The sequence below is a fragment of the Coccinella septempunctata genome, chromosome 4 (genome assembly GCF_907165205.1).
Source record: "Coccinella septempunctata chromosome 4, icCocSept1.1, whole genome shotgun sequence".
Classification (NCBI taxonomy): Eukaryota; Metazoa; Arthropoda; class Insecta; order Coleoptera; family Coccinellidae; genus Coccinella; species Coccinella septempunctata.
Window position 1 is genome coordinate 11,887,546 of NC_058192.1, and position 288,358 is coordinate 12,175,903.

The 288,358-nt window shown below is 36.1% G+C and overlaps 16 protein-coding genes and 1 non-coding gene across 24 annotated transcripts; 9 read left to right on the forward strand and 8 right to left on the reverse strand.

Annotated features, from left to right (window-relative positions):
* Window positions 1-275: 275 nt before the first annotated feature.
* LOC123312004 (leucine-rich repeat-containing protein 15-like) lies at window positions 276-122,029 on the reverse strand. 2 transcript variants are annotated; one of them, XM_044896173.1, is made up of 3 exons: window positions 121,938-122,029; window positions 4,379-4,979; window positions 276-2,583 (listed from the first exon to the last, which is right to left on the reverse strand). In XM_044896173.1, exons 2-3 carry the CDS (start codon window positions 4,976-4,978, stop codon window positions 1,423-1,425), a joined length of 1,761 nt encoding a protein of 586 aa, XP_044752108.1. In that variant the 5' UTR covers window position 4,979; window positions 121,938-122,029; the 3' UTR covers window positions 276-1,422. The 2 variants fall into 2 exon arrangements, with proteins under 2 accessions (XP_044752108.1, XP_044752107.1); XM_044896172.1 differs by lacking the exon at window positions 121,938-122,029 and adding an exon at window positions 94,047-94,381.
* A 5,400-nt stretch (window positions 122,030-127,429) lies between these two features.
* Window positions 127,430-131,082, forward strand: LOC123310678 (alanine--tRNA ligase, cytoplasmic). Its single transcript, XM_044894270.1, has 6 exons — window positions 127,430-128,044; window positions 128,117-128,381; window positions 128,475-128,709; window positions 128,791-129,187; window positions 129,280-129,658; window positions 129,712-131,082. The coding sequence occupies exons 1-6, from the start codon at window positions 127,583-127,585 to the stop codon at window positions 130,872-130,874; spliced, it is 2,901 nt and encodes a 966-aa protein (XP_044750205.1). The 5' UTR covers window positions 127,430-127,582; the 3' UTR covers window positions 130,875-131,082.
* On the reverse strand, window positions 131,076-132,918 carry LOC123310679 (mitochondrial ribosome-associated GTPase 2). Its single transcript, XM_044894271.1, has 4 exons — window positions 132,667-132,918; window positions 132,126-132,611; window positions 131,884-132,022; window positions 131,076-131,821 (listed from the first exon to the last, which is right to left on the reverse strand). Exons 1-4 carry the CDS (start codon window positions 132,778-132,780, stop codon window positions 131,454-131,456), a joined length of 1,107 nt encoding a protein of 368 aa, XP_044750206.1. The 5' UTR covers window positions 132,781-132,918; the 3' UTR covers window positions 131,076-131,453.
* A 2,277-nt stretch (window positions 132,919-135,195) lies between these two features.
* Window positions 135,196-146,110, forward strand: LOC123311866 (plasmanylethanolamine desaturase). Its single transcript, XM_044895971.1, has 4 exons — window positions 135,196-136,007; window positions 142,602-142,813; window positions 144,073-144,291; window positions 145,667-146,110. Exons 1-4 carry the CDS (start codon window positions 135,749-135,751, stop codon window positions 145,931-145,933), a joined length of 957 nt encoding a protein of 318 aa, XP_044751906.1. The 5' UTR covers window positions 135,196-135,748; the 3' UTR covers window positions 145,934-146,110.
* Window positions 146,111-146,586: 476 nt separating this feature from the next.
* LOC123311522 (U6 snRNA-associated Sm-like protein LSm4) lies at window positions 146,587-147,670 on the forward strand. Its single transcript, XM_044895550.1, has 5 exons — window positions 146,587-146,741; window positions 146,791-146,832; window positions 146,891-146,989; window positions 147,198-147,390; window positions 147,453-147,670. Exons 1-5 carry the CDS (start codon window positions 146,739-146,741, stop codon window positions 147,521-147,523), a joined length of 408 nt encoding a protein of 135 aa, XP_044751485.1. The 5' UTR covers window positions 146,587-146,738; the 3' UTR covers window positions 147,524-147,670.
* A 2,381-nt stretch (window positions 147,671-150,051) lies between these two features.
* LOC123311520 (PABIR family member 2) lies at window positions 150,052-151,925 on the reverse strand. Its single transcript, XM_044895548.1, has 4 exons — window positions 151,557-151,925; window positions 151,422-151,506; window positions 150,903-151,362; window positions 150,052-150,845 (listed from the first exon to the last, which is right to left on the reverse strand). Exons 1-4 carry the CDS (start codon window positions 151,703-151,705, stop codon window positions 150,673-150,675), a joined length of 867 nt encoding a protein of 288 aa, XP_044751483.1. The 5' UTR covers window positions 151,706-151,925; the 3' UTR covers window positions 150,052-150,672.
* A 184-nt stretch (window positions 151,926-152,109) lies between these two features.
* On the reverse strand, window positions 152,110-152,917 carry LOC123311521 (60S ribosomal protein L17-like). Its single transcript, XM_044895549.1, has 2 exons — window positions 152,473-152,917; window positions 152,110-152,417 (listed from the first exon to the last, which is right to left on the reverse strand). Exons 1-2 carry the CDS (start codon window positions 152,734-152,736, stop codon window positions 152,178-152,180), a joined length of 504 nt encoding a protein of 167 aa, XP_044751484.1. The 5' UTR covers window positions 152,737-152,917; the 3' UTR covers window positions 152,110-152,177.
* Window positions 152,918-153,201: 284 nt separating this feature from the next.
* Window positions 153,202-158,067, forward strand: LOC123311197 (golgin subfamily A member 2). The gene is made up of 4 exons (XM_044895020.1): window positions 153,202-153,378; window positions 153,448-154,705; window positions 155,016-156,040; window positions 156,528-158,067. The coding sequence occupies exons 1-4, from the start codon at window positions 153,322-153,324 to the stop codon at window positions 157,734-157,736; spliced, it is 3,549 nt and encodes a 1,182-aa protein (XP_044750955.1). The 5' UTR covers window positions 153,202-153,321; the 3' UTR covers window positions 157,737-158,067.
* Window positions 158,068-158,880: 813 nt separating this feature from the next.
* On the reverse strand, window positions 158,881-162,141 carry LOC123311776 (probable ATP-dependent RNA helicase DDX23). Its single transcript, XM_044895868.1, has 9 exons — window positions 161,646-162,141; window positions 161,442-161,593; window positions 161,164-161,383; window positions 160,822-161,083; window positions 160,351-160,689; window positions 160,060-160,245; window positions 159,778-159,977; window positions 159,225-159,588; window positions 158,881-159,163 (listed from the first exon to the last, which is right to left on the reverse strand). The coding sequence occupies exons 1-9, from the start codon at window positions 162,060-162,062 to the stop codon at window positions 158,946-158,948; spliced, it is 2,358 nt and encodes a 785-aa protein (XP_044751803.1). The 5' UTR covers window positions 162,063-162,141; the 3' UTR covers window positions 158,881-158,945.
* Window positions 162,142-163,536: 1,395 nt separating this feature from the next.
* On the forward strand, window positions 163,537-166,899 carry LOC123311026 (conserved oligomeric Golgi complex subunit 4). Its single transcript, XM_044894771.1, has 10 exons — window positions 163,537-163,696; window positions 163,748-163,945; window positions 164,011-164,488; window positions 164,545-164,861; window positions 164,925-165,172; window positions 165,263-165,485; window positions 165,541-165,807; window positions 165,888-166,073; window positions 166,143-166,363; window positions 166,520-166,899. The coding sequence occupies exons 1-10, from the start codon at window positions 163,619-163,621 to the stop codon at window positions 166,560-166,562; spliced, it is 2,259 nt and encodes a 752-aa protein (XP_044750706.1). The 5' UTR covers window positions 163,537-163,618; the 3' UTR covers window positions 166,563-166,899.
* Window positions 166,780-217,076, reverse strand: LOC123311027 (arf-GAP domain and FG repeat-containing protein 1). Of its 4 annotated transcripts, none has more exons than XM_044894774.1 (6): window positions 216,832-217,076; window positions 176,565-177,166; window positions 169,488-169,571; window positions 167,852-168,094; window positions 167,465-167,730; window positions 166,780-167,401 (listed from the first exon to the last, which is right to left on the reverse strand). In XM_044894774.1, the coding sequence occupies exons 1-6, from the start codon at window positions 216,990-216,992 to the stop codon at window positions 167,360-167,362; spliced, it is 1,398 nt and encodes a 465-aa protein (XP_044750709.1). In that variant the 5' UTR covers window positions 216,993-217,076; the 3' UTR covers window positions 166,780-167,359. The 4 variants fall into 4 exon arrangements, with proteins under 4 accessions (XP_044750709.1, XP_044750708.1, XP_044750711.1 ...); XM_044894773.1 differs by having other exon boundaries at window positions 169,464-169,571; XM_044894776.1 differs by lacking the exon at window positions 216,832-217,076 and adding an exon at window positions 192,287-192,354 and having other exon boundaries at window positions 169,464-169,571.
* A 15,609-nt stretch (window positions 217,077-232,685) lies between these two features.
* Window positions 232,686-236,339, forward strand: LOC123310927 (sentrin-specific protease-like). 2 transcript variants are annotated; one of them, XM_044894640.1, is made up of 7 exons: window positions 232,686-232,874; window positions 232,929-233,035; window positions 233,155-233,240; window positions 233,300-234,113; window positions 234,544-234,871; window positions 234,944-235,167; window positions 235,250-236,339. In XM_044894640.1, the coding sequence occupies exons 2-7, from the start codon at window positions 232,968-232,970 to the stop codon at window positions 235,557-235,559; spliced, it is 1,830 nt and encodes a 609-aa protein (XP_044750575.1). In that variant the 5' UTR covers window positions 232,686-232,874; window positions 232,929-232,967; the 3' UTR covers window positions 235,560-236,339. The 2 variants fall into 2 exon arrangements, with proteins under 2 accessions (XP_044750575.1, XP_044750574.1); XM_044894639.1 differs by having other exon boundaries at window positions 232,686-233,035.
* Window positions 236,340-237,318: 979 nt separating this feature from the next.
* LOC123310928 (protein Mo25) lies at window positions 237,319-239,489 on the reverse strand. Its single transcript, XM_044894641.1, has 5 exons — window positions 239,344-239,489; window positions 238,668-239,269; window positions 238,449-238,613; window positions 238,292-238,396; window positions 237,319-238,088 (listed from the first exon to the last, which is right to left on the reverse strand). The coding sequence occupies exons 2-5, from the start codon at window positions 239,223-239,225 to the stop codon at window positions 237,906-237,908; spliced, it is 1,011 nt and encodes a 336-aa protein (XP_044750576.1). The 5' UTR covers window positions 239,226-239,269; window positions 239,344-239,489; the 3' UTR covers window positions 237,319-237,905.
* Window positions 239,490-239,699: 210 nt separating this feature from the next.
* Window positions 239,700-240,958, forward strand: LOC123311176 (sorting nexin-20). The gene is made up of 3 exons (XM_044894985.1): window positions 239,700-239,898; window positions 239,964-240,406; window positions 240,463-240,958. The coding sequence occupies exons 1-3, from the start codon at window positions 239,883-239,885 to the stop codon at window positions 240,772-240,774; spliced, it is 771 nt and encodes a 256-aa protein (XP_044750920.1). The 5' UTR covers window positions 239,700-239,882; the 3' UTR covers window positions 240,775-240,958.
* A 337-nt stretch (window positions 240,959-241,295) lies between these two features.
* LOC123311174 (S-formylglutathione hydrolase) lies at window positions 241,296-243,172 on the reverse strand. Of its 3 annotated transcripts, XM_044894980.1 has the most exons (6): window positions 243,042-243,172; window positions 242,634-242,791; window positions 242,367-242,572; window positions 242,075-242,314; window positions 241,798-242,020; window positions 241,296-241,584 (listed from the first exon to the last, which is right to left on the reverse strand). In XM_044894980.1, exons 2-6 carry the CDS (start codon window positions 242,679-242,681, stop codon window positions 241,402-241,404), a joined length of 900 nt encoding a protein of 299 aa, XP_044750915.1. In that variant the 5' UTR covers window positions 242,682-242,791; window positions 243,042-243,172; the 3' UTR covers window positions 241,296-241,401. The 3 variants fall into 3 exon arrangements, with proteins under 3 accessions (XP_044750915.1, XP_044750916.1, XP_044750917.1); XM_044894981.1 differs by lacking the exon at window positions 243,042-243,172 and having other exon boundaries at window positions 242,634-242,824; XM_044894982.1 differs by lacking the exon at window positions 243,042-243,172 and having other exon boundaries at window positions 242,367-242,593; window positions 242,634-242,779.
* An 876-nt stretch (window positions 243,173-244,048) lies between these two features.
* Window positions 244,049-245,915, forward strand: LOC123311175 (mitochondrial nicotinamide adenine dinucleotide transporter SLC25A51-like). The gene is made up of 2 exons (XM_044894983.1): window positions 244,049-244,434; window positions 244,538-245,915. Exons 1-2 carry the CDS (start codon window positions 244,282-244,284, stop codon window positions 245,261-245,263), a joined length of 879 nt encoding a protein of 292 aa, XP_044750918.1. The 5' UTR covers window positions 244,049-244,281; the 3' UTR covers window positions 245,264-245,915.
* Window positions 245,916-246,541: 626 nt separating this feature from the next.
* Window positions 246,542-246,613, forward strand: Trnae-uuc. Its single transcript has one exon. It is a non-coding gene; the product is annotated as a tRNA-Glu (tRNA).
* The last annotated feature ends 41,745 nt before the right edge of the window (window positions 246,614-288,358 follow it).

Consider the following 288,358-nt stretch of genomic DNA (forward strand, 5'->3'; position numbering starts at 1 on the left):
TTCGAGATTAAAATCCCACTAAATACACCGCTAGCTACTGTACTTGCGCAGGAAAACCACCCTTTCCAAACTTTCAATTCTTCATTAATTTATTTCAATATTATCAGAATAGCTAACAAAAAATTGGAATTTCATTAATTGATAAAGACTCTTTTGACCCCTCAAATATACAATATTACAAATTAATCAGGAAAAATGAAAACCGCTCTATAATCTTCAGGTTCCAATTTTATATCAAAAAGGATATCGGGGAATTTGAAAAGAATAAAATTCAATACAGTTGATAGTTTCATTTAACAGTCACATGGCATTTGTACATAATATATAAAATTATAAATATCATCTTAAAAATAAGCTTTTTCTCCATAAAATAATACTTTTTTAAATTAAATCACACGTCTTATGCTATGAAGATTCAATTTAATTAGTGCCTTATTAAGTACCAGATATAAATACATAGATGATCTGACCTCTAAGAATTCAAGATCAGATATATATTATAAAAATTGTAGAATATTTTCAATAAAATATTTAGTATAAAATAATAAATAATATTTACAAAGTGAATGTTTCCATCACATCAATGCGTAAGCAAAAATTAACAACAATATCTGAAATCAAAGGGTGAATGATGTACCTCAAATTGAAAGACATCACAGATATTTGACGTACAAAAATACATGGAAGATATTGAGACTTGGATATCTCATAATTCGATTACGAAGAAATATGGGTTTAGAGCCCCTCAGTGTCTGGAATGAGTAAATATTTATAAAATATTTTGGTCGCATTAACTACATTGATAAAGGAGATAACGAATTATTCTTACTGAGTATTTGCATTGGACAATTCCATTCGAATTTTTGCTGATAAATTAATACTCCTTCCTAAGGACAAATTAATATCGTCTCCATTTTATACACATCATGAGAGATGTGGAAATAATTTCATGATCTAATTGACAGTGGATATTTCTGATATTTGATCACTAAATATTTTCAATAGAAGCGTCCTTATTCATATAACGATAGAGTATTGACATCAAGATTGAATTGGAAGCCAACGATGAGTTTAGAAGAAGTTTGTTTTGTCTCATTGTATTTTTGTGTCTTTAATAAAAGTACTGCAGGGGAATGGCAACATCAGCCTGTATAGTGCAGATTGAAGGCTGATTCACCCATTAGGCAGAATTGTGAAAGAGCGTTAAGGAATGAGATAAGCAAAAACGTGCTTTAACGTTAGGCATTCATCAACACTAAATATTCAACTGGAATCGAGGGAGATATTTCAGTAAAAGCAAAAAATAACCGTAGAATCGAGGAATGGATTCAGACAAATCAGTCTTCTGAGAACAAGCGACGGGCCGAGCGCTTTCAGGTTGCGCCATTTTGCATTCAGCCTTTCCTTCATCTTCATCCAGACTCAGTTCGTTATTTTATGTTCTTTTTTCATTTCGTCAATCGTTGCTATCGAAACCCTCTTCTCGTTAACGTTGTTATCCAGGGGAAATTTGAAACTCAATTCCCGATCATCGCAGAAGAGGGGGCTGTGATTATCTGGGGCGAAATCGTTCTCCACTGTCAGCTTGTCTTCGTGGGTGTAGTATTTGGCCGCGTGCCTCTTCGAATAGCAGAGCATTCCGGCTATCACGACCAGGATGAGGAATAACAGAAAGACAGACATGCTAGCCGCGACTATGCCTATGCTGCTTTTTTCGTTGATCGAGAAAAAATTCGCGTCCCCGCTTGGGTAACTCGTGGAGGAACACCAGGTCAATTTGTTCCTATCTAGAGACTCCAGACGTTTACCCTCAACGACGTAAGGCTGGGAACACACGATGTTTCGAAAGGCAGAACTCCTGTTCACCCTGTTCATCAAGGGGACTATGAAGCAAAGGTCGCAAGACCAAGGGTTGCGATCCAAAAGCGTCACGTTGATAAACTCGATTTTGTCCAGGAGATCGTCGTTCGAAATCCCCCTAAACATATTCTTGGAGATATCCAAATAATACAAGCCATCCGGGATAACCTTCCCACTCAGACCGCTCAGGTAATTCTCAGCCAGATCCAGGGAAATCAAAGTGGTCGGAAAAATATCGTCGGTTATATCGAATAATCCGCACTGCCTCAATCTCAAATCCCTCAGTTTCGAATCTTTAAACAGATTTTTCATCAGTGTTAAATCCAGGGGGTTCCCGCTCAAGCTCAACACGAGCAGATTCTCTCGGATTGAATCGAATAAATGAGGTTTCAAAGCGTTAATTCGATTGTAACTCAAGTCCAACTCCGTCAGATTGTCCAAATTGTCGAATGCGGACAAGGAAATCGACTTGATTTCGTTTCTGGCCAAATTCAACTTTTTCAGTTCGGTTAGATGGGAGAAGACGTTCTCCCCGATGTGTTTCAGTTTGTTTCCGTCCAGTTTCAGGTGTCGCAGGCTCTGCAGATTCTGAAAGTCGTCTTTTTCTAGGCATGTTATGTCGTTTTCGCCCAGGTCTAGATGATTTAGGTGTGGAAGCAGGGGGTAGATTTGCTTGTTCATATCGCTCAGGGCGCATCCTCTGCATTCTAATGTTCTAAGCTCCTGGAACAGAATAACCAGAATGAGTGAATCAAAATTTATGGCACGAGGGGAAGTTGTTGAATGATGTGTTGGGGGAATTGGAATGAGCTTGCCAAGACGTTACATTTTTGCGAGATTACTACTTTTAGTTGATTTTCATCGGCGTATTGTGCCCCCCATACTCAGCACAGTAAAAACCAATGTTTTTGTTTGAAATTCAAGGCACTATGATCTGGATCTTATGGACTGATGTCTAACCTCTCTGAAACCATAAAAGTCTGCCGCCACTATGAGCCATTTTTTTTTAAATAGGACCAAAGTAATTTTTAATTCCCAATATAAATTGTTACAACAAATGGTGGATGTGGAAGTTTCCGAATTTGAATTATCTAATATATAAAATTCTCGTGTCATAGTTTTCGTTACCATACTCCTCCGAAACGGCTTGACCGATTTTGATGAAATTTTTTGTGCTTATCCGGTATCTATGAGAATCGGCCAACATCTATTTTTCATCCCCCTAAATGTTAGGGGTAGTCCACCCCTAAATTTTTTATTTCATTTTTTGGACAAAATTTTTAATTTCTATTTTTTTATGATACAACATACAAAAATACATACAATCCTCAATTTTCACCCTTCTACGATCAGCCCTTATTTTTTAATAGCCATTTTAGTAATTTAATCATTTTTTTTAGAAATTACTAGGAAATTATTTATATGGCAAAACGACGTTTGCCGGGTCAGCTAGTTAGTAGTTGTAAATTCATATTGTTTCAATGTTATTTATTTGGCAACATAACTTCACGAATTTGCTTTTGTCAAAGATGTTGAAGCTTCTATAGAGCAGGTGCTATTTAACCAACAAGATTATTTTTGTTTTCATTTGGTGTGTTTCATGATAAGGGGTGAAAAGCAATAATAAAATTTTGAAAAAATCACGCTTTCCCCAGAATGCATTTCATTCTTATATTTTTCATACAATTAATGCGTATCAATAAATAAGGCCAACAATAATACAACAATATTATTCTATCCATATCTAAATCATTTATCGATATAAATTTTCAATCAAACGAATCTCTGAATCGTATAAATATTCTAACAGTAGATTCTTGAGGTCAGAAGAAACACTTTTTTACTTTAACATTTTTTCCGAATAGGCTCGGTTTGAAAGATACAAGCTGTTGAAAAACCATAAAAAATGTAATTCTTGAATCTATCTCACAAACGGTTTCATCAAATGAAATTAATTTCGGGATATGATTTTTCATTTATTTGATTAATCTTTTTCGAACACAAGATATCACCCACGTCTCCCAGTTTTCTAATTATGAGCATTTGGTACCAAAAAAAATACCAAAAATTCGAAGAACCCAATTCTTGAAACTAAGTTGGGCGCTATCTAGTGGATATATTTTGCAAAATAAAAGTATTCTTTATATTTTCTCGTATAATGCGGCGTTTTCGTTTGATGTTCCAAAATTGAAAAGTATCTGTGAAATTCGAAAAATTGGGTACCTTGGCTAAATACAACTCTGTTTAAAAGATCCACAGATGTGTAATGTCACAGATTTAGCTAGTTATTTTGAAGGTAATTCTGTTTTTCTAGGGTTGGCACAGCTCATTATGAAAACAAGAAAATATCTTTTCATCAGGGCCGAATAAAAAAAAACGGTATGGGAAAAGAGTGTTTTCTTTCACCTCAAGAATCTACGGTTAAAATATTTGTACGAGTCAAAGACTCACCCTGTATAATAATAATAATGACATTTAATAATCTGAATCAATTGAAAGATAAATAGACAGAACATACCTGTACATCTCTGAACGCCTCAACTGGTAAAGTTCTAACAGGGTTACCACTCAGCTTCAACACCATCAATTTCTTCACCTCTTGAAAAACGCTGTGCACTAGCTCGTTTATCCTATTCCTCTGGATCGACAGCACCTTCAGCTCTTTCAGGGAGCTGAACGTACCACTAGGCAGCGAATTTATCCTGTTATCATCCATGATCAACTCCTTCAACTTCTCCAGACCCAAGAAGTTCTTATTGATCACTTGGGTGATATTGTTCTGGGACAAGTTGAGAACTGACAGGTTCTTGAGATAGAAGAAGAAATGCTCCCCGAGTTGGGGTATGTTCGATCTGATTATATGCACCTCCTCCAGCTGCTTGAAGTCTCCGAAAGCGGGAACCATGGTGAGGACATTCATGTCGTATTCTGGGGCTGTTATGATAAGAACTTCAGTGTCGAGATCCATTCCTTCTAGGGTGAGGGGGCCCACAATGCCCCCTTCTTTGCATATCATGGCGTTTCGGCCTTTGTTGTCTGTGGAACAAGTGCAGTTGTTCATGCAACCTGAGCCGAGTTTCCATAGTACGCTGATTAAGAGGAGATGTCGCAGTTTCATCCTGTAACAATGATTACGGTGAATCACATTTGCCCGTATATGCACGAAGGATTAATGTAATGCTGTGACAATAAGTTGAGATTATGTAGGAAACAAGAATAAACCCGAGACGTGGATGGTATTTGTACATGAGTAATTCCACCGTACAGGTCTTAAAGTTTGCAAGATAATGTAGCAAAGTTTACTCCTATAACTCCCTGCACTATGATGGGCAGGCGTAGGATAATGCGAGATGGAGTCGAAGTAGTTCATTATTATTTGAAGCGAAAACTCGAAGAGATAGAATATCCCATATTTGCATTACCACCATGGTTTGCTACAGATTGTTTCATTTCATTCAACACTTCAATTCGCATACACCCATGCCATTTTATGCGAATTCTCTACTTCAAAGATTTCTTCGATGAAAACTAATTAACCTCATCTCTTATCCAAATTAATGATTCCTTGAATCTTTGTACATTCGTAAGTGTTCTCAGAATTTTGACAACCTAATGATCCTCAGGTTAAGTAGGATGGGTATATTGTAGTGATTTTAAATTTTTTTGTTTATGACAAAAGTCCGAAAGCTTTTCTCAGGGAATTGTGGCTTTATTCAGCCTTCTACAAGTGCTAGAGCGTATTTTTGATACTTTGCCATCTCAATAAATGAATATTTATTATTTTTCCTCTATCAAATCGTCGTATTTAATGACTATTGTAGACGATACATACAGTGAAGAAAGGTCCTAAAATGTTTCAAGGAAAGCAGGATGTATAATCCTGACTAAAATCATGAAAAGGAATGCAGAAACTGAAAAGGAAATTCATATTCTTTCTGCTAATGAACCCTTCGAACTCTCCAGCGTATAATATCGTATTTTCGCTTTCCAAGAAATTGATATTGCATACCAAATTAGGTACGTTTTAGGGTTCCACATCAACAGAACTCCTTTCAGGAAAGAATTCGCCAGTCGATCGTGATGAAAGAAGTCCAATTCAAAAATGTTAACCTTAAAGACATTCAAAAGAAGGCTTTTTAATATGGGTTTATTGATATTCTTTTGAGTTGCTTCTTTTGCTCCGGAAACTCAACCAGATATTAACCGCTTGATTAAATGTGAAAGATCGGAGTAGGCCAGGATCCACAGCTTGTCGATTCGAAGGAAAAGAGCTGCCTTAGACAATTTTGTTTTGAATTGAAGCACTTAGAAATGAATGGATACTTGAGAATATGAGATAATATGCTGTCTCCTCTGGAAATTCATCAAGCATTAGAGAAATTTTCATTGAGTTGGAAAAAAAGACATATCAGAATATCATTATCATTCATGATTTCGCTCCTGTTCTGGATAGTCGAGAGACTAATCCTATTTTCAACCTGTATATGAAGATTTTCCATATATTTTCAACTGTAATAAGACCGTAGCCAGAAACCACGACACAAAAACATGGTCTATTCGTCAAAGATACCTGAAGCAAGCTGCAAAACATTCTTCACATGCATTAATTAATGATGAAAAGAGCCAGTGAAGTTCATGAAGTTATACACCCGATAAATGGACAAAGTTACGTAGCAAACTTACGTAAGACCATTTTTCTCGGGCCTTAGGGATATACGGAGAATTCCGTATGAAAAAGGATTCCAAAACAGGCGGAACTTGGAAGGGGTCCCAAAATAAACCATAAATTACACCAAGAAACACATGTTCACAGCAAGTTTAACACAGTTATGGTGTATCTGTGTTTTCGAGTTTCGAAGGATTATTTTGCTCCTTAGATTGATGAAAACTGTGATGAATGGGAAATTGGAACATCACAAACAACTGGAACTAGTTTTTGAGAATATGGGTCATGGGAAATTATTGAAAATTTTTCTTGCGTTGGGGAATTTGCTCTAGATTACTTAGAACTAAACTGCTCCACATGAGTTAGGGATATTGACTTAAATTGCAAAAATATATAGTTAAAATAAAATTTTTGTGATGAAAATTCATATTAATATGATTTCAAGTTGCAGCGCATACAGGGTGGTTAAGCAAAAACAAGTAAAATAACGAAATTTTATTCCCCGAGAATTCAAGCATTTCTAGACTATCAATACAATGTATGGCCTTCACAGGCATCAATAACAGCTTGACATCTTTTTTGCATACTACGCAAGAGGTTGTTGAACATTTCTTGAGAAATTTGGTTTCATAAACGGGGCAGAAGCTCTCTCAGATCATTTAAGGATTCTGCGGTAGGTTAATGATTATCTAATCTTCTTTGGAGCATATCCCATGCATGTTCTATGCAATTCAAATCTGGTGAGTGCGGAAGTATTGGTAAATGTGGAATACCAAGCTCCTCGCGCGCATTCTCAACTATGGCTGCACGGTGAGGTCTAGCGTTATCGTCTAGAAATTGAAAAGTTTCACCAAAAGCAGCGTGAAAATTTGGCACAACATTGTCATTGACATGCTCCCTATAGTGTAAGGCTTCATATTCCCAGGACAAATTTGTAGATCTGTAAAACATATCCTGGCCCATACCATAACACTACCCTCTCGTAATGGATGGACTTCTTGGACATAGCGACGATTACAGGGTATGCGTGGGATTGTCCATACCCTTATTCTTCGAGAGTATGAAAATCGTCCATATCTGGATTCATCAGTGAAAAGGACACTACGCCATTGATCGTTTCAATTGATATGTTGCCTTGCCCATTCCAGTCTTCGACGCTTATGGTCACGTGTTAATGGAACTCCTCTTAATGGACGTCTAGAACCTAGATTCACCTCTCTCAAACGTCGTCTGATGGTTTCGATGGAAACTTGGACCCCATCTGTATTTTGAAGAGTATTCCGTAGCATTCTATACGTAGATGTAGGGTTTCTTCTCGCCGAAACGGTGATGAAACGATCCTGAGCAGGTGTTGTTTTTCGTCGCCCACCAAGCCTTGGTCTTTCCAACACGGAACTTGCCTCCCTGAACCTATTCCAAAGTCGAGATATCATACTTTGGCTGACTTGGAGCCTGGCACTTTTTTCTCTAAATGATACAGTAAAACCAAGTACAGAGCTCATAAAAACACGAGAAATATGGTTAAGGACAGCGAGTCCTCTATTAATAAGGAAACCACTTTTTCTATAAATATTATAAATATGTTTGGAGTGTGAAACGAGTTGTTCTTGGATTTATTTTAGATATACCAATTTTTGTCCTTATATGCTGAGTCTTCTTGTCGTCAATAAACAGTGTATGAGTCAAATTTGTGCCCTTTGTATCGCAAATCCTGCTGTCATCCCAGCACAAGCAATTTTTCATGTATTCGACTGGAAAATGCTACACTCCCCTGTCGTCGAATAATGGCTAGAGGAAATCAAACCACGTCCTCGACAATAATCATCTCCCAAGAACAATCGGTTGTTTCTCCTACAGCGAGGATTTAATTCAATTCATGAAACCATGTACATCGTAGGCTGGGAAGCGTTGCAGGTGTATGACAAACTGATTTCAATTAAGCAAAAGAGGATAAGGCAGAGAGCTACAGCCATGTTATTATTAAGTTGTCACCACATAAAAGATATGGAAATAAGGAAACGGCATTGTACCCCAGAAGTGCGCCTTTCCAGCCACTATTCACACTTGGGATCCTTTAGAAAACCGAATTTTCCGAGGATATCTACACCTGGCGGCATAAATTTGAATCTTTTTGTGTGCGATGACAAGATTTCGCCGAGATAAAGAAATAACTTCATGAATTGGGTGTTTGGTTCGGAAAATTTATAGATAAAAGCGAAATTCTTGGTAATTTTCCACAGTTTCTTTTTTTATTTATCGTCTATACTAGATGGACATGAATAAGTCAATTAATACTCCCTTCATATAGTATATGTAGCTTCAAAAATTGAATCAAAGCTACTTGTGTCCAAAGAATAGACTTTTTTATATCTGCATCATAATCCTGGTAAGGTAAATGAAAGGAATCAGTTTCGAAATATGACAACTACTTATTTCAGGTGAATATCGAACATACAATTCCAATTGATCGATATTTGAATATTTCACTGACCATGCGTTCAAAAATATTCGTTGTCAAGAAGGCTATAAAATTTTTAAGGTTGGTGTTATGTAACAACGTATACTTCATTCACTTTTATTTTAGCAGTCGGTTGGCCATGGAAATTTGACACATTTCACTCTGTATAGTACGAAAATGTGAGGTTATAAAGCTTGTCAAAACATTTTTGGGTTTTAAATCAACGCTATGTTGCCCGTTCTACGTAAAAGTTTCTGTTATTACGTATTTTATCACAATGTCGAAACTCTTCGGAAAATATGTGACGAACATAATTGAAGTTTATACAAACTGATTGAAGGCATACCAAATCCAGTTATTTACATGGAAAATACAAGAAATCAGTATAATATCATAATATGCACTAGCTTGAGGAGAGTTAATGTTCGTTATCTTCTTTGGCTTACATCATTTGTATATTTCAAAAATATTAATCCGAAGAAGAATATTGAAATGCATATGATGCAGTGGTTGAGAAATGAGTATCTACCGAAGGAATTAACAGATAATTACAAGAATGTTAAATTCTTCAACAAAAATCATCTTGCATCAATATAAGTAAAAGGAATTGAAGGAAGTTTCAAGTTAAGTTGAACTTCACCTGAATTTCACATGAATAAACAAGTAACAGGGCAACTTGCGCGTATTTGTGGCTATTCATCTTAATACGTTGATGTAATAATAATAATTAGGTATTTATTGGTACCTTAAGACATTTACATTGTATAGGACAAGTCAAATGAAAAATAGAAAAATCCATTTTGGGGAACTTATTCTACGATGACATTTATTGAAAATCCTGTAGAAAACGAAAATTCACTCAAACATAAAATTCTCGAATGCCACCACTTTTTTGGGTCTCCCAATAGAAGGAAATTCTTTGTCATCCTCTTCATTCACAATCTTTCTGATTGTGGAAATATTCAGCTGAAATGTAAGTCGTTTAGATTCAGATGAAACATTATATAAATTCTCTTACATTGAATATGTTCGCTACCGTCTGACGTATTGTGGATTTTAGAATATCAGGGTATAACTATTTGAATGAGCGGACCTGAATTCGAAATAGCACTTCCTGAAACCCTTTCTCTTTTTTCAGTCACTTTCGGCATTTTCGTAATAAAAATTGATATTAGTTGTGGCAACGGCGTTATGACATTGACAACATTTCATGAGTGCCAATCTTACTTCGTTCTAGTTATAAAAACTTGAGAAAATTATTTCATAGCCAACCGACTGCTAACATATTTTTGAATGAAGTATATTTCTGTTATTGAATCACTTCATGTTCCTTAAATGAGAATATGTAAACTTGACCTGGGTATGTTTCTTAATTTTGTATGGAAAAGCACCCTTTCAGAAAAATTCACTAGCAGATTCAATAATGATATCTTTCAACGTCCGAAAAGCTTTTCTTTCATTGGGATAGATTACAAGAATCTAGACAATCAGAGTTCTGAAACGATTCAAAAACATGTTTTAAAACTTAGAACATAAATATCTACATGGAATGGACATTGACGTGCTATGAATGTATTTGTTGTGGTACAAACATTCGATTCTTCTCTGTCTAGCGCGACACTAAGGCAGTGGCGTAAAATAAATAAATTTATATAGCTCCTACCTTTTTGTACGGAAAATTGACGTGACAATGATGTCGGATTCAACTATCTCAATTGTGATTGGCGACACTAAGCAACTATCTCACTCCAGTCTTTGGACAACAAGAAATGTTTATTTTCCATTCCTTGTATCTATGTTCCAAGTTTCAAAATGAAGGGTAATCGTTGATTCAATCAATTTTTCAATGATTCCAGACCTCAGTTGGTTCAAATCAGGAATAGGTTCTCAAAAAATTGGATAGGTCACAAGGAAAAGTCACTCACGATCTAGGGGAAATGCATGTTTGGTATTGAAGCTAGTTAGCCCATGCTGAGAGTAGCTAAAGTTTCTGTAGCAGTGTATGATCTGGTTCCATCTTCTTGAAATAACTATTCTGCCATTCATCAAAATTCTAGCAGCAACAATAAATTCACCATTTTTTAATAGCACATTAAACTCCATTTTTTCAATGAAGTGTCTCAATGAAAAAAAAATTGTTTCTAGTTGCTCCTCATACTCATAGGAGGCTTCATAACAAAATTGTACCTACTCGCCATCAAAATATTCAACTCTAAAAATGAAATATGCGCCTCCAGTATCCACACGAAAGACATTTCTGGTTGCAAACGCACAAGACTAGATGCAGGAAATGCCTTTCGATGGTCCTCCTCACCACTTCAGCACTGCAACGTCTTCATCTTGAAGACGAGACTAGAATTAATCCCATACTCCATAGCTGATCAAACGCTCCTGCAGGCACCATTCAATAATGGTATGGATAGGAGGGATGTCACCTGCGACAATCGAAATCGCATTAACATTCCACTTCTAGACCCCATCCCTTAACGCAGGGCCATAATTATAGCGAAGCAAACACTTAACAACTACCGCCAAGATTCCACGTTTACCCAGATCTCAAGGTGACAAAGGCCCGAACAATCTCCTCCAATTAGCAGAGGTTGGAAGTGATTTCGTCTCGTACTGAGCACGCAACACATCAAAGCAGCCGCATCGAGGAAATTCCTTCTTCTCCACGAGAATCCGATCTCTGAATGGAACTTTTCAATTAGGAAGTACGTGGAGTTTGGATTGAAAAGCTTGCGTTAACTTTCATCTTGGGATGTTGCTTGTTGTATCGCTGGCAAATCGAAATGATTCCATTAGGTTTCACATCATACGCCGATAATATAAGGTTCTCCTGGCGTGCATTCGAAAGTATTTGCTGTCTTATATAGGTCATACAGTTTTGAAGGTCAGTATCGTCAAGAAGTATCAATCTTTATCATGAATTTCACTTTGAATATGTAGCAGTTTCTAAACTGGTTTATTACTAATGGAGAAAGAATGTCATTCCTGATTGGCATAAATCGGTAAGATACTTCTATATACAGGGTGACTGTTAACAAATGTAAGGACTTAGGGAGATGATTCCTCGATGAAAATAAGCAGGAATAGTTCCCATAAATTTTGTTCGAAATCGACCTCCCTTCCAAGATACAGCCTTTGGAAGGCGATGGCGAGTTGACAGTTTTAAATTTTTTGTACGGGTTCTGAAAAACACTGAGTCATAGAACTATACATAATATGAGGCACTTATAGTTGGGGAGCCGAAGAGGAAAATTCGGGATTTAGTCGAGCGTGTCAGATTAATATAAGGGGACATACCTTGGACCCTGTAGAGTACCTCTACCAAATATTAGAGCTGTATATAGGGGGAATTGTCTAGGACAGCCTGTCAGAATAGTAAAAAAACGATCATTGTGCATACTCGAGCGTGTCAGATTAAGATATACATATGTGGTTAATTACATGTTGAAAAGTATATATTCTCTTAATCTGACAATTTAAGCGTGTCGAAAATGTGTGGGAGGTCGCCAAAGTTGCAAAAAAAAAACGTCACGTGTACATTCTCGAGCGCGGTGACGTTTTTTCTTATTTTGAAGCTAATGATTCAGGAATAACGGAAAAAATATAATCTGATAGTTTCAGCAAGCCGAAACAATAAAAATTGGTCATAAAGGTCACAAAAATCAGTTTTTTTGAATTATCTCCTTCCCTGGGCTTCAAATCTTTTTCGCATTCATTATAAAAGTTGTAGAGCATAACATTTTATACAAATTTTGTGCCAAGCAATTTTTTCTACTTTCAAACGTTCTTGAGATATATGGCGATTAATGCGAGGTGTTCAGCGATGCATGCTGAAGCGAAAATTCACTCGTTGGAAAATAGTACATTCTAAGGTTCAGTCACAGACAACACTAACAGCGGGTTTCATAAAACTTTGATTGTCCGATTGACAATTTGACAGTTACTCGATTTCTCGAACGAAATCACTGAAACCTTTTCATTTCTGAATATATTGAAGAAGTAGCAATTGAAAATAATTGAATGGACGTATAAACATCTCAATTTGATGCGAGAATAATATTCTGAATGATCATGACTGAATTATCGGTCAGTCAAGCGTTGATTCCCCGATCAAGCTTTATGAAACCCGGCGTAAAATTTTCATGACTAATTCCGAAATTGTCATTTTGACAATTGTAGATCAGACTGGGATTCTACATTGACCTTGCCCTTTCGCATGTGTGGCTAAGCTTCTCGCCCTTATTGCCCTCTAACTCGAGAACGGTTAAGAGTATGTAAAATTGCTTCAGACAAAAGTTGTGTGGAATTTTATTATCTACAACTTTCATGATGAATACAAAAACGATTAGAGGTACAGGCAGGGAAATATTCGAAAAAAAAGAATTTTTATCATCTTCAAAGTGTCAGATTAAAAAAACCCCCCCTGATTAATGTCAGATCAATGGGTCAACACGTCTACAACACCCAGATTAACCATCTGTATGAAAATCTGACACGGTCGAGTATGTACACCTGACGATTTTTTTTACATCTTTGAGACCACCGCTGAAAGTGCATACATCATAAAACCTTTTTTTCTTTATACCATCTAATCTTCAAAATCCACTTGGTCTTCACGACGCTCGAGTAAATCCCGATATAGCATCGTCGGCTCCCCAACTATAAGTAGATGTTACTCACACAATTTTTTTAGATCTCATAACTTTATTATTAGGGGTTGAAAATAACAACCCCTAATGATTTTCCTTCAAAAATTGTTGTCCTGGGATAGATTTTCGAAAAATAGAATTCTTTCATGGTTTTCCATTCAATTCTGGAGAAGAAAAGTCTCTTGCAAAATTTCCATACAGTGTTCATTCCATTTCATCGTATAAGTGTTCCATAGAATGACTACCTCCCGCTAAAATACATATTGTTATTTTCAACCCCTGATAATGTATGAGATCTAAAAAATGTGTGTAACATCTACTTAGTGCTTCATATTATGTATAGGTTTATGACTCAATTTAAACTGTCAACTCATCATCGCCTTCCAAAGGCTGTATCTTGGATGGGAGGTCAATTTCGAAAAAAATTTATAGGAACTACCCCTACTTATTTTCATCGAGGAATCATCTCCCTAAGTCCTTCGCATTTGTTTACAGACACCCTATAGATAACCTCAAAATGGTAAAATGAATTTCCAAATTACAAAAACAATTTTGAATTCGTATGTAAAGATATGTCTAAATTTGAGTTAATTTTAGTTCTTCATGAAAACTTTGTTTTGTATACGACAAGTAAAGAAGACAACACTCAGTGATTCTGCCGATAAAACCTCCGATTCGTTCGGAGAAACTTATCAAGAAAATTAAATTTCAAGAAAATAAATATTTAGTCAGTGAAATCAGTTAATTAAGTTGAACTTTGTCGCAGGAGGAACCGGTGATGCTGGCAGATTCTGAGAGCCCTGGCCCCTGTCACGGCTCACTTTTCATATTCAATTAAGGTATGGCTCTTGGGCATACGTTATGCCCCGATTCCGGCCCGTTTTCAGGAAAAATACGTCCAGAATTAAACTTCGCCATATTTCAACGTGAATTTTTACGGGAGCTCTCATACCTGCACGTTGCTACTCCTTGTGTGGACTGGCCGGAGTCTAGTTCGTTTTTAAATTGAATTGCTCTGGACGGAGGTAATTGGGAAGGAAGTTATGGAAAGATCGCTAAAGCGTATTTCTGGAAATGGAATATTTTTGATTTCATATGGATGATATGGGGCTGTAACTTCAAAGAGGGGCAGGAAGATGGTACTCGACAAATTAGTTAACCATTTCGCTTTTGCAGCATGAGCCTTATAGGATGATAATCATTTCACTGAATATATTTTGCGCTTCCTAATGTTGGTCCTATGCTCTTTAGCAATAGAGTAATATCATCACTTTCCCCTTCCTGGTACCTAACTAGGTAGAAACATCATGCTATTCTGTCTCCCAATGCTGCCGTATTCTGCAACAGTTCAAACAATCTCAAAAAAATTTCGCAATTCATCACAAAAAAACTGCTCTTTCAGAATATGTATCACATTTGGATCTACGATGATTTTTCTGGGATATACGAGGATATATTGATATCTAGTTAGCCTAGACCAGTTCCCTGCATAAAAAAATATTGTGTTACCATAGCCTCGAACAATAACTCATTAGAAGTGTCAGTGTGAAGTTTGAGGTCAAAAAAGTAAACCAGAGTTAAGCAATTAATTAAACGAAAGAAGATGTCCACCAAAATTGTGAAAATCGAAAAATTGGAGTATCGAGCCATCATCAAGTATCTGTATTCAAAAAGGTTAAGAGGTAAGCAGATTTACGAAGATATGCTTAATACCCTTGGTGATCAATGTCCTTCGTATGCGACCGCGAAAAATTGGACTGCGAGCTTCAAAAGAGGTAAATTTTTCATTGAAGATGATGACCGATCGGGAAGGTCAGTTTCTGTGTCAGTTCCCGAAAATATCGATGCAGTTCATGACATGATTTTATCCGACCGTCGAATTGGGCTAAAACGGATATATGAATCACTAAATACTTCATACGAAGCGTTCATCATATAGCTCACGTCAATTTGGACATGAAAAAATTGATGCAAAATGGATCCCCAAATATTGGGGATTTTGACCAAACCGTGCAATGGAAGAAGCATCGCGTTCGATCTGTGCTCGATTTGTAAACGATGTAAACTTCTTAAACCGAATTTTTACTATGGATGAGACTTGGGTACATTTCTACGATCCAGAAACAAAGCAACAATCGATGGAATGGCGACACTCTGGTTCTCCAAGACCTAAGAAGTTTCGTGTCCAAAAACCTGCTGGAAAAGTTCTTGCTTCAGTTTTTTGGGATTGCCATGGAGTAATCATGATTGATTTTTTGGATAAGTGTAGAAAAATAACCGGAGATTACTATTCGACATAACTGACTACACTACGGGAAAAAAATTGAAGAGAAAAGACGCGGAAAGCTATCCAAAGGTGTTTTGTTTTTGCTGGACAACGCCCCTGCACACAAATCTCATGTTGGCATGCAAAAAAATCGTGATTTAATGTTTGAATTACTAGAACACCCCTCTTATTCACCAGATTTGGCTCCATCCGAGTATCATCTCTTTCCTCAACAGAAAAAAAAGTTTAAAAGGTCGTAAATTTTTTTCCGAGGAGGAGGTAATAAAAGCTGTGGAGGTCTGGTTTGTAGAGCAAGAAGAAACATTTTTTTGAAAGGTCTAGAGACGTTGCAGGTTCACTGTAATGAATTTGTCCTAATTGGACAAAAAGAGGAAAATATATTGAGTAATAAAATATTTTGTTAGGTTCTATAGTAGGCTAAGAATTTTTTAATATATCCTCGTACGCGTGTCAAAAGTTGTCCTTCGAAAAATTCCCAAAAAGATGGGCTCAGTTAAAAAACCGTCAAGACCGAACGATCACACCGAGCTCGATGAAATTTCGAGATTTGTCACTAGAAGAGTTGTTCTTCCAGAATGTGTATCGCACTTATATCTACGATGATTTTTTTGGGAGAAACTCGTCTTGAAAGTTGTCCATCGAAAAATCCTGAGTTTCGAGATTTATTTCTACAATAGTTGCTCTTTGAGAACATAAGAGAAATATTTTTTCGAATTTCGAAGAATGATTGTATTTCCTCCCTCAAAGTGAAAAAAGAATATGATAAAAACAACTCAGAATATCCCCGTTTTTCCTGAAAAAACACATGTTCTTCTGGATACCTTAACAAGAATCACCTATACCTTATCCCTCTAAATTTTTGAGCATTGTAATTGAGTTCTACACGAAATTGTTCTTTCTGGATGAGCACACCCTTCTCATCCAGCTTGATTGCAATAAATCGGGATCCTTTTCAGATCTCAATTCAACAATATCCGGCTCTGATTGTTCACAATGTCGGCCATAATTTATTACGAACGAATGTTTCCTGTCATTCGAAAACGCGAATAATGAATGAAATAATGGTTTTTCTCTTTTTATCCATCGATGTCATCCCGAGGGAACATTTTCCTAATGGATCACTGTGGAATTTTTTACACGGAATGTGGCTCTGATTTATCAATTTGTTGGGTTCTGGATCGTAAAACAGATTTGTTGGGGGGAATTGACATATTCATTTCGAATACGTGCATTTAATTTTTCTTCCACGATTATGATTCGAAGGGAGAAGGCTGTCCTAATTGATATTGATACGATTTCTCTCAGGTTTAAATTTTTAAGGTTCGAATTCGACCAAATTTCGACAAGGAAAAAGGAATATAAATGTAATAGCTAGAATGCTCCAACATATTTCATTAATACAATTTTCATTCCTTCAATTAATAAATTTTGAACCTTCGACATAGGAAACAATAAACAAAGATTCAATCCTATCCTGGACAGTTCGAAAATCGTCTCAGTCTATCAGCATATCAATGTCAGTGTCACATAACTGAAGTACCATCTATTAATAATATTTAAATCTCTCATCTCCAACTGGTTCATTAACACTTATTCATTCCTTGCCCGGTGACTAATGCACATAACAAATGACAAGTTGACCATCAATTAGACCAACAATCAAGGAATTACCAGGTCAACGAAACTCAAATCGAAAATCTTCGAACATGAATGGTCGAATTCATCGAGGCACAAAAGACGCAGCAAAGAATTAACAAGTGGATATTACCATGAATATCAGTTTCCGGCTGGGCCATACAGTACATCCGTTTTAAAGAACGATTTTTTATTGACAATGGTTACTTTCCATCTCGGTAGCATATCTTGATGAAGTTCTTGATTCTGACAAATGTGAGCTAAATGTTTTATATGAGGGCATGTTGGATATGCAATTATTGGTTCATTATTCAGAAAAACACTTGTTAAGAGTTCGAATTTGAGGAGTTTCAGGTTCATGGCTTACTTGGGGGAAAGTAATGTTTATTTCAATTCCAATTCTTTGACCATCAACATCAGAAATGGTGATCTTTGAAATTTATTGGCAAACGATCGCTGCCACAAACCATGTGGACAGTTCCTGAGGAAGTACAAATGAATTAATGAGATTCAGCACAATAATTGATCCAACCAGTTTTCAGCTTCAATCAAAGAATTTTCAGGCTACCAAACGTAGGAAATGCAGAAGAAATGAAAGTTGAACTTTACCAAATCCAAAACGTATGGGACGAATTCGAAAATAGATAATATTTTTGTCCATAAAAGAGTAGACAACATTTTGAAAATCCCCTTAGTGAAAAATTCTTCATTAATCTCATGTTTCATTGCAACTATTGCTATCGTAACAATTCTTTTTATTTTTCGGAAGTACTAAAAAAAAGAACAAGTGTAGAATCATTCGGGGAAACTGTGCGCACTTCTGCCTTTCAAGCTATACCCTGTTTCAAATGTTGAGGCTAGAAAAATTAAAACATATTCATAAGATAGAGAATTTTCTAATCTATAAAAAAACATCAAAAAGGAAACAAAAAAAACGTTTTTTTTTTCGCAAAAAAAAATTTAATAGTGAAAGTCGGAGTGCGTTCACATGCTTCGTATTGAGGGTAAGTGTGCGCACCCTCATGGGGTAAGTGAACGCAGTGCTTAGTGAACCACACAATCAAAACAGATTACAAAATAATGTCATCAAAATGTTACAATATTAGAGAAATGCTGTTTATTGTCAATACAGAAGCGCCTTTTTACAAGCACTGCATTATTGTTAGTGCCAGCATTCCTGGTGAACACAACACTTGATACATTCCCCTGTTGGTGGTCTTAACCAAGAAAATCAACAATGTCATAATTTATTCCTCACAGAATATATAATGAATCTATGCGCACACTTACCCGCGCACACTTACCCGCGCACACTTTCCCCAGTAAGCCAAAATTTGAATTGACGTTCTTATAGAGTTGAGCAGCTAAGGGAATCTAAAATTTTTATTATATATTTAGATTAATATGCGCATGATCGAATTAAATATTGTTTAACACTATCGGACTCGGAACTTGGACCTGGCAGAATTTGCAGAGATGCTAAAAATCAACAAGAAAAATAGTGATTTTGATTGATTGCAAATAAAAATTTAACGAAACGTCGCACGGCGCAACTAATTTGGCGATTCTGCGCCCTTGCTTCACCCAAATGAACCCCTCTTTCATACATTGCATAGTGGAGCGAGATATACGCACTGTGCACACTCACCCTCTGCGCTCAGTTACCCCGAATGACTATGGTATTTTTGAGAAGGCAATCGAATCTACTTTGAATCAAGGTGTTACTAAATCCCTCTTTCCCTTTGAGATTTTAGGGGCTGCTTGCATCACGCTCACAGGGTTGATACAAATTGATCAAAACCAACCAAATAAAATGTCCCCCTTCGAACAAAACTTTACCTCTTTTTGCATTTTTTCTCATTTTGCATGGGGGTGGGGATATTAAAGGTGGTACCTTTTCGAACTGATACACTGTATACATATCTACTGTTGTCTTTCATGTTCCTTCATAACGAACTGAAATAACAGATTTTCATTGACAGTTTCAAAGGGTAGAGTGCGAGCAGAAACTAGGATAAAATTCATACCCCTACGAAAAATTTATTTGCCTTTTCTCCGATGGAAAACAAAGTTAAATTTTTCCCATTGCAGGAAAATTGATGACGGAGCAAGGCTGGCATTAATATCTCGGGAAACTACATCGAATTTTCGACGTTCTACCACCCCCACACACAATATTTTGATAGCTTAGGCTCATCCGATATCGATGAATGAAAAACTGTCAAACCGCAAAAGGCAAACAGCCACCCTAGACCTATCCGCGTGTTTCCTTCGCAACGTCACGCCCGGCATACAAAACGTACACGAGAATCAATTTCATTAGGAATTCATGGCAAATTGCAAATGTTGTCGATGTGTATTCAACTCAATCCGATACCATGCTGGCACGTTAAATCCGTGCGAGCTTTTGCAAACTTTAATTCGTTTATGAATTCCGCGGGACATTTTCGAATTATATCCGGTAGAGTAACGCTCCTGCCGACGCTGAATTTTGGATTTACTGATGCCGCTTCGAATCGTATGTAACATGACGATAAACTGCAGGAGACTATTGGAGATTAATGATTTCGTGTCGTGCTGGTTCGGTTATACGGGGTGAACACATAATGAACGTTTACACGGCCTTAGCTGTTACAAAATCTAATTACTTGATGAGGAGAAACACGATTCAAATACCACTTCTCCAGAATCGACAACTTATACAAAAACATAACCAATTCAACATACACCAGTTCAAGTGAAACGAAAAGGCTAACGCCCTTGCCAGAAAGGGGACACAAACGCCATTTACTAACCCAGAACCTTTCTGTGGTATAAAAAAGGAAAAAGCTTGAAGCTCAAACGAATCATCATCAAATCTTTGATCTGAGAAAAGTACGAGGATATATTGAAAAATTCTTAGCCTACTATAGAACCGAACAAAATTTCAATATTTTATTACTACATATTCTCCTCTCAATTGGATACCTTCATTTATTACAGCGAACCTGCGACGTCTCTAGACCTCAAAAAAAAATGTTTCTTCTTGCTCTGCAAACCAGACCTCCACAGCTTTTATCACTTCCTCGTTGGAAGTTTCAGTTGAGGAAAGAGATGATAGTCGGATGGACCCAAATCTGGTGAATAAGGAGGGTGTTCTAGTAATTCAAAACCTAAATCACGAATTTTTTGCATGGCAACATGAGATCTGTGTGCAAGGGCATTGTCCTGCAAAAACAAAACACTTTTGGATAGCTCTTCGCGTCTTTTCTCTTAAATTTTTTCCCGTAGAGTGGTCCGTAATGTCGAATAGTAATCTCCGGTTATTGTTCTACTCTTATCCAAAAAAAAAACAATCATGATTAGTCCATAGCAATCCCAAAAAACTAAAACAAGAACTTTTCCACCAGATTTTTGGACACGAAAATTCTTAGGTCTTGGAGAACCACAGTGTTGCCATTCCATCGATTGTTACTTTGTTTCTGGATCGTAGAAATGTACCCAAGTCTCATTCATAGTAAAAATTCGGTCCAAGAAGTCTACATCGTTTTCAAATCGAGCACAGATCGAACGCGATGCTTCTACCATTGCACGAATTTGGTCAACATTCAAACACTTGGGGATCCATTTTGCAGCAATTTTTCTCATGTCCAAATTGACGTGAACTATATGATAAACGCGTTCGTACGAAATATTCAGTGCTTCAGATATCCGTTTTAGACCAATTCGACGGTCTGATAAAATCGTGTCATGAACTGCATCGATATTTTCGGGGATTGACACAGAAACTGGCCTTCCCGATCGGTCATCATCTTCAATGGAAAATTTACCTCTTTTGAAGCTTGCAGTCCATTTTATCACGGTCGCATACGAAGGACATTGATCACCAAGGTTATTTTGACCATATCTTCGTGAATCTGTTTACCTCTTAACCCTTTTAAATACAGGTACTTGATGATGGCTCGATACTCCAATTTTTCGATTTTTAAATTTCGGTGGAAATCTTCTTTCTTTTAATTTATTGCGTAACTTTGGTATACTTTTTTGACCTCAAACTTCACACTGACACTTCTAATGGGTTATTTTTCGTTGCTATAGAAACACAATATTTTTTTTATGCATGGAACTGGTCCAGGCTAACTAGATATCAGTACATCCTCGTAGGTAACTCTTCTAGTTTATTGTTTTCTGAGATTGTTTCAATTCAATATCATATCTATATTTCCTTTGCCTGGCTTGACTAGGAAGAAATAGAAATGAACTAAGAATGGAAAAAACAATTTTTAATTGAAATTTAACATGTTATTCGACTTAGCACCCTTCCATCTCTTCCTATTCAAAGGAAAAAAAATATGGATAAGTTATTGAATCAAAACAATTTCAGAAAATCATAAACCACAATGGTTACTGTTCTGAGATCAAATATTCGACGATTCATTTGAGATCCAATTTGTCATCACGCTAGAAGTCCTATGCTGTCACTACTATTTACAATACTGGTAACTTCAAAAGCACTAAAAATAGGTTGATTATATAGAATTTCAGCATGTTAAAATTATTCAACCGAATTTCAATATTCACATATCCGAAGTAAACGCAATTTCAAATATTCGAAAACATTACGCCAACCGCATGTAACACATGTCACGTACTGTCGCCATAAGGATGAAATCATGTGTATTCATGAGTTTTCTGTTTATTTTCCCAAAATACGAACTCAACATTATCTATTCCATTTCCCACAGTCGACGAATGTTACAAAATCATCAAATAATGTGGAGTTAATAATAATTGTAATTGCAGATTCAGAAGTACATAAAATCATCCCTAGAGAGAAAATTGTTCACTGTTTAGTACATTACTGCATTAACATCAGTTGCAGTTATATATTTCTATTCTATTTTGACCTTTAAAGACGACATTATTCAACCTATAGCAACAAGGGTTGAGTTGAGGTTTATCCATTCAATGAAATAAAAAAAATTTAAGTCACAAGTGAAACAAAATAATTAATTATTAATGCTTCACTGAAAAATCATAGTATTTCTAGAATTACTATAAATCTTTCAGTAAAGCATTATTAATTCAATATACTTATGTATTTCCATTTTGTCTTGATATATCAATGAATTTTTCACAGGTGCTTGTTAGATTGATATTCCTTACTGATCACAATTCACATTCATTTCGAAGCTTTATGAGGTAAGCCGAAAGGGTCCAAAAGTCAAAAAATGAATATTCAAAATTATATCTAATGCTGCTAACAAGCTATTTCTTCAAAATTTCAACTCACTTGCAAAAATCAAATTATGGCAGGGTTTATGCACCAATAAACTTCCTCCGAAAATTGACTACCAGACTGCGTGTGAGAAATTTTTATAGATTTTTTATAGATATTAGAGTACAGAAGACAAGGTGGATAAAATTGTCATTTACCAAACGTGATATTTTCTGTTTAAGAATCACAACTCCGAAAACATACGAAATTATTGAATACACATGCAATAGGCCCAGGGAATTGCGGCCATAATACACCCATGCTATGAAATGTTGGTCATAAAAGCGTAACGTACTGAAACGCGGATCGGTCCTGTGAAAATTTAAAGTTGGAACTGCCGCAGGAATTGCATTTATTCAGTTTCAGAGGCATATCGTACCTCTATATATGTCCGGTTCCATGAGAAAAAGTCATTACTATTTTATTCGTTAGCTTTTATTCGACACGAATGGCATCATTTATGTCTTTGTTGTCGATCTCGCCTAAATAGATTATCCACGCAAAAAAAAATCCTGCTGTATTTTTGCGTAGAGCAATACATTCGAAAGCCATTAATCCGAATCGACCTGTACTGAAAACCAGTTTTTTAATATTGGATTTGGGCATGGATGGATATGAACGTTGATTTCTCCATTCACTCACTGGAATCAAATCACGTGTTGGATTTGCTAGTTGATTGTGAGAGGAAATGCGGATTGCCTATTTTCAATTAGCGATGTTGAAAGAGAATTGATACTGGCTATTAATCTACGGGATGTTATTAGGCTTATTGGTTGGATACCATCCCCAATAATTCCAACATTCTCAGCCAGAAAATATCGTGAAAAACTGTACCTCCTCCATACTATATAGTCGCGAACTTGCTTGTTTACATTTTTAAGCGCTTGTTTCTAATGACGAAAGTTCAAAACATGTGAATTGGAATTTCAATTTGTTACAGATAACAATAAAGAAATGCAATAAAAAGTCAACATATATAATGGAAAATGTATAAAATTATAAAAGTTCAAAACCTATATACATACATGAAAAAAAACATAAAACTAGGACAAATTCGAAAACAGGAAAACAGTTATACAGGGTGGCCATTTGAAAACGAAACAGACGAGATTACAGACGAAATAAATTTTTTCGATAGAAATGCTCGGACAGGTCGATTTCTGTTTCGAGGGGGACAACTTAAGATGTAGGTTACGGACGCATAGCGCTTCAACCCTTGCTACTACAACCCTCACCCCCAATTTTTGAATAGGGAAGATGGGGTGAGTGATACCTCATTTGAAAGGCATTTTTATACTGATTTCAGCACAGTAATTGTTTTTTTCATTATATGCATTAGTCCTCGAAATATTCTTAACTAAGTATTTGAAAATGAAGTGGTGTTTTCATGGCACTTGTAGTGTTTTTTTGTGAAAAATCGACATTTTGAGCTTCAAAACAACCATGACTGTGGCTTACTTCCTCCAATCCACTGACATAGTAGTAATGGACATTACTACCTTAACTACCTTAAGAGTCATAGTTACTTTCTGGGCGTATATCTACGTCAGAATGTTATAGTTAAGGTAGTAATGGGCATTACTAGCTTAACTACCTTAAGAGTCATAGTTACTTTTAATTCTTTCAACTATAACATTTTGACGTAGATATACGCCCAAAAAGTAACTATAACTCTTAAGGTAGTTAAGGTAGTAATAGGCATAGGACTACCTTAAGAGAGTCATAGTGACTTTTAGTAAGTATGACTCTCTTAAGGTAGTCCTATGCCCATTACTACCTTAACTACCTTAAGAGTCATAGTTACTTTTAATTCTTTCAACTATAACATTCTGACGTAGATATACGCCCAGAAAGTAACTATGACTCTTAAGGTAGTTAAGGTAGTAATGCCCATTACTACTATGTCAGTGGATTGGAGGAAGGAAGCCACAGTCATGGTTGTTTTGAAGCTCAAAATGTCGATTATTCACAAAAAACACTACAAGTGCCATGAAAACACCACTTCATTTTCAAATACTTAGTTAAGAATATTTCGAGAACTAATGCATAAAATAAAAAAACAATTACTGTGCTGAAATCAGTATAAAAATACCTTTCAAATGAGGTATCACTCACCCCATCTTCCCTATTCAAAAATTGGGGGTGAGGGTTGTAGTAGCAAGGGTTGAAGCGCTATGCGTCCGTAACCTACATCTTAAATTGTCCCCCTCGAAACAGAAATCGACCTGTCCGAGCATTTCTATCGAAAAAATTTATTTAGTCTGTAATCTCGTCTGTTTCGTTTTCAAATGGCCACCCTGTATACTTCACTTGAAAATTTTTATTTCTATTATTCTATTTCTTCTGGTAAGGTCGTCTCAACTTGTCGTCATTATTTATTTGAATGCTTCGACGTATCTACTTCTATTTATGTTTAGTGTTTTTGTAATCTCTGGAGAGTGAAGAAACTACCCCCTGAAGGAAAGTGGTTACCGGCAACACTGCTTACATAACCAGTAACGGTTGATTTATATCTGAAATGTCTTTCTAACATAACATAGATCTAGGAGGTCATTCTAACAGTCCTCTCTAATCAATCGGTCTTGAAATACAGTCAAATATAGTCCAGTTCCTTTGAGAGTTTTTGGAAAAAATTATTGATTAAGTCATATCTCAAATTTGGGACATGCTGTATATTATCGAAAAAAGTGCCAATCTAAATTACTAATCGACCTATCCAAGCATATTTACAACACTGTCTTTGATATAGAGTTAAAGAGGCTCGCACTGTATAGGAAATCGAAGTGCGCAAGCCCCAATGATGCCACAAAAATAATGTAGGCTTCAATGTGAGAATTTAACTCAAACGAATTTCATGTGAAATTATGTTCTATGTTTTATAACCCTACATCAATTCAGAACGGCCCATATTTTTGAAAATATACTAATAACACGGGAAGCTGACTTGTTCTCTGAACAGTGTATAGAGGTTTGGTCATTTTATTTTCGTCAATTAAATCGGATGACCGATTTCAATTTCGGTGCTCCCGAGCAAACATCGCATTACTGCATATTTAATTACCTATCACGTTCCTATTTTGGAGTTCGATGGAACTCAATCACTTTCGGACGTTTGAATTGCGAACCGAATGTTATAATGAATACTTTTCGGTGTATATCAGGCGAACATACTACTGTATTGATGCCATGTTGCTTCATTACTTATGCTTTGGTGTCATAGAATGTACTACCCGTGTACGCATTGCATATAATTATATATTTGGATATTTCCCACTTGGGTAATGGAATTTTTAAACAAAAGATGAGAACGAATGAACAATCTATTGAGCAGCATATTCTACAATTTTCTGCTGAGCCGTTGATTTTTTTCTCATGAAGCAAAAATCTGAAAATGTGTTACGGTTCATTGAACTCATAAGGGGTAGAAATAATTGCAACTCAGCAAAAAGCTTCCACCCACTCCCTCAATCGAATTTAAATTTAATTAATTTTATAATTTTCTTTACGAAAACGTGGAATATTTCATCGAACTTTCAGAAACATTTCTCATTCTTATTTCTTTTGGGAATTGTGTAATAACCAAGCACGCGAAGGAAATCCTATAAATTTAATTAATCCTTCAATTGCGGGATGATCCTACCTAAAAAATAATTCATGTTGAACGTTTCCAGGTTATGAAAAGAATTAGGTAATCTTGTTCCTAGTCAAGAAGTAGGGGAGACTGGGGAGGGTTGATACGTTTTTTGGAATTTTTATTCTGGAAACTGAATTATATAAAGAAACAGGACTTTTCTTATATTATATAATTCTTCAATTAATCGTTCAACAAAATAAATATAGAAGTCTCAAAACATAACCATCTTATTATATACAGAACGTTGAACACAAAAACATGCAAACTGTCTCAAGCCTCCCCACATATGGGAGGATTGATACGATGTACTGGGAGAGTAATCGAGAGGATTATTAAGCTCAGTAGGTAGGTCAGCAATGATACTGGCTTGCTTTGGTCCCATAGGTGTAGAAAAATCAAGAAATGGTCGGTTAGTCACTTCCGCACAAGAAAAGTCGACCTCGTTAAATACATGGGGATTGTACGGATAAATTCCAGTTGTTAAAAATCCCTTTGGTGTTGGATGGTGAAAACGTCTTCATGTAGGCCTATCCAACTAGCTACGGAATATTTTTTTGAAGATGATTCATGTATCAGGCCTCCCCACGACAAATGTCTCAAACCTCCCCGAAAGCAATTTTTAAAGGGATTTATGTTTTCATCTTATACTCATATATTTTGAAAGGCGAATAAAACTGTAAATTGAGTAGTTTTATGCATATTTCCCAGTGAAATGTTTGTTTATGCCGAAGAATTAATGCATGATCATAAAACCCTATAGGTAACTTGAGTAAAAACTTACAATTTCTCACCTCGAAACACTCTTCGTTGAATATTTCACAAACTACTGTAAGCCTTACAGATTAACGTCACGCAATGCCCTCTTCCAAAGAATAGTGTTCACTAGTAAAAAACTTTTGAAAACGGCTACAGATCGCGGATATAAGCCTGTATCAAGCCTCCCCATGTATCAATGCTCCCTAGTCTCCCCTAGTTGAGTCCTCAATTTTAGCATTTCTGCATTTCTTTAGTGATTCTGAAATATGATAACTAAGCTTTCCTCTTGATCCCTCTTAATCCTAATTGGACCTTATACATGTTATCAGGAAATTTTTCCTATCCTTTCCAGGTACAACCTTTATAAACTGAAAGAAAATGGCAGCAATAAGTATACAGAATATATTGTATTGTAAAAACGAAGGAGGGACAAAATGATATGTTCTAGCTCCACGTAATTGTGGATCCGTCTGCGATCGCAAAGATATAACGAAGACCTTTCTGCCTTTCCCTAAATCTGTCTACTTATCAAAGGGAAAAGAATGCTGGTATAGGGGGAATTACCCATTTGAAGTCACGTTTGCGAATCCAGAAAAAGTTCCTCATAACAATGCCTTTGTCAGCATCTTGAAAGGAAGGAATCGTTGTTATAACTTTGTTTTAAATCACAGAAATCCGTGTATAAGTCAGATTGTATTTCGAAATCGAGAATGGAGAATGGACTGGTTTCAAGGTTTGGAAAAGTGAAACAGAAAAAGGCAATGAGCAATTTGAGATCATTTCATCCAAACAATTGATATCCCGCACACTGAATCCCGCAAAGAAGGTCAATTTCAAGAAATCATTGCGCTTATTTCATTTCAATATCATTATTATAAGTAATAAATGATCTGTAGCAGCACTGAGCAAAACTGAGTTAGAAACTATTGAAAAATGATCGAATTTCGATGAGGAAAAATCAATTGCATGACTAGTATCAATTAGTTCAATAATTTGATTCGAGATAGTTTGTCTACCATGAAATATGTTCAAATATCCTCAATCAAAACTCAGACATAAGTACCTAATCAATCAAACTCGAATTCATCGAACAATTATTTATCTTGAGAAATCTAGCTCGTATTCTGCTCTCTAGTCGGGCAAGCATGAAATTAAAATTGTTGGAATCACCATAATGAAGTATTTAAAGCAATTTTATCGTTCTATCTGTTTGTTTATAGTCTTTTAGTTTAATTATCAGGGCCGGCGTCAGTCTGATGTCTGGAGGTGATATATGTATATGAATTCCCTTTACAGCCCTCATTTATTCAATTAGAATTTCCGGTCAAGCTTTCAGGAATGGAAGATTTATCACTTAACGTTGTAGTAGTGTTAAACTTTTTTGTGGGGTGTGAGATTTGGATTATACGGTTGGAAGAATCACTCATTAGCATTCATTAAAGAGAACAATTCATGAATTGATATGCTCCTCCTTGAGATAAGAGAAGAAATACTGGTGTCAAAATTTCGGATACTTTTTCCAAGAACAAAAATTCGAGAACTATACATTCATCTTAAAATGACAGTTAATCATCAAATAATGAACCTTTGAAATTGAAGCCAAAAAAATATCACCCATTCCTCATTTAGCTTTTGAAAATTTGAATACTTCCCCATCTTTCATCTCAGAAAATACTACTTACTTCTAGCAGTTCCAATCGACTCACTTTCAGAGATGAAAACTGAATGTTTTTCTTTTAGTTTCCACTAGTTACAGTTGACTTTGAAATATGTACTTAGAAATAACCAACATTTGTTTTAAATTTGCGACGCTCAATTTGAGCTGAATAGATACTTGAGTAAAAAATTCAGTGCCTTTCTTTTGAATTCCTTTATCCTTTTCGCTTCAATTCTCTTATTCTGAACGCTGAAAAACCTTTCATAATGAATTAACTCATTTCACAATGTTGAATACTTCAATATCTTCCGAAAAAATTATGAACAAAAGTATTCCAGTCTAGGCATGTGTACCTATATTTATTTTTATGATTGCTTGAATATAATGTTGATTTCAATATATATGAAAAAGGAGGAGGAGCAAGGTAAATTTTGGAGGAGGCCATGCCTGCCTTGGTAGATACCGTAAATAAAATTGTGCATATTAAGATTCTGATTGCAAAATGGTGCATGCGCTAGGTATAAAAGCTATTTATATTTTCAGTGTTGTACGACGAGGGAAAACAATATGTTCTGTTATTATGAGCGAAATCTCGACAGATCTGAAATCTATCTCAACTCCTTGATTCACAATAGAGCAGTGTATTCATTTCGAGCTAAACGGTTTAATATTCTACGCACTTGGTCACAGGATTAAAGTGTTAGAGGTTAATCTAATATACATATGCCGTTATTAACAAGGAAGTTCCCAGTGCCGAGCTTAGAAGTAAATTAATTATTTCAGAAGATAACGGACTACGTACATGTGCTCCCTTCTTGAAAGCTGCATTAATATTCTCCTCTATATGCACCCGTTCAGCAGGTTCACTGCATGCGCTAATTCGATAATTATTTCATTGCATTCTCAACTCGAGACCCAGATTGTGGATGTTCCGGAAATCAGGTTTTCCAGCAATTGTTCGTTTCCGGTTGACCTCGTTGCGGCAAATCAAAGAGATTGAATTTTGTTTATTCGTGTCTTCGACATCAGTGGGACGTGATGTTTTCTGATAATATGATCAGAATACTTGGCGGTAAGACCCAATAAGAGAACAGAAAAGATTTTCAATTCAGGTCTGTGGCTTGAACGATTTTCTACGGCAAGATATGCGGTCATATTTTGTGATGTTCACGGGACCAACTAGACGAGACTCAACTGAATATGCCATCAAAATCGGCAAAGAGGTATAAATTTGGGAAAATACCTAATCTTATTTTATGTATTACTTCAAATTTCGTTATAGCGGCCGACACATAAATGACTTCTACCCTGCTATACAGGGTGTCTGTAAGCAAATGTGAGGGACTTAGGAAGCAGGGGTAGTTCCTATAAATTTTTTTCGAAATCGACCTCCCTTCCAAGAAACAGTTTTTGGAAGGCGATGACGAGTTGACAGTTTTCAACTTTTTTTACTGGTTCTAAAAAGCACTGAGACATAAAACTATACATAATATGAAGCACAAAGTAGATGTTACTCACACAATTTTTTTAGATCTTTATAACTTTATAATTAGGGGTTGAAAATAACAACGCCTTATGATTTTCCTTCAGAAATTGTTTTCGTGGGATATATTTTCGAAAAATAAAATTCTCGTATGGTTTCCCATTCAATTCTGGAGAAAGAAGTATCTTGCAAAATTTCGATACAGTCCATACTTTTCTCGGAATAAATAAAAACTCACAAGCAGCTCTGATCACTGTTCATTCCATCGTATAAGGTTCCATAAAATGACTACCTCCCGCTAAAATACATGCATCAACTCTCTGCCTCATTGACCGTCGTATACTGCTTGTAGGTTTTTATTTGTTCCGAGAAAACTATCGACTCTATCGGAATTCTGCAAGAGACTTTTTTCTCCAGAATTGAATGGGAAACCATAAGAGAATTTAATTTTTCGAAAATCTATCCCACGAAAACAATTTTTGAAGGAAAATCATAAGGGGTTGTTATTTTCAACCCGTAATAATAAAGTTATGAAATCTGAAAAAATTGTGTGAGTAACATCTACTTAGTGCTTCATATCAAGTATAGTTTTATGACTCTGTGTTTCTTAGAACCCGTAAAAAAATGGAGAACTGTCAACTCGTCATCGCCTTCCAAAGGTTGTATCTTGGAAGGGAGGTCGATTTCGAAAAAAATTTTTAGGAACTAACCCTACTTATTTTCATCGAAGAACCATCTCCCTAAGTTCTTCGCATTTGTTTACAGACACCCTGTATTTGACGAAACTTTCTATTTATTTCGATTAGAAAGTAGGATGTAAAAATCATTGGTGCATAATATTGATGATATTCTATGATCATGATAATTTCACCAGTTTTTGACAAAAACGCAATCAAAGACTTCATTGTCTAAGAGGGAAAATTCAATTTTATCTAATTCATGAAAAGTATGCTTTCAAATGTAAGAAAAATATTGCTATGTTACAAACTCTCATTGCTTCAGGTGAATTACTTTTGCTGTGACATTGCAATATATTGTCGTTTAACTTCAACGGCCATATTTGGTCCTATCGCAATATTTTCCCAATACTCCCAATAGCAATGAATCACCAGGATTGTTATCATTGAATGTTTCCTCAAAAATAATAGGAATAACTGTTCCTAGGAAAGGGTTTTGCTCCAAAACACATGATCCGAACTGGTTAAATCGTATTATTATTCGTTTAGGCCACAGATGCTTCCTTCACTTTACGATCTATTCAGTTTTCCAGAGTGAATGGAATATTTTGAAATATAGATATCACGTAAACAAACCCTGAAAGTTTTTACCAAGTTCGTCTGTGTTGGTTCGTTTATATTTATATATTATATTTTATATTATTGCAGTAGAATGAAGAATTCCTGCTCTCTATCAGGTGATGAAATTGTCGAATTTTTTCGTGCATTTCAAATCTTGTATTAAAAAAAAACAATAGGAAAAAGTATTATTATAGGAAGAAATGATTCCAAAGTTTTCATATTCAGGGGCAAATCTCCTTTATTGTAGAACATATTCACGAAACTATGAGACCACTGCTAGACTCTAGAACGAGACGAGACCAAGAAAAGTCTCGTCTCGTCTTGTCGATGAAATATCAAGTCTCATCTAGAAAACGAGAGAGACGAGGCGAGACTTTTGAAAACGAGACTCTCGTGGGCATCACTGATAGCCCGAAGATTTTCAGAAGAAAGATTTTTTCACGTTCTGTTCAAAATCCCCAATGGTGACAAGCATTATTGCAGGTATCGATTTCGATCAAGTTGTTTATGTCTCAAAGGACAGGGCGTCCAGAGCGCACTTGAATGTTTAATGTCATTCCCTGCATTGTTCCCTTGCAAATAAACCTCAATGGGCCGCTCTAAATTCGGACCTCTCTAATTTCCCCCAAGTCCAATCCTGTCCGAAAACAACGAATCTAGTCGCGGGGGAATCGCGCTCAGCTGCATTTCCGGTCAAGGTGGCGTCTTCCGGTGGAAGTACAGGGGGTCAACCGGAACGCCGATCGCCTCAAGATCTGGCTTCTTTCGTATAGGCGAGACCGCATATTGGACCGTGGCATTGTGGCACACGACGATCGGTTTAGGACCGGAATTGTTTCCAGGACGAAATTGAAATTTAATGGGGGGCGACTCCTTGAGGTCGAATTTATATGCGCGGTTGGACGCTTTCGAGGGTTAGCGGGTTAAGGTTTTTTTTCTCGGTTTGGATGGGATCAAGGGTAGGTTAACACGGAGCAAATGCTTACGATCTTCTCGTCTTCATATAGATGTTATCAATCTTCTCTGAACACACATCTTTCAGCTTAGATATTATCTTCAGTACAAAGGATAAAAATACCAGAAATTCAAAGAACACAACACTTAAGAGTAAGTTGAATGCTCACAAATAAATATTCAACTATTCCTATATCTAATGAGCCATTTTTGAGTATTTTGTTTGAAAGCAACTCCACAGAATTAGTTCATTCGATTTGAACTGAAATATTGAAATAATGTTATAGTTCAAGGTGGCGAAATTATACAGGGTGAGTCTTTGACTCGTACAAATATTCTAACAGTAGATTCTTGAGGTCAAAAGAAACACTTTTTTCCTATACCATTTTTTCTGATTCGGCCCTGATGAAAAGATACAACCATCCTGAGTTTTTTTAATGAGCTCTGTCACCCCTGAAAAACAAAATTACCTCCAGAATAACAAGCTGAATCTGTGATACTACACATCTGTGGATTTTTTAAAAAGAGTTGCATTCGGTCGAAGTATCCAATTTTTCGAATTTCACAGATATTTTTTATTTTTGAACAACAAATAATGATTACTGATTGCTGGGAGTGTTGGACGGATAAACCAAACCTGCCACTGCGACCAAGAAGCGGTCTGTTGTGGCACACAGGCAAGCTCATAGAGCTAGATCTCTCCCTCCCCAAGAGTTTGCAACTCTGTTCAAAAGATCCACAGATGTATAGTGTCATAGATTCAGATTGTTATTCTGAAGGGAATTTGGTTTCACTAGGGGTGGCATAGCTCATTATGAACACATAAAATGGCTATATCTTTTTATCAGGGCCGAATTGGCAAAATGGTATGAGAAAAAGGTGTTTCTTTAGACCTCAGTAATCTACTGTTAAAATATTTATACGAGTGAAAGACTCACCTTGTATATCACTTTGGGTTCAATACTCAATGGCTCAACTCATAAAACACAATAATGCTTGGAAAATATTGTCACCATATAATATGAAATATCATAATTGTCAGATGCCATTTCTACAGGGTGCTCCTAAATTGAACGTACAAACGAAAAGGGGAGATTCCTTAAGTGAGTGTAAGAAAAAAAAGTCCCATAAACATGGGGTCGCAAACGTTTCGTTTTCGAGATACAGAGTGTTGAAGTTTGAATTTTTTTCAAGTTTTTTCTCATATTATCTACACTTCACAAGATATTCAACTGAAATTTGGCATAGATATTACATTTTATAGTTCTCACGACGTGACATGGCAATTTCAATAGAAGATCTACAGGGGAATTCATTCACCACAGCTTACAAAGTGGCCTTCCCATCATAATTTGGATTTGGATCAAAGCTTCTTTTTACATTTTTTCAAATTAACAGTTGCTCACCAAAAAAAAGTTCTGCAGAAGAACAGGTGGCAGTGTTCCAGAAAAAATATCACCCTGTAGATCTTCTATCGAAATTGCCATGTCACGTGGTGAGAACTCTAAAATGTAATATCTATGCCAAATTTCAGTTGAATATCTTGTGGAGTGTAGATACTATGAGAAAAAAAATTGAAAAAAATTCAAACTTCAACACTCTGTATCTCGAAAACGAAACGTTTGCGACCCCATGTTTATGGGACTTTTTTTTCTCAAACTCACTTAAGGAATCTCCCCTTTTCGTTTGTACGTTCAATTTAGGAACACCCGGTATAGAGGCTGACAAAACGAGAAAAATGAGCCTTCGGCTAGAAAAAGTATTATGTTTCGGATATTCAAAAAAATATTTGCTGGTTAGAAAGATAAATGACTTTGCCAGGAATCCAATGAGACAAAAATCTCAGAAACTAATTTTTTTGTAGATCTGTTTTTAAGAAGGCAGACCTGCGTTCTCAGTACCTGTTTTAATACAAGATTCTATGTATCTTGGTATTCCTTGTTCGAAGAGATAAAGACTCTTAATTTTCTGCCTATTGAATTAAGTACGTTTTCTCAAATACTTATACCTACCTTTATGGGATGTAGGATGTGGAGTATGGATATCTGAATAGAAGATAATCCTTGCAGTATTCAAATTTGACTGATACATAAGGATATTCAGATTCCTGAAACACGTTATGTTCTGAAGAATTTGTTTTCAGAATGGGAATCTGCGACCAATCAGGCTTATAGAGTGGTTTCGAGTTAGACATAATTGAAATTAAATTCTCTCGAAATCTGGTAATCTAAAATTCCCTCAGTCTGCTATTCGCTATGGCGATGAAGCAATTTATGTGACGGGATTGCAGAATGCCTACTTTTTTTGGAATAATCTAGCATAAGCTAGATTTTCAATCAGTGGAAATTTGATTGCCACGTTGCGGCTCTCCTGAAATTCATTTGCGCCACAAAAAGTAGGCAAATTAGCAGGTAGTTGAGTCGAAACGTAAATCTAATGCTTTCAGCATTCGAAGTTCGGTTTTCTCCATCTGCGCCAGAATAAAGAGTAAACAAAGATGGTTTGGGAATAATATGTACAATTTTACGACTAGAGCTAGAACTGAGCTTGAAAAAAGAAGTATACACTATATTTCTCACATTTTTTTCACCATGAAAAGAAATGTAACGAAATGAATATCGTATTGTCGTCCATAAAAGGTAACATCTTGAACAGTGTTGAACAATACAAAATCAATTAGGGTTCACATGAACTGTTAAATCAGGACATTTATATAAACATTTGTATAAACTGTGAAAACTGAAAATTCATGTAATTGCTCAAAAAATGTTAGCGTTCAACCAATAGCCATTTATCGGATCAACTTTCAAAACCAATTCTTCATTGTTAAAAGTGAAACAACACAATATATGTGAGAGATAGCCAACAAAATATCCCCGAATGACATGTAATTATCCTGCAGGAACGAATATATTCATGTGACATTTCATTCTGATGTCAGGCGCTCTTTATCTTGCAACTTATATTTCGTCTGTCAAAACTCCAGAGGGTATCATTTTGAAGTTAGGTAATATTATGTGTTACACACACGAAATAGCTGTCTATATGATATAACTTTGGGGAGAGCGAGGACGAGAACGCGTTTATGTTGGTATTTTTTCTGCGCTGCCATAAAGTTCTTTTTGTTCGTACGGGGGAAGAAATAATGCTTATGGGCATAGTCATAGAAACAGCAATATTCTTCCAATCGTTGAAAAGAATGGTAACGATTTCCTACCACTCTTTTTTGTTTAAGGCGAAATCTGGTTGGGTGATAGGTGTTTCTATCGTAAATTTGAGGATAGAAAAAACAGTGACATCTTTGAGGATTTTATATCTCAAATTATAAGCTCGAAAAGTCATATATTTATAATATAAATATGTATAAACTGACAGATAAGCAGACGACAAAAAATAACATTTCAAACTTTCCTAGTCTAATTTCTATGTAGTTTAAACTTTCTATTAGCAGTAGTTCTGCTGCAAACAAATATGTTCCTATGTGAAGCTCCATCTGAACTGTTTGCTATTTGCTTCACAAACACGCCCTCATATTGCCCATTAAGCACTAGTGGTTCCCTCACTAAACGACTCATTTGTATTGGATCTTATGGCCGCTCTTCTTCGTCAAACAATGCACCGGCACCGTTGATATTGGCATGTTAAATGTAAAGTTATATCTTCACATGACTATCGGATATCAATGTCCCAACCAGACCGTATCAAACGATCCGATTCGAAACAGAATGCATGGATGACGAGATGGATCTGTAATCGACCACAATCTATGGCATGATCGACATCTTCCCGTTGAAACTACGCCTGTTGGTGTTAGCTGGGAATCTCATGGTAAACATTTGCTATGTTGTTCGCGGAATCTCTAGGGGTATGTTAGACTGATTATTCCACCTATGTATTTGCTTTCTGATGTTTGCGGGAATTGTGTTGGTATGTCAATATTATTGAATTATAAATCGATGACCATTCAGCTCAAATTCAACTAGCCAAATGTCGCAGTTGATCGAAATAACGATTCTTGAGGTCAGAAGAAACACATTTTTCCTTTATTATTTCTTTCGATTCGGCCTAGACTGAAAGATAGCCATTTCAAATTTTCATACTGAGCCGTGCCACCTCTGGAATCCTCACAGTGAAGCCTCAAATGTACCAAGTTTGAACTCACTTTTTCCATTCCATTACAATAAATAAGTTACCGCAATTTCGTTGCCGATAAATACTGGATATTTTTCTTCTGATTTTTATTTCATTTTCGAAAATAATAACGAATTCACCTTGGAACCATCCATATTTTTTGTTAGTCATCTCCAATATGTAGTGATCGTTGTTTATTTCGTTCCTTAGAAGAGTCACCAGATTCAAACATGACTCATTGAATCACAGAAAGGGATCTATGAGCGGAATTCTTTTGACCTCAAGAATCTACCGTTAAAATATTTATACGAGTCAAAGACTTACCCTTACTTAGCCTAAATCGATTAAAATTGCTCTAGAAAATCACTGATACTAAATGTTCAAATTTGACACTTTGTGGTTTATGCACGATGTATTTCTTGATATTCTTTCCTCTTATAGTATTGACCTTCCACGACTTGAAAGTCTCACCAGAGAAAACTTCATTTTAACCTCAATAAATTTTCTGCGGACTCCTGCTATAAAATGAATCCAATAATCAGCTGTGAAAATATTAGTTTGGCGCCTTTTTTGCCTTGTCCATGGTTGAAATATTGAAAGCCTTTGGTTTGTAAATTTATTCTGTAATAATAAAATACTCGGAGTTTGAAATGCCGGATTTCTCTACAGATCTGCACGATTTCCGGATTTTCGAACCGTTTCCATCCTCCTGAGTAATCCAATATCTCAACTCGCAGAAGGAGAGCCTTTAAACTTCCGCGGTTGCATTATTCTACCCTTCTATCCCAATCAACTTCAAATACGTCCTGATCGCTCCAAGACCTTCGGAAACATCCCCGACAAATCCGATTACGCAGCTTTGGATACACTCGGTGGCGATATCTGATGTCCGCGTATTGTGGAGAATTTATGGAGGAGCACCTCGCCAGATTAGGCGGACGCGAAAGCCGAAATCCTGATAATTGAATTATTTCCTTGCGATGGAAACTTCTTGGAAACGCGGAAATTATGTTGTGGTGTCCTTTCACGCCCTCGTTAAGATTCAGACTCGCTGGTTTTGTTGAGAGATTAGCTGGAATTTGGAATGACGGTTTTTGTCGAGTTCGGTCAGGGTTTGTGGGTTCACGGAGACGGGGATGACGTGGAGTGGATAAAAAGCGTTGATGAAATCTGTTTTGTCCACTCTCTCTGTGTCATTTCTTTCGCTGCTTCTAAATCTGGCGGCTTCCGGATGATGTACTCCTGCCCTAGGCGGCTTCGTCATTTAATTCAGTTCTACCGTACGGAGAGGAGTCTAAAATGTTCCTGTTACATGGATCCTGAGTAATAGAACATATTTAACAGGATCATCCCCTTTTCCAGAAAAATATAATCAACATAATGACTTAATTATAACCATAATAAAATAATCAAAACAAAACTCGAGCTGCGGTACTCCAATATTCTTTTACGAGCGTTCTCATACACCTCTGCCTTCTCCTCACCAGTCCCATTCAAGAAGAGTAGATGCTGACCATGGCTTCAGCCAGGGGGGTGAAACTCCCTCAGTAATGACGTGAACCGAATGAACTGCTGCCATCTCTGAAAGGTCAGCGAATTAATATGAAAAAATGTTAGTTTCCTACGTTGATAATTCTGCGCATAAACTAGAGTGACTTTGTAGCATAGACTAAGTTAATCTTTGATTCTGCGCTTGTGTGTGAAATTGATATGTCAAATGATCAACATCCGATTTCAAGTTTGTTTGTTCGTTTTATTACAAGTTTTCGTTGGAAAGAAATATTCTTGTGTACCTAAATTCAAGAGCAACGAGTAAAAGTGAAGGAAGAGAGAAAAAGTTTCCTGTTCTTTTGGTTCCTTATAGAGTTATGGTTGGCATAATTCTTCAGAAGCCGGACTATTAGGAATTCGAGGAATAAATCTTTTCTGATTACGTAGGATGTAGTACCAAAGAAGAGGTATGATTTTCTCATGAAGCGCTTGAAATCTTGTCCAAATTTGAGGTATTTCAGCTCATAAAAGATGGATAAGTTTCATTTAACTGATTTTTGTTTGTTTGTCAATCATATATTCTATTGTTTTTCAATTATCATATGTGAACATTTCATCTAATAAATTGTATGTATGAACTCAGAGTATTATTTGTTACATAGTTGTCTCCAAATAAAATAAAATAAAATTACCTTATCAAAGCGTAAAGAGCGCTCTCGACAAATTTTAATCGAGATTATTTTGCTGACGTTTAAGAGATGGCGCTTTTCTTCGTAACAAAATTTTATCTGAGAGTTTCCCATCTATAGTGTTTATCTATGGCTTCAGCCTCATTTGATCTCGACAAAGCAACAGTAACAACACAACTTCAAATGCTTTGAATATTTGAATATATAATCTAATCAAATACTAGTAGGGGCTTCTGAGTATTATTGAATACTCGAGCGCCATCTGAGTGACGAAATGGAACTCAATTCCTCCAGATTGAAACCCAGACGAAGACAATGGCATATGTCCCATATTGCTTTGATTCAGTACGCTAAATTGCAATTGCAGTCAGCATGCGTAAGTAGAGAGGTATCTATTGAGTTGGATATCTTTGCATGGCAGATGGCGATCGAGTATTTAAGGGGAAGTAGTACATATGATTGGAGATAAAGGCGATCGACATTGGTTGCTTTACGGATGCTACTACAAATATTGAAATGTGCTAAATCTTTGAGCCACAGCCTAAATTACGAACTGAGTCAGTTGAAGAGTAAAAATTACCACCCGAGAAGTAATATTAGGAATATTAAATAATTTTCAATTATTCCTGAATTTCAGCATATTTCGGTATGAGAACACTAGGAAAATTTTTGCAATATATGAAGAATTGAATCGCTGATGTCAGCCTGTCGCAATTTTTATCGAAATATATTGAAAATTGTCGAAAAATGATTGTGTTTCATAAACACTCAAGTTCAACTTTTGCTTTCTCATAAAAAACCAACTAAATTGGAGAAAAAAGAGGCGGGGTGACATCAAGACGTCCTTTAACTTAAATTTAAAAAAAGAGTCAAGGCTTCACGTAAAAAATTAAAAGCGTAAATTAAGAACTAGTGAATGCCCTTTTTGAACGGAGATTCTTTCTTTTCTATTAGTAATACTTGGACGCTCCTTCTAGTACATATTTAATCATGGTCCGTCAATTCAAAGCGTTTCCCATCGGAGTGGAAGTTGTGATGCTCTGACGAGGACAGATAAGACCGAAACAATGGTCAGCATCTACTCTTTGAGTACCAGGGTGGGTGAACACTGCAATTAAAAAAAAAACACAAAGGAGCTTGACTTCACATCAGCTCTCTCAATTTTCCATAACAGTAATTTAAGTTTCCTGTTTTAAATAGGTTTCTTCTCCTTTAGGGTTGGAACAAAAACCTTGATCCACTAAGAATAAGGTTTATATTTATTATAAATTTTGTTTGTGGTGGAGACACTTTTTTTACTTGTTCGTCATCTTGATATACGACTTTTTATAATACAATGTGCATGAGCAGTACAAAAACCATCCAGTCAAATTGTGAAATACTACTCACTGTTCTGTTCTGATCGGAAATATAGTTTTTCCATCCGTTAGACCACTCACCTGAAATTAAAATAAATTATAAACAATGGAAATCGAAATGTTCATCAAAATCAAGAGTAGATAATATCATTGGGAAGGTCATTTCATAATTTGAAAATTTGTCGAATAATCAAATTGTTCGATGTGAAATACAATTTTGAATCATTGTATTTTACGTTTGTTAACTATATTTCATCAGCTCTCTATGACTCTGCAGGCATTTCACCATAACTACCTCTAGATCACGTCTTATCAAGGAAAAGCTGCTGATTGAATACTAATTGCATTTAATGAGGATATTGTATCATTACAGCAGATATCCTTATAATCCAGAGAATATTATCAGATTATTCAATAGAGGTGGTTCATACATATGGAATAGTAATTAAATTGTCTGGTATTCTGATATCCACCTGAATGAACTGACTGTGTAGAACTATGGTTTCACAATAAACATCAGGTCAAAAACGAACATTAAAAATACCTCGTGTTGATTTTCCTATTAGAATCCTTAGTAGTCAATTTTTCTACGAGATCTAGGACACTCGTGCATGAATATAGCAGGGTAGTTGAAATTCGCATATCAGTATTCCACAACAACAATTTCTAAGAATTTTTCACTCTAGTTCAATTTTCAAATAACAGGTATTTAGAATAGTAATTTGATTTTGAATAGCCCACTATTTTGAAAGTTGTTGCTATTTTCTGTTAATGACCGCTAAAAACTATACCAGGAGTGAAATTGAACGATATACAACAAAATGAAACCTCTAACTGTATAGGCTCCATGAAATATAACGATTTTTGTGTCAATTATAATTTATTATTTGAAGTTTTAATCGCATCTGATTATAGTCAAACTATATCAATCCGCGATTCCGAGAAAAATTGATTGCTTCTTATTAACTCAGACAAAACAACTCATCTCAACGAATGATCGCAATGATTCATTCATGCGTCAAAGAATAAAACCACTCAATTTATAAAGCAAATAAATTTAACACGAAAACTTCGAAGAGCCTGCTGTTCGTTGTTTATCCAGTATGTAAACTTCAAGAGACAACATATTTCACTCCTTACTTCATCCAAAACTCGGAACAACAAACGAAAAAGTTACAAGAGGCCAGCTTCCCACGCTCACATGAAAAGAGCCGCATTTTCAGGAGAAAGAACGATACTCACATAAATGAAGATCGATAATAATGGATACGATATATTCCACAACAGGTAGGCAATTGTATGTACCCTGATTATGTCCCTCGTGTGAAAATAGTTAGCTGGGCGCAAGAACATCCATTAGGGGATGGTGGGACCAACGGGGTGGCTCATACAGGGACGGCTTGGGATCAACCAACAACATAGCGAAATTAAGGGGAGAAAAGACAGAATCTGTATTGTAAAATAAAATAACAATTCGGTACATTGCGTTGAATACAATCGATCCAAAGATTTCAGCCAACCAATAAGAGCAGAGGATGGAAATTTATTAAAAATTTAGCAATTTGCTCATCATCGATCCCTTGGAAGTCCTTTTATCTCCATCACTTCAATATCATTTTCACCTGTTACTTTACTACATAAATCTATGTCCATTTCCTTTACCTTTTTGAGTGAAAAGAGTCCTGAGGACATTGAGATTATGCAGAACAACATTCAATAATCCCAAGTTTATATGAAAAAATTAGACTTCGCCCCTGCATTTTCATTTCAATTCATAGTTGGTGTATGAGTTTGGCCATTATGATGACAGGGGGTGAGATCGTGTGAAACCGTGACAGAATCGTCCCAGATGTACAGCCGTGTGCAACTAGGATTTCACATCTTGCTACATGGCGTGCAGACATGAGCGTCACATGTTGTGATTTTTGTATAAACAGGATAACGCGGCAGATCGAATAGAACAGAATAGAAACAAACATTGGCGGTGATGTTCTTGTAAACACGGATTTGTCCCAGGCATTATATCAGATATATCAGAGTTCACAGGTACAGGAGGTATACAGGGTGGTTAACGACATGAAGAAATCTACTGGGACTAGTTTTCCGAGAATTTATTTGTTTGCGTTCTCGAATTTATCGTGTGCAGATGAAAAATTAGTAGTTGTTCGCAATTTCACATACTTAAATTACACCCTTACCTTTTTTTTTTATGCTACGCCCTATTTAAAAAAATATATGAGGTACAGATTACCCCATTTGCAAAAAACAAAGTTTTGCTCCACTTCCGGTATAACCGCAACTCGTTTTGAGAAAAAAAAATCTCTCAAGATGTAAGAGGGGAATAAATTGAAAAATTCTTAGCCTACTATAGAACCAAACAAAATTTAAATGTCAAAATATTATATTACTCAACATATTCTCCTTTTAATTGGATACATTTAATACACCGAACCAGATACGTCTCTAGACCTTTCAAAAAAAAATTTTTTCTTCTTGCTCTGCAAACCACACCCCCACTTTTATGACCTCCTCGTTGGAAAAAAATTTACGACCTTATATACTTTTTTCAGTTGAGGAAAGAGATTATAATAGGATGAACCAAATCTGGTGTTCTAGTAATTCAAACCCAAAATCAAGAATTTTTTAGCATGGCAACATGAGATTTATGTGCAGGGGCGTTGTACTACAGAAACAAAATACCTTTACATAGCTTTCCGCGTCTTTTCTCATTAATTTTTTTCGTAGAGTGGTCAGTAAAGTCGAAAAGTAATCCCCGGTTATTTTTCTACCCTCATCCAAAAAATCAATCATGATTACTCCATGGCAATCCCAAAAAACTGAAGCGAGAACTTTTCCAGCAGAATTTTGGACACGAAACTTCTTAGGTCTTGAAGAACCAGAGTGTCGCCATTCCATCGATTGTTGCTTTGTTTCTGAATCGTAGAAATGTACCCAAGTCTCATCCATAGTAACAATACGGTTTAAGAAGTCTACATCGTTTTTTTATGTGAAGAACTGGTCTAGGCTAACTAGATATCAATGCCTCCTCCTACAATCATTTATAAAGACTCTATTTTATACTTTATATAACATTTTTCACTGTAGGACTCTTATCTCAACTACCTCTTTTGAAACTGTCAGTTCAATTTTTCACGGTTCCATACGAAGGACATTGATCGCCAAGGGTATTAAGCATATCTTCGTGAAGTTGCTTACCTCTTAACCCTTTTAATTTCAGGTTTTTCGATTTTCACAATTTCGGTGGACATCTTTCTGTTAATTTATTGCGTAAATCTGGTTAACTTTTTTGACCTCAAACTTCACACTGACACTTCTGATGAGTTATTGTTCGTTGCTATGGTAACGCAATATTTTTTATGCATGGAACTGGTCTAGGCTAACTAGATATCAATACATCCTCGTATAATCAAAATTTATGTGCATCTTTGGAGAATATTAAACTATTTGAAATCGATCGAAAAATTCAGGCACCCAATTAGCAAAACCCATCATCGTCTGTGTACAATGTTTAATTGGCAGAAAATAATTGAACGCGCCAGAAACTTGAGTGAGCCAACGCTTTCGATAAAATAACATTGTTGGACTTCCATCCTGGCAGAGACAATCCTGACGATAATCGAAATCAACGACCCCGTCTGTCGGTATCGAAGTAATCTTCTCAGCACGTCTTCCAGCCAATTCTGCTGAGAATACTCGATACACTCATTGCCAGTTTTCCTTCTTTGTACGTGGAGAAGATTCTGAAGAATCGATTTAGCTGTCTCTGGTTTCGACGTAGTATTGTGGGATTCACATGATAGATGTTTTATTTATTTATTTTTTCAATATTTCCATCACCCTGTCATAGATCCTCATGACTTAGCGACACGTAAGAGTGGATGGTTTGGTAAAGCGAATTTTGTCCAACAAGCTTGTTTTATATTTGAGTTAGAAGCGACTCCGTTGATAGACGCAAATGAATCCAATTCGTCTTTTTATGATATAATTACGCTTTCATCTCAAATTCTCGAACGAATTAAAATGAAAAGTAAATATTGGATTTGCTCTCTGAGTCGAAACGTTCCAAATTTGTAAATCCTAGTTTCATTCCGTAAATTGGGGAACTGAAGGGAGACGAAACTGGTTATTTTGTTTATGCTGTCGAAAATCCGAATTTAGCTAGTCTTGGATTTGGGAATTCCGGCTGAAAACTTCTCCCTGAAATCTTTCTAATTCCACGTTCGAATCAGATTATAGTTCATCAACTACAGACCCTGTCTGGAAGAGTTGAAGCAAGAATCATCAGGGTCCCGACGTATATTTTCCATTGGGCGATTGGACTTTTATAAACGAAGTTCTATGAATTCTTACAAACGAAATCCTCCTGTTACTTTCAGTTCAGATTGGTTCGTTTACAATATCCAACTTCACCGTGAGGAGAAAGTTTTTTCATGAGACATCACTCAACAAATTACTCAAAGAATACCTACGCTATGAAGAATACACCATCCCCAATCCCCATTTCTGTTTGATTTCTATCAAACAACCACACATTAGTGGATGATACTCTCAATTTCCTTTCCCTTCTATACTGAAGGACTCAAAGTCTCATAAGTGTGACTGCTTCGAAAAAAATCTAAAGTTGACGAGTTTCTTCCATTTTTGGGACAAATGGACAAATCATTAGCTTTAACTTAACTTAAAATTTGAAAAAGTGTTGAAAAATGAATGGACGAACTTCTAATTCATTTTATTTTTGATCATAGACCGTTTAATTCGGCGTGTTTTTGTTTTTACATCTACTCTACATATACAGGATGTGAATGAATTTAGTTGTGATTCCTCGCCAAAAATAGTGTGTGTGAATTTCTTTTTAAGTGCCATCTATAGGGGGTTGTATCTAAGCAGATGCTGCTCAAATAACAATTTATATAAGAGACCCCATACTTTTTTTGACATGAATCAGCCCTTAAAATTTTTCGCAATGATTTATACAAAGTGATCCATTGGTAAATGGACGGAAGCTGAGGGCAGATAAAGGACAAGGAGCTGGGTCAGAATAAACCATATTGAAAGGGTCTATCTCTCTATTTCATTAGATGATACAGAATGTTCCATTGATTTTGTCAATTTTTTCAATTACCTATAACCATCGAACCACCATATTAATTTTGATAATGTTTGGTGCGTCAATTTTCCGGAACAACAAGTTCATACTGACTGACATACGAGGATGTATTGATATCTAGTTAGCCTAAACCAGTTACATGCATAAAATAATATTGCGTTACCATAGAAACGAACAATAACCTATTAGAAGTGTCATTGTGAAGTTAGGGGTCAAAATGTAAACAGAGTTACGCAATAAATTAAAAGAAAGAAGATATCGACCGAAATTGTGAAAATCGAAAAATTGGAGTATCGATCCATCATCAAGTATCTGTATTTAAAAGGGTTACGAGGTAAGCAGATTTACGAAGATATGCTCAATACCCTCGGTGATCAATGTCCTTCCTATGCGACCCAGAAAAATTGGACTGCAAGCTTCAAAAGAGGTAAATTTTCCATTGAAGATGATGACCGATCGGGAAGGCCAGTTTCTGTGTCAGTCCCCGAAAACATCAATACAGTTCATGACATGATTTTATCAGACCGTCGAATTGGGCTAAAACGGATATCTGAAGCACTGAATATTTCATACGAACGCGTTCATCATATAGTTCACGTTAATTTGGACATGAGAAAAATTGCTGCAAAATGTATCCCCAAATGTTTGAATGTTGACCAGAAGCGTGCAAGGGTAGAAGCATCGCTTTCGATCTGTGCTCGATTTGAAAACGATGTAGACTTCTTAAACCGAATTGTTACTATGAATGAGACTTGGGTACATTTCTACGATCCAGAAACAGAGCAAAAATCGATGGAATGACACTCTGATTCTCCGAAACCTAAGAAGTTTCGTGTCCAAAAATCTGCTGGAAAATTACTTGCTTCAGTTTTTTGGGATTGCCATGGAGTAATCATGATTGATTTTTTAGGTAAGGGTAGAACAATAACCGGAGATTACTATTCGCCATTACTGACCACTCTGGGGAAAAAAATTAAGGAGAAAAGACGCGGAAAGCTATCCAAAGATGTTTTGTTTTTGCAGGACAACGCCCCTGCACACAAATCTCATGTTGCCATACAAAAAATTTGTAATTTAGGGTTTAAATTACTAGAACATCCCCCTCATTCACAAGATTTCGCTCCATCAGACTATCATCTCTTTCCTCAACTGAAAAAAAGTTCAAAAGTTCGTAAAATTTTTTCCAACGAGGAGGTTACAAAAGCTGTGGAGGCCTGGTTTGCAAAGCAAGAAAAAACATTTTTTTTGAACAGTCTAGAGACGTTGTAGGTTCGCTTTAATAAATGTATCCAATTAAGAGGAGAATATGTTGAGTAATAAAATATTTTGACATTTTTCTATAGTAGGCTAAAATTTTTTCTATATATCATGTATTGTATGATACATGATATATATCTTATATATTCTGTATCGTATGATACATGATGAGACCATCTCAAGCACTCATCAATATAAATACCCAGAAACTTTGTAGACTTGTGTCTTTCGATATTTTCACGATTCAGAAAATGAGAAATTTTTTTTGGAATTTGCAGCTCTTCCCTGGAATATTGGTTCTTTCACTTAGTTCAGCGGCCCCTTCACTTCCAATCGAATCCTATATCGTCGATTCATCGTAATGACATCGACCCAATTTCCACCGGTTCGCCGGCCAGAATTAATACTTCCGGTACGGGCGCCACCGGCCGGCCAAATCCCGCCGTTCAAAACGTGAACAAATCCCCCGAGATCATATTTATTCTAGCAAAAACGGGATCGTGCCCTCTCCCCCAGGAATAAATATACGCGGGAACCGATTCAGGTTAAATGATTCCCTCCGTCGAATTGACGCATTAAAACGGGCCAGACGGCCGCCGCCGTATTCAAATTGCGTCGCATAAATTGCCATAAAATAGAAGAAACAAAGCCCGGTAGCGCGTTATATATCGACGGTTCCGCAAACAAATAGAAAATGAATTTGTTCTGTTCGCCGACGAGTCTCGTGTATGGACGGGAACGCGCGAGGGCGTGCCCTTAAAACAAACAGCGGAGGTTAATCTAACGAGGGAAGCGGCGGGAGAATCGGGCGCCCGGACTTTATTCCCGAATCCGGGAGGAGCAGCGTAGAGAAAGGCATTTTGAATTATCCTCGAATTTCTCCATTGCGAAAATCCAAATTTGGTAACTTCTTTCTAAACTTTTAGAAGGGATATATTGAAAAATTCCTAGCCTACTATAGAACCAAACAAAAGTTCAATGTCAAAATACTTTATTACTCAACATATTCTCCTTTTGATTGGATACATTTATTACAGCGAACCTGCAACGTCTCTAGACCTTTTAAAAAAAATGTTTCTTCTTGCTCTGCAAACCAGACCTCCATAGCTTTCATTACCTCCTCGTTAGTTTTTTTTTTTGTTGTAGCCGGGGGAAAATCTGCAAAACAGACGAACACACCCTCTCCTGAGGGGGAACAGATGGGGATTCTCACTGTCTGAGCTCGAGACCCACTAAAAACCCTTAACTGCTTCTTCATAGGTTCCGGGCATTTTGCCTATAAACCAGTTGACTCTTATGGTTTCTGGACTCTCACACGATCATAGTCGTGTTGATAGTTGTATGCTGCCTATATCTTTTATAGGTTAAGCTCTTCTCTGGTTACTTTTAAATCCTTAACTGATCTCTCGGTCTTCGGTGGTAGGTTCTTGACCTTCTAGCTTCTTCCGTTGGATCGTAGTCGACTAATCTTCGTAGTTCCTCATTTGGATGTTGTTTGGCTTTGTCGAATATCCTTTCCGCCTTTCATTTAGACTACTCTAAGGCATTTGACAGTCTCGATCACAAACTGTTAGCAGCAATATTGGCACATGTTGGATTTGGTGATGCTTCGGTTCTCCTTCTTGTTTCTTATCTCGCTGAACGTTATCAAGTAGTTTCTTACAATGGCAATTTATCATTTCCTCTCAAAATTCAGAGGGGTGTACCACAGGGGTCGATTCTTGGACCGATATTGTTCCTTATCTACATTTCACAGTTTGAAAAGTTCATTCAATTTTGTTTCATTCATAATTATGCCGATGATACTCAGCTGTATATATCCTTCTTTTTAAATGAATCTTCTCAGGCAATTTCAGCTCTGAACTACGAATTAAATGTTATCAAGGAATTGTCACATCGGCACTGCCTGCAGCTCAATGTGAATAAGACCGTTGCCATGTTGTTTGGGAGAAAAGGTGACAGGATCAGATTTTTGGATGAGGGTTATTCGATAATGGTTGGTTCAGATATCGTCAATTTATGCGACAAGGCTAAAGATTTGGGAGTCTGGATTGATGTAGATATGCGATTTACGGACCATGTGTCTGCTTGTTTGCAAAAGGCATATGGTAACTTGAGAGTTATTTATAGAAATAGGTCAACTTTGACCCAAAATATTAGAGTTCTGCTATGTGAGTCCCTGGTTCTTTCTCACCTTAATTTTGCTGACAGTGTTTATGGTCCCTGTTTAAGCTTCTCTGACAAGCAGAGGATACAGAAACTTCAGAACTCCTGTCTGCGCCTCATATTCGGAATACGAAAATTTGACAGAATTAGCCATACTCTACGTTTTGTCAACTGGCTCAATATGGAGAACAGACGATGTCTTCATGCTACATTATTGTTCATGAAGATATTAATTGGCCGAACTCCCCCGTACCTCTACAATAAGATTACTTTCCGCTCTGATGTTCACAACTTGAATATACGTTTTAAAGGAACCCTTACACCGCCTATATTTAGAACACAATCATTTCGTAGATGTTATTCATACTATGTTACGCTGTGCGTCAATAATTTATCTACTGAAGTCAGGGCGGTTAGTGATCTGAGTCGTCTACGAGCCTTGGTACTCAGCAAGCTTTTGGTTCAACAAAACTCTGTTTTCACTGATTGATGTGTGTAGGAATCGTTTCACTTAAAATTGTTTTTTTTTTTTTACGTTTGGGTGGTTTCACTACTTGCTTTTATTTTTAATAATTGTTATGAGCTGTATGTTGTTACACTTTTTTTTCCTCAATTGGAAGCAATGAATCGAGGGGTTAGATCGAACAGTGCTCTGGATGAAGCGTACTGGATCTCGCCTTTTCAATTTCTTTTTACCTCATATTGTATTTGATTGATTATTTCTAATTCATGAAATTGAATAAAGACCTTTATTATTATTATTATTATTATTATATATTCTGTAACTGGTTCCCATTCCAAATCCTTGTAGATTTGTTTGTTCCTAACAAACCAGGGTACGTCTATCGCCATTCTAAGGAGTTTATTCTCAGTGGCCTGTATTCTCTTGATGTGGGTCTTGGCTGCGAAGCCCCATGCCGCCGATTTATATGTGAGTCTCCTCGTTGGAAGAAAATTGACGACCTTTTAAACCTTTTTCAGTTGAGAAAAGGAATGATAGTCAGGTGGAGCCAAATCTGGTGAATAAGGGAGGTGTTCTAGTAGTTCAAACCCCAAATCACGACTTTTTGCATATTATTAAGGCTCACAGAACACATTACAGAGGGATTCCAAAATAAACAAGCTGCAGGTATTGTTTCACTAGACGTCGCCAGAGCATTCGACAGAGTATGATATGAAGGATTAATATATAAGTGATGTGCTGGATATTCGATCAAAATATGCAAGTTGATCAGGAATTATCTCAAAAATAGAAGATTTTACGTGAAAGTGGAAGGAGAATGCTCCACGACAAGAGATATAGAGGCTGGAGTACCCCAAGGATCAGTACTTGGGCCACTTCTGTACAACATATACATTCACGATATTCCGAAGAATATCAGAAGTAATAGAACGAGTTCTACAAGAAACGATTGACGAAACAAATGACTGGTGCATAAAGTGGAAAATCAAACTCAATGGACAAAGGAGCCAAGCAATATTACTGCAGAAGAGAAAACTGCGACCAACGACGAATCTAGAAGTGGACGGCGAAGAAATCGACTGGAAAAATAAAGCCAAATATTCAGGAATAACGCTTGACAAAGGACTTACTTGGAAAAGTCATATCAAACAAGCAATCGACAAAACGAAAGCAGCGATGAATAGACTCCACCCTCTGATAGGAAGAAGAAGCCACATGTCGAAAGAGACAAAATTGAAGATACTCAAAGCCGTTGCTAGGCCTCAACTGACTTATGGATCAGTTGCCTAGGGTTTCGCGGCAAAGAACCATATCGAAAGAATTCAGGCCACTGAAAACAAGCTGCTACGATGTGCAATAGATGCATCTTGGTTTATCAGGAATAGACAGATTTATAGGGACCTAAAATGGGAAACCATAACGGAATTCATGAACAGAAAAGCAGAGAAATTATTCGAAACAGCGAAAAACCATCGGAATCAAGAACTAGTGGACTACGACCCAGAGGAAGATAAAAAAAAAATGCAAATTTACCGAAGGAGACCAAGAGATCAATTAAAAAGAGATTAAAATCGGAACAGAAACTTATTGAAAATGCCAATAAAGTGTTATCCAATAGAGGATAAACACATAAATCCCAGCACGATTGTGTGCGAGAAGAAAACCGATGAACGGTTTGTAGGCAAATGCCCGGAACCAATATTCAAGAAGCAGTTAAGGGTTTTTAGTGGGTCTCGAGCTCAGGAGAGTGAGAATCCCCACACTTGTTCCCCTCAGGAGAGAGTGGTTCGTCTGACTTGCAGATTTTCCCCCTGCTTCACCAAAAAAAAAAAAATACTTTTTGCATGGCACCATGAGATTTGTGTGCAGGGGCGTTGTCCTGCAAAAGCAAATTACCTTTGGATAACTTTCCGCGTCTTTTCTCTTTAATTTTTTCCCGTAGAGTAGTCAGCAATGTCGAATAGTATCTCCGGTTATTGTTTTACCCTTATCCAAAAAATCAATCATGATTACTCCATGGCAATCCCAAAAAACTGAAGCAAGAAGTTTTCCAGCAGATTTTTGGAAACGAAACTTCTTAGGTCTTGGAGAACCAGAGTGTCGGCATTCCATCGATTGTTGCTTTGTTTCTGGATTGTAGAAATGTTCCCAAGTCTCATCCATAGTAACAATTCGGTTAAAGAAGTCTACATCGTTTTCAAATCGAGCACAAATCGAAAGCGATGCTTCTACCCTTGCACGCTTTTGGTCAACATTCAAACATTTGGGGATCCATTTTGCAGCAATTTTTCTCATGTCCAAATTGACGGGAACTATATAATGCACGAGTTCGTATGAAATATTCAGTGCATCAGATATCCGTTTTAGCCCAATTCGACGGTCTGATAAAATCATGTCATGAACTGCATCGATATCTTCGGGACAGAAACTGGCCTTCCCGATCGGTCATCATCTTCAATGGAAAATTTACCTCTTTTGAAGCTTGCAGTCCAATTTTCCACGGTCGCATTCGAAGGACATTGATCACCAAGGGTATTGAGCATATCTTCGTGAATCTGCTTACCTTTTAACCCTTTTAAATACAGTTACTACTTGATGATTGCTCGATACTCCAATTTTTCGATTTTCACAATTTCGGTGGACATCTTCTTTCTTTTAATTTATTGCGTAACTCTGGTTCACTTTTTTCACCTCAAACTTCACACGGACACTTCTTATGAGTTATACTTCGTTGATATAGTAACGCAATATTTTTGTTCAATATTTCTTTCGTCAATAACATCTCCTAATTGAGATTCATGTCCTAATAACCTGCGATTGACTCGCTCGTGAAAGGGAGGTCCTCAACACGGAGTAACCAGTGCTTTCAGCCGGACCACCATGAATACGACTTCGATCAGTTCGGAGATTCAATTGAGTTATGCCCAGTGCACCTACGTGTTGAAAAGGAACAAAGCGCCGAAATGCCATTGCACAATTGACATTCGAACAGATCTATCGCATTGTTCAGTTTTCCCTGGAACAACGCCAATGTACTCTATTAGGGTTGACATCGCATCTCTCTATCGGAGGGGCACCTCCCCAGATAGGAGATATTCAATTAGGCCTAATCCAGATGAGTTTGCTGCCGACGACAATGATGAACAGTTTACGATCAATTTTGTGCCCGTACCGAATCGGAGAAACTAATGTATTGTTTTCTGAACGTATCCGAACCAGGATTACACGTCCAATCGGATTATTGGTGCAGCATGTTGCATCTCTGTGTGTGAGTACAGAGGTGATATCGAGCAGCGATAGGAGTTTAATATGATGAATTCTCCGAACATCGCAGCTTTAAACTGATCAAACTGAGTGAAAAACAGATTTCGTGGAATAATGGGTTTGATGTTTTTATAGGGGTCAAATTGGAGGATTATAAAGTCCAGAACTATTTAAGGATTGATGGAATTATCCAATATTTCATACCAATCCTAGCAGGCCTTTTCAATAGCAGATGGCCTTGCTATTTTTCCTGGAATGGTGGAAACCGTAGACAGATCTAAAAACTTCAACCTTCTACAGTAACATTTTGGAGGAGATATTTTCCAATTCAGCGATGACAAATTTGATAATAGTTTACATTTGAAAAAATAAAACTTTGCCTCGTAATTGAAAATACAGGGCGTTTTCAAAGGCGAGCCTTTTTTTACAGAAGGTAGAACACATCAAAATAAGTCCTTTAACCAAAAATTGTCTATACAAAATATCCAAGAAGGCTGAGATACAACCCCTAGAAGCTCGACAAAATTTCATTGAATTTCAAGTACGGGACTGTGGAAGGTGACTCCGGCATCGCAAAAACGAAACAAAACATGAACATATGGCTGGATAGTGAATGGTTCAGTACCAAATTCATCGAATTAGATGCATCAGGTCACTTTTGAGAGAATCCTAATTGTTCAATCTACAATTTAGGGTGAAAAAAAATGTAGAAAATCGAGGCAGTTTCTTGAAAGTGCTTATGTTAGTTATGTTGAAAAAGTGCCATGATGTTTCCCCATTTCATCCCATTTTTACGATGATTGTTGGAATGTCCAAACAAGAAAATTGTTATGCCCATTGTGGAAAAATTTCATGAATAATTTAGACGAATTTTATTGATGAGACTTTGAAGTATTATTCTATTTTTTATCCTTGTGTCCTAAGTCTCTTCTGTCAGTTGGTATCGAAATGAGCCATTTCATAAAATCGTGTGAGTTACTAAAAAATAATGAGAACAATTCGGCAATCCTAAGCTTCCATTTTCATTACCACGTAAATATCGAACGAGCCTTAACGAAACCACAGGGTCGAATCAGAATATAAGTTTTTTCCTACTGCTTTGCGATAATTCAGCTAACAAACGGTCAAGGGTCATAGTAGGATGGGGAAATTTTCAATTTTTTTTCAACATTTCGAAAGATGATTTTTGGTGAAACGCTTCATTTTGACCAGTTCTACCTTCTGTTGGAAAAAAAGTATAGGAGAGGAAATATTTTTTTAGATTGTCAATGGATTCTCAACAAAGAAGTGCCTGTAGAAGTGTAGAAGAAAGGTTCAAGTTTCAGATCTGTAACTTCAAAGACAAAATTGTTATGAGAACTTTTCGAAATCGTCAAACTGTCAATTTTTGTTGATAACTCAAAGACGAAGATCCTAGGAGGCTACGGTTTTCACATTTCTTTGTTTCTCTGAAAAAGAGCTCGTAAAGGTGCCATCTTTTCTGCTCAAACTTTTCACACCTGTACAGGTATGTTCTATCGGTTCAGATTATTTTAATTATTATTATTTAGGTATATGTGATCGCATAATAGTGCTGCGCATTCATACGACGACAAGCTATTTCGCTGTACGAATTCGGGTCTTTTGAAATCTGCAAAAATATACAGGGCGTCCCATTTGAATCAAAAAAGTTTTTATGTGAAACGGAAAGTACAGTTGTGACAAAAAATATAGCAACCTATGCATTATGCGTCACTGCACTCGCCTACTAGGTTTCATAAATATATAGTTCTTTTCGTTTTAGAGATTTAACTTGGTTCCATTCTTCAACCCAACCCTGTATATCCACTGCATACCCGACCTGGCACGAAATGTGAAACTTCTCGCGAAAAACAAAGACAATTTATCAGACGAAATTCATTTTTCCGGCAACCGGTCCACCATCAATTCCCTCAAAATTGTCCATATCCAAAGTTGGGACATAAACGAGGCAATTATGTTAATTTTATTCGGTCCCTAATACCCCCAACACTTTGACGTGGAATATTTCAAGCCTTTCGGGGACGAGTATTAAAGTTTGCAATAATCAGTATGCAGCCGATATTTCGCCAGGCTCAGACCTCGTTAACGCACTGAATTTCCACTACGGAAATGATCCATTTCCCGGACTTTTTACAGGGGTATGCGTGAGTTGGTGCGTTAAGCACTCGTGCGAAAGGGGAATCCCAATGTTGTTTAGAGTAGAATGAGGTTGATATGCCAGGAAATTTGCCCAATATCTGTGTGAAAGGGATTCGAAACAATTTTTTATCTCAATCGACCATTCGATATCCTGGATATCCACATATACAAGGTGTTCCTAAATTGAACGTACAAACTAAAAGGGGAGATTCCTTAAGTGATTTTAAGAAAAAAAAGTCCCATAAACATGGGGTCGCAAATGTTTCGTTTTCGAGATACAGAGTGTTGAAGTTTGAATTTTTTTCAAGTTATTTTTTCATAGTATCTACACTTCACAAGATATTCATATGAAATTTGGCACAGATATTACATTTTGGAGTTCTCACCACGTGACATGGCAATTTCGATAGAAGATCTACAGGGTGATATTTTTTCTGGAACACTGCTACCTGTTCTTCTGCAGAACTTTTTTTTGGTGAGCAACTGTTAATTCGAAAAAATGTAAAAAGAAACTTTGTTCTTATACTAAACTTTTCGGTCTCTTGTAGTTTTGTCGTATCTACCAACGATTTCGAGAAAAAAAACTTGAAAAAAATTCAAACTTCAACACTCTGTATCTCGAAAACGAAACGTTTGCGACCCCATGTTTATGGGACTTTTTTTTCTTAAACTCACTCAAGGAATCTCCCCTTTTCGTTTGTACGTTCAATTGAGGAACAGCCTGTATTTCAAAATAACTTCGACCTTCAAAATTTCATCTTTCAAAATGTCGAAGAATGTTTTTGTTTCAGATCTCTTCCTTCCAAAACAAAAATCTAGGTATGGAAGTTATCGAAATCGTCAAAATCTCAATACTCGCTAATTAATCATAAATTAGGGATGGTAGGAGGCTACGTTTTTCAACATTCTTTGTTTTTCGGAAAAAGACATCCAAAATGTGCCCTCTGTTTTGTTCTAGATCTTCTGGTGCCTGAAATGGGATACCCTGTACAGCTCAAGAAAGCCTCTAGCTCTATGCAACTTTATTCTGGCATAACCGTTTTTTCTCGCTTTATTCATCTATTTACCCAATGAAGAATATTCCATTTTTATCACCCATGAAACCACCCTGTTAAATTGAACAATAATTCCGCTGGAATTCATAGCGAATTCAATTTATCGAAAACTGAATTCATAATTGGGTATTGAACCCTCGGGGAAACCATCATGATTAAAAAGCCGACGAAATAAACATTCCCCATTTAACTCCAACATGGAAAACAACCAATTTAGCACGAAATGGTGTCATTGTTATTATTAATAAAAATTGCGTAATGAACCCATTTCCTTAATTAAGCTGAGAGCTTTCCAAGGTCGTTTGCAGCCATTCCCAAATAATTCAAAACAAGGAATATTATTGATCGACATACTCATACTGACATAAATGTTTTGTATAACACAATCGAACAAATCCGAAAGGTTATGAAAATTAGGTATGAAAAGTTGAAACGCAGTTCTTTGGAAGATATACTACGAATTATTTTTGGATCTCAACATGAATTGACTTGATGTGGCTAAACTTGCTGAAAATGCATAATTGAACTCGATACATGTTTCGCTATCACAGTAGCATCTTCAGGTGGGTGAAGGTTCACGTTTAAAAGCTCATGCTAATGAAAATCATATAATTCTATTTTAAGTTAAACTCTTAGATAGAGGCACACATATGTTTTATTAATTCTGGATAAACTGTAGTTTATATTACCATTTCTAGTTTCACGAAATCATCGAGGATACTTGATATGAAATGGTTGACTTCTTTTCATCCCTGTATTCTTTCAACATCTTTAAAATTAGGTCAATTTTGCTTAATTTATTTTGTCTAGTAGTAGCATCTCTTTTTACTCCATCTCATGAATGTTCGAAACATGTTTCGCTATCACAGTAGCATCTTGAGGTAGGTGAAGGTTCACGTTTAAAAACTCATGCTAATGAAAATCATATAATTCTATTTTAAGTTAAACTCTTAGATAGAGGCACACATATTTTTTATTAATTCTGGATAAACTGTAGTTTATATTACCATTTCTAGTTTCACGAAATCATCGAGGATACTTGATATGAAATGGTTGACTTCTTTTCATCCCTGTATTCTTTCAACACCTTTAAAATTAGGTCAGTTTTGCTTCATTTATTCTGTCTAGTAGTAGCATCTCTTTTTACTCCATCTCATGAATTCAGATTCTCTCGTCGTCTTCAATTACTGTACGATATATATTTTAGGTGGTCCCAAATGAATATGTCGAAGTTCTTGAACCTACAGGCAAATGTTATCCACGTCTTTGTTACTACACGTTTCGTATCTCCTTTCATGTAGGTACGTAGATTTCACGGACCGAATTTCCGGTCTGATGAGGGAGAGTTGTATGGGGAGGAATATGAGGCATTGATTTTCGTTTCATATATGTTCTTGACATAATATGAATATAGAATCAATCCAACGAGCAGAACATATTGGGAAATATTACAAACATAAAATTTAAAGAAATGTTCCGGTAGTTAATTGTCAATTCGACACGATATCGGTAGGATCGAGAAACAAAATAGATCTTCAAGTCCTCCATAAATTAAAATTCAATCTTTCAGAGTAGAAACATAACAGGAGTTGTAAAAAGCATATAACGCACGACTAGAAAAAGAGTTTACTTAATGAAATTTTTCCCCGATTCTCCAAACAAATTTGACGATATTTTTCTGTAGGAACAATATGATTCATCGTCCCTGTGGTAATAATTTCTTCTTCATAAATTTCTCAGTAACTTGCGCCATAAAAAATTCCAGAATATTGCTAAAGTTCCAGATTCCACCACGTAGATTGTAAGATGGGAGCAACAATTTACAATACAGCAATTATGTTAATTTTATTCGCTCTTTAATGGCCCACTTCAACAATGATGAATTTTAATTCGAAAAGTCTCCCGGTTGGCGAGAAATCCCGGTGAAATGGGGTGTTTATTTTTATATGTGCCCCGTAAGACGTAACGACGCCCTGCTCAATTTGAACCGTGTAAAAAGCCTTGCACCACTGTGATGAAATTCATTCGGAGGGAGAGCAATTAAGCGGACTTGGCTTTTGTATACCTGAATTAAAATTATGAAAGGCGGAGAAAATGAATGAGATCTTTTCTTCTATGTGGTGATTTCGGGTTTTCAAAAAATATAAAATAATTTCAGAGGAAGTAAACATTATCTATATTCATCAAGAATCTGCTTTCATTAGAGAAGAATTGAGATGAAAGGTTAGGATAAAAAAGTGTCAGCATGGCCACATCCAGAAGTTCCCTTTATTGTTGTTTATTTTCATCAATCTGCATTTTTTTTAAATTTATATGGCGGTATATGAAAATGCAAGATTCAAATCTCTGATAATGTAGCATTTAATCGATATTAATACTTAAGAATCAAGCTCTTCAAAACACGAAGCTAAAAAGTGTTGAACCACTGTTCATACGTCCTTTTCAATACAAGAAAAGCAAATTTAGAGGAAAAATATGTGTCATCACCAAATTTTATCTATGATATGGAATCACAAATGAAACTGAACTAAATGATCAAATGCATGAGCAAATATGTATGCATATGCATATAACCAGGATTTGAAATTATTGAATTCCACACAACTGTTATTTATCTATTATTTCTCAGTAGTTTTGCAAACAATCGATAATACCAAACTCTTCGTCAACCTATTGCTAACTACCGATGCTTTCCATGAAATTTCGATATAAAGAATCATCACCATTATTTCAATAGTATAGTTATGTTTTATACTAATGAATGGGTCGAGTTATTTTGATGCCTTTTTTTCAAGTTCATCGTATGATAATTCGTTATAACAAGATGTGATAAACATTCATGATAAATTCGAGAAACAACTGTTTTTTCCAAATGATACACAAGAAAGGACCTAACCAATCACCCACCCAGAATCAACATGCTTTCTACACGACGGTTCTAGAATATCTCAAAGAACCATATGGAGTCTAGACTCCTACAATAAATTTGATAGGGCCTGGCTTCACACCAGGCGTAAGAATTAGGGTACCCCCAATTTAATTATTCAGGGGATATCAGTTTTTTTGCCCCAAGTTAGTTAAAACGAAAACGACCCCAGTAATTTGGAGAAGGCTGGTGGTATGAATGTTTTATTGTTAGTGTCTAGAAGGGGAAGGTTTTTATTGCACTTTAGAGATTTGCCGAGAATACCCTGTTAATTACTGGTTGCATCTGGATGAAAGGATGAAAAAAATAAACTACCTGTCAATTAAAAAAAGATTTGGTGAGTGTGAAAGGGATTTTATCTTATTTTTGGAATTAGAATGATTGAAATGAGATTCACCTTAATATATTAGTAAATAATCGATTCTTTCTCTTAGCATTTTTCTTGGTAGAATTTTTTAATACAGAAAACAAATATCACAGGACATTATTCCTTACTGGAAAACGTCCTTCCACCCCGTATCAATAATGTGAGGATGACCGTTTTAAAATTTTTTCATCCTGAAATTCCCAGCACTTTTTCCGTAGAATAAGCTTCAATTTCCCAATGCCGGTTGCCCAGTTCATTGCTCATACCTTCAGCTACTAGTTCTTTATGCCCTGTGATGGACATCCTTATTGAATGCCTATGATTCGATTAAAAACTTTCATTGATTTTTTTTTCATTGCTGAAGAGTTATTTCTTCCTATTCATGAATGCGTTCAAGATAATTCTTTTCAAAACCATCGAACGTCACATTTCATAAGATTTTCTACCTGACTGTATACATTTTTCAGGAGGTAATGTAATGAAGTACAATGTTGTTTCTCATTTTGCGTATCAGAGGGCACTTCCTGTCGACTAAACGAAAAAATTGAGAGCAGCTGCAATCAGGAGCTAATTGTTGAATAATCAACTTTGGGTAGCTCCTTTGACAAAACTGTATAGTATTTGTTCTCTGGACGTTTAATAATTGCGTCCTATCAATGATATTAAAGCAACCTTTCATCAAATTAGCAACTTGATGAATTGAGTTATTAATAATAAACCTTTCGAACAAATCAATGCACAATATCGTTTCATTTTTTCGTTACGGTGATGACTAGGGCTTTATCGATTCTTTTTACTGATAAAGAATTGAAAATTGATTAATTATGGATGAATACCCATTCTATATTTTCATCGTATGATTGCATGATATATCTACTCGTATACTCTCTAAAAACGGCTCCAACGAAAGAATTGATGCTGGAGTTGGAAGGAATTCTAGTGAATCTCCTAGAATCGAATCGCATGTCAGATATCCATATCAAATGAAAGCTACAAGTCGCCTACGAGAAGGAACAGGAGTAATTTCCCACTTAAAACGTGTAACGAGAGATTTCAACGAAATTCTCGGAAACTGGGAGACCTTGAATGAGCGTGTAATGTGTAATTGCAAACTTGTGGACAGCGAGCTAGTATCGGTCTATTTCTGCAGAGAAACTTCCGGTCATTTACCAATTTCACTGGATTTTGTTCCGACCATTAGTTTCTCTGTAGCTCATGCGTGAGTCTATGAAACCGAGATGAATTGTATCGACAATTTAGTGGCAAATCGAAGAATAAAACAAAAGTGGGGGGTTGTCATTAAAAAAAAAACCGTACTCATGAATCTATTATTAGGATATGCCCGTTGTGGGATCCATTGTTTGAACCAAAATCATGTCAATCGCTTAGAAACAAAGTTATGTACGAATATGTATCTATTGATATCTAGTCAGCCTAGACAAGTTCCATGCCTATGCAAAAAATATCGCGTTACCACAGCAACGAACAATAACTAATTAGAAGTGTCAGTGTGAAGTTTGAGGCCAAGAAAGTAAACCAGAATTACGCAATAAATTGAAAGAAAGAAGATGTCCACCGAAATTGTGATAATCGAAAAATTGAAGTATCGAGCCATCATCAAGTATATACCTGTATTTAAAAGGGTTAAGAGGTAAGCAGATTTACGAGGATATGCTTAATACCCTTGGTGATCAATGTCCTTCGTATGAGACCGTGAAAAATTGGACTGCAAGCTTCAAAAGAGGTAAATTTTCCATTGAAGATAATGACCGATCGGGAAGTCCAGTTTCTGTGTCTGTCCCCGAAAATATCGATGCAGTTCATGACATGATTTTGTCAGACCGTCGAATTGGGCTAAATCGGATATCTGAAGCACTGAATATTTCATACGAACGCATTCATCATATAGTTCACGTTAATTTGGACATGAGAAAAATTGCTGCAAAATGGATCCCCAAATAGTCCGGGAGGCAGGGGCTTTTTTTTCAAGGAATTTCATCCCGGCTGAATTTAATACTGTAGGTTGTAGTCACATTGCAAGTGATGAAACCGACCGTCAGCTTCAATACCATCGGTGGGTGCGGGCGTGGGAGGCGGCGGAACTTGGGAAAAAATGCAAAATTTCAAGTGATTTCATCCCGGCTGAAATTTTTTATATGTGATATTAATGTTAAATAGAAACAAAATAGTGAAGTCAGCCGATAGGCGGACGGTGGAAAATACGTCAGTCGACCGCATGAAGTGGGGAAAAAAATTTGAAAATTAAGTGATTTCATCCCGAATGAAAACACCTCCATATGATTTCTTACATATATGGAAATATAAAAATGACCGTCAGCTGCGTGTCTAGCGGGGGTAAGACCGTCAGTCAGATCATTGAAAATTCCGCGCGCCGTATATTTTTGCTCTGACTGACGGTCTTTCCCCCGCTAGACACGCAGCTGACGGTCATTTTTATATTTCCATATATGTAAGAAATCATATGGAGGTGTTTTCATTCGGGATGAAATCACTTGACTTTCAAAATTTTTTCCCAAGTTCACGTGCTCGACTGACGTATTTTACGCCCTCCGTGGATCGGCTGACTTCACTATTATGTTTCTGATTAACATCAATATTACATATAGAAAATTTCAGCCCTGATAAAATCACTTGAAATTTTGCATTTTTTCCCAAGTTCCACCGTCTCCCACGCCCGCACCCACCACACTTATTTTCAAAGAAGCGCTCGTTGAATTTTTAATAGACGTTTGGTTAAATGATCACATGGCATCGTGGACTGGGAATAAAACAGTTTTCGTAAACTATATGGAATGCCACAAATATGAAGTTGAACAAGGTAAAATTCAACGATCATCGGATCCATTGTTAACGTGTCCAGGTCACGAAGAAGCAGAGATGGTTTTCCATGTCTGTCACTTGAAATCTGATGTTCATGTAACAATGCGATGTTATGATACAGATATATTGATCATTATGTTGGGAAATATGAATTTCATCGAGAAGAACGTCCAAATCTCGATGCATGTTGGACCGGCAATATTCAGACATTCATTGATGTCACCAAATTGTTTGCATCATTGGGTCCAAATTTGTGCTCTGTATTGCCAGGATTTCATGCCTTCAGTGGATGCAATTTCAAGTCAGCATTTTACCGTGAAGGAAAAAAAAAACGTTTGAAATTCTCCGGAAGCCTCCGACGTACATCCAAGCAGTGAGTGACATTTAACAAATTCCCAATTGTAACCTCGATCAATTGTTCACATACTTAGAATGCTATGTTTGTGGAATATATGGATTTACAGAATTTGATGATATTAACACTGCTCATGTGTTGACATTCAATAGAGCAAACGGCAGTTGAGATGATTGTAATCCACTTAACTTGGAAAAAAAAATTGAAGGATTGTTATTTCCGCCCTCTAAGGCTGAACTGAACCAACATTTCTTTCGAACGGCATACATCGTCCACCTTTGGAGCCAAGCACATTTACCTGTACCTAGCGATTTATTTGAATGTTGATTATGTTGATAACGAATTGATAAAAATATGAATGACCTATATGTGCAATAAGATCTATACTATCATTTGGACATAGAGAATCGTCTCGGGGTCACTTTAGAAAAAACAACATTCTGACAGTTTATGGTCTCTACATTTATATGTAGAGACCATAACTAGAAGTAGTCTATATAGACTACTTCTATGTCTCCACAAGCACCAGTATTACTTTGAGGACTGTAAGAATGGTAATAACACAAGAAGAACTGAACACTACTTTTATCTCATACACTCCTCAACTTCAAGGGAGAAAAATGTCCATTATGCGGCGATGAAATTATTTAATGGCTTACCAAGGAATTTGTAAGGCATCGATCAGTTTGACTTTTTTCGGAGAAGGATTCACAGCTACAGCTACATACTTCAGTGTGAACCTTATAACTTGGAAGAATTTAGAGAATTTTCTAAAAAGAAAAATTGCTCCTGAGATATATTTTTTTGTTGTTGCTTTGACATGTTTCTATTTTATTTTGACATATCTGTGATATGTAAATTAATTGTAGAAATGAAATAAATATACTATACTATACTATAATTAAGTATGTTATATGATGTTGCTGCTTTATCTACATGTATAATATCATGGGTGAATCGTAACAAACCCGTTTGATATTGATCGAAATCATAGTTTCAATAAATATAAATGATAAAATATCCGTAGGCTGATTAACTAATGAGAAAAAAGGCATTAGTCAGACCACTGAAAATTCCGCGCGCCGTATAAATGAATGAACGCGCTCATACATTTTTGCTCTGACTAACGGTCTTTCCCCCGCTAGACATGCAGCTGACGCTCATTTTTATATTTCCATATATGTAAGAAATCATATGGAGTTACATGAACATCAGATTTCAAGTGACAGACATGGAAAACCATATATGTGTCTGCTTCTTCGTGACCTGGACACGTTTACAATGGATCCGATGATCGTTGAATTTTACGTTGTTCAACTTCATATTTGTGGCATTCCATATAGTTTACGAAAACTGTTTTATTCCCAATCCACGATGCCATGTGATCATTTAACCAATCGTCTATTAAAAATTCAACGAGCGCTTCTTGTAAAATAAGTGTGGTGGGTGAAGGCGTGGGAGACGGCGGAACTTGGGAAAAAATGCAAAATTTCAAGTGATTTTATCAGGGCTGAAATTTTCTATATGTAATATTGATATTGATCAGAAACATAATAGTGAAGTCAGCCGATCGGCGGAGGGTGTGAAATACATCAGTCGAGCACGTGAACTTGGGAAAAAATTTTGAAAGTCAAGTGATTTCATCCCGAATGAAAACACCTCCATATGATTTCTTACATATATGGGAATATAAAAATGACCGTCAGCTGCGTGTCTAGCGGGGGAAAGACCGTCAGTCAGAGCAAAAATATACGGCGCGCGGAATTTTCAATGATCTGACTGACGGTCTTTCCCCCGCTAGACACGCAGCTGACGGTCATTTTTATATTTCCATATATGTAAGAAATCATATGGAGGTGTTTTCATTCGGGATGAAATCACTTAATTTTCAAATTTTTTTCCCCACTTCATGCGCTCGACTGACGTATTTTCCACCGTCCGCCTATCGGCTGACTTCACTATTTTGTTTCTATTTAACATTAATATCACATATAAAAAATTTCAGCCGGGATGAAATCACTTGAAATTTTGCATTTTTTCCCAAGTTCCGCCGCCTCCCACGCGCGCACCCACCGCTACTTGACCAGCTGACGGTCTGTTTCGTCATTTGCAATGTGACTACAACATACAGTATTAATTTCAGCCGGGATGAAATTCCTTGAAAAAAAAGGCCCTGCCTCCCGGACTAAAATGTTTGAATGTTGACCAAAGGCGTGCAAGGGTAGAAGCATCGGGTTCGATCTGTGCTCGATTTGAAAACGATGTAGACTTCTTAAACCGAATTGTTACTATGTATGAGTCTTGAGTACATTTCTACGATCCAGAAAAAAAGCAACAATCCATGTAATGGCGACACTCTGGTTCTACAAGACCTAAGAAGTTGCCTGTCCAAAAATCTGCTGGAAAAGTTCTTGCTTCAGTTTTTGGGATTTGCATGGAGTAATCATGATTGTTTTTTTGGATAAGGGTAGAACAATAAGCGGAGATTACTATTCGACATAATCGACATTACTGACCACTCTACGGGAAAAAATTAAAGAGAAAAGACGCGGATGGTCTTTTGGAGGTGTTTTGTTTTTGCAGGACAACGCCCCTGCACACAAATCTTATGTTGCCATGCAAAAAATTCGTGATTTAGGGTTTGAATTACTGAAACACCCCCCTTATTCACCAGATTTGGCTCCATCTGACTATCACCTCCTTCCTCAACTGAAAAAAGTTAAAAAAGTCGTAAATTTTTTTTCAACGAGGAGGTAATCAAAGCTGTGGAGGTCTGGTTTGCATAGGAAGAAGAAAATTTTTATTCGAAAGGTCTAGAGACGTTGCAGGTTCGCTGTAATAAATGTATCCAATTAAGAGGAGAATATGTTGAGTAATAAAATATTTTGACATTGAAATACTGTTTGGTGCTATAGTAGGCTAAGAATTTTTCAATATATGTATCCTCGTACATACCTTGGTGTAACCCAAGAATTCAGAATCGGTTATTTACTATTTGGGGAAAAAATAAGAAATCAGCTAACTGACACAACAAATCGCCCTCACTTCAGTTATAACATATCCCCAAAGACCAATCAACTAAAAAAAATTCCAGTTTCAATTTGAAAACACAAATTTTGAATCCGAGGAAATATTGAATTGTTCATCGACCTTGGATAGTGGAGAATAAGATCAATTATCGTTTTCATCCTAGATCCAACTCATGGAAATCCCAGGATGTGAAAAGATTCGTCGAGAGAGGTTGGACTAAAGTTTTCAATAGGGAATTTTAATATCACCTCAAGACGGACCGAAAAATTCGTTCGGGTCTATTCGCTTAGAAAGAGGGGCCAAGGGTTAGTTCAAAACCTTCCTCCAGTAGCGGACGAAACCAAAATCCTCCACGTACTTGAAATAGTTGAGCCAACGAAATTCCTGTCCTGTATACGCGAGATTCCCACCAGTTAGATTTCCTGATTAGGAGCCTATCCACTAATTTCCTCCTTGCTAATTTTCACCTTTCTCCCCTGCTCGTTCTGACAAACGCGTGACAGAGGTGACACCAAGTATTTAGTACAAGTTAGTCAATAGACGGCAGGAAGATTTGAAGCTACATTTCCAAATCCCCCGTATGACAAGAGAGGATGGGCTTTGCCAGTTTAATTAGTGAATTTCATTGAGTGCTACGAAAAGCGTTCTATTAATTTAGACTTGTTGGAGGCACCAAGGCAGATAATACAGAATGGCATGTGCCCCAACGTATGATATGAAATTGAGTGTTTAATACGATTGCGTAGATGTGACGACTTCAAAGGTTAAAGTGCTTATGTTATTATACAGAACGGCGTCAGTCTTCCATTCTCGTAACATGTTTCGTTTCTCTCGGTGAAAAATTGACTAATTGCCTCTGGAATCATTATGAGTAGCTGAAACACACTAAGGGGGTCCCATTAATAAGTGTACATTTCAAGATAAACCGAGTATTTCTCTGAAAGACGAGCTTGACAAACTGTTCGCTTGGGGTTATTAGAATGGGATAATATCAAGAGTGTGATTCACATGAGAAGAAAACCTCAACAAAATTATTTGTTCCTATAGTTTTTTCTCTTATTCGTCTGGACTCCAATTTGAACTACCTACTCACTACGCATAATCAGAAACATATTAATATGAAGGATAAAAAGAAAAAGTCTTATTGCTCACTGAATTTATAGCTTCATCTATTGATTGTCACTGTAACAACATGTTTCAGCTCTCGACATCATCAGGTTAACAGACTTTGACCACTATAAGAAAGTAATTATCAATTATAGGTACATGAAGTTATTGTTGAAATGTTCTTACATCCTAGAAGCTAAAGCATAACAGAAGACTTGTTCAACCTCAGCAAAGTTTACATCAATCACATCCACAAACATATAAATATTACATCAAATATACGTCCAGTTGCAGGAAAGTCCATTAAAATTTAATACTTCATAAAAATCTTAATCCTCCATTTTTCCCTTCAAAAATGACAGTTTTAAATTTTGATAGGGCATCAAATCTTAATGGACCTTCCTGCAACTGGGCCATAGAGTAACAAATGTTCTCGAAAAATCTAGAAATCGCAAAATTTTGAGGTTGAACACAATCTTGTCACCATCGAGATAGATTCCCAAACACAGAAACAGATCGTATCAATCAATCACTAAAAATCCTAAACAAGAAAGGAGTGGTATTCGGAGGATTTTCAGTGATTGATTGATACGATATGTTTCTGTATTTGGGAATCTATCTCGATGGTGACAAGATTGTGTTTAACCTCAAAATTTTGCGATTTCTAAATTTTTCGAGAACATTTGTATTTCTATATTTGAGGTAATATTGATATGTTTGTCGATGTGTTTGATGTACTTTGCTGAGGTTGAACAAGCCGTCTGTTATGCTTTAGCTTCTAGGACGTAAGAACATTTCAACAATAACTTCATGTACCTATAATTGATAATAACTTTCTTATAGTGGTCAAAGTCTGTTAACCTGATGATGGCGAGAGCTGAAACATGTTGTTACAGTGACAATCAATAGATGAAGCCTTAAATTCAGTGAGGAATAAGACTTTTTCTTTTCATCCTTCATATTTACCCAACTCACTATGGATTTCCGTCAAGTAACAGAAAAATATTAACATAATACAGGGTTAGATAGTTAGAAAGGTTTTATTGAAAAAGAAAACTCCTCAGCAGAAATATTGGAAAAACTGTGATTCACTGATTAGAAATTTTCAAAATTCCAGAACAATTGACAACGAAACCAAAAAATAAATATAAAACGGTTAAAGAGAACAATTATGAATTCTCCTGAAGGTGATAACATCCATCCATTTCTGTCTGCTTCTTTCCGATGGATTCGAACCTTCAGTTGGGAAAATCCTGCCGACGACTTTTCATCTCAGATCTGAAGAAGACTTTTTTGCACAATAAGCACTGATTTGAAAAGTTGTCGCCAGGCAGGACAAAAACACCATCCTAAGCGGTTTTTATGTACGGTGATGCTACATTAGAATTGATGATATTGCCCCGAGACTTTTTCCATCATAAATACGACTTACGGAAGGTTATAGCCGAGAAGAATCGTCCTTTTTCATGATCTTTTAATTGTGACGAAGTGCAAATTGGAAGGAGATTCCGAGGCGTCTACGAAAGTTACTGAATCACAAGAGAATAATTAACGATCATAACATTCATGATATCCTATCAAATCATGACTCTTGGACCCACCTGGAATAAAAGAGATACCTAGCATTATTTTCATCGGAATTCTATTTTGATTTGAATATTCTACTGAATACGCTACAACAGACTGCTTGATGTTACATGACTGCAACACCTTGTATTCCACCCATATTTCTGATGATCCATCATTCGGTTGAAAAATTTGAGTGGAAAATAATTCGTTTTGTGCTTATTTTTTGTCTGAATCTCTCTCTCTTCAAATATTCAGTGCTATATCCAACTGAGCAGACCACAAGTTGCATCATAAAACTAATTTGAAGCAGGAAGATTATGCCATTTTTTTTTCAATATACCCACATGCAGAAACAATGCATAGCAACTCCTGAAAGCTCAACTACTGCGCCTGTCAAACATGTTTCTCTCAATACATCTCACACCACAATTATTCTTCACAGAAAGATCAAGATTCTCTTGAAATTCGTACGATTCAAAACAAAAAATCAGCCGTTTCTTCCAGTGGAGCATAGCCCCAATTAGCACAATCCTCATGCATTTTTCATCCAATCGTCCCGTTTACTCGATTCATAAGAGGATCATGTCCTTCTCCTAATTGAACGCCGTTGGCGAACGTGAAGGCTAATTGAAAAATCTACGGCTAATCAACATTGCGCGCTTCAAGATGGAACTGCTGCACACTCGTCCGCATTCACGCTGTGCAAGTCTCGCAATCGAAGAAACTTGCACAGCTCCCAGCCTGAAATCGAGCGGACAAGTATGTCGGCATTCGAATAGTTTATTTGACGTTCTTGTAGCTTTGCAAAGCTGAAGAGACTTCAGCCGTGAACGTAGAATCGCTTGATGAGCTTCCGTATTTGTAGCTAGGATGGCGGAAGGACTTCACGATTATAAAGCCTAATAAGTTTATGTATGACAGTGTGGAAATCGAATGATGAATGCGGGAGGAATTTAAAGAGAACACGACAATTTCATCGCTTTTGAATTCTAAGGTTGAATTGTTCGAATCATAAGGAAGGTAGCTCTGGGATTCTGGATACTACATTCAGGAGGTTGAATTGCCATAGACCTTGCTAAAAGGGATAAAATATGCTATTGGCCGACCGAATACAAAATAAGTTATGGAAATAAAAATACAGAAAAATCATATTCGTATAAAATGAAAATGTGAATAAAATAAGAAGAATATGGGACATATGCTATTGTCTTCGTCTTGGTTTCTATCTGGAGGGGATTGAATCGGATACCGTTTCATGTTGGATGGCGCTCTGGGTAAATAATACCCAGTAGAACATGACAACATTGAATAAAGTTCCATCAATTCCAAACGTTCTCCACCGTGGAAAAATGAAGTGTTGCTCTGATGAGGCCAAATGAGGCCGAAACCATGGTCAGCATCTGCTTTTCTTCGGTGGAACGTACTCCATTTGGGGCCTTGACGATGGCAAATTGGCTAGCTCAATTCAGATCGTAACACTTGTCGATATTCATATCGTCGGGTGGTATGCATCTGAATTTACCCTCATTAAAATAAGAAGACTTTTCGCCAAGAGACTGCAGGAAAACATAAGGGTACGCTGGTGCACACAGTACCTCCCTCCATACTTTCGTAGAAAGAGTTAAATTGTCAACAAAATGATGTTGATAGTAACCTTTCTCAAACGTAGGACTGTTTGTGAGCAATGTTATGCAGGAAACTCCCACCAATCAGTACCTTCGAAAGAAGGGCTTTTTTATTTTTAACTTCAAAGAAAAAAGGTTTTCCAATATACAGGATGAGTCTTTGACTCGTACAAATATTTTAACAGTAGATTCTTGAGGTCAAAAGAAGCACTTTTTTCCTATACCATTTTTTCCGATTCATCCCAAACAAGTAGATATATCCATTTTAAGTTTTTCTAATGAGCTGTGCCACCCTTGGAAAAACAAAATTGCCTTCAGAATAACTAGCTTAATCTGTGACACTACACATCTGTTGATCTTTCAATTAGAGTTTTATTCAGCCAACGTACCCAATTTGCAAATTTCAAAGATACTTACAGCGCATTACACGCGAAAATATGAAGAAAACTTTTATTTAACAAAACGTTCAAATATTCATTAGATAGCTTCCAACTTAGTTTCAAGAGTTGGGATCCTTGAATTTTTGGTATTTTTATGGTACGTAACGGTCATAATGAGAAAACTGGAAGACGTGGGTGATATCTTGTGTTCGAATAAGATTCATCAAATAAATGATGAAACGAAATTAATTTCATTCGAGAAAACCGCTTGTGACAGAACTAAAAATCATTTTTTTTTTGGTTTTTCGACAGCCTGTATCTTTTAAACCGAGCGATTCGGACGAAATGGTAAAGGAGAGAAGTGTTTCTTTTGGCCTCAAGAATCCTCTGTTAAAATATTTGTACGAGTCAAAGACTCGCCCTGTAGATTAAAGTAAATTGATTGCTCCTCAAGAAACAGTAACAAATGATTTATTTCCTTAAAACTCCAAGGGCTTCGTACAATAGTAAGTAGATTCAAACATAATAGTTTGGGAGCTGACGATGCTATGTCGGGATTTACTCGAGCGTCGTGGACACCTAGTGGATTTTGAAGATTAGGTGGTAGAAAGAAAAAAAGGTTCTATGATGTATGCACTTTCAGCGGTGGTGAAAGCGTCTGCAGGATCTCAAAGATATAAAAAAAAATCGTCAGGTGTATCATACTTAAGATACTGTATATGCTCTACGTGTCTCTGATAATGAATTCATGCTTATCTGACAGTTTGCGCGGTAGGACTGGCCGTACGGAAGAGTTGAAAATGATAAAAAAAAATATTTCCAGCGTGTCAGATTTTTGGAGGATATGATAATTGGACCCAAAGGAAGCTACTCTTCAAGGGACTGACAATTTGGACGTGACGCAAGGTCACAGTGATCCTTAGAAAATGTAAAAAAAATCGTTACTTGTACATACTCGAGCGTGTCAGATTTTCATACAGATGGTTAATCTCGGTGTTGTAAACGTGTTGACCCATTAATCCGACACTAATCAGGAGGGGTTTTCTTAATCTGACACTTTGAAGATGATAAAAATCCCTTTTTTTCGAATATTTCCTTCCCTGTACCTCTAATCGTTTTTGTATTCATTATGAAAGTTGTTAGTAATAAAATTCTACACAACTTTTGTTTGAAGCAATTTTACATACTCTCAAACGTTCTCGAGTTAGAGGGCGATAAGGCCGAGAAGCTTAGCCACACATATGTGCGAAAGGGCAAGGTCAATGTAGAATCCCAGTCTGATCTACAATTGTCAAAATGACAAGGTATTTCTATGATGACAATTTCGAAATTGAAATTAGTCACGAAAATTTTAGTGTTGTCCGTGACTGAACCTTAGAATGTATAATACTATTTTCCATCGAGTGAATTTTCGCTTCAGCATGTACCGCTAAACACCTCGCATTAATCGCCATATATCTCAAAAACGTTCGAACGTAGAAAAAATTGCTTGGAACAAAATTTGTAGAAAATGTTATGCTCTACAACTACAAAACTGTCAGATTATATTTGTTCCGTTATTCTTGAACCATTAGCTTCAAAATAAGAAAAAACGCCACCGCGCTCGAGAATGTACACGTGACGTTTTTTTTTTGCAACTTTGGCGCCCTCCCACACATTTTCGACACGCTTAAATTGTCAGATTAAGAGAATATATGCTTTTCAACATGTAATTAACCACATATATCTTAATCTGACACGCTCGAGTATGTACAATGATTGTTTTTTTTTACTATTCTGACAGGCTGTCCTAGACAATTCCCCCTATATAAAGGTCTAATTTTTGGTAGAGGTACTCTACAGGGTCCAAGGTCCAAGGTATATTAATCTGACACGCTCGAGTAAATCCCGAATTTCCCTCTTCGGCCCCCCAACTATAACCCAACCTTTCATTTCATATAATCTTCATTGCCAGGTTAACAAACATGGAAAATTATAACGACAACAAAATTCTCTTCAGAATAACAAGTATTATCTATGACACTACACATCTGTAACGTGTTATGGTTACTTCTGTGGATCTTTTAAACAGAGTTCAATTTAACTTAACGTGAAAAAGGGCAAACATTAATTTCCTGGAACAATAACGAGATAGATAACCGAAATTATGCAGCCATGTTCGAACATCCCGTTTAAAAAAATCGAAAACACAGACAATGCCCTAAACACAACCGATTCTCAAACATACATATACAAAACCGCGAATCATCTCTAACGTTGTTACTCCATAAATCGAAAATAATCACTGACCTATTTCGGAGTCAACAACAGAATTCCGCATTCAACCTACCGTTCTGGGGCCCGTGGAAGCGGATCTGTCGAGATCAGAGCAGAGAGGAAATGAAGTCATTTCGAATAGGTGTACCTAGGACGAGCGTCGATAAAATATAGGTACCATCGGTAGAGTTCTCTCTGTTCGCTTTGGTTTCCTTTGATAAAAGCATAAACATAACGTACCAGTAAAATTTTGAATTGAATTTACGTATGAATGCGTCCTGTCGCGACAAGAATGAGCAGATGTTCAGGGTCCTTTGTTGGGATGAGGGGCCCCATAGGGCGGTGACGTCGGATTGTTGCGTTTTGAGGGTGTTATCGGGAATTTTGTAATGGTAGTCAACAAGCCACGATTCGAAGAAAAAATGGGGATAGCAGTGACATGGGTTAGCAGCTTTTGCAAACTTCAATACATCCATGTATTGAACACAACCATCGCTGCTTGGTTTTCGAAAAAAAAATCCAGAATTTGCAAAAACACAGATTCCACTAAGTTGGTACGGTTATTGGATCAAAAAGATTGTTTTGAAAGTTCTTGCAAATTTCGATTACCTATCACATGGCGAATATTTTCTGGGATACGAATCATTTTTTCACTTTTATTTACTTTCTTCTGAGCTTCAAATCCATTTCGTTCTGAATATTGATATATATTTTTCTGAAAAAAAATTATAGTAGTTTTTCCCTAAAATAATATAATGTCAACATGATAACTACCTACTAGGTAAATTCGAATATTTCCAGCCAATACGACTCACGCTACTCACCTGATAAATTAATTTTTTTCTTGAAAACCGTTACTTTTAGGAAGAAATTACAAGAGTCCTCAGTTCAAGATGAATTAGGCTATCCAAATTAATTTTTCGATGATGTAATACGATCAAAGAAGGAAGTTTCTTGCAAAAAAAATTTTAGGGTTGGCTGTTTCCATTCCCTGCAAGTATAAAGGAACACTGCCAACATTTTTTATTGCATTCATTTCCCCATGAAATGTTTCCTCAATTTCATTTCTGTCAGTTATTCAGTTTGAAAAAAAATGAAGAATGGGGAGCTGTAGCTTACCAGTGACTGGTCAAAGAAACATTATTTTTGGACAAGGAATTACTCCTACCCCTTGAATTTTATCCTAACTATTAATTTGCCTGAATTTGCCTACCTAAATAACGATCTTTCTTGATTTTAACTGAATAATATTCGTTAAAATTTCAGTCCTGATTTAAAAAGAGTTGACTTTTTCTCCCCCTATATCTAAAAGTCTATTTGATAATCTGCCGATATGCATGATAATTTAATTTTTGGTCGTTATTTCTTCGAGAAGGTTCAAACCTCCAAACTTATTTCGGAAATAATTAAATCTGCTATTCCAGAATGAGACCAATAAAAGTACACGGATTTCAATCCCATATTATGAACCTCGTTATGAACACAGTTCCGCTCAGTAATAAAAAAATAATTCAATTCCAAATTTAATTTTGTATGATAGATTTCTCGTTACTCGGCAACAACGCCTGTAATTCTTACCACGCTCTCTTTCTTTCCCAGCTTATATCCCACGTATAATTCCTGCTCGTTGAGCTTTCAATCAGATTTACCTGTGGGACCATAATTAAACTTTTAATTTCCATAATTGCGTAAATATCCATTTCCTTAGGCTCGCAGGCTGTTACTTCGTTCCACAAGGGGATGAAGATATCTGGATCCTTGATAACTTTCTCAATAAAAGTATACTCTTGGAATTTTTCTTTCCATCCGGAGAGGAAATGAGTTCAGTTTTTTTCGCTGGTTTTCACTTCTTAATTTTGTTTTTTTTTTCGAACAAGGGCATGATTCGAGATTAATTATTCGTGTTCATGGAAAAATAAACCATTTTATATCTTATAGCTCGGGGGTAACAGAGTTTTATTCAATTATTCGTATATCTACTGTTCAGATTTCGACTGACGTTGGCCTGGCTTTCCCAACTTATATATTTATTGTTATTTTAACTTAATAACTTATTTATAACTTGCTCATACTCATTTCATTGTGGCAAAACAGTACTTAATTGTTTAAATTTGAACAAATTATTAGTTATTATAAACTAATAATGTGTTTTTTTTAATGTAATCAATTTATTTATTTCGAGAGTCACATCTGACGATGAGTAGATAATACAGGTGGAATTTATTTTATATAACTGCTCATTTTGCTGAAACCGAATTTATTGGAATATTGGAAAAATGTATACCTATACAAATTCATACTATAATTATTCGTCAGAAATCTATGATACATGGATATTTTATCGCCCACAATATAAATGATTCAGGGTGATATTTTTACAGTTTGTTGGAATTCTATTAAATTCTTCTTCTTTATGACATTTTTCATTTTTGTGATTCTGAATAATTTTCGACTTCATGTTCAGATCAGCATAAAAACTATTAGGAAAATCCTCTGTTTTACTTACTCTATCCATACTTCCTTCTTGGACAACTTCTATTGCATTAATGTTATTTTTGGACGAAAAAGTTTTTATGTATCCTTGATAAAAATCAATCTTTGTACAAATACAAAAATTCCTGTAAAAGTGTACTTTTTCAACTGCTCCAACAACTCCATAGAATTATTTCTGAATAATAATTTCCATGAATTAACAAAAAACGAATTGGTCTAAAACCCTTTCAATGGCATAAATGCTTCGCTTATTCATAATAAAACCTTTTTTGATTCACTGTAGCGGAATCACCACTATGAGTGAAAAAAAATATCCATTTCCGCATTTCCGACAATAAATTCACAGCAACACGTTGTAAAATGCAAAACATCATGAAGTCCCCTTTATGAGCAGATATCAAACTCTCAAAGGGTGAATTAATTAATTAGAGGTTGCCGATTCCTCCAATTCGGTTGCGATTTACGGTAGGCGATTAATCAGTTGGGAAAACACATATTTTTTGATACACAGGAAGTGGAATCAATTGGGACCCCAATTAGGGAAAGCAAGCTTTATTGGGTAGGTATATATAGACCGAGTTTTCCGTTTGTGCGGTATACAGGTTTTGGATTCATTCTCACACAAATACTGAAAAAGTAATGGTTTTTCATCCCGGAATTAACAAAAATATTCCTAGAAAATCTTTCCAATAAATTCATTAATTCTGGGTGTTCTGTTTTCTATGTCACTTTGGGTAGATATAAACAAATTTATATGAATTGATGTGGCCGACTATTATTAAGGCTCACAGAATACATTACAGAGGGATTCCAAAATAAACAAGCTACAGGTCTTGTTTTACTAGACGTCGCCAGAGCATTCGACAGAGTATGGCATGAAGAATTAATATATAAGATGAGATGTGCTGGATATTCGATCAAAATATGCATCCAAAAACCATGCTAACGTTATAGGCATAGCAACACGGCACCGAAACCCAGATGTAATAGAACGGGTTCTACAAGAAACGATTGACAAAACAAATGACTGGTGCATAAAGTGGAAAATCAAGCTCAATGGACAAAAGGGCCAAGCAATATTACTGCAGAAGAGAAGACTGCGACCCACAACGAATCTAGAAGTTGACGGCGAAGAAATCGACTGGAAAAATGAAGCCAAATATTTAGGAATAACGCTTGACAAAAGACTTACTTGGAAAAGTCATATCAAACAAGCAATCGACAGAACGAAAGCAGCGATGAATAGACTCTACCCTCTGATAGGAAGAAGAAGCCACATGTCGAAAGAGACAAAATTGAAGATAATCAAAGCCGTTGCTAGGCCTCAACTGACTTATGGATCAGTTGCCTGAGGTTTCGCGGCAAAGAGCCATATCAAAAGAATTCAGGCCACTGAAAACAAACTGCTACGATGTGCAGATTTATAGGGAGCTGAAATGGGAAACCATAACGGAATTCATGAACAGAAAAGCAGAGAAATTATTCGAAACAGCGAAAAACCATCCGAATCAAGAACTCAGGAGACTAGTGGACTACGACCCAGAGGAAGACAAAAGGAGAATGAGAATCTACCGAAGGTCAATTCAAGAGGTCAATTTAGAAGAGATTAAAATAAGAAAATAAACTCATTGAAAAATTCCATAAAGTGTTATCCAATAGAGGATAAACACATATCTAAATCCCAGCACGATAGTGTGCGAGAAGAAAACCGACTAAGAGATGAACGGTTTATAGGCAAATGCCCGGAACCAATATTCAAGAAGCAGTTAAGGGTTTTTAGTGGGTCTCGAGCTCAGGAGAGTTGTTCTCCCTCAAGAGAGGGTGGTTCCTCTGACATGCAGATTTTCCCCCTGCTACACCCAAAAAAAAAAAAAATTATGTGGCCGATACTTGATCCTCCTCTTAATATTATTTTTATGTTTGTTGATCTTGATGGCTCAGCTATTCATCCTATTCATGTTGAAAATAATTTTTGTCGTCGAAAACATGGTATGTTCATCCCAAAAATCGGGTTCTGTGAGGGCTGACTTATAGTGAACATCCTTGGTGCTCTTCGAATAACAGGGGAATGCTTTTTTTGGCAGTTCCGATGTAAACCGTGATCCCATGGTAGGTTTTCTATAAATACAGGGTGAGTCTTTGACTCGTACAAATATTTCAACAGTGGATTCTTAAGGTCAAGAGGGAAACTTTTTCCTTTACCATTTTTTCCGATTCGGCCCTGCTAAAAAGATACAGCGATTTTAAGTTTTCATAATAAGCTTTTCACACATGTAAAAATGAAATTACCTTCAGAATAACTGGCTAAATCTGTGACACAACACATTTGTGAATATTTTAAACAGAGTTGTATTCAGCCAAAGTACCCAATTTTTATAGTTCACAGGTGTTTTTTAATATTTGAACAACAAATCACTCGAAAATGACCCATTATACGAGAAAATATGAAGAATATTTTTTTTTTACAAAACGTTCAAATATTCACCAACTTAGTTTCAAGAGTTTGGTTCTTTGAATTTCTGATATTTTTATGGTACGTAATGGTCATAATGAAAAAACTGGAAGACGTGGGTAATATCTTGTGCTCGAAAAGGATTCATCAAATAAATGAAAAACTATATATTCCGAAATCCATGTCATTCAATTGACAATGCTTAAATACAGGATGAGATTTGTCTCGTACAAATATTTTAACAGTAGATTCTTGAGGCCAAAAAAACATTTTTTTCCTATACCATTTTTTCCGATTCGGTCCTGATAAAAATATAGCCATTTTTAGTTTCCATAATGAGCTATGCCACCCCTAGAAAAAATGAATTACCTAAAGAATTACTAGCTAAATCTGTGACACTACACATCTGTGTAGTGGATCTTTTAAACATAGTTGTATTCAGACAAAGTTCCCAATTCTTCAAATTTCACAGATACTTTTATTTTTTGAACATCAAATTATTCAAAAACTGCGCATTTTACGAGAAAATATGAGAATACTTTTATTTTACAAAACGTTCAAATATTCATTAGATAGCGTCCAACTTAGTTGGGGTCATTGAATTTTTGTTATTTTTTTGGTACGTAATGGTCATAATGAGAAAACTGGAAAACGTTGTGTTCTAAAAAAGATTCATCAAATGAATGAAAAACTATATTCCGAAATTCATTTCCTTTCATGAAACCGTTTGTGAGGTAGAACTAAAAATAACATTTTCTTATGGTTTTTCGAGAGTCTGTATCTTTTAAACCGAGCGGATTCGGAAAAACTTGTTAAGGAAAAAAGTGTTTCTATTGACCCCAAGAAACTACTGTTAAAATACGACGACGACTCACCCTGTATATTTAGAAAAAAAGAAAGTTTCTGTTGTTGACCACGCAGATCAAATTTGTGGAAAACATGATCAAATCTGACCGGTTCGAGAACGGTTGCGAACGGAAAATTAAATGTTATTCTTCCCGGACTGAAAAATTAGATTCGCAGAGCAATAATCTCCGTGCCATCGAGTGCCCGTCCGGCGGCGGGCGTGTGATTAATCATGCGAGGCGGCAGGGCGGAAAACAGACCTCGCGGACGGAAATATCGCAGTTTTCGGGCTCCACCGCGTGTTTCATTAATTCGTTTCGAACAAGTGATATAACTCAATCATTCAAACTCAACCAAGGGGCCGATTCTTGCGCGCTCTGCTGCCGGACGTCTCATAACTCACATTCGGGGTGGCTGAGGTGTTCGGGCCCTTTGTGCGTTCGCGCGCGCATCCATCACTCACACAATTTCGGGGTGAATTGATGCACCAAGTCGGGAGGATCGGAATATTAAATGACCCCTCCGGAGATGGGATCCATCAAGAGGAATGAGCGAATGGGGCGACTGGAATTCTTCAATTCAACTCTTTTTTACGGGCGTATTTTTTTCAATATAGTCAACAAGGAAGTTGGTTATGTGATGGTCTGTTTTCTTCATTTCAATGAAATTTTTATTCTTAATGCAAATTTAATAAAAGAAACGAATCCACGACTTGATAAGATTTAACTCTAAATGTCAAGATTAATTTACAATTTTCCGATACTCTCAAAGAAGGTTCTCAACTGGTATATTATACAGGGTGTGAGTCTTTGACTCGTACAAATATTTCAACAGTGCATTCTTGAGGTCAAAAGAAACACTTCTTTCCCATACCATTTCTTCCGATTCGGCCCTGATAAAAAGATATGGCCATTTTAAATTTTCATAATGAGCTGTGCCACCCCTGGTCAATCAAAACTACCTTCAGAAGAACTAGCTAAATCTGTGACACTACATATCTGGGGATCTTTTAAACAGAGTTATATTCAGCCAATTTATCAAATTTCACAGATACTTTTTGATTTTTGAACATCAAATCACTCGAAAACTGTGCATTATACGAGAAAGTATGAAGAATATACTTTTATTTCACAAAACGTCCAAATATTCATTAGACAGCATCAAACTCAGTTTCAAGAGTTGGCTTCTTTGAATTTTTGGTATTTTTATGGTAAGTAATGGTCAGAATGAGAAAATTGGTAGACGTGGGTGATATCTTGTGTTCGAAACAGATTCATAAAACGAACAAAAATCAATATTCCGAAATTCATTCCATTTGATGAAGCCGTTAGTGAGATGGAATTGAAAATAACATTTTTTTCAATGTTTGTGTACAGTATCTTTGTATCTGTGTGTATCTTTTAAACCGAGCCGATTCGGGAAAAATTGTAAAGGAAAATAGCGTTTCTTTTGACCTGAAGAATCTACTGTTAAAATATTTTTAAGAGTCAAAGACTCACACTGTATATATAACACCTGATTAGCCTCTTCTACATATGGTCCTTTTCTGTTTTACTCACTGTCCTTTTGTTGTAGCACTGCGTCCATGTACAGGGTGGGCAAAATTTGTTGTCTACTGAGAGGATCTCGAGAACTATAGCAGCTATAAGAAAACGGATGACACATTTAAGAGCTCTTTTTCGGAGAAACAAAGAATGGTGAAAACCGCCTCCTACGATACTTCGTTTTTGAGCTTGCCAATTTCGTGAAATTCTCACAACTTTAGTGTCTTTGAAGTTACAAATCTGAAACTTGAACCTTCTACAGGCATTTTTTTACGTAGAATCCACTGACGAGCTCCAAATATTTTTTCATTTCGAATCATTAGGTGAACATTCATTTTTTAAATGCAAACTTTAATTGGATTCCAGTTATTTTTGAATTGGAAAGTTCAGAACTCAAAGACAAAAAAGTTATGAGAACTTTTCGGAATCATCAAAATCTCAATTTTTGATTATAACTCGAAATCTAAAAATGATAGTCCGATTTTGTTTCCGGATTTGGATTAATCAGGAAAAAAGAGCTAGAATATGTCATCCGTTTTTTGCTAGCTGCTATAGTTCTCGAGAGACAGAGGTGAGCACAACCCCTTGATTTCAATAGGGATGAGGGGTGTAACAATAACTGATTTTGAAGATCGTATCTGGTACTATATAACCCTAAAATTTCGCTTCAAATATCCATCGATAATATAATGATATGTATTTAATATCATTATTTTGAGCTTTAATGTCACACAGTGTGTCCGTAACAACATATGCATGAAGCAAGTTCAGCTTAATGGCCATAAGGTACTATTAATTATCTCCAAACGATTCCTTTCGTTTTGAATCAGCCTGAATGTGTTACAAAGTTCAGAGTGCTGCCCCAAAAAGAGTAGTTCAAAACCCATGTAGAAAATCATCAATATTTTGTCACTTACAACTACTTCTTTTTAAATTTTGTTATTATGAGAACAATCTGCAGAATCTTCTCTAGAGAATAATGTTTAGAAGTAATACGCAAGTTGATTTAAATTTTCTGATTCGATTTTTGCTTATTATTGAATATTCTCTTGAGGCAGATGATGTTCTTTCTCTTTCACTTCTCTTATAGCATTTTGCTTACTTACACGTGCTTGAAGCGGAGAATTACAATCATTCAATATCCCGGAAGCTATCCCAAAACGAATCTCATTTGGAACAACGAATTTTCTAACAGGAAAAAAGACGACAATCTTTCATAAGTCCGCCTCTCGTTACTGGGACGTACCGAACCCAGCATCTGTCGCTCTCGTTCCTCCATTCAATGAGAATTACAATTCAAATTATCGCGAAGGAAATTCCATTCGCCTGAAAAAATAAAGGAGCGGAAAATGCCACTAATGGATTCCCCAAAATTAGATACGGACATAATCGCGACATCTAATTGAATTTTCGCAGAACCCAAGCTTGGGACGTATACGGGATTCTCGTGAATATCTTGCCCCGTAATGTTGGCGGCATTGTTACAAATGATTTGACGCACGCGAGGCCTCTATCATGGAAATTGTGAAAAATGAGATTTAGTATTGTACTTGAGCTGGGGACGAGAAGATAAATAATATATAGTCTGACCCACTAAGCAACCTAGCTCCTGTCGGCTACATACCTATACTCCATTCACTTTTATTTTAGCACTCGGTTGGCCATGAAAATTTGACTCATTTCACTCTGTATGGTACGAAAGTGTGGGGTTATGACGCTTGTCAAAACATTTTTGGGTTTTAAATCAACGCTATGTTGCCCGTTCTACGTAAAAGTTTCTGTTATTACGTATTTTATCACAATGTCGAATCTCTTCGGAAAATATGTGGCGAACATAATTGAAGTTTATACAAACTGATTGAAGGCATACCAAATCCAGTTATTTGCATGGAAAATACAAGAGATCAGTATAATATTATAATATGCACTAGCTTGAGGAGAGTTAATGTTCGTTATCTTCTTTGGCTAAAGTTTGAATACGTTACATCAGTTGTAGATTTCAAAAATATTAACCCGAAGATGAAATGCATATGATGCAGTGGTTGGGAATGGGCATCTCTCGAAGGAATTAACAGATAATTACAAGAATGTTAAATTATTCAACAAAAATCATCTTGCATCAATTTAAGTAAAAGGAATTAAAGGAAGTTCCAAGTCAAGATGAACTTCACCTTTGAACAAAAATTTCACATGAATAAACAATTAACAGAACAACGGGCGCGTATTTGTGGTTGTTCATCTTAATACATTGATAAAATAATGATAATTAGGTATTTATTGGTACCTTAAGACATTCACAATGTAAGACAAGTCAAATAAAAAATAGAAGAATCAGCTTTCGGGAACTTATTCTACGATGACATTAATCGAAAATCCTGTAGTAAACAGGATTCGCGCAAATATAAAATTCTCAAATACCACCACTTTTTTGGGTCTCCCAATAGAAGAAAATTCTTTGTCATCCTCCTCATTCACAATCTTTCTGATTGTGGAAATATTCAGCAGAAATATAAGTCGTTTAGGTTCAGATGAAACATTATATGAAGGTCTGACGTATTGTGGATTTTAGAATATCTGGGTGAAACTATTTGAATGAGCGGACCTAAATTCTAAATAGCACTTCCTGAAACCCTGTCTCTTTTTTCAATCACTTTCGGCATTTTCGTAATAAAAATTGATATTAGTTGTGGTAACGGCGTTATGACATTAACGACATTTCATGAGCGCCAACCTTACTCCGTTCTAGTTACAAAAACTTGAGAAAATTATTTCATGGCCAACCGACTGCTAAAATAAATTTGAATGGAGTATACTCTTGATTCATTCATTACCTACTATAGGCATTATTGTAGGAATGCCTGGTAATGAAACTATAGTTTTTATCGCGAAAAATCAAAAAATTTCGAAGTCATATTGTCGATTGAAGGTTAAAATGGTAAATTAATCCCTAATATGGCCTTTTGTATCCCACACGTGACAAAACAAACGAATATGTCCACAATAATTAAATTTTAATTCGAAAAAAAGAATAAACCAAACAAATTGTTCTTATCAACTTAATATTGAAGATGAAATATGTAGCCATATGAGAATTTTTTCCGGGAAAAAGTAACTGGGTCGAAAAAAGGGTCGAACAGAAGAAGCATATTAATTCTGCGAAGAATGAAGCGCCTGAAAACACTGACCCAGCCATATCTCAGAAATTTAAAGCGCTCTTTTACGCTGTAGACCGAAATACATTTATCATAAGATAACATTATTAAAAGGGGTCCATGGCTTTATGGTAACTCAATATTTCAAGTAGGTTCTTGAGGTCTTGAAGATAATATCCAATTACCATGCTAATTAAAAATAGAACTGCGCGAAAAGAACCACAATGTGTAATATTCGCATCTGTTTTAGGTCCACCGACAAAAAACTGCCAGGGCCGTAGTTGGAAGTCGAATATCAAATGGAGAATTGAGAAGAAGGTACAGTGAGAAGTTGATTATTGATTGACTTCGTGTTTTGATCTATATCGCTTCCCTATATTCAGAGAAATTATGGAAATGTTAGTTGATTGTTTCATTTTTGTTTGTTTCTATCTTATATTTCTCATATCTAGTAATGTTGAATTGTCCTATAGATATAGTTTTGTAACAATCCTTGGATGAATAAATTACTCATTTATTTACACCTTGTACCTACAGCAAAGAAGCTTGAAAAAAGTACTCTGCATCAGTTACGTGAAAACTAAGAATCACTCTTTAAACCACTGGTGAAAAATCCAACATCAGAGAAGAAATGTCGAAGATACAAATAGAATGGGAGCAAAAATTACTCAATGAAATTGCTATTTCCATAGCAAAAAATGGTATAATATTATACGAGGATAGATTGAAAAATTCTTAGCCTACTATACAACCAAACTAAATTTCAATGTCGAAATATTTTATTGCTCAACATATTCTTCTCTTAATTGAAGGAACCTCCAATTAAGCGAACCTGTAACGTCTCTAGACCTATCAAAAAAAATGTTTCTTCTTGTTCGGCAAACCAGACCTCCACAGCTTCTTTTACCTCCTCGTTGCTACCCTTATTCAAAAAATCAATCAGGATTACTCCATGGCAATCTCAAAAAACTGAAGCAAGAACTTTTCCAGCAGATTTTTGGACACCAAACTTCTTAAGTCTTGGAGAACTTGAGTGTCGTCATTCCATCGATTATTGCTTTGTTTCTGGTTCGTAGAAATTTACCCAAGTCTCATCCATAGTAACAATTCGGTTTAAGAAGTTTACATCGTTTTCAAATCGAGCACAGATCGAACGCGATGCTTCTACCCTTTCACGCTTTTGGTCAACATTCCGAACATTTGGGGATCCATTTTGCAGCAATTTTCCTCATGTCCACATTGACGTGAACTATATTATGAACGCGTTCGTATGAAATATTCAGTGCTTCACATATCCGTTTAAGCCCAATTCGACGGTCTGATAAAATCATGTCATGAACTACATCGATATTTTCGGGGACTGACACAGAAACTGGCATTCCCGATCGGTCATCATCTTCAATGGAAAATTTACCTCTTTTGAAGCTTGCAGTCCAATTTTTCACGGTCGCATACGAAGGAAATTGATCATCAAGGGTATTAAGCATATCTTTGTGAATCTGCTTATCTCTTAACCCTTTTGAATACAGGTACTTGATGGCTCGATACTCCAATTTTTCGATTTTCACAATTTCGGTGGACATCTATACCTATACTATACTTTATTGACCAAAATTCCTCAAACTTCACAGTAACACTTCTAATGAGTTATTGTTCGTTGCTATGGTAACGCAATATTTTTTGTATGCACCGAACTAGTCTAGGCTAACTAGATATCAATACATCCTCGTTATTTTTGTGCTAATTTGAAGACTTGTCTCTTCTTTTCTAGAGATTCTTGGAGATGTTTGAATAACCAAGAATTGTTACTTGAGTTTAGGTTTGTTCAAACTTTCAATGGCTAAATGTCATTAAAATCATCTCTTTCATGATGGCCTCCGGTTGAAAGTAGAACATATTGGTTATATGAATAGAAATTTGTTGAAACTCTCTACGAAATAAAGTTTTGATGCCTTTGCCTTTGATAAGTTTACAATTGACCAACAAGTCTTGCGTCTTAGATGAAGAATCGTCTCCATTTAAGCCCTTAGACAAAACGAAACTGCCACTAATAAAGTAATCAGATTATAAGAGCAATTTTCAGGATCCGGAACTTTTTGGCTTCGAGATAACCCAAAATATAAGGATGAATCTCAAACAATATCCTCTTATTCTGCATATTATGCCAAAAAGTCGTTCCAACTCGCCGGAGAACCAAGTGAAAACTCCTCGGAAAATTCAATTAACCCAAATTGATATAGCTATTATCCACCATATCTAATCTCGTTAAAACCATTTATGGTTTCAACCATCCTCCCCAAGTCTCGGCTAGCTTTCAAAGCGATTGCGACGATTTCCGCTTTTCCGGTTTTTTCACGTGCCAAAGTCGAATAGCCGGCAGAAACATAATTATTCTTTATTTTAAACAAGTTAACGGGTCCGCGAAGACACTCCCACAATTCAATTTTCCGTCGTTTTGATCATTCGACGAAGTTGTATAGAGTGATAATAAGGCCTTGGAGATTTCTGGGTTCGAAGCTGTAGCCGGAGGTTCCGGGGGATTATCATCGGACTCGAAGTTTTGCGGATTGGGATTGTTTTATTGTCCGGATTTTCGGGAGTTTTCCGGGATCTTGACACGGTCCGGGAGGATTGGTTAGCGCAGTTAGTTCTCCCGGAATCGACTATTATAGAACTGACCTCTCTTCCTTCAGAGTTCTTCATTTTGTATAAGAACTTATAATGTTTTCAACAAAGACGTGTTACGAATTCAAGGTTACTACTATGATAAATTGATCGAAGAAGAGCACGAGAAAAAAATGATCACTCCTCCAAAATATTTTATGATTCCAAAAGAGCTGCCTTCATAGAAAGGTTTTTATTTCCAATGTCGAAATATAACAAATTTCAGTATTCAAGAAATGAAAAAAGTATTTCATTACGGAAATACTGCTAACGTTTAGCTTTGTGCCACAGTTTAGGCGAGTGTGAATTCCATCACTCGAAAACTAAGTAGTTGAGATAATACTCCTACAGTGAAAAATGTTATATAAAGTATAAAGTAGAGTCTTTATAAATGATTTTACGAGGATGTATTGATAACTAGTTAGCCTAGACCAGTTCCATGCATAAAAAAAATATTGCGTTGCCATAGCAACGAACAATAGAGAGAGAGAGAAAGTTTATTTCAATGGCCATCGACCTAGGTCCTTCAGCCCACGAACAATAACTCATTGGAGGTGTGAGTGTGAAGTTTGAGGTCAAAAAAGTAAACCTGAGATACGCAATAAATTAAAAGATAGAAGATGTCCACCGAAATTGTGAAAATCGAAAAATTGGAGTATCGAGCCATCATCAAGTACCTGTATTTAAATGGGTTAAGAGGTAAGCAGATTTACGAACATATGCTTAATACCCTTGGTGATCAATGTCCTTCGAGAGGTAAATTTTCCATTGAAGATGATGACCGATCGGGAAGGCCAGTTTCTGTGTCAGTCCCCGAAAATATCGATGCAGTTCATGACATGATTTTATCAGACCGTCAAATTGGGCTAAAACGGATATCTGAAGCACTGAATATTTCATACGAACGCGTTTATCATATAGTTCACGTCAATTTGGACATGAGAAAAATTGCTGCAAAATGGATCCCCAAAAGCGTGAAAGTGTAGAAGCATCGCGTTCGATCTGTGCTCGATTTGAAAACGATGTAGACTTCTTAAACCGAATTGTTACTATGGGTGAGACTTGGGTGCATTTCTACGATCCATAAACAAAGCAACAATCGATGGAATGGCGACACTCTGGTTCTCCAAGATCTAAGAAAGAAGTTTCGTGTCCAAAAATCTGCTGGAAAAATTCTTGCTTCAATTTTTTGGGATTGCCATGGAGTAATCATGATTGATTTTTTGGATAAGGGTAGAACAATAATCGGAAATTACTATTCGTCATTAGTGACCACTCTACGGGAAAAAATTAAAGAGAAAAGACGCGGAAAGCTATCAAAAGGTTTTTGCAGGACAACGCCCCTGCACACGAATCTCATGCTGCCATGCAAAAATTCGTGATTTTGGGTTTGAATTACTAGAACACTCCCCCCCTTATTCACCAGATTTGGCTCCATCCGACTATCATCTCTTTTCTCAACTGAAGAAAAAGTTTAAAAGGTCGTAAATTTTCTTCCAACGAGGAGGTAATTAATACGATTCTGAATTGAGTGGTGAAAAAAAAATAAAACCTCGTTTCATAATGAAAATCTGCAAATTTTCACACAACCTGATATTTGATTATTATTATTACTTGGAAAAGGAAAAACTGAAAGAAAAACACTCTTGCGGAATTTTCCGAGGACAGATCGTTGAAAAAGTTCCTTGGGAACTTTAATACTGCGAGATCTAAGAAGTATCTAGATCTTAGCAAGGATATTCTATATCCCTGTACTGGCTTCCTAACAGAGCATTTCCTCTGGAATCGCCCAATGAAAATGCTTCTAGCTGGAAACTAATGAGCGCAGATTCTTTGGAAAGGAGGAAAAAGATGAGGGAATGTCTTCTCATTGAAGCCAATGTAAAGTTAGACGACACAGCAGAGAAAACAGCTCTGATAGGGACACAATAGATCTTGAGATCATAGTGCAATGACTGCAATTCAACCTCCTGTATACTCAATCAGAAAAGTATCGATTAGATGAAGAATATAAGGATTTCCAGTTTTGGAGATAAAAATTATTCAAAGCCACTATTTCTGCATCTTTCTTCAAATCAATTCAAATAAAAATTTCATTACGGCTTTTTTTTACTGGCGCTCTCAATTTTTCACCAACTGTTTTAGAATCACCTTGTCAGCTTGGGGCCTTATCAACTCTTTATCCAGCCCTGATTCCATGAGTTTAACCCATCCCCAACCACTATAATGCAGGTCCCAAGAAAAATTGCAAGAATGCAACTTCATCAATTAAGGACAGATTTGAATGCGTGACCAAAAACAAGCCTTCTTAAGAACGTTCAACACACAAAGTTCCTAATTCATTGACGTTAATCTCCTGCAGCATCTTGCATTATTCATCCGACCAAATCCCGATTTCTCAATGAGTTATTACTCAACTTGGAGTTGAATTTGTCCGCAAATATTCCTGGTTGAAATCATCCTCCAGTATCATTCCCGGCCGCAATGACATTTTAATTCCCCGAATGCGTACTTCAACAACTATTTAATAGCAATCTGATATCGGGAGTTCCTAGGGGAATGCTCGGGATCCAGGGGCCTAGATATGAATTAGTAGGGTAGATTAGAAAATACTTATAACACGGACGTGGTGGGCTTACCGTTTGCTGAGGCTCATTTGAATTCTGCAGAGACAGAAGTGTAAATCCTTGCGAAAGAGCCGATATTGGAACGTGGGATTGCTTCATAAACTGAACTGGTTATTGTGGGAGGGAACAAGCTGTGATATCTAGGAATGGCTCTGATTACGGGTGCCTTCATAAGAAATAGACCGATCTGCAGGTTGCGATAGCGTAAAAAGCCGGTGTTATAAGAGGTAGCAGTGGTTATCTCTGAACAGTCTGAACACTTAAAAGAATCGAAATGAACTCGCTTTATTTTATACAGGATGTTCAGAAAAGCGACCGATAGTGTAAGAATAGTATAAGAAAGCTCCGTTGTGTTCCTTCATAAAGACCCTCAAAAACAAAAATGCTCGTTTTAATCCTGTCAGTCGTCAGCAGAATCAAGAATTTTTGCATAGGCCAAATTGATATTCTGTCATATACCTTCAATTGAAGAATATGTTGAAATAAACCTAGAAATAAACTATCGGATATGCGACCATCTGTTATCGAAGCACTCAACTCTCATCTCAATTCAAAGATAATAATATGGGATGACTTAAAAAAAAACAACTTAAGAGGCAAGAATAACCAAGTCTTCTCATTCTGAATGGCTTTCTTACAGAAAAGTTTTTCATCAGCAGGCACCTAATGAGATTAGATCTAGTAGTAACTAGCGATACAAATTCTGTGGGGAGGAGGAAAAAATTCTTTTTGGACCGAAAATTGTAGGAGCGTAAGAAGCATACCTGATACTGGATTCATCTATCAAAAAATTACCTCCCAAATGATGAGCACCTTGTATAAATTGGCGTTCAAACTTTGGTGTGGACGATAGCAGAACCAAACAGCTAATCGAGTGATGGAGTGTTAAATTGACCATATATCTGAGAACATCATAAGTGTTCTCATAACGACCAATACCTAATAATTGAACTCTATGAGCTTTATACATGTACTGGATCATTGTGACATCAATTTATGGTCACTAGTGTCCCATGCATTGATTTCAAATTGCTGTATTAATTTGGTCCTGAATCGATGAAGTTTCGAGAGGTCTCATTGAGAAAATCGAACAGATATCAAATGATTGATCCAGCAATCAATGCAGTTTTTCTTCCAGGAAACCTATCACCTGTAAGATCCCTGGAATTTTCAGTTTTTCCTTTCCTATAATTATAACCACTCCTGAAATTTTAACATCTAGTTTTCGAAACCTGAACAAAACACCATGTTTGTCAGCGATCTCAAAAACTGCTGGAGACAACTGGGTGAAATATAAGGAGAAAAAACAAGTGACCATTCGAGCCCTTCCTGATAAACTGCTGAACATACATTCTTGAAAAGCAAAACAAGATTGTAAGGTTTTGAAAGGGAAATTTACTCTACCCAAGATCTTACACTAATACAACCCTGTACAAATCCCCACATATTCCATCAATTCAATCTATTAATACAAGACCCGTGTATGGTTGTTTTTCTTCGGATGAGATCTTAAGAGGGGTCCGGTTGTTTATTTTTGCGCGTTATAGGAGGGAACAGATAAAATGTCGCCATATTATCTCAAGCTTTCGCGTCTCAATATCTCTTGTCAGCACTTTATTGCCTGCGTTGAGGCCTTTGAAACCGCTTTATTTGCGGTATTATTAGATGTTTACATCTTCATAGGAGGATATTGTTGTCGCGTCTACCTTAAGGAAATACTTTGCTTTTCTAAACCATTGAAATCACTTTGAAAGCAAGATCATTTTTGTATAGGTTATTGACAATAACAACAGTTGGATTAACGCTTTTGAGCATCCAGGAATATCATTTTCTTGATATTATTATATTAGAAACTAGCTGACCCGGCAAACGTTGTTTTGCCATATAAATAATTTCCATGTTGTATCATAAAAAAATAGAAATTAAAAATTTTGTCTAAAAAATAAAAAAAAAATTTAGGGGTGGACTACCCCTAACATTTAGGGGGATGAAAAATAGATGTTGGCCGATTCTCATAGATAGCTGACCCGGCAAACGTTGTTTTGCCATATAAATAATTTCCTAATGATTAAATTACTAAAATGGCTATTAAAAAATAAGGGTTGATCGTAGAAGGGTGAAAATTGAGGATTGTATGTATTTTTGTATGTTGTATCATAAAAAAATAGAAATTAAAAATTTTGTCTAAAAAATACAAAAAAAAATTTAGGGGTGCAATACCCCTAACGTTTAGGGGGATGAAAAATAGATGTTGGCCGATTCTCATAGATAGCTGACCCGGCAAACGTTGTTTTGCCATATAAATAATTTCCTAATGATTAAATTACTAAAATGGCTATTAAAAAATAAGGGTTGATCGTAGAGGGGTGAAAATTGAGGATTGTATGTATTTTTGTATGTTGTATCATAAAAAAATAGAAATTAAAAATTTTGTCTAAAAAATACAAAAAAAAATTTAGGGGTGCACTACCCCTAACATTTAGGGGGATGAAAAATAGATGTTGGCCGATTCTCATAGATAGCTGACCCGGCAAACGTTGTTTTGCCATATAAATAATTTCCTAATGATTAAATTACTAAAATGGCTATTAAAAAATAAGGGGTGATCGTAGAAGGGTGAAAATTGAGGATTGTATGTATTTTTGTATGTTGTATCATAAAAAAATAGAAATTAAAAATTTTGTCTAAAAAATACAAAAAAAAATTTAGGGGTGGACTACCCCTAACATTTAGGGGGATGAAAAATAGATGTTGGCCGATTCTCATAGATACCGGATAAGCACAAAAAATTTCATCAAAATCGGTCAAGCCGTTTCGGAGGAGTATGGTAACGAAAACTATGACACGAGAATTTTATATACATATTAGATATATTTCGATGTTTACCTTTGAATGTTGTCCTTCCAGTGAAAACAAACATGAAGTCAAATAGGACAAGAAAAATCCAATATTTATGTTCATCAGATACCACAAGAGTTGAGAAATTAGTTCAAGTTTATGAAAGCTTCTTCGGTTCATTAGAAAATGAGAGCATTATTCATAGACTCAGACATTATACCGAAAATAACCCCTTCTACCTGCTTCCTATCTTCCAAGAATCATCACACCTGCCTATTATCATACAGCTTGGTTGTTACTCGCATGTAATCAGATGATGAAGCAAATCAGTGTTGAATTTACCATCTGAATAATCGAAACACTGAACGTATTGAACGAGTTCCAATAGAAGCTCGAAATACATTAGTTGAGCCTGAGTTGAGCTGAATTTTCCAAGTGTGTAGCAATGGGTATGGGTACCTATTTCTCAGCAAGCCGTGAAAAGTATAGTAGATCAAAAATATGTATCTATTGGACAATCCTACCAACATGCCCCAGGGCTTCATGTAGAAACTTTCAAAGAATCAATATTTTTGTATGGAAAATTATAATAACTCTCAAGTTCTAACTAGTCTGGATTAAGCTTTCAGTATCATACTTGTAAGGTATTTCCTCGGAGTGTAATTCTGTTATATTAGAAACTTCAAACCCAGTCTACATATATCCCCATTACGAGCCTCTATCAAAGTTCCTTTGTGGAGTTCCAGGATTCAGATCATAGTTCTAACAGTGTTCAAGGACTCCTGCAAATAGCTGAAGTCCTACTCAAGTTAGTAATGAATAAAGCTGGAGCAGCCATCTCTTCGATTATCATTTCATATCATACAGGGTGTTTGGTAAAATGAAATCATTATCCATAGATCTATCTCGCTATCATCAACCAACACACGTACCCCTCTAAACGAATCCAAAATGATATAAGAATTATTGAGAATTGCATTTCGTTTAAAAAATTGTGGATTTCTTTTTATTCATCAAATGACAGATTTCAAAAAATCATAAATCAAATGTATTCCTCAATTAATTCAACTAGAAAAGACGACAGAACTGATTTACTTCTGGAAATTGAGTATTTTCTGAACTAAATTCAGTATTTGGGACACCAATTTGTTGAGACACCAATTTGTTGAGACACCAATTTGTTGAGACACCAATTTGTTGGGACACCAACAAATTGCTACAAATTTGTTTGCTCAGGACATAGACATTTCCTACTTTATCCTCTGTTGAAAATATATGAAAAATCGTAATTTCTCTTCTGATACAAGAAATGACACTAGAAAAGAAACATCTTATTACTGAATCGTTCAAATTCGGTTTCATCGATGCAGGTCAATCTGAAGGTAAGACTGTCAGGTAGTTTCCTCTATAAGATCTTTTTGTCCTTTCAAACACAACACAATTCGCTATCCCATGTGAGCATGAAAAGTTCTCCAATGCTGAATTCATAGTACCTAAATCTCCTTAGAAATTTAAAAAACGTGACCATTCAAAATCACACAGAATTCCAAGCCAATTCAAGCAAAACTCTTTGGCGTTGTCGGCAACTATGACATTTGTAAAAAAATAATCTTCTATTCTATTTTTTCGCCCAGCTGCATATGTGGGAATTCTTCAGAACAAAACCTAGAAATAGTCTAGAAAAACCGGTTTGATTTTTAGTTGGAACAATGGATGCAATAAAAATCCAAGAAAAGAAATAGTGTCTACGGTCAGAAAAAAGTTTTTTGCTTATAACGATCCCATTTTTATGCCATAAAATTGGCAGTGCTTTTCAGGTTTAACCAATTCAGCGATTATTTTTAAGTATTCCTGGCATTATTTTTATGATTAATCTATATGTTTCTGTTTTCTGGATTCTGAGAAAAAAATTAAAAATTCCTCTTCAAATGCCATCTTTCGGGGGCTGTATATTAAAATAAATTCTACTCGATATTGCAATATGAAGAAAGGTTGAAAAATAAATTCATACCTTTTTCGTAGAAAAATACCCAATTTTACTTTTTTTTGACGGCAACCTTAGATATTTATGCTAGAAATGGATACCCTTTTGTTGCAGAGGATGATTTGGTAATTTATTTCTTTATTAAATGTTTTTTTATTATAGGGGTAATATTCAGGTTAAGCTAGGTTTCAAAGTTGAGGTTAAACTTATCGAATTTGAATTTTCATTTTGTTATGTATTTTGAGGTCAATGCGTACTCTCTAGGAGTGGTTGATGTTTTTGAAGTGTTATCCAAAGCAAGCCTTTTCGTATATAGTGCATCAATTGAGAAAAGGTGAAATGTTTATTATTTTGTAGTTGTGACTTTTTTTCGCATGATTCATCAATTACCCCTGAAGTGTATGTTATTAACCTGAAAATGCATAAAAAAAGTAAAACTTATTATGCAATGAGTTCGACATCATTGTGACAGAGGATTAGTTGAAAAAAAAATCACTTACGACAAAATTATCCTCGTCAACGAATAGTGTATCCAATTCTGACACAAAAAATTAAAATTGCCATTCAAAAAACTCGACTAACTTTCAACCCTTGTTCTTAGAAGAGTTGAAAAATTTCGTAATTTATAATTACACTTAACCTGCTAGAGCATTCTTGTAGACAATAGTCAATACGAGAGTCAATACTACTAGGAATTTTGTGCGTTAATTTTTTCCTCGATTTAATCGGTTTGAAATAATTTTTTAGAGCAATATGATACGAAGAAGAGAACCTTCATATATTTTTTAAATCGATATCCTTCAACGTCAGCCAATAAACACAAAATTCAAATGGATGAAAACAAGTGCTGCCTGATATTCACGTCTTTCTGGGACGTTGAAGTAAAAAATAAGATTATACCGAATTTGCTGCAGGTAACACGGGGAAAACTGCCGATGCAAATCGAATTTTAAGGTTATCGCGATATACCTACATACCTCGCTACATACAAAAACATCAATCACTCAATCGACACTTCCCCATATGCCGCTACAAGCTTAAGGCAACGAAAACGACGACAAAAATCTACTTATTTCATCAAGAATCCCATTTCATACGAAAACAAGATTGATTTTCCGGATCCGTTTCCATGGAGAGAGAACCCAACAATGATTTTCCGGAAGCGCTTTCGCGCAGCATCCCTCCGGATGCAGACACAACATCACTGACCACAGACTCTACCTACCTTGAAATTTTCGGAAAATCCACGAAATCAAAATCCTCGGGTACTGTCACTCACAAAAAGTTCGACACTCGCAAGTTACGCGTGTGATTTACATTAAAAAAACGCCGGCTATTCGTTCTAATATCGCAGTCGGCACTGGGAGACATACGAAACGCGCGTTGGGAAGCCCACTAGATGGGGGAGCTTGAAAGCGTGTTCGGTTAGTGCGCAGCTTTCTGTTTACTACGGAACACGAGGCCTCTGGCTTCGAATTTGAACCCCCGTATGTGTGTAATGAGATTCGTTAAACGTGATATCCTGCCGGCTTTCATTCAGTACTTGGCCCCGCACACCTGATCGAACCGGTAGAGGTGGCTTCACGCATACGGAACCCGCGTATCTAATGGGATTTGTTTCCGCAAATGAGGCGATGTCGCTAGGAATAATAAGTGTCGAATATGAACGGGATCCTGTTGTGATTGTGGGAGGATAATGCGAATCACATCAAGAGTTAATTTTTTCCATGATAGCCGAAATTTCTCGTCAATATATTGTATAAGTTTCACTCCAACACTGCAAAAACCTTCAGAGATTAAAGCAGGCTTGTCAGATAAGGCAAGAGAGACTGAACCTCCTCATACAGCTGAGCACCAAAATTCATATTGAACAAACATTTCTGAATTACGAGGATATATTGAAAAATTCTCAGCCTACTATAGAAGCAAACGAAATTTCAATGTCAAAATTTCTTATTACTCAACATTTTCTCCTCTTAATTGAATACATTTATTACTGCGAACCTTCAAAGTCTCTAGACCTTTCAAAAAAAATGTGTCTCCAAACCAGACCTTCACAGATTTTATTACCTCCTCGTTGGAAGAAAATTCACGACCTTTTAAACTTTTTTTCAGTTGAAGAAAGAGATGATAGTCGGATGGAGCCAAATCTGGTGAATAAGGGGGGTGTTCTAGTAATTCAAACCCTAAAGCACGAATTTTTTGCATTGCAACATGAGATTTGTGTGCAGGGGCTTTGTCCTTCAAAAACAGAACACTTTTGGAAAGCTCTCCACGTCTTTTCTCTTTAATTTTTTCCTATAGAGTGGTCAGTAATGTCCGATAGTAATCTCCGGTTATTGTTCTACCCTTATACAAAAAATCAATCATGATTACTCCATGGCAATCCCAAAAAACTGCAGCTAGAACTTTCCCAGCAAATTTTTGAACACGAAACTTCTTAGGTCTTGGAGAACCAGAGTGTCGCCATTCCATCGATTGTTGCTCTGTTTCTGGATCGTAGAAAGGTACCCAAGTCTCATCGTTTTCAAATCAAGAACAGATCGAAGGCGATGCTTCTATCCTTGCACGCTTATGGTCGACATTCAAACATTTGGGGATCCATTTTGCATCAATTTTTCTCATGTCCAAATCGACGTGAACTATATGATGCAAGAGTATGATGAAAGAGCAATTAAGATCAACTTTATCCTAGGCAATTCACATTCGTAAAACAACCTAAGGATAAATTGATTCACTTGTGTATTTAACAAGCTGTCTCCACTGGCACACCAAAAGTCTGCAAAGTTCTACATTTACAGCATAAAGTTTGACGAAACTTCCAACATCCTTGGGTAAATAATCCTGAACCAAGTGAAAAAAGTCTATTTACCATTCTTAAACTTTGTAACGATCCCGATTCAATGAAGCGTCAAGACTTCTAAAAAGAATGTGCTATCTGAAGCACTCTAAAAAAGCTCATTTGTTGAATGAGAGATTTTGTACCGTTTTACCCTTCGTCATTTTCTGAACCTCAATTTCTTTTGAGAAACTGCCTCAGTCATACCAAAAATTGCTCAAACTATATTTTCATTTATTTTCTTTGTTGTTTTTTGTATGTCGGTTTTTGTAAATTTCTTTTTTATGTATTTTCACTCTTTCGAATCCCAATACTGTTTTGGTTACAAATGTTTCATTGACCGTTGCTTATAAAGAATGCCATGAATACCTCCTTAAATTTCTATACTTTTCGTTTTACCTAATTTTCAACAATCCACTATGGCTGACTTTTCCAAAGACCTGTGGATAGTGAACTTAGAACGAAATATCGAGTGTACTACCATCCAACAACGGTGCTCTAAGGTCTCGTCCAAATACACTGGTCTGCAAGGTGGAAAATTAACTGAGACATATCAATTTGCAAAAGCACTGATTCCAGACTCCTTATTTCGTATTATATGAACCAATTCACATTTAGATCGAGCATGATGGGGTAGAGGTCGAGTTATAATCTGACTACAAACGTAAAAAAGGTTCGAGTGAGAGGTTGGGATAAACCAATAATTTTTGAACAATACCCCTTATTTTGATATTTCGAAATAATCCATCATTCAACACAGAAATGATTGTGCCACAAATATGTACCAAGAGTTAGAACAACGAATCGTTCTGTAAATGTATTGTGTTTTTCTTCAACGTTCTTCCTTATCAACCTTGCGAAATCTTTAAATAAATTTTTCATATGGTAACGTGAATCGGTCGAGTTAACCTCCTGTTAAAATTGATCCGGAATATCAATCAAAAGTATACAACCCCCAAATTGACAAAACCTCAAAACCAGCAAAGATAAAATAACACAAATAGTCGCCATGCACGGAACGATAAAAACAAACGGTTCCTTCCTGTGCTCGCATCCATCCAATCTTTAATTGTAGCACGCTCACCCCAACCAAAACGCCCCTCCGAATAACGCAATCATGTTTTAACCGGACAACCCTTAAAAATCCCCCGGGGTTTCGTAATCTGACGACACGCGCGGGGATGCAGCTTGGATTAGAATTTTCAGCCCTTCAGTGGCGATGAACGCGTATCAAAAATGCAGTTGCTAGGAGAGTTGTTGCGCGGGCAGACTGACAGATGAGCTCTCGGCCAGATGCTGCCATTCCAATTTCGCCGATAAGCGTGAATAATTTTCATCGGAGAAATTGTGATTCCGAACACCCTTGATCAGTGGATTTGGATTTAATATATTCGATAATGAAGTTCTCGTTATGTCCAGATTCTTTCAAAAATTTCAGCCGGCACTTATTATTCCAGTGTTGAAACCTGTTTATTGGCGTTGGTGCTTTGGTCTGAGCATTGCCTAAGATATCAAAACAATTAGGTTCTTTTCCATGGCTGCTCCTAGGGTTCTGAGTGTCGGCTGCTCTCGACTCTGATGTGGCTCTTCATGTCTCTTAGCCAACCTTGTTACCTTCCACGACTTTATGCGTTATTAGTGGATTTTGTTATTGCTGTCTCATAGCGCAACTGATTTTGGCGGTTTCAGAAATGGTTAGACATCAGCTCATAATGTTCAGTCTCTTGGACGAAAATATCAGTAGAGTAATGCAAAAAGTGTTACTGCTAGGGATGACCAGAACAGTTCGCAAACGATACATGGAAAAGAACACAAGCAGCCTGGACCCAACCACCACCATGAGCCTGAAATCAGTAGAAGGCTCCAATAGAGCTTAATCCTTCTGATATCTGGGATAATAAAAAAGGTTTCTCTGGAAAGAAGTGTGAAAGCCGCAAGACTAAAGTCATATTAATTCTTACTATTTGTCCAGCAAAACCTATTTTCTAATAGTCTACAACAAGGTGATTCACAATGTGGTTTTGACTATTTGCGTTTCAACGGCCTTGAGTTTTTCCTGGATAATGTTAGGAGACGAAAGCGAAATCTTAGGTTCCTTACACTTACGCAGTTCGATTGGTAGAGCAGATTTCTCGTTTTACTGTGGTGAACTCTGGCCGCAGTATTGAGATCTTGCCTTGTAATATTGGCAGAATGAAATTTTCTATTGATATACTCCTTGCTATATCTGGCTATCTTGATATTTTGGGAAACATGTCCGGAGCTTTTTATCATCTTCCTCTGTTTCAATGTCTAGAGATCCATTGGCAGCACTGGTTCTTTTTCTATTCCATCAATTTCCCTTTATCACTGTATTTTTGAAATAGTGTCTACATTCATTCATTCATTCATGGCTGAATCTCTTTACCGAGAATTAATCTACAAAAAGAATCAAAAACAAGACTATCGGTGAGATCAAATTTATAATTTCTAAGGGGTACTTGCGACTGTGTGCCCTCATCTGACTGAAGAGACCCAACCTTGTCCTACAGATCCTTCCACACTCCGGGCATGGATAGTCACCAACCATATCCGGACCCGCTGTATTGTTCTCGAGTCTCCATTATAGCTGTAGACCAAAGTCCTCCACTGTGATCTGTCTTACGCTAGTTGTTCCCAGCTATGATTGGCATTAACTGATTTTAGGGGTTGATGCATTATATCCTTAAACCGCTTATACTGGCCTCCTGGTTTCCGAGCTCCCTCTGTGAATTCGCATTACAGAGCTATTTTGGGGAGTCTTGTGTCTTGCATCCTCAGAATGTGGCCGCTCCATCTGAGTCGGGCCGTCGTTACTTGAGTCTCAATTGTTATACAACTCGCGCGCTGCAAGACTTCTGCATTCGAAACATTGTGGAACCATCTGATGTGCATTATTTGTGTTAGATGACGTTGTTGCGTTGATCGAGCTGTTTAATGTGTCGCCTGCAGGGATTCCAGCTTTCGCTTCCGTAAAGAAGCGTTGGGAAGACCACTGCTTTGTAAACAGCTGCCTTGGTCTTCAGATTGAGGTCGTGATTTTGAATCACTCTGTCCTTTAGCTTCCAGAATGCCGGTGATGCCGAACTGATACGGTTGTGTATTTCCGTGTCCAGGTTAGCCCAAGTATTTATGAAGTATTTGAACTGCTCAACCTGTTCTAGAGTTTCATCCTCCAGGCTGATATCTGTTTGAAGGTTTTCTGGCGGACTCCAGTGTGTACAATATGCACTGGGTAAGCATATCGCAGAGTAATCTTCCTGCCAACGCTACAATTTACTCCCAGGTATGGACGCCTAATTGATGAGTTTTGTTTATACTATCAGAATGTGAGAAATAATGTATTTTTGTATGTTGGAAATGATAAAATGCCGAAAAATTTTTCGTACATGGTCGCAAACAAAATTTCAATCGACTCTGTCTAAATTCTAAGTGGCCTTTTAATATGCATCGACAACAAAGGAAACATTTACTCTGGAAATATTTGTCTGCAGACTAAAAAAAATCGTGTACAAATATTTCAATGCCTGTTCTCTCCAGAATCTAGAAGGAACATCGTCGATCAAACCTCCAATTCGTTCCCCGCTTTAATCGTACCTCATTTTAATCGTGAAAAAGAGGAATTCGAAACCTGGAGGCGGTTTGCTGAGACCGGTTCGTTAATTTGGCCTCTGGTTGGGATTTTCCCGTGGCCGTGTTGGTTCAACAGTTTCCTCCAAGCCAACGCCAATAGGTTCGCCTCGAATTTATATTTCATCGATGTTCCCGCTTTTATTTCGTGCTGTTGCCGGATAACAGCATTTCGGATTCCGGGTATTTGCTCGAATCAGGATGTTCGACATATCCAAGAAAATGGCGGAGTTTTCCGATTCTATTAAAATCAAGGCCTGGATGAAGGTGGATTCGGTGTACGTAGATCAGTTCGGCAAATAGAAGCCTCTCATGTTTTTCATTCGGAGAGCTAACAGGATTATTGCTGCAGGTTGTGCTATCCATATTTCAACTCAACTTCCTGGATTTAAGGTGGTGTTCGAGGAAAAATACGTTTTTTATTCAGATGTTTCCTCTAACTTATAACATAAGTGGAATCAAGAAGTGAGCTCTGAGAAATAAAACAAAAAATTTTGCTGTAAACAGAAATTTTACGAAATAAACTCAGTATCCCTGAACTGATACGAGAGATTCGACAAAAAATAAGAGAGACTCATCTGTTCAATATAGTTCTTCGTTTCCTTCCTAGTTAGGGAAAGAAATCAGTTTTAATCCATTCCTATTTTAAAAATGGCGAGTGGTGATATTCTATTGATACATTTTTTTCAGCGACTCAGGATCCCAATGTTGCTGTGATTATCAATTTTGTTGTTCTTTCGCGTTGTGTTAGCGTTTTCCTTGTTCAAAGAGGTCAAAGGTCGACCAAAAAGGAAAACTCCAAAGTTAATCAGCAATGTTGAAATGTGATTACAAGAGGTCCACTAACCTCTGCTAGGATTTCATCTTAACTAGCTGGAGTCTCCGTTGGCACATTTCCGTTTAGTTTGACGTGTTATCAGACTATAGAAAATTTTGGTATCCTCGGGTATACAGGGTGACAATTTGGAAATTTGCCAGTCCAATCAGTCACGACAATGATGATTTCAGAGAAAATGCCGGAACAGGTCAATTTCTATTCGTAGGCGGACATATTTTGAGCAGAATTGTAAGCCGAAATCTCCTCAACCCTAGGTGTAGGAGCTGTCACCCCTAAATTCTAAATAGGGAATAGGGGGTGAGCTATATCTCAATCAAAAAATCACTTGACCCTCCACATGAATACTATGGTTTCCAAATTTTTATTGAGTCCTTGAAGTAGTTATAGAGGCTAGCAATTTGAAAATTTTCCAGGCCAACTATGTCTCGACAAGGATATTTTCAGAGAAAATGCCGGAACAGGTCAATTTTATTTGGAGGGGGACATGCTTCTAGCAGAATTGTAAGCCAAAATCTCCTCAATCTTAGGTGTAGGAGTTGTCAAACGTAAATAGAAGAGAGGGTGAGGTAAACCTCAATTGGAGGACAATAGTATTATGTAGAGGGACATATTGTCTTCGAATTGAGGTTTGGCTCATCCTCTATTCCCTATGAAGAAGTAAGGGGTGATAGCCCATACACCTAGGTTTGAGGAGATTTCGGCTTACAATTTTGCTCAAAATATGTCCACCCCCCCTTTAAAAATTGACCTGTTCCGGCTTTTTCTTTGAAAAAATCCTTGTCGAGACATAATTGGCCTGGCAAGTTTTCAAATTGTCACCTCCTGTAACTACTTCAAGGAATCAATACAAATTTGCAAACCATAGTATTCATGTAGAGGGACAAGTGATCTTTCAATTGAGGTAAATCTCAATCCCTATTCCCTATTAAGAATTTAGGGGTGATAGCCCCTACACCTAGGGTTGAGGAGATTTCGGTTTACAATTCTGCTCAAAATATGTCCCCTGCCGAATAAAAATTAAAATGTTCCGGCATTTCCTCTGAAAACATCCTTGTCCCGACATAATTGGCCTGGCAAGTTTTTTAAAGTGTCACCCTGTATAGGATGCCTTTCGCCAGTAGTTTCTCAACCATTGTCTCCACCATCAGTCTCATACCTTTTATAGGCGCATTAAATTTTGATTAATGGTCCAATAGTTGTTCACAACAAGATGGAGCCAGAGGACACACAGATACAGAAACCTTATCTATATCTACTCTTAGGAATGATTTGGACCAACTGAAGACTGGAATCATTGAAATCAATCATTAAATTAACGATGATCCTTTAATTTTGATAACGATATGAGTGTTTGGAGCAAAGTGGATGACATTTCCAACTACTTACTCAGTATTTCTGCTGGAAAATTTTTTTTTTCGGGAAATTTACACTCATTTTCTTCTTTTTCGCTTATATTTGTTTTTAGGAGTGTATTATAAGACTGAGATATGATGGACGTGGACAACTGAAAAATTATATGGGGGATTTCATTGAAATTTTGTAGATTGTTTTCATATTGCAGCTCCTATAACATAGCAATATTGGAGAATCATCAATCGGAATCTGTTATTGATTTTGAAACATCCCTTTTCCACTATTACATCTGACAGTCAACAATACTGAAGCTGACATCATTACAATTCAGTTCCATTCAGAATATCTTCCAATATGGTAATTATTCCTGATTACAATTAGACTAATCTGATCGATCCTTCATTCTGGCAGATCGTACACAAAGCCGATGGTGATTCATGAACATGGCGCCTACATTCCACCCCTCTCGAACGCAACCCTTTTAAATCTTTGCACCGGTCAGCTGTGCCGTGAATGCGAGATAGGAACAAATGAATAAATGCCTGTTGATGATATACAGGGACTTTCAGCGTCCCCTGATCCGGTCAGGATATCACGCATCGGCACTCGCTTTTTAATGACGAAGGGGTTGAATCCTGCTGGGGCAACCCTTCTGCTTACGCGTCAGAATTCCGCTTCTATCTCGTTTTGATCGATTATAATCAAGATTCCTTCTTTTAATTTTAATAAAACACAAAAATGTGTCCTCGTTTCAGACATGGATGGAAGATAAAGGTATATTTCTTTTTTTTTCTTAAGGGCCTCAAGATCTGTTTGTTCAGGACTGCTATATTTTGCTGGGAGATAAAGGTCCAGCTTTTTTTCCATCTTCTGGGTGAAAATAGTACTGGGCTTATTTTTGTTGCATCCTAAGCGATGTATGCTAGACTATTTTAATGCTTGCTCTACGTGGCTACTCCAATATCTCCTTATACATTACCGTCTGACTATATCGTAGCACTTTTCTGCAGCTGTTCCTTACCTTACCTCTAAGTATTTGACCTACGATTGTTCTTAACCTTTTCATCTCCGTTGTTCTTACAATTCGTTCGATTTCCGTCGAGCTGGGAGTTGTGTTGCTCTGACGAGGTCAAATAATACCGAAACCATGGTCAATATCTAATCTTAGTCGATTTAGATCGTTGTATTTTGTGTTTATACCAATGGATGTTATTCGTAATTCTTCGCTGATTGGTTATTGTTATGTTTCTCATTCGTGAGAGAGTAGCAGAGGAATTATTGAAATTGTTCTTTAGAGGAACAACATGAACCAAATTTTGATAACGTAGAGATATTAGATTCTGAAAGAAATTCTGAAGAAAGAAACTTTCTTGAGTATTTCACAAAAATAATTCCTTCAATTGAAGATTTAATCACCCTCGAATCGAACAGAGTTCAAAGGACACGTCACTCGCAATTCAAATCTGACGCTCTTATAAAAACACCATTGGCGTGCGTCCCAACTGACCTATTAACAAACGAAACACAAAATTCCACATTTTTATGGGAGTTCTATCAGAAACATGAATCAACAGTCTTTTTGTACTTAACCACCACTCGACATAAATTTTCTAGGTGAAAATTTACAATTCGCCCTTAATTGGCGCGGCTTTATGAATATTCACTAAGCGTGAAAAGTTCCTGGTTTCAATTAGAAAATCTGAATATAAACTAGCGACTCCAGCGATCCAAGGAACAATTATAAATTATAAGCTTTCCGTGCTTAATCTCTCTCGGATTTCATTCAAGGAGAGGAAATGCTTTCTGGAGAAAACTCATCAATGATTCGATTTTATTAATCATTTCTGAAACCAATTATCACAGCACAGCACAGAGGCATTGGAATATATTCAAGAAAGGGAAAACCTTTTGGATCAACGTCTATTTATTGTTTTCTTAATCTTAAATTTACTGTCGTGTCTGGTATTTCATTTCCTGAGATCATAATTCTAGATTTTTCACAGGATATAGGAAACGTGGATGGTCCAAAAACTAAACCCAACTAATGCCGACGTTTCGCGGATATATTTCCACTTCTTCAGGGCTACAAAAAATACAATTTTTCAAAGATCTTATCTTACATAAATCTAATCATATAAAATCCATCAACAAAGAATGCAATAAAGGCTGAAATAACATTCAAAATTTCCAAGAGTACGAAACAAAATTAAAAAATACAACAAATTTTTTTTTTTTTTTACTCTGTTATTTTCTTTCATGATTGAAAAAGAGTAAAACACGAACTACACTTACATAATGAAAAATACACAAATTTATCAACTTTTTCGGAAAATAAATTAGATTGGACGAAAAACTGACTTGAAACACTCACCAAAGCTGAAATTATGTTTTCCATCCGATGGATCTTAAAAACTTAAATTTACTATTGTATATGCAAATTACATATTTGCTAATTTATAAATGGAAATAAGATTTTTAATTTTTGTCCAAATCTTATTCCGCTATTACAAATTACTTCAAAAGTTATAAGTGAGTGCTGTAGCTTTAAGTAGAACGTACAACAATGAAGCATATCTTGGTAGAGAGGAGAGTGTAGTGGAATAATTGTAATAAAAATGTGATAGTCTTTTATGCTTGCGATTTTGGTAGGGTGATTTTGCTGTGTATACTGTAGCTGTAAGTCACTAAATAAGTTTGTAACCAAATGATCACAATATCCATTTATCCTTTCGAATTACCCCTAACCTAACCTAACCTAACCTAACGTTGAAATAGGCTTAATCTTGCATTGAAGAGCCTGGCCTTAATTGTGAAATGACACCCTTAAATCTCATGAGTAAGATGAGTAAAGAGTAAAGATGATATTATCAGATTTTGAATGTATTGGCTCCATTCTAAAATCAGTTGTTCTCGATCAATTCTAGTGATCAATAGTTTTTCTTTCGTTTGATTTTCTACACTTGATCGCTATGCAACGCGAAGCACGCAATTTGACCCAAGAGGAATGTGCCCAAGCGTTAGTTTTGCGAGAAGAAGGGTGAACATACACAAGAATTGCAGAAAGGTTTGGAGTTTCCCATACAAGTGTGTCCAGAATGGTGCAGCGATTCAGGGAGTCAGGTATGAATGTCCGAAGACCAGGACGGGGTAGACCACGGGTAACAACTGCCATTCAAGAAAGTTTCTTCGTTGAGACCAAGGTTTGCAACCGCTCGCCTCCTTCAAATTCAGCTTGAGCAAACTCACGAGGTGCAAATTAGCACTCAGACAATAAGAAATCGCCTCAGAGATTATGATTTAAGGCCTCGTGTCGCGGCAAGAGGCCCAGCTCTTACCCCAGCCCATCGAAGGGCACGTTTAGATTTTGCGAGAGAGCATATCCATTGGGAAGAGGCCGATTGGGAAAGAGTTCTCTTCACAGATGAGTCTAGATTCTGCCTCTACCATTGTGATCGACGTTCCCTTGTATACAGACGTCCACATGATAGATATGCTCAGTGCAATTTCCTGAATACTACTGGTTTCGGGGGAGGATCGATTATGGTATGTGCTGGAATATCTTTGACTGCTCGCACAGACCTAGTGGTCGATGATAATGGAGCTATGAATGCTGATAAGTATATAAGGAACATTCTTGAAGAGCATGTAGTGCCATTTGCTCCATACATTGGTGAAAATTTCATTTTTATGGACGATTATGCCAGACCCCATCGTGCGCGCATCGTTCAGGAGTACCTTGAAGAGGTTGAAGTCTCTCGAATGGAATGGCCAGCAAGAAGTCCAGATCTCAATCCGATTGAGCAGGTTTGGGACAACCTCAATAGAAGGCTGAGAAGTTCAGAAAATCATCCAGCTACTCTTAATGACTTAGGAATCCATCTCGGAGAAATCTGGGAAGGATTAGATCAGAACATTTTAAGATCACTCATTTTGAGTATGAACCGTCGTTGCCGAGCTGTAATTAACGCAAGGGGTGGAAATACCAAGTATTAAATCACTTATCAGCATTTCAGTATTTCGAAAATTGTTCATTTCTCTTCTTTCACATGAGATTCGGTGAAATCCTGAATTTTTCTTCCATTTAATGTGTCTTTTCGTTCAAAACCTTCAAAAAAGTTATAAAGTCAATGTAGAGTTAACTTTCATTAAAATTGAGATTTTCAGAATGTGCATTAATTTTTTCGCGCAGTGTATCTATCGAGAGTTATAACTCTCGATAGAGAATAGTTTATAGCTTTTCTAGCTACTGGCTTCACCTAAATTATCTGACGCAGCATCTTCGATGGACCCCATTTCAAACAGGTCTATCCTCCTGACTTCTGTGTCATCAAGTTATATTCGAAAGCCAAATCTGAATAAATACTTAATTAAACTACGGAATAGGTAGAGAAACAAAAAATTTCCATTGTTATTCCACGACTATCCGAGATTCAGTAGATAGAACGTCCAGCACTGGAGATTTCAGCCAATATATCATTCCCCATAACGCTGAAAGGCTCATTCATCATTTCTACTCTATCAATTAAAACTACATGTAACTTTCCTTCACAATACCGCAGTTTGATTAAGGATAAAGCAAACAAAACTTCGACGAGAAATATATACGACTGCTAAATGGGATCTGTCATTCACTGGTTCTCGAACCAAATCCCATATTGCGTCGAAATGAGAAATAGCACTTTCCATAAATTCAGTTTACAACTTTCCATTCTCCGGGGATTAAGGAGTATTAAGGTATCGGGAAAGTTGAAATTCATATCGGGGAAAGAACGGGGGTCTGAGGAGTATTTTATGATAAATTAAAAATTTTAATTTCTGCACGGCTCCGAAGCAATTTCTCGATTGGAAGTTGGGGATAATCTATCTCACGGACTTGATTGCAGGTTTGGGGGTAAAGATCTTTGGTTGGATGTTATGAGGTAAGTCTTTCTTTTGTTCCTGCTTCAAAATCGATATCAGTAACGAATGAATGTCCATACCGTGTTTATTCTTGAATGAAGCCCGATATTTTTCCAGACATAGACTGGGAACAGTCAAAAATTCATGCCAGTGAAGATGAAGTGTCGTTAATTTTAAATATTGCCTGGTTTCACAAAACATGATGAGGGGATCAACGCTTGATTGGCTCGATGGTGACCTCTGTCCAAACTCAAGTACCAAATTCTTCAGCTAAAAAAAAACTCAAGTTATTTAATCACTACGCTATCAAAAAACTATCTTCAGGTGGATGAAGCTATTCTGGAAGATAAAGAACAGAGTGTTTCAAAATCACGACCTCAATCTGAAGACCAAGACACCAGTTCACAAAGCAGTGGTCCTCCTAACTCTTCTTTACGAAAACGAAAGCTGGACTACCTACAGGCGACACTTTAAACAGCTTGAAGAAACGCAACAACGTCATCTAAGACAAATAATGCACATCAGATGGTTCCACAAAGTTTCAAATGCAGAAATCTTGCAGTGCGCGAGTTGTATAACAATTGAGACTCAAGAAACGAGGGCCCGACTCAGATGGAGCGGCCAGTTAATGCCAATCATATCTGGGAACAACTAGCGTTAGACAGATCACAGTGGAGGTCTATGGTCCACAGCTATAATAGTGACTCGAGAAGAATAAAGCGGCGGCCAGATCTGGTTGGTGACTAATGACTATCCATACCCAGGCTGTATTCGGGTTCGGCTTTCTGACAGTCCGAGAATTGTTCTAGGACTGCGCAAAACTGTTGCGCCCTAGTATTAAATCCTCTGCGCAGTTCTAGGACCATTCTCGGACTGTCCAAAAGCCGAACCCTAATACAGCTCCAGAGTGTGGAAGGATCTATAGGTCACGGTTTGGTATCTTCAGTCACAGGAGGGCACACAGTCGCAAGTAGCCCTAAGAAATTATAAGTTTGATAGCACCGATAGTCTTTTCGTAGATTTATTCTCGGTAACGAGATTCAGCAATGAATGAATGAATGCGATAATGAGCTTATGCTACTGGTGTTATGTAGAATCAATTGTGGACCTATTCTCACAGGGTTTGATATGCGTATAGAAACCTTCCAATTTGAAAAATTAGTATGTTGTTGAACAAAGATTAAACTCAACAAGAAGAGTATCGCAAAGTGTAGTACAGCACGGGATCTTTATCGTACCAGGGGAAGAGATGCATAGGGACATGGAATGAAAGAGCAAGAGCTACCATCGGCGCACAAGATCGGCTAATGGGACGAATTACTAGCTACGGCAAGCTTCCAGTAGGATACTTCCTGCTTAAAAAATACGCCAGCTACCCTCCTTTGATGATCATCAATTTTTAAGCTTAACTAAGCAGTGCATAATCCGCATGATAATTTTTGTGAGCTATTATTAAAAGATGGCATATTTCTGTAGTTGGAGTAGCATCTACTATATAGCTTCGATCATTTACAAAACCAGACGAAGATTCAACCAGAATACTCAAAACGACTTTGGACCAAGAGTCTGACCATGACATTCCTAAATCACCACATAAGACTCACTTTCGAAATCTATTTCTGTGAATGTAATAGCATTTCCAGGGAGGAATCCTTTAAAATTGATATTCACGTCTTCTCCGCTGTCGGCTTTCAGAAGCCCCACCACATTCGAATACCACCAACGCCGAAACCTAATTTTTCATCGATTGACAAATTTGAATAAGGGTAAGCTAAGTAACCCGGTGTAGAGTTCCTAATAGATATTTCCACAGGGACGTACAACAAACTGAAATCGGATATTTCCAATGCAAATAATGTTTCAATGCCGGAAACCACCGTAAGGAAAGGGGGAGGGGTGTAGGACGCTTTAATTCACAGGGGTGTTTCAACCGATACACGTACAAATCATCAATATTCTGAATATTCCGTTGGTAAATTGGCTAGTTTAAATATAACGGAGAAGTTGGGTAAATAAGACATCGTTTCCTGAACGCTTTGGCAAACAGTTGGTCAGTCGATGAACAGAAGCTACCCTTAATGGCAACTTGATTAAAAAAGCATTGATTTCGAAGGTACCAATCATTTTTCTGTGGAAGAAGATTTGTCCCTATATGAACAAGCACGCAAAGAAGATATGAGGATCCAATCTAAGGCATAAAAAATAAATATAATACACAAAATTTACAATTTTGAGTGCAATTTTAGGTCCAAGGAATCGATTAAACATCGCAAGGCCATGTTTCGGTTATTCATTTCACCTTCCTGAGTCTAAATATGGCAACATACTTTGCAGAATAAAATTATAAAAGCTGATTTGTTGGTAATATTGCTGTCCGAGCGTGACTTGGGTTGCCTGACTCCGGTTTTTCAGGCGTTTCTTGACCCAGTCGCGAGCGTCACTTTACGGACAGGAAACAAAACTCTTCGTCTGTCAATCACGACAATGACATTCGTATCGTCGCCATGCGCACCAAAAGTTTTAGAGAAACTAAAGCAATCCTCTGTTATATCGTCCCATTTATCGCACAATTCATCATCTCTTGAAATCATCTGGAAGTTAAACCAGAGTGATATTGAGAGATATATGTTGGATTTGCTGGTGCATCCCCAGAGTTCAATTCCATGTCCAGATGGGTTTTAGGACGGTCCTATATATCGTAACGTCATTTTCGATTGACAATCTGTATTTTTACCTTCAGTTCCTTGACATTGAGGTCTATTTTTTGTTTCTTTTTACTAAGTGAGCTTTTTACTTAGCATACTTTGGTATTTTGTTGATGTAGATATGGGAGATATAGAAAGAGAAATAGAAAGATCTGGGTTCCCGATCATTAGGGAATCAAAAAAAGGACTAAGAAAGAAGTGTAATAAACACAGAGAAATCTACAAAGTAACTGAATTTCAGCAAAAATAGGCTACAGTTCCTCATTGGATTCCTAACAGGGCGTAGCCGCCTCAGAAAGCATTTTATGTGAATGAGTCTAGCAGACTTCATTCATTTTACGAACGAAATATTTTTATCAATGGAAATGGAATAACCTAGATGAGTAGGTATTTAATTCCAAGTAGATTTTAACTACGTTCTATGATTCCATATAAGTTTGGTTGTGTTTGTTGCGCATTTGCGAAGTCACACCTTATCTAGAACTTTCTCATTAGAAATAATGAACCAAAAGCCTACATCCGGCAGAGGGTTAACGAGTGCCTTAACCCACTTAATTTTATCACGAATGCTTTTCCATTTACCTTAACGAGAATTCATTACTTTCTGACTGAAAAGTAAACGCCGTAAAATTCAGATTTACACCTTTCCTAGTGTGTGATCTATCCCCCTTGTTTTATGCCACTGTCTAAAAATAAATCAGGGTAGTTCTCGCCCCCATCAAATGAGTTTACAGCACAGGTCGTCTTCTCATTAAATCACACTTTAGTGTCGTTCTTAACGACATCGTATTTTTTAGGAGAGAGATTAGAGTTATATCCAGGAAACTAATGAATGCTATGAAACGTTAGTCGATGCCAATTTAATAAATATGATTAAACCGCTCGAGCTGTTGTTAATCATTCTCATTGAAGCTTAATGGGCTGGTATTATACAAAATCTTAACGAGAACCCGTTTCATTCCCTTGCTCACCTCGGGGGATGAAATATTGTAATTATTTTGACGACGTTTCGATAACGAAGATACTCTCGCTAAAACTGTTTGTATCATTCAAAGCTTCCAGAAATATTGGATAGCTTAATTTTCCATGCACTAAGCTGAGCTCTTTTCTGATGAAAATAACTAATATAAAAACATGTGATTCGTGATTTATTTTTGAATTTATGTAGATATGTGATCTCCAGCCGTAATTTACGATGGAATAAGAAATAAAGAATTCTGGAATCGGAATCGGAATTAGAGAAAAAATTAATCAAAAAGTTGTGGAAGCATTCACCAAATGTGTATTTGTATTTTGTATCTTAATAACGTACGTACAATGTCAAAATATTTCATTACCCAACATATTCTCATCTTAATTGGATACATTCATTACAGTGAACCTGCAACGTCTCTGGACCTTTCAAAAAAAATGTTTCTTCTTGCTCTGCAAACTAGACCTCCGTAGCTTTTATTACCTCCTCGTTGGAAGAAAATTTACGACCTCTTAAACTTTTTTTCATTTGTGGAAATAGATGATAGTCGGATGGAGCCAAATCTGGTGAATAGGGAGCATGTTCTAGTAATTCCAACCCTAAATCACAAATTTTTTGCATGGCAACATGAGATTTGTGTGCAGAGGCGTTGTCCTGCAAAAACATAACACCTTTAGATAACTTTCCGCGTCTTTTCTCTCTGATTTTTTCCCGTAGAGTGGTCAGTAATGTCGAATAGTAATCTCCGGTTATTGTTCTACCTTTATCGAAAAAATCAATCATGATTACTCCATGGCAATTCCAAAAAACTGAAGCAGGAACTTATCCAGCAGATTTTTGGACACGAGGTCTTGGAAAACCAGAGTGTTGCCATTCCATCGATTGTTGCTGTGGTTCTGGATCGTAGAAATGTAGCCAAGTCTCATCCATAGTAACAATTCGGTTTAAGAAGTCTACGTAGTTTTCAAATCGAGCACAAATCGAACGCGATGCTTCTACCCATGCATGCTTTTGGTCAACATTCAAATATTTGGAGATCCATTTTGCAGCAATTTTTCTGATGTCCAAATTGACGTGAACTATAAGATGAACGCGTTCTTATGAAATATTCAGTGCTTCAGATATCCGTTTTAGCCCAATTCGGCGGTCTGATAAAATCATGTCATGAACTGCATCGATATTTTCGGGGACTGACACAGAAACTGGCCTTCCCGATGGGTCATCATCTTCAATGGAAAATTTACCTCTTTTGAAGCTTGCAGTCCAATTTTTCAGGGTCGCATACGAAGGACATTGATCACCAAGGGTATTAAGCATATCTTCGTAAATCTGCTTACCTCTTAACCCTTTCGAATACAGGATTTTCACAATTTCGGTGGACATCTTCTTTCCCCACACTGACACCTCTAATGAGTTATTATTCGTTGCTATGGTAACGCAATATTTTTTTTATGCATGGAACTGGTCTAGACTAACTAGATATCAATACATCCTCGTACTTTAAATCCAAATAATTCAAATACTGTCCAACCCTGTCTCCAAGTGATAAAGGAGTGAAAAAAAAGGGAAAAAATTGTGCACGAACTCAGGAGAGAAAAACAAATTACAGATGCAAAGGTTATCGATGAACCGTGTCAAAACAATCCAGTTTGGCCTTTGTGTATAAGCTCCAATAGTTGGACTAAAGTGGTTGGGAATTACGTAAAGGTATGCGCAGCCCTAACTGATATTAATCAACAAATTATATATCGCCTGAAGGATGCTGACACCTTCGAACTGGCTTAGATTGCAGGATTAATAGATTGATAGGAAGATCAACGCCATTAACAACGTTTGAAACGATCTATTAAATTAGAATAACTATCAGGAATGGTCGATTTTATGGTGTCTAAGGATATAATGAATAATAACATTCATTAAAGCTCATTGGTTTCTCGCAGCGAAGATTGGTTGGAGAGGATGTGGGCATGCAGAGGGTAAACTCGATTACTGGTATCAATAGAGTATTGAGCAGAGTAGAACTAATTGTTTTCCAAGAGGAAAACTATGAAGAAACTTCATTTTTCTGCTGGGTTATGGATTCGCAACTATATGCGGATTTTGTAACGTGTGAAATTTATGTGGGTGGCAGAAAAGGGATCCTGTGTAGGAAAATCTGTATACATATTCATTACCGATTATGTTACCGATATGAAACCTACATATTCTCGTTGTGTTACCTCAGATCATGTATGATTTGATGTTGTTATCGAATCAATCCATGAATTATCGCAATAATTTCATAGACCGACGGATGTCAGTCTTCACGGATAATCATGAGTAAGAAAAACACTCCTTCATGAATGTTACAAAGGAAATTTAACAAATTAAGGATAAAATGGCATTGTTTTGATTGAGTCATAGAATCAATGGCTTCTCTCTAAGTCACCTTTGCGCTCATATTCATGTAAAAGAAGTTCTATAAACTAATACTAAATGTATTATATGGGCCTCCCAACGACCTGAGAGCTCACAGTTGCTTCATCAACTGTGTGTATGTCATAGGGTAAGCACTAGTTAAGTCAATCTGTCTGAGAATTTCATCAGCCAGTTGCAGGATGAAACACACAATCCCTGATTGAATACTAGTAGGAGCTTCGAAGAAGTACTAGAGCACTATCTAGTATACAACGAGATCCAACTCAATTAGCAAACCCTCTATCTTTGGTCTTAAGTCAACAACGAAACAATGGGCTCTCTGATTTTTAATCCTCAGATATTCTGAGAATGGCTTCATGGATAAATCTATTTATCACTGGATGAAGAGCTTTGAATGCCTTAAATGTCTTTGTGGGCGTTGGGCTTGTATCGTAGGGTGGAATTTATCACACAGAACTTATTTGCAAGCCCAAATATAGAGCGCATCGGTGGTAGGGCAGGTATTCTGTTCAATCACACGGACATCTTTAATGTTTCATCATGAAAATTGTCTCATTACGGTTTCCTTTTTTTGGTTATCGCTATCTCACAAGAACGCACCCTATTTCTTTCTTTAGCAATAACGCTGAGGCAAAAAAATCAAATATTAACACAAACTTATGCGTGGCGTTATTTTTTCATTGTTTTTCTCGCCATCCCATACTTGATGAATTCTTCCTTGTTATGTTAGATACTATATATGGATATCTCGTATCCAAAGAACTATTACCATGACATACTGAGTAAAATAGAAAACAGAACCTTCACTATTAAACGATTATTACAACAATTTTTTGTTTATATGTTTCTTAGAGTTAGGTGCATCTGCAAAACCTTCCCAGTGCCTTAATGATCAAGAAAGTGAGGAAAAAACTTCAGTACAATACTAAGTAATAGAAAAGATTGGAAACGAGAATACACCGACTACAATCTTAAAGAAAATAGAATAAAATGATACACAGCAAAGATTATAGAGTACTCTATAATCTTTGGGTACACAGATGTTTCTAACACCGCTACAGGAGCTGGCGCTGGGATTTACGGGGCAAGTACCAAGTGAGCACTATCGTTAGGCTCTTGTACAAGCGTCCTTCAAACCGAAATACTAGCAATCGATTGATGTCTAGACGTCAATCTAAAAAGAAACTATCAGAGGTGTGATATAGCTATTCATACAGATGGTCAAGCTGCCGTAAAAGCACTGAGCTCCTATGTCATTATTTCAAAGCTGATTTGAGAGTGACAGAACAAACTCAATGAGATAGGCAAAAAAAATGAGGTCTTTTTAATCTGGGTTCCCGATCATTTGGGAATCTTAGGAAACCAGAAGGCCAATACATTTGCCAGAGAGAGCGCACAAACGCCACTCACTGGCCCGGATTCTATGGTATAGGAAAATGCACCTACAAGAAGAAAATTATGGAGAAGGAGAAAGCCGAAACTCTGGCGGATTCTCCCAGGGATGAATCACTCCAAAAAGTTCCTTCAGAACATTGAAACTGCTAGATCCGAAAAATATCTGGATCTCAGTAAGAACCAACTACACCTACTCAGTGGCTTTCTCACAGGACATTGTCGCCTAAAGAGGCATCTGTTGAAAATGGGTTTGTCGGACACTGACGAGTGTAGAATCTGTGGTTAGGAGGGAGGAACTCCCATTCACCTGGTTACGGAATGCTATGCCATTGCAAACCAAAGGAAAGAGTGCTTTGGACAGAAAACTTGTAGGTTGTAGGAGTGGGGAATTGTCCTCGTTGAAGCCTTCCCAGATATTGGATTTCATCAGATCTCTGGAACTGGAAGGCGAGCTGTGAAGGGTGCCATGAGAACAGCTCTGTTAGGGGGCACAATAGACCTTAATGTCGCAGTGAACTGTAACCCCTTCTCACTATATAACTACATATAGAGTTAGGTGATTAATCAATGAAAATTTGGGAAAAATTTAAACGTAGAAAAAAAAGGAAAAATTATTAATGCGTTGTACCTCCACGATGTCTTATGCACTGAATAAGACATCTGGACATACTCCTAATGAAATGGTCGATTTCCTCTCGGGATATCCCTTGTGCTGTTATCGAAAAACCCTTCCTGTTTCCTTGGAAGTAATCTGAACTGAGCCATATCCACATTCACACCCAATTTAGAGATTCCTCCTTGAATCATCCCATAACTGCAGGTTAATTAAGCGACCAATTAATCGGCCAACTAGCAAAATCAATTGTCAACATGTCCTAACACAACGCAATAGATTATCCGTGCCAATAATCGCCTGTAACCAATTGTTATCTCCGCCGATACGGATTTCTGGGTGGTCATTTATAGCCCTACAACCGAATAGTTTAGGAGGCCGGGAAGCTACAACCGTCGCCGGCGAGGGCCTCCACAAAATAAGGAGGAATTACAGACAGAGGCATTCTATTACTTCGCCCCACAATATGTCAGTTTCAATATCCGAGATAAATCATATTTTGTAGAGATTGCGGATTGGCCAGACGTGAAAGTTTCCTCGTTTTGTCGGCCCGGGCGTTTCATTCATTCCGAGACGGAAATGTTGAAGTATTTCCCGACCTGCGACTTGTGGAAATGCTTGGTTCGGATGTTTATGGTTTCAATTGGTTCTGGTATTTCTCGATATAAATTAGGGAGTGGATCCATGAGAAAGGCTAGGAAACGATTCGAATCGGTCTGGAGGTGGAAGATGATCGGATTTAGGCAGTGAAAGGTTTGAATCTCCACTGTGATGAGACTGGCGTTATTAATCAAGGGTTTCCTGACCAGCAGACCAGGGCTGGATAGAGTATAATTTATTCATCAAGTCATATGAACGATTTTTTCCTCGACCTGAAAAAAAAATGACATTTTACGTACTAATTTGCGAACGAAGAGTCAACTATTTTTGAAAGCAAGTACTCTTCGTCCGCAAACATTTTCCTCACTATGCCACGATCCCAGGGCGATTGACTGAATTTCGTGAATAAAGAATTTGATAAAAACATAAGTGGCTGGGACATTAACTGTCATTTGTTGTTGTCAAATTAATTCTTTGCGAAATCAGCAATATTTTGCTAGAATATTACATACCTACGTGTTTTGAATGTTAGTGTTCAGTATAATCAAGAATGTATAGGGAGGGCTATGCGAATCTGATACCCCCAAATGCAAATTTTGAAACAAAAATTTCAGGGTCGTTTGCCATCGTAGGTCCATATTTGTCCGCATTTTCGGTTCATTTTCTGAGCAGCACTCCAAAATCGCAAAAACTTATTATGGATGGTACAGATCGTTTGTCCAACGTAAGTCCACTCTTGTCCACGAAATTTTTTCATTTGTCCACCCGGACCATGGACAAACGACCCTGAATATTTTTGTTTCAAAATTTGCATTTGGGGATTGGGGATGTCGGCTTTACATAGCTAAAGAGTTGCTCTTTCAGAATATGTATCACATTTCCATCTACGGTTACTTTCATTGAGAGATAAACGACTCGAAAGCTGACCTTCGAAAAATCCTGAAAAAGCTGGGTTCAGTTAAAAATTCGTCAAGACCGAACGGTTGCCCCTAGATGGATGAAATTCTCAGATTTAATACAAGAAGAGTTGTCCTTTCAGAATGTGTATCCAATATACATCTACGGTTACTTTTATTGAGAGATAAACGACTCGAAAGCTGACCTTCGAAAAATCCTGAAAAAGATGGGTTCAGTTAAAAATTCGTCAGGACCGAACGGTTGCGCCGAGATGGATGAAATTTGCAGATTTATTACTAGGAGAGTTGCTCTTGCAGAATATGTGTCACATTTCCATCTACGGTTACTTTTATTAAGAGATAAACGACTCGAAAGCTGACCTTCCAAAAATCCTGAAAAGCTTGGTTCAGTTAAAAATTCGTCAAGACCGAATGGTTGTACCTAGACGGATGAAATTTTCAGATTTATTACTAGAAGAGTTTCTCTTTCACAATATGTATCACATTTCCATCTACGGTTAGTTTCCATCTACGATTACTTCTATTGTGAGGTAAAAAACTCGAAAGCTGACCTTCGAAAAATCCTATGTAACGTTTTGAATGCTCACAGGTCTATTGAGCCAAGTTTAAGGGTGAACTTGGTTCAAAAACGTATTTCCGTTGTATATTCCATTCACTTTTATAAAAGCAGTAGGGTTGGCCTTGGAAATTTCACACATTCTATACTACATATACAGAGGGAATCTTTGACCCGTACAAATATTTCAACAGTAGATACTTGAAGTCAAGAGAAAGACTTTTTTCCTATACTGTTTTTTCCCATTCGGCGCTGACAAAAAGATAAAGACATTTTAAGTTTTCATAATGAGCTATGCCATCCCTATTCCCTTCATAATAACAAGCTAAATCTATGACACTACACATCAGTGGATCTTTGAAGCAGAGTTGCATTCAGCCAAAGTACCCAATTTTCCGAATATCACAGACATTTTTATTTTCAAGAAACAGAAAATTACTCGAAAAAGGCACTTTATATGAGAAAATATGAAGAATACTTCTATTTTACAAAACGTTCAAATATTCATTAGTTAGCGTCCAACTCAGTTTCAAGATGTGGGTGGTCATAATGAGACAACTGGAAGATGTGGGTGATATCTTGTACCTATTCGAAGTTTTTTTCGATTCACCTACATGAAAAAAAATTATTTATGTATTCCGAAATTCATTTCATTCGATAAAGTTTTTGCTTCTATGCGCCACTCTAGTAATTTCTGCGCTGCTATTCGAGATGACTTCATTAAGTTCAAGTACCATCACGTAAAACCCTTCAAAGCAGCACGTAACACTCCGAAATAATGCCCCAGCAACACGATTGAGGCGATTAAAAGCGATAGGCAAATTAATTTCCATATTCTGCTCTGGCAGCCATGCGTTCATATCGAAAATACACCTAACCGTACATCCGCTGCAATTTCTCAGAAGAAAAATACCAATAAGGGTCAGGGAGTTATTTATAAATCCGGCGTTTGTTATCGGTAGGAAATAATTTAATAGTCGCTTACGACCAATAGATGAAAACACACCCATAAAACCCCCTATGGTTAACAAGCTTCTGTAAAAATAGAACCATACAGCTAGCTGTATGCTGGGGACTGAATGAATTGACGAGTTTGTACTGAAAATTATACTTAAATAATCAAGTATTTACAACACATCAAAATAAAATCGACATACCTTCGCTGTAATCTTAGCAGCGTCATTACAATGAAATTTCATCTTGTTTTCATTGTTTATTTTATTATAATTCTCACGTGTAACAAAAATTTTTTCGATTTTTTTCACATGGTCTCTACGATAGGTGAATATAACTTGAGAATCGAAAATACAAAAAAGCAGGAGTAAAGAAGATTCCTGTTTACTTCTTCCAGCTCGTAATTGACTACTATCAATCCCCAACTACGTTGAACGCCTGTCAGCGCCTTTTCAACTAATATAAAAGTTCTCAGTTTACGAGAAAATTATTTAATTGGGATATAATTCGATAATGTTACATTTAAGGTCTTTAATTGAAGAAATTAGAGCTTCGAGGTGAACGCTGATAATGATACCCTCATAAAAGGGTTCAAGCTTGTGGCGTGCTCTCGTATAATGTTATTTCGAACTTTTAATTGTATTTAGAGGCAGAAATTGCTTGGGGTTAAATGAGTCCCTGTCAATCTGAGTGCTCCAGGAGAGGGAACATAGGTAAACATTTAATATTCCGAGGTACAACATTCAATTCAGAGTAATCGTTCCTCTAGAAACCTTCTCGGATATTATTGAAAACATTTGTAGCTTCCCATTTGTAAATAATGTAAATAAATGCATATTTCCACATGGAAATTCAACGTTTGACTTTTATTTTTCGATGTTTAAATTCGATCACACATAAATCATTCGTAAAATAGGTTATTCTGAATGTTCCGAGAAAATATAATCTATATTAAATCATCACAATTAATTTTTGTCCACTTAATATTTAGTTTCATAAATTAGTATCGAAGGTTCAATTCCAATTTTCTCCCAAGGTATCTGAATTTTTAATATACCTAATCATTATAATTCAGAAGGAAATTGAAGAGTAAATTTCAATTGAAACAAAATTTTAGAAAGGCTCATTAGGTTATTACTACATTTGCTGAAGATGACTCATGGCTCCATTTTTGTAAGAATGTTAATAACCTTGACAATATTATTTCATTGATTCAAAAATATAGTGCTTGAGTAAATTGAATTTCAAGTACAAACTACGATATTTGAAAATAGTTTCAGACGATAGGAAATACTTCAAAAAGAAATATTTTCCCATAAATATCAGATGTCATCAAACAGATATCCCGGAATAGATGAATTCCTTGCTTCTTCTCGCAAATATCTTTACTTCTTTCGCCATGAAAAAGAAGAACAGTATTGAGTACGTGATTCCTAAGAATTCATCGATGTAAAACGATAAATCTTCCTAATCAATCGCGAAAAACTCGAACAATCAAGTGGTGGCTCCTGTTCAAGAAGGAAACGTTCTCGATATAAGAACCATCACTTACAACTCGTTCTTTCAAACTACTTAATACCTACTTGTATGCCTTCTACTGCTCGGTCAAGTATGAAAGTTTTTCAGTAACTTTTAATTACAGGCCGCATTGGTTTGATTTATTATCTGGGCCTATTTTTATTAGATCGGAATGCTGTTCGCAGGATGATCATTTGTCAGGACGAATACGAACGCGAAGGGAATTCATTTTATGAGATTCCTGAAGGCAATAACGTTTAGTTTTTTTTGTTAAGGAAGAAATCACATTACGAAGGATTCTGAAACATAACACGTGTCGTCTATTATGTTACTTTAATATAGCAACTATGAAAATTGAAAAGGAGTTCAAACAGTTTCCTCATCAAACCTCTCAAAAGTTTCTTTCATATTTTCAATAACTAGTCCCTGGTACAATAACCCATAACTATTCCATATGACTGTGAATCTTAAAAATGTATTAAGGGTATGGAATGGATAGAAAAAGTTAATTTAATGTTCTTTATTGATATTTTCGTACTTCATCAAGCACTCTTATCTTAACCATCAATTGTCACCCAATCTGAAATATCTATCAGGATTTTCGGAAGTATTATCAGCATGTGCTTGGAATTTTCTAGAAAAAGATTCGATATTTCAGAAGCTCAATGTTGGATAAAATAATAAATGAAAACAACCTTGCATAGTTCACTCCTTTGCTGAGAGAACTTTCATGTGCAATTTTGCAGGGAGATTGAAACGGTTAAAAGCTCGAGGCAAAATGAGTTCCTGTCTCTGTTTATTGTCTACGCGCCATGTCACATAACAGTTTATTGAAGTAATTCATTATGTGAGATCATTTTGTCACTTTATTGTCAACCGCTTATTGGACTAATTTGCCTCAATAATGACGCCACGGACAGTAATGACAAAGAAAATTTATTTATCTGAAGGTTTAATTGGATTGCGAATTGTTTGAATCGTGCAGTTCGAAAAAACAGCGATTACGTACAGGGTGTTGCATAAAAAAATAGCTGTGGGCATACCGAATCTTTTATACTGAATTTTGAACGACCTAAACATTTTTGAGTATAAAAAAGTTTTGAATCATTGGATGGTCAGTTCGCGAGATTTGAATTTTCCTGATTAGAGTTTTGACTCGGGTTTTGAGTCAGATGACTCAAGAAACATTACTGAAGAGGTCACTGATAAAGTTCAAGAAGTATTTGCTAATACTTTGGTCATTGCTAATAATAGAGTTCAGTTGAAAGGTTCAAATTCATTCTTAAGATTCTAACATAACTACCTACAATTTTTTTTACAATTTTCTTCTTAGTTATCATAGTCGTCCGTAGAAGGTATAATCTTTTCAATTCTGCAACCAAAACTTATACCTTATGTTAAAAAAATTCATCGATAAAAATTATGATCGAAATTACCAGTTCTAACGTTTTTTTCAACCACTGTTCAAATTTGTATCGACTTCATTTGGCAATTCACGAATGCCATATATTGTATACATGGAATTACTGTCAGAACGAAGAAGGCAAGTTCATATTCCTAAGACTCCTGAGGTGGGTTTATTTCAAACGTCAAAAGCATCACCATCAATTTACTGTCGATATCGAAATTAAATTTCGAAGGTCAGAACTTTATGCGCCCAATAAGTGAATTAGTTCAGAAGAAAGTTTCACTTTATTGTCGCCATAAAGAGGGTGGTTTTCATTGGAAGAAGACAGTTATTCTCAACAATATTCTTTCAGAAAATAAGGTTGACGATTTTTGCTCGTGAGCTATGACAGGATGACAGCTCAGTGGCCGAGAGGATCTTGATATGAGATGACATTTAGGTATATTACAGTTGCAAAGAGGGGTAGATCCTAATGTGAAATTTTTTTATACAGGATGTTTCACCAGTAATCATCGAGCTCAATTCAAAACAACCCCATTTGGATATTTCAGGTGTTTCGTTGTAGATATATACCTAGAACTCTGGAACCTATTCATTGATTCAACTGAGAATTTATTTTTGTGTTTATGTTATTTAGGTGAATACAAAAAACAATTCAGAAATATCTGAATTACCCTTTATTTTAATCCAGTTTAGTTAACACATAATCTAACATATTGAACACATTAATAAAAAGGTTTTTTTATGGAATTCAAAACGATATTAATTGAAAATTATAGACCAATGTCTAACCTCTCTGAAGACATAAAAATCAGCTGCCACCATGAGACATTCATAACACTCAAAGGCAATTTTTTCAAACGGTTCAAACTAATTAGAAAAATTTCAGAATACACTCTGTATATCGGAAATGAGCTACCTCAGATACCCACATGAGGTTCTTTTGAATGAAGCTGGATCCGTTTACTCAAGAAACACTCTGTATAAGAATCCAAACAGAAGATAATTATCAACACTATCATCTTAAATGTGAAAAAAAAATATCAGGTACTATTTCGAAAGAGCAAAAGCGTCCTCGGATAAGACGAATTGGTCCATCTTCCTTAATCCGAATCACAGAATTTAAGTCAAAAATACCAATAAATCTCAACTTGTAAATCCCAAATAATCACAATCCCGACTCCCTCACCCCTTGATAAGACAGATGCATAAATTACAGAACCATCCGCCTGTCGGCAAAAAATGGGATGTGCTTATAAGATTTAAACGCCTGCTTCGTGTTGCTTCCAGTGCTCATCCACTTAAATTCGGAAATAGTGGAAGTTATAAACTGCATTTGTTTTTGAAACCCCCGGCAATTGCACTCGTTCCCGTTTTCAAGCTGTTACACAGGAAACGTTGTAGGACCGTTTCAACAAATCATCGAAATAAGAGTTAAAAATGGGGTTATTTGTATGGCAATGTGTTCAGAATGGTACTCACCTATTTATGTTCGGACCCTTTGCACTTTGCAGTCATATTCGTGGAGTGGAATCTCCAGCAGTTTGATAGAATAAAGCGTTGCAATTTTCCCACATCGGTATATTAATGCAGAAATCGCATTTATAAACAAGGTAAACTGCACTGCGAGTATTCAACTTGGAATAAATTCAGTTCATCAAATACAGTTTTTTCGTTGTGAAAATGTTCGTCTAGGCCACTCACCGTGGGAAACCCTGTATATTGAAATTAATGCCAATTTAGACTGTAAGGTTATCCTTCCAGTACTTATGTTAATTATTCCCGTTTTCCTAATTTTTTTATGCATCTACTCACCGACTAGCACAGGTAGTAAAAGTATACAAAACTATTCTGTTAAGGGATGAGATATTATCCAAATTTTTGTTTAACGTAACAAATTTCTAACAAGCTATTTTTCCCACAAAATAACTCAAAACTACGAATTCTCTTTTGATGTCTAATGTTTCTTCCTACTTTTCCCACTTGCTGACAATGTTTTCAAATCGTAATTCCCTGAATATTTTCTCATTAAATGCTGACATAGAAGCAGCAAATTCAAGTAGGTTTTCTCAAACTCCCTCTCCCAATCCCTCCGTAATATATTCTAACATCCGAAGATAAAAATCCAAGATAACATTCCTAATGGATGCCAAAATACCACATGATGACTCCGTGCTAGTTGGAGCCAGAAATCTACCCTCATAATTACGTCTTAATCTCAGGACGAGGCAAGGCATAAAAGGATAAAAGAGCACGTGTGGATTTAAGACAATACAGGAGAACTGACAACATAAAACCAAGGATGATGAGGATCTGCACGATAGTACGACAACGTCAGGACAGTGACGTAGCAGAAATGGTATGGAGTATTTTTCTGAAAAGAAGTTATCTCTCTTGTTATTCTTTGTTATCAATTCATCCGGTACATTCCTGCATTCTCCGAATGAAAATTGTTTTAGTATCAGTGTATTTTGTTCAAACTCATGAAACTCGATAAAATAAAATTGTTCTCATTCCCAGTGGAAGAAATAAAAATAAATAAAATGTACCGATGAAATGTAGTATTTCTTGTAATCTCATTAAAATGGTAGATATGTAGGTACTTCTGAAAAGCCAAAAAAAAATTCTAGCAGGGAAATAAGTGCATATTTTTCGTAGTGGGTATTACCCACACTTTTAGATACGCGAATCTGTTGAAAAGTTGGTTCTTGATCTTCCTTTGGGAAGATTAGAATCTTCTGAGTGTGTGAAGTTTTTGGGCCTGAAGGTTGACAAAAATTTAAATTGGCAGAGTCATACCGAGTCTGTCTGCAAAAAGCTCAGCAGTGCCTTTTTTGCACTAAAACGTTTAAAAAATATATTTCCGCCAGGTGTGTTGATTAGTATTTATTACTCAATGGCATTCTCACATATGAATTACTACGTCATTCTATGGGGAGGATCAGCAGGCGATAGGGAGGTTTTTATTGCTCAGAAGAGAATAATTCGACTGATCTTCGGTCTCAAACTCCAGGAGTCCTGCAAGCCAATGTTTTTGGAACAAAGAATAATGAGCTTTCCATGTAATTATATCTTAAGATCTTTATTACATATTCACAACAATACTCAGTCTCTCATGAAATGCTCTCAATATCATGAATATAATACAAGGCATAAGAACACTATCTCAATCCCTGTGCATAGAACATCAAAATTTGAGAATTCACCTATGTATAGTGGAATTAAACTTTATAACAATCTGCCAAATAGGCTAAAAAATTTAGAATACTATAGATTTAAGAGGGAACTCAAGGAGTTTCTGCTGGAGAAAGGTTTCTACAGCAAAAGTGAATTTTTGAGCTCTGTTATTGAATGAAATATATTGTTTTTCTTTTCTTTTGGTTGTAAAATGACTTGTCCTATACATGAACCATGTCTCAAAGGATTAAATGAAATATTATTATTATTATTACCCACTAGCCCAAGAAAATATCTTTTTCAAGACAGAGAAAATAATATTTTTAGAACCTGAAGAAAAGTATCTAAAGTATATCTGAACCAGATAAAAAAATGTTTAAGCCAAGAGGCAAAAACCTTCAAACTATTTGTCCAATAAAATTTTTTAGGCCATTTTTGGAAATTATAAACAAAAATTACGAATGGACGTGCGCCAATGGAAAAAATACCTTGTCATGTACGCAACTGTGATTTTCTTCGTGCAGCCACCAAGCAGCTGCATCCTTAGGCCACCAGGACTCTCGTTGTTGTCAGCACGTGCGTCGACCTGCCCTTCGACCCTTCAACCCCCCTAAACGACTTCAGCGTATGGTTTTTTGTCATTGTCGGTAGACAAAACACCATCGGTCTTACCTTGCCGTGCCACCGAAGGGTCCTTTAATGCCGTTACAATCGACGCCGATAATACCCCTGCAACTTTTTCCACCGGATTATATCGGAAGCGGCTGATATTGATAGGTGATGGATGGATTTTTGGTTCTTTCATCGGATCCGAGTCACCGTGATTCTTATTTAATTCTATTACGAAGGGTTTTCTCGGATTTTCAGTGATTTATACCTTCGGTATATGAGGTGGAGCTTCAGAAAATCTTCTGATCCCCGCGTGAAAATACAGAAGCGACACAGATAAGGGCGTTCTGTCCCAGATTTAATTCACATTAATAACAATTCCAGAAAAGGCGTTTAGTTTTTCTGCTTTCGTATGTGTCATGGCTGCTTGTCAGAGAAGGTGAAAATGACCCTCATGAATTTTGATTGCTTCAATCCTTTCCTCAATAAATACACTCCTCAAAATTTGAAGTGGATGTTCGATAGAAAACTTACTTTTTACCCTTGAATTAAATTTTCAGTAAAGCATTACTAAATCTCCATATACATACGTGATGCTGATGCTGCTGTGCATCATGTGGAGATTCGTGGAGAGACTTACAGGTCGGAAGAAAAGGTACAAATGTTGGATGCGGTTCTTTGCTCTGTTTTCGTCTTCTCCAAAGTCAGTCAAATTATCCACAATAAGGTGATAACACTGGCAGGACATGGTTGTGCCTCCTTTCTCGTTTTGTCTTTCCAAGGGCTTTCGCACCATCAGTCAGACTACTTCCAGAAGAAGTTGGTTTAATCTGTTCATTGTTAAAAGTATGGCACTGCTGGTACTCCCGTTTTTCAACGCTTTTCACAACACCTCAGGTAAGCAGAAAGAAACGTTAATCAAGAATGAAACAAGAATGAATAAATAAGACAGGTTCAATTTAAGAAAATAAAAATTATAAGTAATACAGAATCACACAAGAATAAATACAGAATGCCGGATTAATACAGAACGAATACTCAAGGCAAAATAAATTTTTGAGCACTGTATTTTCTAAAAAGTAGAAACGATATCTCTATCGCTGTACAAGGTGTTTACCTAAGATTCTGTAAAAATACAGATGATTCCTTGGTCGAAAAAATTAACATTTCGTGAAGAAACTTGGGGTCCCTTATTGGACCTTCTTTTAATGTGGATTGACGAAAATGCGAACTAATCTCACGTTTTTGTTGATAAAATTGTATCTCACGTTTTCGTTAATAAAATTTAAAGTTCAAAATTTGTACTTTGGATAAGTTAATGATCTTTCATTTTCCTAAACAAAAATTAAGGTCATCTGCTCTTTCTGGAGAATATCACTCTTCAATCTACTCTAACCAGAAAGTTGCGTAGTTTGTATTTTCTTTTTAGAGTTTATAAGTGACTTCCTTTTAAGCTCAAACTTTCCTTTATTGCCAATTTGAGTAGGGTTAAAGGGAGGTTTTAAATTGAAGAAAAGGGAGAAGTTGAACAACCTCCTGAAGTGGAATTTACCTCTCCGGAAAATCTGTTGAATTCATGCCAAGCAAATACCAAAACAACAACAAAAAAAGGTGTTATACAGCATGACGTCAGCGCTTTCAATTAGGATACCTCCAAATGACATATCATAGACACAGGGAAAATATACTGAAACGTGAAACACAAAAATGTTAATGAAAGATAATCGGGATTAAGGCAGACAACGAATGGGAAAGATAAACACTTTTGTCAACCGTTCAAAAAGGGATTTCGGGCGTGCGTGTCGTAAACACCCCCTAATGCTTGGATTAAGTAGCGAAAAAGGCGCGACTAAGCGGGTTGTCGACGTGAATAAATCAAATGTTATCGGTCCCACGCCGAAGAATATTTCACCCGAAACTTTATGGGAATATTAGAATTTTTATGAGCTTCATTCCTGAACTTTTTCCACGCAAAGCGTTCTGGAGAATCTTGATGATCTATCAGTCTATCACAAAGAAATTTGTAGATAATTCATATTCATCTCGTGGAATAATCTTTCACGCATCATATTATTGGTTTTATAATGATGTTCAGAACATTCTCAACCTGCTTTATGAATATATGTATGTTCTTGTTGAATTAGTTGAATGAAAAAAATGTTCTCACCTTCCTCATTATGCATAAAGTACAGATTCATTATGAAATTCTGCAGGAAATAATGAAAATGGTTCTAATCACAAAATGTTCGAACATTCAGAAATTTTCCATGATGTGTAGAAAATATGTAGCTACTTTCTCAATAATAAGAATATGGTATAAGGTATAATTTATTTATCTATCTTGAAAACATTTTAAACGAAGCCATTTCTGTAACTTTTTTCAAAAATTGATGGTCTTTGAACTTTAACGAAATAACGATTTTCCAAAATTCTTGTAAATTCGTTTGTTCACAACACATCCCATAGGGCGTAATTCCTTGCGATTTTCAGTAATGTATAAATACCTGAATTTTTTTCATTCTTTCATCGAGATTAAATCAAGGCTCACGTTAATTTTAATTCTCTTCTTTATTATTGTGAATCGAAAGAAGCTTACTTGCCGGGGCGCCAATAAGGTGACCAGTTTCGGCCTTTTCGCTAGGTGGTTCCACGTTCCACTCAAAAAAAATAAATCTTTTTGAACAGCTTTAGTGCTGCCATCTACTGAAGGATACCTAAAGTTCTTTGGAAATACTCTAACTCTTGTTAGAGTTCTTTCCAAATGGACATCTGCCCTCTATTGGACAGTAGAGTAACAAGTTGTTTTTGGTTCTTTTGCTACAGACAGCTGTTAGCGATTTAAAAAATAAAACTAAATTCGGTAATTACTCAATAGGTGGCAAAGTCGATTTGAAACTAAAAATTGGTCCTTTTGACCAAAAAAACAGATACGGAACTTTGTGAAAAATTAAATAATCTCAGTATGATCCAACTGATTCTAAAAAATAATCTAACTGACTAGTTTTCAATTCGAAGGAAGATGATGAAGTTATCTGTGGAAGTGTCTTATTATTTAATTACGTAGCTATGGAATAGATGTCACTAAATTTTCACACAACAGATATCTTTCTATAAAAATTTTATAAAATTTCTGCAACAATTTTCGAATTGCCGCATTGAAATTGAGGTTATTTTTCAGAGGGACCTACACGAAAGTGAAAACGTGAACCGTGAGCTAGTCTCTGAACTGGTTCTTTGACTTTTGCTTTGTATCCAAGTGCAGTTGCGTTGGAAGTGTTGACCAGCATATGTTTTGAAAGTGCAATACATTACAAGAAAAATCTTCTAGGAAACACATCATCATGAATACCTCAATGACTGCGAAAGATGTTAGGAATGCCTACATAGACTTTTTCAAGGAAAAAAATCATGATTACATTCATTCCTCTTCAACAATTCCTCTTGATGACCCCACATTGCTTTTCACCAATGCTGGCATGAATCAGTACAAACCTATATTTCTTGGAACAGTGGATCCCAACAGTGATTTGGCCAAATTAACCAGAGCTGTAAATTCCCAAAAATGTATCAGAGCCGGTGGTAAGCACAACGATTTAGATGACGTTGGAAAAGATGTCTATCATCACACATTCTTCGAGATGATGGGTAACTGGTCTTTTGGCGATTACTTCAAAAAAGAAATTTGTGCTTGGGCTTGGGAACTCTTGACCGAAAGGCTCAAGCTTCCTGGAGAAAGATTATATGTAACATATTTTGGAGGTGATGAAAAATCTGGTTTGGAACCCGATAATGAATGTAAACAGGTATTGTGCATTTTTCATCATCCATGATGCAATGTTTTTATCTTGTTTCTTCACTCTTTCCTTCATTGACAGATTTGGTTAGATCTTGGTGTACCTCCTACTCATGTTATACCTGGTAGTATGAAAGATAATTTTTGGGAAATGGGTGAAACAGGTCCTTGTGGACCTTGTTCTGAGCTTCATTTTGACCGAATAGGGGGTAGAGAAGTACCTGAATTAGTCAATCAAGATGATCCAGATGTCTTGGAAATCTGGAATCTAGTGTTCATCCAATTCAATCGTGAAACTGATGGTAGTTTGAAACCACTGCCAAAAAAACACATTGATTGCGGATTAGGTGAATAAATGGCATTTCAAGTGTTTATAACATAGTTTTGAAATAATTCCTAGGTATTTTTGATTGCTTCAATGTTCTCTCAATATCCAACAGGTCTGGAAAGATTGGTTTCTGTGATTCAAAATAAACGTTCTAATTACGATACGGATCTTTTCCAACCCATTTTTGAGGCTATTCAGAAAGGAACTGGAGCTCCTGCCTATCAAGGAAAAATTGGAAATGATGATGTTGATGGTGTCGATATGGCATATAGAGTACTGGCGGATCATGCACGCACATTAACAATAGCACTATCTGATGGTGGTTACCCTGACAATACAGGACGAGGGTAAAAAAGGACAAACTTTTACTTCACTTGCTAGTTCCTAAAAAGTATAATTCTTTGAGTAATATAATAATTTTTTTCCAGGTATGTGTTAAGAAGGATATTGAGGAGAGCTGTAAGATATGCAACTGAAAAATTAAATGCCAAACCTGGCTTCTTTGCCACTTTAGTTCACACAGTGGTTGAAATACTAGGTGATAATTTCCCTGAATTGAAAAAAGATCCTCAAAGTGTCATTGATATCATCAATGAAGAAGAAGAACAATTTTTGAAGACATTATCCCGAGGTAGAAGTCTACTACATCGTACTATACAAAAATTAGGGGAGTCAAACACCTTACCTGGAGATGTAGCGTGGAGATTATATGATACTTATGGTTTCCCTGTTGACTTAACACAGCTTATGGCTGAAGAAAAGGGATTAGCGGTCGATATGAATTCCTATGAAGAATCAAAGAAACAAGCACAGCTTATATCTCAGGTCAGAATTTGCACCTTATACTCATTATGTATAACCTTAAAAAAAATTCAAGATGCAATTTCACAGAATCTATAACATAATATGTTCATTAGGGTAAAGGTGCTGGAATCGAAGATACCATCAATTTAGATGTCCATTCAATTACTGAACTTCAAAGCAAAGGTGTTCCTCCAACTGATGATTCTGCTAAGTATCAATATGAAGCTGATAAGTCAGTATCTTCAGAATATAAATTTTCACCCTGTGAAGGAACAGTAATTGCACTTCGTTATAATAAACAGTTTGTCGATGAAGTGAATACTGGACAAGAATGTGGAATACTTTTAGATAAGACAAACTTTTATGCTGAACAAGGTGGTCAAATATACGATACTGGATATATGGTCAAAGTTGGAGATGAAAGTGTTGAATTTTCTGTGAAGAATGTCCAAGTAAGAGGGGGTTATATTGTCCACATAGGAACTATTGAAGGTGAGCTATTATTCAACATTGTTGTTAAAATTTCAACAACAGTTTTTCTACAGGAACCTTGAGGAAAGGAGACAAAATGAACTTGCAGATTGATTCATCTCGTAGAAGATTAATTATGAACAATCACACAGGAACCCATGTTTTGAATTATGCGTTAAGAAAGGTTCTTGGAACTGAAGCAGACCAGAGAGGTTCTCTTGTAGCACCTGACAGGCTCAGATTCGATTTCACCAACAAAGGTGCAATGACAACTGAGCAAGTCAAAAACGCTGAATTGCAATCGAAAGAATTAATCAGCAGAAACGATGAAGTGTATGCTAAAGAAACTAACTTGGGTGTTGCAAAAACCATCAGGGGTCTACGTGCCGTTTTTGAAGAAACATACCCAGACCCTGTCAGAGTTGTATCTATTGGAATTCCAGTAGAAAACCTTGAAAAAGACCCATTTTCCCCAGCTGGTGATAACACATCAATAGAATTCTGTGGTGGAACTCATTTAAGATATGCTGGCCACATAGGTGATTTTGTTATTGCTAGTGAAGAAGCTATAGCTAAAGGAATAAGAAGAATAATTGCTCTCACTGGACCAGAAGCAGTGAAAGCTCTGAAAAAAAATGAATTTTTAGAAAATAGGTTAAACGATATTAAAAGCTCAATTGCTGAAGATAAAGAAGGAACTAAATCAAAAGAACATGTTAAACAAATTGTTGAACTTACTGAGGAAGTGTCCCAAGCTACCATACCTTATTGGAAAAAGGAAGAAATTAGAAATACCCTGAAGACTCTCAAGAAAAATTTGGACGACATAGAGCGTGCTGCAAAAGCTGCAATTGCGAATAAGGTTGTTGATGAAGTCAAAGAGTTCCTCAACGAGAATAAGAATCTTCCTATTATCGTTAAAGAGCTCAAGGCTTTCAACAACACTAAAGCACTGGACAGTGCTCTCAAGCAAGTTAGGAGTTTAAGCCCTAATACATCTGCTTTGTTTGTTACTGTTGATGAGGATTCAAAGAAAATATTCTGTTTATCATCAGTACCAAAAGATGCCATTGCTAAAGGTCTGAAAGCTAATGAATGGGTTCAAGCTGTAGCTACTAAATTGGGGGGAAAAGGAGGTGGTAAGCCTGATTCTGCACAGGCTTCTGGGAATAATAATGTAGCTATTAGTGAAATTCTAGAGTTGGCAAAGTCCTTTGCTGAAACAAAACTTTCTTAGTGTACAGATTTTTAAAATGTTTTCTTTCAAATTATCACAAGAACCCAGTGCCGTCTTTTATTTATTTCTCCAGTGCCATGGGCATATTTCATAACCTGTTAATCTGAATATTTCTCTCATATATTTAAGGGCCAAAAATGCTGAGATGCTTTGAGCAAGAAATTCAATGCGGTGAATTGTAGGTATTTGAATACAATTTTATATATTATAACTTTGTTTTATTCATATCGATAAGTCCTAATTATTTATGATCGAATGCAGCACTCCATATTATTGTTTTGTACACCTCCTACTTCTTTTTAGTAGGCTACGATAATGAAAATTATCTGATGAAATACTCAAATTCAGAGCCAATAAATCAACCTTTAAAATTGTTATAAATATATATCTTTGGCCAATGCATAGACTCATAAGTAATTGGTCTATGGGTCAGTGTTTATTCCTAATACTGATCTGAATTCCGCAGCTTAGTCATACAAAACATAATTTTACTCATCCGAAATATCAATGATTCTTAAAGTAAGTGTACTTACTAAATGGAAGAAGTTATAGGATGAGCTATATCTAATAATACAGTGGCTACTCTTCAGAATCTTTATTCTTATCATAGATTTTTCTTATTTCTAATAGAAATTCAGTGATATTTGTTCCCATTTTAGCACTAATTGGTATCACTTTCAAATCTGTTTCTTTCCTTAGAATTTCAATGGTTTCATCATTTTCAAGTAAATCTACCTTATTGGCAACAACAATTTTTGGTCTTTGACCAAGCTCCTCATTAAACTGAGTTAATTCGAATTGCAAAGTGCTTATGTTTTCCCATGGCCTAGGTAATGAAATATCCACTACAAAAATTAGTGCCATACACCTTTCTGTATGTTTTAGAAATTGAATTCCTAAACCTTTGTTTTTGTGAGAGCCTGGTATAAGTCCAGGCAAATCAGCAACTGAAAGTGGATATAGAATTATTACATTAAATTTACTCATAATTTTAGAGAGGATTTTTCACCTGCAATTTGCTCATAGTCATCATATTCTACCATTCCCAATTGTGGTTTCAACGTAGTGAAAGGATAAGGTGCTATTTTTGGACTTGCTCTTGATATTGCTCTTAAAAGTGTACTTTTTCCAGCATTTGGAAAACCAATCTAAAGAAATGAAGACTTCAAAAATTGAGAGAAGTAAGACAAAAAAGGATTTTGTTGGATAAAAGTCATATAAATCTATATAAACTGCTGTGAAAAAACTCACCAAACCTATGTGTGCCATACTTTTAACCTCAAGAACATACTCGAACTGTTCTCCTTCAGCCCCATACTGGCATATTTTGGGTGACTGATTAATATCACTAATGAAAAAATGATTGCCTTTACCCCCAGCACCACCACGTGCAGCCATAAACATCAAATCTTCTCTTGATAAATCACCAACAATTAAACCATCCCGATTCCTTATAATGGTTCCAACAGGGACTTCAACAATTGCATGATCAGCGTTTTTTCCATGACAGTCTTTGTTCCTTCCGTTATCCCCATCAGTCCCTCGAATAAGGGATAAAACATTTCTCAAATCTTTCACGTTATGTGATGCTTTAAATATTACATGGGCACCATTTCCACCATCACCCCCATCAGGTCCTGCATACTCATTTGACCATAAATGCAGAAAAGATATGCACCCGTCTCCTCCTTTCCCACCAATTGCTTTTACCTGTTTCAAATCTATGAAAGACTTGGTCTGAAATTAGATGGTGCAATGTTGTTGACAAGATAAATAAAAGTGTTCACCTTACATATGCCTTATTTGATCTTGGTTTGAGACTTCTCAAAGGCTTTGTTGTAGGAGACGTACAGAATTTACGAATGACAAGTTTTGTAAAACAACTTAATTTGAAATGACTAGTCATACCTATACAGTTTTCTATTTACGATTTATTAGTTATTATTTATTGCATTTACCACACATTGACAAAATACTGATAATAAATAAACTGAGAATATTTTTATTTACAGCTAAATTTTGAGGTTAAGATGGAACATTTGAACTACTCTGATATATTCCACAGAACTTTGTTACTGTGCAGATTTTCTATTGAACTTTCAGACTGATCTTTTTGTGGAGAAAAAAACAGATTTAGGATTTAATGCCAATTTCCACTTCTCAATGAAAAGCCCAAGGAAAAATAATAGTAATTTGTAGTTTTTATTAATAAGATAATTGAAGGGAAAAAAGTTTATGCGTAACACGCACAGGATAATACCAAAGTTATCAATTTTTGAAGCAAAATATCACATAGCATAGATGCATAAAGAATGCAATATTTCCATGTATTGTAAGATTAAGTTAAGCCATATATCTAGGGACAACTGTCTGTCTGTCTCTGCATCCCTTTTTTGAAGGTGGTGCTATGAAAACCTGAAAGCTACGAAGCTACAAAGACCCCTAGAAATCATTTTCACAGGCGCTACTGAATCTGCCATTAGGTTAAACAGTTTTTTATTGATCTTGGGCTGATCCTACTCAGGCAATCCTTTTGAACATTATAAGCTCGTTTCCGAATCCCTGAAATTTCATACTTTTTCATTTCATCGTGGAATATCATCAATAAGTTAACGCAACTTGACGAGACATCAAGTATTATTTACCCTTCTATACAAATTATTATTGAGGCACATCATGCTGACGTGCACCATTAAAAATTAACTCAGGAAACTCTAACTATGGTCGTTAGGAGAAAGTACGATAAAACCTGGATGAATAATGTATGATTTAAATTCCCCCAACGATTTTCCATAAAACACCTGTAGGACCTCTACATGCATTTGGTTGAGTACCGAGTTTTAAACCACGACCCGTGTTTCTTCAGCGTGGTTCAAAACGCATTTTGTGAAAATGATACCATTTTCAGATAATACAATCTGTTTAAAGCTTAATTATGAATTTTCATTAAGTATCGACCGCATCAATTAAATATTGAAAGAATAGTTTTCCTTTTCATTTCATTTTAGTATTCTTTCACATCATTTTTTGTATTTTCGAAGACAAAGTCGAAAACGCGAAAAGCAAATTACAGCTATATACATATTGCCGCCGTCATCTGATAACTTTTGATGACTTATATTTTTACCTTTCGAACAATGCCCCTATTAAACCCTGCCTTCGTTATCGACAGTCTTTTATCAGTTCAAAGATTTCCTGAAAACTTGTGTAATGCTCCAGTTTTATGCATGACGTGAGAATATGTCGAATGAGGTTTAACGATTTCCCCTAAACGTGACAAGGGTTCATGATTGTTTGTATTACTGCACAATTAACTCTACTCAAAATATCGATTCATAGTACAAAACCTCGGCCAAAGCGTCAAAGAGTAACAACTTATTGCCCCGGCACTCATTATATTCAGTAAAATCAACGCGGAATCAAATTATTGCAGATTGCAGAATGACCTTTATTTGGGTGAACATATACTGCAGTGGAATGTCAAGGAAATGGGATATACTGGATGACAGAAATGAAGTAGCTGTGAGAATTCGTTGAAAAATTGATGATGAGGCCTTTCGGGATTACCTCGGCCATTCAAAAATCTCTGAGAAGATTAAATAGGGTGATTTGCGTCAAAAAATAGTATGGCACCTGAAAAGCAATTTTTTATTTTTACTTTCTTAGAATCCAGAAAACAGACATAATTAAAATTGAGCAGACATTCTGTGGGCGCTAGAGGACTATTGAAAATTTTTGATGGAGTAGAGAAAGCCACCAATAAAATTTGTTTCGTGAGAAAAAAAAATTTCTCATTGATATTACACCTACCATTGAAAAATTAATTCTTGATAGCTTGATTCATTTTGAATCAATAAGGCCTGTTGGAATTTCTTGCTAGAAGTAACGGTTTTCGAGAAAAAAAATTATTTATCAACAGGTAAGTAGCGTGTGCATGAGTCATACTCGTATAGGCCGGAATACATTCAGCGCCCTGTATCTTGCAAACGAAGGATTTCCGGACAAAGGACTAAAGAAACTTTCTGAATCCAAATTACTCAGAGTATGTAATATCTTGAATTTATTCGCAATGCTTATGAATCACCCTGTATAATGAAACAGTCAGTTTTATTCAAAAAATCGTTCAAAATCAATATAAGCGCACCTTCATCCATCACCGTACAACAAAATCGATAACACAACTGCTGAAAAACTCTCAAATCTATCCACTTTTTCAAAACTAGGATTTAAAAGAAAAACGTCAATAGTAGATATATTTATTCAACATGTTGTAGCCTCATATTCATCTGTCAAAGCGTTCATCCTTACAACCATTCCGTTCGCCACTGAATCGCGATGAGAAATTTTTTCTCTCAGATTAAAATCACCTGGAAGACATGTCTGATATTTTTCTGACGAACAAAATTGAGCGTGAACGTGCTTACTAGTGTAAGTGCGCCGGAAAACGTGAACCCATTCAACTGTTTCAGTCCAAACGCGTTCTCTGGCAAGGTGAGATGTGTTAATTCGTCAGAAACGTGCGCAAAGCTCGGAATTCCATCGGGACGTATTATCCGCGAGTGTTTTTGAGAACGCCAAATTCAAGTGATGAATAATATTGTCAGAGAGTTCAACTCACATTTTGTCCTGATTAATAATCTAGTTCCAGGGTTCATTTGATAAAATAAAAAAAAAAACATTACGTGCAAACATTTTTTTCCAATTTGATCGAATAATCATAACTTAGCATAGAGCACTCTTCGCTGGTCCTTTTGAGAGGCGTTTTAATCTATTTACTTTTGTGTCAATCAAAAATCCGCACGAAAATTGACAACCAGCTCTAACCAATTCTTTTCGGCTGAGAGTACCTACTCAGCATTTCATTCCTTCGAAAGATGGCTTTGCCTCTTTCCTTGACGTGTTCACAAAGGGTGAAAGATGTGCTGGTCAATACTGAGCAACAATTGGAAATAGGGACAAATATGGCCAACAAAATATTGGCCCCTGTGAAGACTGATAAACAGATATACGAAAATTCAATGTTGGAGGATGATCCAAACGCGAATTGTGCCATAAGTCAGAAGCAGAAGATACATCCTAGATGGGGGCCTCAGCACAAGGGAGCTCAGGAGTTAGCGAATCTGTACAGCAACGGTAATTCCATAGTTAATTGCCATCAAAGCTTTGCAAATCACAAATTTTATTATCGATTCAAATGAAATTCAATCTGAACAAACATGTAGAGATACGTTCATTCGATTATTTATCTTTAATTTTATCGTGCGTTCAAAATTTTTGAGTCAAATCATCAACTATTATCAGAATAATAAACACAAAATCCACAGAGATTAATTTCCATGAAATATAGCGAAAATTTCTCAATCAATTCTGCATGGAATTCAGAAGGTTAACGGAGTCAACATTGACTTCGGCGTGGGACTATGAAACCTTTCAAATTGATTATAAATTTTTTTTCTCTAAAAATAAAATCGCAAATTGGTGGTGGGAGCTGTTTTATCAAACCAATATACGTTTTAAAATTCGATAATCTATGTCAAAAAGTATTCCAGTTTCAACATATTTCTACATGGATTTAATTATAACTTGTTCTTAAGTGATCTTCATGCCAATTCATTATGTTTCAGTTTCACGAGTGGAGCATTTATTAAAAAAACATACACCTCTATGAGATTTTGCCAATCAATCAAACATACTTATTTCGAATAATGTTCGTTACTTTCATTATAATTTAATTCATTCCAGTTGGTCGAAACCTAAGAAAAAAGGAAGCAAACATAATCGAACTTCATTATTCAAAAAGTCTTCGAAATGTTTCGATTTTCACTATTCGATATAAATATTATGAATATTTTTTTAAGAACGAGCACATTATAGATATATGTATATTTTCTACCACTGGGCCACATACTTTTGTAGTTACAAAGGGAATAAGCTGCAATAAATTTAAAAATTTCAATTACTGAATAGTAGATATGAGAAGACTATTCTACTCATATCTTCTATTCAGTAATTGAAATTTTTAAACTCTATAGTTTAATAAGAGTTTTCAATAAAACAGCTTTACTTGATATGAGGAAAGTATGGCAACTCCACGAATAATGCGTGAAAAATCCTGTGCTTGCTCAACAAGTCCCTGTTTGGTTTCCAATTTTATCAGGTGGTGCGGTTGGTCTTTACTTCTTTCAAATTTCTAATGATGATACTGTTTAGGTGAATCGTTTTCGATACAATCAAATGTTATCGAATTTCTGTGGCCCGAACTGAATCATATCGAAATTTTTGGTGCAAATGCTTTTGCGTTCGAAATATTGCACTATTCGTCGAAAAAACTTCTTTTCACTTGTTCTTTTGAGTTAGTTAGTTCTTTTTTGTTTTATGAGCCTTGTTTCAGTTGTAACCTATGTGGGATTTTTGAAAAAAACGTGGTATACCTATAATGTTTCCTGAGTTTATTTTTACTTATGTAAATCAATTAGGGAAATTATCGTTTGAATGGAATTAGTGCAGAAATGTTTTTGGTCTATTCGTTTTATCATCAAAAGAAAGGCGTTCTCAAATTCATCAAATTTTCTGTTGAATATACTCAGTATCAAGGAAATAGCCTCCACAATTCCCTCAAATTATAGTCCCTCATGGTAAAGGAACAGAACAAGCTCTCCAAGTGGGGTTAATCAAATAAAAGATCAGATTTAATTCAGTCGTGAAAAAGCAGTTCCGACCAGTTATATCTTCTTGACGACAGTTTCTAAATTGTCCCATTTCTATTGAGATTGTATAAAAATAAAATCCCTCATCCCCATTTAGTTTCTCGTATGTATATTGAATGGGAAATAGAAATAGTATTAGCGAGCTTATTCGATAGAAGTCTCCCGGATTTAATTTTAGCTAAAAGTTGAATATGCTGCCAGATGTCGTGTCACCATAAAAATATTTCATTCAACTAAGTGTGACATAACACTTTTGATATCTATATAGGTAAACAGCCTTTACTACTTTATTTTGCACTTCCCAGAATTGGAGAAGATAATGGTTCGGCATTTCCGTTTGTAAACTGTATTTTAACTGGAAATATTCTGAATACTTCAACCGAAATGATTATTTCAGCTGTTCAATAGATCTGTCCAGAGACAACCTCTGTATCTGGATCTGTCTGTTTAGATAATACTAATAGAGTGGCTTATACTCAGGCAAAAAATTCAAGGGGCTGCCAATGAACTTGAAAATAATTCAAGACAGCTGCCCAATGTTCGAAGATCTTTGGAAAAGCCTTAATAACAAAACAAAATAAAAAAATTTATTTTCAAAATTCACTGTAAATTTTTCCGCAACAATTCATTCACCTCTCAATAGCCTGATGCCTTTAATGTTTTCTGCCAGTAATCTGCAGTAGGACATTTTGAGATGTAGATCCACATTTGTAGCAACATTTATGATACGTTAATTTTTTTTTTAAATATCGGTATATATGTACAATTGGTTCTGGGATTTACACCTTTAATAGCTCCAACACACCATGGTTCTCAATCATAGTTATAGAGCATGATGTGTCTGGAGTGTTTGATGGTAGATATACCAATATAATAATTTCAGTGTTATGAATCTGCGTTGGTGTAATGAATTAGCATCTGCCGAATAACAAAATTTATGGAAACGCTCAATCCGATCCTGTTTAGAAGGGTGAACTCTGAACACGCACGCATAAAAGTCACAAAAGTTAAAGGGCTTTGTCATATTTACGTCATCCGATACAAATCACTGCAGTATTTTACAGAATTGCTCAACAACCCCATCATTACTTAGGTCGCAAAACCACACAATTGACCCAAACAAATTGGGAAAACTATTTTCCAAGATATACCACTCATATATAAATCTCGTTTAGAAGCAGAAGACGTTGACCTACGAAATTGACTCGGTATCTTTTTAACTTCAATTAGATTTTATAGTTGCGAATTCAACTCTAATAGGTCTATGGGATCAACACACAGCCCGTCTTTTCAAATTAATAATTGCTTGCTTTCGGACAGGAAGTTGGGAAACAGTAGGTGGAGAGGTCAACAAGATTATTGATCCCGACAAAAATAACCGATTGCAAATATTAACATCAAGGAATCAATAAAAAATACTGTATTTTGCTGAAAATTTTTTTTTCGATATTTCATCAATTATCTGGAAAACTATCAGTTAATTGAGATTGGATCGGATGAAAAACCATGAAAATGCTTTTCTGAAATATAAGTGTAAACGGGCTTCCTTCTCATCACTATTTTTTCATGATTGTGTCTGTAAGTATGTGTATCTAAAGTTTTTATCACGTTCATACCACAACCAGGAACGGAAATAATGTACTTATAGTTGAAATTGCCCAAACTTGAAGTTTGGCTGATTACTCGAAAGAAAATAATTGCAAAGTGCCATTTATTTGTTTTGTTCAGGTATCAGAGATAGCCAATTTTGGTGCCACCAAATTGGTGACCCTGTACACCACTCAACAGCAAACCCAATGATGCCAATGAGTATGGGAACCATAGATTGAATCTAGTTAGTCTAGTTACTATATTCTTGTATATAAAAACGGGAAATGATGATGAAGACCACTATCCAGTGAATACTAGAAAATATATGTCGTTCCACTAAAATTAATTTAATTTTTTTACAGCCGCTTTGGTGCTGTCACATACTGGTATTTTTCGGGCTGAACCGTGTAAAGGTCGAGAGCTGACGGCGTTCCAACTGATCCTATTCGTTTTATTTATTCACTTCACTCACGCATTAGTCATGCAATAGGCGATGTAAGGATATAGGCCATCGAGGATTCCGATACAAAACAATCCTTCGTACTCAGCTTGGTCCTCATCGGAATCGGAGAATTTTCAGGTGTAATTTGAACCGGCGTTTTATCGATTTCGTCCGACTGTAATTGGGACTTCCCTGAAATTCCTCTTATCTATTAATGTTTCATGACGAACAAACAGAAAAATTCGTCGTCAAGTAGGCTGCGGCATTTTGACAGTCGATAGTGGATGGAAGTAGAGCCTAGCTTATATACATCATACGAATTTGTGACTAACTTCGAAATTCTTTAAATGCTTCAACTTAAGGTACTTTAATTCATAGAAAAATCGATAGCAAATCATTAAGATGGCGTTTTAGAATGCAAAGCATATCCTTGGAAAAGAAATTGAGAGGTAGTGTACATAGGCGCCAGGGGGTGCACTTTCAACCCTCTGGCTCTGTTGAAAAATGGAAAACTGAGAAAGAATACACAGGTACTATATCTCAAAGGTGAATTAATTTGCTTGCAACTGTTCAATTGATTCACCTCCTGAGTATCGATTTATTTCAATTCCATTTTCAATAAGCTTTTTCTGATTTTTAAGGGAGCTGTTTGTAAACACTGCAGATTGCCTGCTATCTAAAATTAGTTTAGAACCGTTTTTCCTGAAATTATGTTTGAAAAGCCGTTAAAACTGGGTTTTAATAGTTCAATAAAAAATTTTGCACCCTCCTGTATCGATCTTGACGGCACACATGCATGAGAATGCAAATTTTTTGGATACTTAAATGTTGGAAGGACTCAAAAACAGATTTTTGTTGATTACCAAAGTTTTCGAAGCATCAGAGACAACATAGACTAGATATAGTTCTGCTCAATAAGTGCTTCAAATCCTTTGTGAAAACTTTGGTCCTTTTCTTCATATATTGCTATAAGTACAGGGTGGGCAAAATTCGTTGTATACTGAGGGGATGGATCCCGAGAATTATAGCAGCCAGAAGAAAACGGATGGCACATTCTTTTTTCATGACTAATCCAAATTTGAAAACAGAATCGGCCTATCATTTTTAGATTTCGAGTTATAAACAAAAATCGAGATTTTGACTATTCCGAAAAATTCTCATAACTTTTTTGTCTTTGAAGTTACCGATCTGAAACTTGAACCTTCTTTGGCACTTTTATACGTAGAATCTACTGGCGAAAGATATTTTTCCAATTAAAAAATAACAAATTCAATAAAAGTTTGCATTTAAAAAAATGTAGTTTCACCTAATGATTCGAAATGAAAAAATATTTTGAGCTCATCAGTGGATTCTACGTAAAAAAGTGCCTGTAGAAGATTTGTAACAATAGACAATAGACAAAAGACAAAAAAGTTACGAGAACTTTACGAAATTGTCAAACTCAAAAACGAACTATCGTAGGAGGCTGCGGTTTTCACCATTCGTTGTTTCATCGAAAAAGAGCTCGGAAATGCTCTTTTTTCCGTTTTCTTCTAGCTCCTATAGTTCTCGAGATCCTCTCGGTAGACAACGAATTTTGCCCATCCTGTACATACTCTGTCAACCATAATGATCAAACTGAGGATTAATTCACGTCAATAAATATAGATTTGCGAGACTTAAAAGAAATCTCAATAAGAATCTCAGCACCTTCCGATCTTGTAGCATCAGTCAGTAAAAAGACAGTCCTTAGAATAAATATAAAATGGAAAAAAGTCATGGAATACAATACATGGGTCTCAATTGGAAAGATCTAATAATAAACGCATACAAATTTTTTCAATCGGATCTTCAACATATATTGTGAGTAGGAGTATTTCATATCTAGAAGATGATGTCACATGTATCTATTAGAACTCGTGAAATAACATCGTTAACAGTTCTATTATTCATCGACTGTTTACCTTTCAGAAAGTAGAATGTTTCGAATAAAAATAAAATTCACGATTATTCTCTATTTTATTTTCGTTACCAAACGGAAAAAGAACCTCAATATTTCAGTGAACACTCATCACTATGCTAGAGGAAATATAAAAGGAGTAAACTTTTACACTGAAATAACGGCAATACTAATGATATTTTCATGTAGAATGTAGAAATCTCTTGATTCTTTCCAGTTTCCAAATATGAATTACCAATATAAAATATCAACTGGTATTTCTCAATTTCTTCGGAATGTTATTTTGAAATTCTATTTATGGTTTCTGGAGAATAATTTTGTTTTCCGAAAATCGAGAAATGTAACCAGAAATTCAAAGCAATATAATCTGAAAAACATATCTCAATTTTAAAATTAACTTCCATTATTGAACCCACATTATTTTTAAGCGGAAATAATAATGATTTCATAGAAAAGCTTCTTGATTTTATCGTTTCAGTTTCGAAGAAAGACCAATATCGGAGTTTTGGCAGGGAATACTTATACATGCAACCTTCACTACTTGCTACATAATATTTCCAGTTTTCATGTTTTCACAATGGGAATCAAAAAATTGAATACAGAATTTCACAGGAATTAACCTTCTTCGAGTGTTTCTTCTTCTGATTGAAAAAATTAAGTACCTAGGTTGAATTTCCACATTTATGTTTTTACGAAAAATTGCCATTAATTATTCATGTTGATATTCGATAAAGGGTTATCCGTTAATTACTTGTCTGTTTCTATTATGTATTTATGGAATTGTAACTGATGATGATAGTACTTTGACACGCGAAACAAATAAACTCTGGGGACAATGAATATGAATTTCGAAGATACTATTATTCCAAGTGTACGATTTATCCTTCTTGCGGCAAGGAAAATAAGAAACGACTGAGTTGTTGTCCTTCTAGCCATCTTCAGGTGTGAAAACAGGGAAACCCTAAACTTCCAAGGAATTTATTGATTGTATTTCAAAAGATATAAGATTACGTGGATACAAACGCTTATAAATCTCAATTTTTTTCCAGGAAAAAGGACACAAGAATGTATATGCGTTGGAATATGTATCACATTGATAGTAGCCAATTTATTGTTCATAATCAAGAATCTGAAAATAGAGAATACAAATGCCATCGTAGCGGCTGCTTTTGGAGGAATCATCACCGCTGATTTCTGTTCAGGATTCTTCCACTGGGCAGCTGATACTTGGGGTTCCGTAGATCTTCCCATATTGGGAAAAGTAAGTATCTGACACTGTGTGTTGCAAAGTTCAACATATGTTATAGTTTTATGGGCTCAATACCTGAGTAATTTCGAAGCAAAAAAGTTGAAACAGATTATGCGATTTTCACACAATGAGTTTGAAGGTAAACAGTTTACCTTCAACCATTTGAATTGAAGATGCTATTGTGATAGCGAAACACTTGTCGTCGTTTAAATTGAAAACTCATTTTGTGAAAATTGTATAATCCGTTTCAAGTTCAATTATGGATTTATGTATCATCATCATGATTTATGGATTAACTATCAGCCACATCAATTCAATATAAAAAGTTCATGCAAACATACATAGACAAGTTGTTAAATGTTTAATTTTTTTAGTTTTTACGTCAGAGCCCATGCTGTTTTCGACATATTTGGCCCAAATTTGAAACACGCATTCCGATAAAGGCTTTTCACAGTCGAACATGCCCAATTATATAATTATAATAAAAACCTACAGGGTGATATATTTTCAGGGATCGTTCCCCCGATTTTTTTTGTCGTGAGATACTGGGTATGTCTCAAAACTTTATAAATGAATTCCTTGTTTACTTTTTGGAACCTCTAACCAATTTCGACAGAATCGTTGCTCAACGAAAATTATATAGTATGGTAGTTAAATGATCATGCCTAGTTTGGTCAAAAAATTCATATATCTTCTTATTGTTATGGTTTGCATGTCACTCAGTGTACATAGCTACATGGAATGATCATGATTTATCATGCCAGAAATCGTCCATATAATTCCATCCCTAATGCTTGTATAACGAAATAATATCCCCATGTGACAGGGTAATTTCAGATAATAACACGACTTCTCGATCGAAATAATATTGTTCGTCGTAATAACCCTGTAAAGGGGATGGGTACTGCAGTATTTCTGTATCTTCCTAGTCCTATCGCATTTAATTATATGGAACAGTGCCGCATAGCAGTGTCATAGTAAGGACACACCTATATTTCTGAAGAATTCAATATTACCTTTTAGGTTTTCATTTCGAAGAAGGTACGAGTCAAAAAAAGCATCAAATTTGTAGAAGAAGAATCGTTGTGTGTTAAGACATAAATATGTATAGCCTTAACGTTATAAGCCTGTCTTATAAGTCGGGGCAAATGGGCATAAATGTTAAAATAGTTTAAAAAGAACTGTTTCTACTATAGTCGTGGAATATCAGTGTGTAGGTGGTGTTAGTAGAGTAGTAATGTAATATTAGATGAAATTTTATTTCTTCTCAGAACTTCTTACGTCCATTCCGTGAACATCACATAGATCCCACGTCTATCACTAGGCACGATTTCATCGAAACCAATGGAGACAACTTCATGGTAACCATTCCGTTTCTTGGTCGCATGGTCTGGGACTTCGTGACCCTCTCTGAGGACGATGTCCAGAAGAAATTCACGTGGAACTGTTACGTATTTCTCCTGGCCATTTTTATCGCCCTCACAAATCAGGTAAGAACACTTTGGAAAATGATTTCAAATCGATTTCGTGTTCTGTATCATAATTCTTGACCGTTTTCGAGATATTCGTGATCAAAGTTTTACTGAATTTATTAGAATTGAAATTTAGGCATCTCAAAATACCAAATTAGCTATGTATGTAGGTATACTTTTTTTTATATTTGTCCTGAAATATAACTTGAATAATTGTGTACCTACACTGCGCAAAAAAATTAACGCACATTATGGAAATCTCAAATTTATTCTGCAACTGAAGGTGTTCTCAATGATAATTATTTTTATCAGAATTATGCATGCATATGTTATCCACTTTCAACGGTTTTCTTCAATACAGATGCTTTTTCCCAGCAGGAATAAAAAAATATGATATTATCAGATTTTAAATGTATTGGCTCTATTCTAAAATCAGTTGTTCTCGATGAATTCTAGTGATCAATAGTTTTTCTTTCGTTTGATTTTCTACACTCGATCGTGTCCAAGCGGTAGTTCTGCGAGAAGAAGGGTGGACATACACAAGAATTGCAGAAAGGTTTGGAGTTTCCCATACAAGTGTGTCCAGAATGTTGCGGCGATTCAGGGAGACAGGTATGAATGTCCGAAGACCAGGACAGGGTAGACCACGGGTAACAACTCTGCCATTCAAGAACGTTACTTGAGAGTTTCTTCGTTGAGACAACGGTTTGCAACCGCTCGCCTCCTTCAAATTCAGCTTGAGCAAACTCATGAGGTGCAAATTAGCACTCAGAAAATAAGAAATCGCCTCAGACAATATGATTTAAGGCCTCGTGTCGCGGCAAGAGGCCCAGCTCTTGCCCCAGCCCATCGAAGGGCGCGTTTGGATTTTGCGAGAGAGCATATCCATTGAGTTCAGAAAATCATCCAGCTACTCTTAATGACTTAGGAATCCAACTCGGAGAAATCTGGGAAGGTTTAGATCAGAACATTTCAAGATCACTCATTTTGAGTATGAACCGTCGTTGCCGAGTCGTAATTAACGCAAGGGGTGGAAATACCAAGTATTAAATCACTTATCAGCATTTCAGTATTTTGAAAATTCTTCATTTCTCTTTTTTCACATAAGATTCGGTGAAATCCTGAATTTTTCTTCCATTTAATGTGTCTTGTTTCGTTCAAAACCCACCCGAGAGAACATAAAAAATAAGCTATAAAGTCAATGTAGAGTTAACTTTCATTAAAATTGAGATTTTCAGAATGTGCGTTAATTTTTTTGCGCAGTTTATTTCATGTTTATTGAAGATTGGTAAAACCAAAGCGAAATGAGTAATTTGTATCCAATTGGATCTAAAATGTTTCAAAAATTTTTTTTTGGTAGTAAATCAACGAATAAACCTATCCTAATTCTCAGATCCACAAGTGGTCCCACACATATTTCGGCCTGCCTGGATGGGTCGTTTTCCTGCAGGATTGTCACGTCATATTGCCAAGGAAACACCACAGGATACATCACGTGGCGCCCCACGAGACCTACTTCTGCATAACGACGGGTTGGCTGAACTGGCCCCTGGAAAAGATTCACTTTTGGACCTCTCTGGAATTCCTCGTCGAGACGACCACGGGATGCAGGCCTAGAGCAGACGACATGAGATGGGCACAGAAGGGCTCGATTTCTTGATATCAATTTGGATTAGGATTCGAAGGGGCAGTCTCCCCGCGGAGATTCGATTAATGAAGTCCACACGATCATTCAGGTTTTTTCACCAATACGCTTGTAATAGAGAATAAAGTATTTTTTTATCATTTGAAATCATTCCTCTGCTTGAACTGAGATAAAAAAATGCTACGAATTTCACTATTTGGTTTTTAATTCCCAAATCCCTCCATAAAACAATGACATTTATTATTCACTAGGTGAACTAAATACTCAGTGGTGAAACTGAAACTTATAATATAGAACATCATTTCACCAAAAATTGCCTATACAAAATATCTAAGATGACGAAGTGATGATCCTAGAGTCTATCATCTAGACTAGAAAGGCGATAGGGCTCCTTAAGCAATTTTTGAATGCGCGTATATTCGAAGCATTTCGAAGAGAAGAACAAATGGATCATACCTAGAAATTGGTTGGATACCTTGTGAATACCCAGACAACCACATGGGTTTTACTTTTTTTATTTATGGAATCTAGGTCTACAAACAAAAAGTAACAACTTTGTTACCAAAGATGTCTAATATCGTTGTTTGTTATTCTTGGCTACAAACAGCGACTTTAGCCGGAGGCCAAGTAGCTGGATCATAAAATTGAACCTTCTATGAAGGGTCAAGCAGCTGTCAGCGTTTTCTATGGAATATATTTATCATAACCTAAAATTCTGAAGTTTGATTACTCTGGATTCTGAAATATAATTTTTATTTATGCCCCATTAGGAAATTTCTGTTTAAAATCTATATTAAAATCATATCCATTGAAATCAAATATGGTAAGTCACTTCAAACTTATGCGAACAACACCAACTTTTCTTATTTTAGTTGCCCCTTTCGCTATTGAGAACTGCCCAAAATCATCCAATGGTGAGTTTGAATTTTCCCTTATTGTATCAGAGATAAATATAACTTTCATTTCCTTTAGTTGGTGGAACTCAAAAATGGAGAAACTTACAACGGTCATCTTGTGAGCTGTGACAATTGGATGAACATAAATCTACGAGAAGTTATTTGCACATCAAGGGTAATTATTTAATTGTGCTATGAGACAACAGCCTAACCTATCCCATTCTGTGTAAAATTGAAATTATCATATCGAAAAACCTATGTTCTAGATGTAGAAATGAAATTTCAGATCGAATATCAAAACCACAATACTTGAATGATTTCCGATGAACAATTCTGTAGTTCATTTTGTGATTAAATTTCAATAGCTCACTTTGTTATCTTAGGATGGAGACAAGTTCTGGAGAATGCCTGAATGTTATATTCGTGGCAGCACAATCAAATATTTGCGTATACCAGATGAAGTAATAGATATGGTCAAGGAAGAAACTGTTGTGAAGAATAGAGGGAAGGAACAAAAAGTTGGTAGAGGAGGAGGTGGCGATCGTCAGTTACAAAGGAATAGACCTGCTGCTCGAGGTATATAGAGCAAAATTGATGAATAATGTTATGAAGGATTATTCTCTCCTTTTTTTTTATAGGAAATTTCGGTGGAAGAGGAAAACCAGGCCAAGGAAATAAAAACCAGCTGTTTCAAAAAAAGAAGCAATAAGTTTCATTCATCATTTTTTTTTTCACATGAATGTTCATTTATTTTAGTTCATGAAATTCATGGCTTGATAGGCAGTTAAGTTAAAAGTTGTATATATGTTGGATTGATCAGTAATTTCATCTTTAATAAATTTAATATAATCGTCAAGTATGAACTTATTGCTTTAAAATAGTCATATATGTGGTGAGGAAATCTGCAGGGTGTTCCATAATACTTCTGGAAAAAGTTAATCATCCCTTCCTCAAGTATTTTCTGATATTCCTTTAATTGAGAAAGATTTATACCTATACCATTGTATAAGAACAATTCTTGAAATTTTCCATGCTAGAGAATTAAAGTCTCAAACATTTAGATGAAAAATTGGATATCACAAAGATTTAATAGTGAAAATAAAACAAACTAAACTAGTCATCTTTGAATTGAAATATAAGCATTTCGAACTTAGAACAAACTTTTTAAATACTGATTCTAGTCAAAAAAACGAAGAGGCATTTCCTGGTGAATAACAAACAAATAGTGATTTTGCAAATTATAGCAATATTCTGTACGATGAATTCCAGTTGCCTTGGAAATAACTCTTAACTTTTATACTTGTGCTGCCATCTATTATCTAAATGTTTTTGGGTCAACGATTTTACCATAAGGTGAGCATGTTGTCCCGCAGACATCTAAAGAAATTATTTTTTATATACATCAATGATATTTCGTCAATCGCTTTTCCATTTTGTGTTGAAATATGGTTCATTAAAAGACAACCTATATGGATGATCAGTCTATAATCTTTATCCTAAAAATATTACAAAATATCTGAAGAATCATTTAACTACACTCATTGTTCTAATATTTACATTTGGAAAGTTATAATTTTTGTACAGAACACTTGAGGAATATACATGAATAGTCATTTCGCATTTACCTACGTTTTTGCGAAAAAATTTCTATTCCTCGTAAGCTATATCCTTTCTGTACTACACTTCATAATATTCAAGAAACTTAAACATCAGCATAATAAGTATTTATATCTTATTGAAATATCTTATGGAAATTTGACTTTGGGGATGTTTTTGGACCTTTCCAAGGCATTTGACTGCATCAATATAGAAATACTTCTGAGGAAACTGTATGCTTATGGAGTGAGAGGTCCGGCATACTCTTGGTTGTCCACTTATTTAAACGGAAGGAAACAATATGTTTCAATAAACAGATCAGGCAGAAATTTCAGTTCTCGTGTTGTTCAATTGATGGTGGGCATTCCACAGGGCAGTATTCTGGGCCCCTTGCTCTTTTTGATCTACATAAACGATCTAAGCCTTGTTTTGTACCAGCTGTTGAAATATGTTGATGATACAGATATCCTAGTGTGGAGTGATAGTCTTAGCAATATTGAGGAAATAGCATCCGAACAACTAAATTCAGTGACAAAATGGTTTTCAAATAACCGATTGGTTCTAAACACTGATAAGACAACCTCTATTTTATTTCGGACAAAGAGGTCAAGGGTAGATTTACCTGAAAACCTGACTATAGATGGCATGCAAATCAAATTGGAAAAGAACCATAAATTTTTAGGTATCTACATAGATGAATTTCTTGATTGGGGAACTCATATTGACTATTTATGCCATAAACTGAGCACCACATCTTTCGCAATCAAAAATGTTTCAAAAGTTATAGACATCAAGCAATCTATTGTTCTCTACCATGCATGTTTGGAATCTGTTGTTAGATACGGCATTGTATTTTGGGGGACAAATGCAAAGGTTCAAAAAATTTTCATTATTCAAAAAAGAGTCTTACGCTATATAAATAAGATGAAGTTCAGAGATAGTTGTAGGGGAGTGTTCAGACAGAATAAAATATTTACCATCTATGCATTGTACATATATGAATGCCTCCTATTTCTATTCAAATACAATGAAACTTTTTCATCTCAGGCCAGTCACAATTATGCCACAAGAGGACTAAATATAAATTATCCTCCTCATTCATTGTCAATAACAGAAAGGAGTACGTATTATAGATGCATCAAATTTTATAACTGTCTTCCAAATCAAATAAAGTCTTTACGATTTGATAGTGTTTTCAAGAAAAAAGTTAAGGAATATCTGATAAATTTGGAACCTTATTGTCTAAATGATTTCTTGGCTTCAAGGGGGGTACCCTAGGTTAAGAAAGTATTGTTTTTATGACGCCATTTCTTTATAATTTGTAAATTATTCTGGAATAAAGAGATTTATTTATTTATTTATTTATTTATTTATTGCTTCTTGCTTGTCTGCATAGATAAAAGTTTATTTTGGCAAGAATATAAGTTTTACAAAAATAGGTTGCGAAAAACTTCACTGCACAATATCCAGTTGGAAATCTCATAGTATGCCCATATGTAGTACTCCAACAATATTTCGCATTAAATCTTTGATATGAGATAAATACCTAATGAACAAATGTTCATCAGATGTAATATATATTCACATTTTATTTTTTGATGGAATAACAGTTATAAATATTTTTAATTCCTTTCAGAATAAAAAAACTATGAAAAATTGAAGTATGTTGTAAGACAACATTGCTTGCTTTGCAAAACATTGTGGTACAAATCGTATATCAAGATTTATACCATAGTAGCACCACAAGAAGTCTTGTAGGTAATATACACATTACAAATATGCAGTTTAACAAAAACAAACTCTAACAGACTAGATATCTTGCATAATATTTTGAATTTCATTAGCATGTGTTTGTTCCAACAAAAATGTCATAATCTAGGAAATTAAAACTGTAAGTTCAGTACTTCCAGATCAAAAGATAGGCTTACATGTTGACTCCTAGAATTATGTTCTCAAGGTTAGTTCTTAATTCAATAAAAACCATTTTTTATTTTTACTTAATCAATGTGAATGATTAAGGTATTCGTTGAAGTTCATTCAGAACAGGAAGGTTACCTAGAACTCTATTTTGCATCATGCTTGGAAACTCTTTCATAATCTGAGAAAATGTGGTCAACACGAGATTTAAACTCAAAGTTTTGGCACCAATGAGAAATCTTGGAAACCATTAAAAATTGCATAACTAATAAAAAATAAATAAGAAAATAAAATATCAATTTGTAACAAATACAAGTTGCTAACAACATTTGTAGAAACTTAAATTTAACTTGGGCTATCAGCCATATCATGGTCATTTTTAGATAGAATCATAGGTTCTACAGATGTTTCAACATTCATGGCCCTACTAGGAGAAGGACTATCAACATTTCTAAAATTAAAATTTGGTGAATCTGCACTAGAGAAAGATTCTGGTGTTCCAACTGAACTTAAAGAACCTGAAAAATAAAATTGGTTGAAAATTTTCAATCGAATTACAACCTTTCAAATTATACCTGGCAATGAAGGTGCAGTAGTGGTAAGTAATCCACCACGTTCTACAGGTGCAAAACTATGGAATCTTTTTGCTTTAGGACTAGAATAAAAATCTACTTTGTCCTCATCTAGCTTTCTTTTTACACCTAGAGGACTTGGCTTGAGGACAGGACTTGCACTTCTTCTTATTAATGTTCGAGAAGCTCTAGTTGGACTTTGGAAATTAGGAGAGTACATGCGAGTTGGTGATGGAGAACCATAATGAGGATTGAAAGAACCCAGACTGACATGAAGAGGTGTCAGCTTTGTCTTGTTTTCCCCTGTAGAATCCCCCATAAGACTGAGATCTTCCCATGACTGAGAAATTTGTATTGTGTGTTGGATTTCACGCTCGTGTGCTAGTTCACGGGAGTTACTAATATCAGCATGTTCTTCTTGCCTCAATTGGCTTATTCTTGGAGCCAGTCTCAAACCAGAGACCTATGGGAATCATTAATAGACTAAAATAGTATGCCAAAATAAATGGCAATGTAACTTACAGGTGATCCTGGAACAGGGCTGAAACTGGCACTAAACCTTCTAGTTCGGGTTTGTGTAGCACCAAATATGTTATGAATTGGTTCCCTGGAGAAAATTCTTCATCAAAAAAGCATATACATATTTCCACAACATACCTAATTGAGGATGTAGATGGTGGTGCTGTAGTCATTACTGCGTTACCTTCGTTTATCATTGGGGCACTAGAACAACGTTTCAGAGTTCCGGGATTATTGGTTGGACCATCAACGTCCATATCGACAACCGGGGTATTTGGTGATGACATTCAGAATATCTTTTAAAACAAATATTACACTGGAGTAAGGGGACATTTGATGGTTAATTAATCCAGAAGATGTGAAGTGCACAGACGCGGAAGTAGTTGAAGTTTTGATATCAAAATAAACAATCTGTTGATAAATATTCAATTTATCCAAATTTATAAAATATTCCCTTTCTAACTGATTTCTGTTAGATCTGTCAAATTATGTATCATTCGTGTCTTCGCGCATGTCCATATTTAACATAACCTTTAATCATCACAGATTGAGTTCGCTTTTTGTCGCTTTAAAATTCTTGGTCGCTTTAATTCAGATTATTTATCTACCCTCCATAGTTTAATGTTTAGGTAGTTAATGGTAATGGATAAGTGCATTACCAAACTATCGTGGACATTCAAGACTAGAAGGATGATTTTCAAAACAATTTATTGGAACATTCGAACAAAAAATACTGATACATGCATTTTCTCAATAAATTCAAAATATACAGACACTTTTTTTGGTACCTATAACCACCTGTATATGGCACAAGTGGCGAATATACGGATTAATACGTCCATGTGCTCTATAAGTGCGCCTAGTTGTTTTTGGAGCTTGATTTACTTGGATATGTTGAATTACACATTGCTCGTAGTCTTTATTGTTATATTCTGTATTAGAAATTGCATTTTTTACAACTTCCATCACAATTTTCGCCGATTTTTCAGGCCATCTCCCCTAGAATAGATTATGATGAAATGAGATAAGATATTTCTAATTCGGATCATAATACATTGACTACACCAAATTGCTTAGCTTGAGCTTTTCTTCCAATTCCACTTTTGAATTTTCTGAAAGGAACACATTCCTTATGAGCCAACACATTTTTCAAATATGTTAGAGCTCTAGGGACGGTCATTCTTCTGATTGCGTTTGCCGTTTCTACAGTATTCTTGAAATGAACAGCAACATTTGATGCCTTGGCTTTAGCATAGTCTAAATTTTGAAGGTCCTGTGCTTTGGTGGAGTAATTATTTCCTTTACTTTTTTTACCCATTTTTATCGACAATGAATAACAAATTTTTATTCAGACGTTTTTTCTGAGCATTCTATGCTCTGAAAAGTGGCATAAAAACCGAATCATTCTTGCATTAATTAATAATGCATAGCATTAATGTTGAAACTAATCATTTTGATTTTCCATTCCCATTGGCGGTATGAGGATTGACTATCAATAATCTATCCTTAATTATAACTTTCATATCGAGTATATGTTCAGAAAAACTGGTCGTCACGTAGACTATGGATTTTGAGAATTGATGTTCTTGCAACGTAGTTCTTAGCTTGCATCACCACATCTTCCACAACCATTGAACTCTATGGGAACCATAGAGTTCAATGTCCACAACATGTTTGTCTATGTTCCACAAGGCTATGAGAAATTTATCAAAAAAAAACGCATTTTCACATTCTATGTATTTCCGCCTTTCTATGATCAAAAATCATTTTTGTTTGTGACATCTGACATCGTGACGTGGTGCTCAGCTGTCATCCTTGTCAAATGCAAACAAATAATGATGAAAGGGAAAGTCAATTAATCCGATAAAAAATTTTAAATAAGAAATTTCAAATATTCAGGATAATGGCAGATAACTCGAAGCGATCAGTGGCTGAAAAATTGGCAGCTGCCAAGAGGAAGGTAAAGATGGGTTTTATGAATATGCAGTTCTTGTTTATTGGTATATACAAATTTGAAATTTTATTTCAGCATAAGGCCTACCTGAAAGAAAAGGCCCTCAAAAATGATGGTAATAAACCAAAGGAACAAGAAACTGATAATGTCGCAATACAGCATCATACTGCTTCAAATGACTCTGATATAACACATATGGAAAACGCCTTGGAAGTTCATCAGAAACAATATGTTTTAAACGAAAATGTTGAATCACATGATAATGTTCAAACTGACAATTCATTTGAAGCTGATCTACCTCTTCCCCAGTATTCTATGGATAATAATCACCAAGCTAGTGCTTTGCCAGATCCACTTTCATTTTTTGATAATTTCAATTACAGTAATGTAGGTGCTACTTTTCAGAATTTTGCACAACCTCTTACAAGTTTCTTTAATAATTCTAACAAGAATGAATTAGATGGTAATATTGAAACACCAAATCAAATTCTTATTGAAGATAATACAGTATATAATGTGAATTTAGGTAATGAAAACAAGACACAAACTGTCCATAATTCAGTGCAAATGGATCTTATTTCGCCACAATCATTTTCATATGACCGATTCAAGGTGGATGCTATAAATGTCCCTAGAGAAGGTGTTAATTATTTGGGAAACAAGGATTTAACTGAGAAACCAGTTTTTGACGAGTTCACAAATAGCATTGGATCATCTATAGACTCAAAGAATCCATTTCCTAACTCTGAAACTTCTGAGAATTTAGAAGTACCTGAAACTGTTGAACAGAGTAATGTGCCAGAATTGGTTCTAAACAGTTTTCAAAGTACCCAGGAATTGAGTAACACCAAAACTGTTCAAGAAAATACCCCATTCTTACATGAAGAAACTCCTAATTTGGAATTAGTTGCTAATGATGAATATAGAAATATGAATTGTAATATTAAAGTGAAAAATGGAAGTTCAGAGGAAAACGATTCAAAGCTTCTTTCAAGTTCTCAAAGTATACAAAACCTCTCAAAGGAAATGAAGGAGTATCTTCATGAAGAACAACAGTTTCTAAATCATCAAAACTTAAAATGTGAGGAAGGAGTTGAAAAAAGAAATCAAGAGTTACTTTGTTTGATCGAACAGCAAAATGTAAAATGTTATGAATTGAGTCAGAAGCTTTACGAGTCAGAAATGAAATATGCAAAATTGGCCACGGACTACAGAAATTTGGAGATGAAAAAACAGCAGGTACAATCTGAAATGAAATCTGAGGAAAATATTGCAATGGTTAATGATCTGACAAAGTTGAGAGAAGATTTACAGTGCCATCTTCAAACTATAGGTAGTTTCATCTATCATTTTTTTTTTGCAATGCCTAATTGAATTTAACTTTCAATGAATAATTGAGTCTTAGTCAAAAATTGACAAAAAAGAGAATGTCATTATGGCTATTGTTCATCTGGATGATGTTAACCAAACAAGACAAAGTTGAGCTTGGTAAATCATCCAAGTGAATAAAAGCCAAAACAAGCAAATAGAATACTGTACTTTTTCAAAGAGTGTGAGAAGATTATTTATAAAATATCTCATCTCATTTTAAATAATATCTGTATTTGGTGAACAGCACTGAGCTGAATTTTTTATTCCCATAGGTATGCTAGTAGCTGAGAAAACGGAGCTAACCTCCTTATTACAGGAAACCCAATCAGCTTTGAGGAATGAATCATCCCAATGTATTGATTTACAAAACGAGATTAAAGAACTGAAAATATATTACTCTGATCTAGAAAACGAATTACATTTGCTTAAATCTGAAAGAATGAATTTGGATAGTACACAGAAAGAACAAGGACAAATATATGAAAAAATACGAATAGAACTCGAAGAAACAAAAAGAAATTGTGAAGAACACACACAAGATCTTTCAGAATGCAGAGAAAAGCTTAAAGCCGTAACTGAAAGTAATGGATTTTTACAGAAGCAAATTCAGGAATTAAGTGGTCAGTTATCAATGGCAAATATTAAGATACAGCAGTTAACCCTTGAAGAATCATCACTTTCAGAAAATCAGATACACAAATGGATGGATGAAAAAGCTTCTTATGAAAAACAGATTTGCATGTTGAATGATACACTGAAAGCAGTTTCTAAAGAAAGAGAAGAATCTAGTTTGCAATACCAACAATATGCAGAACAGCTAAATGATCAAATTTCAAATTTGGTACAGAGATTAGAGCAGCAACAGAAAGAAAATGAACAGTTGAAAATACAAGAAGAAAACCGTGTGAGGCATATTGGTGATCTGGAAAAACAATTACAAAATGTACAGAATGATAACACATCTTATAATTTACAAAGAAATAACAGTTTCTTGAAAAAGGAACTCGAAAGTTCCACAGAACTAGCTCAGAGTTTGCAAACTGAAAAGGAGCAATTGAATATGAATTTAACAAAAGCTCTCATTGATAAAGAAATGTTATCAAAAGAATTGGAGGGTTGCAAGCATACACTAGCTCAGTTAGAATCAACAGTGGAGCAACTTCGAGGAAGTCAACCAGATAATGCTGTTCTTTTAGCAACTATGGAAAGTGACAAGGTTGCAGCTTCTAGGGCTATATCCCAAAATAATGAGCTGAAAAAACAGATGGAAGGCATGCAAGAAGTCATGTTTAAAGTGGTGAGAAATTTTTTCTTTTTTACATTTACCTTCTACTTCAAGTACAGTCTATAGAACAGTAGTACATAATATAAAGTTATGTGCATTATGATAATCAACACAGTCTTGAACCAGAACAGAATGCTCCTTCCCTCCATTCACACAGATAGTCAGTAGTGGGGAGTCTTCATGGACATGGAATGGCACAAATGTTTTAATCTCTGGAAATCAGTACTTTGGTCTTTTTTTTCATAACTGGTTTGAAAATGAATGAAATCTACAAAAATAATCGTTATGACATCACCTTACAATCTCCTCACCTCCGAATATCTCTGTGAGCAGAGAAAAGCTTTCTGTCCTAGTTCAACACTGGATTCGTAATCATAATGCACATAACATTTGATTCTGTTTCACTGGACTTGCAGTTTCTTTGCCTTATGTATAGAATTATGAATTTCATTTCAAACCTTTAGGTCCACTGCAATTTTTCATTTTATTCATTTTTCAGAACAATGATAATGTACAACTGACTGAAAGTGTATCTCTGGAAAGAAAAACTAACAAGGAGCTTCTGGAAAAACTACAAAAGACGGAAATTTCATTCCAAACCTTAGCTGATGCCATTGAAATTAAAGATAAGGAATTGGTTTATCTCAGAGACCAGATAGAAAGTATGAATAGGCAAATTGTTCATCAAGAGCAGTTGTCAGATCGCTTACGTCATTATGAAGCCCAGACCCACAGTTCTCCTTCTCTTCAGGTCGAATTACAGGAAGCTAAACAAATGATTGCCCATTTAACCAATGAACTGAATATACTGAAAAGAAATCAATTGAACCAAACTAGTCAAATGAACCAAACTGTTCCAATTGATCAGGTGCATCAAATGAATCAAACAGTTTCAGTTGATCAGGTCAGTCAGCTTAATCAAACAAACAAAATTGAACAGATAACACAAAATACACAAACAAACACTCACAGTGCAAGTGAAATAAATGTGCAACAAGACAGTTCTTCCAATGTACATACCATTGAAGAACTGAGAACTCAACTTGATAATTTGCAAATTAGAAATAAAGAACTCGAATCACTGTTACAAAATGTGCAATCGAAGGAGCAGAAAATGGTTGACTCAAATGGAAACGAAACTTTGGATAAAGAAACTGCCATGTTGCATTTGGAAAAGAAGTTTTTGAGGACGATGGAAGAGATTGCAAGATTAACTGAAGAAAAACAACGATTAGAGCATCTTGTGTTGCAACTGCAGGGGGAAACAGAAACTATCGGCGAATATGTGACATTGTATCAACAGCAAAGAAGTATTCTCAAACAAAGGGCTCTGGAAAAAGATGAACAATTGCAGCAGTTAAATAACGATAGAGAAACAATCAAAGCTAATTTAGACCGCCTCAATAATCTAGTGAAAAAATTGATTATTCGAAAAGGAGCAATTCCTAAGGAGTTGTTAGATCAACATGAACATTTCAGTAAAGATAGAACTGACTTATGTACAGAACACCAAAAAATACACCAAGAAATCAACAGAATTACCAGCAATGGACTCAATAATTCAGAAGTTATTGATAATTCTAATACTGAAATCGCTGAGGAGATTATTACTTTGCTATCTGAAATTAAATCTAGTAATTTAGTGCAACCTAATGACGAGGGTTTACATCATTGTCCATGGTGTTCAGGGAAATTGATCACAGTATAATTTTCCCCAAGAAATATTCATATTATTTTTCAGATGGCTTGGTAAGGCTTTATAATATATTCAATTTCCATTCCTTCAAGGGCGAATATAAGGGTGCACTATTTTTGTTGGTTTACATCGCGAATAATCTCAATACTTTCATTCTTTCCAAATTACATCATTGCACAAGTGTCAAAATTTTTATAACGTTTTTTATAGTGTTTGTTAATTTTTGTATTGAATAGCATTTCTATCAATTCCAAGAATCTTTGAAATTTTGTTGAACAATGTTCAGCTGGTTGGTTTTGTACATATATAATATATAATTTATATAATAAATATTGTTATTAAATCGTTTTTTTTTATTTTATAAACGCTGCAACGCCGCCTTGCAGGTAAATCTTAACCATCCTGACCTCACCAAAACACTCACACATAGTTTCATGAAATTAATTCCAGCCATTTGAGATACAATACTTGACCCAACTTCAACGGCACCTACCAGGCTCAATTGTGAATCTAGACAAACCAGTAGGTACCTCAACTAAACCCACACAAAATTTCATTGAAATTTGAAATTGACTAAGCTGCTTGGAAATTCGTAAAACTCTAGTGCAACGCAAACTACAAAGCTCAAATGTGAATCTAAGCCTAACCTAAACCCTCAAAGTTTCATCAATTGCCAAAGTTGATCGATGCATTATTCTTAAATTAGACCAAGTTGTCATGATGAATCAGAGCTTGAAAACTCTTGCAATCTAATTGAATTTTCGGGCGAGGTAAAATTTTTAACATTCTGTAAACAAGAAAAATATTGCTCGCATGTCAACGTTCTTTATATGTGTACTATAAGAAATCTTCAAGTTGGAAATTGCAGATATCACTTGGCAAAACTGTTGTTGCTAGTTCTCAATATATAAACAGCAACCATTGTGTAGAAGCGAATTTTGGTGAACTATTTTTTAAAACAATCCACATTAACATGCTTCTCATTTCAATTTGAGCTGAAGAACAATTTCTTCCTCTCCATCAGATGACCTACATAGATGTTTTTCAAAATAAAATCTTACCTCTGTTTAGGGTCATTTTCGTGACAAAATATGAGACTTCACCATAAACACAACTTCCCTCAAATTCCACGGTAAGGCACTAACTTTCTTGGGAGAAAACTTGATCTGAATTTATTCCTACGTTACATTTAGTACAGAATTTTAAATTGTAAGTTCACAACTAAGCGAAAATCATTTCATCCCTCCTCCTCTTGGGTTGATTAGGCTTCATTTGACACTCAGGATGATTCATGAGCTCGGGGGGACAATTAGACACAGGAGAAGACATGAGCATCTGTTTAAGGTCATAGAAAAGAGCTGAATCATCATTGGTACAGAAACTGACGGCGATACCAGTTTTTCCAGCTCTACCAGTTCTTCCGATACGATGGGTATAATCTGGAAAAAAATTCAGTGAGGGAATTCATTCAGAAATTTTCATAAGGATCATTAATCTTACCTTCGATTGTTTTAGCCATATCATAATTAATGACCATCGATACATCCTTGATGTCGATACCTCTTCCAGCAACATCGGTTGCGACCAAAATGTCCTTGGATCCCGATTTGAGACTAGCCAAGGCGTATTCTCTCTGCTCTTGTCCTTTACCACCATGAAGTGTACAAGCATTGTAACCCAATTTCTCAAGACCTTTAGCCAAAACGTCGGCTCCTTTCTTCTGGTTGACGAATATAATGATAGGTGGATCAACTCCTTTAGACAGGTACTCGATAAGTTTACGTCTCTTGTCATTTTCTCCCATAAGATGAACAATTTGTTCAACCCTCTCAACAGGCTTACCAATGGAACCAATATAAACAACCTGTGAAATAATCATAATGGAAATCTTTCAAATCTTCAAAAGTGCGGTTAAGTTATGTGAACAAAGAAGTTACAGCAGCTGCATTGTCTTGCAATTTGTAAAGAAGTGATTAAAAAAAGGCATTAATTTGTCTCGAGTCTCGATAAAAATTATTCTCTATAGATAAGTTTTATTGTTTCTTTTACTCACAGCTGGTCTTCGCAAGTATGTTCTAGCCAATCTTTCCACTGCTGGGGGCATAGTGGCTGTAAACATCACGGTTTGCCTGTATTTCTTCTTGGTGTTATAATTTGCAAGAAGAACTTGACTATCTTCTGCCTCCTCCGTATCAGGTTTCAGGTTAGTAACAGGCATATGCTCTAATATTTTTTGTACATCCGGTTCGAAACCTAAGGAAAAATATTGATGTTCAATCTCGATGGATGAGTTTAGAACTGTTTGCCAACCTTGTAAACACTTAAAAAAACTTACCCAAATCTATCATTCTGTCAGCTTCATCCAGAACTATATAGGTACATTGATTCAGGACCAAATACCTATTTTCCAACACATCAATCAAACGTCCGGGTGTAGCTATAACGATTTCACAACCCATTCGAAGCCTGAATCCTTGTTCTTCTCTGCTCAGACCTCCAACTACTACCACTGTCCTGATACCTTCAAAATAATTCAAATAGATTTTCATAGAGTTTTTCATCATTACAAAATTTATACTTATAAGACATTCACAAAAAATAAGGTTAATTTGAGTACATAACTTACCCAAAGGCTGACCAAACTTAACAGTTTCCTCTTCGATTTGCTGTGCCAACTCACGAGTTGGCGCAAGTATGATAGCATATGGTCCTTGATCTGCATCCTCTGTCCGTTCAATTTTTGGAAGAGATTGTATCCAAGATAGCAAGGGGATGAGGAATGCAAGAGTTTTACCAGAACCTGTTTCAGCGACACCAATGATGTCTCTGTTTTGCATACCAATTGGTATTGCCTGTCTCTGAATAGGAGTAGGTTCCTTGTAACCAACCTTATCAATAATTTCCAACAGTTCCTTTTGAATACCAGATTCTTTCCAGTTCCTTATCGGTTCAGGAATTTTTCCACCTTAATTCAAGAGAACAAGAAATAAATTAATAATCATCACCAGCATTTGCTTTTTTGAAGAATTAACTCTCTCTTACAAGACCCAAATTCAAATCTAAGTAAAACTGTTATACATAAACTGCCAATACCTACCCTTGATTGTTATGTTGTAATCTTCTCTGAAAATTCTCCAGTCCCTCTCTGTCATTTCAGTATTTTCTTTTTCAGACCAATGACGATCATCCCACAGTTGTTTTTCTTCCTTCCTTTTAACTTTTTTGAGTCTGACCTTTTCTTGAGCTTTTTCTGCCTCTGTCCTACGCTTTTCAAGAAGCTCACCATAAAATTTACTTTGATCTCGTTTCTGCGCTTTTATGTCAATTCCTGCTAGGTTTCCTCTACCGAAAAATTGAACCTGAAAAAGTTTTCATTTAATATATTGAAAACTGGTATGAAATATATCTGAAATAAACAAAAACAAGATCAAAGTTGCACCTGGTGACGCTCTTTATATATGTTGTTATAATCTGTTGATGTATCTTCTCCAGCATCCCAATCAAAAACAAATTTTCTATCATTCAATCTCCTGACTCTCCTTTTCTTTTTAACTAATCCCAAATATCTTTCTTTTATAGCATCCTGTTCTCTTTCCTTATCCTTGTCTTTTTGTTTTTCTTCTTCCTTCAATTCTCTATCACGAGGTCTTCTGAAATCTCTAGTAAAAGAAGAAACATTATAAGAATCATTTCAAAAGGTGTTTACGTTTTGCTTACCGCTCTTCTTTTCGTTGCTCTTCAAGTCTGGTTGTTTGAATATTTTGAATGAGTTTCTTCTCTTCCTCTTGTAGTTTCCTTTTTTTTGCAATTTCTTCCTCCCTTCTCTTGATTGCCTCAGCAGCTCTTTGTTCTTTGGTTAAAAACACAGGCTACAAAAGAGATGATTTCAGTGACTGATTGCAGAGTTGTGGACAAACTTACTTTACTTTTTGCTGCCTCTTCAGCTTTCTTTTTAGCCAATAGTTCTTCAAGTGACAAAGGCTCTTTTTTCACTGGTGCGGAAGACTCTTTTTTATGACCAGATTTGGTGTCCTCATCGACTGGAGTTGGTGATTTTTGGCGGCTTTTAGGGTCCTTTTCATCCCTTTTCCTATCATCTTTTTTGTCTCTTTCATTTCGGTCACCTTTAGAATGTTTTTCGTATTTGTTCTCATGTTTATCGTAACGATTAGCGGTCTCATATTTATCTCTAGATCGTGAACGATGCCGTTTGTAACTTCGTTCTTTGCTTCTTGATCTTGAACGTTTCCTCTCCCTTTCTCTATTACGATCTCGGTCCCAATCTTTGTTATCGTGCCTTTCTCTACTTCTTGATCTTCTCTTTTTATCACCTCCCATTATTTCAACATTTATCTTATGGATTGGTGAGAAATTGTTTGATATTCGTAATTTTATTTTTATTATTATACGACTGACACACAGAACACACCGATATAGAAGGGAAACTCCCCTACTAAGAAGTGGGGTCAAGTTTCAGCGCCCCCATGCGGTGGTTCGAGGAAATAAAAGCGCCCTCTTGCGGCCGGAATTCGAAACAAATGAGCGGGAAAATTTGAAATGCTTCCTATTTAAAATCATTTGATTTGATTTTTGAAGTTCGGGATTGAAACAACGTACTGGAATGAGTTAATATAGCATGTCAAGATGCTATATTACCATTCCAGTACGAGTTGTTTCAAATCCAATGTTCTCAGAAGCTTGATTACTTGAATAAAAAACACATATGTAGGCAATGATATAACTATATTTCTTCATAAATAAATCATATATACATCACAGTGTATGGCCTTATATGTAAAGAATAAAATAAAAATAATTCTAATGTCCATATAATATACATCAAAGTGTATGGGTTTATAAGTAAAAAATAAAATAGAAATAATTCTAATATCCATATAATATACATCAAAGTGTATGGGTTTATGAGTACAAAATGAAATAGAAATAATTCTAATGTCCATATATACATCAAAGTGTATGGACTTGATAGGAAAAAAATAAAATAGAAATGATTCTAATGTCGATATATACATAAAAGTGTATGGGCATATATGTAAAAAATAAAATAGAAATAATTATAATATCCTATGGGAATTATTGGTTATAGGACTGAAGGAAAACACTGTTTTTTTTTTTAACTTAGTCGACGTTTCATCAGTACTTTGCTGATTTTTTCAATTCAATTCAATTTGGGAGAAACCTTCATCATAAAGCACTAATATTCATGTAACCAATAATTCCCATATATATGTAAAAAATAAATTCACACTTTCACTCAAAATAGGATTTTCGTATTTGTTCAGTACTTTTAGTAGTCAACAAGGGATTACAAACTTTTTCCATCCAAAGTTTGATAATTTCCGGTTGTTTATTATCTGCTTCAGGAAACCGATGACGTTTACTAGTCTTATCACCACAGTTCGGCACACAAAATTTATTGCTTTTAATATTTCTATTTTCCGACATCTTATTCAATTATCAGAAAAAACACTTAGGGATCACGATGCACTTCACACTGCAGACAAAGACGAAAAGAATGAGGTTATGGAAATGTTTACAAACGTAAAATCAGCGATGGAAGCGACCCCATGCGGTGGTTCAACAAACTAAATAAGGGGTCCAGTTTTTGTAGCTGAGTTTCCCCTCTATCTTGACTTACTTTATGGACTGACATACGTTTGGTTTTTTGGTTATAAACACTTTTTCTGTGTTTTTCGGGTAGTAATGAACTAAAGGCATAGAGAAAGTGAATTTGTTGACAGTAGTAGTTCTTTTGCTAGACTACTGAACTCAATCTGTAGAGGTTATATTATTTGTTGATGTGTCAAAAAATTTTAAAATATACTCAATTTCATATAAATCCTGTAGATTTTTTATAAATTGATCAATACATCATGTCAACAAAAGAAAAATCGTTCGAAGAAATACAGGAAGAAATTCTTGCGCAATTACAAAAGCTCAAAACTGAGGAGGTGAGAGTAACAAACTTTTTAAGTTTTAGTTAAATTCTTCTGTTTTAATAGGAATCTTTGAACGAAGAAATGAATATTATCATGAATCAAGCTCCTTTTTTGGACGAGAAAATAAAAAATTTGAAAAGATTAATTCCATCATTGAAAATAATAAAAAATGAAGCTGTTGACTTGGTAGATACAATCAAGGATATATCGGAGTCTTCTGAGAAAATTAGTGGAAAAATTAGATCCCTAGATGAAGCTAGGGTGAGAAAATTATATCTATTATTGTTGTACTAGAGAAGAATTTGATTATTTCAATTGTGTTGTAGAGTCGAGTAGATGAATGTCAAAGTAGAGTTTGTGATCTCATAGATTTGGAAATCTGTTCCCAAGGTGTTCAAGCAGCAATCCTTGATTCTGACTATGAAAAGGGTGCTGCACATGTTCACAGATTTTTGTCCATGGATCAATCACTTTTACAAAAAACTGCAACAGATGTAGAAAATGTTTCTAATACTCTTAAATCAGTGAGAACACTTCAGGATGCAACGAGCCAATTGAGAGCTCTTGTTGAGCATAAATTCAACGAGGCTGTTAGAACCGAGGATTTGGTATCAATTGAAAGGTTTTTCAAGATTTTTCCATTACTAGGTATGCACGATACTGGAATTACTGAGTTTTGTACATTTTTAAGAGGCAAAGTTTCCACCACCGCAGAAAAAAATTTAAAAACTGCTATAACCACACCACTGTCTGATAAGAGACATTCTGTAATTTTTGCAGACACTCTAACACTATTATTTGAAGGTAAGCATCCTTAAATATTGTCTACAAATTTGTCATTTGAAATTCATAATTTGAAGGATTAGCAAAAGTAGTTGATGTTCATCAACCTCTCCTGGAGACATATTATGGGCCAGGTAGACTATACAAAGCTGTTAATATTTTGCAAAAAGAATGTGATTCTCAAGTCAAAAGAATTTTCAATGAATGGATGAAATCCAGACAAATCAATAAAAAAATACAGCAAGTAACCGAGACTAGTAGAATTGGTTCTAACTCCAGTTTTAGTAAGCTTGAGCGAAGTGATCCTAAAGACTTGGATATGCTGATAGGTGAAATCACTTTAATGCATTATAGGAGTGAGCTATATATAAGATTTTTACAGAGGAAGGTTTTGGTAAGGTTGCAATAGCTCGTTGATCTACAAGTGTATTGCTACCTTATAAATTTTCATCTTCAGGCTGACATTGATGTTGGAATTCCTGATGAGAAGAAAAAAGAAGATGCTATCAACATTTTCAATCAAACATTGAAAAATAGTGAATTGTCACAACTGAAACACGAATTGCTTTCTCATTATTTAAGGTTAGAGCAATACTTTATGGAGGAATCAATAAATAAGGCTGTTGCAATGGATTACATTGATACTTCCCAGCAAACTTCAAGCATGGTTGATGATACGTTTTTCATTGTGAGAAAATGCATTAGGTGAATATTGATGTCAGTTTGTGCTCCAATTATGGTCAAACATCATTCAGAACATCAGAAATCTTTCTTTTGTATAATATATGATTTCAGGAGATCAATATCTAGTGGTAATCTGGATGGTATATGCGTAATAATAAACACAGCTTGTAGAGTTTTGGAAAACGACTTTTGTGATGTATTGCGGTCTAAGCTTAAACAGGGATACCCTTCCGGGTATCTAGATTTAACTCAGGCTTACAATGTTTTACAGTCTTCCATTCAACAAGGTAGGCTGCAATCGGGAGACACTGAACAGTCCAGAATAGCCTTTGTAGTAAGTCATAAGTAAAAATAAAAGAGAATTGCTTTTAGAGTCAAAAGCATTTTAGGTTGCTTTGAACAATGCAGATAGTTGTATAGAATATGTCGATACATTATGTGATGGAGTTTTGAAGGAAATCGAACAAGCTTTGCCTTCAATGAATACCAATGAACATGGTAAACTTGAGAGTTGCCTCTCGGGCTTGTCTTCTGTTACTTCAAACTTGAAGGATATTGTTGAGTACGGAGTTCAACAGCTTAGATCTAGTGTTATAAAACCAAGGGTCAATCCGTGGGTTGATGCATTTTTAACTATTAATCATCAAATAACCGAGGTACTTTTACTATGAAAATCAATCTGATATTTCGATTATCAGCAATAATTTTATTATAAATTGTTCAATTTTTCATCCAGGAGGAGCTATCAGTGTATGAAGCAGGGGAAACATTTGTGCAAACTTTAATCATGAATTTGGAAACACTGTTGAGTTCCTTCAAGGAACAGTTGTCTTCTTCAAATTTTGATGCTTTCGTTAGTGCTCTCACTTCAGAGGTTACACAACGATTGGAAAAAGTTATACTGAAGTCTCAATTTAATAATGTGAGTTAATTTTTTCTACAAATCAGGCAATAATAGTGAGTTCCTCAAATTGCTTGGTTTTTTCTTCAGTTGGGTGGTTTAGTTCTGGACAAAGAAGTGAGATCCCTGGCTAGCTACATAACAGCTGCCACATCTTGGTCCGTTCGGGACAAATTTGCCAGGTTGACTCAAATAGCCACGGTTTTAAATCTGGAGCAAGTTTCTGAGATTTCTGAATATTGGGGTGACCACGATGGTGCTCTTACTTGGAGACTTACACCTTCAGAATTGAAATCATTTCTACTCTTGAGGTAAGATTGCACAGTTGCAAATATTTCATTTGATAAAAAAACTACGGTTACACTAACTGTAGCGACGCCTAGTGGCCTTACTCGAATGAAGGATAATAATTTCCTGAGATTAAATGAGAGTTGCCCAGTTCCTGAAGATCTATACTTTCATTATAGGACAGACTTCAAGGCAGACGATGTGAAACGATTAAAGCTTTAAAAATCTCCTGAGGATACAGAGTAGCTTTTGGAGTCTCCTAATAATCTACAGGGTGAATAAATACTTTAACAAGTGTTTGTGAATAAATAAAATTTATTTGTAATAATTCACACAACCTCTGAACAAAAATATACAAACTCTGTGCAAGTGACTGATGAAGTTTTGTAGGACGGAGATTTGTTAAATGGTGAAAAGTTCAAGAAAAAAAAACACCATATAGAGGTAACAATTTTGTAATTTTCACTGTACAACAAAATTGTATTTTAACCTTTTTGTATCACAGAACAATGTCATTAGCAATTAAAACTTACCAAATATGAACTTCAGTATTTAAAAATAGTTTTCTTATGACATTAACCTAAAGTGGCTGATTCCAAAAATATACAAAACAAGTTACTACCCTACTACTTGGTTGTTCATGATTTGTTCCTTACTCATATCGTAATACAATGAAATTATAAAGGGTGTGAAAAAATCTGTTATACGAAACATAAATAAATAACTCTCTTCACACCCATTATAAAAAGGCAACAGAGATGAATCATATAACTTTGCAGACAATATTTAATATTCAGATGAATACTAATCTACACTTATTCAAAAAATATATAAAAGATTACAAGCATTTTTTGGTATAACATCCTTTTGCTACATAGAGGCCTTTAAATAAATAAATAGTTTTTTTGAGAAAAAAAACTGCAGTGTTAGCTGATTATGGCAAAGTTTGGTTCAAAGCATTTGTTGTTGAACAGCTAGACTGATGAAGTAGAAGGAGGATTACCATATGTAGTCACAACTCATAAGAAGGGGTTATTTGAACTCATTGTTGTTGCTCCAACCTGGAAAAGCATAAAAAAAAGTTATGAGAAATCCCGAAAACATGGCTGTTGAAAAAGCCTTACCTTGAATGGATTGGCATTCCATAGCATGTCTCCACCCATCTGGAATCCATTAGGCTGCACCATCTGAGAGAAGCCGTTCATTTTATTCATTTCACTTACTCTGAAGGGGTTTTGATAATTATTTTGCGAGTGGAATCCATTTGTACCATTCAATCCTCCATTCATACCATTTACTTTAGGCGTGTTCCAACTAAAACCATTGTTTCCAAATGGGTTGGATACTCCATTAGTCTCTTGTAGAGCTGCGAAGCCATTCAAGAATTGACCTGAAGAAAAATTATTTCAAAACGATCCAGTATATGGAGAAGATATATCCTCATAAGGCAAATACAAATTTTCAGTTAAAATTTTGAATATTGATAATTTTCAGAGATTTATATATCGTACCTTGACTAGGCGAGCCAAATAGCGAACTTTGGGGCGAGGGACTACTGTACATGGATCCTGTCGGTGTCGGTGAACTGTATAGAGATCCGTTAGATCCGCTGGAGCTCCAATCTAGGGTGGTTTGTGATTTAAGCGCGTTATCCAAGTCCTTCAGGGCTGCGTACCTATCTTCTGAAGGTACATTATTCGATGTGTTCTGACTGTGTTGGTTCATTTGGTTTAATATTGAGGTGGTGGGCAAGCCTGAAAAATAGGGAATATGAAAAATGCTATAATTTTAAGGAATATCAAGATACAGGCCACAATGTTAATACGAGTACGCTGAAATTTAATATTGCGAGATGAAGAATTTTGTATAAAAGCTTCTTTATAAGGATGAGTGGTGGGAGATGAAGGCAACCGAAGCTAATCAAACTAAAAATATTGCCTATGCGCTAGTTACTACAGAGATATTTTGCCCTCAAATCTGTGTTCAAAACCGATATTTTCCGTAGCTAATAGGAATTAGCTACTAGTGTTGCTTATTACCTGAATAATTACAGAATTTAATATGAAAACGACCACCCATAAACATGGATGTCATCACTCGTGTGCTCCAGAGGAATCAAAGAATCTCTGAGATGGATAAGCGTTTTCGCTGAATCAATGACAACCTTCTTCCTCAAGGTTTGCTTTTGAAGCATTCACTTTCAGCCCTAGCGCATAGATGTACAATGCAAAGGTAGCACTTTTCTGATTATTGTTGAAAACAAAGAAATAGTTTTTACCCAGGAGATTCAAATCCCCTGTCATATGGTCAAAGTATCCAGAATTAACATTGCCATTGGTTTTAGGTATATCGAGTACATTTGTGAACCCACCCACTCGAATGTTGCAGATTTCTGGCTAACAATCACCATTTCAAAAAGTCCCATTCGAAGAATGTGAAACTGATCCCGTAAAGATCTATTTCAACATCAGGCAGTATATAGACATACTACAACATGTAGCATGAGAAGGTGTACGACATGCTCCGAATAATGACTCACTCGATGCAGTTCCACCTAAGGCAAATAATAACAAAATCGTTTTTCCTGCCCGGTTACTCATGATCGTTTAATACCATTTGAGGACAAACTGTACGATCGCGTGTGCGTGTATTCAAATGCTCAATAAAATATACCACAGTATAACGCACCGAAGGGTAACGTAATTTAAAGCGCTGCTGCTGGTGAAAATGCGTGATTAAGATTCCAGCTAAAATGAATTTGTTATTTGCCAATCATAACGTAAAAAACAAGGAAGCATCAAATTGCCAAATATTAGCGAGAGAAAGTTACTTGGACTAGCTCATCAAATGCAAGAACGTTTCGGAATGTATGCTATAAGATCACTGCTTTAATTATTACTAATTCTGAATGAATTAGTGATTATGAAGCTATAACTCGAAATGAATTCTACTTATGGCAGACAATACAAGACGTTCTCACCAACAATTCCTCCAAATCAATCATGTTAATTACATACTACATAAACTAAAAATTGAAAAATAAATACTGTAATAGGTGCATCAATATAAGAGCCAAGAGGCAAAAAAAACATTTCCAACTCTCATTGATTATGCACCACTTACTCCATCTATTTTTATTCACATTACATTTAGGAAATAGAGGCACTTGGTTTAGAACTGGACCGACGCTGGTAAAGTCCAAATCGAAGATGCTGAACTCGTTTTTCTCAGCTGAAATGAACATTTTCGCTTTTAGGAATCGGTCTGTAGTAGTGAGTAATATCTTATTCATCGTTACTCCACAAGGAATGAATACCAGGTTATCCAATGTATATGATGGTCAAACTCACGACCATATAAGAGAAGTATATTGTCTTTCAACAATTGACTGCTTTGTTCTCTGAATGCAAACTCGGATCTATTGAAATGTAAACTAAGAACGATTGTGAAATAAGGTAAACAAATATGAACGAGTTGCAACAGTTGCGACCTTACATTTCTATCGACGGAATCTTTAATGCTACATTAACTTGGCAAATCGCAATTGATAGATCTCTACTATTTTTCTTGTATTCTTGCCCATTATGGAACCAAAAAAAATCAATTGTTCAAGCGACTAAGGGAGAATCCAGGTTGAAATGTTCAGAGTCCAGAAATACCGGAAAAAATTAATTCGAGGAATTCCAGATTGAAATTCGAAGCGGAATTTTCGTCTTAACGAGCTTATATTACATCGTCAATAATGGTACTTCCAAGAACGCAGGAAAAACTTGCCCAGGGGCGATCGCCTTCAAAGAGGCTTAATCGTCTTACGTTTCTGATAAATCCATTCGCACAAGTCGAGAAATTAATTCGAATCCGTCGATCATGACCTTCGTATTTTTATTGTAATCGGACTCGTTTGGCAGCAATAACAAACAATATATCTTGGGTGAGGATAACATCGGTCAAGACCATTGATGTTCGTGAAACATTTGTAAAAAATAAACGTCAGATTCGTATTAGACATTAACGCTGAAAAATTCCGCATCTATTAATTTTGCTAATCCCTTGCCCAAAATAAAAAATTTCATTCCATAAGTTAGATAGGCATCCCACTATTCGAAGGTCAAATAAACACAAACAAACCGTGGTCGAGAATTAAAAAAAAATCGTTATTTAATCACGAATTTTGAACGAACGGTATCCCATTGTTGATTCGTCATCAAGAAGTATTCAGATTTTGGGCTATAAAACTTCTCGGCTGAATTATTGATTACAGTAATGCATTTGTTTCAAGTTTAGAAATTTATGGGTGACTGATATGATGTGTTGATTTTCTTGGGATTAAATCATCTGAATTCATAAATTTTAATGATTCATGTTTGCGATAAAGATATGTGGAGGATTAAATTGGTTTATTATTTACCATGATTCAGTTGAATTTAACAGCCCATTATACAGGGCGTTAACTGAAGATGCGGCTAAAATGCAGAAGGTGATTTCTTTTCAGGAAACTTTTCATGTTGAAACGTAGGATTAAATATGCACTTCTTCTGAGATGTGGGGTGTCAAAAATGGGAACATTCTCGTGTTTTCTTTCACAAAATGTCTACAAATAAGTGTATTCTACTTTCAGCTGATTTTTATAGGAAATAGTGAGGCCAGAGCTAGACCACCTAGACCTTGGACCAGGGGCCTGTTGCTCCAAACTACATTGCAACTTTTCAAATGAATTACATTCAAGGGAATTCTCACAATTGAGAAGAGCAATGTGAGCAAGTGAGAACTGAAGAGCACTTCGCAAAAAATAGCATTCTTTTATACCAAAATGAAAACTTTCCAAATCAAATTCAAGATAGGACAAGTTAAACCAAAAGCAAAGTGAAAAGTCCCTTTTTCTTGACAAACACTCCAAGGTGTCAGAGAATAAGGGAAGGTTCGGTGCCAGTCCCCAACACTCCAGCGCCAGTTCTTGGTATGGGTGATACTTTTACTTGGGTAAAGTTCTGATATTCTGCACGGTCATGACCTGGTATATCATCAGTTTCAATATTGTACAAGAATACAAGATTTATCCGACACCCTTTACATTCTTACCAGTGGAAGTCATCCCTTTCCCCAATGGTAGAAAATGCACCCATATAGAACATTTTTGGATTAGCAAGTTGGACCACCTATTGAGAACAAGAAACCCCGATTTTCCAAACTACGTTTTAGTACTGCCCATAGATTTAAATTTATACAAAGCCTGGATTTGTTCCATCGGGTGGTCTTTTATTTGACCATTAACACTATCATTGACACCGTATCCTATTTCAAGATCCTATTCAACGAACGGACAAGCTCACTTTGCGACGGCACGAGGAGGTACAACAAACGTTCTATTGCATAATAATGGCTCGTAAATTGGAACACGCTAATGACGGCTTGAGCATGGTCGCTGGATGTAAGTACAGCTCACTCACTTGTAGCGGTAATGCGAGGAACGCAACACTTCGAGAACAGAATGTGCTCGAGTTCAAACGAGGAAGCTACAGGTCAGGTTTTCTACTTTGCATACCGGCTATTTTGGCCTGCCGGTTTTGAAGGTTGCCATAGGCATTGTTCACGATCTCGGCGCCTATATTCGCATAAGAAACGGAATTGATGGTACATAACATGCATTGATGTGGGAATCAATCAATGTTCGATATGGATCGAAGTAACCAACCAGCATTACTCAAAGCATGAAAAAGGAAGAATAGATGGCTTTCCTCCAGGTAGTTCAAAAGGGACGGTTAGTTAGAAGAATACACATGTAAAGAGAAGTTTTCTAGGGCTAAGAATAGCATGAATTACATTCTGACCATAAACAGTGGACGTACAGAAGACGGTACTCTAGATGAAATTCAAGATAAAATTACCATTAGCCGTCATTTCATGATATGGAATAATGCCAAAAAAGAAACCGGTGATCAATCCCTGGAGATAATATTTATAGAACTACTCACCCTCAGCTCAAAATATTAATAACACAACTTAAAGCTTCAAAAAAACTATTGACATGAAATAATGAAAAATGTCAGTTTCTGCATTTCATGAGCGAGGTCTAGATAGAAATTTCGAAAGGGGAAAGTAATTTTATTGTGAATATTCATTCAACCTTTTAAACTAAAATTATATCTACGACTATGGTGTTTCACTGTCCTCAAATCATTTCGAAATTGAAATTCCGTTCCACAGTATTATTCCAGTGGTCTGAAGAATACATATTTGTAAAACTGGATCATTAATTCCTAATTTTGTATTGATAACCAAGATTTTATACCAGAAATTGGCAAATATGTTAAACTTTCATCATTACGCAATTTTCAATAATTCATTTCCCTTGGACTAGATGTTTCCTCATGCTCTGAATGAAACAATAACTGTTCTAAAAGATTGTCAACGAAGTTTGATTCTAGACATGAAAAGAACACTGGCGATGACAATGGTTTTCACATCTCTAAATATTAAAATTCTATTGGAGGATATTCTTAATTTTTTTAGTTTTACTAATTAACAGGGCGTAAATCAATAGTTGCCAAAAAATTCAAGGGGTGTTTCCTTGTCAAAAAATAGCGTTCGTCTTTCATATAATTTTTTTTTTGAGCAGCCCCTGCTTAAATTGGGTCCTCTTAAGGTGACACCTTTTTTTCTTAGAAACTCGAAAACTAGGAAGATATTCTATACAAGTGAGAAGACAAACCAGGGACTATTTTTTGACAAGGAATCGCCCCTAAATTTTCTGGCTGACCCCAATATAAAGTGAGTTGTGACAATTCCTCAGGGTCCCAAATAATTCTCCGACTCATAAACCGAAAATACGAATCGCTGAATAGCCTCGCTGATTACAAAGTTAAACGCAACCTACTTGTAACTTTCTATGCGGATGTTTAATTGGCGAGAAATTGGGCAATTTCGAATTAGTCAGAGTTGGGGATTTCCGTATTGGACGAAACGTTGTTATTTCCAAAGAGACTTCCCAATGTACAGGTTGTTTACTACAGATTACAGATTGTTGGCGTGTTGGCCAGACCCACCAAACCTACCACTGCGACCTATTGCGGTCTATTGTGGCAGACAAACAAGCTCAGAGAGCTAGACTTTTCCCTCCAGTCCCATCTTACTAAAAAAGGAGATGATGGAGGTTGTTGACTATAAAGATGAGGCGAGAATGCATGAGGTAATTCCTCCTTGAAACCGCAAAAGATATTTCGTTGAGATTTTTGACAGTCGATAGGGGATGAACCACGATCACTTGGAGCAGCAACAGATAGTCGAGGAAGACTGGATGCTGACCATAGTTTCGGCCTTGTTTGACCTTTTTAGAGCAACCCGACCCACATCGATGAAAATATGTAAAACGAACTGATTGAAGCCTTCATTTGATATCAACCGACGCTAGAATGTTTTGATAAATCCTAGCGCCACCTGACAGGATACCAGATACAACTCAAATTACCTTCTTGACCCCCCCAGCGTTCACCCATGTGCTCCAACTGTCAGGTGGTGTCAGAGTTTAAACAAAGAACATATCGTCTGTTGACATCGATGAAAGGGTCATCAATTTGTTCCATTTTCATCGAGGTATCAGTTGTGTTGCTCTGACGAGGTCAAATAAGACCGAAACCATGGTCAGCATCTACTCTTTTTGGATTAAATGGACTCTGATGATTCTAGGAGCGATGATGGTTAACCAGTTCGATTGAGATCGTAAAAAGTGTTGATTTGTTTCATCAACGAATGTTATATATCTGAATTAATTTCGAGTAACTATAATCCTTATTCCAGTACAACGGACAGAGTCCGTTTTCCCGGTTTTCTGTTACTGTAGGCTCAAGCAAATTAATGTTAATCGATAGCCTGAAAGTGAATAGAGAAACCCGAACCTTTTGATTCGATATAACATTATTCAGATGCTATGCATCAATTTTCCAACGTCTAATCGATCCTTTGATGGAAATCTGATAAAATATTCTATTAAATGTGGAGTATGAGGACGAGGCATGCATGTATTATGGATTGAGAGCGAAGAACTTTTCCAAGTTTCATGAAAGCTTTCATAATGGATGAAAGATTGATATCATTATCATTATATTTACATTTTCGATATCTTTCATTGAATGCCAAAGAATATGGAGGAAAATAAGGAGAATACTTATGAATTTTACTGAAAAAATTATTATCTCGTAAGTTCTTCAGTCCCCAGAGAGTTATGATCATCGTATTATGCCAGAAGGAAGAATTTACTTCGTTTAGAAATATTTTGTTTTATCTATGCGGAATTGCTACCTGGAAGTACCAACCAGAAGGTCACTCGTCACTCATACATTCATAGTCAGTCAGCTGCTCAAGTTGGCACATTCTTGATTTTGTTCGTTTATACAATTTCCTTAGTTAACAAATACGTTCATTTCAGAATATGAATATTTCTCGCAGGAGCGACAAAAATGCAGCAGGTGGTTCCTAGTTCTTGTTTTTGGAAACTGTTTAGTTCAGCGCACTACATCATTATTGACTGAATATATTGTAATGTATGTGTAAAATGTGTTTACTAATGAATCAATTATCCATTATCAACGATAAGTTAATGATTTAATAACTTGGTACAGTTACAGAGATTCACGATTGACCTTGCATTACAGTGCCTATTATTAAGGGCTGTGCGCTCTCCGCTCTCTATCTCAGAAAAGGTTGACCGCATGACGAAAAGGCTCAGACAAAATTTGTCGCAAATTTCATGCTCTACAATTTTGATAAGAGTTGTCGTCTTCGTTGGAGCCATAGAAACCGAGATAATCGCGAAATGACTTCTGACCTTGAAAAACTTAAGACGCATAGAGTCATTCGGGGTAACTGAGCGCAGTGGGTAAGTGTGCGCAGTGCGTATGTCTCGACTATGCAATGTATGAAAGAGGGGTTCATTTAGGTGAAGCAAGGGCGCAGAATCGCCATATTAGTTTTTCATAGGAGTGCGCCGTGCGACGTTTCTTTAACTTTTCATTTGCAATCAATCAAATTCACTAGTTTTCTTGTTAATTTTTAGCATCTCTACACATTCTGCCAGGTCCAAGTTCCGAGTCCCTCAGTGTTAAACAATATTTTATTAGATCATGGGCATATTAATCTAAATATATAATAAAAAATTTTAGGTTCTCTTAGCTGCTCAAATGTATAAGAACGTCAATTCAAATTTTGGCTTACTAGGGAAAGTGTGCGCGGGTAAGTGTGCGCATAGATTCATTATATGGGCATTAGTTCAGTGAGGAATAAATTATGACATTGTTGATTTTCTTGGTTAAGACTCGATCAATATTGTCCTATTTGTTCAGAAAAATATGAGAGCCACCAACAGGGGAATGTATCAAGTGTTGTGTTCACCAAGAATTGTGGCACGAACAATAATACACTGCTTGTAAAAAGGCGCATATGCTGTTTATTGTCAATACAGAAGCGCCTTTTTACAAGCAGTGTATTATTGTTCGTGTCAGGTTCAGAAAAATATGAAGAGCTACCAACAGAGGAATGCATCTAGTGTTGTGTTTGCCAGGAATGGTGGCACGAACAATAATACAGTGCTTGTAAAAAGGCGCTTCTGTATTGACAATAAACAGCATTTCTCTAATATTGTAACATTTTGATGACATTATTTTGTAATTTGTTTTGATGGTGTGGTTCACTAAGCACTGCGTTCACTTACCCCGTGAGGGTGCGCACACTTACCCGCAATACGGGGCATGTGAACGCACTCCGACTTTCTCTATTAAATTCTTTTTTGCGGAAAGAAAACGTTTTTGTTTGTTTGCTTTTTGATGTTTTCTTATAGATTAGAAAATTCTCTATCTTATGAATATGTTTTAATTTTCCTAGCTTCAACATTTGAAACAGGGTATGGCTTGAAAGGCAAAAGTGCGTACAGTTGCCCCGTATGACTCTACACGAGATCTTATGAGACTTTTTTGAGGCAACTTTAAGAACACCAAAATGAAGGTGTTTCCAGCTTATTATCGCTCATTCCGAGATTGGCCCCTATTTTATACTATAACGATGTGACTGGGCTATATCTTCAATAAATATAAGGGAAGTGGTAGCACATTACCAATGGTTTCTCAGGGACATATAGGGGAAATCTCAACATCATTCACACAGTTCAAAATATCATTTATTCGATCATTATAGGTTATTCGTTCATAAAAACTGAACACATGAACACAAACTCACCGTTGTTGGTTGTAACATTACTGAAAACGGGGTTGTTCTCGAAGTTGGCGAATCCCTGCTGACCCGTACTACCACTGCCGTTCGTCGTCGAATTATTGTTCGACGCACTAAAAATGTCCGCAGTGTCGAAGTTGGCGACGAAATCGCCACCGTTCGAGACGCCCTTCGACGTCTGATGCCTGACGACCTGGGGCTGACCGAAATTGCTGGACACCTCCGGCCTCCTCCTGTTCGACGTCTGAAAATTGCTACTGTTGTACTTGTTGTTCAGGATCGGCTTCGGTTCGGACATCCTGTTGTTCTTTGGTGGTTGTTCGATCTTGTCTGCGCCGTTGGTCTTGGACGTTGTCGTCGTCTTCGTGTGGCCGTTCTTCGGCAAGTGCGACGGGTCCAGGTAGTACCTTTTGCGTTCGTATTTTTCTATCATGAAGTCTTTGACGGCCTGCTCGTCCCTGGAATCGGAGGGTGGGGTGCCCTCGAACAGTCCGAGCCAGACCTTTCGGCAGTAGTCGTTACCTTTGCTTTCTAACAGACCGATCTCGTCCTGGGTGAATGTTGCCATCGAAATGGATTTCACCCTGTGGGGGGGCGTAAGACCTCTCCTGCAACAACAAAATATAAGTCAATAAACAGAAGCAAGATCTCATTTTAAAAAAAGTTTAAATCTAGACCTAGACTGAGGTACTCTGCATTCGTTAGAGTAACTGTACAGGATGGGCAAAATTGGTGATACCTGAATTAGGGGAGACTGGGGAGGGTTGATACGTTTTTTGGAATTTTTATTCTGGAAACTGAATTATATGAAGAAGCAGGACTTTTCTTATATTATATAATTCTTCAATTAATCGTTCAACAAAATGAATATAGTCGCAAAACATAAGCATCTTATTCTGTACAGAACGTTGAACACAAAAACATGCAAACTGTCTCAAGCCTCCTCACATATGGGAGGATTGATACGATGTACTGGGAGAGTAATCGAGAGGATTATTCAGCTCAGTAGGTAGGTCAGCAATGATACTGGCTTGCTTTGGTCCTATAGGTGTATAAAAATCAGGAAATTGTCAGTTAGTCACTTCCACACAAGAAAAGTCGGCCTCGTTAAATATATGGGGATTGTACGGTTTTTAAAAATCCCTTTGATATGTTGGATGGTGAAGACGCCTTCATGTAGGCCTATCCAACTAGCTACGGAATATTTTTTGAAGATTATACATGTATCAGGCCTCCTCACGACAAATGTCTCAAACCTCCCTGAAAGCAATTTTTAAAGTGATTTATGTTTTCATCTTATACCCATATATTTTGAAAAGCGAATAGAACTGTAAATTGAGTAGTTTTATGCATATTTCCCAGTGAAATGTTTGTTTATGCCGAAGAATTAATGCATGATCATAAAACCCTTAGGTAACTTGAGTAAAAACTTACAATTTCTCACCTCGAAACACTCTTCGTTGAATATTTCACAAACAAACTACTGTTAGCCTTACATATTAACGTCACGCAATGCCCTCTGCCAAAGAATAGTGTTCACTAGTATAATACTTTTGAAAACGGCTACAGATCGCGGATATAAGCCTGTATCAAGCCTCCCCATGTATCAATGCTCCCTAGTCTCCCCTACAACTTTTTCAACCCAACGAGATAGAGGAAAATGCATGGCACATTACGGTCCACTTTTTTCGAGAGACTAAAAATGCCATCAACTGCATTACTCTATCTTCTTTTGTTTTCGAGTTATAGGTCGAAATTAAAATTTCAACTTTGTTCATTATCTCCGTTTCTGTTCAAGCTAGGATGTTGAAATAAAAACATTATACAGACACTTTCTTGATAGCAACCCAGTGGCGTACTATGATTTTTTCCAAAAGGTATATTTGCTGAGCTATAACACAAAGATGTATTTTTTCTTATGAAAACAGTCGTTTAAAATGACTTAGAAAGACTGAGAGTGATGTATAATATATTTCTGAAATGGTAAAGAAATGGCGATTCTTTCTAAGTCATTTTAAACTACTGTTTTCATAAGAAAAAACACAACTTTATGTTATAGCTCAGCAAATAAACCTGTAGGAAAAAATCATAGTACGCAACTGGATTTCTATGGAAAAAGTGTCTGCATAATGTCTTCATTTCAACATCCTAGCACAAACAGAAACGGAGATAATGACCAAAGTCGAAAAGGCCCAAATTTACATTTTGGCCAATAACTCAAAAACAAAAGAAGATAGAGAAATGCAGATGGCATTATTAGTTCATCGAAAAAAGACGACATTCATTTTTCTCTATCTTGTTGGGTTAAAAAGTTGTAGTAGCACAGGGTGAGCAAAATTCGTTATCTACTGAGGGAATCTCGGGAACTATAAGAGCTAGAAAAAAGGAGAACAGATTTCCGAGCTTTTTGCCAGAGAAGCAAAGAGTGGAGAAAAGCGTAGACTCCTACGATTCTTCGTTTCTGAGTTATTAGCAAAAAATTAGATTTTGACGATTTCGAAAAGTTCTCATAATTTTTTTGTCTTTGAAATTACGAATCTGAAACTTGAACCTTCTTAGGCACTATTATACGTAGAATCTACTGACAAAAGGTTTTTTCCAATTAAAAAATGACAAATTTAATGAAAGTTTGCTTTTAAAAAGCCAAAGTTCGCCTAATGATTCGAAATGACAAAATATTTTGAGCTCGTCAGTGGATTCTACGTAAAAAGGTGCCTGTAGAAGATTCAAGTTTCAGATCTGTAACCTCAAAGACGAAAAATATGAGAACTTTTCGAAATCATCAAAATCTCATTTTTTTGCTAATAACTCAAAAACGAATAATACCAGAAGACTACTGATTTCACCATTCTTTCCTCTGAAAAAGAGCTCGGATAAGGTCATCCGTTTTCATCTAGCTCTTATAGTTCTCGAGATCCCCTCAGTGGACAACGAATTTTGCGCACCCTGTACAATAGCCCTCTCCAGTCATAACAAAAAAAAACTCTTTTGTACCGTTCAGGAATGCTAGGTAGGTAAGCCACGTGCAACCTGTTCTGACGTACTACACCCGTTGAAAAACGTGAGCGATGTATGAATAAATGCACCCCATTCAAATTCCAAGCACAAAAGGACGGTAACCCCATTGTATAAGAGAGTCAAGTTATGTACGGGAATGGTCAAACCGATTTCCGACTACTCTTCCCTATCTTAGAAGAAAGAAAGACTTCAAAATTCAGTTTATTTTCAATTTAGTCGAGTGAACTTGGCAAAAAAGGAATAATTACTTGCTGAAAGTGAATAGACGGTGAAAAAAATTATGTTCTTCAGATGCCATCTTCAAGGGGCTATATATAAGCGATGGAAACTCAAATAAAAAAAAATTATACCCTCCGCCACGCATATAGGTAAAGCAATCTACTTTGTTCACAAAAATCCATCGGGAGTTCTTTCAACTGTTATTGTCAAAACATCTTCGACGACAAATCCTGACAGAAATAGAATATTTTTTTCTTGAGGTTTCTTCATAGAATGTTCTTATCCTTATAATTTTCTAATATGTATTTCATTCACAGGTATTTACTACATTTAACATCTAGAAATAGTCGAAAGGACTCAAATTAATCATAACTTACGAAGAGTGAACAATAAACATATCATAGCGTGAGTCATTTGATATTAAAAATCCTCGACAAATTTACATAATAGTTAAAATCCCATGAGGTTGAAAAATTCAATAGACTGTTCTTTCCAATTACGAGCTTGAAAAAAATTGTTGCCCATTTTTTATCAGCTTTTAAGGTATGTTTCATCAACATACGATTATTTACTATCTCATCTCGTTACATGAACTTTTCAACGACTGTGAGTCAGTGGATGCGTATTCCTTTTATCTTCGGACATCCGTTATAGAAGTGACAATTCTCAGAATCGTTACAAGGAGATTTTGGAAGCGAAATGTAATGAGTGCTTCGAGGAAGAAATTATGAAGCTTGCAAAACTTTAACAACGTTGGAATGAAACGTTGTACTATCCATAGTTTCTCTAGACTGTCTAGACTCTAAGAAATTAGATGAGTTCAAAACAATCTTATGAAATTGCTCGATTAGTAATATACTGGTGGTATACAGAATTTCCGGACTCTTTCCAATTTAGACCCTTAGCTCGAAATTCTTCTAAATCTTCTATCACTACGAGGCCTGAACAAAATCCAGGAAGTTTATATTCAATCGAAATCTAAACCTACATTTTTTGACATGCTCTGACCTAACCAATGCTTATGTCATTCGTACTTCAAGAGTCAGGTGTAGAAACTTTCGAAAATATGATTTTCTCTTTGTTTCACTTCTCGATTTTCTACCCTCAAAATGACAGTCGAAAAACTAGGGGAATAGTAGTTCGATGGTACCTAATCGATTGTTTCCCCAAATTTCATAGAAATACCCCTTCAGTTTCCAAAAAAGACGACTAATGGACGAATTTTGCTCATTAGCTTGGTTTGGTGAAGATTGATGGGGTATGGGAATGAAGCATTCGATTGACAGATCCGCATCTCTTCGGGTTCATTCGAAATTTCCCTACAGGAGATCTAGAACTTCCTGCCTTCATTATTAGAAAATACCCAGGCAAAATCTCGTCAGATTGTCAGCAATCTAGAGAGCCTCATTGAAAATAATGAAGCAGCGGAACGCAAAGATCAAACTTTCCGGATGGATCCAGCTCGGACTCCTACAGGACGACTTTCGTCAGCGATTCAATTCAGCCAGAGGATTCGACTCGTTTTTATGGCATACGTATTATCATAACGTAATGCGGAAGTGGCATTTTATTATTCCGATAATGCCCCAGTCGACGTTTCTCGTGTGTTGGTATTATGCTCGTCTCAGAACGTCGGAGTGAATACATTATTCGGATCTTTGTTTCATCGAATTGCTCGGCGGTTTTTGGGGAGAGATCATAAATGGAGCGTGCCTCTTCTCGTGAGATCTGCATACCAATGGGATACCTTATGGGGCGACTGAGTGCTGAAGGAAATAATAAAAATGAAAAATTCTTTTATTTTTTCCATTGTGTTTCAGAGAACCCCTCAAGAAGTATCAAGAAAAATGAAACACGTTGCCGCTCGACTGGTATAGTGAAATATCACTTTATGGTACCCGCTCCACAGCCTGTAGACGACAGAAATGTGAATACAGGGCCTGAAAAAGTTCTGTTTTGTGGGACACATTCCAGTCGGCCTATTTGGGCTAAATCTTCATATCTTGAGCTCTGGATTTCATGGTTAAAATATTTCCCATTACTAATGAAATGTATGTGAAATTTTGAACTACCCCTAAATTAAACATAGGTATGAATCAATACAACGAACTCTTATCAATCGACTGATCAGAGATTTCACAATCCAAAACGAAACCGTAACCTTATCGGGTTATATTTCATCTGATTCACCTGGCAACCAATTTTCTATAAATAAAAAAAAAGAGACAGGTGACCGATAATGGGCGAATACCCAGATATGCCCCAGTTCTATACCGAATAATTGGAGGCGTGCTGACCGAACAACAGGTTCCCAGAATTTGATTAATAACCGGTCAGCTCGATAATGCTCGTGGATTAAGATGAGGAAATTGATAGTTCCAAGCAGATGCAGCGGTATTCGAGAAGCAGCAGTCGTTTTCGAGTTTATCAAGAAATTGGGATAGTTTATCCTTATTCCTTCACGTGGACAGCCAACAAACGGACGACCCTAAAGAAGTTCTATTCATATCATATTCTCTACAACTACAGACTGCATAAGTGCTAGTTGACACCTCATTACAGAAATCTCAGATACAATGTATAAACTGCTCCACAAGAGATAGGGATATCGCATTCAATCGTTTTTAAAAGTATGTAATCTTCGAGAAAATCGCTGTAAAATCATTTAAAACTCAGTAACAACTTGAATCGATCCAATAAAAATCAGTATGAGACATTTCGTAAATCTGGTCGCCTTTTTTCTGAAGTTTGGTTCTTTGCGTATATGCTTCATGAATGTTCTTATTTTGAAATGAAGTCAGTTTATCAACGGCTTCGATTTGAAACGAGTTTTCTGAAAATGCTGAGGCTAATAGGGCTATCGGAATGCTACAGGGTGGCCTAACTCAAGTTGTTGTAGCGGAAAGGCTCCAAGTCAGCCAAAGTGTAATATATCGACTTTGGAATAGGTTCAGGGAGACAGGTTCCGTGTTGGAAAGACCAAGGCTTGGTGGGCGACGAAAAACAACACCTGCTCAGGTTCGTTTCATCGCCGTTTCGGCGAGAAGAAACCCTAATACATCTACGTGTAGAATGATACGGAATACTCTTCAAAATTCAAATGGGGTCCAAGTTTCCATCGAAACCATCAGACGACGTTTGGCGTAATGGCGTAGTGTCCTTTTCACTGATGAATCCAGATATGGACGATTTTCAGATTCTCGAAGAATAAGGGCATGGATGCATACCCCGTAATCGTCGCTATGTCCAAGAAGTCCATCCATTCCGAGGGGGTAGTGTTATGGTATGGGTCGGGATATGTTTCAACGGGCGCACAGATCTACACATTTGTCCTGGGAATATGACCGCCTAACACTATAGGGAGCATGTCATTGACAATGTTGTACCAAATTTTCACGCTGCTATTAGTGAAACTTTTCAATTTCTCGACGATAACGCTAGACCGCACCGTGCGCGCGAGGAGCTTAGTATTCCACATTTACCAATACCTCCGCACTCACCAGATTTGAATTGTATAGAACATGCATGGGATATGCTCCAAAGAAGATTAGATAATCATCATCATCAGTTTTTCATCTTTTTTCCTAACATAGAGACGAGCCACTGGGTCACCTCACAGGTGGTCTATGCTAACAAGAATAATATAAAAGAGGTCCGTGGCCAAAAAAAGGTTGGGAACCCCTGACATACAGACATGAACTGAGCCTTCCCTTTCCACGGTCAAAAGAAGTGACTGGGAGAAACTGAACATCAGGTCAGCTAGTTGTGTTTTTCTGGAATTTTGATTGGCCCACACTCACGTCTATGTCAACAGAAAAGGGACAGGTATTGGCCTGTTTAATCAGCCAATTTCATGCCATATTTTTAAATGACATTAATATAGGTGCGTTTGATGTTTGTTACACAGGCGCGTACTTTTCAAAACTCAACTTAAAAGACCCTTCAGACGATTTACAACTGGACCATCGATATTTCTAACTTAACGATCTATCGTTTCCATCCCTATTCTCAGCCTTTGGATTGTGAAAGTCGGATTACGTCACCATGGATGAAAAAAACCTACGCCGATATCGTAACAATTGTTTAGCGAGCACACGTACCTGGCTCGAATCTTCCGAACAGGTTCCGCACCTACTCCCGCTCTTTGATCTCCTCGGAATTTCCATCATTCACGATACAGCGGCGGCTCGCCCCGGCTAGAGGAAGGGGCATAATACATAATAGAACGGGGGCGCCCTAAGTCATCCAAGTGGCGCGACAGGTACAGATCGTTAGTTGGGACGATTCTTTTCGTTTCCCCTATATTGTGTGCTGCCCCGCGGAATTCTCGCGTTATTCTTCGACGAACATTCGGCGGACGGGCCTCCATTGAGCAATTTTACGGCCGATACTGCGAAGAACCGCCTTGGGTCGCCTCTCATTGTTGTGGATCTCGAAGTATTCGATCTTTTATACAGGATCGACGTGGGAACGTTTTGGATTTCGTTAGATAATCGAAATGAATGCTTGTTTACCCACGCCGACTATATTCGGCCTATCTGAGACTCGAAATTCAATATTTGCGGGTTTGATCTATGACTAATATGAAGGCTTTGTTGGCTGGCGCTCGTCTTTGCACTTCGATAAACGGTTGCGCGAAAAACAAACTGATATTTTCCACTTTCCGCTTAGACTTTATTAGGATGATAAGAGGTGTACGACTTGATAACGAGTACTTAATTGATTGTTTGTCTTCGTGGTGCGTTTGCAAGTGCACGGATTCGTTGGCGGCGCCAGTTTCGTAACCGAAAATGATTGCAAGTGAAATGGACCAATTTATGAGACATTTCGCTAATGATAAGCCAACATTGGCTGTATACTGGGTGATTCTCTGACTCGTACAAATATTTCCACAGTAGATTCTTGAGGTCGAAAGAAACACTTTTTCCTTAACCATTTTTTCCGAATCCGCTCGGTTTAAAAGATACAGGCTGTTGAAAAACCATAATCTCACAAACGGTTTTATCGAATGAAATGAATTTCGGAATATAGTTTCTTATTTATTTGACGAATCTTTTTCGAACTAATGATATCACCGACGTCTTCCAGGTTCCTCATTATGACCATTACGTACCATAAAAATACCAAAAATTCAATTCTTGAAACTAAGTTGGACGCTATCTAATGAATATCTGAACGTTTTGTAAAATAAAAGTATTCTTTATATATTCTTATATAATGCGCCGTTTTCGAGTAATTTGATGTTCAAAAATTAAAAAGTATCTGTGAAATTCGAAAAATTGGGTACTTTGGCTGAATACAACTCTGTTTAAAAGATCCACAGATGTGTAGGGCCACAAATTTAGCTTGTTATTCGAAAGGTAATTTTGTTCTTCCAGGTGTGGCACAGCTCATTAGGAAAACTAAACCTAAAATGGCTATATCTTTTTATCAGGACCGATTAGGAAAAAACGGTATAGGGAAGAAGTGTTTCTTTTGACCTCAAAAATCTACTGTTTGTATATTTGTACGTGTCAAAAACTCTCTCAATAATGGGAAAACTTAGATCTTAAGAATTTTTCTTATAAAGCGCGAAAATCTATTATAACTTAGGCCCGTTTGCACCAATCCCCCTCAAAAGGAGTACTTAACTAAGCCTCGTTTAAAGTTAATGGACGCTTAATTTTATTCCCAGTTGCACGACTGTGGCTTAACAGAATCTTAAGTAAGGGGCCCTTAAGTTTTTATATCTAGTGATATTTCAGTTTTTTATTATGATGCAACTTCATCCTAGTCCAATAAAGCCATTTCATTGGTTGGCTGGTTGCCGATGATCGTTTTCATTTCATTAACCTAACTTTATTGTCCTGTCAGTCAGTGTCAAGGATATTATTATAATATTATCAAAGAGTAACATGTTTTTGTTGTTGAATTAGCATTAATATTGATAATGCCAATTCAACAAATTATTTTAGGTTAGAATCCCGCCCTTAAATACCTAAGTGGTCATTACAGGAGCGCTTAAATTTAAGGCTAGCTTTAGCCATTTAACTGTCACTTAACAGTTGGTGCAACGTAATTTAAGTTAAGGGTTCATTTTAAGGGACACTTAACACTATGTGCGTTTGGTGCAAACGGGTCAGAGGGCTTTAGTTCGAGTCATCATTTTATAGGGAGGGCAAAATTCTGTAAGAGATAGGAAGAAATGAACGACACCTTTTCTATCTCGATTTGCCAAAGATGGTTGTTGACTGACAAATTTGCATCCCACTATCTTGTTTTGTTTTCAAGTTATAAGTGAACACTCTTTATTTGGCTCTAAAGTTACTCGTAAAGTACTATTCTCAACGAATTAAGCAATTATAACGAGGTCTGTTTACCCTGAGTTACCCGGTAATCCAAGAAAATCAGGAGGCCAATAAACTTCAAGTTTACGTTGAAATTGAGTACGAATTACGTTCATTGTAAACGAGCCCTTAGAAAATATATCGTTTTGTCTGAATTCCACAATTAAGGCGAAAGTTCTGTGAAATCTGCTCGTTTTTCTTTCAGTCCATATTTTCCAATTCCACTGTTTCCCCTATTTGGCCCCCTGAATATTTACCGAACGACCTCAATACCAGTATCTATTATTATTATTGCTGCATTGCAACTGTCAATTGGCCAATTTTATCGGACGTTTCATATAGATCAGTGGTTCTTAACCTTTTAGTGATCAGGGACCATTTGACAAAATTGTTGTCTTGTCACGGACCACCAACTGTTCCGAGGTAATATTAAGTACGTAAATGTAAATTTTTGTAAATGAATAAACAAGGTTGTTGTAGTTATAAATTTGAATGAACGGGCTCGACTTCGATTTATGCCCCACCTCCAGATTTTGATGATTATTTTTTTATAGATAGAATTTTTCATGAGGAATCGAATGGTAGTAATCTCAATCTGCGGAAATTTATAGTTCATTAGCTATGATTTTTCGAAATGTTGGTTAAATTCACTCAATTATGACATTTGAATGTTTGTTCTGTGTAATTCTCGATTAATTCGAATGTTTTTCTCAACAGAACTTAACCAATTGGGATTTTGAGGTTATTCATTGGAAGAAATGTGAATAATTGATCAATTTTGGCTAAAAATTAAAGGTTAGTTTAGGTTGGGTTAGGACAGTGAAAAAACAATTTCATACATGAAAGTATCATTTTGGCGATTTAAATTTAAGTTTAAAGGACAGAAAAGTGAAAATATAATTTTTCATGATAATATAATGATATAGCACGTATTTTGATGAAATTTTCGATAAATCGTTTCTCTCAAATTAAAAGTTTGCAGGGATTGATAGTTGTACGAATAGATTTTGTATCTTCTCTTGCATCCAGGAGAAAATCGGCAAAAAAATCTGACGTAGGCACTTTGTCGAATTCGAGAAAAAGCACTTTACAAAAATTTCAAACAATCATAACTGCCGAACTATAAGTTTCCGCAGATTGAGACTAATACCATTAGATTCCTTATAAAAAATTCTATCTATAAAAAATAATTATTAAAATTTTAGGTGGGGCATAAATCGAAGTTTTACCAGAAGCTTTATTATTTCAATGCGATTTTTATCACTGCATACTCTTCACCAATTTATGAATCCTTGGTTCAGTGCTAGGTACTTAATGCCAAACTGGCATGTCGGCACTGGCATCCAACCGATTTCGATGCTTGTTTTTAATTACCAGTACCAGTGTCGATGAAAAGAGAGAGCATTGGGGTCTAGTCTCCCCATTTTTTCTATTGAAGAAACCCAGTTCAATATACTTTCGTTTTGGTGGCATTTTTTTAGAAAACTAATACAAAATAATTGTTATCAATAAGTGTTTTTCAGTCTGGTTCAACCCTATGTCCTGTCGGATGGCTTCGCGGACCACTTCGGGTGCTTCCAGGGACCACCAGTGGTCCGCGGACCACCGGTTAAGAACCAGTGATATAGATCGTAAATCATGACAGTGACCTCTTTTTGCCCAGGAATAACAACATATCGAAATGTTTATCCCCAACTTGAGCAATGCAATGTATACTTGTATGAAGATTGAAATCGACGCTTCGTTGAAGTCATTACAATTTTTCGAGGTGAAGTAATTCTTCTTGTTCAATTCACCGCGACAGAAATGCATGAAAGTTTCGGTAAAACACCGGTGTCGGCGGTAGCCGAGAGACCGCAGCACATTAGACGACGGCAAATTAGCAAATTCATCGCACTGTGACCAATTCGTTGCATTCAAGGCTTTCGACAATGTTACCATAAGAAATAAACGAGAATGAACGCACCAAATTTGACACAGATGATATTCATTCCCGACAAAATATACGAGGATGTATTGATATCTAATTAGCCTAGACGAAAAATTGGAGTATCGAGCCATCATCAAGTACCTGTATTTAAAAGGGTTAAGAGGTAAGCAGAAATCGATGCAGTTCATGACATGATTTTATTAGACCGTCGAATTGGGCTAAAACGGATATCTGAAGCACTGACTATTTCATAAGAACGCGTTCATCATATAGTTCACGTCAATTTGGACATGAGAAAAATTGCTGCACAATGGATCCCCAAATGTTTGAATGTTGACCAAAAGAGTGGAAGGGTAGAAGCATCGCGTTCGATCTGTGCTCGATTTGAAAACGATGTTGACTTCTTAAACCGAATTGTTGGATGAGACTTGGGTACATTTCTACGATCCAGAAACAAAGAAACAATCGATGGAATGACGACACTCTGGTTCTACAAGACCTAAGAAGATTCGTGTCGAAAATCTGCTGGAAAAGTTCTTGCTTCAGTTTTTTGGGATTGCCATGGAGTAATCATGATTGATTTTTTGGATAAGGGTAGAACAAAAACCGAAGATTACTATTTGACATTACTGACTACTCTACGGGAAAAAATTAAACAGAAAAGACGCGGAAAGCTTCCAAAAGTGTTTTGTTTCTGCAGGACAACGCCCCTGCACACAATCTCATGTTGCCATGTAAAAGATTCGTGATTTAGGGTTTGAATTACTAGAACACCCCCCTTATCCACCAGATTTGGCTCCATCCGACTATCATCTTTTTCCTCTTTCCTCAACTGAAAAAAAAGTCGTAAATTTTCCTCCAACGAGGAGGTAATAAAATCTGTGGAGGCCTGGGCCCTGTTGCACCAAACTACTTTGCAGCTTTTCATTTTGCACTTTGCATTTTATCAAATTTGCGAAGTGAAAATTAATTCTGTTGCACAACACTTCCCCTAACACTTTGCATTTTTGATATTTCACTTTGCACTTTGCGTTCATCAATCATGTCAATCGTTGTGACAGTAACCATGGTAATGATTTTCTCCTGAAACTTTCAAATAAATTCGTTCACAGATAACAGAATTCGTTGACGTGACATTCCGCAACTTTTGCGATTTTTGGTAATTATGAGCAAAAGAAATACAAAAAATGCAAAGAGCTTCGATCACCTTTGGTTCAATTTGACAAATTTGTCCTATCTGACATTTGATTTGAAGAATTAATCTTTTGGTGCAACAGAATACGATCATTTCTGCGAAGTGCTTCTCACTTTGCACTTGACTTTTCACTTTGCACTTTTCAATTCTGAATGTTTTTCGTGCAACGTAATTTATTTGAAAAGTGAAAAGTGCAAAGTGAAAAGTTGCAAAGTAGTTTGGTGCAATAGGCCCCTGGTTCGCAGAGCAAGAAGAAACATTTTTTTTGAAAGGTCTAGAGACGTTGCTGGTTCGCTGTAATAAATGTATCCAATTAAGAGGAGAATATGTTGACATTGAAATTTTGTTTGGTTCCATAATAGGCTAAGAATTTTTCAATATATCCTCAGATCTACAGACTTTCGAATACATCATAAAAATATCAAATCACAGGAATGCCCTTTTTCACATCGGCCACTCTGGACTAATTCCAGGGCCCTTAATTTATGGGTGCCGTTCTATCAATACCAAGCGACTTAACCATAGAACGATATGCCTTGTGAAAATTTCAATGAATAGAACTGATGACAGCCTGACAGCCAATAAACAACCTACTAAGGAACGTCACACGTCAGTGACGATAATAAACTTTTCATACAATTTTAGACTATTGCTGAGCCGACATTTACCTACCTACTGCTTCACAAAAGTGAAGAAGTTCATAAATTTTGTGAACATTTGACGATTCTTGTCCATCTCAATTGTTGGGCAGTATATCCATATCGATAAAAGCAGAGCACACGTCAGCCATCTTTGTTCGGTCATATTTGCATACGTGCGATTCGAAAAATCGTAGATATGCATATATAAACATTTTCGCCTTGTTTACACCTGCATCCGTTCCTACCAAATTAGAACGGGACAGATAGAAAATAATGCGAACCAACTCCGCACAGTGCAAATAGACGATACGTGATTACGCAATCACATATATATCGTCCTAAAAGTTTATTAATACGCCTCCAGGAAATGGTCAATGTCACGAACTTATCAAAATTGTGGAGGTTTTATCGACTGAATGACACGCGGCATTGTTTTGGTGATACGTTGACCCAAACATCACCCGATTCTAAGCCGAATCTGAATACTGAAACAGGCAGATCAACAACAACTTCACCGAGAAAGATTTTTCGTTCAATTCGTGGGCGGTTTTGACGTCGAGGTACTCGAAACTTCATCGAATTTGGATTCTTTCCCGAAAGTGACGTTTTACTTGCGTTTTCCACTGAAATACTTATTCATATTCATTAATTTCTACTCAAACACGTTTCACAGAAGATTGAAGCCAAAAATAAAAAGGGATACGAATTATTGATTTCAACGTATCTCATCTGTTGAAATATTTATTCTAAGAGTCATTTCAACATTTCAATGTTCGATCTTTGATATTTCAGGCGACAAATCCAAAAATTATCAACATAATTCGATGGAGAGTCCCAATCTAATTGATTGGTGAGAGATAATTGCCCTGATATCACTTTTATTATAACAGTAATTGGAAAACACGTACTTACCTTCTTCGAGAGGTTACTAGATATGTTATCTCTTGGAAAACCGAAAATTTTCCCTGTTGAATCAATAATAACCGCAAGTTTTTAGGTCGTCCTACACAAAAATATTTTCGTACTTCTAAAAATTGCTACAAATTTCAGATAATAGGATAAGTATACAGGGTGAATCTTTGAAAGAAACACTTTTTTCCCATACCATTTTTTCCGATCCGGCCCTGATGAAAAGATTTGGCCATTTTAAGTTTTCATAATGAACTGTGCCACCCTTGGAAAAACAGAATTACCTTCAGAGTAACAAGCTAAATCTATGACACAACACATCTGTGGTTCTTTTGAACAGAATTGTATTCAGCCAAACTACAAAATTTTTCAAATTTCACAGATAGGTACTTTTTAATTTTTGAACATCAAAATACTCGAAAACGGCGTATTATACGAGAAAATATGAAAAATACTTTCATGTTACAAAACGTGCAATATATTAATACGATAGCATCTAACTTAGCTTCATGAGTTGGGTTCTTTAAATTTTTGGTATTTTTAAGGTACGTAATGGTCATAATGAGAAAACTGGAAGACGTGAGTGATATCTTGTATCTGAAAAAGATTAATCAAATAATTGAAAAACTTAATTCCGAAATTCATTTCATTCTATAAAACCGTTTGTGAGAGAGAACTAAAAATAATATTTTTTTAAGGTTTTTCAACAGCCTGTATCTGTTAAACTGAGCCGATTCGGAAAAAACCTCAAGAATCTTCTGTTAAAATATTTGTACGAGTCAAAGACTCACCCTTTATATGTGGAAATAGTTGAAGCTGCATTATTTTCAAATGAAGGATAATAACTCCTGCCTTGCCTTAGAACCCCCTTCAACTATTTTGACTTCCAAGATGAAATATGAATTTTGTTGAAGAATTCAATATTCTTGTAATAGGTTGATTTTTCTGAATTCAACAACTGATATAACGAGTTCAACCTTTAGCTAAAGATGATAGCCAATATTAACTTTTTTCAAGCAATTGCATATTATGTGTCAATGATAATTTGCTTTTCTTCCATGGCAAAAATGAATATGCGTATTTGAAAACTGATTTTTTATCATTTCTATGCACATAACTAGATTAAGAATCCTTTCTATCAGTTTGTATAAACGTTAATTATATTTATCACATATGTATTTTCGAATACATTTTCTGATGTAAATTTAGATTGTGGGAAATAAGTAATTGCTGAGACTTTTACGTAGAACGGACAACATAGCGTAGATTTAAAACCAAAAAATGTTTTGACAAGCGTCATAACCTCACATTTTCTACTATACACCGTGTAATGAGTCAATTTCCATAGCCATCCTAGTGCTGTTAAAAAAGAGAATAGAGTTAATGTTAAAAGAGGAGATATTTCGATATTCAACTATAGTGGCATTATCATGTCTTTCTGTCATATACTGAGTGGTTCCATATAATTTAAAGATTTAACGAAAACTCACTTGAATGCTTATAGGATGGGATTCCTCACTGCTGTCGAAAACCGACCTACGTTCAACTTCGAACACTCGATCAAAAAAAAAAAAACTTTTTTCCGCTACCAAAGCGAGACTGTCAGTTCAGCGGACAATTTCCTCGCTTTTCTAGACCGTAATGATGCCTGCTGGGATTTTTACCGATCCTCTACGGTAATTCGAACATCTCTTCGTCGTCGGTTGACGCAATTAGAAACAGAATAACTGGGAGTGATTTCCCGGGTTTTGTTTCAGGAAATTAGAAGAGATAACGCTCCCTCATTACGCAACTGTACGTCGCGCGAAAAAAAAAAGTTTGATATCGTCTATTTCGGGACGAAGATGCGTAGTATATTTCGATGGATCGAGAAAGATTGGTTGTAACGCAGCCAGTCTCCTATATCGGTTTGTAATACGATGCTAATCCCCGGGGATGAACATCCCCAGTTCGATATAAATTGACGCTGCAGATTAACGAGCCGAGGCTGTGGAAACAACAGCGGAATTCGATGAGATTCCTCGTAATTTGCAATTTCGCCGACGGGTTCTTTCGCTAGGGTAGTTCGTTTTACCATCCGAGAGGCAACGGATTTCTTCGTCACGTGACTGAAAATCGTAAGGAGTTGAAAGTTTTCTTTTGACAGAACGTCTTCCCTTCATCTGGATATCATTAACGAACGATTGTGAGCAATCTGCCCAGGTCCTAGGACCAAAACGAACATCCCTAATGCTTAGCAAGAGGGAGCGGAATTCGAACCTTTTCCTAAAGGTATTCTGGTGTAGCTTTCGAGGATTTACTCTGTGGTACGAATCACATTGTTCACAGAAAAGGGTTTTGGTTCATACTTATCTACTACTGTCAAAAACGTGGTCAACTAATCGGTTGCTTTGGTTGGATAAAGGAACATGCCTCTCCTAACCAAATTTCCTAAACTACTAACCCTTTAGTTAGTACCATTCGCATCCCTTCTCCATACATAGGACCATGAGGGCCTCAGCTTCTCCTCTGACAAACCCTACATGGTAGTTAGTTCCTGATAGGGATCTAAAGTCTAAACCAAACAGGCTTCTTCTGCCTGAAGGTTTCACTTGGTTCACAGATGGCTCTGTGATGTAAACAGGACTGGTGTAGGGATTGTGGGACCACATTTCAACCAGTCCATCCCACTAGGAAAGGACTGCTCCATAGAGTAAGCTGAACTATATGCTGTTCATGTTCTCACGCTGGAGAATACTCCGGAAAACACAACTTTATATGATTGCGACAGTCAGGAAACACTGAAATCACTTTCTGAGGATAAGATGAACTTGGTATAGGAGAATATAGGAAAGCCTCGCGTGAGCTGGCGTCTTATTTGGTGCCTGGAAACTAGAAGGCAGACACTGGCTAAGCGGGAGATCCACTACTCACAGAGAGACCGAGAGGTCAAAAAAATTCCAGGCCCTTGAGAGGAAACAGAGACTGGCCACCTAGTCGATAAACATTCAAAGAAAATGGCACCTTGTACCGCTAGTGCAAGAGCTCTGATGAAACTAATGAACATATTTTGTTCACCTATAGTAACCTTATAGGAGGACAACACTCCTAGGAAAGTAAATACCCACTTTTCTATGGTGAAAGTAGGGGGAGTCCGGGAGACTTGCTCAGGTAGGAGACTTGAACCACCTCAAATATTTCAATTCAAATTTCGCGCTACCGGTATCGTAAATAGCTTGCGATATACTCGTAACCGGGCATAAGTAGTGGCGACTACATTTTGGCCGCCATCACAACAGTTCGGGAGTGAGAGGGTTGAGCGTGATTTTGTTGTTAGGAAGTAAGAAATTGAAAAATTTTTGTTTGCTACACTATCTGGAAAGTTGAATAGGTGCGTGGATTCATTTAATTCTATTGCTTTCATTGATTAATATTGTTTTACCAACGTTAAGCGTTTTTAATAATAGTTGTAAAAGTTTCAAGAAAACATCTGTTGAATAGACTGAAAGGGAGTGCGGGAGACTTGACCCATGCTTTGGTCGAGAGACATAATCAGTGGTCCAAGTTTCCCGCACTGAGCTTAGATAATAGTTTGCTTCAAAAAAAGAAAATTGAATAATAGGAATAAATATAAAAAATATACAAAGGTTCAGAAAAGTAAAAAACATCTCGGAAATAAGTGAGAGTGACTCTGAAATAGAAAATATGTATTTCATACGCTGAAACATCTGATGATGAAAATCTTGACATAGAGAATCGTTGGTCATTGAAAATTGTTTCCTTTCAGTGTTTTTCCTGATAAACAAATTTATGGTCAAGTCTCTCTCGACCCCTGTTCAACTCTCCCATGGGTTAGGGAAACATGAGCCAATCCATCTCCAACTGCATGCGGATGAACAATGGGTCACAAGGCTCCAGTTAGGCCTGGAGAAACATGAATGAATTTGAGAGAACAAATATCACCCATTTTTCCGATAAAATAGTGGAACTAAGAAGAAATTACGACATTTCAATGTAATCCTTACAAATAAAAATGGAGCTCTGTCCCTCATACTTCGAAGAAGCTTTTTATTGAAGAAAAGTTCGGAAAAGTTACCCGGAAAACTGGGAGGATCAAGAAAACTAAACGAAAATTTCGCGAACTGTTGGTAATCATCATATAAAAATATCACGACCATCCCCAGTCTCCCCTACTTCCGATGAAGTTTATTCACCTGAAGCAAACATTTCGTGCAATATCCAGATTATAACGAGTGCCCCATATGTATATCGAAAAAATTTCCCCGTCGATATTAAAAGAGCTGGCGCTTATCCTCCACGAATCTCCCGAGAAACGAACCCTTTCGTGTCCCCAATACCGCATAAAACCCTCCCGGAAAAACCGAAGAACAAACATCAAGTCGTCGGGTCGTAGCGTGGCAAACGGCCATAAGTAATGCCCCGTCCGCATGAATGGAGGAGGACCGGTCGCTCGGTGACGGTGACACGGAGTGAGTCAGTACGTCGGCGACGAATTGGCCCGGTTCGTTGCCCCCCGCGAGTTTTTTATCGCATTTCTGTTTTGACTGCGAGACGCACACACACCGTCAGCGCGACAGAAGGACATCCGAGAGAAAACTGGAGCGGGTTAGGCAGGGTTCACACGTGAGAAATTGACGGGGAGATGTAGACAGGAGTTACTCCTCGTACAAGTGGCAAATCAGAATAATTGGGTCGGGGAAGATTAGTTTACTCCGGATAGGACAATGAAAGCAGGTTCACAATGGTTTGAAACGAAGGACGAACAGCGATTTTGTTTCCTACAGCCCAAATAATGATCCAGCAAGAATAATATCTCTCCATCATAAAAAATTTCAAGTTCGCACTTATTCTAATCCGAATAAATCCAAGGTGGGTCCATTTGAATTATGGAATGCAGACCAAAGGATGATTCATAACGAAAGGGAAGTCCAGAAACTGGATAATACATCCGATAATAGTCTAGTTAGCCTAGACCAGTTCCATGTATAAAAAACATTGCGTTACCATAAAAACGAACAATAACTCATTGGAAGTGTCAGTGTGAAGTTTGAGGTCAACAAACCAAACCAGAGTTACGCAATAAAGAAAGAAGATGTTCACCGAAATTGTGAAAATCGAAAAATTGGGATATCGAGCCATCAAGTAGTTACCTGTATTTAAAAGGGTTAAGAGGTAAGCAGATTTAAGAAGCTTGATACCCTTGGTGATCAATGCCCTTAGTATGCGACCGTGAAAAATTGAACTTCAAGCTTCAAAAGAGGTAAATTTTCCATTGAAGATGATGACCGATCGGGAAGAACAGTTTCTGTGTCAGTCTCCGAAAATATCGATGCAGTTCATGACATGATTTGATCAGACCGTCGAATTGGGCTAAAACGGAGATCTGAGGCACTGAATATTTCATACGAACAGGTTCATCATATAGTTCACGTCAATTTGGACATGAGGAAAATTGCTGCAAAATGGATCCCCAAATGTCTGAATGTTGACCAAAAGCGTGCAAGGGTAGAAGCATCGCGTTCGATCTGTGCTCGATTTGAAAACGATGTAGACTTCTTAAATGGAATTGTTACTTTGGGTGAGACTTGGGTACATTTCTACGATCCAGAAACAAAGCAACAATCGATGGAGACACTCTGGTTCTCCAAGACCTAAGAAGTTTAGTGTCCAAAAATCTGCTGGAAAAGTTCTTGCTTCAGTTTTTTGGGATTGCCATGGAGTAATCACGATTGATTTTTTGGATAAGGGTAGAACAATAACCGGAGATTATTACTGACCACTCTACGGGAAAAAAAATAAAGACAAAAGACGCGGAAAGCTATCTAAAGGTGTTTCGTTTTTTGCAGGACAACGCCCCTGCACACAAATCTCATGTTGCCATGAAAAAAATTCGTGATTTAGGGTTTGAATTACTAGAACACCCACCTCATTCACCAGATTTGGCTCCATCCGACTATCATCTCTTTCCTCAACTGAAAAAAAGTTTAAAAGGTCACGGTAAACCTCCGAAAATTGGCTCAACTTTGAGGTCCTCTACAATGGAAACAGAGTGATCAAAAAAATAAGAGCACACAACAATTTAAAAACAAACGAATTTTTAATCGCTCCTTCTTATTCATTTATTTTTGAGGACATGTTTTGATGGAGCTCAGAAGATTAGTACCTTTGCATTAACTGAACGGCATTTTAGTTACTTTTCCAATTATGCATCAGGTCTTAGCTGAAGTCATATGGCTCCAAATAATTCAAGGGTAGACAATGACAACATTCCCCCAATACCCATAAGATTCGCTTTCAAATACATAGTGGCACCACTTAGGGAAACCTTTATTGAAGGATATCGTATTCTGCAACTGCCATATAGAAATAGGATCCACAGCCAAACGCAAGCCCTAACGACACTTGACGCTGACCAGAAACAATCTGTGATTTCATCCATGCGCGGCAACAGCAGGCAGGCGGATTTCTGGATGAAAAGAAACACAAAAACCGCGGCTCGTTTTTAGTCAACTATGGCGAAGAGTTCTGGTGAATGAGCTCGTGGAGATGCACCGGTTACGAAGTCTGGGATTCGAAATGAATCAAATCATCGAGAGCAACTGATGCTCAACGGCTATTTTACAGATCCACTGAACAAAAGAGGATTAATGATGAGGATATTACTTGGTCCTACTGCTGGTTTTCCGCTAAGATTTGTTGTGTTTTTGAGCTGAAATTCGTTCACAATGGAAATTCTGCCAGGTGGTACGTCACCCTGTTCAGGTTGTTTATATACACGGTGAGTCTTTGACTTGTACAAATATTTCAACGGTAGATACTTGAGGTCTAAAGAAACACTTTTTTTCTATGCCATTTTTTCCTATTGGGACCTAATAATAAGTTTTCATAATGTAAATGGGAAAATTGAATTACCTTCAGAATAACTAGCTAAATCTGTGACACTACACATCTGTGGATCTCTTAAACAGAGTTGTATTCAGCCAAAGTAATCAATTTTTCAAATTTAACAGATACTTTTTTATTTTTGAACATCAAATTATCAACATCAAATGTATCTTTTAAACAGAACCGATTCGAAAAAAAAGTGTAAAGGACAAAAGGGTTGCTTTCGACCTCAAGAATCTATTGTTGAAATATTCACTCACAGAGTCAAAGACTCTTATCTGTATATTTTACAACAGTATGACCATCTCGAGAATATTGTTTACTTTAAAATGTTTACTTTAAAATGCCAAACTGAAATGTCCATAAGGAGAGAAGTAAAAAAGGGTAATTTCAAATGAATAATCCACTTGAGGCAAGTCCCTAGAATTCCTATGGGAAAAGTAAGCACAGAAACAAATAAATAGTTCATGAAAGGATCCTTCTCCCTATTATTCTACTTCGAACGAACAGCTATTGCGAAAAACCAGCGTCGATATAAACTTCAAGATCCTTATTCCTATCTGGAGTTCCTGCTTCATAAAACGATTTTTCCGGTCCCGATACGCCTTTATCCTTGGTTTTATCGTAGAAGCAGAGGTGTGGGAAATGGAAATTATGCGACAATGAGGATAAATTCGAATTTACAAGGGAAATTTTCGATTTTTCCCAGACGCATCATTCACAAACAATATTAATAAAATGTTTAAAGTTTGATTGCAACCATTCGTTCGAGTGCGTTCAGTCAAACATCCCTCTTACTGTGTGTTTAAGAGGGGTGTGGTTCAGTATTCGGTAGACTGCAAGTTCCTAGATCATCTGACGTAGAAAAATTATATTTTTCCAGTATCATGAGCCCAACATCCAGACATACTACTAGATGATTTCTAGATTTGTCACTCCACAAATTTTAACCCTCAAAATGAACAAAGATCGGGTGTTACTCCATGTTTGCAGTAAACTCAATGTTTCAGCATTTTGTATCGAAATGATGACAAACATCACTGAAGTAATGTGGCTAAATGTTTCTATAAGAATACAGCCTTCAATTCTTAAAGAAAAAAGGATAAAAAAGAAATTACTAATCTCCCAGTGAACAAACCTTCACCCAGGTTGAAAAAAAGTATCAAATCGATTTTTTATACACGTGTTGTTTGAACGATCGATTCAACAGCGATGCGAGAGGAATTCCATTGATACACCTTGTGTTGTTTGAAAAAATTCAGACAATAAAACACCTCGAGGTCATGGACTATTAGGCTGGTTAATTTTATGCGGAATTGTTTCAGAAAATGTTTTTCCTACGCGAATGTTAATTTTACGACGCAACGCAGGAGGTCGTTCGTCCGATATTCCTGAATAATAAATAATAATAATAACACATCTTCGTTTTCCTCGGCGTTTTCGCGTTCCCAAGAAAAACTTAACCGTTAAATTTAGACCCGAAGGCCTCGGGCACGATAATAATTCAATTTTCGCGTGTCGGAATACCGATATTTAAATTTAGAAATTCTCGACTGAAAAATTTCTCGCGATCCATATCGCGGGTGCGATGGGGTTCCGTGTGGGAGTTCAAGGTGGAGCGCGTTTAGCACTTTATGGAAGAAAATTGGAAACTATTTTTGGCAAATGAGATTTTCCGTCTCTGGAACGGGGTTGAGAGAAACTCGATGTTTCGCATGCGAATCAGGAGAAATAAATTGGTGAGGATAGTCTGCGGAGTAGACCGTATGCAGCAAACTTTATTTCGGTCCTACCACCTAACAGGATGATTCAAAACTCGAGAAGAAAAATTAAGGGGTGTATAAAGACTAATATAACAATGTCGTTTGGATTCTAAAGTTTCTGCATGCGACCACATTAATTTTGTAAAATGAATAAGTTGAGTGTCCCTTGTGACTGACAAAATTTGTTTACCTATACTTCATTCAATTTTATTTTAGCAGTCGGTTGGCCATGGAAATTTGACACATTTCACTCTGTATAGTACGAAAATGTGGGGTTATGAAGCTTGTCAAAACATTTTTGAGTTTTGAATCAACGCTATGTTGCCCGTTCTACGTAAAAGTTTCTGTTATTACGTATTTTATAAAAATGTCGAATCTCTTCGGAAAATATGTGACGAACATAATAATTGAAGTTTATAGAAAATGTTTGAAGGCATACCAGATCCAGTTATTTGCATGGAAAATAAAAGAGATCAGTATAATATCACAATACGCACTAGCTTGAGTAGAGTTAATGTTCGTTATCTTCTTTGGCTTACATCATTTGTAGATTTCAAAAATATTAACCCGAAGATGAAATGCATATGATGCAGTGGTTGGAAATGGGTATCTCCCGAAGGAATTAACAAGAACAACAAGAATGTTAAATTCTTCAACAAAAATCATCTTGCATCAATATAAGTAAAAGGAATTGAAGGAAGTTTCAAGTTAAGATGCAACTTCAACGTTGAACAAAAATTTCACATGAATAAACAAGTAACAGGGCAACTTGCGCGTGTTTGTGGCTATTCATCTTAATACATTGATGTAATAATAATAATTAGGTATTTATTAGTACCTTAAGACATTTACATTGTATAGAACGAGTCAAATGAGAAATAGAAAAATCCATTTTAGGGAACTTATTCTCCGATGACATTTATCGAAAATCCTGTAGTAAACTTTTCGCATTAATTCACTCAAACATAAAATTCTCAAATGCCACCACTTTTTTGGGTGTCCCAATAGAAGGATATTCTTTGTCATCCTCTTCATTCACAATCTTTCTGATTGTGGAAATATTCAGCTGAAATATAAGTCTTTTAGATCCAGATGAAACATTATATAAAATCTCTTACATTGAATATGTTCGCTACCGTCTGACGTATTGTGGATTTTAGAATATCAGGGTATAACTATTCTAATGAGCGGACCTGAATTCTAAATAGCACTTCCTGAAACCCTGTCTCTTTTTTCAATCACTTTCGGCATTTTCGTAATAAAAATTGATATTAGTTGTGCCAACGGCGTTATGACATTAACGACAGTTCATGAGTGCCAACCTAACTTCGTTCTAGTTACAAAAACTTGAGAAAATTATTTCATGGCCAACCGACTGCTAAAATAAATTTGAATGAAGTATATGTAAAAGTTGCTACGTTGGTTTAGTTCCTTTATTGAAAATGAACTTTTCTTACGAAGAATATGCAGGTATCATTTTTGTATACAGTTTTTGTGACGCATGTCGAGAGTACAGGGTGGGCAAAATTCGTTGTCTACTGAGGGGATCTCGAGAACTATAGCAGCTAGAAGAAAACTGATGACACATTCTCCAGCTCTTTTTTCATGACTAATCCAAATCTAAAAACTGAATCAGCCTATCATTTTTAGGTTTCGAGTTATGAACAAAAATTGAGATTTTGACGATTCCGATAAGTTCTCATAACTTGTCTTCGAAGTTACAGGTCTGAAACTTAAACTTTCTTAGGCACTTTCATACGTAGAATCTACTGACAAAATATTTTTTCCAATTAAAAAAAAAATTCAATAAAAGTTGCATTTAAAAAAATTAAAGTTCCCCTAATGATTTGACATGAAAAATTATTTTAAGCTCATCTGTGGATTCTACGTAAAAAAGTGCCTGTAGAAGGTTCAAGTTTCAGGTTTGTAACTTCAAAGACAAAAAAGTTATGAGAACTTTACGAAACTGTCAAACTCAAAAAGAAGTATCGTAGAAGGCTGTGGTTTTAACCATTCTTTGTTTCCCCGAAAATGAGATCGGAAATGTGTCATCCGTTTTCTTCTAGCTGCTATAGTTCTCGAGATCCTCTCAGTAGACAACGAATTTTGCCCACTCTGTACCCCTTTTGGGCTCTTTTACTCCCTCATCTTTGAAGATAGAAGATTGCGGTTTTCGCTACTTTTTCATTGAATTAAAAGTGACGCAAGCAGAATTTCGATATCTCTTATGTCGGGACTTTTCTCATTTTTTTTAATCGAAAATTGATATGCACGGGCGTTTTCGTTTTCAATTACCCAAAATGGAGATGTCAAGCGGTGGGCGGCCCATTCAACAACCACTCACCGAGACCATTAAAATTTCGAGAGCGTCCAAGTGGAAATAAAGATAGGGACGCCGCTGACGAGCAGATGATATAACGCGTCAATCTCCGGAACGCCCACAAGTGTCGATAAAGCGCCCACACTTGGGGTTACGATCCGACGTGAACCCTTATTAATCGAACGGCCGCGGATAAGGACGCCGACGACGTCGATTTACGTACGCCGTCGCCCCTGGTCGGCAATCCATGAATCACGATAAATGCAACGACTCGATTGCAACCCGGGATTTTAACGGTCAGATCGATCGATCGGGGGTTGGTCACGAGGTGGTGGCGAAGAGACGCCCACATCTGGAGTCCGCCGATAAATTTTTCATTTCCGCGTATGCACACGCAGTCATGCGGCGACAAAGCAGGGACTTCCGCCACCGATCGTGCTGAACGGGCCACAGAGAAAATCCTTGTTTTTCCGTAAAGCCCGCGTTGAATTGGGTTCCCAATTGGATGGAAGAAGATGTTCGAAGCATCCTGTATGCCGAAGAGAGAATCATTCCATTCTATTTCTACACAATCATATCTGACAATCAGTAAAGTTATCATCTTAGGACGCGAAGTAATTTCTTCTTTGTCTTGTCCGATACGGGATATACAAAATATTATGTTTGGTGCTGTTAACTTATGAGGTAACAGTCTAGCATGAAAAGGTAAGTCAGAACAGTATCTTCGATATAATACAAAGGCTAATTTGGTCTTTGCATCACTAGAGCTATAAGGAGGTGCTTAACTAAGGCACTGGAGATCATTAGAAATCTCACACCTCTTCGTATATTTCTATGAGACCATCCTGAGCATACCCAGGTAAGTTATAGGTGATGAGAGAATTAGGAATCAGAGAGCCTCCCTCATTCACTACAAGGCCAAGTAGAAAGGGAGATTGGGAAAGGTAATTCACCCACAAAACCTGTATACCATTAAATGGTATACATCTGGTTTGAAAACAATGAAAGGGAATGGCGCAGGAGTAGTTGTAGCTGCCACTAGAAGCTCACTATCACTAGGCCGTTGTGCAAGCGTCCTTCAGGCAGAAAAAATATTCACAATGGAAAGATAATATGGGGAAATAAACTTAGAAAAAAATGTAACATAGCGATATACTCTGACAGTAAAGGTGCCTACTGATTACTCTGACGTGACGTGGGCCCACGCCATAATGCCTATGAACGTCACGTCAGATCAATTTGAACGCTTACGCGCAAACTCCTATACTTCATTCAAATTTATTTTAGCAGTCGGTTGGCCATGAAATAATTTTCTCAAGTTTTTGTAACTAGAACGAAGTTAGGTTGGCACTCATGAAATGTCGTTAATGTCATAACGCCGTTGCCACAACTAATTTCAATTTTTATTACGAAAATGCCGAGAGTGATTGAGAAAAGAGACAGGGTTTCAGGAAGTGCTATTTAGAAATCAGGTCCGCTCATTCAAATAGTTATACCCTGATATTCTAAAATCCACAATACGTCAGACGGTAGCGAACATATTCAATGTAAGAGAATTTATATTATGTTTCATCTGAATCTAAACGACTTATATTTCAGCTGAATATTTCCACAATCAGAAAGATTGTGAATGAAAAGGATGACAAAGAATTTCCTTCTATTGGGAGACCCAAAAAAGTGGTGGCATTTGAGAATTTTATGTTTGAGTGAATTAATGCGAAAAGTTTTCTACAGGATTTTCGATAAATGTAATCGGAGAATAAGTTCCCCAAAATGGATTTTTCTATTTTTCATTTGACTTGTCCTATACAATGTATATGTCTTAAGGTGCTAATAAATACCTAAGTATTATTATTACATCAACGTATTAAGATGAATAGCTACAAATACGCGCATGTTGCCCAGTTACTTGTTTATTCATGTGAAATTTTTGTTCAAAGGTGAAGTTCATCTTAAGCCTTAATAACCTGAGTTATGATCACTATTCTAATTGAATAAAAATTCTTTATAGAGTGTACAAGACAAAAACAACTCAATTTCTGTTTGAAAATTGTATGGTTTTTGTTTGAGAAAAATGGTGTTACATATATGTAACGCTAATAGCTACAGTTGCTGAGAAATAAAATAGATTTGCCAGTGAAATTTGCGTTACATATGTGTAACACTAGGTTATTATGGGTTAACTTGAAACTTCCTTCAATTCCTTTCACTTATATTGATGCAAGATGATTTTTGTTGAAGAATTTAACATTCTTGTAATTATTTGTTAATTCTTTCGGGAGATAACCATTGTCAACCACTGCATCATATGCATTTCATCTTCGGGTTAATATTTTTGAAATCTACAAATGATGTAAGCGAAAGAAGATAACGAACATTAACTCTCCTCAAGCTAGTGCATATTATGATATTATACTGATCTTTTGTATTTTCCATGCAAATAACTGGATTTGGCATGCCTTCAATCAGTTTGTATAAACTTCAATTATGTTCGTCACATATTTTCCGAAAAGATTCGACATTGTGATAAAATACGTAACAACAGAAACTTTTACGTAAAACGGGCAACATAGCGTTGATTTAAAACCCAAAAATGTTTTGACAAGCTTCATAACCCGACATTTTCTTACTATACAGAGTGAAATGTGTCAAATTCCATGGCCAACCGACTGCTAAAATAAAAGTGAATGAAGTATATGTTGGAATTTTCAATCATGCGCATTATGACCTGGGCCCACGTCACGTCAGAGTAATCTGTAGGCACCTTTAGGCTACGATCAAAGCACCAACCTCGCACATCATGGATTCTAAGATGATATGGATGTGACGAAGGGGACTCAACGAATTAGGCAAGGATAACAAAGTTTGCTTGGGTTCTCGGTCACTGAAGAGGCTAATACACTTGCTAGGAACGGAGCACAAACTCCTTTCCATGGCCTGGAACCTCTCTGTGGTATAGAAAAATTTACTTACAAGAAAGAGTTTCAGGAATAGGAAAAACCTCTGGATCGACTGACTGCAGAAATCAAGAAAAAACGACCCTTAATGAAAAGGAAAAACTGCTGTTCAACCAGGACAAGGCCCTCTATGTCGTTCAGTACCTAGATGGTTGACCGCTCTGATTATGATTTTGGAAAAGCTGTAAAAGCTCCTCCCTCACGCGAGTTCTCCTCCAATTTTCAAATGATACATTCCAGCAACTTTCTTGACGGTATGTAAATAGCACGAATGGCACCACTATCTTGCCAACTCTCCGCAATCATCTCATCGAAAGTTCGCCGCTGCGTGACCAATTGACCCAGTTCTCCAGGAAATGAAACAATATAAACACAAGTCCAGCTAGTCTCGTAAACCAAACAAATCCGATATCGCCAAATATTTACGCCGCAGTCGATGCGTTAATTCACACATCTATCGCTCAGATGAGCAACGGAAAATGTCGATATAAAAGGTAAACAGAAAGAACGACGATAAAGGAAGGATATCGATCGGAAGCGAATTAACCGAATCTATACCTAGATTTAGAAAAAATTGCTCTGCGTCGATTCCATCGGTTGGGCGATATCGGAATAGACTCCGGAGAGAGAATGTAATTTAGAAGAAAAGAGGTCGAAAGGATCGATACGCTAGTCTAATCGTATTACGGCAGTGAAACTCCAACCGTAGTTGGAATATCTTATGGGAATTAATTCGTTAGAATGCACATCGACTGGAGAAATCATTCTCCACACTGATGCTTTTAGACTGAGAGGAGAGGCACATTTCTCTCAACGTTTTTACCGGCTAGCATTCCAGAGAAGAACATACAGCTTTAATCGAATCAATATACCGTATTGTATGGAGACATCACAGGGTGGAAGTCTGAAATCAAATATGTGGGAATAACCCTAGAGAGCAAGCTTCTGTGAAAAGCAACAAAAGCCTTGACGTGCAGAAGTCTGACTGGTAGGACTTGTGAGATCGATAATAACTAATGAGGCAATAGTTTGGTATGCCCAGGCAAGTCAGAACAGTAAGAGGGAGCCCTCGATAAAACACAAAGGCTAGCTTGTGTTTTTACCGCTAGAGCTATGGGAACGTGCCACTCTATGGCAGTGGATATCATTAGAGATCTCACACCTCTTCATATTGTGATAGGTCATTCTTAAGACTATTCAAGGCAGGCTATAATGGAATTAGGGGAGAGCCTATCCCAGCAGCAAACCTTCCCCATCAAGAAAACCTTGATGCTAAGTAGAAAAGAAGATTGGGTAAAGGAGCCCACAATCCCAGCTCTCAAGAAGAATACAATCAAATGGTACTCATATGGTTCTGAAACAGAGACTGGTCCTAGAGTACTTTAGGCTGGCTTTCTGTTGTTCCTACAGAAAGAGAAACATTCTGGAGGAATCCAATAAGTATCTGGATCTTAGCCAAAATATGCTACATCACCTTAATATATTCTTACAGACCATTGCCGCCTCATGAAGCACCTAATGAGAATGAGCGTAGCAGAAAACGACGACTGCAAATTCTGTGGGGATGAGGAGGAAATTCTGGATCTAGTGACGAAAGCCTCACCATTGATTGATATAGCCAACGCAAAAATTCTTTGGATGAGAAACTTGTAAAAGTGAAGAAGTTACCTTCTTGAAGTTCACTAGAACTCTAGAACAAGTTGTAGACTATGTAATAGCGAGATAAGCTCTGATGAGGGGTACAATAGACTCAAGATCGCAGTGCAATGAAACCCCTCTTAAATCTACAATGAATCGTTCCGTGTGAGAGACAGAAAGCACTGCCTTCACTGGGGTGAAACAGTTCATAATTGGATTCTGATTTTGAAAGAAATGTTGAGATTAAAAAACGTTCAAAGGCATTTGGATTCTGAAAAATGTATATATTTTCAGAACTTTTCAGATATCTAAACATAATCTGTGAAATCCAATTGTTCCTGTGAAAAATTCCAAACGTTCATTATTGGAAAAAACCAATCAAAATCTGGTAAATCCTCATAAAAATTCATAATTTCGGAATTGCCAAAATTCCATCAGTTGAAATTAAAATTGAATAAAAAATTGATTCGAGGGAATATAAACTGACTACTGGTAATAGCCGACAAATAGCCCTCAGATGCTGTCATCGGTGAAAAATTGCCACTCAATAATTAACTAGCTGAGCGAAACTCGTGAGGTGAAAAGTTTTGAATAAAATGAAAAAGCAACAATACATAATTCTATTTTCCCTCTATTGTATTTACTTTTTTATGGGTTTAATTTTTTCATGTGTTACTCCTCATTTCTGAATACACAAAATTTGAATTTGTACCAGATTTCACTGATAAAAATCCTGGTATGAGAATGACCGAATTTAGATACCCACAGGTTTAAAAAAAAAACGTGAGAAATTCTTTCGTCGAATTTCCAGCCCTACCTGGTCGTCCAGAATACCATATGACGCAACGGTTCTGGGTTGCATCACAAGAATTTCTTCGATTTGATTCAAATTCCTCGGGTACAGCTGCGTGTAGGACGTACGAAATCTACCTGATATTTTATTACATCTCGCTACCCACCTTAGCTAGTCAACCGCATCCGGCTTGTTCCCTATGAAGGGCGCCAATAAAAGAATTTCTTTCTCACAAGCCATCATCCTCCCACAATTTCTAGTTGATATGTTCGTAGAGTGGTTCACAACGGTTGTGAACTGTACAGGGTAAGCACAAATGGATTTTCACTACCCTAAAATGGAATTACGCTTGCTCTGTACAGTTCACAACCGTTGTGAACCACTCTACGAACTGTAAGCACCGAGACTTGATGACCAGATCGGAAAATACCAAAAAACTCGAGAAAATTGAGATATTCGAGGCGCAAATGTAAAAAAATTCACGTCAGTTTGACAAGACTGAAGTTAGGTTAGCTCCGATAACGGTCTGAATGTGTCAAGTCAGGAAAGCGTGGTGGCCGTTAGGCTTGTTCGTAGAGTGGTTCACAACGGTTGTGAACTGTACAGAGCAAGCGCAAATGGATTTTCACTACCCTAAAATGGAATTGCGCTTGCTCTGTACAGTTCACAACCGTTGTGAACCACTCTACGAACTGTAAGCACCGAGACTTGATAACCAGATCAGAAAATACCAAAAAACTCGAGAAAATTGAGATATTCGAGGCGCAAATGTAAAAAAATTCACGTCAGTTTGACAAAACTGAATGTGTCAAGTATGGAAAGCGTGGTGGCCATTAGGCTTGTTCGAAGAGTGGTTCACAACGGTTGTGAACTGTACAGAGCAAACGCAAATGGATTTTCACTACCCTAAAATGGAATTGCGCTTTCTCTGTACAGTTCACAATCGTTGTGAACCACTCTACGAATTGTAAGCACCGAGACTTGATGACCAGATCGGAAAATACCGAAAAACCCGAGAAAATTGAGATATTCGAGGCGCAAATGTAAAAAAATCCACGTCAGTTTGACAAAACTGAAGTTAGGTTAGCTCCGATAACGGTCTGAATGTGTCAAGTCAGGAAAGCGTGGTGGCCATTAGGCTTGTTCGTAGGGTGGTTCACAACGGTTGTGAACTGTACAGAGCAAGCGCAAATGGATTTTCACTACCCTAAAATGGAATTGCGCTTGCTCTGTACAGTTCACAACCGTTGTGAACCACTCTACGAACTGTAAGCACCGAGACTTGATAACCAGATCGGAAAATACCGAAAAACCCGAGAAAATTGAGATAGCGCAAATGTAAAAAAAAACCACGTCGGTTTGACAAAACTGAAGTTAGGTTAGCTCCGATAACGGTCTGAATGTGTCAAGTCAGGAAAGCGTGGTGGCCGTTAGGCTTGTTCGTAGAGTGGTTCACAACGGTTGTGAACTGTACAGAGCAAGCGCAAATGGATTTTCACTACCCTAAAATGGAATTGCGCTTGCTCTGTACAGTTCACAACCGTTGTGAACCACTCTACGAACTGTAAGCACCGAGACTTGATAACCAGATCAGAAAATACCAAAAAACTCGAGAAAATTGAGATATTCGAGGCGCAAATGTAAAAAAATTCACGTCAGTTTGACAAAACTGAATGTGTCAAGTATGGAAAGCGTGGTGGCCATTAGGCTTGTTCGAAGAGTGGTTCACAACGGTTGTGAACTGTACAGAGCAAACGCAAATGGATTTTCACTACCCTAAAATGGAATTGCGCTTTCTCTGTACAGTTCACAATCGTTGTGAACCACTCTACGAATTGTAAGCACCGAGACTTGATGACCAGATCGGAAAATACCGAAAAACCCGAGAAAATTGAGATATTCGAGGCGCAAATGTAAAAAAATCCACGTCAGTTTGGCAAAACTGAAGTTAGGTTAGCTCCGATAACGGTCTGAATGTGTCAAGTCAGGAAAGCGTGGTGGCCATTAGGCTTGTTCGTAGGGTGGTTCACAACGGTTGTGAACTGTACAGAGCAAGCGCAAATGGATTTTCACTACCCTAAAATGGAATTGCGCTTGCTCTGTACAGTTCACAACCGTTGTGAACCACTCTACGAACTGTAAGCACCGAGACTTGATAACCAGATCGGAAAATACCGAAAAACCCGAGAAAATTGAGATAGCGCAAATGTAAAAAAAAACCACGTCGGTTTGACAAAACTGAAGTTAGGTTAGCTCCGATAACGGTCTGAATGTGTCAAGTCTGGAAAGCGTGGTGGCCGTTAGGCTTGTTCGTAGAGTGGTTCACAACGGTTGTGAACTGTACAGAGCAAGCGCAAATGGATTTTCACTACCCTAAAATGGAATTGCGCTTGCTCTGTAAAGTTCACAACCGTTGTGAACCACTCTACGAACTGTAAGCACCGAGACTTGATAACCCGATCGGAAAATACCGAAAAACCCGAGAAAATTGAGATATTCGAGGCGCAAATGTAAAAAATCCACGTCAGTTTGACAAAACTGAAGTTAGGTTAGCTCCGATAACGGTCTGAATGTGTCAAGTCTGGAAAGCGTGGTGGCCGTTAGGCTTGTTCGTAGAGTGGTTCACAACGGTTGTGAACTGTACAGAGCAAGCGCAAATGGACTTTCACTACCCTAAAATGGAATTGCGCTTGCTCTGTACAGTTCACAACCGTTGTGAACCACTCTACGAACAAGCCTAATGGCCACCACGCTTTCCAGACTTGACACATTCAGACCGTTATCGGAGCTAACCTAACTTCAGTCTTGTCAAACTGACGTGGATTTTTTTACATTTGCGCCTCGAGTATCTCAATTTTCTCGGCCTTTTTGGTATTTTCCGATCTGGTTATCAAGTCTCGGTACCTCCGGTGTAGCAATTCCCCGAGAGGAAAGGCCCGTTTCTTCCCATAAATATCACTTATTCCTTCGTGCCCCAGCACAGTAAAAACAGCTTCATCTTCCTCCATCTCGAAGTTTAAGCGGGCCGCATTCTTGGTCGCATAACCATCGGCCATTTTTTTCATCTGTCACAATTAGCTGCGATCCTCTTGCCTTATGATCGATGGTGTGACGTCCGAAAAGAACTGTTACTTGCAGGCAGACCGGAGATGGAAAATACACACACAGCAACGAACTTATACGCGGACGAGGTCGAAAAAATCTACATCCTGCCAGTATCGCGATAAGACGCAGTATGTGGCTCATTGGTGTGGCATTAAACTGTCTTGGCCTAAGCGGTATTTCACGTTTAACTTCGTATAATAAAGTAAATTGGTTCATCTCCACGTGACATCTCGCATTCCATCATAAAATACCTATAACGACTGCACCTGTGCATCCTACGAACGGTCGTAGGAATTTCATAAATTCCAAACAATAAGAAAATGGGTTATAATATAATGTGCTACTTAATCTTTTTTTCTACGGCCGAAACACAAAAGCCCTCTTGTTCAACTGTTCATACATAATACATAAAGCTACCCTTAACTTAAATTCATTTTCACTTCACAAAGTGGACCTACAAAGGAGATCGTGGCTTAAGAGGAATTTTGCTACGAAGGGCATGTTCTCTGGGTGTTTTGGGGTGAAAATCTGTATGAGTACTTCACACAATTTTTTTTTCAAGAAAGCTCCAGCCCTTCCAAGACAAGTTAGTTTTGTTGGTTAGCTAAACATAATGTAAAGAGCTATGTATACTTCATTCAAATTTATTTTAGCAGTCGGTTGGCCATGAAATAATTTTCTCAAGTTTTTGTAACTAGCACGAAGTTAGGTTGGCACTCATGAAATGTCGTTAATGTCATAACGCAGTTGCCACAACTTATATCAATTTTTATTACGAAAATGCCGAAAGTGATTGAAAAAAGAGACAGGGTCATAGATAACAGGGTTTCAGGAAGTGCTATTTGGAATTCAGGTCCGCTCATTCAAATAGTTATACCCTGATATTCTAAAATCCACAATACGTCAGACGATAGCGAACGTATTCAATGTAAGAGAATTTATATAATGTTTCATCTGAATCTAAAAGACTTATATTTCAGCTGAATATTTCCACAATCAGAAAGATTGTGAATGAAGAGGATGACAAAGTATTTCCTTCTATTGGGAGACCCAAAAAAGTGGTGGCATTTGAGAATTTTATGTTTGAGTGAATTAATGCGAAAAGTTTACTACCGAATTTTCGATAAATGTCATCGGGGAATGTTCTCTAAAATTGATTTTTCTATTTTTCATTTGACTTGTCCTATACAATGTAAATGTCTTGATGGGGTACTATTAAATACCTAATTATTATTATTACATCAATGTATTGAGATGAATAGCCACAAATACGATCAAATTGCCATGTTACTTGTTTATTCATGTGAAATTTTTGTTCAACGGTGAAGTTGCATCTTAACTTGAAACTTCCTTCAATTCCTTTTACGGATATTGATGCAAGATGATTTTTGTTGAAGAATTTAACATTCTTGTAATTATCTGTTAATTCCTTCGGGAGATACCCATTCCCAACCACTGCATCATATGCATTTCATCTTCGGGTTAATATTTTTGAAATCTACAACTGATGTAAAGTATTAAAACTTTAGCCATAGAAGATAACGAACATTAACTCTCCTCAAGCTAGTGCATATTATGATATTATACTGATCTCTTGTATTTTCCATGCAAATAACTGGATTTGGTATGCCTTCAATCAGTTTGTATAAACTTCAATTATGTTCGTCACATATTTTCCGAAGAGATTCGACATTGTGATAAAATACGTAATAACAGAAACTTTTACGTAGAACGGGCAACATAGCGTTGATTTAAAACCCAAAAATGTTTTGACAAGCTTCATAACCCCACATTTCCGTACTATACAGAGTGAAATGTGTCAAATTTCCATGGCCAACCGACTGCTAAAATAAAATTGAATGGAGTATAGATGTTCTTTGATATTTTTTTTTTAATAACGAAATCTTTGGATATGTCATTCTTAATGCGCTTACTCAGTGAAGTAAGAAATACTGGTTATCACTATTCAAGTTTCTCATCTGAAATAGCGAATCTTCCGAAAATATTGCAGAAAATCTGAAGGGGGTTCTTATTTTCCAAACCTAATAATGAATTTGAAGAGTTGAAGAAATTTGACGAAGAAAATTTACGTAGTTCTTCACAACCCATAAAAAAATCGTCAATTCTCCAACATCTATTGAGAACTGTATCTCAGAAGGGTGGGTGATTTAGAAAAAAAATTAAATGAAGTACCCCTACTGATATTCGCCGAGGAATCAAATCCTTAGCCTTCATTTACAGACAAGCTGTATAGTAAATATGTATTCAGAAGTTTCACTTGCAATATCATAAGTTTGGACATGTGGAGAGCCGAGCACACAAGGAAAGACAGCTCCAGATATGATGTGGCACTAGGTTATTGCCACTTCTATCAAAATCTGTTTGTCCAAAGTTGGGGAAGTTCAAAATAATTACACTTTACTCTCCATTATTCATCAAAGGACCTAAATAATGATATATTAATGAATGAAAATAGAGTGGTGTGGTGGTTCCTCGGGTGGTTCCTAACACTCTTTTCGTTCACTCATGAAATATAACCCCATATTATAGCCCTTGTACTGGAAAAAACCTTATTCATACATTCGTTTGAGAGATTTTCATGCGTATCACTGAACAAACTGGAAAGAATGTTTGAAATATTTCATATCTGGTTGCGAAAAGCTAAATATCAACCGAGATAATAGTTCGTTGACGTTTATCTATTCAGGTCGAAAAAATGAGCGAATTATGTTATACATAAGTATGTATTTAAATCATTATCATCGTTTCTATACGTGTATACGCATATGTATTATAGTATACCTTCATCTACATTGCAAATAAATAATCGAAATATTTGTTCTATTGTGACAGCTCAGGTTTCTATACGGAAATAATGTTCTCACCTTTGTTATTTTGAATCGGACTACGTGTAGTACAATAAATATTTGGATTAATACCATGACTCAAATTTATGGATAAAATGTATCACCATATTGTTCTGTTAAAAGTTTTACTGATATGCGATTTCCTCAGGCTAATTTTGAATAAAATTGCTGAAATGAATATGTACCAACGTTATATGAATATATTAGAATCGAGAAATTATTGAGCAATCAGAAAATTTATTTTGAACCTTGTGAAAGAAACATCTTGACATTTTCGGTAAAACCAGAATTTGACGAGAAAAAATCGGTCAGAAATTGTCTCCGTACCATTTAATTTCAAAAATGAATAGAATCTGCAGAATGCCCATGAAGAAAAGCATCATATTCATGGCTCCCTTTTCAATTGAATTCAATTCACTGAATGAATGAAAAATCCAGAGAGCCATAACGTGGAACACACTACATTTAAAATGAGGAAGTTACTGACGTGAAGACATGATTGATATACAGGGTGTCCCAATGAAAAAATCAGAGGTAACGAAAATATTTTGGCTGGATACCCAATGTTTTATTGATACTTCACCATCAGTACTAGGTATAGTCCAGCAGTATATAGAGAGGGATCTTATTAAGGTAATGTCCATAGAAAAATGGTGAGGTTCATCAGGGAAAACGAAAAAGAGCGCAGCTAAACGTACAATGGCAATAAAACGGAATCCTTGCAAGAATTTACGACGTGCTAATTTTCAAACAAGCTGTGTGCATAAAACGATGCACAAGGCAACATCAAACGTTACCATACCACTTATGGTAATTTATCTTCGGCTCAAAATGTGAATAATGAATAGAACCGAGATGATCGTGTCAAGTTTCAAGGCTAACATCGCCCAAGTACGAGACACCACGGAACCATATCGATACCCTGAATTAATACCGTCATCATGGCAAATTCTCCTTGACATTGAAAGGACCGTTTTTGTTATTTATCGATCGGATCGTTGTCTTGCATAGTAACGCAATTATTGCGACACATTCTACTGTTCGATTCAATTTCCAAAAATTTATCTTCATAAATCGAAAAAGTGCATCTATTTCTTGATTCTTACATGCTTATTATCAAACAAATTGGACTGGGAGATGAAAATGAAGAGGCGTACAAGTTATATAAGACTTTCAGGTTGACTCCGATCTACTGAGTTCGAGGGTTGAAAATTGAGGAAAACCATAAGGCTATTTGCAATTCAAACATATCGAATTATTGAGTAGAAACTAAAAACATACGCACATGTTCAAATTTGACGTATTCTCCGTACACTGCATGTCGTTTGGGCACGAAACAGAACTTATATCTTCGCCAGAAATCAACGGTGGCACAAACGGAAGAAAAGGCAACGATCAACTCCGGTCTGAAGAATTTGAATATATTTATTTATATGTAGGAACAGTTTCCGACAACTTTCACCGCCGCTGAACTGGGACAAGAAGTAGAAAACGAACGCTATGACACCAAACCACCAAATGAAGCCGAAACAGGATGAATGTACGTTTTTGATCGTCACGCACGTAAAATGGCTCTCATCAATTCCACTTCATCACTTTCCATCTAGGAAAACTGGCGCCTTGGAGAAAGAGCCATTCGAATCTAGGCGCGATTACTGAAAACGCTAACGATTATAGAGTGCGTCGCTTTGAAGAGAGAAGGAGTCAGAAAATCGTTCTTCAGCTAAAATACTCGAAATAAACATAACAGCATATTTTTTTTTTAATATTCAAGTTGAAATACATTCAAAATACCCGCATCAAGGTAACATTTAGTCAATTACATTTGAAGCTCTCCCATTGGTTCACGAGAATCCAAAAAACTAGCTTAAGCTGCTCGTTTTCATCAGACATTGTATATTTTTGAATTTCATTAATAAGAAGAATGTTCGAATTAATAATTTTTATTACTTCATGCGTCGTGCTCTGAAGTGTCTGGAGCAAGCAGGATGTAATCAATATTCGGGCTAAATATGAAGTCCCTAAATCGGAATATGCTGATCGGAAAGTGAAATGAAATAATGCATTGGACATTCCAATCTACTACAAGATGCTAGACTCCTGCAATGTATCAGTGGATTCTTCATCACTTTCTAGAAAGAATAAATGAGTGAGCTATCTCGAGTGAAAAATCAATAAGTTCATTTCAATTACCTACGAGTACCTATATGATCTATAAATAATTGGTTTATCATGGCACAATCGTACCTACAGATCGGGAGGAAAAAATCGAACATTATTTTCAAAACCTTCTTACGAATTGAAAAATAGAAATTAATGTGTTCACATGCCATTTCATGCAAAAACAAAAACACACTAAAAGTCGTTGATCTCTGCAACCAACAGAAAATAGTGGGTAAAATCAGCTGTTGAACGATAATACATAATGCGGGTTTGAAAGGCACACCTGCTTCCTGACTTGTGAATATGAGTAGAAGCGTAAAATTAATGCAAGAAGCGATATACGTATGAAACTCGATTTTATTTGTCAGCAACAAGATCCAAATATTACTTCTTTTCGAAAACTTCTAGAAATTTGGACTTTTATTATTGCTTTAGGGAATTACAGCTGATAAATAATAATAGGTGAAATTAAATATAGGTGACAGTATCGAACAATGAAAATAAATACGGTTATAGGTGGGATCCAACCGAAAAATCTTCTTCCAAACTCCAAGAGAAAATCTCCAATACATAACATCCGTTGGCAATCTCCAGGAAGAAATGCAACGAATAAGTTTCTCACACTTTTTCAATCAGAGTAGAAAAACGAATGGACTATCCGTTTTTTCTCATCAGAACAATATTCAATGATCGCTGCAGAAAATTTTAAGTTCAGCCAAGGTTTGATGTTTAATCCATTGTATTATGCGAGAAGAGCAACTCTCAATTCACGGTTATTTATCATAATCATTTTCATAGAATGCAATTTCGAACAATAGATGATTTAATTGATGTTCCCTCTTGGTTTTTCTCTTTCATAATTGCGTATAATCAGGTTATTACGTTCAAAGCTAAGAATTCATTAGGCATACACTTTTCAACGAAACATTCAAGAAACGTCCGACGTATTTTCAACGATCACGGAACCACTTTTTACGGTGTCGTTGGTACGGCAAGGTACCGGTGGTACCGCTCACACAGCTCTGGATACATGGCTTGGTACCACTCGCAGGTATGACATCAATGCAATGAAAATTCACGGTGAAAATTAAATTCTTATTCCCAGTTGAAGAAGATCAACAGATAAGATTGGAATAAATCACAAGATTGTATTAGTTGTTGTACCCTTCAGTAATCAGAGTACAACGAAATATTTCTTCTTTGTGATGATAAACCTCGGTTATATTTACACAATATTTCCAGATTTCATGTTTCTTGTTGGAAGAAATTCTGATTCAACGTGATATTTTCTCTTTCAGATTACCACTTGAACAAAAGTTCAAATTGAACTTGGAGTAGCATGAATATTTTCTAGTTCAACAAACTTCCCACTCAAAACAATCTATATAGAATATCAAAATTCCTTATAAGGTAATGAAGATGACTTAAATTTCAATCGATAATGTTGGACATTGATGACCACTCATTAAAAATACAATTAACCTAGAGGAAAGCGGTCCACAAATCATTTCAAAATAAATACATGAGGGAAGAACGGTACTTACAATAATCCAGAACATTTGGTGCAAACAAATGAGCCTATCGTTACATCTACGTATGTGGGTCCCCTTTGATTACAGTCAAAACAGTACTTGTTAGAAGACAAGGCAGCTAACTCGCGAAGAGTTTTCAGGTTTTTCTCGTCTTGCTTTTTACGGGAAGCCATTTCCGCACAACACAACACAAACTATACTCTCAACTGACAACTAAACTGCTCAACTCGCGATCTGAAACGGAATGAGGTTTTGAGAAATGACAGTTCCTATGACAACCGATTGTCAACAATAGACTTGTAATCACAGATTTCTTTGACAACCACAGAAACCAAATCTAAAAAGCGGTGTGAAGTTGGCTGACAATTTCTAGCTGACAGAATCCCGAAGATACCCGAAGCGGCGACGGCCGCCAGTGGCGTACCCCTACTATTATTTTCGCCGAAAAATCGCTTCTGCATTACGAAATGAGATTAGTAGTGGAAATAATATAAATATTTGATGTTTGGCATATATAAATTTGATAATTCGAACAATTCGTTGGAAAAATGAATTTGTTCGATATATTTTTTCGATCAATTGAACTGAAATCGTCTAGGCGCGAAGTTTAATCTATATAACTTCTATGTTTTTATCAGTTTCAAGATGAGATTTTCACTCAGATGATGGTCAACTATTCAGGATTCATAATCCGTAAAAAACTTTACTTGCACCCCTTGCAAACTACCCTTTTTCGACCCTTTTCCGTATAAAACACCGAATTCGCGATATAAAGCGGCGCAGTCAGCTGACCATAACTTCTATCTTTTTATCAGTTTCAAGATGAGATTTTCACTCAGACGATGGTCAACTATTCAGGATTCATAATCCGTAAAAAACTTTACTTGCACCCCTTGCACACTACCCTTTTTCCACCCTTTTCCGTATAAAACACCGAATTTGCGCTAGGAAGCGGCGCAGTCAGCTGACCATAAATTCTATGTTTTTATCAGTTTCAAGATGAGATTTTCACTCAGATGATGGTCAACTATTCAGGATTCATAATCCGTAAAAAACTTTACTTGCACCCCTTGCAAACTACCCTTTTTCGACCCTTTTCCGTATAAAACACCGAATTCGCGATATAAAGCGGCGCAGTCAGCTGACCATAACTTCTATCTTTTTATCAGTTTCAAGATGAGATTTTCACTCAGACGATGGTCAACTATTCAGGATTCATAATCCGTAAAAAACTTTACTTGCACCCCTTGCACACTACCCTTTTTCCACCCTTTTCCGTATAAAACACCGAATTTGCGCTAGGAAGCGGCGCAGTCAGCTGACCATAACTTCTATGTTTTTATCAGTTTCAAGATGAGATTTTCACTCAGATGATGGTCAACTATTCAGGATTCATAATCCGTAAAAAACTTTACTTGCACCCCTTGGAGACTACCCTTTTTCGACCCTTTTCCGTATAAGACACCGAATTCGCGATATAAAGCGGCGCAGTCAGCTGACCATAACTTCTATCTTTTTATCAGTTTCAAGATGAGATTTTCACTCAGATGATGGTCAACTATTCAGGATTCATAATCCGTAAAAAACTTTACTTGCACCCCTTGGAGACTACCCTTTTTCGACCCTTTTCCGTATAAAACACCGAATTCGCGATATAAAGCGGCGCAGTCAGCTGACCATAACTTCTATCTTTTTATCAGTTTCAAGATGAGATTTTCACTCAGACGATGGTCAACTATTCAGGATTCATAATCCGTAAAAAACTTTACTTGCACCCCTTGCACACTACCCTTTTTCCACCCTTTTCCGTATAAAACACCGAATTTGCGCTAGGAAGCGGCGCAGTCAGCTGACCATAACTTCTATCTTTTTATCAGTTTCAAGATGAGATTTTCACTCAGATGATGGTCAACTATTCAGGATTCATAATCCGTAAAAAACTTTACTTGCACCCCTTGCACACTACCCTTTTTCCACCCTTTTCCGTATAAAACACCGAATTCGCGATATAAAGCGACGCAGTCAGCTGACCATAACTTCTATTTTTTTATCAGTTTCAAGATGAGATTTTCACTCAGATGATGGTCAACTATTCAGGATTCATAATCCGTAAAAAACTTTACTTGCACCCCTTGCACACTACCCTTTTTCGACCCTTTTCCGTATAAAACACCGAATTCGCGATATAAAGCGACGCAGTCAGCTGACCATAACTTCTATTTTTTTATCAGTTTCAAGATGAGATTTTCAGTCAGATGATGGTCAACTATTCAGGATTCATAATCCGTAAAAAACTTTACTTGCACCCCTTGGAGACTACCCTTTTTCCACCCTTTTCCGTATAAAACACCGAATTTGCGCTAGGAAGCGGCGCAGTCAGCTGACCATAACTTCTATGTTTTTATCAGTTTCAAGATGAGATTCTCACTCAGATGATGGTCAACTATTCGGGATTCATAATCCGTAAAAAACATTACTTGCACCCCTTGGAGACTACCCTTTTTCGACCCTTTTCCGTATAAAACACCGAATTCGCGATATAAAGCGACGCAGTCAGCTGACCATAACTTCTATTTTTTTATCAGTTTCAAGATGAGATTTTCACTCAGACGATGGTCAACTATTCAGGATTCATAATCCGTAAAAAACTTTACTTGCACCCCTTGCACACTACCCTTTTTCGACCCTTTTCCGTATAAGACACCGAATTTGCGCTAGGAAGCGGCGCAGTCAGCTGACCATAACTTCTATCTTTTTATCAGTTTCAAGATGAGATTTTCACTCAGATGATGGTCAACTATTCGGGATTCATAATCCGTAAAAAACTTTACTTGCACCCCTTGCACACTACCCTTTTTCGACCCTTTTCCGTATAAGACACCGAATTTGCGCTAGGAAGCGGCGCAGTCAGCTGAACATAACTTCTATGTTTTCATCAGTTTCAAGATGAGATTTTCACTCAGATGATGGTCAACTATTCAGGATTCATAATCCGTAAAAAACTTTACTTGCACCCCTTGCACACTACCCTTTTTCCACCCTTTTCCGTATAAAACACCGAATTTGCGCTAGGAAGCGGCGCAGTCAGCTGACCATAACTTCTATCTTTTTATCAGTTTCAAGATGAGATTTTCACTCAGATGATGGTCAACTATTCAGGATTCATAATCCGTAAAAAACTTTACTTGCACCCCTTGGAGACTACCCTTTTTCGACCCTTTTCCGTATAAAACACCGAATTCGCGATATAAAGCGACGCAGTCAGCTGACCATAACTTCTATTTTTTTATCAGTTTCAAGATGAGATTTTCACTCAGATGATGGTCAACTATTCAGGATTCATAATCCGTAAAAAACTTTACTTGCACCCCTTGGAGACTACCCTTTTTCGACCCTTTTCCGTATAAGACACCGAATTTGCGCTAGGAAGCGGCGCAGTCAGCTGACCATAACTTCTATCTTTTTATCAGTTTCAAGATGAGATTTTCACTCAGATGATGGTCAACTATTCGGGATTCATAATCCGTAAAAAACTTTACTTGCACCCCTTGCACACTACCCTTTTTCGACCCTTTTCCGTATAAGACACCGAATTTGCGCTAGGAAGCGGCGCAGTCAGCTGAACATAACTTCTATGTTTTTATCAGTTTCAAGATGAGATTTTCACTCAGATGATGGTCAACTATTCGGGATTCATAATCCGTAAAAAACTTTACTTGCACCCCTTGGAGACTACCCTTTTTCGACCCTTTTCCGTATAAAACACCGAATTCGCGATATAAAGCGACGCAGTCAGCTGACCATAACTTCTATTTTTTTATCAGTTTCAAGATGAGATTTTCACTCAGACGATGGTCAACTATTCAGGATTCATAATCCGTAAAAAACTTTACTTGCACCCTTGCACACTACCCTTTTTCGACCCTTTTCCGTATAAGACACCGAATTTGCGCTAGGAAGCGGCGCAGTCAGCTGACCATAACTTCTATCTTTTTATCAGTTTCAAGATGAGATTTTCACTCAGATGATGGTCAACTATTCGGGATTCATAATCCGTAAAAAACTTTACTTGCACCCCTTGCACACTACCCTTTTTCGACCCTTTTCCGTATAAGACACCGAATTTGCGCTAGGAAGCGGCGCAGTCAGCTGAACATAACTTCTATGTTTTTATCAGTTTCAAGATGAGATTTTCACTCAGATGATGGTCAACTATTCAGGATTCATAATCCGTAAAAAACTTTACTTGCACCCCTTGCACACTACCCTTTTTCCACCCTTTTCCGTATAAAACACCGAATTTGCGCTAGGAAGCGGCGCAGTCAGCTGACCATAACTTCTATCTTTTTATCAGTTTCAAGATGAGATTTTCACTCAGATGATGGTCAACTATTCAGGATTCATAATCCGTAAAAAACTTTACTTGCACCCGTTGGAGACTACCCTTTTTCGACCCTTTTCCGTATAAAACACCGAATTCGCGATATAAAGCGACGCAGTCAGCTGACCATAACTTCTATTTTTTTATCAGTTTCAAGATGAGATTTTCACTCAGATGATGGTCAACTATTCAGGATTCATAATCCGTAAAAAACTTTACTTGCACCCCTTGGAGACTACCCTTTTGGACCCTTTTCCGTATAAAACACCGAATTCGCGATATAAAGCGACGCAGTCAGCTGACCATAACTTCTATTTTTTTATCAGTTTCAAGATGAGATTTTCACTCAGATGATGGTCAACTATTCGGGATTCATAATCCGTAAAAAACTTTACTTGCACCCCTTGGAGACTACCCTTTTTCCACCCTTTTCCGTATAAAACACCGAATTTGCGCTAGGAAGCGGCGCAGTCAGCTGACCATAACTTCTATGTTTTTATCAGTTTCAAGATGAGATTTTCACTCAGATGATGGTCAACTATTCGGGATTCATAATCCGTAAAAAACTTTACTTGCACCCCTTGCACACTACCCTTTTTCGACCCTTTTCCGTATAAAACACCGAATTCGCGATATAAAGCGGCGCAGTCAGCTGACCATAACTTCTATCTTTTTATCAGTTTCAAGATGAGATTTTCACTCAGATGATGGTCAACTATTCGGGATTCATAATCCGTAAAAAACTTTACTTGCACCCCTTGCACACTACCCTTTTTCGACCCTTTTCCGTATAAAACACCGAATTCGCGATATAAAGCGGCGCAGTCAGCTGACCATAACTTCTATGTTTTTATCAGTTTCAAGATGAGATTTTCACTCAGATGATGGTCAACTATTCAGGATTCATAATCCGTAAAAAACTTTACTTGCACCCGTTGGAGACTACCCTTTTTCGACCCTTTTCCGTATAAAACACCGAATTCGCGATATAAAGCGACGCAGTCAGCTGACCATAACTTCTATTTTTTTATCAGTTTCAAGATGAGATTTTCACTCAGATGATGGTCAACTATTCAGGATTCATAATCCGTAAAAAACTTTACTTGCACCCCTTGGAGACTACCCTTTTGGACCCTTTTCCGTATAAAACACCGAATTCGCGATATAAAGCGACGCAGTCAGCTGACCATAACTTCTATTTTTTTATCAGTTTCAAGATGAGATTTTCACTCAGATGATGGTCAACTATTCGGGATTCATAATCCGTAAAAAACTTTACTTGCACCCCTTGGAGACTACCCTTTTTCCACCCTTTTCCGTATAAAACACCGAATTTGCGCTAGGAAGCGGCGCAGTCAGCTGACCATAACTTCTATGTTTTTATCAGTTTCAAGATGAGATTTTCACTCAGATGATGGTCAACTATTCAGGATTCATAATCCGTAAAAAACTTTACTTGCACCCCTTGGAGACTACCCTTTTTCGACCCTTTTCCGTATAAAACACCGAATTCGCGATATAAAGCGGCGCAGTCAGCTGACCATAACTTCTATGTTTTTATCAGTTTCAAGATGAGATTTTCACTCAGATGATGGTCAACTATTCGGGATTCATAATCCGTAAAAAACTTTACTTGCACCCCTTGCACACTACCCTTTTTCGACCCTTTTCCGTATAAAACACCGAATTCGCGATATAAAGCGGCGCAGTCGAAGCGCCTGATATCTGTTGCCGAAGTTTTGATAAACAGAAAATATGACAAATATTAATTATCATTCAACTCTGTTAATTATGTTACAATTATCGATTTTGTTACACTTTATTGGTCAACTCTATTTTTCCGAAAAATTATGTTACAATCTGATAATTATATCATACCGGCAACAGTGGCAACAGTGCCACCAGATGACCACCTGCCAACGAGGAAAGTTCAAGATACTTGTGGCCCTCTTCCTATTGGATAGAAACCGCAGCAATCTTGACATATTTGATTTACGACACAATTGCGCTTGCTTTGAAGACGCCGCTCTGAGCTGTTTGGAAAATATCTGTAAAATTTGAATAATTGGGTGCTTCGACCAAATGCAACTCTTTTTAAATGATCCACACTTGTGCAGTGCAGTGTTGCCAATGGTAATTTATGGAAAAATCCGAAATATCTGACAAAAAATCCGAAAAATGCGATGCTTTCGTAACTTGATCCGAAAAAAATCCGCTCGTTCATCGAGCAATTAAATAATTAAGAAAACAGAAAAACAATTTTCTTTTCTCAATATTCCAATCATTTTTTCAATGTGAAAAATCTTCACTAGCCTTTTTGAGCTGCGAATATGCTGCCCTCTAGTGGTAGCTGAATTTTGTACCAGGTCTAGAATACCGGTAAAATGCCCTTACAAATTTCGACATGAGAATCCAGAAGAAATATGCGATAATTATTTCGATAAAGGAGGTTCCTTGAAACAATCCCATAATTGGTTTTATCAAGTGCAAGGGTTGCTAGAGATAACTAACAGGTCTTGGTGTGACCTAGTCATTTTTACATTTAAAGGCATTAAAATATGTCGCATCCATAGAAATCATACATTTTTCTGTTCAATCCTCCCAAAACTCAAGGAATTTTATTATTATTTTTATCTGCCTTCTCTAGTAGGTTTTGATGATCTAGAAGATAACTTGAGGAAATGGAGACCCTTAAAAAATATAGAATTTCTTCAAAATGGCCTAATTAACGACATCCAATATTACTGCGAAGCATTTCCGAATAGGGAATACACAGTAGCTATATTCTCTCAAATAAACTGCAGTGTGAAAGAAATAAAAGTATCAGATTTTGTAACTTTGGATGGTGAGAGCTGGGTTTCTAATTTTGTTATAGACATTGTGTTGAATTTGATGAAAACGGATACGTTTCAGGTTTTGCCCCAACAAGTATCATCTGTGATTTTCAATGATGGAACAATTACAGAATACTTCCTGAAAAAGAATAAAATTACAAAGAAACATCTTGCAATGCCAATTCTCGTTGGAGGAAATCATTATTGCTTGTCAATCATCGATTTCGAAAAGAATACATTTTCTTTTCTGGATCCTTTCGAAAGCAGTGAAAAAAAAACAAACATTTATTTGAATAAGTTCAAAAAATTCACTGAGATGTATAATAAATTTTATTTAGCTGAACCTATAGATACTGACAGACTATCAATCCTTATATACAAACATTTTACCCAACAAGATAGTTACAATTGTGGTCCGATTATATTAAACTTTTTCGAAAATATTGTTAATGGAACATCTCTTAATTCAAATCCTCCAAATTTAAAAAAATATAGGGAGAAGATAAAATATCTTATATTAACAAAATCTGATGAAATTCGAGATAAATGCCTTGTATGCTCTAGAATCACAACAATGGAAAATTCACAACAATGTGAATTTTGTTTGAGATTGGTTGATAATGATTGTTTGCTGCTTCGAAGTGAGCCTTTCATCTACAATGGAATGTGCCTTTTATGCAAAAAGTACTGAAAGTTCATGTGATATTGTGTTGAAAAACCAACATACATTGTATTTTTCGTATATTTTTGTGGCAAATATGCTACAAGTGCGGACATAATATATCTGTTATCTCACAAAGAGAAAATCGATGCATGTAATGTTATGATAACGCAGCATCAGCGCATTGGATATTTTCGATAATGCGTTAACACTGATGTTTGGGTAAATCAACATTTTAGAAAGAGTGTTATCGTAAATAACGAAAAAAATTATACCTATATGCCATAGTTAAAAGGCATAAAAAAACAAGAATTATATTGACATGTCAATTCAAGTTTTCTTTGAAGATATAGCAAATGAGGTGCAAGTCTGAGAAACCAATTGGAAGGGCGATTACCTAGAAGGATTGCCGCCTTCTATCCGAAAAACAGTCCGTCCTGAGGGGTACTTCGGTACCTACGTACAATCAGGAATTAGTATAATATTTTAATACATAGTAATAATAATAATACTTATATTAACTCGCAAGAAGTGCACCTCCTTTGCTAAATTTTCTCGGTTTTCATTATGTATGGAAACTTAAGAATATTTTGAAATAGTAATACAGAAGTCTATTGTTGAATCTATGGGGAGGTGGTAAATAAGGTTATAATACCTTGAGGCTTGTGGAAACTTCTTATTAACAATAGAAAAATTTGCATTATATGCCGTTTTCCCTTCCCTCGAGCAGAAGTTTTCATAAAAATACCACATTTACCCCTAAGATTCAATTTTCAGCTGCGTAAAAAAAGAGATTCGAAAGAAAACATGTCAATAATTAAACGAAAACGCCTTTATGTGGCCTTCAAAGATGTGAATAAGTTGATTGTCAATTTAGTGATAATCTTTTATAAGAACCTGCCCCAGAAGTTACTTGTGATTTCTGATTCACATCTTTTTCAAGTCTCAGGGAGGGGAAGTAATTCGGCATCTAAAGCAAATTTTTCTATTGTTAATAAGGTTTCCAGGAGGAATAAAACCTCTTCCTCGCCTGGCTCTGCCGGTGCTCTTTTAAGAGGCAGGTTCAATTTCACTTCATAAAACAATTCTCAATAGTTAATGGTAAGTCTTATTATTGAAATAAATCATTAGATATCACTTTTAATAATTTTCTATATTTCTAGCAAAATTCAATATCTACTGAATGGAAGATGTAAGAAATCATGTAAACAGATACTATCACACAAAGGGAATAGGAATAATAAGGAATTGGAGGAATAATGATCTTCAGCTGGCAGTTTCATCATCAAGAACAGTTGCATACTTGAATCTACCTGATATAAGAAGCGATTGAATATGACATTGTTGACAAGGATCAAGGATTTAAAGAGGGTATATTCAACCTAGCCATCAAAAAAGTCGGAATCAAGAGATAGTTTAATGGATTGTACCATGTGCTGACAGTTGTGCAGAAAAACTTGAGAGATTTTCATAATTTTGAAGACTGTATTCTTGGCATAATGGCATTTACAAAATAATTCCCAGCCTTAGAGGAAAATTACATCACAGGGTAAAAGGTTGGTCAAACGGCAGTAATTCAAATGGAAATATAATATATACATATAATATATATATATATATATATATAATATATACCCCTGCCTCCTCTCCACCGCCTTCTGTTACTCTGCTGAAACAAAAAATTCATATATTATGTTCAATTTTCTTACTGTCTAGTTTAAAGTATGAATTTATTCGATAATACAAATTAGAAACATTTCCAGATTTTTTTAGTTTTAAAATTATAGTCGTAGTAAAAATAATACATATATAGAATATTCTCATTTTATATTGTTGTACGTTCGAGTAGATATTTAGAAATAAATCAACTCTTTTCTAAACTTCTTTATACCCTACTTGTACTTACAAACATCAGCTGTTGCATCACCCGAAGGAATTCAATCACCTGCAATAAAAATTGGAGTACATTAATTGGAGAAATTGTATCAATTAGATTCAATCAATGAACTTGAAAATGTTTACAACGCTTAAATCATTATGAAATAAGTCTTCTAGAATGGTGTGATCAGATTCTGGATAAATATTGTATTAGCGGTTCTGCTAGCTTTACCGTTGAACTAGCAGAACCCTCTTTTTCAAAAACACATTTTAAGGAAAATCCGCAGTAGATTCGAATATATATATTCTTTTGAAAAAGAGTGTTACAAATTTTTACAATCTGAAAATAACAATGACGCGGGTGTAAAGAAATGGAAGAGACAGATCCTAAAAACCTGTTCCACGTTCCAGATCTCAGTGTAAGCAGAGGAAAAATGTCAACGGGGTACCATACATATCTTCGTATGATACATGAAAAAAACAGAGATAAAAACCTCAGAAAAAACTCTCTGTTTGCCCGTATAAGTGTAATGAGAGCCTAAAATTATTATAAATGGTTGGCTGATAAATTAGCCTAAAATAAAAGCACAAAAAAAATTCAAAAGTGGTTCCGCAAGCTTAACGGGGGAAAACAGGCGAGAAAGTATCGCCGTGAATGAGGGCCTTGAATTTGAGAAATAAATTTTCTGATTGATAGAAGAATAGATGTTAAGATAATGCTTAATGTTCATTACCACTTACCCTGTCAGGCATGATGAAGGAGGAACAGAATCTAAATCTAACGATGGGAATATTGGGAATGGGAACCTAAGCCTAGATTGTCTATGACCTAGGCGAGCGAAAATTCGTTAGGAGGGGAGGTAAACTTTCGGTAGATTTTTATGGTGCAGTTCACTGCACAAGTGTGGATCATTTAAAAAGAGTTGCATTTGGTCGAAGCACCCAATTATTCAAATTTTACAGATATTTTCCAAACAGCTCAGAGCGGCGTCTTCAAAGCAAGCGCAATTGTGTCGTAAATCAAATATGTCAAGATTGCTGCGGTTTCTATCCAATAGGAAGAGGGCCACAAGTATCTTGAACTTTCCTCGTTGGCAGGTGGTCATCTGGTGGCACTGTTGCCACTGTTGCCGGTATGATATAATTATCAGATTGTAACATAATTTTTCGGAAAAATAGAGTTGACCAATAAAGTGTAACAAAATCGATAATTGTAACATAATTAACAGAGTTGAATGATAATTAATATTTGTCATATTTTCTGTTTATCAAAACTTCGGCAACAGATATCAGGCGCTTCGACTGCGCCGCTTTATATCGCGAATTCGGTGTTTTATACGGAAAAGGGTCGAAAAAGGGTAGTGTGCAAGGGGTGCAAGTAAAGTTTTTTACGGATTATGAATCCCGAATAGTTGACCATCATCTGAGTGAAAATCTCATCTTGAAACTGATAAAAAGATAGAAGTTATGGTCAGCTGACTGCGCCGCTTTATATCGCGAATTCGGTGTTTTATACGGAAAAGGGTCGAAAAAGGGTAGTCTCCAAGGGGTGCAAGTAAAGTTTTTTACGGATTATGAATCCCGAATAGTTGACCATCATCTGAGTGAAAATCTCATCTTGAAACTGATAAAAAGATAGAAGTTATGGTCAGCTGACTGCGCCGCTTTATATCGCGAATTCGGTGTTTTATACGGAAAAGGGTCGAAAAAGGGTAGTCTCCAAGGGGTGCAAGTAAAGTTTTTTACGGATTATGAATCCCGAATAGTTGACCATCATCTGAGTGAAAATCTCATCTTGAAACTGATAAAAAGATAGAAGTTATGTTCAGCTGACTGCGCCGCTTCCTAGCGCAAATTCGGTGTCTTATACGGAAAAGGGTCGAAAAAGGGTAGTGTGCAAGGGGTGCAAGTAAAGTTTTTTACGGATTATGAATCCTGAATAGTTGACCATCATCTGATTGAAAATCTCATCTTGAAACTGATAAAAACATAGAAGTTATGTTCAGCTGACTGCGCCGCTTTATATCGCGAATTCGGTGTTTTATACGGAAAAGGGTCGAAAAAGGGTAGTCTCCAAGGGGTGCAAGTAAAGTTTTTTACGGATTATGAATCCTGAATAGTTGACCATCATCTGAGTGAAAATCTCATCTTGAAACTGATAAAAAGATAGAAGTTATGGTCAGCTGACTGCGCCGCTTTATATCGCGAATTCGGTGTCTTATACGGAAAAGGGTCGAAAAAGGGTAGTCTCCAAGGGGTGCAAGTAAAGTTTTTTACGGATTATGAATCCCGAATAGTTGACCATCATCTGAGTGAAAATCTCATCTTGAAACTGATAAAAACATAGAAGTTATGGTCAGCTGACTGCGCCGCTTCCTAGCGCAAATTCGGTGTTTTATACGGAAAAGGGTGGAAAAAGGGTAGTGTGCAAGGGGTGCAAGTAAAGTTTTTTACGGATTATGAATCCTGAATAGTTGACCATCGTCTGAGTGAAAATCTCATCTTGAAACTGATAAAAAGATAGAAGTTATGGTCAGCTGACTGCGCCGCTTTATATCGCGAATTCGGTGTTTTATACGGAAAAGGGTCGAAAAAGGGTAGTTTGCAAGGGGTGCAAGTAAAGTTTTTTACGGATTATGAATCCTGAATAGTTGACCATCATCTGAGTGAAAATCTCATCTTGAAACTGATAAAAACATAGAAGTTATGGTCAGCTGACTGCGCCGCTTCCTAGCGCAAATTCGGTGTTTTATACGGAAAAGGGTGGAAAAAGGGTAGTGTGCAAGGGGTGCAAGTAAAGTTTTTTACGGATTATGAATCCTGAATAGTTGACCATCGTCTGAGTGAAAATCTCATCTTGAAACTGATAAAAAGATAGAAGTTATGGTCAGCTGACTGCGCCGCTTTATATCGCGAATTCGGTGTTTTATACGGAAAAGGGTCGAAAAAGGGTAGTCTCCAAGGGGTGCAAGTAAAGTTTTTTACGGATTATGAATCCCGAATAGTTGACCATCATCTGAGTGAAAATCTCATCTTGAAACTGATAAAAAGATAGAAGTTATGGTCAGCTGACTGCGCCGCTTTATATCGCGAATTCGGTGTTTTATACGGAAAAGGGTCGAAAAAGGGTAGTCTCCAAGGGGTGCAAGTAAAGTTTTTTACGGATTATGAATCCCGAATAGTTGACCATCATCTGAGTGAAAATCTCATCTTGAAACTGATAAAAAGATAGAAGTTATGGTCAGCTGACTGCGCCGCTTTATATCGCGAATTCGGTGTTTTATACGGAAAAGGGTCGAAAAAGGGTGGTCTCCAAGGGGTGCAAGTAAAGTTTTTTACGGATTATGAATCCTGAATAGTTGACCATCATCTGAGTGAAAATCTCATCTTGAAACTGATAAAAAGATAGAAGTTATGGTCAGCTGACTGCGCCGCTTCCTAGCGCAAATTCGGTGTCTTATACGGAAAAGGGTCGAAAAAGGGTAGTGTGCAAGGGGTGCAAGTAAAGTTTTTTACGGATTATGAATCCTGAATAGTTGACCATCATCTGAGTGAAAATCTCATCTTGAAACTGATAAAAAAATAGAAGTTATGGTCAGCTGACTGCGTCGCTTTATATCGCGAATTCGGTGTTTTATACGGAAAAGGGTCGAAAAAGGGTAGTCTCCAAGGGGTGCAAGTAAAGTTTTTTACGGATTATGAATCCCGAATAGTTGACCATCATCTGAGTGAAAATCTCATCTTGAAACTGATAAAAAGATAGAAGTTATGTTCAGCTGACTGCGCCGCTTCCTAGCGCAAATTCGGTGTCTTATACGGAAAAGGGTCGAAAAAGGGTAGTGTGCAAGGGGTGCAAGTAAAGTTTTTTACGGATTATGAATCCTGAATAGTTGACCATCATCTGATTGAAAATCTCATCTTGAAACTGATAAAAACATAGAAGTTATGTTCAGCTGACTGCGCCGCTTTATATCGCGAATTCGGTGTTTTATACGGAAAAGGGTCGAAAAAGGGTAGTCTCCAAGGGGTGCAAGTAAAGTTTTTTACGGATTATGAATCCTGAATAGTTGACCATCATCTGAGTGAAAATCTCATCTTGAAACTGATAAAAAGATAGAAGTTATGGTCAGCTGACTGCGCCGCTTTATATCGCGAATTCGGTGTCTTATACGGAAAAGGGTCGAAAAAGGGTAGTCTCCAAGGGGTGCAAGTAAAGTTTTTTACGGATTATGAATCCCGAATAGTTGACCATCATCTGAGTGAAAATCTCATCTTGAAACTGATAAAAAGATAGAAGTTATGGTCAGCTGACTGCGCCGCTTTATATCGCGAATTCGGTGTTTTATACGGAAAAGGGTCGAAAAAGGGTAGTCTCCAAGGGGTGCAAGTGAAGTTTTTTACGGATTATGAATCCTGAATAGTTGACCATCGTCTGAGTGAAAATCTCATCTTGAAACTGATAAAAACATAGAAGTTATGGTCAGCTGACTGCGCCGCTTCCTAGCGCAAATTCGGTGTTTTATACGGAAAAGGGTGGAAAAAGGGTAGTCTCCAAGGGGTGCAAGTAAAGTTTTTTACGGATTATGAATCCTGAATAGTTGACCATCATCTGAGTGAAAATCTCATCTTGAAACTGATAAAAAAATAGAAGTTATGGTCAGCTGACTGCGTCGCTTTATATCGCGAATTCGGTGTTTTATACGGAAAAGGGTCGAAAAAGGGTAGTCTCCAAGGGGTGCAAGTAAAGTTTTTTACGGATTATGAATCCCGAATAGTTGACCATCATCTGAGTGAAAATCTCATCTTGAAACTGATAAAAACATAGAAGTTATGTTCAGCTGACTGCGCCGCTTCCTAGCGCAAATTCGGTGTCTTATACGGAAAAGGGTCGAAAAAGGGTAGTGTGCAAGGGGTGCAAGTAAAGTTTTTTACGGATTATGAATCCTGAATAGTTGACCATCATCTGAGTGAAAATCTCATCTTGAAACTGATAAAAAAATAGAAGTTATGGTCAGCTGACTGCGTCGCTTTATATCGCGAATTCGGTGTTTTATACGGAAAAGGGTCGAAAAAGGGTAGTGTGCAAGGGGTGCAAGTAAAGTTTTTTACGGATTATGAATCCCGAATAGTTGACCATCATCTGAGTGAAAATCTCATCTTGAAACTGATAAAAACATAGAAGTTATGGTCAGCTGACTGCGCCGCTTCCTAGCGCAAATTCGGTGTTTTATACGGAAAAGGGTGGAAAAAGGGTAGTGTGCAAGGGGTGCAAGTAAAGTTTTTTACGGATTATGAATCCTGAATAGTTGACCATCATCTGAGTGAAAATCTCATCTTGAAACTGATAAAAAGATAGAAGTTATGGTCAGCTGACTGCGCCGCTTTATATCGCGAATTCGGTGTTTTATACGGAAAAGGGTGGAAAAAGGGTAGTGTGCAAGGGGTGCAAGTAAAGTTTTTTACGGATTATGAATCCCGAATAGTTGACCATCATCTGATTGAAAATCTCATCTTGAAACTGATAAAAAGATAGAAGTTATGGTCAGCTGACTGCGCCGCTTTATATCGCGAATTCGGTGTTTTATACGGAAAAGGGTCGAAAAAGGGTAGTTTGCAAGGGGTGCAAGTAAAGTTTTTTACGGATTATGAATCCTGAATAGTTGACCATCATCTGAGTGAAAATCTCATCTTGAAACTGATAAAAACATAGAAGTTATATAGATTAAACTTCGCGCCTAGACGATTTCAGTTCAATTGATCGAAAAAATATATCGAACAAATTCATTTTTCCAACGAATTGTTCGAATTATCAAATTTATATATGCCAAACATCAAATATTTATATTATTTCCACTACTAATCTCATTTCGTAATGCAGAAGCGATTTTTCGGCGAAAATAATAGTAGGGGTACGCCACTGGCGGCCGTCGCCGCTTCGGGTATCTTCGGGATTCTGTCAGCTAGAAATTGTCAGCCAACTTCACACCGCTAATCTAAAATTGAAATGCATATATCACTGAGGGTTGAAAAGAAAAAAAAAGAAATATTCTCTATGAAATTTTTATATTTGTCTATGTATTTCACAGAAAAAAAATGTTTAGTGTAAAGAAAATTACAGAATAAGCAAGTACGAAGTAATTTGTGAAATTAACAGAATAAGCCAGTATTGTGTTATAAGTGATCTAATTGTTGAAACAAGCACACATTTCAGTAGGAACTGCCTTACCTAAAAAGTTACAAAACTTGCTTCTCACATCTTTTGAAATGATAAATTTCCATTATAGAGACATATCAACTGAAGGTGTGAATGCGAAACTTGGAAAAACATTACGATACTAGGTGTTTTTTCTTACAGGATATCTATGAACTATACAGGAATTCGATATTCTGTATAATGGATTTTTTAAATTACATCAAAAGTTTGTTTAGTTTCAACTTTCCAGAACCTTTGAAGAAGAGGAGGTGAGAGTGGTTCCATAATTTTGTCATTACATCTTGATGCCTTGATCATTTTTTTCATTTATAATTCCTGAAGAGAATCATGTGTACTATGATAATTCATGTTGTCGAATTTGTTGTAGGATTACAGATGATTTTGATGATCTAGACTTATTTAGCAGTCCCAAATTCAGGAGAATTCAAAGTCCCATTCGTAGAGAAATGGATGGTGAGTATTTCAACACAATTAATATAGAATACATTGTAAATTTTTCTGATTTTCCCCAGATATTTTAATTTCCCCTGATGTTATCAGAAGACCAATTAGAAATCTAAAATCTCCAAGGAATGCAATACCGAAAGAAATTATTATACTTGATGATGATTATCCCAGAAATGAACAGAGATTCAGAAAAAAATATACTTCAACTCCTGCAGATGCAGGTTTGAGAGAAGACGATGAAATCAAATTTGTTGGTGAATACAAATCATCTGATAAAAAGAGAGATTTCCAGAAAAATAGTTGCAGATTTGTAAAACCTCTTTCCTTATTTCATAGTGTTCTACCAGAAAGACGAAATAGTTGTAGAAATATTTCAAAGTCATTGATGAATGGTAATAATAATGGCAATAGGCTTACACAAGTATCTTCATATACAACCAGATTGGATGATAAAAAAGAATTTCAAAATCTCTTGGAGTCTCATTTATCTGCAGAAAATAGTTACAATGACAGTTCTCAGTATTTCACTCCAAATAGCCGCTTGTCTAAGTATGATTTCAGCAGTAGAGGGAAGAAGATTTTATCGTTATCACGGCAGAATTCCCGAAATAATTCTGGGGTAGGACCTCTCATTGACCTCACACATGAAGACCAGAACGGAAGTAGTTCATCTGGGAAGTTATCTGTGAGGGATAAAATAAAAAAAGTTCTGAGTAGTTTTGATGATGAGCCAGTGGAAATTCCTGATTCAGAGTCTGATTTGGAAATTTTACCTAGGCCTCCTACTCCAGAGCCTGATATCAAGGTAGAACCTATCAACTCCTTCCAAAAAATTGTTGATACATCCTATGTTTCCAATCAAAAATGGTTGGCAGATCTGTGAGTACCAAGATTTTCCTTAAATAATCCCACTGCATTATGCAGTTAAAATATTTATCGGAAAGATTTGTTGAAAAATTGGAAATTCAGAGAATTCTGATGTGAAAGACTAGTCTAGGTGCACTATTGTAGATGTTGTTAGAAAACCAAAGAATTGAGCGATATTTCTTGATCTGCGGTAATACAAGAAATAGTTTCCTCATATTTTTTGTATAGTGCTTTTCTGTTCAGCAAAAAAACATTTCTATGATAGTGAAAACATTCATTTTGAAACATTTCAAAACTGACAATAACCTATTCTCCTAAATTTATTTTCCTGTTTAATTATAATACGAAAATCAACTAAATGGGTATTGTGTTAGCATACTTTTATGATAGGTATTTCTCCAAAAGTGAGATTGTATTTGCCAACATCTCTGTAAAATTTCAGGGTCGAAAGTCATAGGAAACAGATTGAGGATAGAACCAGAGATATAAAACATCTTGAAGAGTCATCCAAGAAGTTGAATGAAATAAATAGGGATATAAGAATAGGAAATCTTACAAGACAAGTAGATAGATGTCTTCAAATAAAAGAAGCTATTTTGCCTATCGAGGTAGAAGAACCAGAATTACCCCAACTTACTCCACAACAGTATGCACTGGTAGACAAAGCATTTAAAGGAAATCCTAATGAAGTCCTGGTGAGAAAATTCAACTTGAACATTACCAGAAAGGATATACTTACTTTAGCTGGCTTGAACTGGTTAAATGATGAGGTAAGCAAAATTTTCAGTGTAAAATTTGGAAGGTAGATAAAAGGAATGGATTGAAAGACAAATTCTTTCTAGGTGATAAATTTCTACATGAATCTCATCATGGATAGAAGCAATACAGGAAATGGAAACTACCCAAAATCATATTGCTTCAACACATTTTTCTATCCAAAATTGCTTAAGGATGGGCCAGAGTCTCTAAGAAGATGGACACGAAGAGTAGACCTCTTTTCTATGGATATCATATGTATACCAATTCATTTGGGCGTCCATTGGTGTATGTCCATCATTGATTTCAGGTAGGTACATAATTTAACAAAGCGATGGAATTTCAACAACGAAAGCATATTAAACCATTCAACATATGTTAATTTTTAACAGGAACAAGTCAATCAAATATTATGACAGTATGGGCAGCAGCAATCAAAAATGCTTAAATGCCCTAAGGAAGTACCTTGAAAGTGAACACATGGACAAAAAGAAAACTGCATATGACACTAGTGAGTTCACTGCAGAATGTGTGAGAGATATTCCCCAACAAATGAATGGCAGTGACTGTGGAATGTTTTCTTGCACATTTGCAGAGTTTTATTCCCGCGACGCCAAATTTACGTTTAAACAAGATGATATGCCCTACCTTCGTAGCAAAATGGTAGTTGAGATCATTACTGGAGAACTTTTAATAAAATGAGGTAATAATACATTTTTTATGGCAGTGCATGATGAAAAAATGTAATTTTGTCAGTGAGTTATGGTGATAACCCCGAAAAATTCTACTGGAGTTATGCTGTGCAAACTTAAATACTAAGAATTCAAACTGTATATTTATCGAGTAATTTTTTTCTTGGATTTAATTTTTTATACTGTATGTTGTAGGTACTGAAGTATTTATGTGTTTATACTGAACAAACTCATTATTTCAATTCTAAATAGAAGCATTTAACCACCTCTGAAAATTATCATTTCACTCTTCATTCGAGTTTCACTTCATAAAAATATGGTGCAAACTTTCAAATATGAAAATTGAGTTATAAAAAAAGAATAATCACACTGATAACCTTGAATTTCTTGAAGGAAATGTAATGGCTAGAAACATGTTCTTTAAAATCACTTTCTTTATATCAAAGGGTTTTTTTTATAATTTGAGTTATTTTCATTTGTATATGATTTCGACAAATTGTGTCGAATAGTATGTTACAGCAGAAAATCTTCTTTTTTTCCTCAAAAAAACATGTTCCTGACAACTGTGGAGCTCCTCGTTTAATGAAACTGGCTACAACCATTATATTTTCACATTGTATTTCAAAAAAGTATGTTTTTAGTTAATTTCATCTATTGCGAGTTCAAATATTCATTCTCATTCCTTATAATAATGAATAATATATGTAATACCTGATTAAATGTTGACCTTTCGGTAACACATTTTGTCTTTTCAATTACTGTTCGAAATAGATGGACATAATTTGCATTACTTTGTGTTTTAATTATGTAAGAATGTTAGTCAGATACACATTTAAATTTAATGTTATTCTTAGTGCTGGTTTATTCACCTATCGTTAAGGTTATTGAACACTTTAACTATAATTAAAAAAACTGGCCCTGATTGTTCAGAAACATAATTTGCCCAGTATCTCTTGAGTAACTACCAAAACGATGAATGGTTATGAATATACCCAAATCCAAAGGTGGTCCTTAAGTTTAACAAACAAAACTTTATGAACAATTCATGAGGATGAATGAACCAGCCCTTATTGTGTTAAAAACATCGATGCACAGACTCCTATATTTTTGGTGAATAAAATCAAATATGTTTTCATACTTTCAACTGAATAAACAACAAACAATGACCAAAAATGAGTGTTTATGGGGTCAGTTTGTAACACCTGGATGGGAGGATTTGAAATTGCACTGTTGGATCATAAGAAGTAACTGAGCTGTCTTACCAGTTCCAATAAATGTCCCCATTGACCATATTCAGTGAAAAAACGAACTCTCAATAGATAGATTTTATTCATCTTTTCTCAGAACATTAAATACAAATTTTAAATATTTTTCAATACAGGATATATTTGGAACATGGGTGAAAGAAAAGCTAGAAAGAACGAGGTGAGGTCTTATATCAATCAATGATATCTACTCAAAAAGAAGTTAAATATTTAGGTAAATAAACTCAAATTATCAATAATTAAATATACTAAATTGAACCCTACAAATTATCAGGTCTTTTATCATAAAATAGCTGTTTAGGCAATTAGCTTCTCAAATTATTAGGAACTTTGTCCTGCTTATCTAAATGATTCAACTAATTGTACAATCACTGCTGTCATCAAATATAAATCAACATCAATAACTTTCTGAATTCTTGCAGCCACTAATTGACATGGATTCAAAAATTTAAACACTTTAGCAGGGCTGAAAATGATTGAATTCTAGAAAAAGAAAAAACCAAAAACTGAAAATAATTTATTGAAAAAATGGAACATGATAGAATGGATATAAAGAATTACTACTAGCAATGATAAAAGTGTTAACATCTGCCTATTGTAGAGAATAACTCAAGAGGGCCCCTATTGTTTAAAGAGTAAAAGGTACTGAAGAAGACAATAATTTTTACTGAAAGGAAAGATAATGATACTTTACGGTATAAAATTAAATATTAAATATTGTAACATTACATAAAAGAATGTTCTTTTTTTTTTCAAAAATACCTAGTAATTCATCTAGATTAGCTGCATAGTACACTAAAATTCAAAGACTTTTTCATCTGGAGCTATTATATATAGAAATATGTTGAATAAAAACCATGTTTAAAATAATCGATATAATACAAGATATAACCCATCATTGAAGATAGCACCAAATGCACATAAACACTTCAAGAATCTTTTGATGAGATCGCAAGCTTAAAGTGTGCATCTCACAAATTGAAAAATTAGGGGCCGACAATAATTTCACTCAATTCAACTAAAAGGACAGCAGTGATACGCCGATTCAAAATTCATAAAAGGCTGATAGGTCTAATTATCAACTCTTTAATTTAATGTCCAGTGGCTGGCCTAAGTTCTTGGATCTGACGGATAAGGTAGGCTTTCTCGTCATTGAACTGTTCATCTTCTGCTCTATCAGTATGGAACTTCATCAAAAAATCTACTAGTCTTTCTTGATTCCTTAATAGAATATCAAGGATTGGCTTTGGTTTGTTTGGATTGGCCACAAATACCTAGAGGAACACAACAAGAACTTTGTTAGAAAATATTTATATGAAGGAAAATTATGAATGCAATAAAAAAAAATTCTAAATATTCTGTTTTAACATTAGCGTAAATTTTGAATTGGCATAATTTACAAAGTTCATCCTGAAATTCCACTGCTATAATATTGGATATTAGAATGATGTAGAGTGCATCATAAGTGAATACATACTTTGAATACATGGAAGGCTTCAAACTGAATATTACGGGAGCGTTCTTTCAACATATTCATCATTAGTTTTAGATTATCTGGATTAGAAATATACCTAGTCATAACCTGAAAAATATGCAACTCTAAGAAAACATTACACAACCTTAAATAAACTCACAGTAAAATTGTGTCGGTCAAGAAGAAGTTCCCCTAATAATTTCAAACTTTGTCTCCTGGTGACATAATTTTCAGAATTCAAGAGACTCTGGTAATGTTCAAATACTTTGTCATAATTTGTTTCTAAGAAATCTGCACACACAACCTTGTGTCGGGTCAACAATTCCTAAAATAATAACATTTACTCATAAATCCTTTGGGTAAGCTCATTTCAAAATACCTTGAAAGTGGAAAATGCATCTGATGCTATATCAAAAGTGGAGACTTCAACATAACGGAAGAAATTGTAAAAATCATCTGAATACAACATTATCTTTGCAAGAGCCTCATATCGAGCACATTCCCTCAGCATGGTGCCACAATTCAAAGCTATTTCTTGATGTTCATATCCTGTCATGAGTGTGAATAAAATCTCAGGCTTCGTACAGATATATTCTACAGTTGGCGATCTGGTCCCAATTTGCCTTCTTAAGATATTATTGAAAACTTGTGCCACATCTTTCTTGCCCTCAAAATCAATTCTGTTCAAATTTTGAATCAGCAGGAGTAGGAGATTGCTGTTGTATAATTCTTGGGCAAGCTGCGCTACTATAATATCTGTTTGGGGCTCTGCATCCGATGTTCCATAAAGCATGTTCTTAATCAAGACCAAATTTTTGCTTACATCTTCCTGTGCTTTCTCAGCCTTCTTATCTCCTTTTTCTAACGAATTCACTGCCTCTTTGAGCGCTTTCACCACATCAGCAGGACTTTTTTGTGACTTTCCAAATAAAGGCATCTTTGTTTATGATATTCTAATATTTTATACAGTATTTATAACACCTAGTGACGTTTTCAATAAAATACGTGTTAACTTTATTTTATCTATAAGGATTTTATTTTGAGTATACACTCACGTTTCCATTTGAAAAGATTGAAATCAATCAACAAATTTTTCTACTCATCACTTATTTCGTATTTGTTTTGTGAACAGATTTTCTTCATTCACATTTGACAGCTCAATGGATCGAGATGTTCCTTCAGACAATGTCATTTACGTCATTGTATAATCCATGCCAACTGCAAGGATGCAATTCCACCAGTAAATGGATTGATAGAAAGTTTTTTAATTTTTCTGTATTTAAAATTTAATTTTGACCAGTTATTAAATAGAAAAAAGCATTATACTCAAATTGAAAATAAAATCTTATGAAGGTCTCATTGAAAAATTAATAAATTATAATAAGAAATAGAAAATATCTATGTATAATGTACCTAAACATAGAGAAAAGTGAAGTGAATGATTCATCGCGTTGTTTGTAAATGTAAAATGTAATTTTCATTTGATATTCAAACATCGTCCTACAATTGTATTGTTTTTAAATTTTTTTTGGTAATATGCATTTGCAATAAGTTCTTCGTTATATAAATAGATTGTTGAAGATTTTTGGGAATCATGACTCAAATATCAGGTAAGTGCTTATCATTCTATCCTGTTTTATTAATATATGATAATAAAGTACTTTTCCTTTATCAGGTAATGACAGAAGTAATCTCGTTTTCGAGATTATTTCTGCTAGAATACACGAGGAGGACAAAAAATATGTTGTATATAATTTACAAGTGAGACACATAAGTGGGTTTGATGATTTAAGCCCCTCATTGATTGAGAGGAGATATACACATTTTTTGAGTTTATACAACTCGTTGAAAACAGAGTATCCAGAAATGATGTTGTCAATAGAATTTCCTAAGAAGGTTTTTCTGGGTAATTTTGATAATTCTCTCATTTCCTCAAGAAGCACTGGTTTTGAAACTCTGTTGAAACATGTTAGTTCTAACACAAAATTGAGAAATTCTAAATCACTTCTAGTATTTCTGCAAGAACCTGAACTGACCAAAGCTAAAGATTTATTAGAAAAAAAAGAATTCAATAATGCATTTCCAGTATTAGAATCTATTTTCTTGCTTCTAAATAAGGTAAGTTTTTTAATTTCATAAAAATGCTGTTTAAATATTTGAATCGATTATTCTAGGTTTTTACTGACAGATCACCAGCTGTGCTTTTGTCTTTATGCAGACTTTTAGGATGTGCAGTAGAAGCTGCAGGTATTAAATGGAGAAAATGGGCAGAACTAGCATTGCATCGTTATGAAGGTGTTAGTGATAGTGACCTCTTACCCTTATATGTGCCATTGATGCAATTATGCTTGAAATACGATTTAAATAAGGAAGACCTAGAAAAGAGACTATTGGATTTAAGTAAAACCGGATTTGTAATTAATGAAACAAGTTCATTGTTGAACGAAGTTGAAAAGGTAGAGAAAAAAATATTGAATTTAACTTGAACTTTTTTAATTGACTTATGCATATAAGGTTACAAATTACCATTACCATTGGTATATTGATTTTACTATTATTATGAAACTTAATGTGATAAATCCTCGAACTAATGGATATGTGAGTTATATAGTATTCAACTGTAAATAACATTTGTTTTATTGATTGGAAAATATATATTTATTTTGAAAATATGTTTTTCCATTTTCCTAATGAATACATTAATGGAATTTCTTGATCAAATTTGCAAATTAAGGAATCAAAATAGAAAAATTATGCCTATAGTTCACTCGACAAATTTTAACATTTGTATTTTTCAAAATTAAACAAGTTTGCCCCACAACTTTATCACAGACCAATAATTTGTGTCTTCTAGTAATGGATTCATGCAGCTTACCCAAGAACTACAACCTCAAATGGGGAGTCATGCTACTGGCAGATGTGATCGTTATCTGCCAATAGTTCTTGGGAATGCTGCATGATCCTCCAAATTATAATTTATTTTATAAGGGAAAAAAAGAACAATTAAAATAGAAAATTGTTTTTAATATATGTTCAGACAAACAAAACTAATCATTTTGAAACAAATAAACACATTTTTACACATCTTGTTTTTCTCTGAACTTAAGAATTTTTCAGCTTTGAATATATGACATATGATATTTAATATGTTCCCCAATAAATGATGAAATGAAAAAATAACTATGATCATAACCTTCTCTGTTGTTGAACCTTATGGAAATATTTTTATTTTCACAATTTTTCACCAAGTTCTCGGGTAGGAGCTGGCCATCCTTGAGAAACTTGTCAGATGAACCCTTGAATGAGAAAAATATGTTACTGGGAAATCTTAGTACAGGAAAGTAAGTTATAAAAATATGGTTGAGTGTTCGAAAATGTCCTTAACTAGAATGATCAGCCAGGCACATTATGTAGTTAATCACAATTTAATTTGAATATTTTTTTGCTTTAAATTCTTCATAGAAATCCATGACATTTTCTTCTATTTAAACAATTCACAAACTACACACCTGTTCAATAAGGATTGGAAGAATCGGCCCCTTATATTCCCTTGAAAGTTCTGTTGCATCCCAATCAGCCCAACCTGAAGTTTCTTGTGGTCCCAAATAACCGCTAAACGCCTTTATTCCCCATGGGCATTTACTCGGGTTACAAATGGGGGAAAAAGCAGAAACAGATTTGTAAAGACCTGGATTCTTCAGTGCACAAATAAGAGCACCATGGCCACCCATACTGAAACTCATTACTTTTCAGTATACGCAATTTGTTTCCATTTACTACATTTACCTGTGTCCCATAATTGATTGTTTGTCATACAGGACATTAAAATTCGAGTTGATAATATCCCTGAGTTCCTTAGTAACATAGCTGTACATATTATAATTTTTTTTCCATGGTTCTTGAGTTGCATCCACATAGAAGCCAGCCCCTTCACCAAAATCCCATGAATCTTTATCACCAGAAATATTCAATCCTCTTGGCGAAGTATCTGGATTTACAATGACAACTCCATGTTCAGATGCATATCTTAAAAATTCCTATGATAGAGAAGGAAATTATGCCATGTCATGATTTTTACCTTTGTGCACCAGCTTTTTCAATGAAATTAGATTCACTACAGGTAAGTCCAGATAACCAATAAATAACTGGTAATTTGTTCTCTTCATGTTGAGGTGGCAAATATATACCAAATTTCATGATACATCCTAGAGTTTTAGATTCGTGGGAAAACACCACTTGGGTACCTTCAAAGGATTTGCATCTGGAAACCTCAACGAGAGACATCTGAAAAAATTTCAGATTTTATTGCACATTATAATTCTAATTGATTTTGTGAAATACTCACTATGTTCCGAATAGAAAAATAATTTGTGAAATTCCGATGGGTTCTCATATAATATTGTATAATTGAACTGGACCTTTTATTATCTTTTAAAAAGTTTGAACTCTCAGGAGCATGACCCTTTGTAAGGTTAGATTCAAATCAGAAAATGAGTGAAAACACTAAGAAAAAAAGACATTAGGTAGTAGATACCATCTAGACCAAATATGTCTTTGGCTCCCATATGTACGAATATTCACAATGAATTCATACAAATTCATTGTGAATTCGTTATACAACTACAAGCTAATTGAAATTTGAAATTTTACTGAGAAATTGGCGGCTGCGATAGCAGCCACATTAATTTTTTAGTAGAAGCACAAAACCTTCTTTAATGTGAAAAGAATGGTGTGTTAGAAGATTTATAAATACCTCTTCTTAGTTAATTAGTTACACCTCTTCTTAGTTCTTAATTTATTGTAGGGGGTGGAAAATAGCGGAAAATTTATTTCTTTGGTAGGTTCTGCTCTCTGCTGGTTCGCATCAGTAAAAATTTTAAATTTTAAACTCATCTAGTTCATTTGCGGCTAACATTCGAATTGATTGAAATTGATGAAAAAATTGATGACAAAAATCTGAGGTGGGCGCTAAAGTAAACAGGAGCCGAGTTAAAAAAAAAATTGTCTGGCAAATATTTGTTTTAGGTAGTCTAGTCAGAGACTCCCGAGTAGTTCTGATTTCAGGACTCAGGATAACTTTGCCAATTATTGTTAGCAAAAAGATTATTACAAGAATAAATATTTATTTATTTAAACAAGTTTCAAGACGTTTAAACAGTTTAACATGAGGCAGTGGGTTCAAGCCTTGTTTATATAACCCCCTATAAACAAGGGTTCAAGTTCCGCACAGAGAGGCACTTTTTCTAGAATTAATGATTTGTATTCATTCATTGCTGTATCCCGTTGCCGGGAATGAATCTACAAAAAGACGAAAAAAGGGAAAAACAAAAAGAAAAGAAAGAGAAAGGAAAAAGAAAAAAAAAAAAAGGTGCGAACAGACTTAATTATTAATTTTTCCAGATTTTTAGTTTTATATTGTTGGCTATTTGAGGAAATAACGAGAAAATGAAAAAAAAAATGATTTCAAAATAGGTCACAGATATCAGACAGAGATATCCATAGAGAAAGGGAAACTTGTTTCTGGAGATATCTCTGATATCAGAGAGCAAAGAGTTTTTCGAATGAATCGGTGTTATTCATAGACCACAGATTAGAGAGAATGTAATCTGTAATCTGTGTCATAGACCTTATAATACTTTTATTACTTTTATTAGGTCTATGGTGTTATTACTCCTCTATCTACGTGTTACTCCAAGAGGAAGAGTAAAATGGTTCAGTTATTCTATGCTTACGTAAGAAAAATAAGGTTATCAATAGTATTCTATGTCTACGAGTTCATGGAATTCTGACTTTTTATTTTTACCTTTTATAGTATTTCATGATTGAGATGCTGAAAAATTGAAAAATATTCTGACAAAAATGAATCTTCACGGCGTCTTGAGTATTTCCTGCCAAATTTCGAATCAAATCAAATTCCATTATAAAACCCAAACATCAATAAATTACCAAGAAAACATTGCATAACCTCAATCAATTTAGCTACACAAAAAATAATGAGTACTTCATCTGATGGATTAGAGGTATCTAATTCGCCTTATAATGTGCCCATACAGAATGGAGGTTGGCGTGAATTCGCTTGTGGTTGGGGAGCAGCAGTTATCAATGTGGGATGCACATATCCTATCAATAAGATGATTTTCAGACAAGTGAGTACAATGAATATTTGATAATTATTTATCATAGACTGAATAAGATAATTAGATCTATGTTATTTACTGGCCTGTATTTTCTAAACGAATTTGCTTACAGATGTTACATGGTATAAACATTTACAATGCGTTTTTGGAACTCAAAAGTGAAGGAATGTACTTTTTATACAGGGGAATGTTGCCCCCTTTGTGCCAAAAGACATTTTCCATGTCAATCATGTTTGGAGTATATGAAGAAGTTAAACAACCTCTGATTGAAGGAGGAATGAACAAGTATGCCGCTAAAACTACTGCAGCATTAATATCTGGTACTTCAGAAGCAGTTTTAATGCCATTCGAGAGAATACAAACATTGCTGAGTGACTCGGGTTATCATAATCATTTCAGGAATACCTATCATGCATTTAAAGTAATAGGTACCCAATATGGATTCAAGGAATATTATCGAGGTTTGACACCTATTTTACTCAGAAATGGACCTTCAAATATTGGTTTCTTTATCATACGAGAAGAATTTCAGGCAAAAATGCCAATTTTTGAATCCAAATTGAATAAGACTTTAGCAGAATTTATGTGTGGTGCATCTATAGGCTTATTATTATCTACAGCATTCTATCCTTTGAATGTTGTCAAAATAGCTATGCAGTCTAAAATAGGTGGTGATTTTGAAAACTTCTGGAAGGTGATGAGACAAATATATCATGAGAGAGGTGGAACAATCAGAGGTATATATAAAGGCATCCATACAAATTGTTCTAGAGCATTTATAAGTTGGGGTGTCATGAATACAGCTTATGAACATTTGAAAAGCCTCATCTGCAATTGAAGATTGGTAAAGCAACATGGCAATTATGTTCCTTTTTATAGCAAATTTTTCATGATAGACTAAATTTTAAATTCTGCTTCTATTAGGAAAATATGTTTATTTATTTGTAGAACTTTGCATGGAACAGAGTTTTTAATTTAAGTTGATATCAGTATAAATAGAAATGAGGAAAGTTAATCAGTTGATTATATTTTAAAAGTTAGTGCATTATTTTTTCTGCACATTGTTCATTTCTGCCTTCTGTTATCATAAATGAATAAGTTGATGCTCAGGGAGAGGAGTCTTGTTGTGACATTAGTCCAATTCTTTTATTTTAGTTGATTTTACTGCAGGAAAAGTCTTTCCTTGTACCTTTGATTTTCCTATGACATGCAAGTATTTAACTATCAGAATTTCGAGTGTGAGTAAAATTAAGGCCGATTGTACTCCTAAGTGAAAAACAAATTAATGAGTTCATGTATAATTAATAAATTCAAGTGGGTGAATGTATTTTATTCATTCAATAGTGTTCCTTCAAAATTTAGTATGAGATATGTGAAAAGAGTATGAACCTCATATTTTTGTTATACCCAGTATATTTGTGTACCTAAATACCTATGTCTTGGATAGACATAGGTACCTATGACTTTGAATAAATTGTTTTAGCCACTGACTTCATTTATTTATGGTGTATATTCATGCTCACCTACTTTTCTTTGAAATCTTCGAGCAATAGTAATTCATTTTGGATTTATATGAATAACGAAAGTTATTTAAAAAATTATGTAATCAAAATCGAAAGATAGTACCTAGTTCACTTCTGATAATGCTGGAAATGAGAGCCATTTATGTGGAAAATATTAATTTTTCATAATCCTGGGAGAATATCTTGAAAAAAGAAGGAGGTTAATATTATTTTTATTATTTTAATAACAAAAATGTCTGGCCTGATAGTTAAGTTTGATTTGTTAATAAATAATGTGGATGTGCCAGCAACCACTTCGGTAAGAATCTGATAGATGTCGCCTTGGTAAAGATTAGTTTGTTTGGTTTGCTATGAGATGTCTCTACTTATCATAAATCTGAATTTATCCAAATTTTTCTTCTCTTATAAATAAAGTTTATCGTCAACAAATCTTAGATCAAATGAAATCTTAAGTTCATTGAAATCAGGATGAAGTGTGTGTAGTATTCTGTATTCGCAGATTATAAAATGAATCAATTTATTGAAATGAAATTCGTTATGGTGTAGCGTTACTCTACCTTTGTATTTACTATTATTGCTCTCTACCGGTACAGTCCGATATGGTCTAGTGGCTAGGATACCTGGCTTTCACCCAGGAGGCTCGGGTTCGATTCCCGGTATCGGAATATAACTTTTTGGTATTTCCTCGATCCCCGATTTTGAAAAAATATACTACGCCTGTGTCTTTTTCGGAAATTAAATTCATATCTAGAATTTTCATTCTATTTGGAACATAAAATGTGTCTGTGCTTTTTCTCTAGGATGTACCACTTTTCAGTGAAAAATTTGAAACCGTTTTGAACAAAAAAATACTCGAGTAGAGTTATCGATCAATTAATTTTATTACATCAAAAAGTTCTTAGGGTTTTCACTCCCAATCTCTGAGATTGGGAGTGAAAACCCTAAAAAGTTTATGAAGAAATGCAGAATCCTCCCAGAATAAATTTCAATCGATACATCAAAAAGCTTTTCAAATCATAAGGATTGTTTAAAATGGCCGCATTCAGCTAGTACCTATACAAGACTTACAGCTTACAGGAGTCCCCTAGAAGGTATATATTCTCCTCTTCTGCCGAACTCTTTAAAAAACATCAGTCTTGTATTGTGTTGCCTGTATATTGGAATCTTGGAAATGAAGCATTTCCGGACAGCCCTAAAGGACGTTTGGACTCAGCTGTACGAGGAAGCTTAGCCTCCCTTGCCTTCGCTGACGAGCCGCCCTTGGCTACAATTTTAGAAGTAAAATCGCTTGAACTACTATAAAAATAGGTCTGTAAAGGCAACCCGCAAGTTGCGCCAGAATATCGAGCACATTATAATTAAAATATCATTAATAAATCAGATATACTCATAATCGCAACCAAAAAGAGAAATAATGCCGAGTTGACTTCCATATCGTAACATCTCCCTGAAAACGGTGACATTTCATAATTATGCTTACTGTAACTTTCGTTGTTGGCTACAATAATGGCGCAGAAATTAAGATACAAGCTGATAACACAAATTGTCTCCAGTGGGTATCCTGTTTCACTTTTTTCGTCGCATTATAAACATCAATTACACGTTTTCTAATCGTTGATACGTTTGTGTAATCGAGATAGGTTGTTAAAGGGCAATTATCTGGGGTAGGACGGAATTACTGGTTGTTTGGGGCAAGATTTCAAATGGAGATTGAAAGGAATTCATGTAATTTGTTCAAATGGTGACAGATATTGGAATTTTGAAATTTGAAACCTCGCTTCTTCACCTAATCATCTATGAATAAGGTCTAGCATATGTAAATGGTAGGTATTCTCGAAAAGTATTGGATGCTTTTGAAGCATCAGCATCAGCGATTCGTCAATTTTTCTGAGAAAGTCGAAAAATCATCGGATAAAAGAGTGCATGTTTGCCTTGCTAAGTTTCACGAAAGTTTTACTATAAAAATGAATATTTTAATCAAATCAACACATAAGTAGAGACTCTTTAGAGCAATCCCTTACATATTTCTTAGTTTTTAGACCAAACAGTTTGGTCCAAACTATTACAGTTCAATCAACGTAAGCATTTTTCGGTGCTCTCAAGATGCGTCGGTTTGCTCAGAGGTGGCGATTTCCCACTGAATCTGCTGTTTTCATCTCTTACCTCTCTCACTCGCTGCTTACGAGTATTCAAGAATAAGACATTACAAAATAAATGTTAACCAAAAAGGATGCTCATTTTTGAAGTAGGTTTAACTAATATTAGCCATTCGCTACAAAGCCAAAGATTCAAAAACAATTTTGAATATGTAATTCGATTTGGAATTTGTGATAAAGAAGATGAATACAATTAAGAATACAATTATTGGAATAACAATTAGAACACAATATGAGATATATATTCTGAATCAGAAAAAAAATAGGTCTGGAATACCTACCTCTGTAAAAAAAACAAAGGGTTTTATTAATATTTGAAAAAATGGAAGTAACTATTATATCAATGAAGTGGAAGACTGAAAAAAATTTTTGATTGAATTCTATATGAAAAAGTGACTCTAGAATGTTACATTTGTTTTTCGATATCAGAATATCAGTGAAACTTTACGAAATAGAGGCACTAGTTCAAATAGCTGAAAAATGAGTTATCACTTATATCTTGAAAACAAAAGAAGATAAAGGGATGCGATTTGGACAGTTATCCATCTTTTGAACATCGCGGTCGGAAAAGTGCCATCCATTTTTCCCTAGCACTTGCGGTTACAGTTACAGAGCTGCCATTCAATCCCATCAAATTTAGCCCACCCTGTACAGGATGGGCAAAATTCGTTGTCTATACTGAGGAGATCTCGAGAACTATAGCAGCTTGAAGAAAACAGATGACACAAGCTCTTTTTTCCTGATTAATCCAAATCTGAAAACAGAATTGGCCTACTATGCCTAGATTTTGAGTTGAGTTGAGATTCTGACGATTTCGAAAAGTTCTTATAACTTTTGTGTCTTTGAATTGATCTGAAACTTGAACGTTCTTAGGTATTTTATACGTGGAATCTACTGTAAAAAGATTTTTCCCAAATTCAAGAAAAATTTGCATTCAAAATGATTCAAAATGAAAAATATTTTGAGCTCGTCAGTGGATTCTACGTAAAAAAGTGTCTGTAGAAGGTTCTAGTTTCAGATCTGTAACTAGTGAAACTTCAAACACAAAAAAGTTATGAAAACTTTTCGAAATCACCAAAATCTCATTTTTTGCTGATAACTCAAAAACGAAGGATCGTAGGACGCTACGGTTTTCACCATTCTTTGTTTCTTTGAAAAAGAGCTCGGAAATGTGTCATCCGTTTTCTTTTAGCAGCCATAGTTCTCGGGATCCCCTCAGTAGACAACGAATTTTGCCACCCTGTACTTTGAGTGCATGGTGGTTTGCTAGTTCGATTAAGACCGTAAAATTTGTTGATTTCATATCCGTTTATATAATAAACGGAACCTGCTGGAAGGCGATATCCAGTCATGATTAATATTTGCGTCAAATTTGCGAGTAAATAGGAACATCCCAAATCAGACGTTTTCACACAAATCCCATGCAGAACCGCAAATTCGTTGTTATTACGAATCGGTAATAAATGTTTGTTTTATATACCCGAGAAGAACAGGTATAAACGTGCCAGGTCTCTATAAATTCGTATCTGCTTAGAATTCCACCTTTTCCGATTCGTCTAATTCACTAATGATGCAATTGCCGCAATTCTGTCTGTAAGTACATCGCCAGGCCCCCACGTATCATTAGAAAACCGCAGCTTTGCTCGCATCTATCGCTAAAACACATCTCCCGGGTTTAAGCGGCAATTTGCAACCATTATTAGCGATTTTTTCGTGTTGCGTATGCAATCGACAAGAAACGGTCTATTAACTTTTTGTCGGATACCTGGCGAAACGGATTATCGCAAAGAAAACGCGGTAATTTTCATACATTGATGCAAATCCGGCGGTACCGATCGATTCATGCGCTTTCAATTATGCGAAATCGGTTATCTTAATGCGATATTGATTGGCACCGAAGACACGATATCGGCTTGAACTGGTGTAGGTTCGGCTTATTGCCATGCACGGTATCGGAAGTCTTCTACCCACTGCTGAGGGCCTTTTGCGTTTATGGTGGTTGCACACGCTTCGACCGACCGAAAAATATCGGCCGACATTTTACCAGAACATAACGGGGCTATAGTTTTTGAAATTTTAATAGCAGTTGATTCTTCCAATCCAATTAAAAAAATTTCAGTTGCCATTTAGCCAGATTCGGCGTTCAACAGATGCACGATGATCTTGTTTAAATTTCATGTTTTATTCTAATATTTCCATTGTGATTCATTAATATACAGCGAGTTTCAAAAAGTTTCCTTATGGAAAACTTGTTCATCATCAGAAAATGTTAGGAAAAAACAAGAAATATCACGAGGGAGATTCGAAACTAAGCCAAATTCAAATTTCAATTGTTTTTCAGTATCATTTTTGTACGTATCAGTATTATCAGTATAAAAATTGAATCACTGATTTCCTCGCGTTGAGAATTTCACTGAAATAGGATGAAAAACTGTCGAAAATCAATTTGGAACTGAAATTTTATGGACACGTTCCACAAAAATTCTTAATTGAAAAACAAGGCCCAGTGATATCAAAACAAAATCCAGTCTTCACCTATACATAGGAGAGAACAAGAAGTAGGAAATTTAGTCAAAAATAAATCACTCTTATTTGGGATATTATCAAAAAAATTTCAATTTCAAACGATTTTCAGGTTTAAAATACGAGGATGTATTGATATGTAGTTAGCCTAGAGCAGTTCCATGCATAAAAAAAATTGCGTTACCATAGCAACGAACAATAACTCATTAGAAGTGTCAGTGTGAAGTTTGAGGTCAAAAAAGTAAACCAGAGTTACGCAATAAATTGAAAGAATGGAGATGTCCAACGAAATTGTGGAAATCGAAAAATTGGAGTATCGAGCCATCATCAAGTACCTGTATTTAAAAGGATTAAGAGGTAAGCAGATTTACGAAGATATTCTTAATACCCTTGGTGATCAATGTCCTTCGTATGCGACCGTGAAAAACTGGACTGCAAGCTTTAAAAGAGGTAAATTTTCCATTGAAGATGTGGACTGATCGGGAAGGCCAGTTTCTGTGTCAGTCCCCGAAAATATCGATGCAGTTCATGACATGATTTTATCAGACCGTCTAATTGGGCTAAAACGCATATCTGAAGCACTGAATATTTCATACGAACGCGTTCATCATTCAATTTGGACATGAGAAAAATTGCTGCAAAATGCATCCTCAAATGTTTGAATGTTGACCAAAAGAGGGCAAAGATAGAAGCATTGCGTTCGATCTGTGCTCGATTTGAATACGATGTAGACTTCTTAAACCGAATTGTTACTATGGATGAGACTTGGTTACATTTCTACGATCCAGAAACAAAGCAATAATCGATGAAATGGCGACCCTCTGGTTCTCCAAGCCCTAAGTTTAGTGGTCAAAAATCTGCTGGAAAAGTTCTTGCTTCATTTTTTTGGGATTGCCATGGAGTAATCATCATTGATTTTTGGATAATAGTAGAACAATAATCGGAGATTACTATTCGACATTCCTGACTACTCTACGGGAAAAATCAAAGAGAAAAGACGTGGAAAGCTATCCCAAGGTGTTTTCATTTTGCAGGGCCACACCCTGCACACGAAACATGTTGCCATGCAAAAAATTCTTGATTTAGTGTTTGAATTACTAGATACCCCCTCATTCACCAGATTTGGCTTCATCCGAATCCGACTATCATCTCTTTCCTGAACTAAAAAAGTTTGAAAGGTAGTAAATTTTCTTCCAACGAGGAAGTAATAAAAGCTGTGGAGGTCTGGTTTGCAGAGCAAGAAGAAACTTTTTTTTTCAAAGGTCTAGAGCCGTTGCAGGTTGTAATGAATGTATCCAGTTAAAAGGAGAATATGTTGAGTAATAAAATATTTCGACATTGAAATTTTGTTTGGTTCTATAGTAGGCTAAGAATTTTTCAATATATCCTCGTATCAGCCAAATGCGCAACAATATTTTTTCCAATTTTTAATGGTAAGGCACCTTATTACATTACTTTGAAGATATATTGATGCGAAATTTGTTCTAATTCATTTTGTCCAACTAGAGGTACACTTCTTTAGTGACTGAGTAGTATCTTATTACGATATATTGCTCCAAGATCGTAGGTTTGCACACCAGTTTATACATTTTACAGGATCTGAAAAAGAAGAGCTTATTATTAAACTGATTCTTTTAGGTAACAAAGGGGTACCTCTCAGAGGTAATGATTAATTATCATATATCCTCGTTAATCTATGATGATCGCGATCTTCTCAAATTTTTCCGGAGGTGAGGTTTTTGTACTTCAGATTGTTGGAAATAAAAAACGATTAGGTCCAAAAATCATTAAAATCAAGAACTAAATTACAGCTTTATTTCAGTTAAAGAGTGGATTCTCTTCCTACGGCCTGAAGTAGAACCGGATATGACTTCAAAACGGCAGAAACTGCTATCACTGCTATCAGGAAAATACTTGAGGAACGCAGTCAGTTTTGTAAGTGGCATTGCCCATGTCGAAAGTTTAATTTTTTCCATTTCAAACAAAAAACTTCGCACCAGAATCCCATATGTGTAGTCGGTTTGAAGTTGAATCGGATCCAAGACAGCTTTTCAATTCACAAACAGCAATCACAACTGCATTATCCTTTACGATTCTTATCCATTTACAGATTAAACCACATTTTCCATTTTATCGTCTACCGTCAGACGAATGATTCTTCCCCAACCTCTATTCTATAGATATTATTGAACACGACAACCTAGCAAGTTCGTAATCATATAAATGTGTTTAGGTTTTTAGTGAAATTGAGCTAATAATAACGGTAGAATCGAATAATAAAAGGGCAGCAGCATGCAAACACAAGCATTTGGATAATAACTGTTATTGTCCAAAACACCAGGGACTTTAAAATTATATATCAATTATGTGCATGTCCCCTAAGAGATAGGACTGATGGCCACCACAGGCTACCCCAAAAGTAGGAATTGCTCTAAGCAGGTGGTCAAGTCGATATCAATACAATTAACGGAATGACGCTAAATCAGGAAAGAATCAGCTTTATCGTTAAGTCAGGACTGAATATAATTTGTTGTTGCCATTAGTTTGTGAATTTTAAATTTTAAAATTTAGAATATTTTCATTTCACAGTATTGTTCGCCTCCTTTGACCAAAAAGTAAAATTTTTGTTACCCTTTGATTATACTTCTGTAAGTATTCTTTATTGCGAGAATAATTTGGAAACTACTGAACGATGTTTTCTAGAGACACAAAGTTTTAAATTCCTGATAAGAAGGAAATGATAAACCATCATCATGAACTTAGTCACGAGTGGTCAGCCTGCCTGGGCTCTGCCCATTCTAGAAAAAGTAGGAGTATATGTATGTATACTCCATTCACTTTTATTTTAGCACTCGGTTGGCCATGGTAATTTGACACATTTCACTCTGTATAGTACGAAAATGTGGGGTTATGACGCTTGTCAAAACATTTTTGAGTTTTCAATCAACGCTATGTTGCCCGTTCTACGTAAAAGTTTCTGTTATTACGTATTTCATCACAATGTCGAATCTCTTCGGAAAATATGTGACGAACATAATTGAAGTTTATAAAAACTGATTGAAGGCATACCAAATCCAGTTATTTGCATGGAAAATACAAGAGATCAGTATAATATCATAATATGCACTAGCTTCAGGAGAGTTAATGTTCGTTATCTTCTTTGGCTAAAGTTTGAATACTTTACATCAGTTGTAGATTTCAAGAATATTAACCCGAAGATGAAATGTATATGATGAAGTGGTTGGGAATGGGTATCTGACGAGGGAATTAACAGATTTAACAAGAATGTTAAATTCTTCAACAAGAATCATCTTGCATCAATATAAGTAAAAGGAATTAAAGGAAGTTTCAAGTCAAGATGAACTTCACCTTTGAACAGAAATTTCACATGAATAAACAAATAACAGGACAACTGGCGCGCATTTGTGGCCGTTCATCTTAATACATTGATTCAATAATAATAATGATTAGGTATTTATTGGTACCTTGAGACATTTACAATGTATAGGACAAGTCAAATGAAAAATAGAAAAATCAATTTTCGGGAACTTATTCTACGATGACATCCATCGAAAATCCTGTAGTAAACTTTTCGCATTAATTCACTCAAACATAAAATTCTCAAATGCCACCACTTTTTTGGGTCTCCCAATAGAAGGAAATTCTTTGTCATCCTCTTCGTTTAGATTCAGATGGAACATTAAATAAATTCTCTTACATTGAATATGTTCGCTACCGTCTGATGTATTGTGGATTTTAGAATATCAGGGTATGACTATTTGAATGAGCGGACCTGAATTCTAAATAGCACTTCCTGAACGTGCCCCCCCCGACGGACGGATCTTTCAATACATACTTGAACGCTTTAAAATAAAAGTGAAGTTCATTTCTTACATTTACTGTTGATTTTTTGCTCGTCTGCCCGTTGTGCCCCCCCCCCCCCCAGAAAAAAATCCTGGATCCGCCCTTGCATGGAACCCAGACTAAATTTTTATAATGTAGCAGAGAATGTGAATATTTCGAACAATATAGAATTAGTTCATAAGCTACTTGACTCATCTAATATTCGACGAACGTTTAGTAACGTCTTTTCAAATCAATTAGTGAAATTGTTTTTTGGAGATAGCCCCATTTCCATCGCATGCACAGCCTGTACCTTTCATAAAGCTGAGTGAAATAATTAATTAGAAGTCCCATTGCCGATCGCCCATTTCAATATCCTCTGAAGTAATTAACCCTTTATTGATCTCGTAAATATATACAGGCTAATTGTACCTCTCTAGAGGGATAAGCAAGCTCGTTCATGTCCCCCAATCCGAAGAGTATAACAAGGGGCAAGCCTGTTACTTTTAAAAGAATTAAAGTGAATTGGCTTCCTGTTCCATCCAGGTCCCATTGGTCGTTGAGAAAATGACAGGTACGAACGAATGTCATACCATATGTTCGGAGTTGCGTGTCTCCGCGAACTTACTCAAATAGACGCAATAAAAGTGTATATTCACTCAGACAATTGTGCATTCAAAGTGGTCGGTGGAGCCACGAAATTATAGCGACTTAGGAAAATTGGAAATTTTGACATCACGCTAAGTTGATTAGAAGCGAGCCTACAGAGAAGTATCTGAGCGTAATTAGAGCAACAGGAAACGGTAATGGAGGAATAAGCCAGAAGACGGGCCTTTTGAATTTTCCACACCGCATCAAAAATATTCGAGAATTATGCTGAAGAAGAAGAATGTCATGAATGGAAATCAAATTGCACAGAATATCATTATCATGAAGTGACATTTCTTTTTTTATATAGTGCCGTCTATTTGTTACATAGACATAGAGACTCTATGTCACTATGTCTATGGTTTCTTAATCATGTTTAAAAATGAAAGAGTATAGAAAATTAAGTTATTTTCAGTAATTGGCGTGAACCAATAGATTCGAAACCCCGTATGGTCTTATTACATGCTGAGGCCCCAACGCAGAAAAACTGACATATCCTAGGGATAACTTTCCTGAATGTTGTCTAACACCATGCAGTATCATGATGATTTACGAACACTCCCCTTGATATAATAAAATCATGCTCGTTATCCATTGTTGCCGCAAAAATTAAAGGAACAAACCCATTTGCCATTCCTCAACGCCTGGCGTACGTGTCCAAAGAGCAAGTCGAGAATGAGAAGTCTCATCCACCTACACACTAAATGAACATGCGGCAAAGCAACCTGTAGCAAGTTTGTGGGCGGGAGAACGAGCGCTTGCATAGAAATTGAGTTCGTGAGACAAAACAGTAATTGAAGCCAGGGCAAGTGAGTATGCGGTTCGATGATTAGAGCTCCCATTCTGTGTCAATTAGCTCGCCCTGTCATTAGGAACGCTGCCGGTGACGGGTGGAAGATACCGAGCTGCCAATGCTACTTTGCCATCTCTATGTCCGGAGGACCGACCACTGATAAAACATAGAATGTCGGAATTCTTCTCCGGAATCAATCCGTCGTTCTCAAAACCAAACATTTTCACGGTTAACCTATCTGAAATGGAAACAGTAGGCAAGACTGCTTCAAAGCGACAATATACTAGAGAAATGAACAAAATAAAAATGTTATAAATAGAATAAAGGTTACTCTATTCGTCATTGTGTCAATGAGGTTATCAATAAAAGTTTGAGTAATGTTTTGCCGAATATCAAAGTATTGACTAGCTATTGTAATGTCTGCGGTGGGTCGGGTAAGCGGTGTATTTGCGGTGATATTGTAGATTAGACGTGTTCAATACAATTGTGGCCTGGAAAAGCAGCGTGCCATTCAGTCAATGCCCGCATTTCCATGTGGTCGTTGCCAATTCTGACCTGGTGTGGTCGAGCATTATAGTCAATAAACATAAAATTATCGCCAATCGCTGCTGCAAGTGGAACAATAGTTTCACACTTCACAACAAGTAGGCTTCTGTCAAATGAGAGTTTTTGCCCGCTTCTGATCAATATTAATTTATTAAACTTCCAAACCCTATACCTGACGTCGTCTAGACTATAGAACCAGGCTGTATATGAAAAATAAATAATTATGGTATGTTTTAGTCGTTGATCATATTCCATATCTGCAAATTGACGATGTGCAACAAAAAAGAAGCCAACAGAACACTACGGAACGAAGCACCATCTCGCAGGATACATTAAGTCAAATTTATAATGCCGGTAAATTAAAAAATTTAAAGACTTTCCAAGTTAATTAGTAACGAAACAAATATTAGTTCCGTCACGTTAAGTACGCCGAACGGGAGCTGGGTTTTTATAGCGCCTTGGTAACTGCTCCCAGAGTTACCCTTAACGTTAATTTGATTTTTTTCATTTTACGGAATCAAGAAGTGTGTTGTGAGCTTATTTAGGTTATAAAAGACCACATTCCTGTTGATTGGGTCGTAAACTTAATGAAATGAAGACAAAGGGGATTTATTTAAATTGGAGACAAGTCGCAGATTTAATTGCGAGTTTAGAGTGGCAGCAACACCCTTTTTATTGGGGTGTTCCGACTGAATCGCTTGTCGTGGGACCAATTCTCGGGGTTTTTTCTTTGGCTTGGATAAATGAATGCTAAAGCCATCCTGTTAACTTTTGCGATCTAACATCCGCTTGTAATACTGAGAATAATGGGGAATTCTCCTCAAATTGGGTTATCACAGCATATGCAAGTTCAAACTGAATGATTATGAGTTTCATTCATGAATTTTACAAATGCACCACGGAAACTATTCGAAATAATTCTTCAAATATGAGGTTTCAAAATTTAAATCGCTTCGTTTCTAGTTTACTATTTTTTGGCAACAGCGCCTTCTAGAAAATAACAATGATTTGTTTATACAATAACAGCTGTTGATAAGGCGCGTTCTTAATGGCGAGCCTCAACAGCATCCTGCCATAAAAATCCCATAAAATTTTACGACCTTCCTTGTTCGTCACAGACTTCATAGACAGCCATCTTTGTCTATCTCATCAAGATAGTGTATTTGTTGTCCTTTATTATCAATGCATATTTCGGTCGATGTTGCCAACTTGTGCAATAGCAACGAAAGGCTTTAAATTTTAAATAACCATTTTTATTTTTCATTTTTAAGTACATAAAATATTTTTTTTTTGGGAAACGGTTGAAATGGTTATTTCAAAATGTGACGTTTCAAAGATATTTAATAAAAAATATATCATTTTTGTCAGAAGGAGTATTCCCTACTGGGGTTGGGGAATCCAGAGTGGTATGAAATGTGCTAGATTATTTTCTAAATATCATTTTTAATATTCGACCTCCTAACATATGTCGACCTTGAATAGGAAGAAACAAGAAACAAATCAACCTTTATAACAGTAGCGTAGGAGAAGCCCTCGCAGACCTTGCAGTGTGGGATGCCCTGGCACTAAACAGCCTAACGAAAAGGCAAAAAGAGGCCCTTATACTCGTATTATTTTTCTGTTATAGGTACTTCCTTTTGTGATTTTTCTGTACAGAGGGTGCAAACGAACAGCAAAAAAATTAAAGGTCAAAGGGTAATTCCTTGTCAAAAATATTGTGGGTCTAGATTTATTTTTGAGCAGCAATTTTTTTCGCAGAAAATGAAATTTAGCAGATATTCTCTGGGAAAGAGAAAGCAATAAGAAAACATTTTCACAAATATAGAACCAAAAAAATTTTTTTTATTGCCCTGTCGCTCCCATAGAATGTCTGCTCAATTGCATTTCTTTCAATTTTCATGAAACCTGTATTTTGGAAGAAATGTATAATATCTACAATTCAATAGATCATAGATGTATGAAGGGGGCCGGATTTTGGGCCACGCCACTCTTCAACCAAAAATCAACTCCATTTCGAGAGATATTAATCGCGCAACTGTATACAGAAATCTCTATCATTACCCCAATCCAATTCCACGATATGCAGACTGGGTAATAACAATACGAATAAGACGAAGAGCAAAAAAAAATTATACTCATTAAATTCACAAACTCCGGTATTTGTGGCGCTATAATTAAACCGAAGAAAAGGCGTAATATCATTATAGATTTGGCCCGTGCAGCTTAGAAGGGAATTCGGCACTTCGGAGATTATATCCTGCATCCGCACTCGGTTATTTGATGATTTAAACCGCAACTCGGGAATATACAGGCTATAATATCGCCTATATAGAGTCGTACCGCACCTGTCGCACAAAAACTGCCATTAATTTTTATACACTGACTTACACTAAATAATATGGCATTAAAAACCTATTACGAAAAGTGTATTACCGAATATTTGTTACAGCTTCATAGCTGACGCGAAAAATCGATTTATCTTGTGTCAGTTTTAATTTCAGTTTGTTGGTGGTCTGCGGACGGTAAATACCGATGGGTAGGCTGGTTGTCTAGTGAGAAACGCCGGCATCTATTTCCTCAGTTATTTGCACTTTCCCACACAAGATTTCACACCATCTTCAAGCGCCACTAAACTATGCTGTCTGTAAATTTATGGCGCAACTGCAATTCTGCACCATAGGCCATCTTTTCAGCTTGATTCTCTTCATTGGAATGATATCTACTTAAAAATTTTGAAGTGACAATGAAGAGCATTGATTCTTTGTTTACTTTATCAATGAATATGATAATACAACGACAAAAATATTCAATTTTGTCTATTCCACTGATTGACTTTTACTTAACTAATCTACTTAAGTGATTTAGTTGAGCCTTCCACTTATCAAAAATATCCTGTCTGTTAATTTTGGCCGAAAAAACTCGAAATAAGACAGGTGACACTGGTAGCTAGTAGGATTAAACTATTGAATGAATAATATGAACAAAGGAGCTGATGCTATTTTGAATTTTAAGAATGATAAATATGTTCAACACAACTCCCAAACCTCAAATAACCTGAAAACTTAGAGCCACTGTCTTCAGTCTAACCCTTGGGTATTATTAAGTTGAATACTCAAGGGTCTAACTCAAGCATTTTTCAGTCTAACCTCCAAAATTGCATGCTACCTATACATTTATCTGCCAACAAATGTAAAAGCATTGAACTTAAATAGATCCTCCATGGATGATAAAAAAATTCAACTTTTTTATTTAAAGAAAGAGATAGAGTAACTGTAGAGTATTATTGTTTCCTTTTTTCCGATGTATAATATATAAAAATCGACATTTTTTCAAATTGAAGCGGTTGAATTATAGTAGCCCCTTCGAACCCCTTTTGACTCACTAATTGTTCAGGAATTAACCAAGAGCAAACAAATTAATCGCGGATTTTATGTCTCATTATAAAAATGTGACGTACTAAGCCTCTTGTTAGGGATTCCCTACCCAAACAGCAGGACCGGCTCAGCTCATTGTGTATTGCTATGCACACAAAGGAACGAGATCAGAAATTGAAAGTAATTTTTGTTCGAAAGTCAATTATTCATTCGAAATTCAAGTGATGATGAGATACTATACTCACAAATCAAGCGGACATGTAATTATGAAAAATTTCAACTATTTGATGAAGAGCATATGATGTAAAAATTTATTGTCATATACTCAACATAGAAAGTCAACAGTTGAGGAAAGTTTTAGATATAATATTCATATATTATACCTATTTTAGCTCATGATACTGATAAGCAATGAACTCATTACTCTCATCCAGTAAGGCCACTGGCTCACAGATCTTTTCCAAGGGAAATGAAAACTGAACCTCGAAGATATATGTTGGGTAGTCTACCCTCCACAGAGAAGTGTTTGACACTTGCTGGCGTTTGACAATTGACAAATGAACTTACGGCCGGTTTCATAATCAAACCTAAAGTCGCTTTAATTTTGAAGCTTCCTTTAACCCTACTAACGTCCAGTTTCATAATCAAATTTAAAGTCACTTTAAGCTTAAAGCTTCCTTTGCTGTCATTTTTAGTAGGGTTAAAGGAAGCTTTAAAATTAAAGGGACTTTAGGTTTGATTATGAAACCGGCCGTTAAAGAAAAATACGATCTCAACATTGATTTAAGGTTCTTGTAATTCAGAATTTTGATTATCAGTTAATTGATTTTTATGAGTCTAACGGCCGGTTTCATAATCAAACCTAAAGTCCCTTTAATTTTAAAGCTTCCTTTAACCCTACTAAAAATGATAGTAAAGGAAGCTTTAAGCTTAAAGTGACTTTAAATTTGATTATGAGACCGGCCGTAAATGATTAATGATATGTATCTATACATCGCGAATGTGCTTTGTTGTACTTTTCTATTCATTTTAAATTTTGTTTAGAAGCTAAATATTTATGAGTTGCATTTACGTTAAAAAGACAATTATTCTTCTGCAATTTTCAATGCGACTTACATTTGCAATGACGATAAATAAATCACCCTTAAGTGTTTATAGCATTTATCTCGAAAATCCATGCTTTTCACACTGTCTGTTGTATGTGGCCTGTTCCTGTGTTGACAAACTCTCAATTTGATTTGCTTATGCAACAGACAAAACAAAAAATGTTGTTTACAAAGAGGCATTGCGATGAAAAAATAAAAAAAGTAATAAAATGAAGGAAGAGCATAATTATATGTATAAATATATATCTACTCAATCAATTATATTATATTTCTTGATAAATCTGATCGGAAGGCGAAATTAAAAATTCGATTTTCCGTCCCTATTCTTCCCCAGCTAATACACCCCTGTTCCTCCGAGGGGGCGAATTTTCCTCGGGGGTCAATATGGTACAATATCGCAAGAGAACTGGCTCCAACATAATCCGGCCCAGATGGCGAACAAGCCGCACTTTTAAATCGTTTAAAAAGTTATTCAATATAAAAAGAAGTTCGCCCCCGAAGATTTAATACGGAATTGTTCATCAATTCGCGTAGTCGTCTCTAATATGGCCTCCGCCGACTCCCTTTTTATTGGTTCGCCGCGAGATGAGATGGGCTAGGAGGAGATTGGGGGAATATTCCGGGAAATATTAGAAAGTTTCCGCTTTTTCGGGATCATTTCCGCCCAGAAACTTGGTTCGGAGCGTAATCATCTTTTACTCGATATGCAACATTGTTAAAACGCCGTTTTGGGCGGAAATTGGGTCAGACTTTGGCAGTATTTAGGGGGTTTTCAATTTCTTTTGTTCGGTAGATCGGTGCATTAGCATTGGCTGCATCTGCGAGGATAATTCGGTAAAAAAAGACTTGTGTAAACCATGGCCATCAGAATATAAACGATTATTTATTTTCATTTAAAGATTTACCTTTATTTATAAAATTATAGATTTTTTCTTATTATGGGAACTGATAAATAACTATTTTTCGGTTGATTTTCGGATATCAAATACCACCTGAAAAACCGTTCTCAGAATGTTATCTTTGAGTATTCAACTCATATGATGTCATGCATGCTTAAAATTTAGCCCAGCTCAACTACTTAAGAGCAGTGAATGAAAAAACATATCATTAAATATTAAAAAGATATCAAAATAGACCTCAACAACTCATTTGCTTTGACTAAGGAGAACTACAAAAAAAGTATTAGGTCCTTTCGTTTGCACAAAAAGTGTAGTTTTATCAAAAACACGCATTTTTTTAGTATGGGGAGTCCGGGAGAGTTAAACCCCTTTTTGACTCTGAAACCACTTATGTTGTATCTGTAAATGGTAACAAATCATTTTTGCGTGAAGATATCATGCCCAAATAGGTATCGATAGATAATAGTACAGTGATGGTGAGATTAACATTTTGATTACAGCAATTCTTTTTTTAGGAACCGAAAATTGGCTCATGTCTCCCTAACCCATGGGACAGTTGAATAGGGGGCGAAAGAGACTTGACCATAAGTTTGTCAGGAAAAACATTGAAAGAAAACAATTTCCAATGACCAACGATTGTTTACGTCATTGGTTTTCATCATCAGATGTATCAGCATATGAAATACATATTTTTTTTTTCTGAGTCACTCTCACTTTTTTCCGAAATGTTTTTTACTTTTTTGAAACCCTGTATATTTTTTTAATATTTATTTCTATTATCTTTTTTGAAGCAAACTATTATTTAAGCTCAGTGCGGCAAACTTGAACCATTGATTATGTCCCTTGACCAAAGCATGGTTCAAGTCTACCGCACTCCCTTTTAGACTATTCAACAGATATTTTCTTGAAACTTTTACAACTATTATTAAAGAGGCTTATCTATCGTTTGCAAAACAATATATACCAATGAAAACAATTTTATTACTAACCCTGTACATTCTGTGGAGATCTAGTGCGAAATTTGAGAAAGTAATGATGTAAAAATCATAATCCTTTGTATAGACCTCAACATATGACATCGCAGTTTTGCCTTATGCAATTATGCCCCCCTCCCATGAGTTTTTAAATAGATATACTATCTGTGGTGACGTGAATAAAGGGGAGTTATAGTATTCCTGGAATATCTGACGATAACGTTAAACATTCCACTCGGTATACCTAGAAAATTTGAATTTTTCCATCATCCGATGGTTATTCGGTTGTTTTATCCCTTTTATCGATATTTCATCCCATATCTATATATTCGATGCAATTAAATTGTCACAACTCATACATTCAATTTTTTTACGTCAATTCTAGTTGGTATTTATAAAAACCAATTAGTTTTTAACATAAATCAAGTCGATAAAAACTTTGCTATGGCAATGGAATATGAAAAATCTAAAGCGAAACCGAGCATGTGCGTGAGTATAGAGCGTTGTAGTGTAATTTCAATCAAGTATCGTCAAAGACGAAGATTTTGCATTTATTTGCAGAAAAAGACTCATAAATGATATCTGAGAAAGACGTTAAATAATATTGATAGAAAATCCATATTTCTGGATTTTGGATAGTTACACTTACTTTATTTTCCAGTAAATAGCAAATAGAAATCTTAATCCTATTCGCTTCATTCAAAATTCAATTCAGAGATCAATACTTATCTAATTCTTGAATTATGATAAAAGGAGTTCGGGAGAGCAACTTTCAGGAAACCCTGTATTTATTTCAACCGTCAATGTTTTAGTTAGATTAACGATTAACAGTTAGATATTATACAGAGTGAGGAAGAAGTGATGCACAAAATTCATATCTTAGGTATTTACTATTTTGTCTATTTTCAGTTTCATTTACGCAACTTCTCATGTAGTAAAATTGAGCAGTTTGTCATGTCCCTTCCATGAAGGGGGGAGGGTATTTATATTTGAGTTTTTTGAATGGCAACCATAACTTTTTCAGCCATAAATTGTTGGACCTTTTGTTGCTGAGAATGATTTGATTATTGATGAAGTTTTTTATCAACTCTATTTTCCTATAGGGATGAAATGGTCATACTTATTAAATTCGAAAACTGAACTAATTTCAGGCATTTTCGAACAATGCATTTCCCAAAGTTCTCAGCTGCGTTCCAACGAACGAAGAACCCAAAATCGATTCCCTTCGCAACAAAAAGCAAAGATAGAAAATACAATTACACCCCAAATCATCTTTACGGTCAATATCATCGAAACTTGACGTGTTTTGTCTGTCGGACAAAGGCACAGCTGACTTTGTCGCCTAAATATCTGACAACTTGGTGTCAATGAGAGCATTGCATAATCTAAATACGTCCTGTCGCACAATGACAGCTGTCATAATCGTATGACGGATCATGGTCGGTTACAATACCAGAGCATTCACAACTTGCGGTCTGTTTGGGGCGAGGATAATGAGGTTGTTTAGGGTTAGGTGTTCTCTACGGCTGTTAGGGCAATGTACGAAAATAAGCTTCGTCTTTTGTGCGGTGTAATTCAGATCCCTCGACAAAAAGGTGTTTGGAATTGGCCGATGCGACTAGAAGGACAATTTCAACGATAATGAAAGGAAGCTAAGCTTTTTCATCGGAATATTTCAATAAAGAATCAACACAGAATCGCACTTTATGTGCAAATTGAAATTTCTAATGATTTTACGACAGTTATTTCTACATGCAAATTTCTGAGATTTTTTGTTGTAAGATAAAGTTAATTCGCACTATTTTGGAGAAAAAAAATTTAAAAAAATCTGAACTTTTAGCAAGATGACAAATTTTGCATACACGTCAAAACGTAATTTTAGAAACAAATTTCAAACATGTTCGGATTTGTATTTTTTGATATATATATATTGGGAAAATATTTGTTTTCGGGAAGTAAGGTCAAATTCTGAATTAAAGACAGCTCGTTATGCGAAATCTCTTGACTCATTTCATAGTTTTTTTTTGTAATTCACTCAAGAATATAATCATAAACTCAGATATCGATAACTCTTGATAGAAAATTATAACTATGTATTTCAAAAACCTGATGAAAAGAAATTTATCATTTATTTTTATCTTACCGGAACAAAACATACGAATTTTAATTAAGAGTGAAGAGTGAACTACCTTTATTCCAACTAGAATAAACAGTATTGTGAAAAACAGTTGAAATTTTGAGTAGTTTTTTGGTGCGGACTTCTTGAAACTCATTGTGTACCTACGGAAAAATATAAGAATTCGGTAAAACAATCCTCTAATAATACTGATTCTGAAAAAAAACACGATGAGTCTGTCCTCGAATTGAATAGACAGTGAAACTATAAACAGTTAACTGCTTTGTAAGCAGAACTTATTATATCACTTGTCAAAAGAAACAAGCAGAAAGGATTGAATTTATAAACATGCCACAGGATGAGTCGAGAAGTATTGTTAGAAATCACGGAAAGATGGATACATATAAACATAAGATATAATAGAGAAATTGTTCTTCATTATCATGCACTTATCATACACATTAATTTCAACATTACGTTGGAAATTGCCCGTTGGTTCAAGGTAACCAAAAACCGATCGAATATGTTCATGAATGAGGTGCATTTTTCGATGATATTCATAAAAAAGAGTTTTTTCTTTTATTTTTCATCAATAAAATGAAATTTATTTCGTTTATTAATATTTCTTCTTTCAAAAGATTTTAATCAAATTTTCTTCCTTCTGATGCCGTTATAAACTGAAGTTTGCAAATAAAATACATATCATTTTTGTAGCAGCTTTATTGTTCTTTGATTCAAACAGAGTTGATACCTCCTACATTTCCATACCATTGTTACCACCCTCACAGTCACAATTCAAACTTGACTTGACAAATAAATTATCTTGCATGGGGTAATACTCGGTGGAACACTCTTCAATTTAACGGTTTATAACCTGGAATTAAATTCGAGGGATTGATGATACATGTGGGGGAGGATATAGGAGTATCAGAGTATCAAGTAGCAACATGCAAATATGCCGTACGAGTAGAAGTGTGTAAATTTCAGGAGAACTGAATCGAACAGAATGGGACAATAATTATTTATTGGTTACAATGTTCCAAAGGTATTATTGAACAGTATGAAGTGTCTTAAGAGGGTCCATCACCAAAATAGATAGCGCTGTCAGATTGTGCATATCACAAAACTCATTGATTTTCGATTGACTGAATTCTGAGATGGAAAGAAAAGATTTTAGGGGTGAAATTCAAGGGGCTTTGTAACCCCGAAAGACAGCAAAAATAAAAATAGGGATCTTCTTGCATTAATCCTGGACATCCTGTATAATAATATTTCGTAATGCTGAAATCTACGAGTAATTTCATTTTTCCTGATTTCCCTCGTATCAAATTACTCGAAAATGACCCCAATTAACGAATGACCATCATAAACATGATAGAAACTGCCAACAGAGTATGTAGTTGTTAATTAAAGTGCAAAAGATGTGAAGCTGAGCACGTATCACAGATAAGGAGGCGTCTGTTCGTTACCATGCACCACATCCGTGGCTTTCAACCTGTTATCTACGTTAGTAACGACTATTTTAGCCCGCAGCAACTCTTTTGAACACTTCAAAGGATGTTTTTATCTCCGGCTTTCGGCTACCATGCCACCGTGCCCATATGCCGACTTTTAAAAACCCATAAAACTTCTTTCACCTCTACTATTCGAAAACAGTGCCCTGAGGGATGTTTCAGTCGAAAATTAATTTTAACGATCTTGAAGTGATGTCACACATAATTCTCTCATATTTTGCACGGGGGTTTAGTTATTCATTAGTGTCTATGAGTCCATCTATTGTACATAACCAGGGTCAGCAATCTGAAGAAAAGAAGAAGACGAAAAAAGAAAGTGTCCTATATTATTGGACATTTTAAAATGGACCTTATGGAAATAACAATTCTAAGTTAATTTACATATAGGTATACACCTGGATACAACCTGAATTGAAGGATTCAACCACACTAGTTATCGCTATAGAATATGTAGGTTTTATGCGATTTATTAATGCAGACATCATTGTTATATGTCTGAAAAAATATTGAAAGGTTTTGATCTTATTGCAAATAGTGCAAGGTTGAATAACTATATACCAGAGAAGTTGAAACATATTAGGAAAACGATTATCGATTAAAATCAAATTGACGTTTATTCGTCAATCAAGGGTTGATTCCCCGATCAAGCTTTGTGAAACCGGGGGCTAATGCTTCATCTGATCATTTGAATTCAAGTTTTAATGCCAATATGACATTTCAGACTGAATAGTGTATCGAATTGGGCGCTGAACTCTTTCAGCTTCGAAAAGTTTGAAAGCAACGAGTTAAACGCCACATAAGGTACAGGTAATCATCCATCAAATAAGCCAATAAAACGTTACGGCTTCCCATACGACCTGACATCAATTCCTGGCTTTGAAGTCAAACAAACCGCATCATTTTTATTATAAATCATTATCGCCAGAAGTAAACATGCTGCCTGTAAACCGTTGTCGAAAAATAGACGAATTATTTGACACTGTAATTCTCTTGTTTACAAGACCATTCCAGACATAATAAAGACATTAAAAATTAATGACGTTCATGATATACATACTTTTAAACGCCATGTTATGGGAGATCAAACGTGGCGCACTATCTGACGCTGGGAATTTATGATGTCAAAGAGAGATTTGTAGTAATCTAGTACCATACCCCCTACTGAAGAACATTAAAGCTCTCTGGTTATCTCACTTTGAAAGCATGTGCCATCTGGCAACCGCCAAGAAAATATCATGGATTACCTCACCCTATCATTATTTAATCACTACGAAAACGTTTTCAATAAGGAAATCACAAGAATCACCATTCCAACAATTTTTATCTCTGCTATATCCTCGAAGATATATTAAAGGCATCTAGTTGAAATAAGATATTTTCATGTTTTCTTCGTCAATTATGTTTGGATAGAGAAAATATAGCTTAATTCTCAATATTTCATCAAATCTTATTTATTCCATATTTCCATCGTTATATAATTGAGCAAAATCTGCATTTTCGTAGTGAAAAAGTGTGAAATATTCAATGAAACCCTGAGGATTATTTAAGTGAACTTTTTACATATAGATATTATTGGATTTTTCATGAGGAAATTTACTGTGGTATTATAATATTTAGGAATATTAGGGCTTAAATTGCATCCATGCATTCAAAAGATGGCTGAACTAACCTCTAAAGAATAGGTATTAGTTTTTTGAAATTCTTCGAAAATATGTAGATTTGATGAAAAATTTTACATATTATATTGAATACTTGGATTTCATTCTCGATTTGTCGAAATTGAGGAGAAGGAAATTATCATAAACAGCTTCATTGCAAATATAAATCTGTAAACTTGTGAAAATTAATTTCATTTAGTTGAATTTTTCTGTGTTGATATTTCATTCCTTTTATTGGGGATAAATCTCTGAAATCTTCTCGCCAAGACTGAATTATGATTTTTTATTAAAAATTTATGATTCAATTCACGTCTAGCTGGCAGAAGAACATCCGAAATCCTTTCAATCCCGTACCAGACTTACCAACCACTTACTGTCCACAGTTCACAATTTTATTAAATATTCAAATCCTAATGAATGACCCACTCAACCCGATTCTTTTTTTGTCATCGTGAATGGAAGGTATACAGCCGAATTGTCAAAATATACGGATAAATCTCGACAGTCCCCAACAATTTTGGTCATTTTATTTCCATGGTGTTCGTGGGGAGCTAGCACCCAGCGGCCCCCCGGGGGCAATGGTCACGCTCGAGCCTTTCAGCGTCTCGCATACTTTATGGGCCCTCTCATGCAGAGACGGATTCCACCCAAAAAATCGTTTTTCCCAATTTGATATTATCAAATTTTCTAAATCGAACATTGTTAGGTACGTCAATTGAACAGGAATGGGAGAAGCACACGAAAGGAGACCCTGAATTGCTACAAATGTTAATAAAAAGAAGTTTAATTTCCCATTATTTTCGGTCGACTCAAAAAAAGAACAATTTATTATCCAAGGGAACCTCGAACTTCAGAAATGAGTTTCGAGTCTTACCTATCAAAACGTTAGAAAACCTATTAAATGGAAAAACTTTCTATCTTGTCTCTTGCAATTTCTTCATGGAACTCAAGATTCTTAAGAAGAATCGAAAAAAATTTCAAGAATGATGAAGAATAAAAATATTTCATTCCTCGCCCATTTCAGTTACGATAAAGGAATTGCTGTGAAGTGAAAGAACCATGACATTCTGAAGAATATTAAATGCTTTCAGATAACCGAAATTTTTCAGTTACGGTCCTGGTTCAATTTGATCTTGCAGCGAGAAACTAGGAGCTTTTTTCTGCCTCAAACGTGGGCTTTTATATGTGTCTGCTGGACAGCATGGAGCAAAATATAGAAGCTGGTGGGTCGGATTTATAATTATCATTTCAATTTTTATTTCAACTTTCGAACGTTTATCCATAAAGTTTATGGAACACTACCGCGAAGTAGCAACAGAAATATTGTCGGAAGTCTGGTTCTGCATGGTGGCAAGTTGTTGTTTTATATGGAGTGATTTGCACAGCGAAAATAGTTATAAACTACTCGTGCTGGAGAAATAATCAGGGGAACTGTGGGAGAATCTTGTCTCAATCATTGAGACTTATTCACATATTATACACATTATAGGTATCTTGAAAATATACAAATTAAAATGGTGTAGTCCTGACAAAATATGTCTAAATTTTTCTGCTTCTTTATTCACCTAATCTATACTCCATTCGCATTTATTTTAGCAGTCGGTTGGCCATGAAATAATTTTCTCAAGTTTTTGTAACTAGAACGGAGTAAGGTTGGCACTCATGAAATGTCGTTAATGTCATAACACCGTTGCCACAACTAATATCAATTTTTATAATGAAAATGCCGAAAGTGATTGAAAAAAGAGAAAGGGTTTCAGGAAGTGCTATTTAGAATTCAGGTCCGCTGAATCAAATAGTTATACCCTGATATTCTAAAATCCACAATACGTCAGACGGTAGCGAACATATTCAATGTAAGAGAATTTATATACCTAATGTTTCATCTGAATCTAAACGACTTATATTTCAGCTGAATATTTCCACAATCAGAAAGATTGTGAATGCAGAGGATGACAAAGAATTTCCTTCTATTGGGAGACTCAAAAAGTGGTGGCATTTGAGAATTTTATGTTGGAGTGAATTAATGCGAAAAGTTTACTACAGGATTTTCGATGAATGTCATCGTAGTATAAGTACCGGAAAATTGATTTTTCTATTTTTCATTTGACTTTTCCTTTACATTGTAAATGTCTCAAGGTACCAATAAATACCTAATTATTATTATTATATCAATGTATTAAGATGAACAGCCACAAATATGCGCCAGTTCGCCAGTTGTCCTGTTAATTTATTTATTCATGTAAAATTTTTGTTCAAAGGTGAAGTTCATCTTGACTTGAAACTTCCTTTAATTCCTTTTACTTATATTGATGCAAGATGATTTTTGTTGAAGAATTTAACATTCTTGTAATTATCTGTTAATTCCTTCGGGAGATACCCATTCCCAACCACTGCATCATATGCATTTCATCTTCGGGTTAATATTTTTGAAATCTACAACTGATGTAACGTATTCAAACTTTAGCCAATGAAGATAACCAACATTAACTCTCCTCAAGCTAGTGCATATTAGGATATTATACTGATCTCTTATTACTATTTTCCATGCAAATAACTGGACTTGGTATGCCTTCCATCAGTTTGTATAAACTTCAATTACGTTCGTCACATATTTTCCGAAGAGATTCGACATTGTGATAAAATACGTAATAACAGAAACTTTTACGTAGAACAGGCAACACAGCGTTGATTTAAAACCCAAAAATATTTTGACAAGCTTCATAACCCCACGTTTTCGTACTATACAGAGTGAAATGTGTCAAAAATCCATGGCCAACCGAGTGCTGGAATAAAAGTGAATGGAGTATACCTAATCTCAATTAATTATTGTATATGCGGTAACTGTTATCTGCTGTAGGGTATTCTCGTCGATTTGGTTCAACAGTTTTTGAGAAAATGCTAGCTTAGCATTTCGGACAGAACGTTCTAATTGATCCAACTGTTTTTAGGAAGTTGATCTTATACTTTGTCCAACCTTTTACTGGAGACATCAACCGAATTTTTCAAAATGAATTTCAAATTGATCGAATAGTTTGAAAAAATGATCTCATATTGTGATGAATCGAATTTTGCTTCTGCTTCTACGTTTTCTCGCTCTAACACAGTATGATCTTATTTAACTGTCATTTCTAAATGTAGTAGCCTTAACCCTGATACCTATGAAATGTGTGTTACTAAGTGAAGCAGACTGATATAATTGAGGCTTCCCACATTAATAACCACATGGGACACCGTGTCCAATTGCACAAAGTTAAACGTGCAAAACAACGATTCCAACTTCCACTCTCGAACGAATTGGTTCTGCAATTTTTTCTGAGAAATACGCATAATCGGACATACGATTAATGTAATTAACTGCATCACGATAATCTAAATTACAACCAGCGTTTCCCGTTTATCAGACATTCTGCATTTTTAAAATCGGGCTGCAACTAAAGGTTATAATAAAATTCAACACTATCTCTTTCCTGAAATTAAAATAATTTTACGTTTGCCGCATAAAAACGCTCGTTGTTTAACAGAAGTACATTCAATTATGAATTTGCTGCATAATCTACGCCGTATTTTCAGTTATGGTGGCTACCGGAAAAATATTGCTTGCGGTGGCTTGTCCAACCCGCGAAGGCGGGGTAAAAACTCTACGGTTGTAATGAAAAGAGAATGTTTTCTTCTGGAACAAAGCAGTAAATTGCACGATAGAAGCCCAATCAGCACCAGATAATTTGAGGCTATTGTAGACCCACAGGACACTGAAGAAATGAGCGAAATAAAAAAGGTGTCGTTGAGAAGCATTAGTTCACCATCCTCATTCCCAGTCGTTGAAAAAAGAACAGTATACAAAAAAACATATTGTTAGCATTAGTTCTGTTCAGAGAAACTTCCTTTGTAGGAATAAGATAATAAGAAGTTCTGATAATGAAACATTGCAAGTTTGTTAAGCACTGGCCTTATAAAAGAATTCTCCACAATCTATCAGTGGCGGTTCCAGGAGAGAGAAAATATCAGTAAGAATATTCAAGAAAATTCATGATAGATATAACTTAGGGCAGTTTATAAGGGTTTTTCTCAATCCTAAAATCTACTCGCATGAAAGGAAAAAAGAACTCCTTGAGAACTTGATTCCTGGATATTATGAATCACTTATGATATTATCCGAGAAGGATAATTTAATTTAGATAATTTCTGGATACTATTAATTCTCTCAATCAAATTATCCTTCCTGGAGAAATTGTCATAGAATTCATAGGATTCATGGAGACTTAAGGTGATGAGTGTAATGAAGTAGCCCACCAAGAGGTGTTCTACATTGTGGACAAAAGCTAACAAAAAAGTTTACTGGCAAAAATTACAAAATAGCGAAGGTAAATCCACAGAAACTGTAAAGAGCTTAGGAATGCAATAGTAAGAAAGTCTACTGAAATATAACTCCAAACCTCATACCAAATGAGAACATAAAATGTGTTTTATGTGAACTCCTGATGAATGATTATCGAACTTCATAAAAGATGTTGGGGATTTTGAATTTCCCAGGTAGCTATCTTGAAGTCTTATTTATAAGCAGAAGTCCTACGGTTTTCGGCAAGAATTTGTGGAATTCTCCCATTTAGGAGGAACCCTGCCAAAATCGACTGCCCAGCTTTCATGACAGTAGCGAATTACGAATTATATGAGGTCTAACTCCGTAATTGCAGCGAGCAATCCCATTGAATTTCCTTGGGGCTGCAAGGAAGCCAAATAACTGCCATTACTCGAAAATCTTCACGCAATGGCTATTTAGAAATTAGCCGGAGCAATCTCGGAAATGCGTGCAGCATCTGCAATTTGGGGATAAAAAAGAAGGTGCCCTTTTAATAACAATAATAGAATAATGGAGGTGAATAGCCGCAAGGGGAAAGACACCTACATTGCAGTTGGCGGAAAAATGCGAGGAGAAGTGTCATAATTGAGGGCCGAGTACAGGGTTGCATTAGGTACCTCATTGGCTTTGAAATGAGTATGTTCATCTTGAATCAACAAGAAATTAATTTCATTTTGGCTTAATTAATATAATCCTTCAGTATGGGATTGATTTCTCTTTGAATTTTCACTATGAAAAATTTTTCATCGATCAAATTGAGATTTTTGAAGAATATACAGGAAAGATTACCATGATGTCCTGTGCTCTCGAGGCTTATAACTTTTGATAGGAGAGTCACAGAGTGCATAAACTTTTTGCATAATATTCCTTATATCCTTGAGTTTTTTCTGAGATAGGAGATAAGCAAGGCTTAAAGGAAATTCGTAAGAACATTAAGGAATATTATGCAAAAGGTTTGAGCACTCTATGGATCTCCTATCAAAAGTTATATTACAAGCCTCACAAATATTTCGTTGTGAACCATCCCGTATATCGACCAATTTCATAATTACCTCCTCGTTTCGGAGCTGATATAAATATATGAAAATCCCATTAACTAGCTAGTATTCCCATGAGGGTAATGATATGATATATCTACATATGATAATTTTATAAAGAGTTGTACGAAAAATATGGCCAACGTCTCAAATAATGCATTCCTAGAGTTTATTATCACTCAAGTACCCCCTTCACCTGTTCTACATCAACTCATTTAGATACTGGAAAACAATATCAAATTAAGAACTATGCTACCATTCAATTCTTCTGTATCTTGGACCACCCAATTCAGATTAGAAGGGAATCTGTGATATTTCCAAATACGTGGACCAGTCAGGACCACCGACATAGAACAGTGCGCAGTTGGAAATGAACACTCTGAAGAGGTGTGGAGGAACACTTTTGTTCTATACCATTTTTTTCCGAATTGGCTCGGTTTACAAGATGCAGGCTGTTGAAAAATCATAATAAAATGTTGTTTTTAGTTCTATATCTCACAAACGGTTTTATCGAATGAAATGAATTTCGGAATATACTTTTTCATTTATTTGATGAATTTTTTTCGAGTAAAAGATATCACCCACGTCTTCCAGTTTTCTCATTATGGCCATTACGTACCGTAAAAATACAAAAAATTCAAAGAACCCAACATTTGAGAGTAAGTTGGACGCTATCTAATGAATATTTGATAAAATATTCATTAGATAGTATCATATTTTCTCGTATGATGAGCCGTTTTAGAGTAATTTGATTTTCAAAAATAAAGAATAGTCTGCGATATTCCGAAAATTGGGTACTTTGGCTGAATGCAACTCTGTTTAAAAGATCCACAGATGTGTAGTGTCATAGATTTAGCTTGTTATTCTGAAGGGAATTTTGTTTCTGCTGGAGAGGCATAGCGTATTATGAAAACTTCAAATGGTTATATTTTTTATCAGGGCCGAATCGGAAAAAATGGTATAGGAAGAAATTGTTTCTTTTGAACTCAAGAATCTACTGTTAAAATAATTTTAGGAGTCAAAGACTCACACAGTATACTCAGTTATAATCTGCAATTACATACAGGGTGTCCCAAAACTAGTGAATCAAACGTCACACCACGATAGAGTAGATCAAATACTATCGAATGACACCAACATTAGTTGAACGAAAATGTACCGTTTCTGAAAAAACCTAACCTAAAGTTGCCGATTTTCGAACTATTTTTTTAAATCACAAGGCCAATTTGCGATTAAGGATAGCGTTTTTCTCCCATATTATCACCCCTATAGAGGGGGTTTATTCTGAGTAATAAAAATCATGTAGAAAAAACAATTGTTTTAATTTACATTTACTTAGGTTATCGATTAACTACTTAAAATAATTTCAATAAGAGGAGATAAAACAATAATCTTAGTTCAATATAATTTAAAATCGATATCCTTTTTCACAAACTGTCCCTGTGATTAAGAAAATAGTTCGAAAATCGGCAACTTTAGGTATTTTAATAAAATTCTGATTATTTTGGAAACGGTACATTTTCGTTGAACTAATGTAGGTGTCATTCGATAATATTTGGTCTGCTCTATCGTGGTGTGACGTTTGATTCACTAGTTTTGGGACAGCCTGTATAAGCATCCAGGAGGTTATATTCATTTACGAATAAACCTACAACATCACTTATAATTTCCTAGGAATGAGAAAAATCTTATTTTGTTTTTATATCACTTTTATCTTCGATTGAGAACAGTGACCCAAGTTTCGTAGCATTTACTACATTTTCAAGAACATTTCCTTGGACTTGGACTTGGCAATTCAAATCACGAGTTTAGAATGGAATTTTTTTATCTTGTTGTGTGTTCGAGAAAAAACTGTATTTCCTCAAACCCCAAAAAGTAAAGGAAGTAATAGAGAAAATCTTTTTTCCTCTTCAAGGCTGAAATGTTTGTGGTGAAGCTCGAAAAAAATGTTGAACTAATCAAAAGGTCCTTTCGTCTGTTTCTATGTGTAGTGTAATATACAATGCACTTTAAATCAGGTGATTTTCGGTGTAATTGCGCAAACCACAGATCACAGAAACGACGTTAAGTTGTCACACTCAAAGACTAATAATTCGAATTCGAAATATGCTTACGTTTCTCAGAAGATGTGTTACTTTTTAATCCTCTTGTAAAGTGACGAACTTATCGCAAATTTCAAATTTAATCGTATCCATTGTGAAGTAGATTACTGTGAGGTCCGTGACATTAATATCAATTATGGAGAGTAGAGAGAAGGAGAACGATCGACGTACTAAAAATGTGTCCCCGAAAACAGGAAACGTAGGATAGGTGTCGCTGCGATTACAGCGGGTGTCGATAAAGGTTGGGGATTCAAGCGTCAATTCGAAATTTCGAAATGAACAGACTTCATTTTATTTTAGGTTATGTGTCATCGTGGTTTTTCTGATGATTTTTCAAATACCTTTCTTCAAATCTATATTTAATATGAGTTCTCTGAATTATATGCAATAAAATGAAAGTCGAAATCAATGAAATTCAAAAGAAATCACTGATCAAAAAAATTGTACCTACTTTTGTTTATCATTGTTTATTGAAAGCAGCTATGTTAGTTGGTTTACCGTAATCGTCAAAATTATATAAATCCGAAGTGAGGCGTAGTACACATCAAGACAACAAAAGGTAACAGTCTCAGATTTATCACTTAGGTATTGGAGTAGATTCTGTTGCCAATACTCAGCTGAGAACGATATAAACCATATATTATGTTATGCCAACAAAATTCTTCAAGAATATTCTCTTCTGAACCATGTAGTTTTATTGGTTAGATATTCTTATTCAGAAGAGTCAACTTCTCACGAGGGATGACAATTTCGATTTCGTTTATAATGAATCCATCATCTTTTTGATATCTTCATCGCAAAAGTGCTCTTGACACACAAATTGATTCGGAGTCGATTCTTGAGATAAGGTTTTTTTTCAATTTTCTCTCAAAAATGCTCTCGGAAATTTTATCTCTTCTCCTTTTCTTTCCGATGCCAAAACACTCTTATACTAGAGCACGTTTCAACATTTCACCATGGTCATATGTTGTTCTCTTATCAAAAATCGAAAATAATAATATTCCTATCATCCGTCACCAGGGAAACAGTTCACTCAGCTAACTACAATTTATTTGAATCAAAATTTCGCACTCTCGTGATGGCCAGCGCGCCTGTTGGCAAAAGCATGAACTACCATATTGGTACATATTTTAGGGGACAAAAAATCTGTGGTCTCAAAGCAGCGATCGTTCTCCTTCTCTCTACTCTCCATAATATCAATTATTGAATTTCACACCACAGAACTAATATTACACCTCATTCTGAATAGGTGTAGATAAACTACTTCTCCCCTACACTGGTGTAAATCCAATCAGCAAAGGAATACTAAAATCGAGTGTAAATTACACCGAGTGTAGAAAAGTGCTACACTTTCTATGCAAACGAAAGGACCTATATCTACTTTAAAACTATAAGATTCTGGTAAAATAGATTATACTTTGCTCAGTCCAGTATCATTCGAGAAAATTTAAATGTATTATCAAAAACTTCTTATTTTTATCTGAAAATTTCCTTAAATCTTGATATTGAGTTAATACGAGGAGAGGAGTTGCAGAAAGATTAATCATTAATCGAATTTCGCAATTCGGCAACAGTCATCAATTCTAGTAGTCCTGGTACTAGTCAGTTTGGGTGGGGCATGAAGGCATTAGAATCCGTTCTCGAGAACGTGTCGAGGGGGAAGTTATTAGAGGAGCAAAGTGGAAGCGGCACCAGAATTACAGGGCGGCATCCAAAATATAAGGAGTAGTTGTGAAGTCTCGAATAAAATTACCATCAGCAACCAATTACCATATCCGTGTGGTGGCAAGTAACTATGCGAGATTGCCGCTCTCCTTGTAGCCGCGGGCTACTCACCTGGGTCGACGCCTGGCTGCAGAAGATGTCCACTGAATGGAAGAAATTGCGGAAAATCTGAAGAAATTTTTTGGGTGTTTTCGTAAATTATAACAGTTCAATCATTTGAATTTTATCTTGGCTCAAATTTTGAAGGCAGTTTCAATCAACACCGAATTCAGATTATCTGTTTATTCTGATTTCAAATAATTCAACTCTGGAATTGGGCATGAAAAAAATTATAACCACTGAGTATTGACCAGTTACTCATCGAGCAGCTTCTTGTTATTTCAGTCTTATTCTATGAAACTAACGATTTTGTATGTTCATACCTGCTGATCTTTGGAACTACGAATCCAATTCAATAATTTTCCTCTTGATGTTTCTTAGGAAGGAAGATATATACTTGGAGGTAATTCTTCATTAAATTATATTCGACATGTCAAGAGAGAATTTTGCATATCAGAGTAGGCCTAAATGGACGAGTTCAGAAACGTTTGCTAACAATTGAAAAGTATTTTCTTTAAATTATATTTGTGGCTTTCGGTTGCTTTAAGCATGCATTACAATGTATGGAATGTCGCGGACTCTGAAATCCAACTGATATGAAAGGAAATTGTATTTTCAAAGTAAGTTTTGACATTATTCAGTCGTTTTTGCTTTAAACTCAAGAGTGACATAATAACAATTTCGTTTAATATTACTGTTTCATACCAGTTTCAATATTGCGTGTTTGTGTCAACATCATACTTATCTCACCTCCTGAATTTCCCCTTTTGTAAATCTACTCAATACTCAATAAAAAATATTCTTTGGTCAACATTTAATGTAATATGTAGTTATATTTTATATATAAAAGTACAGAGTGCTCATTAAAAGAGCCATGCTTCAATAGAAGCAATACAATAATCAATTTGGCAATAAGAATATTGCCAGAAGATGAGAAACTTGTAGATACTAGTAACTACAGTTGAGCTTTATATATATAGATGTCGATTTAGATATTTCACTATTTCAGTGCTGAAAAAACAATCATATAAATTGAACTAGAATTATTACCTCAACTCCCAACTGAATTTCAAGACAATAACAGACTTATCTAGATACAATGCAGACAATATACGATAGTGAACAACCTAGAAAAATGTATTCACAGTCCTATACAATTTTGTTGATTCAACATCACTTTTGTTAGTCTCCGCACTCCGCAGGTTTTCTGTGGATTACACATAATATTTCACTTTTGTTATGAATCCGAGCGTCTAGTGTTGCAAAATGATGAAGTTTCAAGAATTTTGACTTCTAGTTATTAGAAATCAACGAAGAAATACAAATTATACTACGTAATGCAAACCTGAGTTTGAACCTGATTCAAACCCATAGACATAGAGACTATGTTCAAACCAATATCAACATATTGATAGGTTAAGGTCGAAAATATTCGAATGGTTGTGAAGTAAAATCATTTCATTCCTGTCAATTCATAAAACCATGTATCAGAAAGAGACAGAACTAATCAGGTATTTTTATTCTTAATATTTCTGCACATGCGCATAAGTCGATTCCGGCCACGGGCTGGCTTCAATTTTCGAGGTCCCATTATCGATATAGAATATAATAGATATATGGAAAATACAATATAAACCACAGCCTTCTCTATAGACTGCTGAGTATAAACATTTCTCTATGAATAGAAATTTTCTTTCATATCACTTGGATTTGAGAGCCAGCGAAATTCCAAGGATTGCCAAATGCTTCAAGTAACCAAAACTTACAAATATAATTAAAAAAATATGTTTCATTGTAAGGGTTTAGTCGAATATTCACAAGATTGGCAAACATTTCTGAATTCGTCCATTGAGTATTGAGAAATTTGGAACAAACTTCATTTCATAATCTTCTTCATTATCAAACCTTTGAAATAATTTTCACATTAACAATTTAGACAGATCTTTCAATTCCCAAGTACGTTTCTTTTCCGTGTAGCAATCCTGATATCAAATAAACCAAGAGATCATTTATGTAAATGATTGGAATACTTCCCAATCCATCATTGCCTGGTAGTTTCTGTGATAGGTGTAATTTATCTTACCGATAGGCCTCGGATAAAAGGGTGAGATTAAAAGGTGACAAGGGAAGAAGCAGGACCACTTTTTATGTTTACATGGCTCTATGCGGAGGTCTTACTGTGATGACCGATCACTCTGCACTCTGACAGATGGCAGAATAATAAGGAACAGACAATGATTTCGTGTTTTATTCGAAGCCAGGGATCTGACGAGCATAAGAAAATGTGGTAGATTGATATTGTCACTCGATCAATGACACGGATCTCCGAGGTTCTCACGACACTCCTCGGATAGGGCAATTCTTTTACTGCTAAAAGTTTTCAGAAAATTAGTTTTTGTGCGAGAATTTTTTCTGACGATATAAGAATTCATATTTCATTTATTTCCATCAAATTTATAGAAGGTGGACAGTTCTCAAAACCAACATAGTTTCAAGTTTTGCAATTTGAGGAAAAATAACAAAATGGAGTCATGATCATAGAATTTCATTGCTTTATAGGTTAATGTAGGACGACAATGTGAATATCCTTTTTTTAGCTTCCTTCACAAACACTCGTCAAGACTAGTAGATTATTACATATGTCATGATTTTCTTATTCACTCGATCGCAATTATTAATAATTTACTTCAATTTCTTCTCTAATGAAAATTGCTGAATATGAAATCACCCATATATATATCATAAAACCCCCTCATAGCGGTTATCCATCATAATAGAGAACACAATCATCCCTGCCAACAGATTTCATTTAGATAAGCGGGTGACAAGCTCAGGTAATGGAACTGATCGATTGGCATCATTGTCCAGACCACAGATCTCCATGCTTTGTGTTCTCATTGAGACGATGACATTTACGTAACAAATGGACACTCTTGAGCGATGTTTCTCTGATGCGGTACAGAAGATCCTTTGATTGGACAAAGATGCATTATATAGGATTCGAATAATTTTAAAGCTCATTTCATTTTCAGTTTGGATCCTAGAATTGGTTTTGAATTTGAATTGAACGATGATGAGAATGTCATAGGGACCATAGAGAACATCATATTTGTAATAAACTGATCCACATGAGTTAGGGATATTGACTTAAATTGCAAAAAAATATAGTTAAAATAAGATTTTTGTGATGAAAATTCATATTAATATGATTTCAAGTTGCAGATTAATGTTAGCCTGTAGGTCTGCAGCGTATACAGGGTGGTTAAGAAAAATCGAGTGAAATAACGAAATTTTATTCCCAGAGAATTCAAGCATTTTAAGACCATGAATAGAATGTATGGCCTCTACGGGCATCAATAACAGCTTGACATCTTCTTTACATACAACACACGAGGTTGTTGAATATTTCTTGAGGAATTTGGTTCCATAAACGGGGCACAAGCTCTCTCAGATCATTTAAGGATTCTGGGGTAGGTTGATGATTATCTAATCTTCTTTGGAGCATATCCCATGCATGTTCTATGCAATTCAAATCTGGTGAGTGCGGAGGTATTGGTAAATGTGGAATACCAAGCTCCTCGCGCGCATTCTCAACTATGGCTGCACGGTGCGGTCTAGCGTTATCGTCTAGAAATTGAAAAGTTTCAACAATAGCTGCGTGAAAATTTGGCACAAGATTGTCAATGACATGCTCCCTATAGTGTAAGCATAGACATAGAGACATGGTCTGTGCCTTCCCTTTATATCTATGCATGAAATACGGTCAAAAAAAGTGACAGAGAGAAAAACACGTCGGGAATGCAGTTGTCTTTTTCTAGAATTTTGATGGTCTACACTCACCTCTATGTGAACAAAAAAGAGAAAGGTAATGTCCCGACGAGCTTTTCTCTCTTTCTAATAAATAGCCAATTTCATGCTGGCATTGCTCAGTCCATGTCTCTATGTCTATGAGTGTAAGGTACAAATGTGTAGATCTGTGCGCCCGATTAAACATATCCCGGCCCATACCATAACAATAACCCCTCGGAATGGATGGACATCTTGGACACAGCGACGATTACGGGGTATGCGTGAGATTGTCCATACCCTTATTCTTCGAGAATCTGAAAATCGTCCATATCTGGATTCATCAGTGAAAAGGACACCACGCCATTGATATGTGCCTTGCCCATTCCAGTCTTTGATGCTTATGGTCACGTGTTAATGGAACTCCTCTTAATGGAGGTCTAGAACCTAGATTCACCTCCCTCAAAGGTCGTCTGATGGTTTCGATGGAAACTTGGACCCCATCTACATTTTGAAGAGTATTTCGTAGCATTCTACACGTAGATGTAGGGTTTCTTCTCGCCGAAACGGTGATGAAACGATCCTGAGCAGGTGTTGTTTTTCGTCGCCCACCAAGCCTTGGTCTTTCCTGTCTCCTGAACCTTTTTCAAATTCGAGATATCACACTTTGGCTGTCTTGGAGCCTTTCCGCTACAACAACCTGAGTTAGGCCACGCTGTAGCATTCCGATAGCCCTATTAGCCTCAGCGTTTGTTAATTTACGTTTTGGCATTTTCAGAAAACTCGTTTCAAATCGAAGCCGTTGATAAACTGACTTCATTTCAAAATAAGAACTTCAGAAAAAAGGCGACCAGATTGACGAAATGTCTCATACTGATTTTTAAAGGATCGATTCAAGTTGTTATTGAGTTTTAAATGATTTTACAGCGATTTTCCCGAAGATAATATATATTTTTAAAATGATTGGGGATATCGCCCTAACTCTTGTGGAGCAGATTATTTAAAATTACCCAAAAAGAAGTTAATATATTTGAACGCTCGTTACAAGTCGGGATGATAATTCCGTATGCTTTCAATAAAAAAACACATTGATATCAAAACAAGATTGTTAAAATAAAAAAAATTGAGATGGACAATCTGCTGCTGATCTCCGAAGGCTCATTGCTAGGGCTGAGGTGGCCTATAACTCGAAAGCAAAAGAAGATAGAGGAAAACAGTTGATGGCATTATTAGTTTCTCGAAAAATTACGACCGTAATGTGCCATGCATTTTCCTCTATCTCGTTGGGTTGAAGAAGTTGTAGTCACCAATTTTTCTCACCCTGTACAGCAGCAATGCAGAAAATTTTATTCACGTGCAAAAAGTAAATTTCGTCTCGAATATCCACTTCAATTTTTGAGCAGCGTACTCGTATTTTCAGCTTTGGGCTTTCCATGGAGTTCTAGATTCTCTTCAATTCCGACAGTACGCCGTCTTGACCCCAGAAACTGTAACAATCCCGAAGGATCGGGACCGGAGGATCTGCGACAAGAGTAAGGCCGATTATCTAGCCGGTAATCCCCCGACACTCGCCACGTGTGCCGTTTGATTGGGCCGTAAGTTGTGTTCGTCAGTGCGGATTACAGACGGTTTCACGCGTCACTAGCACGTAATCTGCTTAGCTCTGACATTGATAAGGATGAATAGAACGCCCCGGCAAGTCATTCCGTGGAGAGATCTGACCGGACGATCGGGAAGGCCATGACGCTGTCAGGTCTACCAGGCGGCTAGATTGAATTGATTGCGGAGCGATTGGGTGGAAGAAAAAGAGCGTTTCCTCGTGACATGGGGTTTTTCTGAGACGGGATTTGTTGAGGGTTTATTCGGAAAATTGCTGGTTAAGAAAAGACAATCCTCGAGAGCAACTGCCGGAGCACTAAGCACCACCAACCTTTTTTAAGCCATACATGTAACAAACTGGCCACAAGAAGCCAAAGAAGTGTAATATGCGACAATAGTCTCAGATCCACTTCCAGTTGATTTGGGTGTACCACAAGGAACCATTTTGGGTCCACTTATTTTCATTGTCTTCATCAATGATCTATTTGCTGAGAGAGCCTCAATCATCGATTGCTCATAGATAAATTATGCTGATGACACCAATATTTTATTAAAAGCAACAACTCTTGGTACCTACTCTAAAATACCTGACTGAATCAACCATCACAAAAGTAAATCAGTGGTTTCTTAAAAATCAGTTATCAGAAGACAAGTGCTGTAATGTTTCACACCAACCACGAAAATGTTGAAATTCCTCAATACATTGAGACAGTTGATTATAGGCTCCCCCTGGAAAGAAATTATTACTTTTTGGGCTTGACCATAGATGAAAGTCTCAACTGGCGTGATAATGTCACCAACTTATGTGGAAAACTCAGTTCTATATGTTACTCCTTGGGTGTCCTGGGTAGATACCTTGACTCAACATCTATGAAGACAATCTATCAAGCGGTATTCGAATCAAAGATGAGATACGGTATAATTTTCTATGGGGCCTCTTCGGGAATGGAGGAGATCTTGAAACTCCAAAAGAGAGCTATTCGCATCATATACAGACTGGAATTCAGAGAATCATGTAGAGGAAAATTCCATGAAAACAATTTACTAACAGCATTCGCCATTTACATTCAGGAATGTCTGTTATTTGTCTATAAGAATAGAGACTACTTCAAAGGGAAAACCATTACCAAAAACAACACAAGAACAACTGAATTGAAATACACTGAGAGAAATCTTGAGGTTACAATGTGAAATTACCTCCATATTAGCTGGACAGGTTACAGTTACACAGTTGGATTATTTTTTTCACAACTAATATCTGGATTTTTCTACAAGGGTGTTGCGAAATTTCATGAAAAATGTAAAACTTTCATGTATATTTACAGTGAATATGAAATTTACAGAAAATATGTGTTAATTCTCTGTGATATCACAAGGGTTGTAATATTCACCTGAAAAATTACAACTGCAATGCAATATTACAATAAATTTGCGAATTTCAACATGAAACGGTAATTTCACAACATTATTGTGACCTAAATTTTTTTTGAATCACAATACTTTTGTGAATTATTACATGAAAATGTGATTTCACAACGTTATTTCACAAAGTTATTGTGATTTGAGAATTTTTCTTGTGAATTTGCGAAGAAAAAAATGTTGTGTTGTAGAATTACAATGCAGAACCCTTTTAATTTTAAAATTCCTTCACAATGTGCTTATACAATGTGTTATTAAGGCGGTTGTGAAATTACCACGAAAAAATATAATTGTACAACATGATATCGCGGCACAATTTCCTTCAAGGATAGAACACTTTTTATTTACATGTCTACAGTAAGTGAAAAATCTTACGCGAAATTGTTGAAATTTATTATGGTCAAAATATTTCTCTCGAATATGAAAACAGAATAAAAAAAATAGATCAATCGGTTTCCAAAGATGCCGCTTGAAATTTAATGAACAACTGATGATCTTACGAAGGCCAAAATTGTGCTGTTCATTTTCCGATCCACGAAGAGTCTCATATGAAGCTGACTTTTCAGAAGCTCATCTAGTGGCAGCTCCAGGAGCTTTCGGGTGAGATCGGTGAAGGAAAGACGAATTTTTTTGTTGTTATAACTATTCTGTGCATGTCTAGGAGTGTGTGTACAGGATTTTTTTTAATGCTTCCTTCCCTCCTCATTTTGGACTGCTGCCTTATATTGATCTGTGTCCACACACCCCAATGCATGTACCTCTTTCTAATTTTGATCCATCAGTACAACATAGAGTCCATACAGATGACTTTTTGTCTAATTTATTTGTCGCATTGAGACAGTCCACAATAACGTTTTTTGTAGAAATTTTTTTCTCGACTTGTTCTTTATATGAATACATTTCTGAAGATATTTTATTCTATTCTTTGTATAATTCATATAGGAGATTATAGGTTCCTGCATTCCTCCTCAACCATAATCGAAAAACAAATTCTGTCACTTTTGGTCAGAAAAAAACTCGTAAGTCTGGGTATTTTTGTAAAATATCTATTTTAAAAATGTGTTAAACACATTCATAGCTTGAACGTAATATTGCAAATATCAAGTCATTTTCCACCTATGCGGTACGTGACGTCGCTCGGCTGGATCCGAATTCACAGCTTCAATGGAATTTCGTAATGCAATTGTAAAATCACAACTTTTATCTGCTTCTAGATTCATTCTGTGGCCAATCAAAACCTTTCCTGCAACTGGCACCTGCTCGTTGCCCAATCCCATATCCTATCGTAGATACTCACTAACTTACCCCTTACCCCATAACCCAATTCATTCTGGAATGATCCACTGTGTCTTCAAGAACTCTGAAGTGCGAAGAGTTATACATGGTTCAGTTTTTTGTTTAATATGATTTAGTTCTTTCAAGTTCCAAGTATTTCTGCCTTCCAAGTTCCTTGAAGGTTTCAAGTGTGTGTCAAAAGAAATATATACTGGTAAGTAGATAGTTCACATTTTTTGAAAGCGATGTTTATTTTTTCGATTTGTGGTTTTCCTTTGGCAGATACTAATGAAAAAAATTGAACACCGCATTCATACAACTTATTATTCAATTATTCTGTATCGAAATATTGCCTATTGGATTCCTACTTATTTAATTTTTTTTTTCAGGAATAAACCACCGATACGAATTCTTCATGGAAAAACGATATGTTTTTACAACCTATGTATTCAGGGAGGCCCTCAATTTAATCTATGGAGATGTTCCGAAGGATGCATTTCAACATTCATCTGGATTCTGGAAGTAATTCAAGCACGACAAAAGCAAGTTTTATAGAAAACAAATTCATAAATTTATCTATTCCAGAAGATTGTGTCTTTTTTGTTAGAAAAAGACTAGGTATACTTTGTTTTTGAATTTTAATTTTATACTCTTATGATATGAACCGCTAAATAAGCGCATACTTATATCAATATTTTCAGAAGCTGATATTTCACAGTTGAATGCTTCACAATTATGTTGATTTTTTTTATATTTTGAAAAAAAATGTTTAATCATTTTAGATGATATTTGTGGTTGTTGTTTTTGTTTGATGTAATGTTTCATATTGTTTTTTATATTGAAGATTATATTAATTTCATGATGTGGTTGTTGTTTAACTGATATAATGTTTCAAATTTTTTGTTTTCCATATTGATGACTATATTTTATGTTGTAGTTGTTATTTTTAATTAATTTAATGTTTTTTTTTTCATATTGATGTATATTTTAGGCAGTGATTGTGCCAAATTTAGTTCTGTACAACTACTTTGATCTATAACAAAATAAAGACAATTATCCAGTAATTTTCATGGTTATTTCACGAAGTAATTTTAAAAGGGTGTGGGGTATTTCTACAATGAGTTCTGGAATTTTAAAAAATACTTGAAATTCACAATTAAATTCTGTGAATCTGCACTGTTTATTCACAACATTATAGTATTTTACGGTCTAATTGATGCTAAATTACACGACGTATTTTCGCGAGAACAAGAGGTGATTCCACAATGAATTCTGTAATTTTCCAAAATTTTTTAATTTTCCATTTATTTCTGTAAAAATCCTTTGCGAATTCACAGGATAAATGTAATTTTACAGTTGATACCATAAAATTCCATTGTGATTTCACAATGAGTATTCACAGGTTTAGTTTCTAGAAAAATCATTAGAAAAAAATTTCATGTGAAATCACAACCAACTTGTGATTTATATTTTCTGTGATTTTACAAGGTTTTCGTTTCAGAATATTCCTTGTGAAATTCCAGTGATTATCGTTGGTCACAAATAACCCAAGATTTTCACTGTAATTTCACTATTTCGTTCTCTCAGTGTACCCAAAACATAGGTTTACTTTAACTGAGAGGAATGCTGAGTACTGTTGCACAAAACTTTTCAATAAACTGCCACCCCAAATAAGAGCAGAGATGACATTGAACAGTCAGAGGCAGATTTTCCAGCTGCTACTGAAGATGGAGCCTTATTCACTGAGAGAGTTTTTTGAATATTGAATGAGTTTCCAAATTTTGACCTTTGTTACATGTAAAGTTTCTCTATTTGAAATAAAGACTTTTCTATTCTATTCTATTCTATTCACTCAAAGACTGTTGGAGTGGATCCTACCTGTTTTGATCGATAATGAAGAAAATCCAAAACAGTTTTTCCTGTTCAAGTTTTTTCCCTACGTCAGAGGCCAAGGCCGATCTTTTTGTGCTGTTAAGGCGAGAACAGCAACATTTCCAACTGTTTCATCTAGTATGAGGGATATAAATGGGGAATTGAAGTATTTGTGGCACCTGGAAGTATTTGCCACTCTCTAATTGCTGAAAGGTTGTCTTCACAGCGATGGAACCAAAATACGGTCTTCCTGTTGCGTTGTGGCTTGGTCTACCACTTCTGGGTCGTTGACGAACAGTTCCAGTACAAAGTACCGTGAAAGTAAACTGAATATCAGACGTTGGCTATAACATTAAATGAATTGAGAAAAGTGTGCACATTTCGTCAAAGGTTATGGAAGTTTTAAGTCTCGAAGAGGTTCAATAGGTACCTAAAGGGAAATATCCTCATCAGTGGCAGATAATCAGCGTTTGACCTCCTTAGCTATGTGAACTTTTGAGCGACATGGATAATCCAGATCGGTTTATCTGGAAATATTCGAGACTTTCGATAGTGCCTGGAATTCAAAGTCATGAGCAATTTATTTAGCACTGCCAATCAAATGACAGTCTTTTGGGCTCAGATGAGACGGAACCCTTCTCTCAGCCCAGTCTAGTACCTACGATGGTCCTCTTAGTAGGTGTCTTGGTCCTTCTTGGCAGCATTTCTTAGTTGTTTCCTCAGCCTTGTACATGTAGTAGAGGTGCTGTTCACAGTGACTGGTATGGGGATTGTGAGAGCTCAGTACAACCTCTTCGTCCTCAGCACTGTTCCATAGTATACTTTTTTATGTTGGAAATGAGCCGTTTCAACATCGTTCTGACTGTTGCGGGTTGCGACTCTAGCCGCAATTGAAACCAATTATATCTGACTGTTTTTAATGGCTTGAAGAACACATTCTCGAAGAAAACAAATAAATAATAAAAAACAGCACAAAAAACAAGTCC

Excerpts from the sequence above, each read along its gene's own strand:
- LOC123311176 (XM_044894985.1), top strand. Across the intron at positions 240,407-240,462 it reads TTTTCTTGCTTCTAAATAAG|GTTTTTACTGACAGATCACC; the intron begins GTAAGTTTTTTA and ends CGATTATTCTAG.
- LOC123312004 (XM_044896173.1), bottom strand. The coding sequence starts at position 4,978 with ATGAAACTGCGACATCTCCTCTTAATCAGCGTACTATGGAAACTCGGC. Across the intron at positions 2,584-4,378 it reads AGGCGTTCAGAGATGTACAG|GAGCTTAGAACATTAGAATG; the intron begins GTATGTTCTGTC and ends ATTCTGTTCCAG.
- LOC123310928 (XM_044894641.1), bottom strand. The coding sequence starts at position 239,225 with ATGCCTTTATTTGGAAAGTCACAAAAAAGTCCTGCTGATGTGGTGAAA. Across the intron at positions 238,614-238,667 it reads ATGCATTTTCCACTTTCAAG|GAATTGTTGACCCGACACAA; the intron begins GTATTTTGAAAT and ends TTATTATTTTAG. Across the intron at positions 238,397-238,448 it reads TTGACCGACACAATTTTACT|GTTATGACTAGGTATATTTC; the intron begins GTGAGTTTATTT and ends CATATTTTTCAG.
- LOC123310678 (XM_044894270.1), top strand. The coding sequence starts at position 127,583 with ATGAATACCTCAATGACTGCGAAAGATGTTAGGAATGCCTACATAGAC. Across the intron at positions 128,045-128,116 it reads CCGATAATGAATGTAAACAG|ATTTGGTTAGATCTTGGTGT; the intron begins GTATTGTGCATT and ends CTTCATTGACAG. Across the intron at positions 128,710-128,790 it reads CCTGACAATACAGGACGAGG|GTATGTGTTAAGAAGGATAT; the intron begins GTAAAAAAGGAC and ends ATTTTTTTCCAG.
- LOC123311174 (XM_044894980.1), bottom strand. The coding sequence starts at position 242,681 with ATGAGAACCCATCGGAATTTCACAAATTATTTTTCTATTCGGAACATA. Across the intron at positions 242,021-242,074 it reads CAATCAATTATGGGACACAG|TATGGGTGGCCATGGTGCTC; the intron begins GTAAATGTAGTA and ends AATGAGTTTCAG. Across the intron at positions 241,585-241,797 it reads TTCCAATCCTTATTGAACAG|GGTTCATCTGACAAGTTTCT; the intron begins GTGTGTAGTTTG and ends TTCTCATTCAAG.
- LOC123311521 (XM_044895549.1), bottom strand. The coding sequence starts at position 152,736 with ATGGGTAAAAAAAGTAAAGGAAATAATTACTCCACCAAAGCACAGGAC. Across the intron at positions 152,418-152,472 it reads AGCAATTTGGTGTAGTCAAT|GGGAGATGGCCTGAAAAATC; the intron begins GTATTATGATCC and ends AATCTATTCTAG.
- LOC123310927 (XM_044894639.1), top strand. The coding sequence starts at position 232,881 with ATGCGAAACTTGGAAAAACATTACGATACTAGGTGTTTTTTCTTACAG. Across the intron at positions 233,036-233,154 it reads GAACCTTTGAAGAAGAGGAG|GATTACAGATGATTTTGATG; the intron begins GTGAGAGTGGTT and ends AATTTGTTGTAG. Across the intron at positions 234,872-234,943 it reads TGAACTGGTTAAATGATGAG|GTGATAAATTTCTACATGAA; the intron begins GTAAGCAAAATT and ends AATTCTTTCTAG.
- LOC123311866 (XM_044895971.1), top strand. The coding sequence starts at position 135,749 with ATGGCTTTGCCTCTTTCCTTGACGTGTTCACAAAGGGTGAAAGATGTG. Across the intron at positions 136,008-142,601 it reads AGCGAATCTGTACAGCAACG|GAAAAAGGACACAAGAATGT; the intron begins GTAATTCCATAG and ends ATTTTTTTCCAG. Across the intron at positions 142,814-144,072 it reads ATCTTCCCATATTGGGAAAA|AACTTCTTACGTCCATTCCG; the intron begins GTAAGTATCTGA and ends ATTTCTTCTCAG.
- LOC123311175 (XM_044894983.1), top strand. The coding sequence starts at position 244,282 with ATGAGTACTTCATCTGATGGATTAGAGGTATCTAATTCGCCTTATAAT. Across the intron at positions 244,435-244,537 it reads ATAAGATGATTTTCAGACAA|ATGTTACATGGTATAAACAT; the intron begins GTGAGTACAATG and ends ATTTGCTTACAG.
- LOC123311520 (XM_044895548.1), bottom strand. The coding sequence starts at position 151,705 with ATGTCATCACCAAATACCCCGGTTGTCGATATGGACGTTGATGGTCCA. Across the intron at positions 151,363-151,421 it reads GCCCTGTTCCAGGATCACCT|GTCTCTGGTTTGAGACTGGC; the intron begins GTAAGTTACATT and ends TGATTCCCATAG. Across the intron at positions 150,846-150,902 it reads TACTGCACCTTCATTGCCAG|GTTCTTTAAGTTCAGTTGGA; the intron begins GTATAATTTGAA and ends TTTATTTTTCAG.
- LOC123311522 (XM_044895550.1), top strand. Across the intron at positions 146,990-147,197 it reads AAGTTATTTGCACATCAAGG|GATGGAGACAAGTTCTGGAG; the intron begins GTAATTATTTAA and ends TTGTTATCTTAG. Across the intron at positions 147,391-147,452 it reads GAATAGACCTGCTGCTCGAG|GAAATTTCGGTGGAAGAGGA; the intron begins GTATATAGAGCA and ends TTTTTTTTATAG.
- LOC123311776 (XM_044895868.1), bottom strand. The coding sequence starts at position 162,062 with ATGGGAGGTGATAAAAAGAGAAGATCAAGAAGTAGAGAAAGGCACGAT. Across the intron at positions 161,384-161,441 it reads GAGCAACGAAAAGAAGAGCG|AGATTTCAGAAGACCTCGTG; the intron begins GTAAGCAAAACG and ends TTCTTTTACTAG. Across the intron at positions 160,246-160,350 it reads TAAGTTTGGTCAGCCTTTGG|GTATCAGGACAGTGGTAGTA; the intron begins GTAAGTTATGTA and ends ATTATTTTGAAG.
- LOC123311026 (XM_044894771.1), top strand. The coding sequence starts at position 163,619 with ATGTCAACAAAAGAAAAATCGTTCGAAGAAATACAGGAAGAAATTCTT. Across the intron at positions 165,486-165,540 it reads AGTCCAGAATAGCCTTTGTA|GTTGCTTTGAACAATGCAGA; the intron begins GTAAGTCATAAG and ends AAAGCATTTTAG. Across the intron at positions 166,074-166,142 it reads TGAAGTCTCAATTTAATAAT|TTGGGTGGTTTAGTTCTGGA; the intron begins GTGAGTTAATTT and ends TTTTTTCTTCAG.
- LOC123310679 (XM_044894271.1), bottom strand. The coding sequence starts at position 132,780 with ATGACTAGTCATTTCAAATTAAGTTGTTTTACAAAACTTGTCATTCGT. Across the intron at positions 132,023-132,125 it reads GTATGGCACACATAGGTTTG|ATTGGTTTTCCAAATGCTGG; the intron begins GTGAGTTTTTTC and ends TCATTTCTTTAG. Across the intron at positions 131,822-131,883 it reads TGACTATGAGCAAATTGCAG|TTGCTGATTTGCCTGGACTT; the intron begins GTGAAAAATCCT and ends ATCCACTTTCAG.
- LOC123311027 (XM_044894773.1), bottom strand. The coding sequence starts at position 216,992 with ATGGCTTCCCGTAAAAAGCAAGACGAGAAAAACCTGAAAACTCTTCGC. Across the intron at positions 177,167-216,831 it reads ACCAAATGTTCTGGATTATT|GAGAGGTCTTACGCCCCCCC; the intron begins GTAAGTACCGTT and ends TTGTTGTTGCAG. Across the intron at positions 167,731-167,851 it reads ATTTGGCTCGCCTAGTCAAG|GTCAATTCTTGAATGGCTTC; the intron begins GTACGATATATA and ends ATTTTTCTTCAG.
- LOC123311197 (XM_044895020.1), top strand. The coding sequence starts at position 153,322 with ATGGCAGATAACTCGAAGCGATCAGTGGCTGAAAAATTGGCAGCTGCC. Across the intron at positions 154,706-155,015 it reads GTGCCATCTTCAAACTATAG|GTATGCTAGTAGCTGAGAAA; the intron begins GTAGTTTCATCT and ends TTATTCCCATAG. Across the intron at positions 156,041-156,527 it reads AAGAAGTCATGTTTAAAGTG|AACAATGATAATGTACAACT; the intron begins GTGAGAAATTTT and ends TTCATTTTTCAG.